The following is a 249290-nucleotide window of genomic DNA, read 5'->3' on the forward strand; positions in this document are numbered from 1 at the left end:
CAGGCTGAGAGAGTTGGGGCTGTTCAGCCTGGAGAAGAGAAGGGTCCACGGAGGCCTTACAGCGGCATTCCAGTACCTAAAGGGGGCCTACAGGAAAGAAAAGGAGGGATTTTTTACAAGGGCATGTAGTGACAGGACGAGGGGGAATGGCTTCAAACTGGAGGAGGGGAGATTTAGATTAGGTATCAGGAAGAAATTTTTCACTCAGAGGGTGGTGAGACACTGGAACAGGTTGCCCAGGGAAGTTGTGGATGCCCCATCCCTGGGGGTGTTCAGGGCCAGGCTGGATGGGGCTTTGAGCAACCTGATCTAGTGGGAGGTGTCCCTGCCCATGGCAAGGGTTTGGAACTAGATGATCTTTAAGGACCTTTCCCATCTAAACCATTCTATTATTCTTTGGTAAGGTAAGAGGTAATTGCCTTATATGTAAGAAAAGAAGAGGCCCAAGAATTACCTTCTGAAGGCTGAGTATTTATTTATTTAAGGGTGAATATTTATTTATTTACGTATGAAAAATGTAAAAAAAGTGTAATGGAAAGGGTATTTGTTACAGGTGTGAGTTAGCTGTATTGGTAAACAAGAGCAATGGTAGCTTAGAATGGCATTCTTAGCTACAAGAATGAAGGTACAGATTTTGTGAAAATACTAGTAGGCTCCTCTAGATACCTTGATGAAAAATTGCCGCTAGTTGTATTTCTCTTGTGGTTGCCTTGACCTCCAGTATATTTTCTGTAGAACTTCTGTCATTTTCACCCCTAATATGAGTAGCCATTCAGAAAGCTTTATGTTTTCCTTCTAGATTGTGCCTCGTAAAAAAAAAAAAAAAAAAAAAAAAACAACCAACAAAACAAAACATTAGAAACATTTGCAGTGACAAATGGTGTCTGATCTGTAGGCAACAGTTGTACTCTGAAATGATGTAGAATGGTGTCTCAGGTGTTTTCACAGTTAGGTGTCTGTAGTTTATATTGATGCTTATTCACAGGTTAAATGGTTTCAGGTGTGTTTTGGCGGTGTAGTTTTTGTACACCATTAATGAACGATTGTAATTCAGTTGGCTTTCTGGGAAACTAATAACGGTACACGTACATCACTCAATTTCAGTACCTTTATGGAGAGCATGCTGAAACAGGTTGACTACTTAAGAGAGTGTATGTAATTCTGTGTATTAGGGCTTGACTGTCTGTTTATTTTATACAAATATATTTTCCCTGGTAAGCAAAGTCTTCTATTGCTTTTAAGGTTTTTTGACAGGAGCTTATCCACAGTTTGAAGGAGGATGGAGCCAGGCTCTTTTCAATGGTTCCCAGTAACAGGATGAGGGGTAATGGGCACAAGTTAGAACACAGGAAGTTCCGTTCAAATACACGGAAACACTTCTTTATGGTGAGGGTGACAGAGCACTGGCACAGGCTGCCCAGGGGGGTTGTGGAGTCCCCTTCTCTGGAGATTTTCAAGACCCGCCTGGATGCAGTCCTGAGTAATGTGCTCTGGGCAATCCTGCTTTGGCAGGGGAGCTGGACTAGATGATCTCTAGAGGTCCCTTCCAACTCTGATAATTCTGTGATTCTGTGATTGCCTTGTCATTTTCTGATGCTGTTGGGGCAGTGATGCTTTGCTGCTGGGTGAAATTTACCGACACATCACTTCCCCCCCCCCCCCCCCCCTCCACCGAACAATGAGTTCCAAAACAAGACTTTCCTTAGAAGAAACCTGAAGTGAGTTTTTTTGCTTTGCTTTTGGATGGAGTTTCATACACCAATATTGCTAATTACCTTATCACCTTGTGATAGGATCACCAATAAAATACTGTACAGTCCATAGAAAATTCACAAGTATTTCCATAGTTACTGTAAACTTAACATTTATTCTGCTTTGATTCTCTCGCCTTCCTTGGACGTCTATACCCGGTGCCTTATTAACTCATATGAACAAGGTAGCCTTCACATTAGCAGTTCTAAAAGGTAACCTGTGAAATCAGTTAGTCTTGTACAGAAAAGGCAAATGCTTTGACTAGTGCTCAGCTATACCTCTCATGTATGGAGGACAGTCTGGCAGATGCTTTTGCCAATAAAATAGTCACATCTGTGGTAAGGGAATGATCCTATGCAGGACATATCTGCTGGCACAGCTCATGGTCTACAGAAATGCCTATTGGAAAAATCCTGGCTGTTATGGGGAAGTTTTGTGGAGGAAGATTCAAATTCTATTCCCTTGTGGCTTTTTCATGAAACTCTTACTATTTTCCAAGAGAAGAAATTTCTCTCCTTCAGTGGAGAATAAATCACATTTCTGCAGTAGTTAATCATTGCTGCTAGGTAGGATGTGAATCCTAGCTGGGTAAATCTTGCTAATGAAGAAGGTGAGTCAGTTCTAGAAGATCTTACTCTCTTCTATTATGATATGTGGTTTTTTTCCTCCTTGTTTTTTTGGCTTTTTTGCTTTTTTGCTTTTTTTGTTTTTCTATTTACTTATGCTTGATATTATGTTATTCTTGGTGTTAGGCATCTTACTATTTTTAGACATCTTACATTTTTTACATTTAATATTCTATTCTGTGTTTATTGCATTTGGATGTGCAGGTGGTTAGTAAATATTTGTTAGCGTCTCTATTGTCTAACCTTATGAGCCTTGAAACTCGAGACCCTGAAAATAGCTTCAAGAATTTTTCATGATCATTGTATGTGCCGGGGGACCCTGTATTCTAAGTAAGTCAGCTTTCCATTTCTCAGTCACCACTGTAAGATGGGCAGTTGCTAAAACAGTTGCATCCAGAGGAGGAAGTCAGAGAACATATTGTAGTTTACTTTTGTTTAGTTGTGCGCTCTTCTCCCACTCAGGTGATTTGTCTTTATGCCTGGTTGTGGAAACTCAGCGTTTTCTCTAGTGGTTACAGTGAATAACACTCGTTATCAGGACAAGCAATCAGTTCACCCCCAGGTTACAGTAATGCTGCTTTTTAAACTAGCAGCTGAGTCTTACTTCAGGAGAGCCCATTAGATCGCCCTTCCCCAGAGCCTGAGCCTGTCCGATTCAAAGCACTGTGTGATGCCTTTGAAATACAATTACTAAAATGCCACCCATTTATTCCAGTAGAGCTGTCAAGATACACAGGTAAATTTTTTAGCTTTTTAATTAAAGATGCATATCTGAGGTAACTTAGCAAAAGGAGTTTGCCTAATTAACTCCCTTTAGTTCACCAGTCTGTCTGTTGCTGGTGATTAGTAAATATTTGGTTTCTATAAGCCCGATTTCCATGGGTGGGTCATTTAGATATTTACAATTATGGAAGAAGAGATTAGTTAGTTTCCATGTCTGTTACTATGATATCTGCTTGGGCTTTGGAGGTCACATTGCAGCTTAAACAAAAATATTGAAGGAATACAGAGCGGTTCACGCATGGATAGGTGAAACTTTGAATTTTGTTCCAAGATGATGTTTTAGTTACTGACTATGAGAATAAAAAAAAAAAAAATCTTTCCATGCAAAATAGTTAAATTCTGTAATGCTGTAGTCTTCTGCAAGTGACACTTGAAAAGGTGTGGTTTTATTTTTTTTACGACTATGTTTTTTAAAAGTCTGTTTACTGTAGGGCATGTTCATGGCCTTTTGAAACTTCAGTACATAAAAGGGAGTGGATAATGGTCTTTAATAGAATTGGGAATAATATGTAATAGCCCTGTATCAAAAGTCACTATATGGTGCAGTTGTTTTCTGGACTGTGTATAATTATCCCAATTTCAGTGGGGGTAACAGGCAGCTGTGAAAATGATCAATCGTTGCCTACACTGTTATTTTCTCTTCCACAGTAAAAGTTAAATTTATTCTTTATACCTAAATTAATATTTTATGCCAAAGCTTGAGGAACAAAGAAAGGGCTTTGGGGGGGAAGAGATGAAGTTTATATGTATAATTGAAAGCTGCGCTGAAAAGGACATTTTGGTTAATGCCAGTTCCCATGGTTACTTGCAAATAATTATGCAGTTTTAAAAACACAAAACTTTTTTTTGCAGTCTTACTTCCAGGCAGATAAGTGTCCAGCAGTTAGTTATAATTAGCTGTGTAAGAAGTAAATTATCAGCCTTGATCTTCAAAATTCATCTTAGCCTACATATTTTACACCTATGCATACTGCATTTTTATTGGCTTCACTAAGATTAAATTTCCAGGTTAGGCAATTCTGTCTGGCTTGAATAATCTTATCAGTTCAGTATCGTAGTTTATTCTTACCTCCACAAGTTTTATGGCAGGCTATGAAAGCCTTTAGAGAAACCGTTGTTTTTTTTTTTTCTAAAACAGCATCTATTTTACATTTAAGAGTTTTGCTTTTTTCTCTTAGGGCCTTTTTTTTTAATCGTGTACCTAATTTTATTAAAATCATTCAGATCACGGAAACCACAATGATGAAAATGCTGCCTGCCATGCAGGTTGGTCATAAGAGACCACTGTTCTTTTTTGCTTCATTAATAACAAATGTAAGTTTATCTTATTAATAATAGTAGTAATATGATTATTATATTTGTAATACCGTATTAGCATGATGTGAAAAATAAACAGATTAGATTCATCTACCCAGGTTTTTCTAAATTAAACAAAACTCTGGCACTGTTTTGTTTGCATAGCTGCCCTGCATTGTCTGCCTTGGAACTGCACAGTACATGTCATTGCAGAATTAGGGAAGTGCAGCAGATGAGAACTTAAAACTCTGGTTGATCACAATTCTGATCTTCTATTCTGAAAAGATTTTGACACTTGTGTATGAAGAATTTTCAGATAATTCTTTCTGTTTAGATATATGGGAATTTGTTCATGTTTGCAGCATTATGTTTTATGATTTGTCAGAAATAGGTATAACAAGATATGTTGCTTCCTATCAGCCCTACTGGTTTCCTGTTGGCCTTTCTTGTCATTTTTTTTCTCAAGGCATTTCAGTACTGGGACAATAAATCATTATTTTTGTAATTAAAGCTTGTGATAAAATATTGTATTTAACCCTTTTATATGATTTTATTTTTAAAGTATAATAAGCACTCAGTTTATAATTAGATGAACTGCTCTTTTTATCTTTCAGCATAATACAGAGATATGGAATACAGTAATTCCCATAGCATTGATTATTTTATTTTCTGATTCAAAATCTTAGTATCCAACTTTCTTATTGCCATGAGTTGTGGTGATGTTTTTAGGATGAGGATAAACTGTAAAACAACGAGAATGAGCAAATATTACTTGGACACAATACTCGTTCCTCATTTTTCACACTGAGAGGGGAGCTGGTATGGCAAAGGAAGCAAAAGAAGGAAGAGAAACAATTTGATTGACTCTGAAACTGTGGAATCACATAAGCATTCATGTTGGAATGGACCTTGAGAGGTCTCCCAGTGTGGCAGGATCAGCATTTGAGTTTAGACCCGGTTGCTCAGCACTTTCTGCAGGCAAGTCTTGAAAACCTCCAGTCATGGAGATTCTGCAGCCTCTCTGGGTAACCTGTACTAATGTTTAATTGTTCTTTTGTGGAAACATTTTTCCTCACATTCAGTTAGAACTTCCGAGTTTCAATTTGTGGTCATTGTCTCTTGTTCTCCCATGGAACACTTCAAATACAAATAAAAATAATTGTGATCCATAAATACAGCTTATTTAAATTAGTATTACATGCAATAGCAATAACAAAAGTCTGTCATGTCACGTTTTTACCTGAATTCATATAAAAAACATATAAATTGAAGTGTGTAATGTATAAAATTAAAAACAGCTTTTAAGACAAAATCCAGGAATTTTCTCAACGTAAAACTTTCAAGAATGATATTTTAATTTTAAATTTTCCTTATTTACTTTTCAAATCTCTTTATTTTAGGCAGTTTCAGCAAGACCAATATAATTTCACAAACACATGCTTTGTTGCTCTCCAGCGGAAGAGTTCCCTGGCTAAAATGTGCACAAACAGATTCTCAGAAAGACGCTCCTCTTACAGCTTCTCAGAGCTGCTGCTTTATGAGAGCACATCTGGGCTGTATTATGAAAAATATATTTGGAATTGCCATTCAAGCAAAATGACAGTTCTTTGGCACTAATAGATGCTTTATCAGTTTGCAAAGCTTCCATTCTGAAACACTGGAAAAACAGATGTAAAGTATGTCTGGATTTTCGTCACATTAATGAACTTGAAAGAGGATTACATGCTTTGCTATCTTGCCGGTTCTTCAAGTAGGGGATAATAAGAGTGACCACACAGCTATGTAGAGTCAGTTCTGGGCGGGAATATGTCATCCTTTCTCTGTCAAAAGTCATCAGTCTTCTTATGGTTTTGTTACTAGAAGGAGCAAGATTCTTAATAAGTCTTAAATTCAAAAAGCTGGGTAAGGCAGCTTCCTCTGAAAAAAAAAAATCACTTTAATCCGCCTTTGTTTTTCTACATCGTTCTGCTCCTCTTCACACCAAATTTCCATTGAGGAATCTTTTTATCCCCTTTTAAGTACTCACTTAATTGTCTCCCATTTTTCCTTTTTTTTTGTACTTTTATCTTACTTGTACGCTCAATATTTTCTCCTTCCATCCTGTCTTGGTTCCAGTTTCTTGTTGCCTCTTCTTCTTCGGTCATATTTCAGCTAAAACATGAGCATAGGGCTTACCCATCGTGCCCCTCAAGGTGTTGTGAGCTTGAGTTTTCCTAAGCGTAAGAATTAGCTTGCAGACTTCCACAGAGCTGACTCAGAAAAATCTGGTCCTCTGGAAGGCTGGAACAACCAAACCCAGATTGGGTATATGAAACCATATTATACACATCAGTGGACAACTGAACTGGACTCCAGAATCCTCCGTGCATTGATTGGCATGTTTAAAGCACAGGCTTTGTTCAGCTAACCAGTGGCTCTATTGTAAATCCTTATTGCCCATTCTGTACGTAATTTGCTCCTGCTCTGACCTTGGAAAAAAAGAGTATCTCAGTGTGGTTGGTTTCCCCTAGGCTTTTCAACGGAGCATAATTCTTACTTCTTTGCACGTGTCAGGAAGGCCCAGGCAAGGTGGAAACCCTCTTTTTCAACTACCACTTCAATACAAGTCAACGCACTCAAAATTTGCAGACTAAGGCCGGTACAGTTTCAGAAGACTCGTGAAGAAACGCAATATTCTTTGATTAAGTGTCCATAATTTGATTTGGACTTGTTTGGATTGAAATTATACTTGGACAAATTAAATGTTTAAAATGAGCTAACGAGTTACAAATCAATACATTTTTAATGGCTTGAAAAACCTAGCCTTCATCTTATTATTCATGTGTCTGAATAAATGAAATAATAATCTGATGCAGTGACTGCTGCAGGTGAAAAAACACATGGAGCAGTATCCAAAAAAATCTGAATACATAAGTTCAGTATTGTCTAAAAATAAAGCAAGTGAATTCTGTGCTGTCATAACTTATTTCATTGTGAATTAGTGTTACTCTTCATATATGAGTAGCAACAAAGTAGAATGGAAGGTTAGTGAATATGTAATGACTATGAAAAGGCCGTCAGTACAGATAAGAAACTAATTTTTTTCAAAATATTTTTTGTGCTGCTGGATTTTTAAATGCACATCCTGAATTCTGCAATGCTATTAGAAGCAGGAGATCCTGGGCCTCAGTCTAACATGTCAGACTGTGTCGTCAAGTAATGTTCTATAGATGATTCAAAGTGTTATCATTAGAAATAATTCTTTCACCATATGATAATGTTTCATTATTCTTTATGTATTCAACAAGTATTCTCAATGAAAAGGACAATGGTGTTTTTAACACAGTAAGCAAAACACATTTTCAGTCCCGTGCAAAAAAAAAAAAATCAGCGTTCAGATACTTATACTTGTACATGGAAAAAGATTAAATTTGTATTGTCATTGTGGTTGTCAACCAAATGTAGTCTTTTTCCAACTGAGATATGTTCATATAAAATTGTGGCCAAGGTGTGTGTGTGGGGAGAGAGAAACACATTTATTTTTCTATTTATGAAAATATGTATGTGTATATTAAATTATGCATATGTATCTTTACATTTGCATATATTGATGTGTGCAGGTTCATGTCCATAAGAATGAACGCTTTCTCCTCTTCTGACATTAAATGTCCAAAATACTTAGCTGCAGCTATGCAATGGTGACAACACTAAAAGAAGAAGCAGTTCTTAATATTAAATGGCCACAAGCCAAAGTCTGGAATGGAAAACATTTGGAAAAAGCCTCCAACAAATTTGGAAAAATGGAAAAAAGCCTCCAACAAATTTTTCACGTATTTTTCATACAAATAATTCAACCTTAGCATAATGTAATATAATTGTTCATGAACTGTAGATATGCATACATGTGGGTACACTAAAAATTACTGGGTTTAAATCAACCATTGGAAAATAGGAATTCCTAGTAATAAACAAGCCTTTCATTGGCTTCCACATATACAATTTTAGTTGAATCATTGCATCCTAAAGTAACCGAGGCAGAGGATTTCAGAATATAAGCAAAATGCAGAATGTGCAGGGAGACAGCAGATACTCAGGCTTTTGTCTCATTCTCATTGTTTAGTGGGATATTTACATGTGTTATGCGAATCTTTCTCTGAAGACTGTATTATTGTTTTTTTTTCTGTGGGCTTTTCCGTAATACTTAACCTTATTATCTAGTAAGGGTAATGGTATGGTACTTGGATACTAAGAAACCTTCAGCACCCACGTGGAAAGAGGAAAAGGTTTTAGTTCCATTTTGTAAGTGGGTCAGTAAGGCACATCATGCACAGGAGTGTCCATTCATTTTGTGTGTCCAATGAGCACGAGACCTTTAACATCTTGATTCTTTCAGAATGCTACATTTTTTTGTAGCATATAATGCATTAAAAGCCTCCCTTGGAGAGTCTTAAACCTGGAAGGAGGCAAGACTCGCTGTTAGCAGATTTCATGGTTATTTGTGTAGAGCAGAAAAGTACCGAGAAACTGAGCTCAAACCCAGGTACTGGGGGGGGGGAGCGATCCTATATTTCTATATGGCATTGCTCTTTGCTTCTATTTCAACAGCTGCTGATGCTTTTCTCTGGATTTCTTCCACCTATAATAGTTCTTGGCTTCTCCACACAGTCTTCCCTGAGCTCCTCATGCTAGCTTGCCACATCCATGTGTGCTCTTTTCTAGTCTTTATCAACCTGTCTGCTCCTTCGTGCTTCTGTCCCGGTCTGTTCCTGCCTTCTATCTTTTCTCTCCCTTCTCTGGCTCACCTTCCTCGCCGGGCTGTAGGGCTGGCCGTGTCCATCCACACTGCCTCCAGTTTCCATCCCTTCTTCCTATCCAGTCTCTTTGCCCTGTGTTGGTCCCAGGGCATACACACGTAAACGCTCTGACCAGCCACCCCCTTAGAAGGTGATTCTTATCTTCATTTATTCCTTTCTTTCTTATTGAAGGCCAATCAAGTCTTTGTCTTTCACGCTTTTTCATACTGTCTGGCTGCCTGTAAGGCTTCATATAGAAAAGATGATCTTTTTATTGTGAGTTCCTGTGTGTAGCACTGTGGCAGGACTCCTAAAATGTTCTCCTGCTCTACACTAGAAAACCTTGGCCCTTCCAGTTCTTAGCTGGCACAAGTTGAATGCAGATGGAAATTTGGTGATAGGGATGTAGCTGCTGATCTTTAGTCTCTACTGCAAATGGAGGATTTTTTTAATTTTTTTCTGAAGGCTCTATGATTAGACGGATTTAGACACATCACAGAAATCAACACATTTCTGGTGCCAGGGTGAGCCTTATGCCAGCCTGGAAACAGGTGGGGAAGTAAAACTTCTTGTAATTTTTTTTTTTTTCCCAGAAATGTCTTTTTTTCCCTAGTATTATATTTTTAATCAATTTGAGGAAGATACGCAGTGTGGGAATTTCAATGGCCAACAGATTTGGCACAGTAAACAGGCTCACAATAACCAGAAGTACTGACAGCTTTTAAGAATAGGCCTGAGGTTGTTGCCTGTCACATAGTGTTTAAAAAAGTTTCTTGTTTATTTTCCCATACAGTAAAATTCATAAGCTGTGGGTTGGAGGTAGACATCTTTTACAGTAAACTGCTGAATATACTTATTTATTAAAATCAGTATACAAATCATGCTTATTAAGCTGGAGGACAAAACAAGAAAAAATTCAATTATAGGATCTAATAGAGCATTGTGTTGAGATTCAAGTGAGTACCATGAAAGGATAAATGAGGTATTTGTTAGACTTCCAATAAGTGACAGTTTACTTCTATTGAAGAAGTTAAGCCTGTTTTCATAAACTCATTTAATATTGTGCCATCTTCCTTTCTCAAGAAATCTGGTTAGTACGTGTTTACAGCAAGCTGTTTTGCTGTTTTGATTGTCAGAACCTTGGAAAACATCAAGGTCAAATATAGACTTGCAAATTAATGCAAAAATGTATTTAATATACTGATAGATGATCCACTCAAATGTTCCTATTTTTACCCTTATAATTTTTTAATTGTAAAAGAGGGGAGTGAATTTAATGAGCTGAAAATGATGGCTTAGTGTTACTAGTTGGAGTTGGAACACTTTACTTGAGTGATATGCAGGTTTTCTCACTCTGCCAAGATAATTCAGTCCAGAACTGGAAAAAAATTGCCAACTAAACTAATATTTAACATTCCTAGTCCAGTATTGGCTCAACAGATGATACCATTCACTGAACATCATGGACGTATTGTAGGAAAGGAAGAGAGCAAGTGAATAGTAATTTAATACAGGTCATAACACTGACTAGTGGATATTTTGATAAGGCTGACCTCAGAAAATATTTTTTTAATGGTGGATACCAGGTCTAACAACTTTATCCTAATAAAAAACTTCTTTTTCCTCTTTATTTTCCAAATCTCCTCTTGAAAATTCACCATTCTGTAAAAGTGTGTTGTAGAAGGTACTATGTTGGCTTCTTACACACACACACACACACACACACACACAGAGTGTATTTTAAGGTATGTTTCAGTTAATACTGTCTTTTCTATTGAGGTAAAAGTGTTTGAGTCTATGTCTATGAGTTTTTCTCCTTTCCATATTTGAAGACACAAATTAAATAAAATATGTAGTTAATTATTTGATGTCTCAAGGAGATCCTATTATGGTGTCTTTCTATATAAAAATTGTAGATTATGAATCTATGGTAGTACCAAGCTATTTTCCTTTGTTAATTTTTAAACATAAACCCACAATATTAATTAGAAAGTAACTTGAAATATGTTATCCTACATTGGCAATTGTGTTGAAGGCTTGGACAGTATAATGTCAAAGGAAAGGTGTAAGTAAATGCAAAAGTAAACAGTCATGACCTTGGGATTGATTTAGCAAGAATTCTTTTTGGAACGTACTGGATTAAATCCTTGCAGCAGTACAAAGGCTGGATCTGGGATAGTGGGAAGTGACAAAACTGCTGATCTACATATTACAGAACAGTGGGAGGTCAGAAGTTAAGAGACTCGATACCAGACTTTGAACAAAGCTGACAACATTTTGCTCCTTGTGTTAGCCCCTCCTGCTCTCTTTTGTACTCTAATTCCTGGAGGAAAAAAAAAAAAAAATAGATGTTGTGAGCTGTTTGACTTGTCAAAAGGATTGTCTGTCATAAATGAAAACTTCCAACTCTGGTTTAGCAATTTGCTGTGGTGAGCTTAGGTTATCTTTGACTATGGGCTCTGTGTCTAAGGAAGATCAACAGCTCCACAAAAATCCAAACGGTTAATCAGTACAGAACTTTCATTTTCACCTCATCTTTTCATCTAAACCCTACATCCTGTTTGCCATATGTGACAGTGAAACTGGGAGGGAGAACTGTGTGAGAGTATCCTCGTAATGACTGTCTGAAAGTACGGACTGTCCCCAGCCAGCAGACAGAATGAGGCTGGGCTGTCAGTCACGATACAATTTTAAGTTAGAGATAGGATAATTTCAGACAAAATGGAGAACAAAAATCACTTGGGCACAAGTCAGATGTCTGTTCCTGATTCCCCCACAAATAATACATGATGAGAGTTCCTGGGCTCACCTTGTGGTCTCATCCCTCTCCTCTCCTTCCTGCTACTCCCTTCTCCCACGTAACCTTTCATGCCATTTCAATAGGGGAAGCTGCGCAACAGAAATAATCGTATGCTGCCATGTACTTAAACATTTGTGGAGGAAACACCTAGTCTGTGCTTCACTATAGCTAGACAAATTTGACCAAAAGACCTGTCTCCAGAAATACTGTGAGCCTCTGGTCTCTGTCATCAACCAATGTAATCAGCAAAAAACCCAAAGGTAATTCTTTTGGGCTGTGTCGGATCATGGTTGAACTGGTTAGATCTCGGGCGAAGAAGTTAGCCCCAGATTTCTGTATTCCTGCTTCTGATGCAGGATTCAGCCTTCCTAGAATGAGAGCTCCACTTGCACGAAAACTTTGTAATCTAAGTGACCGTTACATTTTTGTGATTTTGTAATAGTATTAACTACCTGATGCCATTCTGGTAATTAGTAAATATATATCATTTTAAGTTGTATTTGAAAGGATACGGTGTGGTAGCTTAATGCTGATTATTAGTTATTAGAACACCCGTTTGAAAGGGCTGCATATAGTACAACACTGTTTTGTGTCCATGCATCAAGGAGGGAAGATGAGGAGGAAGGAAGAGGGAGATCAAATCTGAAATTTGACACATTGCGTGAAATATAGCTGGGCCCTCTTTGGCTCCACATGCATTAACCAGATCTAGCAGAAGAGCAGAGGTTTCCTACAGCCTGGTTGCATTTGGGAGCCACCGTTACTCTCTGGAGTTCCAGCAGAATAGGATTCCCAGGGGGGTGGAGCAGAAGAGCTGGGAAGAAGCTGTATCGTGATCTGTCACTACATCGATAAAAAAGGTTTGTTCTTTCCTCTCTCTCCCCTCACCCTTCAGGACGACACTAGCTACTGCTAAGGGAGGAAAGGGCAACAGAGAACAGAGATGAGAAAAGATTGATTTACAGGATATTTAGAAGTAAGTTGTACTTTCTGAACAGTGAGACCCTCAAGCACTCCATGAAAATGGTGGGTCCTGGAGGGCTGCATGGTGGAACAGTTTACACTAGATACAGACTTATGAATCCTCTCCTTCCCTGGCTGAGTGGTTAGTCACATAAGCGTTGCCAGTGGTTTCGGTTGTTAGGGTCACGAAAAGCCACACAGAGTTGCGTGTGAATTCTTGGAACTTGGCTACTATTTAAGTCTGGGGTATTTAAAGCTAAATCTCAAGCCAGAGGGCTCCCATGCCATTCCTGGAGCTGCATGGCACTGTTCCTGTGCAGTTGAAGAAAGGCTAGTGGGCGTTGAGCCTTTCCCAAGCTACCATTGTGGAGGTGAGGCTGAAGGTGGATAAAGATTCTGGAAAGAAAACATCAGTACTGAGAGCAGTTTAAACCTCTCTCTCTTTGATTTGCTCTGAAGTGGTATGGGAGAGCTTACGCATCATCGCTATCCCCATACGGTAACAGAGGCATGATAACTTTTTAAAGTTCAACCATTATCTCTGAAAGAACCACAGAAGCTTCTGCAGCTCTTTGTTGATGTGCTGGTTCAGAAGGAGCTCAGTCTCCACCCAGAGCAGTAATGCTGTGGTCTCCTGCTGGCTTGCCCTTCCAGGCTGGGCTAAACGATGTTTAACGGCTCAGGCCAAGCTGTTTGGCACGGGGAGGGATAGTGCCTCTGGACTGAAGCCCCGGTCAAACATCCACTGTCTCCATGCTCCTCCACTGACTCTAGAAGAAAGTAAATGTAAAACAAGGTATGGAAACCAAACTGTACTGTTGCTGTAGCCCAAGAAAAGAAGTACTTTGTTGAAAAGAAACCGAAGTGATTTGTTGTTTTGGCTGTGAAAGGAGTCTGTTCCTTCTTGACTTCTACACACATCATTCTCATAATGCATGTTCATCCCTACCAACGGTTAGCAAAATGCAGCTACCAAACTCAGTGCATTGAGATGTATCTACTTTTGTTTGTCAAACGTAAGACTTTTTTTTTTTTCAAACTTCTGTCCAGATGCAGGAACTCTGCTCAGTAGTTGTTTGGGGGGAGATTGGGAGGGAACCAGGGGGTAGTGCATTTGAAGCACTGTTGAAGAAAAATAAGTGCTTACTGGACGTTAAAGTTGAATGTCAAGCTAACTGCAGGTAATTTAGTTTTCAAATGATGTCTTTTTGATGACGCGAGGCTAGTAGATTTTTCTTCTTCCCCTTCTTGTTATTTCATCAGTTCAAACCTGAAATGTGAAGTATGTTTATTAGGAAACCAGTGTGGTCATTGCCTTGAAAGGATGATGCTGACAGTGTAGCTGCTTATAAGCTATTTGTGTGTTGCTTTGCCTGGAATTTGGACAAGCTAGCCACTGAAGCAGAAAAAGCACAGCCAGTGTTGTCAAATATTATTGGTGCAATGTGCCTTTATATGTGCCTGGCTGAGCAGCATCAAATGGCATTTGACATGGTTCTTTCCCAAGGCCATAGCTTGCTGCGTACAGCAGACTCTCAGTTAAATCATTTTTCTATTTTATATTTATACACACACATTCATGCATCGTGTTTATAATCCATCAGGGTGATTTGCATGAATTTGTAAAATATTCTTCCACCTACCCTACTTAATTTTTTCATTTCATATTAATAAGCCCCTTTGAAAAAATCATGGCATCTTTCCCAAAATAGTATCCTTGAGTTAAATAAGCCTCAATGCATCTAACTCTGATATACAGAAGTCACAAATTTGTTTTATGAAGCAGTAAGAAAGGCCTAAAATTAGTGATTTAGCAGCTGTTAAATTATACAAGTGTTGGGTTTTTTTCTCAATTATTTCTTAGATGAAGACTTTCAGACCTGTAAGTTTGCTTTTTTATGAAGCACTGAACTCTGTCTTTTAGCTATAGCTATGAGGAAATATAAACAGCATTTGTTGTCTCTGCCCTCAATGCAAATAGAAATCCAGCTCCATTATGTAACATGTTCTACGCAGAAATCATGGGGAAATGCCACAGTGTATTTAAGTAGCATTATTTTTGAACAAACTGATGCTTTAACAACGTCATTTTTTAAATGCTACTTTCCTTTCTTGTTTGGATTCTTCTGTTGAATATTCATTTTGCAATTCATAAAAATAGTATTTAAGAGTCGTAATAACCTTGATGCCCTCGATGTGCAAATTTAAAATGAAATAGATGTTTGCTTCTCAAATTTGATTTTTCGTACAAGTCTCCTTCTGTCCCAATAAATGACGTAAAAAATAGATGTCAGCAATGAGAACAGACATCTGGTATAGGTGTGTTCACCGTGTATTTCTATTTTTGCTGAATTTTGACTAATCTAGACCAAATAACCGTGGCATCTTTTCTGCATGCTGTTTTTATTTTTCTGTTCACTTTAGACTGAGATGAAAAACACCTGCCAATCCATATTGAAACATTTGTGTTTCATTGATTGCTACCTGCAGGGACTATCCCAGTAATGACCGTGTAACAACTTGGGGGTGAAAATGATCTCTCTGTCTAGTCTTGTGTGGGATAACTCCCTACGGAGAAGGACAAAATGGTCAAAGCCTCACTGCTACTCTGCCCCAGACTTGTCTTTTCAGTAAGATTTTGTTCACCATACCTCCCGCTTGCTGCTGGCAGCAAACATGGTTTCTTTTAGCCCTGTCTTATGAAATTACAGTTTTATTAAAGCCTGTGCAGTATGTTGTTAACTTGGTAAGAAAAATCTCTGCATTAACTTTTAACTCAGATAATAGCCTAGCCTGTTTTGTTTTAATTCTTCCAAAATCAAATTCCAAGGAAAGAAATATGTAATGGATTTTTTTTACAAGCTAGAAATTAAGTTTAGTGGGGACATGTCAGGCTATTTAGGATTTATCATCTTGTCACCTGTTAGCTCAACTGAATTACAAGTTGGTAATCATAAGTGCACTATTAGTACATAACATGTTGCCAATTTAATGATTTGTATTTTAAAGTAGTTTCAAGAACACCACTGCTACTTGAGTTTGCCTCCTCATTTAGGCAGAATAACTCATTGTTTCAGTGTTCCTTTTCTCCCCTTGAAGAGTGAAAGAGGTCAAGGAAGGGGAGAGGAAGGAAGAGGAGGAAAGGGGAAAGAGTATATGGCAGAGAAACTATTCACCAGCTCTTGTCAAATGCACAGAAGGAACCAGCTGAATCAGAAGCAAGAGAAGAAACCTATAATCTTTTCCAGTTATAGTAATATTGGAACATCAGTTGTAGAGTTAGAAATATTTCAGACATGAACTCAGTGTTCTCTTGAAAACATTGTATATCCTCGTAAGTATTGAAATAGAAATAGTTGTTGAACTTACTGTGGTTCAATATTGTTCAAAAGGAGCAGATGCAAATGGTGTCACTGCAGAAGTTTTATACACAGTTTTTTGCCCAAAGACCAGGTAGTGCGTTATCCCTTCCAGAAGATATGAATTTCCAGGCAATCTTTATTCTAACAATGATGTCTGTTTTCAACTTTTGTTTTAACAGAAAATCGTGCTTTCTAAAAACATCCTCTTAATGGAAGATATGTTTTCATTTCTAGGTATTACATGTTTTATTTTCATAATTTAATCTTTCTGACTTCTAAAGTTGACTGATTAACATTGAATTCTACTTCAAAGTTCTACCTCTTTTCTTTTGGCTTCCAAAACAGTAAACATGTTTCCATTGGAAATATTCTGTTGCTGTTTTTCTAAGTGGCCACTTGTGCATGAGAATTGTCATAATTTTTATAAATGACCATTGTTTCCATTATTCCTATGAAACTGTATTTTCAAAAAAGAATGACAGTATTTTATTTGTTTTGCATTTCTCTCCCTACTCCATTCTTCCCTTCCTCTGCCTGCCTTCAGACCGTTATGGCTGGGTCTCTACCAAAAGATGATTTAATTTTCTTTGTTTTCTAATCACTTAAGGGTTAGGCATGCTTGCCAAGATGTTCAGGGAATGTAGTGATTTGTGAGTATCCTTCTTCAGAGGGTTTAAAGGAGCATGATTGTCAGTGCACACGGAACATTAGTTCTACGAAAAATAACAACTCTGTAACATGAGCTAAACGGTGCCAACAGTCGTTAGTTCAGGAAGGCGTGGATCTAGCACTTTTGTTATTGGCCAGGTGGAGAACTACATCTTGTCAGTGGTGGCTTCTTAGTGATTTTGTAATTCCATTGAGTTCTTCTGTTCTTTTCTGAGCTTATAGGCATTTTCCTAAGATGAGTTCGATTTAAGAAAAACAAGACTTTTCCTGATCTCAAAATTGATGGCTTCCCACATAAGATTTCAGAGTATATGAGCAGCACACTAAACAAGGTCTTCTGGAGAAGAATTTTGGATTGGTCCACTATATTAGTATTGATTTTTTTGTCCTTTTGAGCTTCCCTGATATAAATGTGGAAATAACTACATGAAGCACAAACCAGAAGCCACTGTCTGTGTAAGTGCACAACTTAGTGGTGGTCTGCTTATATTTAACACTTGTTTGAGATCAAGACAGCAACAAGATTAAATCAGGGTTAGTATTCAGTCCAGCTCAAAGCAGGGTCTTCAGCAAATTCCATTGATTTCAGGCTGTCAAATGTAACCAGAGTATTGAAAACTGCTTGCTCTAACAGTGTAAACATTTTTTCTTTCATTTCATGGAAATGGTTTACCTTAGACAACATCTAATAGGAAATCTTTTACTACTTCATTCAAATATTGCCTCCCATCCAAAGCCTCGAATGTGCATTAAACTGAAAATTGAAAATAATTTGCCAAAAAAACCCCACCATCATTGCAAATGTGCTATGTTGAGGATAAAAAAAATATATCGAGTTAGTGATTTTTTTCATTCTGCAGGAACACTAAGCTTAAAGTGTGTCAGTTCCAGGTCTGGAAACTCCTTGTAGGCTTGCCCTTGGAAGTGCATGGAAATCTTAAGTAATCACTCACCCAAGAATGCTTTTTTTGGGACTATAAATGTATTTATTATGGTAAATAATTTATCATGTCTGAACAATAAGTTTGGAGTGACTTTTTTTCCTAATTTAATTTCAATCATCAAATTAGCTACGATTCCAGAATACCTTTTATGAAATACATTAGAGAAATACGTCAGAAATGTAGAAATACATTAGAGAGGACTGAACTTTTATGATTAGATTTTGGGTTTGTTTTAATAACTCGGACCAAACAAAATGAGGTAAAGTAAACATAATTCTTTTTATATCAGCACTGAATTACTTTTAGTATTTGTGAAATTGTAAAATGCGTAATTCTTCTCCATTACATCTGGATATTGCAAAGCTTTTCCGTCTCTGCATGAATCGACCAAGCTTAAACTTCCCTGTTAGACACTGCTCTGATATAAAAGGTAAAAATAAAAGGATGTAACTATCTGAAATATTCTCATGGTAATATTTAGTGTTTGCTGCTTTTGAAGTACATATATGAGTGTGGGAAGAGTGTAAAAATCAGTCAAGAAGAACATGTAATTCTTTTTGGAAGGAAGTTAAGATGCCTCGTTTGTTCTTTCCATTCAGGGCTGATTTGGGTGCTGGACAGGCCACTGGGTTTTCTGCAGTTACATTGCTTTAGGGTCTATGAACGTGGGCAGGTGGAGGACTTAACAGGACTTCAGAAGCATTTCACGCGTTCATTGGGGCACCTTCATATTCCTCAAGATTTTTTATCTCTAAATAGGGTGCATCAGAGGACTGAATATCAATTAGTGTTAGAGACCTGAGTGTGCATCTATGGATTTTGTAAATCATGTTATTAGTAAATCTTACAAACAAAAAGGAAAAAGATCACGGTAACTAAATAAGATTAGCTGGCTTATAACGCCTTCACTTGTGTGAAGCTTATTCTTTGAGCACGACTTAGAAGTACTCCGAGACAAAACAGACTGGCTAGTGATCTCCTTTCTCTAGTGATTAACAGATGATCACGTCACTATTATTTGTGAGTTCCTAATCCTCTTCATGCGTTTTGGGATTCTCTTGGGTGTCTGCAAGTACCGAGGAACTATCTTTGTGACAAGAAATTGGTCTGGACTAAGTGGATCCGGAATGTTATGTTCTGGAAGTAAATCTGGTTTGTTACCTATCTCATAGTCAACACTGCATCCAGTAATGGACTGAAAAGGGGAACCAGGATCGACAACACTAAGAGATGACAAGGAAAGGGCTAAAGGCAGTCAGACCTTGTAGAGCTAATTCTGTTTGGCCTGGAAATCTTTTATACTGTACCTCGTACTTCTTGTGTGAGAATTAGACTTAAAAGTTTCTTGGGGAAGAAAATGAGCTGCCTGAAGAGAAAATAGCCCCACAGAATATTGAAATTTTACTGTACGGACAGTAGGTGGATTTGTAAAGAGACTAAGAGCAAGTTGACTCATAAAATCCTCTATCAATTAATCATTTAAAAATATTTAAATCCTGAAACATGTATAAACATTAAATTGCAGCATCTTATCCAAATTATTAATTTAGCAACTTTTCTTAGGTTAAGCCTGGTTTTGATGAACTGATTTAATATTTCAGTACATATATTTATTGCAATATTACTTAGGTATCCCATTCAAATTTAAAGTAAATATTTCATGCTGTTTTGCAGACTTAAAAATCAAGTACTAATGGAGCTGTCCATGCAGTCATTATAGAAACACTAGATACTAACTGATAAAGGATTTGGGGGGGAGGAGGGTAGAGAATGAGACAGTCTTTAAATGAATTGATATATATAAAACTGCTTTGATTTAAATTGCTCAGCGTAGATTTTTTTGGTACTTTTATTTTCTGAGGATATTGCATAACATAAAATATCACTTAAAATAAACTGTAATTAAACAGTATAGAAGAGAGTAATGAAAGGAGTTTGAAATATTTCTGATGGAAGAAAAAATCTAACATTCAATATGAAGCAAATGCAAAGTTGGCAAAAAATTGTGTCTGAATGAATCCATAGCCATTTTAAGCATGTGATGATATTCACTGTTATTACTTTTGTAAATTATATTCCATTTCACCGTAAGAGGAAGGTGGAGGCCTAAGGCTACAACTTTTAGTATTTCAGAAGAAAATTATGTTAGTTTAAGTCCAAAAGTTGGTCTTCCCTGTGTATTTTCAGGGAGTTCAGATGAGTTATGTTATACCAAAATTACAGTTCTGAAGAGAACTGAGCCCATCGGAGCTCCTCTTTTCTCCACCCCGATTATTCAAGGGCAATAGCTGGACCGTTCCTGAGTTTTTACTGTTAGATTTGGAAAAGATACTAGGTATGGTGGAAAATGTGCTTTCTAATAAACTGCTGTAATCCACAATACTGTGGCACTTCCTGCAACTGATGTTGAGAGTGCTCTGTGTGTATCATTCACGTGGCAAAATCCATTTGGACCGTGGGATCTTTCTCTGTTGTCAGTCCTTGTGCGTTCTTTATGGAGTGTGTTACAGATGAGTGTGATACTGAGCTCTCATTAAACACGATGCTCCTTTATTTACTTGGAACCCCCACTACAAAAAGGTGGAAGCCACATGCATCAAGCTAGTTTTTGAAGTTTGCACTTTGGTGTGTTGATAACTAAATAACAGATCACCTGGTGGGAGACTTTGATTGCCTGTCAAGGCCAATCAGGAGTCACTGGCAGAGAAAACACTTATTCCAGCAAAGTGTTGCTAGTGTAGACACGGTCAAGTAATCGCAAAGACCCTCTGAGATGAAAACAGCCTCCATGCAGGGTACTGCAGTTGTTAGCAGCTAGCTTTAAAGGAATAGGCATGGAGAGAGTGCTTTTGCTGTGACTCATCTACCGTTCTGGAACTGCCTTCCTGAAAGGCTGAAGATGGACCTTCGTCTTATTCTTGGTCTTACTTGGTTGAAGGCAGGGCAAAAAATGTGTTTTTAAATCAAGTTTGCCAAGAAGATAATGGAGATTATTGTAGTGAATTACCAGAAGAAGGAAGTAAATATTTGTCTTCATTGTAAGCAAAGCAGAAAGGTCGTGGACAGAGGCAACACGGAAGGAAGTCACTGCTGGCAATTTTCTTCACTCGGCGTAAAGAACAAGGTCACCTTTGAGTGCAGAACATTTGCGTTTTGGATCTCCATCCAAGGCTGGCATTTCATCCAGGGTCGCAGGAATACCAAATTCTCTCCTTTGTTACATATGAATACATAAGTTTTCTTCTGAATGAAAAGTACTTCACTGTGATCTTTGTTCTTTACTGAAATTTAAGTAAAAGCGATTTAGGGTTCTTGTGATGATACTTTGCTTTCTTTTTGTTCTGAGCCTGTGGTAAAACCAGCATAAATGGCTTTCAGCATAAATTCAGTACTTGGGCTGAATTTTACCTCTGCTGCTGATTACTGTTGTGGTAGCAAGCAAAGCAGTCATGATAGCTGGAGAGCCAACTTGTTCAAATACTGTAGAAACTTGAAACAAAAAATGTAGTCCCTATCTGAAAGAATTTGATGCTGAAGTACACGTATCCAAGACAAATGCTGTATTAAGTCTTGCAGAAGGGTGTAGGGAGACAGTGAACTGATTACTCTGTGATGGTTCCCAGATCACAGGTAGCACCATGAAAGGGAGGATGACTTCACTTCTGTCAAGTTGCTGCAACTCTTTGTAAGGTCATGGTCAGGTAAAACGGACATCATATGGATCAAGCCTGACTTGCTGGCACTTTTGGCAGCTGGCACTACAGTGCTAGTGTGGTTTTGTAATGTGATGATCCAGACCCATACAAATAATGTCTAACAGGATTTGGTTCCTTATTGCCAGTCTGTCTTTAGGATCTTTGTTATTTTATTGTCATTTTAGGACACAGATACTCAATCAAAGCTTAGTTACAGTTTCTTCTAGAGGGCTGCTGCCATGCATGAAAGTTACAGTTATGTATGACTACTGAAATCTACCTTTTTGTATTAAAATAGAAGCAAGTACAAGAAAGCCACAGGATGCTGTTGCCTCTAGCAATTGTTTGTTTGAACTGTCCAGGTGGAAAATTGCCTAGAGACTTCATGGTCATTTTTTCAGATTATAGCAGCCTAAAGGTGAAAGTGTGAGGTGGAACGTTTTAGGCTTTGTCACTGTTCCAATACCTGCTTGCTACCAAAGACAGTTTCTTTCTTGGTGAGGAGACAGATGAAGTGGAAAAATCCATAAAGTATGCTCTATGACAGGGTGAATTCTCATCAAAGGGTGGGGGTGGTAGCTAAGCATTTTTGAGTGCATAGACGCTACACCACACATACTGTTAGAACATGAGAGAGGAATAATGTGTTTATGCAGTGAATTCCAAAAACTTTTTTCCAGGTTAGTTATTTTTCTCTGGCTTCTGTATTAGTTTCAGAACTATTTGCATAATGTCGTTTTGTCTGCCTGGATTAATAAAAATTAAGATATAACTTACTTCTGTGGTAAAAGTACAATCTGGTTTGTTCATAGAGTAAATTACAAGAACCATATAAAGAAGGGGAACATAGTTGGGAAAAATGTAAATGGGGAGACTTGAAACAACTTGGACTAGAAGACAGATATCTATTGTGAAAAGTGAATGAGATGCTTCGCATTTAGGTCAGTCTATTTTAACTTAAACCTATGGTCAAAATTCAACCAGCTTTCACCCACTGTAATAAAATTTAAGTCAGAAGTTGACTCTTCTGAGCTGGAGAAACATTTTTGGTTACATGGATAGAAAAACATTTGTGAAAAACATTGTATAGACGTTTAGAATAACAGACTGTCCCTTACTCCAATTCTATGATAGAATTTAGTACATAACAACCTCAATTGATGACAACTGAAATTATCTCTCTATTATCTGCAGAACAATTTCACTATAAACAGTACTAATACAAGCTGCTTCATCTTTGCTCTTTAGGTTCAGCTCTTGGTGTGAAAATAGGTCAGTTTTTGTTCTCTGCTATCTATCAGCATGCATGTCAATCAAGCAGGTGATGAACATACGCCTGTTAGGGGTTATATTTAAGATCATCAACTCATTTCATGTAGGCTTCCAAACAGATGGTTTCTCTTGGTCCCCCGAAACGTTATCTGGATTTGAACCACTGATATGAGTGTGAAAGAATCTGTTTATATTCACCAATCTCCTCAACCTAGCTTCCATCTATGAAAATTTTAAAGGCACAGATTTTATTCTGTATGAACAAAGCATATGAAAAATCACTGTACTGGATTAATAAGTAATTAGTGGAATTTCCTTCAATTAAAACTGAACATACAAGCCTGCAGCCTTGCATATTGAGTACATTCTTTAAACCAAAGTAGGCACCAGTATAACTTGAGACAGAGCTGTGATATAAAATTTTCCAGCATATATTAGTCTGATAAATTTTGCAGGTGATTTGCTTTTTATGCCTTTCTTTTCGTGATGGTCCTTTTTAAGCTTTTCTAGGTTGTGTTTTCCACCAGATTTTATTAAGTTTCTCAACTATTTAGCAAATAAGGAAGTAGCGTTACGCTCAGAACAGAAATGTGCTGCCTAAATTATTTCTGGTAATGCAAATGAAATATCAAAGTCGTCTCAGGGATTTTGCTGTGAATGAGCAACTTCTTTCGATTATGAACACTCCTACCATCTAATGAGAAGTTTAAGTTACACACTGTCGTCCACATATTTTGTCTCCTGGTTTTATTTTAATTTTGCCTCTTTCTCTGCTAGCAATGCAATACTCTTGAATATTATTACTACTATTTGATTTGCGGTACCTCTTAAAAGCCGTAGTCAGGATCAACATGCATAGTTAGTCTATGTTGCTAGATGCAGTGTACTTTAAGACACCAGAGCTAGATTTAAATGAGTTATTGAGGCTACCTGGAGCAGTCTATCAAGAGGAGCATAGGACTTAATCTGCAGTTATTTATTCCCCCTAGCTTGATAGAGACATGCTATCAATACAAGACAATCCCTGTGAGACAACCTTATGGTTTACTGTTATGTGCCTTACACATACAGGAATGCAAAAGCGTTTCTAAATTGTATATGCTGCATGTATTTATTTCATTGTACAGTTATTGTAATATAACACAGCATCTTGACTGGTTTTGTAAGATTTACTCTATGTAAACGTCAGCCCTGAATATCAGAACTTCTCAAGCATTCAAACTAGCAGAGGCTGCTGTTACTGCTGTTTTAATGGAAATCAAATCTTCTGGTGGAAAGTAGTTAGTAATGACCAAAAAAATCATTATGAAAGAGCATGTATACTTGGAACTGTGGGAAAGAGAAATTCACTTAAAATGCATACACTTAACATTAGCACTTATTTAGATAGCCTTTCTTTGTGAAAAGTGTTGGTACTGTGTTGAAGTCAAAATGCTAAGTCTGGGTATACAAATAAGGGATCGATACATGCCTGTATTCTGAATTAAATCTGCAGAGTGTTCGAGGTTGATTCTGGCAAGCAAAGAAGATGAGATTTCTCTCTTGATGGGCTAATGTTTGGGAAGCTCACAAAATAAAGCACTTGCTTTTAGAGCAAGTAAAAAAAATACAATTTTAAAATTACGTTTATGTGGGAGTTTGTTTCTTTACTGAAATATATGTTTTGATCTTTAAAAAAAGTTTCCTCTGAATCTAGATTTTTGGGATTTTTTTGCTTTACTGAGCTAAATGGGGTTTAAAAAACCCCCAACCCATTTCTCCAGATGCTGTATGGGATTAGCCTTGCTTTTGCAATTAGAGCTTTCTTTAACACAGGAGAGCAAGATGAAAGTGATTCTCAATCACAGGTAAATGGAGAGGATATTACTTCTTACCAAATGCAGAGGAACTCAAAATGGTCATTGTTTGCAGAAACCAAACATCTGTGGTTGCTATAAGCCTCTCAATATTTGGGGTGAGAATGTTTTTAAAGCCTCATCTCCTAGAATTAAATTCTTTACATAGATGAGAATCACTTCTTGCTCTAAGGTCATTTCCTATTTCTTTCAGGGAAAAAAAGGAAACAAAACTTTTAGTCTAGTTTTTAACAGCTCAAAAACGTTATGTCAAAAGTGATCACACAGTTACCCCTTTTTAAAAAAAAAGAAAAAAAAAAGTTTCAGTATACCAGTGTTACGATTTGGGGATTCCTTAAAGGTAGCTTCTGAATACATGGGGATAACAGTACATTGTAGTTTTTCTTTTCTTGGAGAGTATTTCAGCATCCACAGTTTACGTAGAAATCAGTAGAGCACTCAAACTGCTTGTTAAAGCATATCCTCACATAAGAAGCTTCTGCAGTGAAAGGGTTTTCTACTGTGTGTTGTGTACTTTAATAGTTAAGCAGGCTTCTCAAGGCAGACATGACCATGATGTGTATTCATCATAGCACTTCTTGCTATGGAATAGCAATCACATATGATACTTTTATCGTAGTCAGTAAGTCATTTTCTCTTCTGGAGGATGATATGTATCTATACGGAAGGATTCAGAACCTGAACCATTTTTCTATTTACTTGGATGTTGACTTAGTGAATTGGGAAACTATTATCAGTTCTGGGATGAAAGTATCCAGATCTAAGTAATTGTGTGGTGATAAGATGTGAAGCTATCACTAGGAAGCTTTTCCGCACTACACTACTGGAAGTCCTAGTTGACTGATAATACTTCAGCCTTTACAGTTATGAGGGATCTTTTTAATTTTCTTGTCACAAACTAAAACTATAAACCTTTTTCCTTAGGTAGAGTCTTGATTTCTGACCAGAAAGAAAGTTTTCATTTAAAATCCTGAAACAAAGTCCGAATGATCATCCTCTTCTTGCTTTTCCTTTTTTTCCTTTGGTCAGAATGCAGGAAGATATGAAAATGAAAACTTAAAGGGATCATCAGTCTTAAAAATGTTCAGGCCTATCACTGTTCAGTTTGGCTTGAGTGGAAAACAGGGGTTTACTCCAAACTAGAACTCACAGTTCCTACAGAAGCAACAGCCTAGCACTTCATGAAGGTTCACAGTTGTGGACTTTTAAGGGAGACGTTTTTCAATACATGGGATACATACGTGACTTAGTCACCCGTAGTTTCTTTCATAGTCAGTGGAGAGAGGTAGGTACTTCAATAGCACATCTGCTTTCAATACTATGCCCTAGAACTCAACAGTTGGTCCAATATAGTCAATACCAACTCTGTAGTCCATTGACTGTACAGATCCCCTCGGATGACTAGGTCAGATGAAAATGCCTGTATTGTTGACATCTGTGGGGAAGACAGGGACTTGCAGATAGAATTAATCACCCTGTCTTACATGTATTTCTTACCATGAGAGGAATTGTGCTCTAGGCACTATTATATATATTGTTTAGGCTTCTATTAGTCACAGTGGTGACTAGCTCAGCTGTAAATGTCTATATGGTAGGCATCTAAAATTAAGAAAGACGAATTGTTGACTCTCCTATTGTATACTTAAGTCCTTTTGACTTATTTTAAAATATTAATTTATTTACTGTAAGGCTTTGTAAGAATAGCATTTAACTTGTTTGTCTTCATCCATTACAAAATTCTGTGGTTATTGTAGACACTGATAGTTCAGAATTCGGGGTCTAGTTCTTGTGTTTCTGTATACTGTTGTAAGTCCGTATGCCTAACTCATTTCTAGCCAAGTTTACTTGACCTTGACTTGTCTTGATGCTGCTTCAGTGATGTATGCTGTCATGCTATGTCCAGCACTGATTTGCTTTCAAAATCTTGCTTCTGCCACACCGGCAGTGGGTATGCTTTGGAAATATGCAGGTCTCAGGAAGATTATATTGAAATAAATTCTCCTATTCCTTAGCATTTTCAGAGCATATCTCTTCTTTTCAACTTCATCAAAGACGAGAAAGAGTTCTTTTCTTTCTTTCATTCCAAAGCATAAAGCATTGATTCTCTTTAGTCACCCCAGAAAACACATTTCTTATGGAGATCACTTCCTTTCTTTCCTCCACATCTGGCTCTACTTTTCTCACTTTTCTTTTTCCTTTCCCAGAAGAATTCCACAGTTTAAGGGCTTTGGGCCACAGATGTTCAATTGCTATTCATGACACACCAGGAAAAGTAACTTTGGCCATATAGGCTAGACCCAGTTATCCAGTTTTTGCTGTGAGTTATGTTAAGGTTCACGTTAGCGAGACACGATTTTTGTCTCAGGATGAAGGAAGTGGGAGCTGCTGCCTCCTTAGTTAACTTAGAATTTAAATGATGACATGTTAAGGTGTTAATGCCTTTTGAGTGTCAGTCTAGCTAGTATCAGTCATCAGAGTGGTATGAAAGAACATGCTGCTGCCTCTTGAGTAATACAAGTAACTGAGCTCACCTCCCAGCTGAACATTACTGGTTGTCTTTGTTTTAAATTTCTCCTTATGTTACCCAATATTGTTAAGCACACTTGATTCTTCAAGATGCTACAAGAAGCAGTATGAAGGTACTGCTTGTGTCAATAGTTGTATAGTACAATTGTAGTTGAGGATGTCTTTAAGCTGTCTATCTTTTTAAGAAATGCATTCTGTTTGGTAATCTAGTTCATTCCCATAAATACATGAACTAGACTTGAGAGTCTTTCCATTAATGAGTTTTCCGGGCTGTACAGAATAGCTATTAAGATGAAGAAACTGTGACTTAGTGAGGTTAAATTAGATTTGTTACTCCTCACAACTGAACTCCCTTACGGTAGCTGGAGCAAGCCTCTAAAGCAGATGAAAAAAATAAAGCATGAGGCACACAGCAATTTTTCATTGTTATTACAGGTGACGTATCTAAACTGGCAGTATGCAGGCATAGAAAGGGCATATAAATTAGCCCAAAAGAATTTCTTTAGATTTTTTCAAAAGCATCAACAGAAGTAAGAAAAGGAATGAACTTCAGTGGGATGTGTGAATGAACATCTTCATCATCTTTACCGAGCCATCTTTCAATGCCAAAAGGGAAAAAAAGTACTGGAGAGAAAAGTAGTTTTGGACCTTTGTTCTGCAGTAAGTCAAAAAACAAATATGACATTCAAGGAAAATCTGTACTAACTTGCCTTAGTTCCTAATATCGTGTGCATATTACAGTCATTTTTCATTTTGAAAAGAATGAGATTACTAACGACCAACTCAAGGAAAACATTTTTCATAGTGGGCTGGATCTTTCTGTTCCAAGGGTATTGCTAAAAAAACCGTGAAGTTCCTATCACCTTAAGTTTCAATAATATTAGATCAGAAGTAAAGTTTGTTGGGTGCTAAGAACCACCACAGTAGGGGACTACTGGCAAAACTGGGCAACGGCTAATTTAGATACCACCAGTGCTGTTTCACGCTTTCCTTAAACTACCTAATTGTAACTGAAATGAGGCTTCTGTGGCACAAACACCTCTACAGTACTACATACAAATGTGTAATTAGAGCACAAGTAGATTTGTACAAACGAGACAATGGCTTTTTGTAGAGTAAATGAAGAACAGGATTTTTCCCCAACTTGTTAACTTGTATTAGGTCAGGCACACAATCTTCATGTACCGTACTGGTACAATAGTCACATTTTCAAAGACCCTTCTATCCTGATTGCTTTTTCTCTGTCCTGCAAGAGATTATGAAGGAATCTATCACATATAGTTACATTTTTTTACCAGAGCATGTTCTTAGAATATATTGAGGCAAACTCCCTAACCTCACTGGTAAGCTCACTGCTTGTTTCTGAAAAGGTTTTACTTTTTCAGTAGATCAGACATAGAGAAGGAAGAAATTGTGTCCAAGAAAGTAGGAAAGTGCCCCCGTTGCAAGTGTGACACTGGAAATAGTTTATCACAGACTTGAAGCCATTCTCTTAATTTCTGCGGCATTGTCCTTTCCCCCTTTTCTCAAATGCAGGTATTTTTCCAAACAGAAGGGGAGCTATCTATCTTTGGTTGGTTACTGTCATGGCAGTACTTGAAAATGATAGCGTTTGGATTGTAACTTCTCCTGATTAAGGACAGGATGATACATTTGTCACCGGCGAACATGAAAGTTTCACCATAATAGTAATACGGTGAGAAATACCAGGCCTTGCGTCAGGTATCCTGCCCCCACAGTGTCACAGGGCAGCCGCAGGTGGCTGGATGTCACCGTCACCGCCTCACAGGCCACTTGTGGACCTGGCACACAGGCATCGGTTTGCAGCTCTCCATCATCTTCAGCGCCTTCCACCCACACGCCGTACACCTCATGTTGTCACGGTGCACTGTGTGAGTGAGGCCACGCCAGTGACAGACAAGCTCTCGCTTAATTGGAATAGTTGTTGTACTAACTAATATTAATAAGACAATGATATCTAAAAGTAGTACAGCAATAACGCTGAAAGAAGCTCTGCCTAAACAACCACCATTACAAATAATAACACTTGTAACACAGCCAAACACACCCCCTAACTCACTCACAGCCTGCTGGAGCCACACGCTACCTGTAGCCCACACGCCAGCTACCCCAGGGAAGCCATGGACCATGCACCTGTCTCAACAGGTGAGGCTCCGTGCTTCCTCCTGTGAGGCCATGCCTCCACACGGTTGTCATGCCTACCGCAGGCTGTTGCTTTGGGGTCTTCAGGCGCTCTGCCGCAAATACCTCATTGTCTCACGAACATACTATTTGCTTCGCCGTACTCTGTTTATATCACCAGCCTCCTGGTCTAAGCACGTCATGGTTTGCTGAATCAAATGTCTGATCATTATCTCTTTCACCTCCTGCTGCTGGTTTCTTCCGCATGTGAATTCTGAGTAGTGATCTCCAGGCAGAGTTGACTTCTTCTCGTTACTCTCTAGTCTCTGCTGCCATCACTCTTAAGGCAAACGTGAGTTACTTCCTCCTGCCGGCCGCACGCCAGGGCGGACTTAGTCCTCTCTTACAGCTCAGCGCTGCTGAGGGGAGTGCACTTGCCTCTGTGCGGCCCCCTCCACACACAGCTCTGGATGAGCTTCTCAGGAGGTACCCCGGTCCCAGGCTGGAGGGGATTCTGGGGGTGGAGCTTTGGGAGTGAAGTAAGGGACGTATTTATTGAACATACAGTCTTACTGCCTTTGCCAGAAAGATAGGAAGTTGAGAAGGTGGATGAAATGATTCAAAAGTGGGTTTGTTGCCACTTTACAGCCTACCAGTGGTGGAAGTCTCAGTAATTAACCTTACTGGGAGAATTGCAATCTATCAGTCGGTTTTTAGCCTTAACCTTTTATCTCGGGTACTCAGGAGACAGTATAGCCTCAAAGAAGAACTAGCCAAGGTTTCTGTGAAGTTCTGCACCTTAAAATCAACACGGTGGTTAGATCTTATTCTAACTTTTTCTATTAATACAACTTGTTTGAAACAGTAATCAGTCAATCCATTTAATTCCGTAGTTGTACCATCAAATTATAGGCCTCATTCTCATCTGCTGTTTCATCAACACAAATGTAAAACAGCCCGATAAGATTAAATATCACACTGCCAAGGGACTACTGCTTCCTAAGAAGAACGGAATAAAAAAAATTGGCAGTTGCATCAGTTTTGCTGGAGTGAAGAACTTTTAAACTTGCACTGAAATGCATCATCATAAGCAGCATTTTTCCCTGCCAAATACTTGCAGCATAGTGGCAGATTGGCTGTTGATTTACAAAATATTTTTACCCAGTTTATTTTAAAATAGAACCATAATTCTTTTCCTGTTGAGTGGCACTAAAGCAATATTATGTGATGTAAGCAATTAAAAATAATTGCAAAGGCTTGAAAGCTAAATGCTAACATCTAAAGTCCAAATTCTAAAGTTTTTCCTTCTCCTTCCTTAGACAAAATTCCTACTTGTTTCACTGCAGTTTTCACCTTGCACTTCCTGATTTAAAGCACACACGGGACCAGATTAATAAAGCAGATAATCGTGCTTTGTCTGCCAAATCTGCACCTTTCATTGCACGTGGTTATCAGTGCCCCAGATAAGTTACATGTGTAAAATAGCCAAGTGTGAGCGTACAGTGCTGATGTGTGACCCTGTATTTTGTATTCACAATTTAGCTTGCCTGGATGCAGTGTCAGCTCACCTCAAAAATTCTCACCCAATACGATTAATATCTTTTACAAGCAGCATTAATTACTGATGCGTATTTCTGATAGGTATGAAACTTACTTTTTCAGTGCAGCATATTAGAAGACTGTTCAGTCCCTTCTCCAACAGCATCACTTTCTAGAACGTTTATACATCTTTGCAATGCTTTTGCAGCATATTTTCAGCCATTTTGTTTCCGCAGGTTAGCTTCAGTTGCACCTCACCAGGCTTCTGGAGCATGCTGGCATCAGAACATGGATGGGATCAGATAGCAGTGCTGGCTTGACATATTTTAATATATGAAGCGTGAAGGTGAAAACTGCAGTCAGCGATGCCAGTCAAATGGATTAATACTGTTGCTGAAACTGGAAAAAAATAGCGCAGGATAAACTGATCATTTGCAGTAAATTTTTTTAAATCATTGCGCTCTCTCATCTCAATTTTAATGATTTGAGAACTAAGGACTGGAATTAATTTTGTCCAGTTGTAGATACCTGTAGGTCAGGTGTGTAAGTTGACAGTATGGACCTCAGCTGGTTTTACAGCCAGTGGAAGAACAATTCATCTTATTTTATTTCAACCTCTATTATAGGATGGGATGACTCATCTTCTAAGGGAGCTGTTTCTCACCATTGACTATGAAGGAACATAGTGACTGTCAATTAAATTAGGGCAAATGAACTTGGCATGCAGCTTGCTGCGTCCACCTCCTGGAAATATAAATCATATCTGAAACTCAAAATACTTAAGGGAAATACACAGTTAGTTCACAAAAGTGGAAACAGCAACTGTTTTGGTGGAGTTGTATGTGCGCTGGTAGGGAATCAAAACTTTAGGTTAATATTTATAGTTAAACGTTTTATTTTTTGTGGCTTTTTCCCCAATAAATAGTGTATGGTTTTTATATCAAGAGGAAAGGAAGATAAGATACTTTTCTTCAGTTAAACAGATGGTTCAACGGTCAGATGTGCTTTTAGCCTATGGATGTATATGGTATTCTGAAAAAAGATAGGGGAAAATATCTGAGAAGTATAAAATTATTTTGCTTGATGCTGACATGTGAAACCTTCATGTACTGTAAACATTAACTACTTTTTTGCCAAACCAAGTGGAGGTGATACTTTAAGGAAATAACTCTTAGCAAAAATCCTCAAAAAATTGATCATGTGTTTGTTAAAGTTTAGTATCTAGATCTCAGTTGATCAATTTCCTAAAAACTGGTGCCCAAAAGTTTCTTAAAATCATATCCCTTTACTGTGTTTTGTAATGGAAATTTCAAATAAAGACACTTAAAATTACCTTTAAAAATGTTACTATACAGATATTGGTATCAGCAAGAAGTGTGGCTCCACAGTAAGTGCAACATGACCTTTGTTTTGGTTTTTGTGGGAAGTGAATGTACTGGTTACTGTAAAGCTGTGAGTCTGAGGGAATGGCTTTATATTTATATTAGATCAATATCATAATTAGAGAAAAATGCTTCTACAATCTGACATTTCTTAAATTAGCCTTTCAGAGTATTTTTTGGGCAGGCAGGGTTCACAAATCATTTGGTTTCTCAACCATTTCTTCTTTGTGGAATTTTGATAAGGGAAGTTCATTAAATAGTAAAAAAAAAAACTATTACGAATTGTGTATGATGTATGATAGAGGAATAAAGACAAAGATAATGTTGCCAGCAATCTATTTATGAAATCAATCATACTTATAATTTGATTTTTTTCTCATGCCTCCTCAGAATCATTTTACAGTCCCTGTAATTTTACTTGCTCTTCTCCCTTTGTTTTGTTATCACTGGACATTTTTCTCCTGCCCCTTTTCTGCCTTCTCTTTTCAATTTCCTAAACAGATTATGAATCCAGTTAGAATCAAGGTGAACTTTTGAACTTAGTGTTCTTCAGCTGATTAGAAAATGGGCATAATAGGGAATCTCATTTTTAACAATGATTTCATGAGAGTAATTGAATAGCATCGTTCAGCTGGAGATCCCAAAGTGCTTTGTAAACGTGAGGCAGTATTATTATTGTTCAACAAATAATAGAAAAACTGGAACAGATAAATTTAGGCATGCTTTTAAAAATATTCACCTTTGAAGTAAGGTTCTGAGCCCTTTAGGCACTCAAATTCTAGGTCGAGCTTTACCAAGGTAACTACCTCGAAGCTCCCTCTGAACCTTCTGGGAGCTGTGGGAACTCAGTATGCCAAAAAATCAGGAAAAAACGATGAGGAGAGAACAATCGCACATTTATGGAATGAACAGATGAACTCAATACACAGGAAGTCTTCACCTTCCTGATGTATACATTTGTCTTACCAGCTAACTTTTTCATGGTACCATATCCTTAGATGCTTAACATTAGAATGATATTTCAGACACTTGTCTTCTAAGGTCTTCACAAAAGTAGTGTTCCTCAGGTCCCAGAGCCCTCAGGCACAGAAGAACTTTGCATCTTTACTTTTCTTTATAGGCATTATGTACAAACCATCTTGTAGAGTTGGATGGGTGAAAGAAAGAATATGGCTTATAACTAAGCCACAAACATTTCACTTTACAAGAAAGAGAGATGGCTGATTTCATTCAGAAATTGGATAATGCTGTTATCAGTATTGGAGCTGTGATGATGCAATGGATTTGGGGTCCTATAAAAACTGGCAGCTATGCCTGTGCCCAGCTTCTGTTGGGATCATTCAGAGATTATTATGGTTTCAGTTGGGCCAGATACAGAGTCCATTTTAGTATTGTTTTGTTTTGCTGCATAAAGTACAGTACAATTTTACAGTGTGAAGTATTTATAGCAACAATAATGATGTCTCTCACTTTAAGTTCAGAGCACTCAACCAGTTGCAACGTACCAGTTCCTATAAATCTACCATTTAGCACGTCGTAACTTACAAAATACATTTATGTTCTTCCCAGAGTAGATGTGTATATAACGAACTATGGCGTGCATGTCCAAAACATTTGCAGAGGCATTTATCTTCTGTGTAAGAGAGAACATTTTGAAGTGATGTACAAACTAGTGTTTTTTTGTGTGAAAAGTGAGTTAAATAATTTTGATTATTAAAGAACTCTTTTGCACTTGAGGAGAGAGAGAATTTACAAAGATAGTGGACAAGCTAAATTGACCAGTAATGAAATATCTTCTTTCCATATAATTCTTGTTGGAGCTTTATATGTTTATTCATCATTTTTAGGTGACTCATCCAATATGAAAAGCCTTTCATTAACCGTTGTTTCCCTTGTCTCCAGCTAACATCTAATAACAAGCAATTACTTTTATTTCCAGATCATGAGAGGAAACAACCCCCTCTTTAAAGCTGTATTTGGCTTTGAAGGTATTAATGATTAGATAATACTTTTTAAAACATGAGATGCTAAACAGGGAGTCGGACCTGTGTTCAGTCCTCTGCCATGAGGCCGTCACAGAAAGGACTTTCTTCTTAAAGAATAGTATTGCAGATAGTATTACGTGTTCTTTGTAAATACATTAACATTTGCGTGTTGTGCCCCCAAATTCATCAGGACGTTTGCTATTGACTTCAGCAGGGTCAATCAATATTCTTTGAATAGAATATGTTTGGCGTAAAGAATCTACATAGATTTCCTCTGTGTGGCATGTCCAGCAAAATTTAAGAAGTAGATTTGATTTCCCCCACCCATATATTGTCCTCATTTGCTTACTATTTTTTTTTTTATGTGCTTACTCATTATTCCAGTACCTGGTAATGATACTTAGCTCAAGTATTACAAAGGATGTGTTTTAACATTTAATCTACATACAAAAATAATCCTATCAAAGCGTCAAGTGTGACTTGAAAATATGTAACATGCTGGTCTGATTTAGAATGAAAACTACTTTCACCTGATTAAAAAACAGATTCAGGGTTCACGTGTTGTATGTTGAATATTGGTGATTTTTATTCTTTTTTGCATGCAAGTCTCAGTGTAACCTAAAAGAAATTAGGGTAATTATTCAGAAGAAATATATCCATAAGTAGTGATAAAACCTTTTTGTTGCTGTTAGTAAAAAAGAGAAGTAGCGGAAAATTAAAATATACTTTTAATTTTTTTTGGACAATATGAAACACCATTGTATAGATTCAGCACTTTCAGTCTAACTGAAGAGCTAGATTTCACATCCGTGTTTACTGCAGTATCATCTTCACTTTCTTCCCAGCATGTACTCACTTGCAGCTGAGCGTTCACACAAGCCATCTACTGGGGTCCGCGCTCCTGCCCACCTCTTTAGGCCGTGTCTTACCCTGTCGTTCCTCTTCTCCAGCAGCTCAGCTGTCTTCCCGTAGTCACTGGGGCCCTTTGCGCTGCTGGCCCGCCTCTCCTTCCTTGGTTTTTACTGCGTAGCTCTGGCTCGCCCGTTCTCTCAGTATATTCGTATGGACACATTAGCTAAATGCCTTTTCAATTTGACAATCCAAGCATAAATATTCACGTAAAAGTATTTGATTTTAAGAAAATTTGATGGAGCATAACTTCAAAATTTGAAGTCTTTATAGATGAATTTAATTTAAAGAAACTGTTTGGGGTTTTGTTACTTGCTTCCTTCAAATAATGTATTGGAAAAGAATGAAAGGACATAATTTCCTTAAAGACTTTGTAAGACACAGCTAATTTTTATAGATCCCTGTTTTATCCTATGCAGAAAAGAAAAATACATTTTGAATATTTTAATTCAATTCAGTAACGTAATACTAAATCTAACTAAAGTATAGAAGTAGAAAGCTGTGACCTTTTTGAGAGTTAAGCTCCTGGTTGGTAACACTTTTTAAATTTTTTTCCACATAGTCTTCTTAGTAAAAAGAAAATATTCCCCCATCTGTCCTGGTTTGGTTTCAACTGCTGCTGGCTGTGGCAGCTTCTGAGAGTGTTTGTGTTTGGGAACATCTTTCTGTAGAACATCCCTTCAAAGGAACGAGGTGTCACTGGAAGCCAAGTGCATGCAGGTGCACCTAGAAAAAGGTGTTTACTGATGTGTCTGCCTCATCGCTAACAGTTGACACACATTGTGAGATTAAAGGCTTAACAGCTTAAAGCTCAAAAATCACACATCATCAGATGAATAGACCGGGAACGGGAATAGTTCTCTAAATCTTTAGATTCTTATTGTTGCTGAAGATTCTATTAGCAAGTTTGCTGTTGTCAGTGGTCTGTTACTAGGTAATAAACGAGGGGACAAAATTTAAAGGCAGGCAGTATCATGTCTTATTGCCAGAATTGCAAGTAGTAAAGAAATCGTTAATTCAAGCAGTTGAAATCTTTTTGTATTAAAATGGAATAGTATCATGCAGAAGGTTTAGAAAATAATGTCCGTGAATATGACTAAGTTAATACGTAGAGTTTGCACGTGCTCTGTGTTTGATTTCCAGGGAACACTGAGGTAGAGTGCTTGAAAATATCTGTAGCAGAATAATTCTCCGTTCTTAAAAATATAACTTTGCACTTGTATGCATAGGTCTAAATCTGCAGCAGTCTCTTCTGCTGACACTTCCAGCGAAAACTGAGGGATTTGAGGATCCATTAAAAAGATTTTTGAGCATCATGGAATCAGCCTATTGCAGCTAATTTTTCTGTGGAACGATTGTTTATTTTACCACCATTTGTAATAAATTCTGTACCATTTGTATAACAAGAATTAAATACATGGTTGAGAAACTTTTGCCATTCTTGCTGCACATTGTGTGCCCAGTATTATTTCAAAGATTTGTCTATTAGACTTCCCTACCACTTGGAAATGTCACCAATTCCATGCAAAGGTAGTTATTTCCATGGTACAGCATCTCTTTCGAAAAGCTTTTCCTTGACTGTTCATACGTTTTGAATTTACAGATAGGAAAGACATATGGATTGTTATTTAAAGAGTTATCTTTTTTAACACATTCTCTCCAGCTGTTTATTGCCAAGAGTTTCTGGAGTTTCGCAGTGCTTTCCATGTCTCTGGGACCTTTTTACTTACCATTTCTCAATGCTTTTAGCATGAGATACTGTTCTGAACCTTCTATGAAATCCACTTATTTGGCTGTAATTTTGGAATAAATTTACTGTTATTCTGCTAGGTAGAATCTTGAAGTATTTGCTCTTTTTGCTTTTGTAGATAATTAGGCGGAGGTTTACCTCTTGGGAAAGAAGAGTGTAATATTTTGCCAATATAAAGAATGAGCACAGAACTGCCTGGCCTGGACTTCAGAGTTCTTGAGGAAAAGCTTCTTGGATACTGATCCTTGTCATGATGAGTCTTCTCATTAGAGTCTTTCTCCTCCCTTAAAAATATCTTTAATTATGGTTTTCTGTGGCTAACCCCTGCCACTTGTATGTTACCACATACACATTCATGTTTAGAGTTTACTAAGTTTCATCTACTTTGGTCCCATTTCTGAAGGATGCGAAGCAATAGTAATTCAGCCAGCATGACAGAAGCGGTGGCTCTGACTGAATGAATAAAGAGTCTGTGACAGACAAAGAGGAGCTAAAGCCAGGAGGAGCCAGTTCATAAACGCTTCTATGCTGTATGCGAGGATGAGCAGGTTGCCGTACTCTTATGAAATTCTTTCTACTCCAACAGTCACTAAGGCTGCTAATGCTGGAAATCTTAAATCAGTATATTGGGGTAACTTATATTTAAATATTGTTAAAGGATTGGCAGAAGAAACTCTCTGGATTTTTAATATTGATTTTCATTATAGCTGGGAGCGCTGAGGATGTTCCCGAAGCCTGTGGGAGTTAAGGTCATACTAACATTTTTTTTTAATGGGTGAGATAACCTAAGTAATTATAAGCCTGTCAGTCTGGCATCAGTCTCAGGCAAAATAATGGAAATGCAGGTGTGGGACTTGAATAATAAAGGATTGAACTCTGCTGAGGCAAACAGTATCTTTATAAGCACAACTGTTAAGATATAAGGAAGGTAACTCAAGTTACAGAACAGGGGATGCTACCCAGGAAAAGCATTTAGGTGCCTTAATGGGTAATAATAATGGATAGAGCTTAAGTTTTTCATTCAGAGCAGCAGCCAGCAAGAAGTAATGTAATCACTGAACGTATAAACAGGGTAATATAGAATAAAACTAACGAGGTCGCTTTATTTCTTCTACTCTGTACAGCTAGTGAATACAAAACCTAATCCTATTTTCCACTGTTCAGCAAGGATGTTGGAAACCTGAAGAAGGCTTGAAGAGCCACAAGACTCATTAGAAAACATTCCATGTGGTGGTATATTATCTTGAGGAGTTTTATTCAATTCACTTAGCAAAAAAAAATCATTAAGGGAAGACTTTATATTAGTCTAGAACTGTATACATGGAGAACAGAAATCTGAAAATAGAAGGCTTAAAACCTAGCAGACACAGATACAAAGACACAGATATAAACAGATTAGCAGTTGAAAGTAGATGTATTCACGCCATAAATAACAAACCATGCTGACACTTCTGAAAATAGCGACGACGCATTCTTTAAGACGGTAATCAAAGTCGTGATTTTCTAAGACAGATTCTCTGTTACAAATAGGAATTTCTTCTGGGAATTCCCAAGCCCTTTGTAATACTGCAGGTCAGACTGCATGACAACAATAGTCCCTTCTGGCTTTCTAATCTGCCTCTGTGAGTCAGCAAAGCAGGTATGGCTTTGCGTTGCACTGGCAGTGATGCGTGGCTGTAATTGGGTCCCAGAGCACACGGTGTCGTGCTAGAATAGGCCTCTTTACACATCCACCGGCTCATGGGGTGATACCCCCCAACTGGCTCTTGATCACAAGAATAACATGGAAAAATCATACTGTTTTAGCATTGACTATAAAGACAGTATTTTAATTTCAGCAATTTACTTTCAGAGACAAGGATAAGACAAATAAGAAATCGAAATGGAAGTAACGATGAGGTCTGCTTGTTCTCGAAGAAGATTTTGCAAGTATCAGTACCACCTCGCAGAACAGTTGTTATTTTAGTTTAGTGTAGTTTAGTTTACTATGGGTGGGTGAGTATCTCTGTGATTCTGCAGGTGACCCCACTATCAGTCCTTTCCATGTGCTGTGTAAGGAATAGTTGGTCATTTTACAAGGCCTACAGCTTCCACTGTACAGTTAGCAGGCTGGGGCATTAGAACACAGCATTTTCAATCATTACTACTTACATCACTTCCATTAAATTCTTTTTGCGAGTTCTTATTGATCACAGTATAAAGTTAAAGTCAAAAGTATTACAAAGAGCAAAACCGAACACGTTTTACTTCACACACAGAAATATTTTAGATTATCAGAATAAGCATAAGATATTTTAGTTTAAATGAAATATTTTGAAATTTTTCACTTTTAGCCTAATATTATAAAGTTTTTTTTCTTTACAAAGGAGTTTTAAGTAGTACCATTGCAAGTATCTGCATAGATCTCTGAAAACATGTGCATAAAAACAGAAAGATAAAGAACTCACAGCAGCATTAAGAACAAACTCAATTTTATCGTTCACGGTACAGAGATTTGCAACCATTTGCATTAAACTACAGACTTCAAATACAGAGTGTATATATCTCCTCCATTTAAAAAATACTTTTCCTCTAACGTTTATTTTGGTTAGTTTACCATATGACGAAAATAGATATGCACAATGTAATGCTTGTGCCTTTGTGTTTATATTGCAGCACCTTCTAAATGAATGAGAATATATTCCAAGTTATGAACTAGTATTTTTAGGAATTTTCTTTTGCCCTGTCCCATTTTAGATCATTGTAAGAATTCTGCAAGTGGTTAAGTGAGCATGATCTCAAAAAGACTGTGGTAAGTAAATGCGCTGAAGTGAGAAAATATCCAACAATGTTTCAGATTTGTATGGACTTTATTTTTCCCCCAACTTTCTTGGCTGTTAAGAAAGGGTAGTTAAATGACTTGTAGTATTAATGTGTTGTACTAATTAAAAGGTATTTGAGCATTCTGCAGATCAGTGTTGGCCTTGAGGCGAGAAAATCCTTTGGGTGAGCACACTTGATTATCATTAATGAAACTTTACTTTTTATTATCTGTGTTAACTTTTTTGTGTAAAAAACTGCCACAATTAGGACTTGGCTCTACTGATGTGACTGGTGTAATGACAGCGCTCCGGCTCTGGGGGCAGATGGAGACTATGCTGAAGCTGAGTGTAGGTCTGAACATCAGGGGGACTATATTAATTCATGCCACCTGGCCCTAATGCCATCACATATGTGCAAGCTGGTGTGAGGTTTGCTCTGACTGCTCTGCTGATATCAACAGGCGGGAGCTATACTAGAATGAGGAGCGCGAAGGGAATTCACACTTGTGCACATCTGGTTGCTTTTCGGCTTCTTTATACTGCTCAGGCAGGTTTGCCTTATGCTCGGGCAGTTTCTGCATCAATTACAAAAATTACTTATGATCACGTGCGAGACCACTGGCATCTTTATCTACTTTGTGTACTCTGTTTACCAAACAAGAACTTAATGAAGAAGGAGCACTGGAAGAAAAAAGAGAATCTGAACAAAAACAGAAGATAACAAGATAATGCTTAAGAAGAAGTAATTCCACAATCTCTTGGGGGTTTTATTGTCATTATTATTACTGAATATGCCCTTCTTGATTTCAGGTTCTGCAGAAGACATACATATAGTTGCATATTTCAAGCAGTGATCTCTGAGTGGTAAGAAAAAAAAGAACCCAGATCACTATAAGAATACTGTAGCATAATAAAAAACTTCACCCATTCACCTAACCTCATCTCTGAATAGCTAACAGATTCTCTGCGGGATGATAGGATTGGTAATCAGAATTTCATATTTATTGCCTTAGTATGCAAGACTTTCCAGGTTCTTTAGCTCTTGTTGGTGCTTCTTTTGTGAAAGAGACAGATAAAATGTAAAGTAACTGTATTTCTGATATTTTTTTGTCCTGATTCCATTTCCTGATGTTGAGAGAGGAAAGGGTAGGGGGTTACTGTTAACATCACCAGTCACAGCTGCAGGTCTGGCACAGGAACTATAAAACCGATGATGGCTTGCCTTAGTTGAATTGTTACAGAACCCACGGAGCTGTAGGACATGCTGTAGTGACCTGCGTTTTCTCTTCAGATACTTGGCTTTTTTCACTGGTTCTCATGAAAACTCTTATTAAGCACGTAGCCTATGACAAAGCATTTAAGGGCATATAAATGGATATCTTAGATGTATAAAACGCTATGGAAGAAAACAATGTTTTCATAGATCTTGTGACAGCGGTTGATAAAACACTGAAATCTTTGCCATAGACTATGATTTGAAGCTACTGGAAAGATTACGCTATCTGATATACAGCAAACATGAAACCAAAACAGTGTTTTGGCTGACGACAAACTTCTCTGTATCAGCACCACAAGAAAAGGCCTTCTCTGAAGCTCTCTGAATCTCCCCATTTTGCTGGAAAGCCGTGGAGAGACAGGTTCAGTTGTGGCTCTTCTTGTTATGGGGTCAAGTGACCTCATCTCCAGTCTACTCTACTTCTTTATCTGTGAAAGGTACAGGCTGACTTCCTGACTCCCCACAATATACGTTTTATCTATAAATACATGGTACAGACACTGCTTTGTTCACTTGAACTACAGCATGCTTCACAAAAGAGCCCCAGACTTTTGCGGTATCTGTTGTATGCAGATAATTAAGGTGTTCTTAATAATGGCACTTCGTTGTATTAATTACTTTTAAAGAGTAATTATTTTAGTAAGTGGCTGCTTACTTAAGTATTAGTAAAAATGAGAACGTTTGTGAGAAAAGGCTAATTGAAAAGAATAAAATGGAGGAAGCAGAATGCAACGTAGTGACGGCAAGAAAGTGAGAACAGAAGAGGCTGAACACTGCAACCTATGGTCTGGGTTACTTACGATACATCTTTGCTTCGCAGTGGTCAATGTTTTGCTTGAGTGATAAGAGAAATATTGGGAATGTGTAGACTGCTATAAAATTTCAACCGGGCTGTGAAAGTAGTATACATCACAGGTGTGAGAATAAACACACAGCTTTCCTTTGAAACGGAGCGGCAGACAGCAACTTGCAGCCTGCTGCTCTCATGCAAAGTGGCCACGTTTGCTTTGTAGCACTTCATCACCCTGTGGTAAGTCCCGATGCAGTGTCATGACATCTTCGCTCACCGTAAGCCAAGCGTGTCAGCGCGGCCCTGGGAAGGCATGGCTCTGTTCGACTTGGTATCTGGCTTCTCATCTCTTTTCGCTTTCCTTCCTGGCTGAATAGAAGGGAGAAAAGAGACCTCCTTGAGTTTGTATCTCATGTTTGTAGGCTGGCAGGATGGTCCAAGCCATTCATCTGTTTCCTGAAGAAGTGCTGCGGAGTCACAAAGAATTGCGTGTGTCTAGAGGGCTCAGGTTAACTCTGCACAGGTGTCCATGGTGCAGCAGGTGGGGAGGTTTACAGGGCATGAATCAGAGTACAATACGTCCTAAGGCATTTTGACATCGCTATGTAATGTTCTCCCCACCCCCCCCACCCCAAAAAAAAAAAAAAAAAAAAATAGGAACTGTCTCCCCATCCTTCCCTCTGTCAAGCGTTTGCCAATATAGAAATTATTAACAGAAGTTGATACTTAACGTTATTTGCCTATTTATTTGCCCTTCATTGTTTCTGCCTGTGGTCTAGCAGCTCCCTGCCACCAAAGTCAGAAGTATCTGGTTTCCTTGTCTGCGCGCTCACCAGTTCTCCTAACTCTGGGACTTCCTGGGAGCCAACACATTTTACAAATCCAGCAAAAAGATAAGCTAGCAGAAGGTGGATAGCTTACAGCTCTGCTAATAAGTTGAATTATTTCATAGCAGTGGCCACTGAAAAACAAGGGGAGTGGAAAGAATTTGTTGGGCTAAATAGCCAGGAATAGCCAAGGGAATACGGAGGAATGAAGGCAAGACCCCCCCTTTTCAGTATCAATAAGCCCTTAAATCAGGTCAGTTCCTTACAGCTCCCCATTTTGATCTTCTATATCAAAAATAATATATCCTTTTCTCTGTTGCCTCAGTTTGTCTCGTGGGAGCGTTTTCCTTTCAATGCAGTGTTTGCGTCTCCTTCCATTTTCCACGGTTTTGGTACTACCCCCTTAAAAACTAGAGGCCAAGACAGGCACCGCGGTAGAGTCAACATATTTCCTTCTAGCAATAGTTAAAATTTTTTTGCATTCCTAATAAGGTGCCTGGAAAATAATAAAATAATGAAGAAGACACAGCTGTAGTTTTTGCCAGACAGAAATAATAATTGTTCCTTGTTCTGGTGTCAGCTATGGGATTGCTAGTTAGAGAGTACTTTTTTTTTTAGGTTTGACCACAGGGTGAGTCTTTCGCATGCCAATGACCTGTGCTGCATCACCGAAGGAACAGGTTCGGTTTCCACAAGTTCTCTATCGAGTCCTTGTGTTGCTCTGTACTTTTTTTGCCTTTGTTTTGCATGATTTGCTAGTCCTACGACTTACAGGTTTTTCCCTACGCATAGGAATGTGTAGGTTCCTGCAGAAAATAATTGATCGGCGTTTTTCCATTATAAAGTACTTGGGTTTACTGTTGCTTGTGTTTATGCATATTCATACCACCGCAACAGTGTTCAATAAGTGTAAATATAAAACATAGGTGAGCTGAAATATGAAACATAGAGACAAGCTCCAGAAGAGAATAAAACCAGCCAAAAATAGGTTGATGCTTTACCCCCCAATATAAATACTGAGGAATTATGAATTTGCTGCAAGACTGTAGTAAAATCTTTAGAATAATGTGGGGTTTGCGACTTTTTGATATTAAAATGGTAAGGTCTGTAAGTTATATAACTTAAACAGAAGTTGTGCATTATAAATGAGTGGACTAAAATCGGATCCGTACTAATTTTGTAGTAAATCTATAGCATAGCTTCGCACAACACCATTTTACTTATTCATCAGTAAAGCATATCCATATTGGCATATGTGTACGTGTGTGTAATATGTGTGAGACTATGATGCGGTAATAATATATTACCTTGCCAGTACAGTTCGTTATGATATACAGTCTGTATCACCGATTTTAGTTTCCTTTGTTGGTGTGTTTGGATGTGCACCAGGACCCAGCTTAGCTAGAGATACGGAATTAGCATGCCGTTTCTTGGGGAATGCCCTTGACTGTGTTTGAGTAGCTGTCTTGTGTGAGACGTGAGCAGCATTGCTTGCAGAAAAGGTGGAAGTTTGTTTCAAACGGGATGCGGTAATCCTGTGTCGCTGTGCCTACTTTAAAACCTCGGGAAAGCGCCTCAGACTGCCAGGATCATTGTTCAGTGAGCAGCAAGCGGCAGCGATGGGCAGGTTCGTCACCCGGAAAGTCAGTGCTAGGTCACTTCACAAAGCATTTTGGTAGAGCTTCAAGCAGGGTCCTCGTGGGAGGCCAGGTAAGAATCTAATCTCACTTTGTGGCCTGCAGATATCACCGAGGGGTGAAAAGCAAACCTAAGGCCTTTTTATTGCTTCGGTACGGAGGGTGAGGGCAGGGTGTGATGTGCTGGGGGAGACATGCAAAATAAATTCTCTGAATTGGGCTTTTCTTTCCCATAGATGTATTTATTTTCAGAAGTTTCTTTCAAATTTGAATAGGGATTTGATTGACAATCTAACTGAATATTAAATGCTACCAAAAATCAACCTTGGTGTGACCAAGCAAGAGAGACAGGCAACATGACTTTATATTAATGCCACATGCCAAGGAACATTGTGTCGCTTCCTAAGATGAATGGAACAAAATGTTGCTTTCTGGCACAAAGCTTAGAAATGGAGAAAATTGCAATCAATCAAATGCAGCAACATTAGGGAAACTTGGGTGAAAAATCTAGTAGAAATCTAGGAACATAACTGTGTAACTATCTGCCATTATTGCTCATTCAGCTCATGTGCAACCCATTGTGAGATTTAAGTTTTATTCTCATCGCACTTTTAATCAAGACTTTATTGTGAAAAGTAGAATTCCATTGAAATGTGCATGAACTGTTGCTTAAGGGCTTTTTTTTTCCAAGTGTTTTTTCTGTCATTTAAATTTGAGATTATCTGCATGTGCATACGATGAAGCATATTTTAATGTATTTATGGTAGTCACAGTAGACATGGAAGGAAGTATAAAATTTTTCTTTGACCTTGGTAATAAAAGATGACATGGTGCAAAGTTGCAAGGAACATTGGTCCATGTCAACAAATGCCACCTGAGGTGAACCCAGCCAGTGAGAACAGATTTGGGTGCAACAGAATTAGGTACACAAAACAAAAAGCCAATCATAGAAGTATACTTAATTCTCAGTTGATGAGCTCTTTTGTTGTTTTGTCAGTTATTTGAAACACGTTTTGCTGTATCTACACATATATATGGCATCCTAAACAAGTTTGGCTCCATGAATTTTGTACTAAATAATATTGCCAGGAGCTTTCTATTTCCCATGTAAGGAGCAACAACTGCATGTGTACATATGACTTTCTGTGTGTTAAATTGAATGTTTGGGCTATTTTATCATATTATACGGTCTTGTGTGCGGTGTTTTCAGTTTTTCTTCCTGTTTAGAGATTGACATCACACCTAGGAGGGAAAGAAGATCTGATATTAGATGAAGCTTGCAAACAAATAATGATATTTTATTTTACTTTTACTTTTTCTTCTTACTTTAATACAGTAACTGTTTACCAATCATAGCTTTTACTTTTCTTAATGAAGAAAACACCTCTGCCATTGCTACTTGAGGTCAATAGCCTTGGACAGAAATCAAAGCAGTTGTCACAGATGAAACTGCAGCCACCGTTTTGGCCTTTTTGTCTTGAAAATCAAGAGGACTAAACATCACTTAGCTTTATCTTTGTCCTCAAAAAAAGTAAGAACAGGAATCATAAGAGCTGGGAAAACTGAAATTAAACTGATGAGAGAAAATGCATTAAGGCTTAGACTCACAAGGCATTTCTAACTCTAAATTCAGTAGATTTTAATAATTCCTAAATGGAATATGAGTCATAATGCTCTAGGAGGAAAAAGTCACATTTCTAGTGGAAGACATTTTGACCATTGCTGTGGCACAAATGCTGGTCTCCATGACACCAGAAGAATCCAAAGTTACCATCTTGAATTAATTGCTGTTATGTGTTTTTTTTCTTAGAGTGAATAGGGACAGCTTCCGATGTTACACTGGTGTTATTGCATTGATTCCTGATTTTAATTACTCCTTATAAAGAACACAATGTTATAGAAAATCATTCATGTACAGATGAAGTTCAGATTCTCCATCAGACAATATGTAATACACTGGGATAGATTTTGCTCAGAGTTATGTAAGTATAAATCTGGATTAGCTCTATTGAAATCAATGTCATTCTTTCAGTTTATGTGTTCTAGCGGTATTTCAGAGAAAAGAATGTGGCCTGCATTTTTTTAGATGACAAATGAAAAGGAAACTCTAGAAACAGCATCTAATATTTACTCCCTCATAATGTCGCTTAGTTAAATTAAGTAATGAAACAGAGGTTTATTTCCTTTAAGTATCTACTTTCATTGCTGTTAAGCTGGTTTTACAAGCACTTAGACCCAATAAAATTGCTTGTTTACTTCTTTCTGTCTTGTACAGAATTCTACAGAAGGAATTTCTTTTTTTGTCCCACAGAATATTTCTCTCATTTGAAAGTCTGGAGTTTTTTTAATCATTTTATTTGCCTGTTCATCGTTATTAATTAACTCAGAGAAGTCTTTCACTTAATTTCCTGTGTGACATACATCCCCTAGCCTCTACCTCCAAATCAAAGTATTTCCATGAATTTCCATCACTGTTTTGTTCATTCTGTTATAAAACAGCAGGAATCCTTGCTTATGGGAAGAGCCTATATTAAAACAATACATTTTTCACTCTGAGGGTGCTATTCCACTCTGGGGGTGGTGAGGCACTGGCACAGGTTGCCCAGGGAAGTTGTGGTGCCCCATCCCTGGAAGTGTTCAAGGCCAGGCTGGATGGGGCTTTGAGCAACCTGGTGTTGTGGGAGGCGTCCCTGCCCATGGCAGGGGGGTTGGAACTAGACGATCTTCACGGTCCCTTCCAACCTAAACCATTCTATGATTCTATGATTTTATTTTACCTGATATTTATTCTTTCCTACCCACTTGCATACAAATTCTAGTTTGCTTTGTTCCTATACCATAGGTTCCTTATAACTTTGCTTATAAGCTACCTATGAGGTGGGTTTACCTGTATAGAAGTTTAGCATGACATCCAGTGATTTCCACTGCCTCACCAAATGGGACGTCAAGTTTTGAGCTGTGTCAGTCTGGCTGGATGTAAAGTAGATCCATCCATGAAAGTTTAGGGGAAACTTTTGCTCATTGTTTACAGCGTCGTTAGTAAACGCAGATTTTATTAGATGTACTCTGAGATTTTATTAGATATATTCTGTGTAAAATAAATAAATAAATAAACATACGTATATGCACCTACATATATATACATACATTTCTATTTTATTTATATATTTTTATATCTTTATATAAAAATTATTTATATATATATAGTCCTTTGCCTTCAAATAAGAGAATTCCAACCACAGATTCATTTAACCTTCACAGAAGTCCATTTGTTACTGAAATATTCTGAGGTACCAGACTCAGGGATGTGATTTGAGGTATTTTAGCCATGTATCACCAGTCTGCAGGGACTTCTCAGTATTGCTATGTTTATTACTTTATTGTCTGTCTCACTTAATCATCCCCCTACTGATTATATATAGTTTATTTTTCACACTTTAAAGACCACTAAGTCTGAAACAAATCTATTTTGCATTTTGTAATATGACATATTGTTTTATATTGAAAGATAAATTTGAAGAAAAGTATAGCAACAAAATTTTTCCTTGAAATAATATTTAATATTGTGGTATACGTAATAAATAGCACTATAAAGCTAAATAAATAACACTAATATTAGAGATTAAGTATTGGAACAAAGAGGGAAATTGGAGGAAAATAGTAAATTTTAAAGTAAAATAGATTGGTCTTTGGCTTTTTTTATAAAGTGCTAGATGCCTATGAATTCTGAAATTACTCTCCTAATTTTGAAAGCCGACAGATGAGAGGCTTTTAAAATCTCTTTTGAAAGATCATTTGTTGGTTAAACTGAGTCATAAGAGCTTATATTTAATTTTTTTGAAAATCTGAGGGAAGGAACTCAAAAACATTTAGACAAATGATGGAGAACCTGTCTGCTTATGGCTGCTAGTATTTTATGTTGAAGAAAAGCAACACAATTGTTATTCAAAATATGACATTCTGCCTAGTGAGATAATGAGAATTAATGGAATCTATGCGAAACTTCATCATCTTGATTTTTTTTTTTCCATACATGAAAATTTTTGGGGGGAAAACAAAAGATATGAGTTTCACTTGTAAAGTAAGGCAGTCACACTCAGCAAAAGCAATGAAAGATATCAGCATTCTGTGTGTGCTGTGGGAAAGACAAAAAAGAAAAGTTTTTCCTGTGGAAAGATCCATATGAAAATCTTTGTGGTGATAGAGGAGGAGGAGGAAAAATTAACATCAATATTAAAGTGCAATTGGGTTGGATCAGAAGTCTTGATGATGCATCTGGGAGCAGAATAATGTAAATCACTGCAGGTATAATTATGAAGGTAATTGCAATGCAGTATAAGTAGTACCAAAAAATGAAATTAAAAAATTGCAAAGCAAATAAAATCATGAGCAGCCAAAAGACAAAAAGTTTGTGATAAATGGTTCATTTAGACCTGCAGTGCTGTGTGGGCAAAATTGGATTGCAATCATAACCATTTCAAAAATGAAAACATTAAGAGAAAAGGAAATTGGACAGAAATGGCATGGAAATTACAGCCTTTGATCCGTTTTTGAAGAACCTTTTATGAGACATCATCGTGAGTGGGCAGCAAATTCTTTCCAATCTCCTCTTAAAGCACTTGTGAAAGCTTGGAGACCATGAAACTGAAATAAACCTTTTAGCTTGGATTGTGGGAGCGTATCTCTCTCTGCTGACCTTTTTTAGCTTTTATAAGCAGCACAAAATTGCACTGAATGTTTAGTGCAATAATATAGAATGTTTATAATATATGCAATTATATAGAACGTAGCTTAGCACAAAGATATGGAGAGGAAACAATATTTTTCTGTAGTAGCACTAGCCTTTCATTAATTTTCTGCAAAAATCAGGAAATATAGGGGGCAGAGACTGCATGTTGTCTTCAGTTATGTGTTAGATAGAAGTGCAGATGGGATTTGCAGCTTATGATTTTGAGGGCTCACTTAGTCTGTCTAAACTTGCCGCAAGTTATATTCCTGAGGAAGGCTGTGTCTTTTTCTTCTTAATAATGCATCGGTTTGCACCTTCTGGGTTATCCTGCTGTCTTGAGGGAATTACGATGTCTCAACATGGATATTCAGTGTATATACAGAGAAAAGAGGTAAACTGTTAACATGAATAATATACTGTAATTGCCAGCGCATAGCCCAGCAAAAATTAGATTAAGCTCTGAGGCTATAAAACAAAGATGATCATAGACTTGTTCAATCACTATTAAAATATCTGTAATTCTGTTGTAAAACATTAATATATGGATGTATTTGGCAGTCTTCCTTATTAAATACCAGTAATTAAAATCAAAATACATTGGGTTAGCTGTCCTGTTCTGTAGAGTCTGAGTAATTAGCTTTCAGGTAATTGGTCAGATTAGTAACTGTATATAAAATTATTATTGTCGATAAGAAGTATGTTACATGATGATTTGAAGGATCGTGAATGCTGTCACATAAAAAAATAAGGACACTATTTTACATTTCAGTAAACAACAGCTGGATTCTTCCAAGTGTGCTGCTTAAATCAGATTCGAGCTGCCTGAAGCAAAATCCCTGTTTATCTTTGTATTTTATTTGACTTGACTGAGTTCTGTTTTCATTAACATTTTCTATCTGACCTTTTGAATTAGAGAACCTTTTTACTCTGCAGAAAAAGTCAAGTTTTCTTTGAATTTGTGAAATTTAGGATCTCTTCTTTTTAACTTTCTGTGGCATTATTAAGGTGGAAAATACCCTCCATTATATTAATAAAAATATAAGAAAAAATAATATAAAAATAGTAAAAATGTTTACTCATTTGTAGTCTATTAGATTTTTTATTTTGGATTATTGGATTATTAAATGGGAGGTGGAGACAGAGCTGCATTTTGCCATTGTGGTGCTGGTATTATCATTATTAATCATTTATATAGTTTACATATAGCTGCTGCTCACATCTTAGGCGAGTAAAAATGTCATCCATCCCCTGAAGTGTTTGCAATCTAAAATTCAACAAAAGAGCAACAAAAGACGTAACAGATGATGATAACGGTTCGCTCTAGGAGTGGCAGGTTTGGAAGAATATGTTATGGTTTACCTGCTGTCCTCTTATCACTTTCAGTTTGGAACGATTGCTTTTAACAGACTGCAGATTTGCTGAGGGCACATTCTGCCCCATCATCCACAGAATTAATTAAGATATTAAACAGGACTGGACCCAGTATTGACCCCTGGGGTACAACTGCTAGTTACTGGCCTCCAACTAGACTTCATACCACTGAGCACCATCTTCTGTGCCCAGCTGTTCAGCCAGATTTCAACCCACCTCACTGCCTGCTCATCTAGTTCATACTTTATCAGTTTCTGTATGAGGATCTTACAGGAGACAGTGTCAGATGCCTTATTGAAGTCAAAGTTGACAATAGCTACTGCTCTTCCTTCATTTGCAAAGCCAGGCATTTCCTCATAGAAGGCTGTCAGGTTGGTTAAGCGTGACTTCCCCATGCTGACTAATCCAAACCACCTTCTTGTCCTTCGTGTGCCTGAAAATGGTTTCCAGGATTACCTGCTCCATCACCTTCCCAGGCACGGAGGCAAGGCTGACCAGCCTGTAGTTCCCTGGGTCCTCCTTCCTGCCCTTCTTGAAGTTTGAAGTGACATTTGCTGTCCTTCAGTCTTTGGATGCTTCTCCCAGTTGCCACAATCATTCAAAGATTATCAAGAGTAGCCTTGAAGTGGCAGCAGGCAGCTCCCTCAGCACTTTTGGGTGCAACCCGTCAGGGACTGTGGTCTTATGTATGTCCATTTTTCTTAAGTAGTCCCTGACCTGACACTTTTCCACCAGGGGTACATCTTCCTTGCTCCACACTTTCCCTTTGGTCTCCAGGGCCTGGGATTCCTGAAGGCCGGTCTCGCTAGTAGAGACTGAGGTGAAGAAGGTATTCAGTACCTCAGCCTTTTCTATGTCCTGTGTCTCCAGGTCCCCTGCCACATTCAGCAGTGGGCTCACATTTTCCCTAGTTTTCCTTTTGTCACCTATGTACTTAATGGAAGCTCTTGCTGTCTTTAACATCCCTTGCCAGGTACAATTCCAGGTAGGCTTTAGCTTTCCTAACTGCATCTCTGCATGCTCGGCCATAATAGTGTCTCTATATTCCTCCCAGGTTGCCTCTCCCTTTTTCTGCTTTCTGCATGCTTCCTTTTTTGTGTTTCAGTTTTGTTGGGAGCTCCTTGTTCATCCATGCAAGCCTCCTGGCATTTTTGTCTAGCTTCTGACTCATTGGAAGGGAGCACTTGCAGCTCTTGCAGGTAACAGTCCCAGCTCTCGCAGCCTCTCCTCATATGACAGATGCTTCAGTCTCTTTGTGATCTTTGTGGTCCTTCGCTGGGTTCGTTCCAGTAAATCTGTGTCTCTTTTGAACTGGGGAGCACGGAGCTGGACACAGCACTCCAGATGTGGTCTCAGCAGTGTTTTTTTTTTAAAGAAGGTCATAGCAAGGGTTTTAAGTAGCGGATGTGGCAAGAGGAGATTGTGATTAACATGTGACTAGCACTTTCATAAGGGTAAGAGGAGCAAAGTTTGCAAGAAAGAAAAGGGAATTTAAAAAAGCAGTATGAAGAGTCAACAGAGGAAAGTCAGTGGGGTAGAAAGCACAACTAATTGGAAGCAGCAAAACAGAGCAGAAGGCTGAGGTACATATATTGGGAAGGTGAGTGGGAGGGTGAGGATGAGAGGAAGTAGCTAAAGCTTGATAAAAAGTTAATTGAAGGCAACGGGAATCTTTTACATTTATTTCAGCAAATTCTGGTTAGGGAACAGGTTGTAGAAGTGGCAGGTTGTTAGAAATAAGATACACCCTGTCTAGACTTCAAAATTCCTAAAGTTCAGCCATAACAAGTGCCTTTAGGACTTTGAACCTGCTTTCTTGGGTTAGTGGCTGATGAGTGCTTTGGTACCTCAGTGGGATGTGCTTGGAAGAGGAACTGAGTCTAATGACATCTGTTTCAGAAGGCCGTAACTTGCAAAGGTGGTTCCTTTAGCGGAAAAAAACTCTGCCTGGCTGTGGCTGAAGTAGATTACACAGATGTTCCAAAAAGTGTGACTGTATTAATGTATCTCTTCAGAACACAGAGAAGCTGCACAAAATTAAAACGGGGCCAAAGGGATATTTTAAATTGCCAAGTCACAGGGCAGATAAAAGCCAAACTTTGATTTACTGCTTAAATTATACACATTTTTATACTGAGCCACTGAACTGTTGAGCAACTTAAATGGTCCTAATAAGGGTAGCGTGAGCTCTGAGCGTGTTTATTGTGTAAAAACAGCATCACATATTTTGTATATCCGTGAGCCCTAAACTCTGGTAGGACCACCCTTTATCCTTACTTCCTGGGGGACTGTTTGTTTGTTTTGCTTGTTAAGTATTTTCCTAAATTTTTTGTTGTCATTTTATAACTAACTTGAGATTCAGTGCTAATGTGCAAAACACATGCCAGTTATTTAGTTCTGTTGCTATAAACTTCTTCAATCCTAAATCTCCAAAAAGTGTTTAGATTCCCTATTGAAATCACCTTGTTAAGGAGTGTGACTACTATGGTCATCTCCAGGTAGGAAATGGCTGACTTGATAAAATGTCCAATGCTAGCAGATCTGTGTTTGGTCTTCATGAAATGCTGTGATAAATACTGATTTTGTTTACTATAATTTATAGAATCCACTAACCTCTGCATAATCTTTGGTTTCCAAATCGTAAAAAGTGTATTCAACATAAAACAAACAAACAAACAAACAAAAAAGTTTCTCAAAGTTCTGTTTCCAAATGCCACATACTCTAGTATATGTAAGAGTTCTGTGTAATGTGTCCAAACAGTTGACAAGCCAGGTCCCCTGTAAACTGGAAGGAGAGAAGGGAATGAATTCTAAAGGCTAGGAACAAATACAATACTTGCTAGCAGAATCATAGAATCATAGAATAGCTGAGGTTGGAAGGGACCTTTAAAATCACCAAGTCCAACCATTAACCTACCCTGACAAAACCACTTCTAAACCATGTCCCTAAGTACCACATCTACCCTTTTTTAAACACCTCCAGGGATGGCGAATCCACCACCTCCCTGGGCAGCCTATTCCAATGTTTGATAACCCTTTCAGTGAAAAAATGTTTCCTAATATCCAATCTAAACCTCCCCTGGCATAACTTGGCTTCCTTCCCTTCAAATCAAGAGAGTTGTTATACCATTTCTACTGAACCATAATTACAATCCTGTAAGACAGACATCCATAGTATCTCCGGTGTAAAATACTTTTTTCTCGAACACAAGTATATTAGCCGTAATAGGTATTAACTTATCTATCTTCTGATAGCAAGAAATAGGTAAGTGGAGAAGGATTCACAGATGACAGATTGATAACTAAGGCAATACTCTTCAGCGAAGGATTTCATATACTTGCATAGGATTATGTGGAGATAGGGAATGAGGTAGATTTCTCAGCCATTTCTCAGTTTCTCATATCTGGGTCTATATGAAGGCATTACAGCTTTTGAATACAAAAGTGGGAATTGCTTTAGTGGTAGCCAAAAACTCATTGTGTTTTATTTGTTTTGTTTTGGGGAGGTGATGGAAGACTGGGATCAAATCCTTTTTTCCCATTCTTACTGAAGTATTGTTTTGTGTTAAGGGTTCTTCTTTTCAAACTTCAAGAAGAAAATATGAAAAATAGCTTTTATTGCGAATCTCTGATATTGTAAGGATGGTGAAGGAATATCTCCTAAAAAGATATTTCTCAAGTTTTAACATAGTGACTTTTTCATTACCACAGCAGGTGGTCATTTTCATATAAATGAAACTGGTAAATAGCAACCCACCTTTTCACATGGATTCAATTACAGTGAATGCTTCCAAAAGCCAACTGCATGGGAAAAAGCCTTCCGTTTCATTCTCTGTCTTACTAAATGAAATGAATCTTTAAATCTTTTTGTTTGGTTGCTTGGTTGGGTTTTTTTAATATATACTGGCCGTAGTCTAAATGCAATAATATATAAAATAATACTAAAGTTGGGGGTTTCTTCTGATCTTTTTTTCTTCTTTCCATTTTTCTTCCTCTTAGTTGATACCAAAGCTATACATAGAAAAATTTAAGTCAAAGTGAAATTTACTTTTTCTGTTTATATGTTTGTAAAAGAGTTTTCAGGTTTCTCACAAACTCATATTGACCTGTGCTATGCTTTTCCCCCTTCCTCACTTAATATTCTCATAAAACTCACCCTCTTCTTTTGGGGCTATCATCATTTCTCAGGCTGCTTTCTTCTGGAAAACAAATCACGGTTCAATGCATGGCACCTCGTAAACTTGCCAAGAGTTGGATTCATCTTACCTAATTTTAGATATATAAAAGTTAGACACCATATAAATACATAAAGAAATTAGATAACATTTTATAAACTTTCCTCTGTTTTTTCTTCCCAGTCTGCTGTTAGCTCAGACTTAGTATCTAAAGTGAAGTGAGACAAATCCCACTCTGAAAGTCCTCAGTGCCCTAAGAGGTACAGTTAAAATACTAATCAGTCTAAGAATTACTGAAGTTACATGGAAAAGAGGCAACACAGTACTGATTACTAATGCTGTGTACTTACTATCATGTGTTTGAAATGTATTGCAAAAGTTCATGGTATTTTATGGGGTCCATAAAAGTTTAAATAAAATATTTCCAAGTAAAATGAAATGTGGTTTGGAAAAGCATTGTAAGGTGCCTGAGCAACATTTTAAATAACAATTCTTAAGCACAGCTTAGGAGATGAGAAGTACACCTTATCTTAGAAGTACAGCTTTTAACCTGCACGCCACTAACAACAACAATGAAAATAAACACTGCTTCTGGTAGGATTCCCTAGCTGAAGGGCATTTAAAGAAATTATTCCCCCACATGAATTTCCAAAGAGATTATTTGTCTAGGCAAGTGGAAGTAGTGTCCTGGTGCAGCGCTATAGCTGCTATCTTCAACTCATTAGGTTCTGCTGTAGAAAACAGATAAAATAACATGAAGAGTTTGCACAAAATTGGTCCGTTTAACTGGGGGCCATTACAACTCCTTAAATCTGTCTTTGTGTCCAGCAACCTGCTGGCAGACAAAGGCGGCAATTTAAATCCTTGGCATTTCAGATCCTTTTAATCGTGACTGAGGCTAACTTTCTCTATAAATGTCTCTTCTGTTGAATTTGTTGTGGTGAAGAAGGATTCTAAAGAAGTATGTATCTGTTGTACTTTGGCAGCGGTGATTTCCAAGATGACAAATATATGTAGTAATTAGATTTTAGTTTCCTTGTCAAAAGCATTGTGATTTAAATCGCCAGGCTTAAAACTACTGAATTCTGTCCTAAGCACACTTGCAAGGGTACAAATGTTGGCATGCCTAAAAGAAGAGTTCGTGATGGCTTAGTGATTATTTTGACATACAGTTTGTATCTTTTTTAAATTACTGTTACTAAGCCCAACTGCTGATGGAAAATATGTATGCATTAATTAGTACAAGGACCGATAAGCATATTAAATCAGGCACATTATTTTTTGCATATAAATTATGATATTATGGAAGAAAGGTTGTTGAGCTGGACATAAAAGTGCTAATAGTGATTTGTAAAACAATTTTTATAATGAAAATATATTGAAGTTGATGATAAAAAAGAGTCTCAGAAGGCGGCATTTAGCTTTAAAGAACTAAAGGACTTTTCTCTTTCCTCACCCTATACCATCCTCATCCTATAGCACTCCCCTTTTTTGCAGCTACTCTCTTTGTACTGTTACAAGCACAAGAGATTGCATCTGAGTCCTCCACATTGGCTCTAAATAAAGATTCTGCAGTTTCATTCCAGATATTTTTGAGGTACAGATTTCTTGTCTTGAGAGACATGAATGAGCTTGTTTCAGTGCCTGTAACGGGGAGGGTCGATTATGCTGTAAAATTATGCTATTTTGCAGTTTCTCACTACAAACAGAACATGTAAATCTATTGTGCTTTCCAGTTAATAACCCATAAACTGGTACTTGGACTGCAGTGATAACGCTAAGTTTCTTATTCTTCTCACATGAAGATTTAGTGAAAATGAAGCCATAGGCACTTTTTAATGTTGCATTAACACTGTTTCACATAATTCTTAACTAACATCTTTCTATAGGAGTGTAAAACAACATTGACTTGTCACTAAAGAACGGTATCAATGATTTATATGAAATGTTTTATGAAGGGACATAGTTATATTTTAACTAATAGCCAAAAATGTCTATTTGTATTATTTATACGTACATACAATTTTCAACTGAAACCATATCTAGAGCATATTACAAGTAGCACATTCCTGTTTACTTTATGGAAATTATGTCTGTGTAAGAATTGCTGATCTGTGCTCTCTGTACTCATCATGTGCTACTTAAATAAAGTCGACTTTTCTGAGTTATTTAAGCTAAGCACACAGAAGCTACCCAAAGGAGAAACCTCCTTTGAAGTAATGGTGAGAACCCAAAGCGTCCGTTCATCTTGGGGAGAGCTGCGTGTGTGCAGCAACTCGGAATATTACATTGTTTACTTAAGTCTTTGGCAGTCAATTTGAAAATAAACATTTTTAAGATACCAGTTTACCCTAGTGTTTGATAAACACATCTGCTTAGTAAACATCATGAAATGACAAACTGGTGAATCAGTTCAGCTGAGACGTGAAACCTATAGTCTAGAAATTCCACATCTGAGGATCACCTCCATATTTCTGCCTGACGGAAGGATTATATAAAAAAGAAATATTACTTCCCAGAAAAGCCAAATTAAAGATTAGCTATTTTATATTTTCTGGTTCTTTGTTATTTTAAAATCCATTTTAATAAGCAAAAGGAAGTAATTGAAATACATACTTGTTTTACAATAATCCGAATAATGAGCGTTGATAATTGCCATAAGTTTTCAGAAATTATAACATTTGGGTATTTTTTGTTTTCTTTTTGATTTCTCGTGCCTATTTTCATTTCATATTGCCTGTGGTTTTTCAAAAACTGTAAATAATTTAGAGGTGTCCTAGATTTAGGATATGGTGTTTTAAAAATCTGTGATTTAAAGTGTGCCTGGAAAAGGCACTTCATTATACACAAAAAATTGTTTTCTTGCTTTCATGTTAAAAGATGATTCGGGCAATGGTAGACCGTTAGTCTGGCCTCAGTAATATTCAAGGATTTAGAAGAAATTTTAACAAAACCGTAATTAGGGGCATGGACGTAATGGAGGCCCACATGGAATTACCAAATACAGAATCATAGAATCATAGAATCGAGCATGCCAGACTAAATTGACCATGTTCTTTGATGAAACTGTTTTTTCTTGGGAAGATCAGGAAATTTTATCTATATGGACTTTCTAGCATTTGATCTGGAAGCACGTTTAAAAAGAGGTCTTAGTTACGTTGTAAATGTGTACAAAAGCTGTATAGTGATTAACAAACTCAGAATGGGTAAACATGATTCTGGGCTGTATTTAAAGTTATTGGATAGGAAGGATGTTAATAGCACAATTCTTAAAGAAATATTCATCTTGTATCAATATTATTAATTTAAAAACTGGCGCTAGAAAGTCAGAAAACTTAAGAAATTTGCTTCTGATACGTATTGGAGAGTTTTGCCACCTTGTAGAAGGAATGATATCTCTAGGGAAAAGGGTTGAGGTTTAGGAGATGATCATTAAAATAGATAATGTGTAGAATTCCAAAATGAAAGGTAACCAGTGATAAATAATTTCTATCCTATCTGGGTTCTTATTCCTTAAAAACAACAAAGAAGGAAAAAAAAAATCAGTTCATGGGTGACTAGAGATACCACCATGGAAAGTGGAAAGATTTCTGGGCGTTATTTGGCAAAATATTCAAGAAAAATAGAGGTGATGTAATTTAGAAAGACACAGGTGAAATTCCACTTGGAATGCTATTTACAGTTCTTGCCATCACTCTTCCAGGGACATAAATCCGTATTAAAGCAGACGAAGAGAAGGATTAATAAGCTTTTCGGGGGAAGAGGGAAAACTCATTGCATAAGCAAAATCAGTTAATGATCAGATGTCTGTCATAGTTGTCTTAATAGCCGAGGGTTGGACAGGGACTCTGGAGGTCAGCACAGGCTGGAAAATGAATTCCAATAGATCTCAAATGGAAAACATAATTTTCATGTAGTGTTTGAATCCCTCTGCTATGTTTTCTACGTTCCTTAGTATTCCATATAAGAAATTATATGATGCCATCTTTGACAATTTCTTAATCTTAGCTTGGTGCCAATTTATCATAAGCCCTACATTAAACATCGTGCATGTGTGTGTCATTAAGCAGTATCTTTATGGTCTGTCATTTTAGTAGCTCGCAACAATGAACAGATAACTCCACACTGTAATGAACCAAGATATTCAGCATCTACTAAAACATACTTCGGAAGTCAGTCCTTCAGTGACCCAAGTTCATATGAGTTCTCTGTGAGAGAGATTTCTGTGGCAGAACTAAATCCAAAATTCAAGGCTAGCATTTTCACTGCTGGATGATTTGTTTTCTGACTGCATTTATGCAACTTCGTTAATGAAAAGATAGCAGTAGAAAATCCCTGTGAGCTCAGTCTTATCCTTTCTAAGTGTTGCATTGCCTAGCAGTATTATTTCAATATTTTTGAAAGGGGCTGGTCAGTACAGTACTTAGCTAAGTGATAAAGGGAAAAACTGCATTAGGGTTTGTTGGAAAAATGCCCTCTCTACGAAATGATTACGTTTCAGAATAATATGAGGCTACTCTTATACTTGGGGCCAGATTTTGGAGTAAGATGTAGTCCAGTAATTTATTTATTTAGATATTTACATTGAGCTGGGCCTCCTACATATTATTTGTTGTTCAAGATTGCTCCAGGACTACAGACTCTGTATGAATCACTTTACGAAGCTCTGGAAATGCCAAATATGAGTCAATATTTGCGGTGTTTGTCTGTACAACTCAAGCCAAATCTTCTTCCAGAACAGCAAAGACTTCTGAAAAAAGATTGAAATTGAGCTGGCATAAAAGGTTATAGCAGACTGAACCGCTTAGGCCTGGCCTTGCTGGGGAGATGCAGCTGGGGGAAGGACAAGGAAACCCAGAAAAATAAATAATGTCACACTGATAATTGACCTTATTGCCCTGCTTCTCTATAGGAAAGAGCCTTCGCTTTCTAAAATGCTCGCCTTCATCTAGTAATTTGAGTTTCTTTCGCGGCTCTTAGAAAGTGGTATTAGCTGGGGAGCTTCCCCAGTGTTAAGTGTGTAGGCCTAGGTCTACAAGGTCATATGTAATAGCCTAGTAATGTTAATGTGCACATCATGTGAAATATTCCGGGTATTCAGACACGGCACTAAATTTTCAGCAGATGTTTAAGTCATTGAAAATTGCAAATTTGGAAATGACTGCTAATTAAAAAAAAACTTTCATCTCTTACAATGGCTGTCAATTCATGTTTGAAGAGTCGCTGGGGGGCTTTTTTGTTTTGAAAAGACTCAGGATACTTGCTTTATCTAATCATCTCTTCTCTTGTCCTAATGTGTGTGGAGGTTTTATTGTCATTGCATTGTTCAGGGAATTAAGTATATATGGATGATTATCTGTCTTTATCTAGACATGCATTGGTATCTGAGATGGCTTGATATTTTCCCGTTTACCTTGAAATTTCGTTTTTTCCAGTTTTCCTTCTAAAATATCGAATACAAGTTTCAACACTGAAAAATATTTCTAGAACGGTCACTTTTGTGAGTCTTTCTAAATTCTTCATTTCCCTTCAGCATTGCGCCTCTTCATTTGTTCTTTCTGTGTTGCGAGTTCTCAGGAAAGCTACTTTATTGAGCTTACAGCGTCATTGAATTTAAGAGCAGCAGCTCAGGCCTTCTGCCAAGTCAGTGTTTTGGGACTGAAATTGTCATTGGTTTTCTTTGTTGTTGAAAAAATATGACGTTCAAACTTAAAACCAAAGTCCTTTTTTGTAGAATAAATAATTATCCTGACATACTTTGCCATTTGTACGTGAGGCATAATTTTGTGAGAACAGAGCAAGATGGGTTAGACTCCTAAAGAATCCCAGTTCTGTTTTCAAAGTTTCTCTCAGCAGTAATTTCTCCTGGTCTTTAACTGAGAATTCCGTGTGGGGGACAAGGTTTGTATGTTGTGAACTCGCCAGTCTGATGCCATATTTAGACTGGCGGGAAGCCTCATGCTTCCAGTGTTGGATGTTTTAATGGCTGGAAGCAAAATCTTTTACCCTTGATGAAATGCTATCCTGGGTTTCTGTGTATATAAGGAGTTTTTATCCTCATTTTTCTCCATTTCATGTTATTACTGTATGGAGAACTGACTATGGAAAAGGCAGCATCAGACCCTTGAGTTCTAGCTAGCTGGCTGTATATTAATGTCTCAGTTAAACGTTAAACCCATGTTTACCTCCAAGTTATGAAGATGTTGTGCTACGCTGCTAGTCATTATAGAAAACTGAAACATTAGAGATGCTGAAATGTGAAGCAGAGGAAATGTGCTTGTGAGGAAAGCGCGTCAGGCAGCATTTTAAGATTTGTCTGTTTCCCTGTGCTGCTGATTTTGCTTATTTGCTTTTATGTTCTGGCTTTATCTTTCAGTATAACATTTTTGTTTTACATTGGCACTTAGAGAGCTATGGATGGCAGTGTATTTGCAATATATTGATGTAAAGATGCTGGCATGGGAAATTTGGGAATAAGCTTTTCCATAATACTGTGTACAAGCCGGATAAAGTCCTTTAATTTTTCTGTGCTTCAGTTACATACAAAACCCAGATAACATTTCCCCGCTGCCAGCCATACTATTCCTCCACTCCCCCTACAGCAAGAGAATATTCCGAATAGTTAGGAAAGGGAACTCAAAACATTTATATTTAGAAGGGTCAGAAGAGAGTAATCGGGCTAATTCAGATTTTTAAGAAAAGGCAGTGTTTGTTACTTGTTTATAACTGATTTGTTGCGGTTAGATTCCGTGCCAGTTTGCAAAACTCCAGCTTGGTTTGGCTTGGCATTTGGGTGGTTATATCACAGTACGAAATAATGAGGGCTCTAATTGTGCATAGCTGGACTAAAGGTACTGATGCAGTCACTTCTTGATTTGCCTGCGCGTATAATCTTTTGACTAGATAAGGATTCGCCTGTGATATATATCAATAATCAGAGTTAGCAAGTAAGAGAATAGAGGTCCACTTTTGGCAGAAAACTCTTTTTGCTGTAAAATGAAGAGCATATAATATGCATATTCAATGTGGATTAAAAATATATGTTCCTCAGAAAACTCATCACATTGGTTGTTGAAAGTTTGCTCTAGTTCTGATATACAGCCAAAATAAACACCTGAAATTTCAAGAGGAAACACTAACTGCAAATCAGAAATACCTGTTGCGAGTTGTTGCCTTGAAAATACGAGTGAGAAAAATCAAGGAAGCCATGTAAGAAAATCAAATATCAAATAGAAAAGTCGAGAAATGTGCTTGGACATACTGTTTTCGGTGTGTCACACGGTGACAGCCAGTTGTATCATCTACCCATTTTCCCATCCCCACACCTCTGAAAAACTAATCCCTTCCCACAAAATGCAGCCATCTTTTCAGTTCTGTGACTAGCACCTACAGATTGAAAGCAATCGGCAGGAACGTATGCACTGGTTTGAGAGGGCTGAGGAAGAAACAGAGATCTCCACGCGGCAAAGTAGCCGCAGCCCGGGCTGGGTGACTAGGGCATACGCGGCGGTACGGGAAACCCACTGACACGTCTTGCGGCTTCTCGCGCATCCCCGGTGCGTGTTCTAATCACTGGCTGTGGGAGCGGGGAGCGGAAGTATTTCAAACTTTGCTGAAAAGGGCTTTGAAGTTTGTCAAATTCATCCCAATATGGGAGGGGGGGGAAGGGGGGGAATCATCTGCTTGAATTATTTTTACATGAGGAGAGAATTGCTTCCTGCTCAGCACTAGGCAATTTCAGATTGTGGGTCTCAAACACGTACAAACACACTTTCATGGTGTTTAACTGCAGGGTTTGGGTTGGAACCACTTCAGAGGAATATTTGAACATTCCCATTGGATATTTGAATAATACAGGATTAAGATTTTGTCTATGGTATATATGTGTGTATTTTTACAGCCTAAGTTTTATCATAAAGATAACTGAAAAGCATCCTTTTTAAGACCTGCGAGATGTGAAAAATCTGCAAAATACAAAACCATGCTGATCGATGTACACCTAGCTCTGACACCTAACGTGCCCCCCTCTTCATTAATAGAAGAAGCTGGGAGCAGTCAGGTAGAGCAGAAAGGTCAGCAGAGGGTTGGAGCTGTGTCAGCTGTCTTTCCCCTCGTGGCTTTGAACAGTGTAGCTGTCCTCGCTGCCTCAGCGCCAACCCCCTCTAATCCTGAGCAATACCTACAGCAGAAGGATTTGCTGTCTGAAGACAAACGCCTGTGCTAGCCCACCTGCTTCTTACACCGTTGTCGGAAGATGATGCGTGCCTGCTGTTGGATCTGTTCCTCATTGTCTAATTATATTGTCCAGTGAAACAACTAAAATGTGGCAAGAGTAATTAACAAAAGAAAACAAATTCTTATTTTTTTTTTTTCCCTCAGCCTGCTGGGAACGTACACACAGCCACAGGCTGTAGCTGACCCACTTCTTGATAAATCGCACAGCGAAAATGACACTGAGGCAGCTAATGCCATCTACTGACTAAAATAACACTGCCACCAGGATAGCCAGTCTCAAAAGAAGCTTGCGGGGCTGGTAGCATTAAAAATAATCAGAACATCATGTACACCTCTTTGATTAAATATAAGCTGAGCTTGAGAAGTTAAACCAGATGCTTCAGAAATCAGGACTCATTTGTCTTAAGCTTGTTCTGCAGCAAGAAAGCTAAAATAATCTCTTGTTGGAAAAGCCTTTCTATAACCTAATTTTCAAAATTGCTGAGTACCTTCTCTCCCATTGTCTTATTGAGATTTGTGTCTTCTCAGAATCTTTGAAAATCCATGCTGATACTGGTTTGCTAAAGATACTTTATATGCTGGAACTCATTTAAAACAGAAAAAAAACATGCCCTTTCTCATCCCCATTCATTGTTGCAATGAGTTATACCCAAGTGCGTTATAAAACTGATTGTTTTCACTTCCGAGGTGAGACCAGGCTTTTTATTTTTTGATTCTTCAATATGAAGACATAATCAGTATTAGGTATGTCTCTGCTTTATGATATCTGCAAATAACTGCTTAATTTAAAATATCTTTTCCTGTGTTTATATTAAATATATTGCTTCGATGCAATATGCAGAGAAATTTGCATTTGAAATAAGACCCACATCTCCTGATAAAAATCATTCCCTGAGCAAGGTGGATTACATCATAGAAAATATCAACATCCTCTAGGTTAATAACAGAGAACATTCTTTCTAATATTGAATTATCGCTTCTACACGGTAAAGCAAATCAGTGGGCTCGGCTCTTTTCTTAGACAATTAAATTATAAATCAAAGTCTCGTTAAAGCAGACGAGGTACTTCAGTATGTTTTTAAGTGGGGTGGTGTCACTTTAACTGGTGTCATTTTTCTGCATGATGAAATATTAATACTTCTGATGCAAGATCCTACTGGTTGTGTGGAGCTTGGTAACTTCGTAGAAAGAGATGCTGCCTCTAGTCAAAAGTGTATCTGCGCTAGCCACCTTCCACCCAACAAAATTCTGACCGCATTAAAACATTCTCTGACCTTTTTTGTACATCAAATATCCAAAGCTGACTTCTGGGATGGCAACTTTGCAGCACCTTTGTACATTCCCTCCTATTCCACAATGGACCTGCATCCTTTATTCATGGCCTCTGCACCGCTGCTTCACTCTGTAGCTTTCATACAGAGGAAGTTTAAAATTTTATGGAACTTTCCACAATTTATCCACTTTTTCAGGTGAAAAGGACCTTTGGTCATTTTGAGGAAACCTTTAGCTAAAAAGGAACATCATGAAGGAGGTGTCATAATGTCATAGGATATGGACTACTATACAGGGTCCAGTGTTTATACTTGATGTTGTTCAGGTCATCTTCTATAAATACTATAGTTCAACAAATAAATGCAATTAATAGAATTCATTCACAATTTCCATTTTCACATAATTTTGCCTTTCTGTGCCAGAATCATTTTCATTCCATTATGTTAAATCTGTATGACATTCTACCCAGTAGTCTTCATTCCTGACCTTAAGTAGCGTTTGCCAAGCTACCTACCACATCAGATCAGAATAATTCTTAGTTTGACCGAAATCCTTCTGCATGGTCTAACTAATTACTCTTTTAAATTTATTCTACCTAATATATCTCATAAATAATCCAAGTTTGAGGTCATTATATAATCGTTAACATTTTTAAAGATACCTTCAACTACTTCCATGTGATTTTTTTCCCTTAAGTCTGTTGTATAGTTCTCTTGCCCAGAGAAGTTGTGGATGCCCCATCCCTGGAGGTGTTCAAGGCCAGGTTGGATGGGGCTTTGAGTAACCTGGTCTAGTGGCAGGCGTCCCTGTCCATGGCTCAATGATCTTTAAGGTCCCTTCCAACCCAAACTATTCTATGATTCTGTGAAAAGATATGTACATTTGTATTAAAACATTCCGTACTCATTGTTAAGATGTTTTTCACCCCTCAAGATTTGACTGATAATTACTTTTAAAATTTAAAATACGTGTTGTGGACAGTACATCTCAGCAGTAAGCTTGCTGAATAGCAGAACCATCTCTTTTAATAATAATTCTCTTCTAATAGCTTTGAATCCACCTCCATATAAGGGAGGTGTGTTTTGAAAATATCATGGATTGTAGTGTTTCACAGGTGTTTACAAAATAGCAGCTCAGATGGTCTTGCATTGGGTTTCACTTTGTATGAGCAGTCAACTTCTATTGATCTTGGAATAAGATCTCCAGGGCCTGTGGATAAGTAAGGTTTACCTAAGGCCGGCTAGGACAATTACAATGCTATTGCAGTTTGCCTAGAATATTCTATTAAAGTGATAAATTAATTTTTTGTCCGTATAATTTTTAAATCATTCAAATGGTCATGAAATTTATTATTAAGTGACGTCTATGGTGGTTCTGAAACTCTGTATTTATAGTCTTTAGGAGGGGGTATCTTGGTTTTGGCTATATTCCATGGACTCAAAGAGCAATTTCTGTAGAATTTATTGCTCATTTCATTCCTTTTATGTTTGTTTGGACCTTTTCTATTAGAGATGGAAGATGCCTTTATTTTGAAGCTTGACAAAGAAATACATCTATCTACATTTATAAATCATAATTATATATATTTTTACCAAGGTACTCTACTATACAGGAGTTTCCTAAGCAGAAGGCATTTTTGAGACAAACATACAATATTTTTGTTGCTTTTGTGTGAATTTAAAATGTCATGTAGTGTTTGCTATGGTTAACATGAAGTTTTGGGTTTCTGGCACCGATGAGATTTGTTCCACACCGGTTTAGTAGTTAAAAACAATAGTATGAGGATAGGGGGCGAAGTTTTTTGTTGAACCCATTGTATTGCTGTTTTCTTTGGTTTATAAATTCATTTAGGTTCTCTAGTCAAGTTATTTATATTCAGAACATTTTCTGGTACTCACAGAGGACATACAGGAGAAAATATTGAGAGTCTCATGGCAGCAATATATGCAATAGACAACCCACTGTTGTTTGCTGTATCTAGGAATTTTTAAACAGCTCCATTACAAACTGTGCAGCATGTACAAGCATGGGTATTTTATTAGCTGTTATAAACTGGGGTACTGGTTTCAGAAAAAAACTGCTTCACGTTATATGATAATGGCTGACTGTGAAGGATGAAGATTATGCAAAGAGCATTCATAAAGAAGTTGTATTTATAAATAGAATATGAAAGCCCATTTTAAATTGCTTCATAAAATTTGATGACTTTAAACGAACCTTTGTGCCAAACGAGACAGTCTCCTTGTTTTCCAGAGGCGTGGATTAGAGGAGGATTACTCAGCGGGTAGGAGGCACAGACCAGAAGTGGGTCACAAGGATCATACCAGCTAATGGGCAGAATCCGGCAAAAATTCCCCAATCTCTGTGAGAGAGCAGAAGCCTTGAATGGGGGCAAAAAAGCTACCTATCCCTCACACCTGTCCTACTCTGGATGCTTCTGCTGGTTTTAGGTTTTAGGTCTGTACCTAACTAACCTGCTTGTGTGGGGGGCTTGTTTCTGCCAGTTTTCATCCATGGTGAGATGATTACCAAAAACTGCCTCCTGTAGCCACTTCAGGTTACCATGCAAACTGGAGAGATGCTGAGAGGATGGGTTTTGTTTAGAGCTCGTGAGCTGGAGCCATGGGAGATCGAGGTGAGAACCCAGGAGACCACTGTGGGCTTGAGCGCCTTACCCTTGGCGTCACCACATGGTGCTACTGAATCCTGCGTTCTTGCCAGCTGCCTACTGCAATTTCTTTAGTGGTCTGTGGAAAGAAACAAAAAGAATGTTATCCTTGTTTGTCTTTCTGATATATATTGCTCCCTAAGAACCAGGTGTTAGTGCTGGCACTGAAATTCCTTGAAGTCAGTCCACCGCTGGTGTGCCTGTGACCACCTCATTCCTAAGTTTATATAGGTGCATGCAAGAAAAAGGAGACAGAGGGAGACAAGGCTCCTCACCCAGGCTTGTGGGAGGCTGTTCAACCTGCCTAATTGTCTGTCAGTGGAAATGGAGAGATGTTACATATGGGGAAGACTCAAAGGAGCCACTGGAGGAATCCATTTTTGTCCTTTGAATGCCTCATGTAGACACCTTGTACATGGCATTAGACAGCAAGGAGCATGCCTTCTCCTTCCTCTTCCTCCTCCCTGGTGCCCTTTCTTTTCCAAGAAGAAATGTGCCTCTCGGGACCCTGGGGAGGGCAAGGGTGCTCCTGAGAGGCCACGCTGCGGTGCGTGCAGTGACTTCACGCGGTTTTCAGGTGCCAAGTCCAAAGGTTCATACCTTTGCCAGAAGATGGCAAAAAGTAAAATTAAATTATGATTTCTCTTTCTCCTTCTTTCACTATTTAAATATGTAAGCCAACATATTAAACGGTATTGTGTGACAGGAGGGATCAAAACAAGACTTCACACTTGATAAATTGAAAGATCTGTAGAATGTGTTCTAAAGATGGCAATTAAAATACATAGCCCACATGAGAAAGCCTCAGCATTGGTTAATTTTTATTTATTCATTCCTTGCACTTTTTACTTTCCTTCTTGTGACCTTTCTTAGGACTTGTGACTCATTCTTTTGTTGCATTGCTTTCTCCTCCTCCGTATTTCGCCTTTTCTCTTAGAATCTTTTATCTCACTTTGTTCTTCTCTGTTTTTCTGTTCTCTCTACTGAATTGCGTTCAACAATCACACCTCTCTGTCTGTCACCTTCTTCCATGACTATTTTACTACTTTTTAAGTGCTTTATCCTTGGGTTTTGCCCCTTGATACTTGCCCCTTCCAGAATTTCCTTTTCCTTCCCATCACAGGTGTTTTTAGGTTAGCGTTTTCCCTGTAGATTTGTCTCCTCCCCATCAGCAGTAGTTCTGAATTCCCTCTGCAGTAGGAGGAACGGGAGTGGGCAGATGCTAATTCTGACCTGAGGTAGCATCACCTGTAAAGAGGAGAAGGAAACCTGCATCTGCATTCAGCCCAGACTTTTCTTTCTCCTGTTGGTACTGCTGGTGTCAGGGGAAGGAGCTGTCTTCAGAAGACTGAAATGCCAGTCTGAAACATCAATTAAGGTCAAAGAGGAACACAGCACTAGTCCTTTTAAATGCTCACTGAGTTTAAATGTTAATATTGAGCTTTGTGAGATACAGGGTTGGGAGATTTATAGCCTCACAGGTTTTTTGATTCCATGCCCATTACTGTTTAATTAGTTATTTCTCTTACGAGAAGTTGAGTTCTGCTTTTGCTTTTTCTAGTGTTTGATCACTACACTCCACAATCTTCTTATCCAAAGTCTGCTAATAAATATTACATAGCAACAGAAGATGGTGGAAAAGGTTCCGTTCTACTGGGGTGTACTGAATACTGGAATATTGCTTAGCCGTTCCTGAGTTGTCTTCATTGATTTTGTATATATTATCTGAATTTTTGTGTACATCTTCTTTCTTGTTCAGTGGAGGAAGGGAACAGTGGATAAAAATCTCTCTGCCTAGTCAGAGCAGAAGCGGCTGAAAAGGCGTTATTTGGGAACGCCACTTCTGGATACCAGCAGCCTTCATATGCAGTTGTTCAGATGCATCCGTCTCCATGTGCAAACCTAAACAGACTTCTTTTATTTATTTATTTATTTAAATAAAGCTTGTCATCAAAGGGAAGGCTATGTTTAGGTCAGAAAAATGTTTAGCTTCAGGCAATAAAATTATTCTTCAGCTTTTAATGGTTATTTTCTATTCTGTCTCTTCGGTGCCTCAGAAACATTTCACAAAGCCAGGCTCCGGAGGTGCCAGGAGCAGACGCTGGGAAGGGGTTCAGCAAGCAGGGCCTAAAATAACACTTAAATGTAGGTGCATAATGAAGAGAGGGTAAAGATGATCATAGGCAGCAGCTGCACAAGGCAAAACTGCATTTCACGATAATTGTAGTGGCCTACTTGTGTCATCATAGGTTCCGTGCCGTCCATACTCTCTGCTTTCTTCCGAGGCTCTGTTTCTCTATCAATCTTTTGGCAATGACAGCAGATGCTCTTAGGACTAGCGTGATGTGTCCAGGTTAAGAAGAGAATGCTGAAAAAGAGGAAAATCCATTATAAGATCGCCAGGGGACTGGATAACCTGAATTTTACAAAAAGAACGATCTTGTTCACTCTAGCACAAAGAAGATTAAGAGGAATATTGAAAAATATTGATGATATAAATACTAGTAAGGGAAAAATATTATTGAAGCTAAAAGACAGTTCTGGCCGTGGATAAACTTAGACTGGAAATTAAAGGAAGCTTTCCAACCATGAGAACAATGAGATTCAGGAACAATCTTCCTGTAAGTGTGGGAAGAGAAATATCCTGAACCGACTTTAACAGAATTTTGAAAAATTTCTAAAAAGGACTATATGACACTGTCAAGTACTGGAACCTCACTTTAATTGCCTTATCTCCCAGCTAACTTCCACTTTGGACTACATTCTTCAAAACTTGAAGAGTTTTTATTCTTTTTATAGTATTTGAGAGCATTTTTCTAAAACACTTGGTTACACACATGTTCATCATCTTTTATAAAATGTCTTCTGGGAAGTATTTGATGTGGTCTGTCTGTGAAAGCGTCCATTTGACCCTTTTCATGTCCTCTGACATATTTTCACAGTTTTTTTAGTTTTTCTTATGGATAAGTGGAGGTGTTCTGTTCTACCAGTTGGAATTATTTCAGACCCTGTACAAATCTTGACAACTTTTTCTAAAAATAATAAAAAAAAAAAATTCTCATTCATAGGATCTTACCCATCTGACACAGACTGAATTCTTTTAACGTGGGAACAGTGAACTAAGCTTGCAGAATTCTATGAATGTCATGCTCAACAACAGCAGTTTTCAGAAGCTTTCTTCTTGCCCCGTTACATGTTTTTTGCTGTAATTGAGATGAGCATTGTTTTAGCTTATCCACATACTCCAATAAGATGTTACGTTCCAGAAAATGACTTTTAGACTCTACCTCTACCAGTCTCCAGTCTGTAACTCCAGTGCATGACCCTATTTTGTCTGCCATTGTCACTGGGTAGCCCTTAATTATATTGATATATTCAAAGACTTCCCATATGTAAAAGACTAAAATGCTGCATCATATTTCGCTACTATGTTTTCCCTTCCATTTACATTTCTTAAAATGCCTTGGAATTTTGTCACAGTGCCTTCATGCATATGCATGACATACCACTGCAGAAGACAGAACTCTTTATTTTTAGAACTTATGAAAAATGCATCCAAACTTCAAAGATGAATTAGAAATCAAGATTTCTGATTAGATATTTCGGGATTCGATTCATACGAGACCACTAGAATGTAGACAATAAAAAGGGTGCTATTAATGTGTCTTTAGAGAGAGAAAATATCTTGCATAAATCCCAAGCAGTCTTCTAAAAATTTGGGAGACAGGAAGTACAAACCATAAGCTAAAATGACAGTTTTGCTGCTTACAGTTTGTAGCTTGTGATAGTTTTAATATGATTGCATATTGTTTCTTTCCTGCTACATCACTAAAGATGTGAAGTGAACTGGAATAATCTGTGTTCTATATATCAGAATTTGCTGAAACATAAACAGAAACAAAACATGATGTAGTGTCATGATTTAAAATTTCTCTAAGCGTTATGTGCTGACATAAATAAATTCTAGGATTGAACTGCTTTATTAATACATTTATAACAAATGTGGCGTTATTGTCTTCTCTTTACTTTTGTTAGCAGGTGAAAATCCACTGGCAGTTTTTGTAAAGTTGGAAATTCTTTATTAACTTTCAAGTCTCACAGATGTACAAATTTAAAGTCTTTACAAATGAATTATTTTAATTAGGAATTTAAAATGTAAATAAAATACCACAGCCCATTGCTAATCTGTGCTTACTAAATTTTGCAGTGTTTTGTATTACAAATATTTTGTCTGACTTCTCTAAAAAAATAAAGTAACAGATTCTATTGTGAAACCTATTATGCTTATGTTTATTGAACTGAAATAATTGGCTACCTAGAGCTAGTTGTATAAAATCAAAAAGCTACTGACTAGAAATTATACTAAATTTTGAAACATAAGCATCTTGAGATGAACAAATAGAAATGTCAGAACTGCATACCCAAATGTAGAATTTGCAAACAAACTTTAACACTCTGAGTCTTATTCTTAGTACCATTAAGTTTTATATTTTATTTTCCTGTTTTCAAGGGAAAAATCCAAGGTTGTGAAATATGTGAAAGTTGTAAGATTTTTGAACTATGTCCAATGCCTACAGCTTGTGGAATTCATAAGCTTCACTATTTGAAAGTGATTCACCAGTTTGCTCTTTCAATGATTATATAGTATGCCAGAGAAAGTCTCTCTTCTGTGCTTAGTAACTTAACCCACCAAAAAAACCCTGCTGTGCAGTTTACAAGCTGTGCAGCCTTACAAAGATGTGAAAACAGAATCTGCTTCCTTTTTTTACTAAAAAAAGTTTTATTGGTTCAAAATTGTCCTTCTCTGTATTGGGCCAGCTCATTAACAGCTAATGTTAGCCTGTCCAGAGCTCTGCTCATTTACAAAATCTGAATATTAACTGGAGTATTTGCTTAGTTCTCACTCACAGTTATCACAGCTTCTCCAAAGACAAGGAAGGTGATTACTGCAAACAAGAAGAATCCCATTTTTAACTACTTATAATTTATTCTTTTTAAAAAGAAAAAAACATTTCAATCAGATCTACCTGAAACTTAACAACTTTGCTACAATCTGAGACGTGCTCAGAAAAAACTGTCTTCAGGCATTCAAAACAAGAACTGTGATTATTATTGAGTGGCTAATGTGAAGAGATGATTTTCAAACATTAACTCTTCCTTTTGCCTCTGATTTATATTCCTGCCTCACTCTATAAAAATAAGGCAAAACAAACAAATAAAAAAATTCCGCACCAGGCAATAAAAATTGAAAGTTTCATTTAAAGGAAGGGATGACAAGCAGGAACATAGGAAAAACTCATGTGGTTAGCCTTGAATATACCAGGCACTAGGTGGTGGCCATTAAAATTACTTCAAAGCAATATGCAGTACATTACTATAGGATGGAAGAAGCAGTTGTTCTAACATCAGAAGTGAATTGGGTTGTTTAACTTCTCGGCTTCTTGAACATTATAGCCATTTTAGTATAATTAAATGAAGGTGATTTGGATGACTATTACTTTCCGATATTTACAGGGCCTAACCGTGATTCATACTTTGTCTATAAAGTACGTAACAGAAATGTAGTAGATCTTGGAATAGGGCCAAACGCTGCTCCATGTTTATGAGTATACAGAAATACACAGATTTACAGTACTAGATTAAACCTATGTTCCATCTAGATTAATATAGGTTAGTACCCATCCGATACAGTGTGTAATGTCTGGCAGTGTTTAGAATCAGATGCTTCAAATAGGTGTGCAAGAAATCCTAAACCAGCTTGTTGTGGAGCAATCTGTCATAAGGGGAATTACTCCCAGCCCTTGACTGCTGACAGTTTGATAAGTGCACAAAGGAATGAGACTTCAGAGCGTTCCAAGGGTAGCGAAGGTAGTTTCAGAGGAGAGTTTGGGAGAAGACTGCTTAGGTCACATTGCAATTCACTTCCCAAAGGGTACATCAGATATCTCTCTGTTTACACAAAATACTTTTTTTTCCTCTCTCTCATGTCGCAGGAGAGAGAGGTTCTTGGTTGTGTATGCCTAGAACAGAATCAAATAAACTTGTTAAAATATAAACCCAAAAGAGTTTACAGAGATTTATACTAACAAAAGTTAAAAATGGTTCCTGATAGGTTCCCAAGATACAATTTCCTTTTACCTTTTCAGTACTAGTTTCCATTGCAAATGGAAGTGGTGGGCTCAAAATATAGCCAATTAAATTTTGCACAGCATCATTAGGCTGCAATACACAGTGAGATGAACAGGTTTGCAAAAAAAAAAAAACCAGTCCTTTATTTTCTGTGCTATTATAATGAATATTCTTACACAAATCTTGTAACAGTCCTGTGTTCTAACGACACAGTCATTTTAAATTAAAATTTCCATCAGTCCTAAACAGTTGCAACTTATGAAAAAGACCAGAAAAGAATTGGTTATTATTCACTGCAGCTATGCTAAATGAATAGATTTCTTTGCTTCTGTTGAAGCGTTGAGCAGCTGAAGTTATGCTGTGCAAACTGAACCACTTCCTTAGCCCATTAGATAGACGTATCAGGATCTATAAATGCATTCTATCAAATATTTATTTTGCACTGTAATTAACATTCTTTGCTGCCTTTTTTTTTGTTGTTGTTGTTGTTCTAAAAGGACAGTCTCTGCATCAAGGACTGTCTGAAGTCTTGTCTGCTGTAACTGTGCTGACCTGTTCCCGCTTGCGTAGGTAGGACGAGTGCTGTAGAGGAGGCATGTTTGCTGGTGAAGTTGCGCTATCTTCTGAAATTGGGTAATGCGGACTGACAAAAGCTGTTTCTGTTAGGGTAACAGCATACCTTAGAAGTTTTGCTGACATGTCTGCACTGCAGAGATCTGCTGGCATAGCTGTGGCCTCGGTTAGATAAGCAAAACCAAATAAAGAGAACAGAGGAAGGAAGGCACAGTCGATGAGGGGAAGGGGAGTTAAAAGTAAGAAAGGGGTTTGCTGCGTAGCAAGAGAATTATGAAGGTGTAGGAGGAGATTTTCAAAGGCAGGAATGATAGCTAAGTGTCTAAATGTCCCTTTCTGCTTCTGAAAATCTCTTATTAATATTACACAGAGACTGAGGTAAGATAGAGGGTAAGAACAGAGAACAGGAGAGAGAATGTCTGGAGGAGGGATCAGAAGAGATAGGGTGAAGATGGTTAATGAAGCAGAGAAATGTGATTCTTGGGGTAGCGTGAGTCACGCACCAGGATAAGGAAAAGGGGAGCAAAATGACAGCCATGAGCAAAGGGAAGAGGTGCAGCGAAAAACGCCAAATAAGTAGAAGACACCTAGCCTTTAAAAAAGGTACAAGTGGTTTGTTTAAAAAGAAGCAGATGCTGATGTAGGTTATGCCGGGATATCGGGTGATGACAAGGAGAGTGTCTGTGTCTAACCTCGCCCGCAGATAGATGCTGCTGCAGTGCACCCCAGGGTGCTAGTTGTGATTATCCAAACTGAAGGCCCACTACAACACGTCATGGCTTCCACTGAGGCTACACCTGTAGACGTCAGGTGTAAATGGAGCCCTAAATGCCTTTTAGGCCGGTATGTATATTTCAGCATAATTCACAACCTTTATTATTGACCAGATTCTCATTTCGCAGCAGGTATCACTTGCCCGTTTTGTCACAGGGTGGGTTGTCACAGGAAGCGTGAGTGGGCTTCAACAGAAAGGACCAGACTTCACCTACTCTACCACCTTTGCCTGTCAGAAAGAATTAAACGGACAAATAAATGTACCTAACTGTCCTGTTTCTAACCACTGCTCTAAATGCTAGGCAAGAGTCTCCTTTGGTAAGCAGAATACAGATGCCTGAGACCCCAGTATCCGTTATTTCCCTGCTGTCTCATAACTGGTTTTGTAACAAGGCAAAGTGTTGCGGTTCTCTTCCTGTGTAGACTAGATTCAGAAACTGCTGCTGCTAATACTAAACTGAGCTGGAAAGGGGGTGTACTGTAGGTCTAAAAGTTCTTGATTCAAGCATTGCAAATAACCCAGTAAAATAGGTAATGATCATAGAGGTTCTTGTTATGCTAAGTGAAAAAGTAGAAAAATAAAGGACTCGGGTATCTTTTGAGAGTTTGAGATGATAACTTCAGTGTTCCTGTGGCACAGCCCTAGGTAAGTTCCCTCTGAAATGAGCTCTGACCAGAGGACTTAGTGCTTTAGGGAAGTTCTCATCAGCTGCAGTGTCTCACCTTGTAGGTCCACACTTTGAATCCAGTCTACTCTGTCAGCAGAAAAAGCTGCTGTGTTGAGCTATTCCCATGTCACAGGCCATGTGCGTGTCTTGAAGCATTGTGCCATCACAGGTTGGTGAAGGAAAACATCCTGATGGAAAACATCCTGAAAAGAAAATATCCTGATGTGGCATCACAGGTTGGTGAAGTTGCACTAAGGTCGCTACATCACCTTCCTGAGTTTTGTTCCTTAAACTGTCCCCTGCTAAGCTCGTGGGACTGGAACATGGGATCAACAAAGAGCCAGCGAAGAAATCACTGAGCTTTAGTCAGGAATCTGCAAATACAAAGAATAAGAAATGTTGGAGCGAGAGAGGTAAAGAATACTTGTTGAATCCCAGCTAACCAAAAAAGCACCTTTACACTATACAATTTTGACTGAAGTTTCACCTTACGTGCAGGCAAAGGCATCCCAGTGCTTCAGCCCTCCTGATCCTTTCCTTCTTCTTCTACTAAAGTTACAGCCTCCAATTTGTTCCCGTCAGCAATATCCACCGTCAGCCAGTGCCTGGCTGATACTGCAGTTCTTTGCTCTTTAGCATTTCTTCTTCAAGAGCCGACAGTGTTTCAGAGAGATGACACTCTCCCTCTTTGGAGACAGCCAGCTGCCACTATATTTTCTTCTCTCCCAATGGTGTATTTTGGCAGTAGATTTCCTTTGCAGCTGTGACTACAATTTGCATTTGGAGAGTATTGGTTTAGAAAGAGAAGGTATTTAACAGAGCTAACAATTACTGTTTTCAAATGGTTGGAAAGGTGATGAAAATTCCAGTCAGTGCTTGTGCTTGTGGATTAAAAACAAATACCACTCGTTGCCATAAATGCTGCTTCTTTCTCCTGCTGAGACAGCTGATAGTGGCTGAAACACAGATGCCCCATTAGCCCAGATTTCAATAGGAAGGGACTGTCAGTGGGGTCTTACTTCTCAGCCCGGCTCCAGCTTTGTTAAACTCTTCAAGGAAAGACGGACCGCATGTGTGTAGGACACGGAAGCTGCGCTTGTGCCTAACTTCCAAGGAGATACCTTGGGTTTTGGTTCTTTGGGTGCTCTGTGAACTTAAAACTGATGGTTTTGTAAAGGGCAGAAGAAAGAAAAAAGCGCTACTTAGTGTGTGCTAAAAGAATTAGATAATACACTTTTCCATTTACAGAAAAAGTCTTTTTTGTCTGGGTTTAAACAATTTTAAATTATCCTATTTATTTTTTTGGCAACAAAAATGCGAACAGAATGAACTTCAAATCTATGTTGTTTCAAGCTTTTATCTCTTTTTTTTTTTTTTGCTAGCAATTAATAATAAACAAACATGAATTACAAGCTTATAATTAAAGGTTTAGTAGTCACTGCTTGGTTTAAAATGCCCTTGAAGTGGTATTCTTCTTTTCATCTTTCTTTTCTTTGCTAATGCACATTCCAGCAGGGCTAATTCCCCTTTTTTTTCTCCAAGGACTTTGTTGAAGTAAAGGCAAAACTTTGACTTTCGTCTCTTCATATTTATGATAATCTTTTTCTTGTCACATTCTTAACATTTTACTGCATCCACTTTCATTCCATTGTGAATGTCCCTTGTGCTCTAAGTCCAATTTTCTGCTTTTACCTCACAGTGCTTAAACTATCCATTCTATTCTGCTCTGTTTTCACCAAGAACCAGCCCTTAGCAACTTGATAACAGCCTGATACTGACGATTTCTTCTTTTCACACACTATAATACATCTTTTCTCTTCCAAAGAGATTTCTGGAGCTCATCAAATGCCCGTGCTACAGAACAATGCATCCGCGTGCTTTCGCTCAAATACCTTTTCTCTTCACAGAACTTTGAAATGCTAACTTATTTATTACTCTCTTCTAAAGAGAAAGCAAACAGTTTCATCAATCACGTTGAATTCTTTTGTGCTCCCTTTTTATAATGTAGGTATAATCTCTGGAAAGCTCTTGGCTGCAAGTTTTTGAGAGAAAGCCAAGGATTTCTTTAATAATTAGTGCTACGTCCATTACAGAGGACCAAGCTTTTGCAAGAAGTGCTGGCGCTGTCATTTGATTCCAGTCCTGTGTTTACATGCTTTCATGAAGACAAAATGCCCCAGCCACAAAGCAGAAACACATGTACTGAAAGGGTCTTAAAGGTCACCGCTAGCCTCCCTACATCCTGCTTCTGCTTTGGCTCGCTGTCCTCATCCTTTTCCAGAGCAATACACTTTGATTTACAGATTGCAGAGGGCTACCAGAGGCTGAAAATGAAATTTAAATTGTGACTTGTCCGTCCTGGTCGCTTCCTCCTCTCGAAGCAGCAGGGAGCACGAACCTCTGCCTTGTGTCATCCGCCTCGTTGGCCAAGTTTGCCAGCCAAGCAGTGGTAGCACGCGACCTTGGAGGATGTGTATCTTGAGCGCTGCAGCTGCCCAGCTGCAAGTCCGCAATGCCACACAGTGCTCAGCAGACCGCAGGTCACATAATAGTAAAAACGGTACTATTTTCAGCTAGAAGGTTGGTAAAGTTGCGTAGTTGTACACCAGCTACGGTGACCTAAAAAAGCGGGAACTGAGTGCATAACTAATTGTCTTTATTCTGTGCTCTGTGGCAACAGATAAGCTTATTTTCCTATGCACATATGATCATTACGTTTTTTTGTTTTCATTTTTAAATGGATCATGGTTATAGGTTAGGGGTTTTGACCAATAAATGGTTATAATGCCATAGCTGTATATAGAGCTTCGCCGTAAAAGAAATAGCGGAGAAAAAAGAAAACTGAACGAACAAAACAAGCATTATTGCATAGAAGCATTCAACTACACAACATGATCATCAAAGAAGATATCTGAAACAACAGATTTTTAAATTATATCAAGAAGATGTCTGTACAAAGGAGAAGTCTTAGTTTCTCTCATATTCATTTGCTCACTTAGAACTGTTGTTTTTCTGCATGAATGTTAACTGTACAGCACTTGGCGTACACGCAGCCCTTCTTCTTATGTCCCAATTGGACAATTAGCTCAATCAGCTAAATCTACAGAAAATTTAGGGTACATAACAATGTGCACTAAGATGCTTAACTGGTAGAGATCTAACTGCAAAACCTGCTGCACTGGGTTAAAAAACAACCTGTAGCCATCCTGGAACCAGTGAGATGTTCGGGGCAGTCCAAGTTTAATTACTGGTAGGTTAAGTAAAATTTCCACAAGTTTCCATCCACAGACTTGAAAAACTGAATTATCCTACTTACAGGTTTTTGATGAGCAGCACTTTTCCCCCAACAAGCACTAAGTCAGTGCTTTAAAACAAAGAACACTGTACTGGGCAGAAGGAAGAAGCGCTCAGAACAAAACTGGGAAAGCCAGCAATAGCAATAAATCAGCCATGCCTATTAAGTAGGATTTCTATCTCCCCAGGTTGTTTTGGCAATAGCGCTAACCTTAGTTGCCCTCCTGCAGCAGTAAGTGGCTAATGAGGCAGAATGGTCTATCAATCACTGCCTCAGTCAGAACGCTACTGCAGACTGTTGTCCAAATTTAGGGTAGATCCATCCCCTAGTCTAAAAGGGCACGATGCTCTGGGACTTTACCTGCCATCCTAGATGAGGCACTCGGGAGGACTGCTTTCAGAATTCAGCCCAGGCATCTCAGCTGACCTCAGTCCACCAAGTTTCTTTCAAAGCTGTGCTGAACTTCCAGATGCAAGTGAGGAATGTTCATGACCTAGAAGGGTGATACCATCAGACAGAGACTCCAGACTGCTTTTGTCATGCTATTTATAGAAGCAGAGCAGATCCAGGATGTGGACTTGATTAGAGGATCCCTGATGCTGTGCATATAAATACCCCTACCCTCTACAACCTTGGGCTGTATCATAGCTTTAGACCAAGCTTCCCCTATTATATCCGGAAGATGTGAGTACCTCAAAATGGGTTGCTCAGCAGCCAGCGTGCTGAGTGAGAAGCTGCCTAATCAGCAGGGTATGCTAAAAACGGGAGTGACTCATAAATCCTGCTCCTCCTCTGAACTGTCTCCAGCACCTTCTTCCAGGTGATGTTTGTGTCCTCTCCTGAAGGCGGGCATGCAAGTCCTTTTTTTCAAAAGCTGAACAGCGATGACTCTTCCCTTTCAGAGGAGCGCAAACGAATGGAGGCAGCAACATTTTTGTATGCAAACCTCAGTGATGAGAGAACTCACTCAATGAAGGTAACCGTAGATTAAGGTCGGTTATCTACCCAAAGGAATTCAAAGCTATGTCATGTGAGCTTTCTCTGGTCTAGAAAAGAGAAGGGAATGTGGCCACACCAAGCATTTCCGTGTGCAAGGAACCGGGAAGTTTTAAATTAATGGAAATCCCTAAATTACCATTCAGTCCTTAACTTTATTTAAACAAAAAATATCCAAGTAGTTTTCTTTTTTCCTTTTGTTTTGTTACTTCCTCATCTTTATTCTGAAGTTGTTTTCTCTAGTTGTTTTCTCTTTGCTCACACGTGAGTTGGATACAACATTTTTATAAAGGGGATCCTCGCTAAATTGCTCATCTACAGAAATAATTGCAGAACAAGAAATAGTTGTACTAACGGCAGAAAGTAGTGCTTATACTAATACTTTATAAACTGCCTTAGTTTGCAGTTATCAGTTGTTAAAATAAATTCAGATATGTGTAAGGGCATCTTTTAAAAAGATGGCTATCCAAAACGCTGTAGGGAATGCATGATTACTAATCTCAAATTAGGATCGTTTTTTCTTTTCAGTAGAAAAAAGTTACAAGTTGGGAATTAATTTTCATGTAATTGATTGATAATTTTCCCTCCTGCTGTGTGCGGAAAGCTATTGGATGATGGCATATCATTCTCAACAGGAGGAAAAAGTATCAGTCATTATGGGACAATTAGTTCCAATTTCCACTATTTTTCTTCCATGTGCTGGTAAGACTGCCTTCAAAGTTTAAGTACAGTAATTAACCATAAAAATCAAAAAACTTTTTTTATTATTATTATTTTTACCTTAAAAACCAAATCGAAATGTAGACACTTCCTGCGCCCCCATGCTCTTCTTTCCTGGACTGGTGGCATTCATGAAACGGTAATTTTCATGTAGCTGCAATTAACAGAACCTGTGACAGTTAATCAGCTTACATTCATGGTTTTGCAGCATTGTTCCTCATTTCATTGCTGATATGATAGGGCTGAAGAAAACCCTGAAAAATCTTTTTATCAATATCACAATTTATGTAAATTGTGTATTTCCCCACAAATCCACCATCTGTTACAAGAAAATTCTTGGCCTCAAACCGTCATTGTTTGCTTTATTGACAGTGAAATCATAATACTTGGTTAGTCACCTTACAGCAAGCATGGTAGCATATCATTAATGCACACGTGGGAGGAATATGCCTATTATATACACCTATACAGAGAGATATATTTGTGTACACATAGGTACGTTACATGTATCTGATGATTGATATCTGTGTGGTGAACTACTGACATTTTTTTAAAACTAGAATGAATCTGCCTGAAAAAGCTGAATCTTTTATCGCACAAAATTTGCAAAGCTTGAGCTACAAAATTCACTCACATGTGAGTATTTTTCCCATTAGTGCACTTGGGTGACGCATCTTAAAGCTTTAATGCCAAATACCAACTGTTTACATTTTTCTAAATGCCAACCATGTAATTTTATCATAGGATCTGAAAAACTATCATCTGAGCTGTTTCCTTCTCCCACCTATCACCAAGTAATGCAGCCCAAATTTCATGTTCTTGGCTAAAAGGATATAATCCCATGCCTGCAGCCTTAACTGGGTAATCTGCAGTAGGTTCTCAAAGATACAATTAACTGGTCTTTGAAATTTAGTTCATAATTGCATTCATGATGCAGAGGAAGAATACAGTCTTACTGTGTTCTCCTTGTTTCCTTAGCTTTTTGATCCTGCAGCTACAACGATAAAAAACACTTGATGGTGAAGTTGGAATGCGGTACTCATTAAATTCAGCATATATGACTGAAAGTACATAGAGAGCAGATCTTTTTCAGGAGGAAGGTGCCATTTTTCTGTAGTGACTTGTCAGAGTAGAATCACACTCTGAGGTGCCAATTATTTCACAACCTAAGTCCAACACTTAACTAATCTGTGAGGTACCACTGGATTGCACATCTCGGCTCCCCATATTTGTTCCTTAGTGCGCATACCATCCTGCTTGTTCCTAATTAATTTTCCTAACCCCATGGTTACTGTGTGCAGAAATTGGGACACACAGGAAATCTCAACAGAAGGAAAATTCAAAGGGGAAATAGTGAATGTAGAGCTATGACCTACAGATACCAAAACAAGAATATTAATAGTGTTTCTCTGCATTATTCTACAATTTCTGTCGTGTTGTTCCTTATGAATTTTACCACGTCACAGTTAATCTCTATGGCACTTTACTAGTTTATTGGCTTTATTAGAGCCATTGATTGGACAGGAGCCAAATATGTGAATATAAATTGATTTTATGCAATGTACGCAACAAGGAATTCATTGATATAAAGGGCTTCATTATTTGTCGGATTACTCTAAAATGATTTTGGAATAGCAAGAATTCTCTGTGGACTGTATTAGAATTTCATGCTTAAATGCAGTCGAACACTAATTTTTATATGAATTCTTTTGTCTTACACTGCTGTATAAAGGAAGACTGAAGTAAATATCAGGGGAGTAGAAATGCAGATTACAGCTTCAGGAAACAAGATGCAAGCGTGAAAGATGACAGAAGGATCATGTGGGAGGAAATTACTGTAGTTTCTTTCTTTCCCTTATTCCTATTCATAACTAGCTATTATCAAGGACCTCAGTCATTTTGAAGCCGCATTTGCAATAGTAGAGGAAGACAGAGGGGTTAAATTATACACATTCTGACGCTTTGACAGGTTTGGTAACCTCACTGCTGCTGAAACATGACAACAATGTCAACATCCAGAGAGACAGGGCTGTCTCTAGCCCCATTACCTCTAAAAATCAAAAGAAATGCATGACTAAGAAATATCGTAAACTTAGGGGAAAATAAGAGTTTCAGAACATGGTCAAGGGAAACAGGCATTTACATAGTGAATCAATGCAAGGGACTCACCACTCTGGACTTGCTGCACTGTTCTTTGCTCCTGATTTTTATGTTTCTCTGTAAGCTGCTGTGACTCCTCTGGCTCCCGTGTGCTCTTCTGCATTGCAGGAGCGGAAGTTTGAGGTGCAGTCAAAAAATTACGGCTTTTAGCTGGAAAGAAAATAGCGTTGGCTTCACTGTTCTCACTTAAATTAGCAGCAGTCTTATCAACAGCTTAAGGAGTGAGTCTGAAAATATCATTTTGCATAGGTTGGTACTGCAAAATATACAGTGATTAGCTGTTCGTAGATTACATATCAGACTGAGGTTCTTTCTGAAAATGCAAACCAAAGTTTCTCTTGAAGAGACTCTGCAGCGTTAAGATATTTCAGAGCCCTATATGTTGAACAGTTCTGCCATGTTTTATAATGGGTGACCAGGAAGCTGAAAGAGAATCACATAGATTATGCCACGTAGTGAGAAATTTGTCTTTCTCCAATGTTCACAGTGTCCATATCCCTCCCAAAATACTCAGATGATTTGCCGTCCACAGGGCAGATCATTTTCTGTGACACGATATTGTTAGCTTTGAAACATGCTTAGAGATTAAATCATACGTTGTAATCATTTCGTTAATAAAATACGCTTATTGTGACAGACAACTGTGAACTAGCCTATGCTTATTCTACATATACTCAATGTTTATGAGGTATACAGTGAATTTAAAAAGTGAAATAAGTTAAGAGTACACAAAGATTTGGACAGTATTTGGATATAACTCAGATAATAGGTTTTCGGTGTGAATATTAGACTAGAAATCTTAAAATATTTCATTTTCTTGTGATGATGAGTTTGGATTTGGACGTCAAATTAGTGTCTTTCAGTTGTTTTTCTAAAAATACTTGTTCCTATTTTAAAAAATTCTGGAGACTGGTACTGAGCTCATGTTTAATAATGGGAAGATTTATTGCCTGGTTCAGGACTGTGCTGTAGATAACTCAGTCTAACTAGTTGTTGACTCCAAAACCTGACAGTTTTGACTAACCGTCGAAAAATATTTCTGCCAAGCTCTTCTCTCTGCTACATTGGAGTTGCTGCACTTGACTTTGTATATGACTGCTGTCCTACCCCCATACATTCTTAAACTTGGGCTCAGACACGTCACTCTCCATGTCCTCATCACTACTGACTCACCACTTCTTGGTCCTCTTCCTATCTGCAGCACCGTGTTCCTCCATCCTGCTCCAGGACCAGTGGTAGTCCTCTGGCAGGACGCACTGCCATAGTCATTTCTAAAACTGACCAATAAAATAGCCGTGGGCTTTTGAGGAGAGATTTAGGTGTTTTATCTTGTTCGTTCAGTCAAGCCAATGAAATTATTGGTGTGGTATTAGTAGCAAGCATTGGAAAACAGTTTTAAAGACCTGATGGACAGCTGGGATCTAGAAAGCATCAATTGATGTTTCGCATATGGCAGCAGGAAAAATGTTTTCCCTCCACTAAAACAGGGGCAGGGGTGATTCTGTGGAGGTTTGCTGGGACATTTCTTGTGCATCAGTAGCAGCACAGACAGGACACGTGAATTCTTCCACCAAGGTTCTTCATCAGAACTTTTTTTCCCCATGAAATGCTGGGCCTTTCATGTACCTTCTCTAAAGCAGTACTAAATCTGGATTGCATTGTAAAGCCTTTGTGGTAGTGGTGAAAAGGCTGTTTTGATAGGACATCTTTACCGTGACCTTCCATTCTTCTGAAAATGTAGTTACAGACCCATCTTTATAAAAAGCCAAGAAAGTCTCTTTTCTGAGCTTGTCTTTTTAAATAAATGTCCATTACTGAAGCTGGAAAGATAGCGTATTTCATTAACAAGAAGATAAATGAGTAAAAAGATGTATTATTAACATCCCAGAATACTTAAATCTAGGAAGAGATCGTTTATTGTAGATATCTTTAGACATTCTGGTAATGTTCCCATCTTCTTAATGATGAATTAATTTCATCAAAAACAGTCTAATGGAATAGGGTAAATTTTCAATGTGGTGTCAAACCTTTCTCTAGTAACACTGCGTACTTACCCTGGACGTATCAGCACTGAAAGCTGATAGTTTCTTTCTCTTTCAGTGCACAGGAGCTGTAAATAAAAATGGCAGAGGAACACAGCTGATGTTAACATGTGATTTTTTTTTTCTTTCTTGGATAAGTTTTGTGATTACATTCCAAGCTGGATGTAAGTCATGAAGTGAACGTGTTTGGGATGCTGAAAAGATAAGCTGGCCAGGAAATACCATTTCACAACATAGATCCCAATTTACAACTTTGCAGGCTTATTGAGGTACAGTGACCAGCTCTACTACAGTTACAGCATCAAACATTGAAAGAATTGTGACAATAACTTCTGAAAACTTATACAATTACTTATAATAACACCACATTCGTGTGCTTTGGATAATTTCATTAATTTTAATTTTTAGTATGGCAGAAAAATTTGAGAGGCAGCAAGATAAAAGGACACTTTCCAGAAAATTGTTCATTGGGAGGGAATGATTTGGGTGTCTGAATCATGGGGTGTCTGATCTATTTGCTGTCTCACTCCACCCAGTTTGTATTCAGCAGATAAGAGGAGGGAGAAAAATTAAATTGTCTGAAATGCACCATGCAGAAGTAATGTCGCCAATTTTATTTCCACAGGATTAAGTATTCACTAAGTCCTTCAGCAGGCTGCTACGGTATACCTGCTGTAATTTAACCACATAGAAACCGTACAAATTTGCTTTTTGCCTTTTGGCCCATTGTTTGGTTGTGGTTTTTTTTTTTAAATTCTATCTTAAATCTCCCCATGATTTGCCAGAAGATGATAAACAACTCTGAGTTTTGCTCTTATTCCAAATCCTGAAGATCCCTTTTTCATGTGAATCGCTGTGAACATCCCACATCTCTCTCATTCATTTTCTCACTATTCAGTTTATTTTTCAAAAAGAATGTAAAAGAAGCAAAAAATTCCCGTGAGATTAGTCTGCCAAGGTTGTCCACATCTTACTTTGGATATATCTGAATGTTTGCAAGAAGAGGCTGTTGCCCCTGGAACATATTTTTTCAGGTCTGATTTCCAGAGGCTACTCCATGCTCTGTAATCATCCAGTTTTGAAGTCTTACTCCTCTTCTTTAGTCCTCTATTAAGAGTAGCTGTTACTTTACTACTTTCTTAAGAGAGGCATTCCAACGGGACTCTCACTATCAGGATCCATACCAGCATACTACTAAGGCAGTCAGCCAATACGTTATACCTCCGTAAGGAAATCTCTTGCTTCTTGTCAATCTCCACAGTGCATTTGTATGTTATTCAGGTGCTTCCTTTTCAGAGGAAATTCTGTAGAAGTTCTGTAGAAGTTTGAGCTGATACTCATTTTTGTCAGTTTCTCTTGCGTAGGGAACAGTAATTCTCAAAGTCCCTGACCTCCTCAAGGGTTCAAATCATCATCTCTGCATTTTCAGTCAGCGCTTGACTACTTCTGTATAGAGACGACACGCATTACTTCAAAGCATTCCCTGTATTTGTTCACGGTTTTCTTTTACATCTGCCTTATAACAATTGTATGACACTGGTATGGATGGGCAGTGGTATACCAAAGAATTGTCACGCTCAGGGAATATGGTCTATACTGTGTTATATAGAAGTATGTAAATGAAATTGTACTTTTATTTATGACTACAAATGTGCTCTTATTTATGGCTGCATGTTGCACATGCAACAGGTAGGGTTTCCTACCTAGCAGTATAGTCACTGCATTGAACACCGAACTGGAAATCATAATTGAATCCTATGACATTTCATTTTTCAACCTGCAAGAAATTTTTGCTTGCGACTGCCATTTCATAAATGGCAGATAATCTACTAGTATTTTTCAGATATTTACCTTCAGTGATGCACTGCAGCATTAAAGTATCCCCTTTTTTGTAAAAGGCCAATTTAAATCTAATTATTCAGTACTCTGCAGTCTCTAATAGTACCACAGTGTTTATACCATTATTGTGGAAAGCTGCAGCATTACAATAATAGAAGCCATCAGATGTTATCTCTCTAAGCGAGCGGGCATGTGCTCTTCAGAAAATTCTTTACTGCAGAAAGCTTTTTCTGAGACAAGATTCTTTTTCAGCCCCTTCACACCTATTTAAAATATCAGGACAGTGTCATTGGCGTGTAAAGGTCGAAGGCTCTATAGCAAGTCTCGAAGCATTTGGGCATGCCTCATTAGATGGAGTGACCTCTAACTGCACTAAGACTCTGCTGAGGATTGTTCCTGGAGTTCAGAGGAATACTCTGTTTTGTTATTTTTTCCGTCTTTTCAATAAATGAAAGTGTAATGCTTCGAATTTGTTCTCCTGATATATTTTCAAAATATAGCTCCAAAACTGGAAGCAAATAAATTACATTTGCCTTAATTTTTAATTAGCTGAAAGTCATCACTGCAAATTGTGTCTTCCATTACAAAATAAAATAGTCAACTGCCAGGCCTGAAATAATTAAGCAATATATTATAATTAAGCAATTTAATTCTGATTTAATTATGATATATCATACAACTTTTCTTCTGATTTAACTGACATTCATTGACAAAATGCCGTAATATAAAACAGCACTAATGTTTACAGCTGATGTCTCTGCATGTTTTGCTTCATAGTATTTGGCATTCATCAGAGCATATGGAAAAAGTCTTCTAGTCTGGAATAGCTGGCACGTTATTTCGTACTACCCAAATTATGCACTACATGTTTTTCCCAATTGTTATTTTGGGAGGTAAGTGGGGAAATCTTTGCAGACATCAGACTTGAGCCAAAGTTCACGGATATTAACTGGAATCTTTCCATCGACTTCAGTCTGCTTTAGATAGCGAACTGCTCCCATGTTGTTACAGGCAAATAGATAAGACTGCATGCTTATGAAATATTTATGGCGCTATATCATATACGTATTCTGTGTCAACATCAACACGATTTTATATTAGGCTGGAGACTGTGAGGGCAAAGGCAGAAGCGATGGGTAGGCAGGGAGGGAGTGCTGCTTCATTCAGTGCTGCATCGATAAAATTGCTGCAAAAACATCCACCAAATTGCTTCTTCAGACCAAGGCCAACCCCCTATTCAGTTAAAATCTTTTTCATTGGATGACAGTATCGGAGAATTCTATTCCAGACTACGGTTGTGTGCAAACCGCCGTTTAGCGGCAGGAATGGGGAGGGTGATTGCAAAAGGTTCGTTCTGCCAGCAGTCAGGTCTGCGCCTGCAGGTCTTCGTGACTGCGGGCGCGGGGAAGTAAAGTCGAAGGATGAAACGCCAATTCTCGGCCTGATTCAGTGATTTGAGCACTCTCAGCAACATCCATGAAAACAGTCACGTAAGGCAGGAAAGCTCATGATTCATCGTGTTGCATGCAGTCAGATGCTCTTATGCCCCTTTCATTTTGATGTCTTGCCTTTTTTTCCTATGGTGACGTTTAAATTTCTCAGCAAAAAAATCAAAGGCCAAATGTCTTTTGGGGCTGAGAGCATTTGTACACTCGGAGCAATAATGAGTGTTTGTTATCTCTCAAACCCTTTCTCCCTCTGGTTTTCTGAAGAAAAACAGAATGATTATTCAGATCGGTGATATTTAGGATGCGGCAGAAAATCAGAACAATGCGTTCAAAACCCGTATAAAGATTTCAACCAACCTTCTTGTGATATTGAAGTTCCTTTGTGCGTGTCATCTCGCCTTCACCCCACTGGCCCAAAATTCTTTGCTTGTAATGTACGCTCAAGTAAAGGTTTTGCAAAATGCCCACTAAACAACACGGAATTAAAAATACGTTGATGTGGGATTAAGTTTCTGACAGCCTCTAAGATATTTCAATATGGCTGCGTTTAGAGACCCTGCAGATGTCATAGCTTCATGAATACACCGATGAGACATCTGAATAATTTAAGAGAATATTGTCAGTAGCAAATGTCACACAAAATAACTGGAAGGAAAATTGCCTTCAATAAGTGAAGATAAAGATGGATGCAAATCAATTTCTGTGTAATATACAACTTGCTTAAATAGGCAACAATAGGTTATTACTTTGACAGGAAATCTTGAAGTGTTTGTATTATATCTGTATCACTTCATTTATTTTATATAGAAACTTCGGCTATGATCCACACCTCTGTAACACTCATAGAAAAATAATTCTGTAACTACACTGTGAAATTTGCACATAGGGAGCAGTTATTACCCAATTTGCTTATACTTTCAAAATTGAAGAGCGAACCATAAATCTGCATGAGAGTATTACAGGAATTTTGAGGTTTCGAATTTAGCAGTTCAAAATGCAATACTGTTGGAGAAGAACCCTTAGCAATGAGATGATTCTGGCTGAAATTAACCCTGCAAAAGACTTTTCTCTGTTGTCTAATAAATCTTTCATGAAGAACATGAAGCAATATGCTGATGCAGTCATATTTACCCAGTAAGCATGAGCACCAGGTGATATTATTCTGCCTATTTAGTCTTTTATTGATGAGAGATCCATTTCAACGATCTAAACGTTATCTTTTGGGATTTTGTTGTATTTTTTTTTTTTTTTTATTCCAACAGCTTACCCAGGGGTTAAAATGGTGAGTGAAAGTCATCATGAGGCCCTGGCAGCACCGCCAGCTACCACAGTAGCAGCAGCCCCTCCAAGTAATGTCACCGAGCCAGCCAGCCCCGGAGGAGGGGGAGGAAAAGAAGATGCATTTTCTAAGTTAAAAGAGAAGTTCATGAATGAGCTGAACAAAATTCCACGTAAGTAAAGCTTGATTGATTGAAAAGCTTCTGTTGGCAGATTAGATTTAACTTGGCGTTTTCTTCTTTGTCATTTATTTAGACAGCATACTTAATGTTTTCTAGTCAGAACTAGAAAAATCAGAAAATGAACCTGGTTTAGTAAGCGCCTCAAAATTCATTGAAATGGAAGAAATAGGGTCAAACTCATATGTGATTCGAGTCTATTCTTGTTATGTCAGATTGTCTTGGTAATCGTAATTTTTACTGATGAATCATTGCTGAATCATCAAAACTGGAATGGCAGAACTCACAGAGGCCATGGAACCAATAAACAAAAGATTTCCTAACAGTAACACTTAGGGTCTCATGTTTATGACAAATGTGTGTGGGCATATTACCTTAAAGCAAAATTTGGCCAGAACTTCTAAATATTGAGAACATGAAAGTGTATATCTTTGGGGATTCGAAAATGTAGAAAAAGTGGGAAAATGGCTCTTTAATAAGGAAACAGCTCAAATACATCAGATGAAGATAGCCATGCTTTTCCCACTGGGTAATTCTCTCAGATCAGCGTTTGAACGTTATTTGCATGAGTTCCTGTACCTATACGGAATACTTTAAAAGTACCTATGTATATTTTTGTGAAGTCAATAGGGTTAAAGTCAGCAGGGCTCTTTTGGTCTGTGCTAGAAAGTATTGATTAAAAGTTGAGGCCTCAATTTGTTCACATCTGTAAAAAAAATATAAGCATTAGCTTTTTGCTGCTCTTTATAATACTAGGGTTCTTGAACCTGTTTGGTACATTTTAGTATGCGTACACTGCTATTAAGTATACAACTAATTCAACATTGTCCATGTAGCTTCATATAATAAGGAAAAAATCCTTTTGGTTACTGACAGAAAAATTACCTAATGATATAAGCAGATAATTTTGGCACTTTTGTAGACATGAAGCTGAAGGCTGTGCGTGTATGTGTATTTTAATAGCAGGCATTAGAGAGACCTTCAATCTTTAGTAATTTTTACTTCAGAAGAGTAAGTAAATGTAAAATATTTTCAGGGAACTATTTTAACATATGTAAGAGTTTTCATTTGTAGAAGGTTATCATTTGTATAAAGAAATGTCGTGTGACTGATAAAGACAGATAACAAATTAGAATATTAATCGATTTTTTATCTCTGAAATGGATCTTGGCAATCTGGCAGATGTGGTTTTTGTAAAATTGATAGCAAACAGCTTTGCTCTGTCACTCGAAATTCTCACTTGCAAGAACAGAGGTGTTACAGTGGTAAGAAGTCCGTATGCCATTAGTTTGGTAATCTGCACAGTCCAGTGCAGACCATACTGAAATGAAATTGCCTGATGATATCATGGGAAAAACAAAACTACAAGAAGAAAAAGAAGAAAAAACAAGAAAATACAAGACATTGAGGGAGAAATGGTCAGCATTTGAAACATTTTCTCTTTTAATTTTTAGCTCACCATGCTGTGTAAATGAGGTAGAGGACACTTTTATGTAGATACTCCTTTATTTTTAAACTTTGATTATAACATAGCAAAGGTGTGAATGGTTTCTAGTGTATGGACTCTGTAATTGGTACATCTAGGAAAATGTCTGTAGATAGAGACAGATAGAGACATCGGATGCACTGCTGCATACTTTTTTAAAACAGCAATGAAAGCAGGAGAAAAGTCCTGTCTGGAGAATCTTTCCAAATAAAACTTATCTTTTTTTGTATTCATGAAAAAAAAAAAAAAGAACCTACTATGACATGATGAAAGCGCTTACTGAGAAAAGTGTACTAGGACATAAGGCAACTCTTATTTATTATCAAATATATTTTAGGAACTATAAAATATGGTACCTTGTGTTAATAGTGAGACCATAACTTATTGCCCACATTTTAGATAGCCGGACTCATCCACGATCATGCAGGAATTCTGTGGTGAGTGGAGAAATGAACCTGGAGTAGTCACAAATACCATACCTATTGTTTGCTCTCCTTCTAGAGGCTGCAGATGTGATTGGATCTCAGCATCTCCATCAAATACTGGGACTGTTTAACATGACATCCTGCTGTGTATATTTATTTTTTTTTAATTTTGCCTTTTCAAGAAGAAAGTCAAATATTGATTGTACTGCAAAGGGACAAAGGGCTTGGGCATGTTTTTTTTTTTTAAATATTTAAATATTAAATAGTGCTATTGACATGTTGGGGTGTTTTATATCCCAAATAACTTTTGCTTTCCCCATTGAGAGTAGTAAAAAATCCTACGTGAATGGACCATAATTAACAGGTCTAAATGTGTTTTTCATTTATAAACTAACACAAATAGATCACCAAATAAGTTTAAGTAGGCTGTTTCCAAAATATTGGGGGTGGGAGGGGAGAGGAAACCTCATTTCCCTACCAGAAGCTTAGAGCATTTCCCTACCGTTTGCCCATTTTGTCTGTAGGGAGTTGTCAGCAAGGTGTTGTTTGCCTATTACAAAGCTGAGGATAGAAAAGTTGTCAGACCTTACCTCTTACAGCTGGTTGCAAATTTTTTTGAGAATCTCTCTTAAAACAGAGCAGAAAAGCAGAATGTAAATTTGTTCCAACCGAATCATTTTTATAGTGCCTTTCTGGGAATTTCTTGTCGTGTGAGAGAGAATAAAGATGGTGAATGAGCATCATTGAGACAGCACAGATACTTTGGTCTAAGAACGCTTCCAAGACCATGGACCAGGTTTTTCCTCTGTAAGATTCCAGCTGAAGACCCCACCCCAAGTCTTACACATGACAGAGGAATGCCATAGTCAGCAAGTTCTCTCGTCTCTGCAGATCAGTGACAGGCCTGTTTTCTAATTCATGTATTTTCTCATTTAAAACTTCCAAATGTCTCGTGTTCGTCCCCACATGACAGGGAAGGCTTTGAAAGCTCAGTGGTTACCGGGAGAGGATTTTTTTTTTTGGTCAGTGCTCTGTTGTCTATGTGCACAAGAGAAATAATTAAATGTTTTAGTTGCCTCTGCCTAAGATGTTCACAGATGGAAAATAAGCCATCATGATTTAATGAATATATACTAGCATAGATTGTGCACACATTGTGAAAAAGCTCACCTGCAATCAACTTGGCTTGAGTAATAAAGAAGCCCAGCCATAGGAGGGGGGCTAATATATATATATAGTCTCCTCTTTCTGGCTTTTCATAGAAATTACTTAATATCAAGTCATGCTTATTTAAAAAAAAAACAACAACACTGAAATAGTGGAATACAAGATGACAAAAATAAAAGTACAGAAAACCACACTGAGCTGAATAAGTGCTGTTCCTTCCATCTGGTTTTTAATAGAACACTCATATTTTTAATATAATGTTTTGTAGAACACATAGAAGTCACAAGTTAAATAGTCTAGACATACTTAACTAACTAAAAATACCAGGATTCCCATTAAGATTTCACTTTGCAAAACTCCAGGATAGGGTCTGTGCAATTTAAATTACACTGATGTTTTCTCCTGTAATATATGCACTACAGAAGTCTTATTTTATCAAAACCAGATGAATTTAAGAGAATGAGGAAATAAAAGTTCCAAGAAGAACAGAGGGCTCAGTTGCATTAGTATACATTTATTACAAGACCAGTGAAGCAATAGGTAAACCCAGTTAAAATTTGGATTGATACAAGCAGGAATTCTGGGGTTTTATTGATTTATGTCTCTTTAAAAGTAGAACATACCCTACCTTTTGTAGCAGGAGAGTGCAGGCCTCCAAAACCACACAAATCATTTAGGATGGCGATGTCCTAACATATATTTCATTCTGGATAAAGCAAGTAGGATCACTTTATTACAATGAGTCATACCATTAAAGTGCAAAAATCCTGTAAGGTTACTGAGGCATAACTGTGAAGAATTTTTTTCTTCGTTATGTAAATCCCTGCATTTTGGTTATAAGTGGCTGATTTGCATAATCACAGTACAGTTGTTTTTCCATAACTGCACTGTGTATAAAAGTCACTCTATCTTAATTGGTTCTTATACTTTCTATCCCAATTTATCTTTAATCTGCAGATTTTTTAAGCTGTTTACCAGAAAGAGAAAAAAGGCAGCATCTCTGCTTTTACGCTTTGCATTTTAAACATAGCAATTCCAGCACCTGAAAAGGGGGGTAAAACAAAGCAGATAAAACGGCACTTACACATCTGAAAACAAAATTGCATTAAAAGACTTTATAAGATATATTGATTCTTTCCTTCCTCCCTCTCACTGCTCTTCCATCTGGGCCTTTGTCTACAGGCTAGGAAAATATCTGCCATACATTTACAGTAAGCGAGTTCTAGCAAGACTATGGGAAGGCGAGACAGCAACAGCTTTTGGGCAGAGGCTTTAAATGTCAAGATACTGATAATAACCATACAAAAAGAAAATTTAACATCAATCAGTATTAGTTTACTTAATAAGCGTCTTTGTAAAATCAAAGTTGTCATGAAGTATTTCCTAAGAACACATTCCTGTATGAACAGCAGACCTCATTCTGCCAGCAAGGTAAATAAAACAGCAAAAATCCAATTAAATTCCAGCATACATTTGACTGAATAATGATACGCTGTTAATGCTTCTCATACAATCTTGAATAGCTGTAATATCTGAATCCGTTGAATCCAGGATACTATCATTACCTCTTTAATAGGAAGTTATTGCATATTTCTAATGTTCTTTGCTGTCTTACATTGTAATTGAATAAAAAGTTACATTCCCATACCAACCTTAGTCTGAGATGTTTGGCTGGCTTGCAGCTCCATTTGGCCTCAGTAGCTGGTGCTCAAAACCCCTACATTTGATTCATCGTGTACAACTGACTGATAATCCCCCAAACCAGGAGCTCAAAACTGTGTGATAATTCAGGCTAAAACCCAATGTTCTGCGCAGACTTGTTTCGCATTCTGTTTGCAGATATTCAGAGAAAGGTTTATTTAACTCTCCTTGGCTTAGTGAATAACCGTCAAAACAAAATGGGACTGGAGGCTGCAGAGGAAACTTTAAAAAAAAAAAAAAAAGATTACTGTAAGACTCAGGTCTGGGTTAATTCTAAATAATAGCTTAGTAAGCTAAAGTACAGAGTTCTAGATATATTTGGGTATATTAGCAAATAAAAGAATTCTGGATTTATATGTTTAGCCATTTAAATTAAATTTCAGCCTTCAGCAGTCATCCTAGACACACCTCATCATTTCTTTCTCCCTGCTGCTCTCTGCTGTTCTGCCCTTCTGCCTTTCTTGATTGACCAGCCGATGTTGTATTAAGAGTTCTTATTACCCTCTAGAAATGGCAATAAGGTTAATTTCTTAATTTTTCATTCTTATTTGGCATCAAGATTATCAGGGAGATATTATTGACTTTTGTCTATTATTAGATAATTAAGGATTTTGTGCATGGGGTCTTTCTGAAACTTAATTTTTATGGAGCTGCCAGCTTGATTGTTTGCAGAAAACAAATTCAGGCTGTTCGTTTCACTGCTTCTTCTAATGGTTCCTGGAGTACAGGTGTCACTGGCATAGGGAAGAGAGGGCATGTTCTTTTCTAAGTTCATAAAAGGAAGCAAAATACTGATAATAGAATACTTTCAGGTTTCAAAACCTGATTAATATAGAGCGAGAACTACCATAAAATGAGAAAAAAAGTTCTCAGCGATGGCTATTTTTTATATTTCCATGGCATATTCCAGTGTTAGCCATTGCCTTAGATCTCCCTAGGTTAGCTGGAAAAAAATTATACCTCTGCTTCAGAGACCTTCCTGTCTAAATATAAGGCAAGGAATAGCTGCCTGCCTGCAGAAAATGAGGAGTATATGTATGTATGTTCATATATATATATATGTAAAAGTACACACATATATTTGTCAATACAATAAGCAGTGATCTCAGCTTAGGAGCAGTCTGACGCTGTCAAACTCTATTTAGGTATCCTGGCAAAGAGGACTTGTAAGGAGAAATTTAAAGGAGAATAAAGAACGAAGTTTCTTGATGTTCAGGAAAGCCTGAAGAACAGCGCTGGAGGAAGCAGGAAGGCATAAATTCAAGTCTTCTTGTTTCCCTTTTTATCATCAAATCATTGCCAGTTGCTCGTGCCAAGCAAATACATGCAACTTTACACTGGGGAAGAAACAGGAAATCAGAAATAAAGATTTATTTTGAAACACAGAACAAGTACAAGAGCTATTACAGTACAATCATAGAGGGGGGGGGAAATCGTTGTTTCCAAACACAGTGATTTAAACGCAAATTTCAGATTACTTTGTTTTCTCCCTGAACACCCCAGTCCCAGAGTTCAGTGATTAGATGAGAACTTAAGCATTATTTTTTTTTATTAAATAAAAGTTTCTAGATCACCTACTGGTAGGGAAGAGCTTGGAAATACTGCCCACACACATCCAGAAGATAGAAAAATTGTGAGACAAAGAAAAACAATTCAACTCTGTTATTTTATAAACTCCTAATATGAAAATGCCTTCATTATTTTTAGGCATCCAGCATATTTTGAATGCTTGAAATTAGGATCCTGAAAATACAGTTTTTAAATCCAAAGTGTCTAAATACATACTGAGGGGCGGAAGAATGGAAGTGAAAAACTCATGAAGTAGAACATGGATGAAAGTCCTTGTCTGGAAGGAATAGCACGTGGTCTGAGATCCTGCTGAATTACACTCTGTTGATATTTTAATGGTTGATTCTCTCATGAAGAAAATTTTTACAATCCACGAGTTATTTTCATATGACTTCTAATAGGCTTCCCTTAACGTGTGCTGTACTTAGTACTTTTGGATCTGTGACAGCTGCCCGTTTGATCCTGATGCAGGACTGAGCTAGGAACCTCAAGCTGTTAGAGGTGTGAGCTGCTCTAACATGACCCAAAAGTGCTGCTGCAGACCATAGATGGATCCAGCACGGTCAAGCAGACATGCTTGCCAGGAGGTTACACATCCCCTTCGATCAAAGCAACCTCAACCCACACGTCTGACATGTTTAGGTCTGAGGGAGAACCCTATATCTATGCTGGCCCTTATCTTGGCTCCTTGGGCAGGCCGAGGAGGAGAGGAGAAATCAGAGGAGCAGACTCGTACAACTTGAACTGGAGCACCAGCTGCAGCAGCCTCCATCCCCAGCACAGGGGGAGCCTGTCACATGCTAAACCCGTGTCCTTTTCCGCAGCACCTTGAGAGCACACTGTCCTGCCTAAAAGGCAATACTGTCTCTTAACCAGAAGCATACTGGGAGCATAACCTCAGTGTCAAACAGAACTCTACATTATTGATGACACGTGTCTGAAACATCGCTTTCAGAAACAGCATTTGGTTTTGAGTTGTATAAAGAAGGGGAAGGAGAAGCAAGTTCTCCTGTAAAATACGTGATGCTAACAACGTTTCAGCAAAATATAAGGAAACAAAAAACCCCATTCAAATTAACTTGTATGTCCGTGGGGGTGAAATTCCTCTGTAGCAGAAACGAGTGAGCACCTACCCTTGGTTTGGTAATGGGGCTTTAACAAGGGGGACTAGAGTACCCCCAAGGGTGTCCTCTAGCACATCACTGTGATTATTATTTTATATGTTACAACGACTCTGGTAGGTATTTTATTGCACTATAGATATGTCAAGTTGTGCCAGTGCCTTATAAATTGAGTAGAGAATTCAATTTACAAGCAGAAAACTGAACATGGTTGCTGGCTTCCTTTCAGTGCTGGGAATGTGTCTTAAAATTTCATTACTTTGTGTGAGGGAAGGTGCACTAAAATTATGTTTACATGAATAAAATAAACACAATCTTTGCTAGTCTTTTTTAAACTTACCTGCGGATGAAGTGTCTACAGAAATTACCCATTATCTGTTATAATTCAGTTTGTAATCTTGCTCTGAAAATGAGAGTTCATGGAATGATTGTTCTGAACTTAAAATTGAGAATACGTTTAAAGATTGATTCTCAGCAGTGTACCGCATAAAAGAAAAAAAAGCACTTGGGACTATGGTTAATAGATTTGCTTTTTAAAAGTATGGTATAAATGGGCAATGAAAATATAGGAATTACTGTTAAGATTGATATTCCATCCTTACCTCAGCTACTTGTGCCTAGGCACTGTGGCAAGCTAGAAGACATTCTCTTGCATTTTTATAAGAACCAAGAGTAGATAATTACACCTCTGTTATTCTGAGGCACTGTTGTAAGTTGGCACAGCTGAAGAATAGAATGTCATTCTTTGTTGTTATTGTTAACTATTCCACTTAGAACTGGGTGAGTTTGCTGCTGAGAATTATCTGAACTAAAGTCTTCCCTGAGGGATCATAAATATATAATACCCTCCTTATTTTGGTTGATACATGTTTTTTAAAGTATTTAAACTTTTTTAAAGAGACAAGAATTCCTTTATTAATGTATGAAGTGTTTAAGATACCTGGGCATCAATGCCAGATCGCCAAGGTGGGTGAAATACTAAGCCACTGACCGCCAACATGAGCTTTCAGGAGTGCTGTCGGTCCGTAGCATCCTTTCTTGCATTCCTTTTATCTTTTTAGTCTCATCTTGTATTTCAAGCAAGATCTTGAACTGGTCTAGACCTGAAAATCTCTGCTGCTTCCAGAACACGCAGCCAGTTTGCAAGAGCTGTGGAGGTGGCCTCAAATCTTCAGAAGGATCTTAGTATGGGTAGACTTTGCTCTGACTCCACAGAAGGAAGCTGTGCTGCTGAACTTGAATGACTGCCTCATGAAGGCTGAGTTCCAGCTGGCAGCTGAGCCAGCCATCTGCCTACTCCTGTGCAGGTTTCTGAATCTGAATCTAATCTTAATTATCAACTTCAGCAAGAGCTCCCTAATTCGCTCACAGCCCCTATATCATCTGGGGGCATGTTTCAGTACTGTAGCTGGCACTGTTTCCCTATTGCAGCAAGAGCCGCCAAAATGAAAGATGAGGTTTGTCCTTTCAGATGGGAAAGGCATTTCAACCCAGATCTAAAAAGGAGTTCCAGAAACGTTCGCTGTTTCTACACTTAGCTTTTAGGAACTAGACTCTGGGTGTGAAATTCACAAATCTGGGTTAAATGCCTTGGTTCTTTTCAGAACAACGCAGACACAAGAGGCCCAGGTTTATCCAGAAGAAAAAAATAGAGGGAGAAGTGCGTGAAATCGTACCAGTCTCATAGACTGATATCTAGGAGGAGGCCTAGGTTAGGCCCTTATGACAGACAGATTCACGGCCTGAAAACACTCTCCCTGGACTTAGAGACCTATTTCTCTCACTTTGAGTGCGATTCATTCACCCTCTTCTGTCAATGTACAATCTGAAGAAGAACAAGGGAACTCACTGGACCAGAGGCCTGGCTGAAGGACAGCATATGCATTTTGCTGTCAAATGCCACTGGACAAAATAAGCAAATAACACTGAGTATTTAGGGCTCCTTACTCTTAAGTAAGTGTCCCACACTAGGCTACAGAGTCTGACCCAATGAATCCTGCATTTCTTTCCTAGCTGTGCTTGCAGGAAAGGCATATCCAGGTTAGTTTTCCAGCTTTAGTCTCAGGAAGAGCAGGAACTCGAGGATTTTAGGCGCAGCCTGAATGATATTCCTCAACCTTTGCTGGCATCTCCCACGTTGTCAGTTTGAGGCAGCCACACAAACCATTCGTTTGACACAGTGGAGTAGGGGTGGCAGTTCCTTGAGGAGGAAGGGAGGAGTATCCTAAAGCTGATGAACTGCCAATAGGACTGAAAGTCATTTCCACATGAGAAGCTTTCTCCCCCTAGAGCTGTGTGAAGACCATCCCCCATATGGCTGTACCCCAGTGGGGAGGAAACCTCCAGGACTAGGACAGGCATTAGATTTTTGTTTTACTGAAACAGTTTATAGAGAGGCAATACATTCTTCATGTAGTCTACAACGTTGACAAAAATTTCTGTACCTTTATTATAGATACTTTTATGGTCCTTCTTTACCACAGTTCATTGAATCGTCTATTTTCCTTCTGTGTTATTTCATTTATGTACTTATTAACACTTTTGCCCTAGCCAGAACTCACACGAAAAGATTGGCACAAGCAATGTACTTGCTAATCCAACATTCAGACTTGTTTCTTCTTTAGGTTTCAAGCCTCGTGTCCTCCAAAGCCAGCTATTTTATCATGTTTTCTAAGACCTCATACCCAATTTTCAGCAAACACATGCTCTAAGCTGGAATATAGTATTTCAGGTCTCAGTCCTGGACTCGGTTATTTGTTCGTAATATGCCATGGGTGCGGATTTACTCGCAATGTGGGCAAGGGAAGAAGGACAGAGGAAGATAAGGCAAGCTTACTATTCATCAATTTCAGTCTAGCATAGCATTTTAGATTACGACTCAGTGATGGTAATCACTTTATAGGAAACTGTTCCAGAATACCAATTTCTAAACTCTCTTGCCTCATAAAATATTTATTGATGAGTCTTAAGTCCTAGGACAGAGGTGGCCAAGATGACAGAAAATAGTATGGGGGGTGGAGAGGACCAGTGGACGAACAAGAAAGCTTAATGTTACCTGAACCCAGGGCATAATATTAATGATGATAACATAGCATGAAAAAATGTCAGAATTGACTTGACTATTCTAAAACAGCCATGCATTTATTTAACAGTGATTGTACGGTACAAAAATACTTATGCACACTGCTTTTCTTGATATAAATATAGGTATCTAGAAAGAGAGAAAATGGAAGAGGGAAACTATTTAGAAAAATCTTTTTTCTACTCAGTTACAGCATTAACTGAAGTGTTTAAACTGTGCAACATCCTTGATTTGCAACAGCTCATTTTTGTTAGGAACCTACTGACAGCTCGGCTTTGATCCTGCAAAGAGCATGGATCTGTCCAACATCGCTACTTCTTCTCACTGCCACCTAGAATGAGAAAACTAGCTATAATTTTATAATGATAATGACAAGAAGCATTTTTATTCTGTTGAACTGAATATTTATCCTGGTAATTCCTGGTAGAAAAGGAACAGAAAATATACCCTCTTAAAAAAAAAAAAAAAAAAAAATAGCCTAAATTGTGTCTACATTTGGTAAAATAATTTGTGATACCGAATCCCTGATGGCATAGCAATGCTAGCTGAACCCTGCAGTGCAGGATGAGTGCAAATTGGTGGATGAGTTTCTTCTTGTTTTCAAGTCTTTCTTGACTGACCTACACCACTCCTGTAAATAACCTAAAAGGCAACAGAAGTACATTCTTACTTGATACAGCCATGCAAGTACAGCATGGGTATGCAGGCTGAGTTCAGGTATTGAAATGATACACAGCAGATTTTAGAATTTCAAAAGGTCTAATCCAGTAAAGTATTTAAATATGTACTAACCTTTAAGCTCCTGAATAGTGCATCGAATTAAATTTGTTACACACAAGTGATTTGGAGGATCAAGACTGTAAACACTCACATTTCTAATACATGCTGCAATTTACCTGATGGACTGCTACATTAATTCATATTTTAGCGTAAATTAATTTTACTTTAGCTACGGTTATTTTAAAAGTTTGTAACTCTACAAGTGATGGAATTTTAAAGACATGTTCCACACACACATATAGTGGCAGTAGCAAATTTCTTTTCATTCCTTCATAAACATCAGTGTAATTTTTTTACCTTCCATTGCATTTTAGTAGGCTGCTTGCTGAGAGTTGTACCCTGTTTTGTCACGTGGCTTATTATCACAACACTCATTTTCATGATGGTTGTCAAAAAAAAGATGGCATTTAGGGCAGTTGTTTAGTTTAAATGATCAGTAGAGTGCTACTTTGAGATCATTTGGGATAGGGGGCACTGAAATTTTCCAATGGAAGCCATTGGAAGAATGTAATTACCTCACTTGGGATTTGGGCCAACCCTGCAAACATCCAATTTCCACAGAAGTGATTGAGGTTCTTTCCATTTAGTTTAATGAGAGTTGGATGGGGCTGTAAGGCATTACAGTCCTTTTGGGAAAATCCCAGGGGATCTTTCATCACCACAAAAGCTGAGGACATCATTGGTTTTATGGTTCCTCCAAAGTGCCGCAGCCCTTGCATCAGCATGTCCCCACTGCTGTTCCCCAGCATTAGTGGCTCAGGGGGAAGCAGGCCACCACGGGGCCGCTTTCTATGCCTGAGAGGGAGCCAGGATGCTGGCAGATGATGTTGTTGAGCTTGCTTCTGGGTTTAGGTCATCCGTGAGCTTTAGAGAGTTGTTCAGCTGTTTGGTGGGTGTGCTGGAGCGCTGTAGCAGTGAGCAGGGAGCGGATGTGATGCCTCACTAATTCCTCCCTCCTTTCAGCTTCAGCGATGAGAAGCAGCTGAAAGTCAGCATCAGACTATCATAGGGCTCAAGACTATTTCAGTGGCTGGAGCCCAGCAGTACTTTAAGTCTCGCAGACAAAATTATAGGGTTGCCTCCAATGCTACTGATGATAGTTCTCTGTTTTGGCAGACTTCTGTAATCGTTCCCCTGGTATCAGGGGGAATTATAAAGTACTAGGAACATACAAGGTATCAGTCATGTACGCTAAGATGGATCACTTTTAATAGATTAGCAAATGCTATAATGCCTCTCTATTTCAAAGCGGATTTTGCTTTGGTTTGGTTTTTGTAAGAGGTAAAGACAAGCTGTAATACACTACGTCAACATAGGACTAAAATAAATTATGTCCGTGCTTATAGTTGTTGGGGAGTGTACTTACCATCCAGTTCCCAAACTTAATGAGAATATACCCAAATTGTGAGGATGTTGAAGTACAGCAGTTTGTTACTCATTCAGCATTGTCAGAATGAGGGTTGGGAGCCATTAGGAGACTGAAGTGTCAGTGATGATTCTTGATGTAGCAAATCAATGATGATATTCCCTGCTTTCCCACAATATTTTATGGGGCAAGGAAAATAAAGGGGTTTTGCATCAGTATTGTGTTGGTACTGACATTTGGGGAGTGGAGAGTTGAGAGCTGTTCCTGTCCTGATGCCAGCTGGACTTTAAATTGCCTTTTCTAAGGTAAAAAATAATAATAATAATCAGTGATTCTTTCTCCAGGAAGGTGCAACATTTGCTTCCACCAGACAGATGACCATTAATGACAGTATATGTCTTCAGAATCTCCGTGTCAATAGGTCTGATGTTCTGAGAGTTACTATTAGAGAGTATGTTGACGAGATGTATGGCTTGTAAGCGTTAGAGGTCACATCTGTGATCTGAAAGTAAACGGTAACCAATTTGTGACTCACAACTCCAGTTCTTCTCACCATTTTTCACCTACTGCCTCTTTTCCTTACTTTTTCCTGATTCCCTCATCACGCAGCACCTTCTCCTCTCTTTTACACTTTCTGCCTCTCCAGAAAAAAAACAAAACAAAACAAAAAAGAAACAGAACAGTTTTGCCATGCTAAGACTTTCACAGAGAATACAGCTACAGGAAGAAAGAGGAAAGTTAAAGCCTCTGAATTTTTTTTGACATATGGCTGATAGAAGCATAAGGCTCCCTGCCAGTGCTAGTCTCTGCTCTGTTCTCCAGCCTGTCTCTCTGCCATAGGATACTTCTGATGAAAAAGAATAAATATGAAACAATATTTCTCTACTTTACCCTCTACTTCACGCAAAGCTTGCTAAGAAGGAGTGAAAAGCCTTCAGCTAACATTTCAGCAAAGCAGACCGAATACTGATGTTTATTTTTTAGTAACTTCAAGACTAATGTACTGTAAAATGTACAAATTTTTTTTTGTCAGTGGCAGAAATCATGAGGGTAGGACTAGCTCTTTTTTTGCTCAAGACTAACAGGGCTCCTGTCAGTGGTTATTCTTTACCCCATGAATATGTTGAATGTTCCTGCACTAAACCATGAACTGGAAACCTCATAGCCCTGCTCAAGTGTTTTCTAGCTGCTACTAACTACGCTACTCATTCAGCAAGAAACGTTTTTGGAAGGAAAGTCAGAAGAGAAAAGTGTGTTGGGTATGACCCTGTGATGTCAGTGTCAGTCAACAAAATCGTGTGTGACCTCAGATAAGGATCAACAATTGAGACAAGCCAGCATAAATCGCAGCATTGCCAAGTTTAGAGAGAAGCCAAAGGAAAATTGGTTACAGTGCTGGCTTCTAGAAAGTTGTTTCCTGGCATGAGCTGATTCAACTTGAAGGCATGTGTGGACAATTAAATAAATACTATCCACTTGTAAGGGGTATGCCTGTCTGAAACTGCTTTCATAAAAGGATAAAAAAAAAAAATACAGTCAACATGTTGGCCATAATTAAAATATTTTGACTAGAGAGCTGTTTAAGCGGGTTTATTTTGGGGTGGTATTTTTAACTCTTCAGTGGTTGAATCTGTGGAAGCCACTACAGAGATACTGGATCTCTAAGCCATCAGCAGTGAGGTAAATGGCCTTTAGTTTTCACTCCAGGGAAGGATTTCTTCTTCCATCAAATGTCACCTCTACCACGATGTGCCTGAATAAATATAACTAGCTTCACTTGCTTTAGTAGAGTCTCCTGGGACAACACTGCCAACATAAGTTATTTATGATTTGGGATGGGTTGAATACTAGTCACAGCACAAAAATATTACCTTCCAAGCTTGCTGCATATTGCAGGTGACGGAGATAAAAACTTTATCCTTATTAAAGGACTATTTCACCATAACAATAAAATTTACTGGCCCATTTTTACCTCTGCCCGCTGCACTTCTCATATACTATAGTGTTCCTGTATGTAGCCATAACTTTGGCTCTGAAGCTCCATTGGAAAGGAGTATTGAGGACGTCTTCCTTTTTCCTCAGCTCACGGGTGGGCTCTTCACCACCTAGCAGATCTAGGAGTTTGTGACAAGTCTGATTAAAAACACTCAAAACTGTCATCTCAAAATAAGCACAAGTTATCTACTAGTTTCTAGGAACCCTTTTTGAGATTTCAGCAAATAAGTCCTAATTTTGCTGTACTGCAGAGTAATATGCTAGTACCAGCAATCAGAAAGTGAGGCAAATATTGGCAGGTTTTTTCTGAGATAATTTCAGCAAATCAGTATTAATTTACTGCATTCCTTGTTTATTAAAGACATAGCAAAGGCACCACAGAGTTGACATTCAAATTCTACTAAATGTTGTGCTCACCAATATAGTCAACTTTCAAGTCTAGAAGTTAGAAACTTTGCAGCAGATGTCCCGTGTTGTTTTTAAAAATAATTTCTATTTTACTGGATTTTGTATTTCATCTAGTTTTTATCATATATAAATTACCATTCTATATTTATGGTGGCTTAAAACTCTGTATTGATTTAAAGACAATTCACAGGTGGCTGAGCCATAATAAGGCCTTCATACATTATAAAAGCAGTTTGTCTTATGAGTACTATAAGTATATAGTATATATAGTATATATATTATATTATATAATAATATAATATATGTATATGTATATAGTATATATATACTATAATACTTATATAATATACTATATATATATACTATATATAATACTATATATACTATAAGTATTATAGTATATATAGTATATATATACTATAAGTATCTATACTATAAGTATATATATAAGTACTATATATTGAGTGAACGTAGCAGAAAAGAGTGAGCAAAGTAATACAAGAGGAACAGTAAAGATCATAAATAAAATTACACAAACAATAAATAAATAATTACTAATTAGTCAATTACTTAATATATAATAAAGAGTAAAACAAGTTAATGCAATATATATACAGCCACATGTTCGTACCACACTCTAAAAGCTCCAAATTGCACTGAAATCAAAACGACGACGTAAAAATAACAACGTATTTGACAGATGCCTTTTCATTTCTTAGGAAATGTATGATACCGCGATAAAATACAACATCAAGAAAATCTAGATCTGAATAAAACTTCCTTTGTATAAAGTTAAATGCTTTTCATTTTGAACTTTTCTTCATGTTACATATTTAGGAGAAAGAAAACACAATTTTTTGAAGCCTCTGTTACTCTAAGGCTTTTTAGTGTAGTGCACAGTGCTGTTAACCATCAGTGCACATATTCACAAAGGGGCATATTCATTCTGCTGCACGGGCATCTGTGACAGCCTGTGCAGCACATAAACCTCACCGTAATATAGGTTTTAAATTATGAAAGATGCCTTTTGCAAGCTTCTACAATGGAGTAAATTTCACACCAGCATATAGAAAAATACCATGAAAATTACTATTTGATTAGCAATTTCAGACTGACATTTCATTTGAAAATTAGTTACAACTTACCAAAATATCCTTTTCCTGTGAACCACTGCACTTATCTTTCCTAGGTTAAAGGAATGCTGTCAAAAACATGCAATGTTTTTTTCCTTTGTATTAGTAGTTCACCTCAAGCCATAATCCTACAAACATTGTTCAGCATAGTTTTGCTGAAATTAATGGAACTATTTACAACTGAAAGGACTCAAATCCAAGCTCTACTAGTCTAGAAACATCATGCAGCAAAGAAAATTACTTTAATGGGGCAATTTTGAGAATTTTCATCATTTATGATTTCTTTTTGATAATGGAGCCTTCTATGTACATTTTTTCAAATAACAGACCCGATTTTCAATGTGGGATTTATCTGTCTTATCTATTGCTCTTTTACTTGGAGGTTGTATTTTCATTCTTGGAACTAGTGGGATTAGAGTGGGGCTAAAGAAGGTGTTGTCACCAGTTTTATTCTGTAATAAGGATAGTTGCTAAGGCACTGTCATGAGAGGAGGAAGAATATGGCTGGCATCTTAGCCTAAATTTGGTTTAAACCCACGTATCTCACCCCATAGTGAAGAGAGAGAGCCTATGTGCTCTAAGTTGGACTGTATGGAGAATGCATTACTCATCCTTCTCATTGAGGCTGATACAGAAATCCTCCACGGGAGACCCAGGGAGTCAGGAACATTGTTCTGTGGGAGAAGTGGCTTAGCTTCTGGCTTACGTTGGGTAGATAGCTCACTGGTTAGGTTACCAACCAAGAAAAGAGAAGTCTCCAGAGCTCTATGCTCAAGCCTATTTCAGTTTTTTGTACAGTGAATGTTTCATCTAAAATGGTAAGAAGACTCAATTTGCTGGCCTTCTAGGAGAGTGGCAAATCTACGGTCTAGTTCTTGCATGCTCTCATTCCATGAATCGTTTCTAACACTCTGTAGCCTGATGTGGAGAATTTCCCAGGAACAGAGAGACCAGCCTGTCCCGCAGGGTCAAGGACGTACTGGAATTCAGCATTTTAGCGATCTGGATATTACTAAATTCAACATTTTAGCAATCTGGTGAGCCTTGAGACAGGGAGAAAGAAGAAAAACAATGAGATCTGGAGAGCCACTTGACCTTACTTGAATTCAAACTCCGGACAAGCACCGTAGCTTTGTATATTTGGCTTTCTACGAACATAATTATTTTAGGTTGCAACAAGATAAAGACAGTTCAGACTATTTCTCTAAGGTGGGAATATGTAGAGTATCTTTCTCTACTGTAGTACCTCTTGGAAGTATGTTGTGATGAACTTTTCATCAGGATTTGTCCTCCTTTGACCTTCTTTCATCTGAGAACTGCTGATTTAAGCATTGTAAGACAGTTTTCTAACATGAATTTTCTTACCTGAATTTTTGAGAGGGAAAGAAAAAAGGTAAAACACGGGAATTTATTCTTTTACATTGGTCTCACAATCTGTAGACTGTATGCTGGGCAGAGGGTTATACACATTATATTATTACCTCACACGTTATATTATTACCTCGTGGCCATTGTAGTTCTTAGTGATAAAATCACTTATGGCAGAATTGCTATTGAGAGCAATAATTTTTCATACTGAATACAATGTCTGTGGAATGTTTATTTGCCAGCAAAAAAGGGATTCTGTAATAAGAATGTTTTAAAAGAAATCCCTTGACAAGACAAGGTTTTGATCATGCCTGATTTTGCAGTGGACAGCTCACGTCAGTAACGTAACACATCTGCAAAAGTGGGTTTTTTGTAGTTGAGTTCTGCCTTAATAAGTGAGACTGAAGGACGACTTACAGGTTCAAGCTTTTTTTCTTTTTTCCAACTGTATCATTTTGCCTAATGAAAGGACATTACCTCCCCCAGTCAATGTGGCCTCCGTTGCTGTTGTAATGCATCTGTGGATACATTATCACTGCTTCTGCTTCTGTGAATGAACAATTCCAAAGCAGCTACAGAGAATTTATTTGCTGATTACTTACCTGCTATTAAAGTGGTTCCAAATAAAGTGAAATGGCAGACACACTGGCTCTTGGAAGCTCTTTCCTACTATAAGAGGAATTCTGTGTGTTCTCTGCAGCGCTCAAGCTGCTTTACAGATGCACCATATTTAATTAGATTAGTTTTAATTAGACTGCAGATGCAAAGTTGCATCTGTGTATCACTACTAGTCTGTTTTGAGGCAATTTCAGCCAGTAACAAACCACCGTCTCATTTGCATTCATTTAAATGCATTAACCTTTTGCTTGCTGAAATAATCGCTATAGAAGAAGGTATATAACTTAGAGATTAATGTGTTGTTATTGTCATGTGGCACCATATGCAGAAAGTGGAGTAGCCTAAGAGACAATCATGCAAGGGGAGCAAAAAGGAAATTGCACTGAAGAATTAATTCACTCTTAAATAAATCTTTCTGAGAATTCTATTTATACTTATTTAAATTCCTTTAGAGTACTTATTTTCCAAGACAATCTTTCAAGCTTTGGACTTTATTGATTGCTCTTCTACCCTTAATGTTTGTTTTCTTTATGATCTTTTCATTTTTATTTCTTCATGCTTCACAGAGTCCATTTTCTTTTGCTGCCTCTCCCTTTCTGTTCTGAGCTGAACTCAGTTCTGAGGAGATGGAGGATTAATTGTTCATTACTGGTGATGCTACAGGTTTGAAAGAATTGTCGATTAGCTATTGCAAGGTTCTGATTAGGAGAGAGCACAGCTGCTTCTTTAGTTAATGGCAGAGCACTTGCAAGAGGAATTAGGAACCAGGGACAGGATCCTCGCTGGACAGAAGTCATCAGGACTGTGGCCACTGATTTCAGCAAATGAGCCTTTAACCCTGACTTCTAATTCCTGAAGTGTTTATTTTTCCTATGCTTACTTACAGTACTCCCTTTTCATTTTCATTTCTCTATTCTGGCCAAACTTGGGGTTAATCACTTTAGGTTTGATTGTATTTACATAGGGACAGAAGCAAGAACTCTGCTGTGTACTTTTAATTATAAGATCTGATCATTTTTTCAGCCTTTTTGATCAGTAGCAATGAAATTAATCCAAAGAGAAGAACGGGGTTTAATTAAATGATTTTAATAAGTGGGATGCACTTTCCAGCAATGATGGGATGCAGTGGTTGTTAAATAGCAATAAGAAAATGTGTCCGTGCAGAGCATCTGCTAAGGTTGACTGTAAATACTGGAGCAAAATTTTACTGGAGTGGAAATACGACAGCCTCAGGAGAGAAGCGTACACTGGGCATGGGGTTAGATTCACCACTCTCAAATTTCAGTGACATTCTTTGTGAAAGCAAGTCACAGATCATCCTCTCCTGGCTTTCCTTCTCTAAAATGAAATTAATACTTTTCTCTGACTGTACTGATTAGCAAATTGTCATTCAGAAAGCAATTCAGAGATAAAAAGCAATTAACATGGAGTAGTGTCAACCAGAGGACTGTAGATCCAAGTCTAGTATAGAACTTTTGACTCAGGCCCTGATGACCATTTGCTGCAGCAAAGTCAAACAAGAATGTCTAATAATTGATTTTCAGAGCTGGTGTAAGGTTCTGTTTCCTATTCACTTCCCAATGAATAGAAGAAGCCGGTGGCATTTCAGCACTGAGTTTTCAATATGCCCTTACAGGAATGCTTCACTTAGTGGAGAAAGTCTGGCCTGGACGTACCTGTAGGATCGATCTGGGCTGAGCGCACTCGGTGTCAATAGGACTCTACAGAAGGAGATGGAGGAAAAGGATGCTCTTTCTGTGAATTGAGCTCGTACAATTAGATCCCATAAGGGATGTAAGCGCCTAGAATGCGTCTGGTTTTCATTTGGGCAGTCTAAGGCAAAACTGACACCTACTGCAGATAATCAAAGGTGGACTCCGGTACTGAGACACGGGATTTATTTCTTTCTGTCATATCCAGGAAAAATGACTGACTTAATTTGAGAAAAGCTTGCAGCCTGAATTCAGTATTGTGTGGCTGGACTTCAAACTCGGCACTGGTGGGAGTCAAGGGGTCTCAGAATGATGAAAAGCTGCTTCCCAGGCTGGCTGTCCAGCAGCAAGCTGGATACGGGGGTTTAAAATGGAGGGTTTTCATCTGAAACCCTTAGCACACATCTCAGAGCAGCAGACTGGTTCACCTGTCCCCATAACACTGGGGAATGAAAATTCCTCTTCGCAGGCTGGATGCCTACAGCCCTTGTTTTGGGGAAATGGGAGTAGGGGTGGAACAAGGCTGAGTCTTCTGGTACTACACTGGTAGCACAGCTTGCCAGTTTTTATATATTAATCTGAAAGTTAGAGTGTTCCTCCAGGAAATGGAGAAACTTAGATTTAATTCCTTCATCGAGCTGGGAGTTCTAATGTATGGCAGCACTTCTAACTCATGCTGAAGTCACGGCATTGTGTAGGAAATAATTCAAACCACGGGCCGAAGTGAGAGGGGTTGACAGGTTTCTGGTTCCCATTCTCAACATTGCTAAATTTTAGAATAAGCAACAATCACCAAATAAAATACAGAAGTTAATAATTAAGAGAGTCTTCTTTTTCATGGTTCCTCCTCTGTCCCAAAGCTTGCAGAGTCATACTTCACCTCTGCTTTATGTCAGGTTTTAAAAAAAAAAAAAAAAGGGAGATAAAAGTACTAGATGAGATTTTTAGGGAGAGTTGCTGTCTTAAGAGACAAACTGATAGTAGTGGCTTTTCCTGATAGCCAATAAGATTAACAGGACGAAGAAAGCATCAGGACAAACTGCTTGTGTTAATCCGCACCGTACGAGAACATGTTGTGCTCAGGATGATATGTGTGCTTACAAAACAGTCCTTTCCAGCCTTTTTTCAGATCCACATGATTCCCTAAACTAAAACTATCAACTTTGGGTTACAGCTGTAACACACACTCATGGCCTAGCTGAATATAGGGCCTGACTAGAGCTTGTGTAAATTAATTATTCAGGCTAATTAGCAGAAGACTGAAGCACAACATGAGAGAAAACATTCCAGGCATGCTTAATTAATAACTTCTAACATTGCTAGGTAGGCAAAGTGAGAAGCACAGCAACAGTGAAGAGTTATACTTGTATCCTACAGAAGTAAAGATAAAGGAAACAAGAAACAAGTTGCAGGTAGTGTGTAGGAAATACGGATTAAGAGATTAAATGCAGTTTGCAGCTTTTTCATTCCACACACCTGAGGAGCTATATCTGTACATCAACCATATAACTTTGATGTAGATTTCAACGCGCTAACATGAAAATCCAGATGTGTATACGCAAAGATTGTGTTCTTGGTTCCTTCAGCAAACTGGCCACTTTTCCAAGAAACACAGTGTTGTGGTTTAACCCCAGCCAGCAACTAGGACCCCGCAGCCACTCGCACAGTTCTCTCCCTTCTCCAAGAAGGGCAGGGAGAGGGAGAAGAAAGGGAAAGGAAAAAAAAAAAACCTTGTAGGCTGAGATAAAGACAGTTTAATAGAAACTGTAACAGAAAATGAAAATAGCAATAATAATAACAATAGTAATAATGACAGAAGTCACTGCCTGGTAAATTGGTACTGTCCCGAGCAATGATTGCAAGTACCCATCCCCCAGCCAAGCCCCATTTACATACTGAGCCTGATGTCTATGGTATGGAATATTCCATGGGCCGTTCCATCGTTCTGTCTAGGCTCCTTCTCAGCTTCTATGGGAAGCTGAAAAAAAGGCCTTGAAAAATATAAACATCACCTGGCAACAACTAAAACAATATGCATTATTGACATGCCTTTCATACCAAATCTGAAACACAGTAACCACTAGAAAGAAAATTAACTCTGTCCCAGCTGAGACCAGGACACACGGCGTCCCTGGGCTTGTGCAGGTAGCTTTTAATGCCTCCTAGGAGCAGTTTTAACTTCTTCCAGACTGAACAAGAAGTCAGGAAAACTTGAATGCCCAGCCTTTGCACAAAGCATTTTGGAGAGAATTGTGCCCTTACCTCAGTGGAACAAAATTTCAACTTTTGAATTTATGGAGACCAGAAAAAAGCTTCAGAGTTCTTGGCCTAAAAAGGATAGTCTTCCTTCTTAGGGAGCATAACTCCAGATTTGATTAGATCTATTAATGAGGTCAAATGATGCTTTTAGGCTGCTAGCTAATGTAAACCAAATCTATTTATCACTTTGGCAGTGGTTCCTGCAACAAAGTTAATGACCATTACAGCATTTGTAGTTAGCCAATCAGGAATGGTGCTTTTCTGTGCAAAAAGGCAGAAGTTAGTAATCAATCATCATCATCCTCATCATAATAGTGCTGCTAAATGAGCTTCTGAAAAAGAAGAGCAACATGGCTATTAACCTTAACTGTACCTTGAAAACAGATTTCATCCTACAAAGGCCACTACTGATATGTGGGTTGCAGCCTTGATAGCTTCTTGCAGAATAAAGGAGGTCGAAATACTCGGCAAGGGCACAACCCATATTTAGATTCTTTGCTTCAGTCTTTGGAAATAAAACAGAACACTTAAAAAGAGAAAGGTCAAAGCCTGCTATTTTTTTAAGTAGCAGGTGAAAGCAAGATTTTTTCCAAGGGACTTGAGTTGTATATTGTGAAAAATTCAATTTCTTTTTTCTTTATTAGCAGTTTGTCTAATAACATACAGATTCCCCAAAAGTGTATCTTTATAATATCTTCTGATACACATCTTCATAGTGGCACCCGTGTGCTGGCAGAATAGAGCAGACTGCTACAAAAGCTGTTGTGCACACTCATGCCAGTGGTGCTTTCTTGGGAAGTTTGGCTTGGTAGGGATGAAATGAGGGGAGTTATTTTCTGCGGTACTTGTTGAGGCAAAGGTGAGGCATGCCATGAGAATGGGTCTCTCTTTCCATCCCAGTACAGGGATGAGGCTTGGGATAGCCGGGCGGCCGGTACCTACTCCCTCGAAATTTGCAAAGCTGGTATAAATATCCTGACCAGCACCTCTGCTTAATAGATAGAGGTCATGAAAACATTTTAACGTTTTACTTGGAATGCCTTGGGCAAGCCTGGGACCGTTCAGTCCTTCAGCGCACATCCCCCAGGCAGTCTGGCAGACTACACACTGCAGAACAGCTGGCCGAGCTGCCCTGGCCTGCCAGATGTGCATCATATACCAGTGCAGCAGAGCCCACGCCATTTTGCCCCCTCATCCCAAGTACCACTGTCACCCATATAATGTTCTCAAAATACCTGCAGCATGGATGGTTTACTCTGCCCTTTCCTGACCGGAGCAGAGTGCCACATCAAGGACAGAGTTGCCTGCCGGGATCGCCCTCCCGCTTACCCCTGCACAACTGAATCAGTAGACAATTTGAGATCCCTTGGAAAAATGCATACATACAGCCACAAGCAGCCTGGCTTAGTCCCACTGGGGCGAGTAGGGCCAGCCGGGGGTGGCAGAGCACAGCTCTGCTCTGGTGCACTCCACCACTGACACATGGTATGAGCCCTTGCCAGCTTATGCTACATCCAGTCAGACATTGCTGGCCATGCACCAAGACCAGGATTACCTAGCAATCCCAACATCCAATTGCATCCATATTTGAGCGGACGCTGGACCAACAAAGTGTATCTTATTGGCCATCTCTGTGAGCGTATGCGTGGCTCATGCTGGTCCTGCCTGCCGACAACCGCACATAAGCATTATAGGGCCATTCTTGGTGTTGCAGACACCGTAGAAACAAAGGTGACGGACCATGTGGGATGTTTCAGTTGTGGTGACTAGGGAGTGGGAATTTCATCCTCACGCTGAGGGTTCAGCATGAAAGCGCTTGCCATACAACCCTTCATGCAAAAAATAGACAAGATTGCGTGGCCTGAAGAATTATTGAATGTTCTAAACTTTTATTCGGGGCATTCCTATTAAAAGCTGTCACCTGGAACACCAGAGTGAGCCATGGTTGAAATCTGGTTTGTCTGCGGCTAACTACTATTGCCTTAATAACACGGTTAGCTCAGGCACTGCTTTTGGAGGGTCCTGGCCAAAGAGTCTCTTGGTTTTCTGTGTCCTTTGTTTCAAGGCTCTGTCTTGGCTGTAACCTTGGCCGCTGGTGATTTATGGAGGTGCCAAGCTGGCTGGCTGGGTTCCCTCCAGAAAGAGGGCATTCATGTCCTAGGTGGACAGGATCCTTAGGAGGGTCTTGTTGAGGTGACAGAGGGGGTATTTAGCAAGGGTTGTGCAGCAGGGAGTCCTACACCATGTGCTTGGACAGACTGGATCTGGTAGTGTACAAGCCTGGTGCATTCTCTTAGGTGGACAAGGGCAGAGCTCTTGTGAGCAGTCAGTTAGACCAAGATGGGCACGTACCCACCGCACAGGCTTGGGACCTTACGCTGTAAAGCCTCTCAGCCAAGACTGTCTTTTTATTTCATCTGCGTGCACCAAATCACTGTCTAATCTGGTGAGGCATTGCTTCTGAGTCAGTGCTTGCAGGCACTACCCACACACCAATGAGTGTCTATTAATAATGATAATATTTAATGAAAGAATCTTGTTCAGAGTTTTATCTGCACATTTAAAATCAAGAAATGCAGATATTCAGTTGATTTCACTGGGTATACACTATTGCCCAGCAAAAGAAATAAGCTTTTACAGATACATTCCTGTCACAGAAAGAAACATGGTTTCTCATATGAGCAGTTACTGTCTGTGTACTGTAATTGGCCTAACATACAGTAAAAATAGATATTTTTTAAAAGCTTTCATTATAGCTGGAAGAGATTGTTTTTTGTTTGCTCCTTGATGGTTTTTATAATCGATTTACAGCTATGCAATTATTACTTTTTTAATCATTCTGGACATTGAGCATATGAAAAAGTTCCTGAACCTATTAGAAATTAGCCTTTCTCACCACTTACCATACTTAAGTATGCGTATGCTTTCCTGTTGAAGCAATTAAAAAAAATGAGAAACACAACAAAGGCTTTTATGTCTGAAAGTATTAATTAGTTTTAGAAAAGAATTGTTCCCATGATTCTCATCTGCAGAGTTCATATATTTCTTGAATAAGTGGATGGCAGATACAATGCATATATATATATAAAATGCATATATATAATGCACATATATATTTTTTTAGTATGTTCAATGCTGTAGGTGAGTCTTTTTAACCTGTCTTTATCTTACCTATCAGAGGGGGAAAAACAGGTTCATCCCACACCTTTTCAAGGGATGGATAAAAGCAGATATGTGAACCTACTTAGTATGTGTTCCAAGTCAATAATATGGCTCTACCAGGCTGCGTAATGGATAGAGGCAAAAGATCAAGTCCTAAGGGAAATGGTGTCATACTTTTTACAAGGAGATTTGATTATCTACAAGTTAGGAATACTTTACATTTTGACATTTGGTCTTATTTCACATGGAGACACAGTAAATTTCACTGAGAATTTCACCAAAAATTTTAATAAGGTGGCAAATGAAAATCTGAACCGGCAGCGAGGCTGAGGAACAGGAGGATTGTTTCAATGGGTAAGTTCATTAGTTTGGTATGTATGAGGAGTAAATTCTATTTACTTTGTGCTATCCCATACTTCAGTGATTTGTCTGAATGTACGGACGCCAGATACAATATTGCTGTCTGGATAATAAAATGGCAGGAGTCAGGGAAAAATAAAAGATCGTTTTCAAAGCTTTTAAAGAAGTAGTGAAAAATTATTACCAAAGTAGCACATCATGACAAATGAAACTTAAGTCTCTGTTTATGCTACAGCTCTATGGGGATAAACAAAATTAAGTTTTAAGGTCCCAAACTCTCTTCAAGCCTGGAACATGTTCAGAGCACGGCATGTCATTACGCTCTCTGTGGGACAGTAATTACCCTGCTGACAGTAACTGTTCTACACCAGGGTAGGAAGTGCATTGTTTCAGTCCTTTTCAGCAGCATCACTGTTTTGTATGAGATGGCCACGCAGAAAATCTAGAAGCGGTCCTCTGACTCGCTGCTTGGGAAGAAGCGGAGTGAAGGAGGTGCCCTACGAGCTGAGCGAGGCTCCTGGTGCTGAAGTAGCTGAGGTGCCAGTAAGATGTGCCAGAAAGATTACAGCCTTGAGGGTCCTGGCACTGGGACCCAGGACACCTCTAATGTACACTTGGCTCTGGTGTCACAGAGGGTGCTCCACACTAGTGATTTAGTGTGCTGGAGGGGTTCCTTCTGGGTGTGAGTTTGCGTTGCCTCTATAGTACTTGGAGCTACGCAGCGTGTACACACACCAGGGTGGCGCTTGAGGTGCTTCCTCTGGTGGGATCTGAGGTTGACGCTACACCCCAGGCTGCTATCTGGTGCACTTGCTTGTGACATGCACATGGCATCCTCCAGCCCTTAGCTTCCTACACTTGCGGGGTGCGTGCCTGGGACCTGCAGCTTACGTGGACCTTGCTGCTGGCAAAGACATAGCAGGGACTTGTGGTCCTGGAAACATGACCACAAGCAAATGAAGCAAATGAAGCCCCTGTTGTTTCCTGTGCATTGCACCAGTCACTAATGTAGACCAATGCTCCCACGGTGTCTTCCGTGTGATGCTAACCAAAGTCATTTTAGTCTGTATGTATTAATGTCTGCATCTCTGCAGTTCAGATATTATTACTTACCTCCTAAGACACTTTGTGATCTACTGATGAAAAGTGCTATATATGAGCCATTTTTATTTGAGACCTTCCAAATGAATATTAAATCTCAGGAAGGAATAAAGCTGGTTATTACTTTCAGTGGGAACTTAGTGTATTACTCCAATGGTTGTTAATCCTTTTAGTAGTAGCTGTTCTCCTTTAAACCCTAAGCCATCTTGTAATAGCCTCCTGTGTTAAGTTTGTATATGCTAACAGACCATTGGCTTACAGACAAATATAGTTTCTATAAGTTCATCTTGTCAGAAATCACAATTCAGTTCCTCTTTTTAAAGCACTGTACCCCTGCATCATGTTTTATTAAAAATGTGCCAAATTAGCTTTTCCTTCCTTGGCAATGGAGTTTTTTGCCTAGTTTTGAAACTTATAACATTCAGCATGTGCTATGCATGACTAATTCTGGTGTGCAAGAAATGTGATTCCGGTTTTGAAAATTGAAATACAAGCCTGGTCCTCATATTTGCATGGCAAACCTTGAAAATGTGACACAAATACATTCCCAAGTGTTCAAAAAACTGAGAAGGAAGATAAAACAAAAACCAGTGTTCATTGCATACGATGAATGAAATCCGCTAAGAAAATCAAATATACATAGGCATAATTGATTTTTTCCCATTGATTACATTACTTTTGAGTCTTATTCTCTTCATTTCTGAGTCCCGGGGTTGATATGACTGGAGTATTTTGTCCCTCCGAAATTCCAGTTCCAAGTCACAGGCAGTGTCATGACTTCTTTTTTTTTATTGCTTTTTTTCCTTCATACTATCAATTGAAGTTTTAAGTGCAACATATTGTATATGTCACGGGAAAAGTGAAATGTGTTTTAACCACAAAATACAAGTGTCCACATGATGGAAAGCAGTCATCTCAAGCTTCTACAGATTCGGTCATCAGAGTTGAGTATTAGCCCCATGGGTTGTTTTGTCCCTTCTCAGGAAAGTGTATGGCCTCAGCTGGTGTTGGTACATACAGTTTTTGGAAAGCCTTCAGCAAACCTGTCTGGCTTCCAGGTCTGCTTGGAGGCTCCAGCTTTCTTCATCTTCCCCAGCTGCTCAGTGTGCCCAGCGCTCTCTCGGGCAATTATCTAGAGCCTGAATTCATTTATTTTATTTTAAAAGCTTTATGGCAGCAGATATATGAGCCGATAGGAAGCATCAGTCTAAAAATATTATCTACTTGATTAGAAAGCATCTTCCACCAAAGCCCTTCATTTTCCTACTCTGTTTTCTGCAGTAAGTGACCTCTTAGAGGTTTTGCCGGAAAGGAGAGTCTGTTTTATTTGTCACACTGGCCAGCGTTGCGGTCCTTCACAAGGGACATGCTGTGCAGCAGGGAGCTGAGCTGCTGGTTCCTTCTCTAGGCCGTTGCGTGCCAAGTGAGGGAATATCATCCCTTCATGGAGGGCGATGGAAGAAATGGCTGTATTTGCTGGAGGAAGGGGGAGGCAGGAGCAGGCAGGAGTGCTGGGAGCTGTGAGGGGGTGAGAGGAGAGCCGGCAGCCCTGCAGAAGCACGGCACTGCTGGGAAGGGCAGCCAGGCACCAGAGACCACAGGAGGGATCTTCCCAAGAAGCCATGTGGCCACGAAGAAGGCTGTGCGATGGTGGCTGAGCTGAAAACGAGCCCAAGTGAGCAGCCCCGATCGGCACTGACACAGCTGACAGAGGGGAGATCTGTGTTAACTCTTTTGCTCATATTAGTTTAATTTTGATTTAGGGGGAACAGGCAGGTTAACAGAGGACCTATTTTCATTTTAGTGTTTATGCAGATGAAACCTGAGATTTGAGCTTGAAGTCCTTTGTGATCTCTCTGAGGTACTGCCTTCAAGGAGACATCTCAGAAGCTTCGCTTTCTCGCTCTGGCTGTCTCACTATCTGTTGTGGTTTAGGCCAAAATCCACTACTGGGGACCTGAGGGACCCCAGATGGGACCAACAGATGCTCCCCTCTACCCTTCTTCAAAGAGAGAGGCAGAGGAGGAAAAAGAGACTTATGAGTTTAGAAGGAACTAAACTACTTTAATGAAATATTAATAATAAAATAAAAAGAAATAATGAAAAATATATACAAAACCGTATCAAGCTCCCGAGATGACAATCATGTCACCGGCTGGCACCGGGGCAGTCCCAGGCTGGACTCAGTGATGGACAGGAACTGGATTCAGGATCTGGATTCAGGATCAGGATCACAGGCAGACAAACAGAGTCTTCCTCAGACGTCGGCCATTGAAGGAAGAGAGCTGACCCTTTGATCCCTCAGCTTTTATACTGAGCATGAGGCAGATGGGATGGAATACACTGCTGGTCAGTTTTGGGTCACCTGTCCTGTCCGCTCCTCCCTGCAGGTGGGACCCCACTATGCTTTTCCGCTTCCGACCCTCCAACAGGGCAAATAACGAAGTTGGTTGTCCTTGGGGGTTATAGCAATAAGTATAAGCAAGAGCCTCTCTGCACACCATGCCTGGGCATCAGCTATAAACATTGGTCTTATCACTCTGAGAGAGTGAACACTGTTTGCACAATATGCAGTTAATTTCAGTAGTTAGAAGAGGCCCAGCTAAGAAGCGAAGTTACTGAACAAAATTGGTTCTGTTTTACTTCAAACCAGGACACTATCCCATCTCACCTGGAAACTCCCCTGCCTTGTTTTCTCCCCTGTGTGTCTCAAGAGACGAGGGGCAGAGGGGCCGATGAGACTGAGCAGTGAGGAGCTGGGGGAGAGAGGGAGCAAAGTGCATCGGAAAGGAGAGAGAGAGAGCAACAGAGACAGAAATAGTTCTGCTCTGCAGAAAGGATATACAACGTTGGGTAGATGTGTTTCACTATGACAGAAAACCTATCACATGCCCTAAAAGGTGAATTAATACCAGCAATAATAAACATAAATGACCTGCAAATTCCAATAGTAGGTGTGGGATCACCTTCAGGGAAATATTTTTTAGTTATTTTATGCGTTTTGACTTCCAGCTTTGGGCGCATACAGTAGGCACATCAGGTTCTCAAGCAGCCCAAGCACCTTGGCTAAATTTGTAGCCTTATCTAATGATACTGCTAAATTCATTGTCAGTTTATTTGCAAAGACTAGAATGTTCAGTCATACAAAGTTTGCATAATTTTGCATGATAATGTCTAGCAAAGAAGCTACAGGCAGGAGTATATTCACTGAAGCCCAGCTGATCAGTGCACTTTCACAGACTGTTTTGCATGTGGAGATCTTTCACTGTCAAAACACACACCTTTTAGATCAGTTAAAGCTTCAGTAACTTCCACAAACTATTAATGTAGATAGTCTTAAGCAACTGCACATGCTCAAAAAATAAAGGGGAGAGAATGTCAGCATGAGAGCATTTGTTAAGATATGTAGTAATGGTTCCTTCTAGTGATAGGTCAAAGGTGATGGGTCAAAGGTAGACTCATTAACTTGAATCACATAACAAATCTGTGATAAATCTAAGAAAGTGAAAATAATGTTTTGCAAACATGCTATTAAAGCAAGAGATCATACATTAGAGTGTTTGGGGTAGAAATGTAGCTGTAGAAGCCTGAAGGCTAGTATTTAAATCTTTGGTATTTGTATGTATCTGCAGGTTTTCTCTTCCTCTTTTACAAGTCATTTTACTGTGTATCAGCATTTCCTTTTCTTTGTATTGATCACCTTTGTATTCCTTCTGCTGTGAATAGTGGTATCTATTACCTGGCTCCTTGCTCTCAGTACATTTTCTTTTTCTTTAAGTAACTTCTAATGAAAGTCAAATTGATTCCCAGAACGCGGCCCCTGGGGTGTTTCTATACAGAAAGTCTGAATATGGCTACATACGGGTTTTGCTTTCTGATTAGCAACTGAGTGCAAAAAGCTAAGATAAAACTATGGCTTAGTAAATGAAAACTGCCAGTGCTCTCATGTTCAGGCTACCAGAGCCTTAGATTAATGCAATGTGCTTCACGTCTTCATATACAACTACTTGGCAGTCGCAGCTTCCTGTTAAGTATCATGCCCCCTCTGAAACATAGATTATTAATATTTATTTATCAATTCCGACATGCCGTGGGCCTCCTTTGCAGAATAATATGGAAGCTGCCATCATCTGATAGTCCTTTACTGTCACAGTTTAAATGGGGCTGCTTAATTGCTTAATTGGGCGTTGTCAGTGGACAGCATTTTTGGTATGGAAGTCTTCACTTTTTAATTCAGCTCCTCTCTTCAGTTCTTCCTTGACCTTCCCTCTCTTTGGGTTCTAAGTTAATAGAGTTTCCTCTGACATTGCATACAGAAAGGAAAGAAAAAATATTAGGATGAAGGATTTTATTCTCTTTTACAGACTGTAGCACTTTGATGCTGTTACACATTTTGTGAGTTCCCTCTTACTGTCTTTCCTCTGGAGTCAAATGTCCTCTGAGGCATTTGATAATTTTAGATCATCTGACTGGAATGTCAGTTTTAGACCCAAGGCCTGTACCTCTCCAAGCATTTTGTGTAAGGCCAAGTAAGGATATCTTTATATAAAGGACATGATTTGTAGCTCATCTTTTCCTTTGAGTCTAGCGTCTTTGGTGCAACAAGATTTAATGACAGGTTGGGACACAAGCTGTATTTAGTGTAGCACAGCAGAAGCCAATCAGTGGAGTGAAGCAGTCCGTCCAGAGGACCCAGCCCCACCATACAAACTTTGTGGGAGAAGGGCTTCAGTTTAGGTTTGCTTCCACAGGCCAAGTGCCGTTTGCGGTTGAGGCACCATTAGGTAAACTCTTGGAGTGTATATTCCCATTCGGTCCATCACGCCCTCCCAGATCACTGCATAACATGAGTCCAAGCATAGTATATGGGTATGGTCTGGAGATCTGCTTCATAAATGCACTCCTAAGCCCAAAGTAAAATGATAATATAAGTGCACCACAGCTGCCGTATTTGTGAAATGCCACAAATGCATCAAATGACCCACAGTACACACACAACCCTGTCTGGCATTAGTGGTAGGAAGCAACAGAGGGGGATGCGAAAGCTCACAACTCCTTTAGCTGCATCCATGTCTGACTGATGTTCAGCATGGGTGAAGGATGCAAAATCGCTACCCGAAATGCCTCCATTATCAACGCAGTCCTAGAGCTTACTCTGTTCAGTGCCCTGCTATTGCTGAGGAGTAAGCCGTGCGTTTCATTTTCTCTGCACCCTCCTCTGACAATAGGCTTCATTCCTACATTTCTGAGTCAAGTCCTAGAGCGTACCCTGTTTGGATTGGATCAATAAGACTAATTCAAGACCTTCTTTACTAACTATGCTACTCAGCAGATCCCCTCCTATGGATTTGTCTTCAAGAGCCTTGTAGAATCACCGAATCATGTAGTGATTCGTGAGAGCTTTTTCAAAATAAGTATTCTGTATTTGCCCACAGGAGCAGAACAAAGAAAATAGCACTGAAATACCAGAAAGTTTACACACGTATTAATTATCCTTAAACCGATAGCTTTTCCTTGAGCGCATAGGTAAGTATTGCTTGTTTCAAAGCACCCCCTTGTGCAGGCACTGGGTAAGACAAGTTGTACAAGAAGCTTCTGGCTCTCTAACACCTCGATCGCTTGGTCAGGATCTGTGTTTTTCATGTCACCCACCCTCCTTTGTCTGCCGGAGAGGTCTTTTGTTCAATGGATCATGTCTGAAGACCTCCTGAGTTTTCAAACCGTGCTACTAAACCCGATCAAATTGATTTAATATAGATGGAGGTAGTCTCCAAACTGTTGTCCATTTAAACACTAGAAAAATGAAGTTATTTGAAAATCTTGCATATGTGCGGGAAAAGTCCAACTGGAGTTAACCAGTACGAATCCCCAAAGTGAGCCACTGTGCAAAACCAAGGAAGTTCATATACTGTCAATAAGGTTTTTGTAGATGTTATTCACAGCTGGTAAAAAGCCTGAAAAATTAAAGGTTGTAGACTTGAGTCTTCCAAAGTGACTGGTGACTTTGGTCATTTCATTCTGGCCTGTCCACCTTGAGACAACTTTATAGAAAACCAATTTTCAGAAAGTTATCTTTTTCTGGAATTCAAGCTGCTCTGGCAGTGTCATGACTTGGGCAGCACAGATATGAAAACCCTTAAGTCTTTAGTAATTTTAGCAAATCTTATCTGAATTCCGTAAAAATTATTAACATTTAAATTTATTTAAATAATGCTTTTGAAAGGAAACAAACATAACTTCAAAGCCAGTGATAACTGTATGTTTCACTTGTCTTAAATCTAACATGTACATCCACTGCCAGCAATGTCTGATTGGGCAATCCCTGTCAATGGCAGTGTTCAGATAAGCCATCTCCTTGACAGAGGTAGTACATTTTTATTGAGAAAAAAATCCATTTCTTTTTGTTTTTTCAGACTTGAAGTTGTTTTGTAAATGTCCACATTTTTGTGTTACCCCATGTTTTTTCCTTTATTGCTTATGCTTTCTTTAATAAAAAAGGAAAACTGTTTTCTTTGAAGAGATAAATATGGAATTCTGCATAATTCTTGGTGTTTCAGATATTAATTTGATGATCATTTAATTGTACCACAAGAGCTATTGGGTGAAATTAAATTACAAACAGATGAGAGCAGACAATGCATTATGAAAAAAAAAAAAAAGCTGAGGTATCTGCAAGTGTTTCAAACGCTCCCCAAGGCACCCTACATTGTTCATGCTCCGGAGAACCGAGGCAGCAGTGCCAGAATACCACTTTACACAACAGTTTCAGCACAAAGGCACCTGACTTCACTACCTACACAAGCTTTTTCATCTGTAGGATGCATATGCATATATCCTATTAACGCCCACATTCCCTGTCTCCTCAATTCCTTGGTTCTCCCAGCTTACCCGCATTTGATACATCCCTCCTCTCTTTCCTCCCACAGTGCTATCGTGCTGTCAGAATCCCATCCCATATTCTTGCTGCTCCCCATATTCGCTGGCATCATGCTTCAGGCACTGCTGACAAGGCACCAAAACAAATAGCTGATAAATTTGGGCACAACATTCATTTCATATTGACATAACTCCTGTAGATTAGCTCAGATATAAAGTATAGAGTTATGTAAATACCATTTCAGATGCTAAGTGTCTAACAGACCAAGTACACACATGAAGTTTAGAATTTGAGAAGAACACACATTGCATGTGAAAGGCGGTGGTTTTACATTAGTGAACACTGGATAAAAAGCAATTAAAAATTTGTAGGAGAGTCAGTTGTGCTACAGAGTGTTACCACCCCATAGTTGAAGACGAAATGGAATCATTAATGCACGAAATACAGATTTTAAGTTGTGATAAGTGCAGATCTAATGCAGCTTTAACTGCAGGACTGCTGCTGCCGACTCCATAAAATACATGCCGTAAACAGCTGTTAATCTGTTCACTGTTTATCTTTTAACATCCATTTGTTTAGTAGTCAGTTCTCATTTGTTCTACATATGGTACAGCTTCCCTTTTATAGCAGCTGCATTTAATGAACATTTGGAGACACAAAAGTATTACAGAAATTATTGTTTGAGTATTCTCCTGCATTATTTTTGTATCTGTCACCAAGGACATTTGAATAAAAGTTAGAAATATGGTCATTACATTTAAAGTAAGGAAGGTGTAGGTGCTTTGTCCTCTTCCTGAACGGTAATTTGTAGTGGAAGTTCCCGTGACCATGCTTCACACTCTGCTTAGCTCCTTTAAGCAGTTAATTTTCTCTATTTATACTGTCCATTCCCTTCTGTGATTCACTGACGTCAACATGTCAAATTTGATTCACTCTTCAGTTTTGCTCTGTATCATATTAGAGACCTTTAGGTGATGTACTGAGAGAGCATCTTGCAGACCTAATAGACTGAGTGCATTGCGAGATTTTTAGAAAAGGACAGTTTACAAGATTGAAAGTTTTGTCAGATATTCTGGTTAAATATGGGGATCAGTGGTCATTAAAGCTGAGTTGTATGAAGATAATTCCCTTCTGGAGTACTTGTGTTTAAGTGTCATCTTAATTCCTTTTTTTTTTTTTTCTTTCAAAAATTCTGATCTTTAACAAGACCATTTTATCATAGTAAGCATTCTCTGTTATTTATTCATGCTTCAGCCATGTCCAGCATCCTGGACTGAATGAATAAATGGAACATACACTTTTCTTTGTGGGAAAGTATAGGTGAGAATGTAGGTATGTACTGAAACTTCGCTAGCGTCGGGGCATGATGACAAATAGGAAAAAAGCCCTTGGATTGGGCGGTCCTTTGTCCTTGGTCAGTCTTTACTGGTGACCTTGACCTGCATCTGTTGCAAGGAGTCTGCGAGTCTGTCGAGTACAGCAGTGGGCAGAGGAGAAGGGCTGTTTATTAAAGCTGACTGCTTGGATCGAATGCCGTGCCGGAAAAGGGAAATTCCCGGTCAGTTACACCCGATTCAGCCACAATGACAGGTGGGTTGGGGAGATGATTAAAGAAAGAAGGAAGTAATTGCCTAAATGTGCTGAGCATTTTACAGATTTGCGCAGTGTAAATATTTTGGACATATTGTTTTCAGATGGTCGATTAATCAAAATAGCTGCAAGTGAGTTTGATATGTGTCACCAGGCATGTAAATAGATAGATGTGTTAAACTGGAGTTATGTGTGCAAATGCTCAGTTGGGAGAAATATACAAATGATGACAGAATATTTTAGAAAGAATTTCAGGTATTTCTGTAAGGCATTTTCATTGGAAAAGGCTTAGCTGTGAGAGAAATGCGCTTGTTTCTAAATTTAACCCTACTAACAATTTACCACCTTCTTTTTGTGTGTGTTTCTTTTTCTCTTCCAGTGCCACCTTGGGCCTTAATAGCCATAGCCATAGTTGCAGTCCTATTAATCCTTACCTGCTGCTTTTGTCTCTGTAAGAAATGCTTGTTCAAAAAGAAGAACAAGAAGAAGGGAAAGGAGAAGGGAGGGAAGAATGCTATTAACATGAAAGATGTTAAAGATTTAGGGAAAACCATGAAAGACCAGGTAAAGTACCTCTCCTTTTCTTGAACTCTTGAGTTGCATTCGAAGGTTTCTGTTTGATGTTTCTACAAAAAGTTCTGCTTGTTACCTCAGTAGAGGCTCTGTGAAGAAGGGACTGATTGGCAGCATCTTCTCGGTGGTATCACAAAAGATGAATCTGGGTGTGGCATCACTTTATCAAGCAGTCAGCCAATTTCCCTGCTCTGCTGAAAAAAATGAGTAGGCTTATAATGACTCATCTGGAAAGGGCAAGTTTATTGAGAGTCTCTTGGTTGTCCCAAAAAGTGCAGCAAATGTGCGTGATTTTCACTGTCCTTTTTCAAGACTTTGACCAAGACCTAGTACAGCGTATGTCTTTCTAGCAGTATTTCTGAGCTTACATGATAAACAAAAGTAGCTCTGAACTCTAAATCTCTTTTTGCACAAAAGCAAAAGTTCAGCAGAAAAAAAAATTGAGAAGCACAGAAACAAGGGAAACCAACCAAAAAGGAAGAGCACAGGGGCATTCAACACAGCGATGTTGGGAGAATTCATTTTGTAGTAGAGAGGAGGAGATTAAAGATAACAGGCCATACTTGTAACTGTAAGTCAACTGAATAACTTGGAAGATAAAGATTAGCATAATGCCCTTTGAGCAGCATCGTTTTCATAAGGGCAGAAAATCTTGTCCTTCAGATTTGCTTCATGCAAGAGGAGCAGAAGGACCTAATCCTCAAGGCCACAGACTTGACTAATATGTTTCCTGAAAAAAAAAAAGAAAGCTTTTTTTAACAGGCTTACAATATTGTCCTTCCTGGAGAAAACTGTTGAGAATAAGCAGAAGAATGACAAAATAAATAGAAAGTATTCACTTGTCCTCACTGCGTTGCCATATTTCCTAAGCTAAGAAGGCAAAGGCCATTATTTTTCAAACAGAAAGTACTGAAGAGGTTTAGAGAACTGCTTTGCAAAACCTCTTCAGTAGGAACCAATAACTGTCAAGATATCGCATGGTCAAGTCTGTGCTTCCATGACCCCTGGTAAGGTTGAGCCAGAGCAGTCCAAGAGTGCTTATCCAGCCAAAGAGAGAGGATAAAAGCACAGTCGTGAATGAGCAATTCCTTCCACAAGTTGGTATCTAGTATATGAAGAAAGCTGGGCTGAAGGCAGGTTGATTAGAAGTACAAGCCAAAGCTGGGCACGTGAGGACTATGGCCAGCTGATCGGGAACAATATTTAAGAAGAGAAGCCTGGAGCACAGTAGCTAAGAGGCCCATGGTCAGTCTAGAACAAGTGGGGAGATGCTACTGTACGGTGATGGAGCAGCCACCAACGTGGCTCATCAGCCAGTCTTAAGAGTCCTCGAACAAGTTAGCATGCTTCTCCAGGCACGTAAGACGTGATGGGGGAAGAGTAGAATCAGGAGAGTGGATGAGGAAGCCTTACAAGTCTAATGACTAGGTGCAACTGGATCACCTGAGTGGAGTCTGAAGAGAGCTCAGATAAGGAGAAGAAAATAATGGATGAGCTTCAAAGGTACAGAGCTATCAGAGCTATTTCCAGTTTCCATTATCAGGGAAGAGGACACTTTTTGTTGTTGTTGCTCAGTAGACAGTATGGCAAGAAAATAACTGAAGATCCAGTTGGTTTATTCCCATTCGTGCTCCTCAATTGCAGTAGCCACTACTAAAACCTTGATTCATTAGACAGTAGTTATCTGTTCTAGCCAATCCATTACACCAATAAAGTAAGCCTTGGCACAATTCATTACTTTCAGGCTGTATGTATCAACATTTTATAGTGACAACTGTACACACCGTCATCAGGCGAGTGATGAAGGAAAGAATGAGGCTTGATCTGACACTGCCTGTTTGGTTCTCAGACCATAAGTACACATTGCATGCTTACAGCTAATGAAGTTCACACCAATTGCCTATCCTTGGTGTACTCGTGTGTCTACGTGCTGGTAGGCAATACAAAGCAGATTTCTCTACAGCCATCCCAGATTGTCTTACTGCAACTAACAGGGTCCTGCACAGGCACAAAGAGCGAATGACTGGAGACGCTTGCATCCACGTTACAAGCGGAGCACTTTAGACAGTGCCCTGGTGCACAGCTTCAACGTTGGTTCCACCTGGAGAAAAGATGCTTCATGTGCCACACCGGTGTACTGGAGCGCATGACACCAACACAAGACAAATTCACACCTGAAAGCAACCTCATCAGTACACAAAATCACTAATGTAGATGCAGCTATTCCAAGGTTAGGAAGATTAGTGAGGCTGAGCTCAAAAACCAACAGAGCAGAAATTTTGAGCTCTCCCTTGAAAAAGAATTTATGCTGATTTTGTTTTCTCCATATGATGAATGTGAAACAACCCCCTTTTTTTAAGCACTTTGATTTAGCGTTCATAGATTTCCTGTATTTGATTTATAGACTTCGTTCTGGACTATCGATACTAAGTAATTTTGAGATATTTCCCCCTCAGCAATGCATGGAAAATCAGATCATCAGTTGATGAGTTACCTTGGGCTACTGTTAGCCCACTTCCTGCTACTGAACCAAGAATAAGTTGGAAGAACTGTTTGACTATGCCTGTGGAAAAATCCCTTGAGATGTTTGTTATGTTCTACCAATGATAACAAACCTAATATTTTGTTGTAGGACAAATAATGTGCAGTTTGTTGATTGATATTTATGTGGAATTTGTTCCATATCATGTAAGGCCATTGTTGTACTTACGATATATTAGTAAGTGTTTTTAATTATATTCATTAGGACCTGGATAAATGACCACGGATTCTTGGAAAATACATATTTTAAATGCAAAATTACATTATATGATTAATATTGAGTTTAATTTCTATCTTTTTCATGGGGAAAATTGATAAAAAGCTGAATCATGCATCTCTTGTCTACAAAGAGAGCTCGAAATTTGAAATGTTGCACAGATAGGTATTTTAAGATGATTCCATTCGAAATATTCTGTATAGTTATTTAAACATACTTTTGCCCAAGTATTTTGGGATTTAACAACATGTTTTGTTTTGCACAGTTAAGCCTAAGGAGGGTAGGTTCTCAGTTGAGAAAAGTAAATGTTATACCTTTAATAAGTGGATGCGCCACCAACTCTCCAGCTGAGCTTCCTCTTCACTATCTGGGATTTCAAAAACAGGATACTTAAATTAGCCCCTTAAATTCATACTTAGCAGTCTGATAGTGTACAAATTCTCAGTCCTTGGCATTCAATAGCTTTTACCAACTTAATTCCTAATTTGTGAAATCTGAGCTGTCTTTTTCTTTTCTTTTTTTTTTTTAGTATGACTGATTGTTTATTCTGAGAGTTTATTCTTGAATTGTCAGTGCAAGTTTTAATATACCTAGCTGAACTCTAAGCAGTGCTAAGTGTAGAATATTTCAGTTAAGAGAGTTGAACTACTTTAGGGTCTCTGGCATAAAATAGAAAGGGGAAAAACAAAAATGCCTTTTAGCTCTTCAAAAGAAGCAAATTTTAATGTTAAAAAAAATAATTGAAGATCAAGATGTAAATCTAATGCCATTATAAAGGGCAACATACAATACCAAAGATCCGAAATGTTGTCAAAAAGCCCCAAAAAGCTTAGTTAGGCCTGAAACTGCAAGTGCTAATTACCTGCTGCCTTCAGCTAAGAGTGCATAATAGCACTTGATAGGCACTTGGCATCTTGCAAGATCCGAGTTCCCCAGGCACACAGAACTTGAAAGGGAGTAGCATTTGGTAAATTGGAAGTATCAGCCTCTGGAAATATAATTTCCATCTTTGTCTGGTTTTGTTTGTCAAAGAGAATTTCTGACCTACATGTACTCACGCTGACCTGCACATTCGTGCCAAATCATTATAGAGCCATATAGCTTGACACAGTTAAAGATCCTTTTGCCATAAGAGACTCAGTCAGATCAATAGTCACACATGGTAGCTAGATATTATAGAAAGCGGAATAAAATTTTTGGTCTCTGCTAGAAGATTTGTGCTTCAAAACATCCATTTTCCTGAACACAACTTCTAGCATGGTATTTCAAATGAGAAACTGTTTATGAAATAATAGCCATTATGAGCAAATTTAGTTGAGGTAAAGTGGGAGAAGAGTTGGAAGTAAGCTTAGGTTTCCAGTCTTGAAACCCATTTCCATTGCAGGCAGTGCTTACTTTTTCAAGTAGAGTCTACAACTTGACCAAGGGCCACCAGGAGGATTAGATTCCTTCTAGGGGAGGCAAACCATTTATGAATGTACTACTGTAAAAAGGTCATTTCTCCATGGTTTTTACTAATGTTTGTGTGTGGATATTTTAATTTTTATTTCTTCCTTCTATGTCCTCCTTGTCTATGTTTTGTCTCATGACTGTTCTGGATTGTCACTTGCGGTAGGTTTATTTCGCTCTTTGGACGCACCTAGGCTAAAGCTCTGATACATATAGTCTTCTGACAGCTGTGGCTCCTCAGCTGAGATTTATATGTAGTAGCTTTGATACACACATCAAGAGGCTGAACTAAATTGATTGGGTATTTGGGGGGTTGGTTATATATTTGGGGGGAAGCTAGAGGAGGGGAAAAAAAAAAAAGAGTGTGTCATTTTTTCTGAAGTTAAAATATTAAGTCAAACTGTACTAGAAAGCTCAAGTTTAAAATTGATAGGCACATAAAAATAACTTGCTAATTTTGTTTCCTTTTTGTATAAATGTCACCATATCAAAAGTAGACGAAAGCAGTATGTATTTTTAATGTCTTAGTTTCTAAGTGTTGCTAAAATGATTTGTACCTCATGAAGCTTGCTGTGGGCTCTCGCTTCATTTCAGTACAGTGCCCACGCTTTAAGTTCTTAATGCTCCATACCAAACTCTTTTAAGTGCGCTTTCTTCAGATTTCTGTTGGTGCAATGGAATGACAACTAGCACCAGTGTTTTTATGAGATCTTCCCATCACAGTTTTCATCTTTATAACTTTCCAGTCTCTGCCATGACCCCGATTGCTCACAGAACTTTTTTCTTTAGGAAAAAAAAAAAGCCCCCAAACGCCCAGGTCCAGAGACACTATAATAGCTGCTGATTTATTGAGTCTGAACTCAATGCATTGGTACAACAAAATTCTTGCTTAAACTCAGCCGGTGGGCTGAGGAAAGGAGTTGACATAATCATTCCAGTCATGAACAGCAGCACTGAAAAATTACTAAAATTTAGCCCTATTGCTTGGAGAATAATTGTTACAGTGGTCTGAACATTTTATTAGGTCACGAAGCATTTGTGGGGTAGGAGATTTAATAGCTCCATCCTTTCTCATTGCATCAGGCTGAAATACTGTTCACTAGTGAAAGATTTTTGGCTTACAATGAATGTGTCCGTTAGGTGAAATAGATTTGGGATCAGGTATATGTACTACACCCTGGAGTATGAGCAGTATATTCTTGGCTCTGCTGCTGACTTACTCTGGCCTTCAGTCAGCCACCTGACCTCTCTGTGTGTTCGTTTTTCCTGTACGTGGGTCTTTCTTTTACATCGGGCTCATGTACTAACTTAATCAGAATATTCTGATTAATGTTCATGTATTAATAGAAGTGAAATATCAGGGCGTTATGAAGTAATATGATACTGAGAGCTGCAATTGCACCTAACCAGATTTCAACATATACTGGTTTTCTTAGACTATTTCACTTTATGATTTTAGCTGTTGAACAGTAAAAACCCTTGCCTTCACGGAGACAAAATACTGAAGGAACGAGCTTTTTAATGTTAGGTGCCCCCAAATATTTCAAAAAGTAGTGTGTGTTGACCTGGTAGCATGAAGACAATAGCCAAAATGAAGTCAGTAAAATCCACACTGACATCCAGAGAGGCTGGATTTCACTCCAAGGAACCCAAGCCTTTATTGCCAGAAATAATCCAAGAGGATCTTTTTGAGGGACAGGACCTCTCTTGCTGGCAGTGGTCTTGTATTCTGCAATGTTTGTTCATGTGATTGTTTGTTTACCCAGTTGAATGCCTAGAGAATAGCGAGTGTATTTATTCCATGATGCCACCTGTCTTGGTTTCAGCATGCCAATTCCCATTTATTGGCATCTTCAGGCTATGGTGACATTAATGCTCGCGATGGCTTATCCACAATGCCATGAAACACCCTAATTCACACTCAGAAAGACAGTAGGTGCTGCAGAGCTGTTACAGTGCAGAAAATTAGTCAGAAACAGTGGGACAAGTCTTTCTTAGAAAACAAGCCCAAGAACTATACCGTGGCAGCCAAAATGGATTGACTGTGTCCCATTTGTACATTAATTCAACCTTAGGCTTGACCAATCGTCCTGCTTTTTCACCTGCCTCACAAAGCAACATGCAGGGTGCATAAAACTTCTTGAAAAATGTGAAAATAACATGTTTTTGAAGATACAATGTTATAGACATTGTTTGTGTTCTGCAGGGTTTTCTGCAAAACTCTTCTGTAACTTAGATTTATACCAGACTTCAGAACCCTGAAAATATGGAAGCAACAGCTGTGAGCCACAAGGCTGGGCTTATTTCCATTCCGTCTCTTCCTTTCAGTCACTCACAAGAAGACATAGGGGCTTGCTTTGCATGCTTCCTGAGTTTCTGTTTCCTCCTTTTTAAAAAATATTTTTCCTGTAAAATAAATCATTTACTTTTTTTTGTAACCTATTGTGTGGTTAACATAATAGGAAGATATAGATCCTACTCATTTTATTACATCTTGTTTTCTATACTGAAGGTCTTGCCAGTGGAAGCTTCCATAGTCAAGGACGTTTCTTTCTTGCGTTCCCTTGATTAACAGACCAAATTTTGAGTTCTTTATTCTGGACCAGAGTCTGCAGGTTCCTAATGACTGGTGTCTAGGACGTATGCAATTATTCCCTAAATTAAGTGATCTGAATCACACTCTTGAGACATTTACCTGTGTCCACTGATTATGTGGAGAGCTATACTCTTATACTAAGTGCCTGAAGTTAGTGGGTATGAATAACGTACAACAGGAACAGCGGTTCATATCAATGAGATATACATTTCAAATCCTATTGGCAATATTTAATTGTTTACTTTTTAAGAAAAGGCATTTATTCTTTACAAAACGATGAACAATAAATATGAATAGCAAAATAACCTTAAAACATGAGAATATCAGATACTCGATAAAGCCCTATTTAGAGGATAGTTAGAGGGTGATCTTATCTCTTTTTAAGCATCTGAGCCAAAACAGCAGTTCTTTGCTAACTTTTTCTCCATATATCAAAAGTGGCACCCAATAAATCATGTCTGCCTATATTTAGGTTAATTTTCGCTGTTAAACAGATGTAGTCCTAACTGTATAGTACCACAAATTTTTCAAACAGAAATACATGTAGTACTCGGGAGTGGCCCTCCCGTGGTGAGGAGCCAGCTCTGTCCCAAAGCACGCTCCCGTCTGGCCCGCTGCCATTCATTTGGGGAGGATGAAGAACAATTGCTTGAGCAGCGCGCGCGCGCGCTGCCCAGGCAGCCTAAAGCTGCCTCCTACTCCCAGCCTGCTGCTCAGCGCAACCGAGCGCTGCCATATGGGCAGTGGGGGCAGAGCGCGCCGGCCTACTTGCAGGAGCGCTTGCTTCTCCTTGTTCTTGTACACGGGCCCCGCGTTCAAAGCACAGCCCTGACCCACAAGGGTGAACTTCCAAAACAGGCCCCCAGGCTGAGATCGGCTGCGTCTTTTTTTCAGCGAATAAACACCGGCTACAAGGAAAGCAGGTTGATTGGGGGGCTTAATCGCTCCAACTTGAATGTACGTATTCATGTTTTACATTGAGCACCTCCGGCATTTGCTGTATTCTTCTAGCGCACCAGAATAAGTTTGTATTTTGGTACTCAAACAATTCAGCGAGCTCTTAAGCTAACACGATGACCTCATGTCACAGAGCTCCTAAAGAAAGAAAGCCTTTTGAATAATCCAACAGACCATTTAAAACCTGGATAACAAGCAAGGAAGTAATGTCAAGGCATCGCAGGCTGGACACAGCAGGGTCTCGCTCATTCTGTGCGTCGGTGTGGGCCACTGCTGGCGTGCGAGGCCAACGCTCTTACAGCTTAATGGCAAAGTAGATTTCACAATGACCAGAGTCTGGCTCAGCCACTGGAAACCCATGCGCAACATGCTCCTTAAATTAATTCATGGAGAGAAAGCAGATGCTGAAAGAATGAAATGTTGCCTTTCCTTCTGAGGGACTCTGATAGAGAATGTGCTACAATTGCAGGCTTTTTTGCTTTGCGATAGGGAATCAGCCAGGAATTTTTAAAGGCTTTTCTTTTCCCCTGGGATAAAATTTGGCCAGGTCAGAATTATGGTGTTTGTGAGTGTGAAAGAAATTGATAAGAGGTGCACCGCCATTAGTGGAAATGCAGCCGTACCTAGGCGGGGAGGAAAAATTGCCTTTCTGATAAATTAATTGTTGGACATGGCACAGAACATTCCCTTTACAAAACAATATTGTTTTCTTCCATTCAGCTCAGCAGGCATCGCACAAGCCTGAGGACTGGGCATCATTCACACATTAAAAAAATATCCCCTTCACCATGTGAACAAAAGGAATGATGGATGGGGCAGGCAGAGATGGAACTCAGGACGGCAGCACGCACTGTGCAGCAAATAAACTTACAGGCTGCAGCATTACATTTTCCTTCCTAACGTTTCTCCTTCTTGCTTACTGGCAACTTGTTCCCTTAAAAGTGGAATGTTCCCCATAGGCCACCCCAGGAGTGGAAGGAACCCTAAAAACTATTAATGAAAGTGTTTCTTTACATATGACAGTGAAAGACACTTCGCTTGCAGTCCTAAATAGCTTGTGACATGGACTAAGCATTAACAATGAGACATGAAGATAACTGAGACCAGAATCAAAGATCAAAACACACCTTTGTGGGTCTTTGCATCCTCCTGGTGACTCAGACATGATTGTGGCCTCTGCCTCGCTGCCCAGGAGGCAAAGAAATAATACACTTGCTTCCCCAGCAGCTTTATTACCCGTGTCCCGTATCAATTTGCTTTCCTGGAGCTTCTGCACAGGTGGAATCTGGAGGCAAGCAGCAGAGCAGCTGTGAGAAATCCCTTGCAGACCCTCTCAATTTCTACGCGTAGTTTTGGGAAGGATTAAGTGCAAGTGTGCATAAAGCTGGTTTAATCCCCAGAGTCTCTCCTGTGGTTTGTGGGGTAGTGGGGTAACCCCAGCGGCATGGTGCAGGGCTTTTGGTAGAGCAGACCGGGAAGCAAGGGATGCTCACAGTATCAGGAGGGCAGCATCACTGGAGAGAGGCTTTTCTTGACTGGGGGAGTGGGAGATGGAGGAAGCCCAGGAAACGTAAAAACCCACTGCAAGGTATGGAGTTGCCAGAACTGCAGTTACAAGCAGGTTTGGTTTTTCAAACTACAAAAAATTTGAAAAATAAGCATTTGCTTTTATCAACCCAGAGGAAAAGAGGAGCCTTTAACACCACCCTTAATTATGCTACAGAAGTGAAGAAACAACCAGCAGATTGAACTGTGGATCCCAGATTGCTGTAATTTAGCCCTGTTGGTTGTAGGAACCGCTGCAGAGAAAAGAAAATCCTAATGCCATATGTAGATTTATGTCTGCACCCTTGGGTAGAACTAGTTACAGAGGTCATTCAAATATGGATCAAATCAGAAGTTGCTCAAAAATTCATTTCGTCTTCCAGATCTAAGAAAACATATATTGTATATTGTGTGGCTCTGTTAAGGTCCCTGGCACAACATCACTTTTCCCACTTGCTGATTTCATTAGATGTAGATGTACCATCTTGTAATGGTTGTATTGGATTAACACGTTTTTTATATGTTCCTACACCTGCTTACATACAACCCTAAGTTTTTCAGATACTTATACACATGTAAGAGGATATGGAGGTTTCATTGTTGTGTGTTTCTGCATATGTTATGCAGAAATGAAGAAACCACTTGTGTGAACTTCACAGTCATTCTAAGTTAGAAAAAATAAATCTGGTCTCCAGCACAGTGTAATAATGCATTTCTATGCTGCGTATTTCACAGAAAAGGCATTTAAAATGTCATGGAATTAAAAGAAATATTATGAAAGGAAAGGCTTATATTCCTCTGCATCTAAATCCAGGCTTTCTGATCACAGTTGTGTCAGTTGACGAGGCTTGAGGAAAAAGCTGGCTTATAATTAAAAATATTTTATTGTGTCTAAATCCAATAAAATATAGCTGCTTATTTTAATTGATTGTAGCAATACAACAGTAAAATCCGATATAGTGTGCTATAAATTGAGGGTTGCAGTACTATTCCATTAAATATTGATCTTTCAGAGAATCTCAATACAAAATTAAAATCCCTACGGGCGTTTCAAGTACTTTGAAGCAATCCAATTCTTCTTCCTCTTTGGAACTCAGCAGCTGCATCAAATGTGAGAAACTTCTATGCTTCCTTTGACTCAGCTTCTTGAAGCATTGGCCTGTAGTCTGAAAGCAAATACTCCTCTTGATGGTAAAAACTATTATGTACGGACTGTTGCAGAGATAATACTTTGTCATTTCTTCCCTCCCTCCACGCCATGACCTTGGCCAAATCCGAACAACGTCTCATTCTTAGTGTCTCTTAGTGCGTCAGTGTTTCTGAGTCAAGGTCAAGAAGAATCATACAGCTCTTCAGCTGATGTGAGTAACGTGCAATGTTTTCCATCTCTCCTGGGCAATAGCTTTCACCTTCCTCTTATAACCTGTGGAGAAGAGTTTCCCAACCATGCAGTGTTTTCTTCCTGCACTTCAAAACTCCCTTGCAAGAGGGACATTAGCTTCCCATTATCTTTTCCATAGTCATAGTAACAACTCTTTCACATTGAGTTACCCACAGCTCTGGGTTGGTCAGCTATGCAGAAGAGCATATCATTTTTCTAGAGACAATACGGATACATAACTAGTGCCTTGATGCAATAGTTACAAATTCCTTATACCTGGGAATTAGCATATAAGGTTCTTTTTGCACCCTCCCATTTATTCCTGAGGAATGGTCGTAGGATAGTTCCTCACAAACGAAATCCAGGTCAAAAGTAGGTGGTACAGCAGAAAGTCCAGTACTTATCTCAGAAATGGTGATATACCAGAGCTGTTTATCACTCTTCTATCATGGAGTCCTTTGCTAGGGCACTGCTGAGATGGTTCAGAGCAGTGGGTCTTGGAGTTAACATCCCACTCTGAGTTATTGCTGCCTGTTGTCTCCAGGCTCAGATGAATGAGGTCGGTTTGGTTGGACTGACTCACAGCTTTATTTTTTTCTTCTTTTTTTTTTTTTTCTTGATCACAAAACCTTAAGCTTATTTTTATTACCAATGAAAGCAAGGTGCTTGGCATATCACATCACCCCATATGCTGAAAGTCCCATGTATGGTCCTGCAGGGGCTGTGCCTCAGACTGGCTTTGCTCCAACGCTATCCTCTTGCCATTGAGCCTTTCACTATTGAAGTATCACGCTTGTTGTTGTACTAACAAAGATGTTGTGCTACAGCCAGGGAACTCACTAGCAGCTCGGCGATTAAAATACCTCAAAATAATTTTCATTTTGGGCAGTTCAGCCTTTCCAAATAGAAATGGTTTAGTTCCAAAAGTATTACTCTTCCAACATCACAGGTGATTCTCATCCACTGTCAACATTCCCCACCAATCTCAGGCAGGTACCCTGTAATTTATGTTCCTAGCAAAGAGTCCATCATTCACTACCATTCAGATATTTAACTCTAGCCCAGCTCCTCAGCTTGCATAAATCAATGTTGTTGCATTGATTTCATTTGACCTATGCCAGCTGAATTTCTAGCTTATTTCAAAAAGTTGAGAAATAATTGCTTAATACTGTACAGTCTTGAGTCTGACCTTTTGAATTTGGATCTGACTTCTGAAAAATAACATTTTCTATCTCAGAGATCAATCTTCCCTCTTACCACACCCATGCAACTGTTGCATGGCCCCCGCTGCCTTCGCGGCTGAGCGAGACTGTTAATGCTAACATGAATGTTAACGTTCTGTCTTTCACCAACCACCATCAACCATGGGTATAACTACTTTCCAGCCTCACTATCTTATTGGATAGAGAGATCCAGCTGCAACCTGTTATTCATATATGCTGTAGGTTTCTTCAGACCACCTCACATTGTGAAAAAAAGAAAGAACATAAAAAATCTTATTCTTGCACCTAATAGTCTGTTTCTGAAAGCAGAAGCTCCATTTAGAAGGAACTTTCATGCGGATAGGGCTCTTATAGATAAACATACTGTTTACTATAACATGCAAATAACAATTCTGGATGAATGCTCAGTACCAATTCCTTGTTTTCACACTCTGAACTTTATTTTCATATTTTCCACAATTTTTCATTATTTTTCTCATCGCTTTTGCCCATTCTTCAGTTCTTACTCAAGTAAGAATCTGCTGGAATAAGATCTACATAGTTAGTTATGGTTCATATGGCTTAATAATTGTATGAATTCCCTTTACCGCAGTGCAAATACTTCTGCTTTCTGGTACAGCAAAAAAAAAATATTATTACATCATTTAGTATTTTAATTATGTATAAAATCTAAGATAACTGCTCCGTCCTTTAAAAATAGCGGGGTTTATGCAATAGACAAAGCTGTAAGCAGTTCTGTATTTCTTTATTTTTTTATTTCTTTCTAAGCAAACTAAAATCAACTTTCAATCAATTTGGTTCAGCCAAGCTTTATAGCGAGAATGAATAAAAAGGAAATTGGTCTCGGGAGGGAGGGAAAAGGAGAAACATGCATTTGCTAATGGCATGGTGAAAACTTTGCTTCCATATTCATTCTAAATCAACATGAAAAATGTTTGGCATATGATTGTAGGAAGAACTCATCCACAGCACACGCTCTTTATCATAGTAATCCTACAGAAATGTGTTGTCAGTTGCAAACAATTCACAGCATGCACAACCAGGTTTGACATTGCCAAGATAGTCTTAAGTTGAATGAATGTGTGACTTTGCTTATTTACTAGCATGTTTGCCTCCTTGTGCCTCTTTAAGAGCCAGTGTGAGCCCAGAAGAACTTTTGATATGAAGTTGATGTTTTGTTTCTACTTTCAGGTCTTATAACAATCGTTGCTTGTAATAGCCCAAGAGGCTTTCTTCCTACTTCATTGCTTGCTTGCTGATTTATAACATCTTCTTGAGCAACCTAAAGAATATAAATATATATGTAAACCGCATATTTGAATTTCTGCTGTCATGCTTGCTTTTAATGGCTTGAAAATAGATTTGAGGACAGTGTCTTGTTTTAAATGGGTACTTAAGAGTCTGCCTTATTTATGAATACTACATTCCTTCTTTCTAGGCTCTTAAGGATGATGATGCTGAGACTGGCCTGACTGACGGGGAAGAGAAAGAAGAACCCAAAGAAGTGGAGAAACTAGGGAAAATCCAATATTCTTTGGATTATGATTTCCAGAACAACCAGGTTTGAAACAAGCAACCTGTAGCCTTTCCTTTCTGTGTGTGCAGGGGGAGAATGAAGTAATAAATTTAGTTACAGTAGATATTTCTGAAATCCTTACTGCTTGCACGGAGTAAAGGGAGAAAGCAAGACTCAAGATTCATGACAGAGGTACTATTGAATTGGTATTCAATGTACTCGGAGTTTATATTACACCTTTAATCAAAATTGAAGACACAGTTTTCTCTAATGGTTATTAATAACTTATGTTAAGGCGTCACCAATCAGTGTCAACCCACATTATATTATGGAGTCTGCCTGCAGACAGTAAAAGATGGCTTCAGCCTTCAGTTATTTAAAACGTAAGCAAACAAAAGATGCATGGAAAAAGAGAGGCACATAAAAGTAAGTTGATTCATTGTGGGTCTTTCAGCAAGTCGATACGATTGCCAGGAGTAGCCTTCTCTCACTCCATCAAGTGTGCACATTGCCTTATTAACTAGCTGCACCAGGTTCTGTCGCTCTCCATTAAAGCACACAGCACACCTACTAGCCAAGAAAATTTTAGTTTGAAACAAAAGTCCAAATGAAGAGGTCTGTCCCCCAAAAAACAGGAAAGTTGGAGAAGAAGAATCTGTCCAGTCAAGGACTGATACTCCTTCAGTACCCTACTCTGCAGCTGGAAAGACCAAACTTTGGCATACTTACCCAAGTTTTCTGTAGGAATAGACACCGTAATGTGATGTAGACTTAGAAGGGACCTACTTAACAGGTGTGGCCACATCCTGAACCAGCTCATATTTTATTTCCCTCCCTGGCCTTTTGCTGTGGTTGGGATCACTTTTGTGAATTATACCAATTCACAGCCTCACGTTAAAACTCACTGCGCTTAACTTTGGATTGAAGTACACCAACACATCTGCCTTCTTCATTTCTACTGCATGTCTTTCAGCGAACTTGAGAATAGATATCCCACATTTCATTTTTTTGACAACTTCAGTCAAAACCACGTCATTCTTCTCGATTTAGGGAAAGAAATGACTACTGAACTTAAATCCCTGTTAATTCCTGTTCTTCATCTGAAGAGACTTCCACATGTACTTGTAATTTATTTCCACTTTCAGGTTCTTTAGTTGATGCTGTTCACAGAATGCAGTACACTTATTTTTTGCAAGACAAAGAAAATAAGAGAAATTAAGAAAAGTTTCTTTGTCAGCAGCGGAGTATTTACACACAGCTATCACCTGGTGTATTACATAGTATTTCCCTGTCTGTTTACCCATCTTCTGACTTGTTTGTTTTTCAATGCAAGAGCCAAAAAGAATTCTGAAGCCTTTCAAGAACCAGTGGTTAAAGCAGCTTTTCCTTGACTCCCAGAGCAAATTCCCTGGCCATGTGATGAGTCACACTGATCCCCCTTGAAATCGGTATGAAATCAGTATGAAGGGTTAGACCCTTCAGAAGCAGAAGATCTAAAGAGGAGGAAAGGAAAAGCTGCAAATGTGTTCTGACAAGCAGATTTCAGTTTTCTCAGAATATGAAAACAAACTTTCTGTGTGAATTTTCTTAAAGGAAAGGTTGATTTTGTGGACTCTGTTTTACAAAGAGAGATAGGACGGGAGAACAACAAATTTGCAAAAGTGTGTAGTGTTTAATTAAGGTAATAAATTATTTGAATTATGGATTTCTATTTTATTTTGCTGCTCTAAACTATGTTGCAGCTTGGAATTTGTCCGAGGATGAATGATACAAAAGAGCAGAAGAGGGGATTCAGTTAGGTTAGTATAGCATGGTGGCATGAAACTACGGACCAAAAATCTGGCTAGGGGACCAAAAATCTGCATAGGGTTAAGAACGGAGACACGACCAATGCACTCTCCAAAGCACGATGCCTCGGTTTTAGAGAGAGAAATTTTAAAAGGGAATTGAATTGCTTTTCCACTCTGTTAACTAAAAGACATAGACTTGTTTTTCACTCTTTGATGTGAAAGACTTGATGTAGATCCTGAGCCTATCCATGTATTTATGAACTGTTATGCATCTAGCATAAGAATGAGACAGAAAAGGAGAAGTGTTTCTTACAGCTAAAGGAAAATGTTTCATGGAGCTTGAGAGTCCTGTAGGTGGGAAAGCATGCAGGCCATACTGTGAATTTAAAACTGGTAAAAATAAGTCCAACTTTGAGGCATCTCTGAGAAGCCAGGAGCTTCTTTCCTAGGTTTACTATATTGTTCTGTATTCCAGTTATTAGAGCTTCTGTTTCCAATTTTAAACAATTCATCCATGAGAGAAGCAAATATATTGTGACTGAAGCACTGATTTAGAAGAAAATATTCTCAGATTTCATTCCCAGTTCTTAATATCTTGTCTCACAGGTTGACCTTGAAGAGTCACTTGAATGTTTACCTTAGTTCTGTGTCTATGAAACAACATTAAAAGTATTTTCTTTCCCTCAACTCCATTACGCTAATGAGGCCTAATGCAGGCTAAGATGTCTAGATAACATAACATAACATAACATAACATAACATAACATAACATAACATGACATGACATGACATGACATGACATGACATGAGCCTTCATTTATAACACTTAAAAAACGCCCAAGGCATTTACAAGTTTCAATTGTACTTCAGTCTTATGTTTAGAAGTAAGAGATTTAAGAAACCTTTTTTTTTCAGTTTTGCAATGAGATTATGAATTGTTATTAGGATTCAGTTACCAAAGCTTAGTTTTCATGGCATATTTTTTGAAAATGCTGCCCGTATTTTACTACCTAAACCCATTTGTACACATAGCAAGAGAAGTTAAATACAAGGAAGACTGCAAGATCCATTTGTTTTCAATAAAGCTCTGCCTGAGGGTTTGCATTTGATATATCACCTTTTTGTGTTTGGTTGGGGGGAAGGTTACGTGTTGGGGGTTTAGAATACAAATTTTGTAGTCAAAATTAGACATTCTTGATTGTTTAATAATGTGATTTCTATTCATGGTGCCCAGCATAGAAAAATAATGCACAAGAGGAGAGAGCAATTGAAAGTTATTTGATTGCAGTCTTTAAAAAGATGAAGTCTGTGTTTAGCTGTAATCAGCTGCCCTTTGAAAACCTCTTTTCTGCTTAAAAACAGCCTTTGTATAGTCTCCATCTGCCATAATTGGTTTCTAAAGTCTAAAGTGTTGCTTCATTTGCCTTCCTTGAAAGGCAGGGGGGGAAATAGTTTTTCATAGACCAGAAATAGAGTCTGCATGTGTATTTCTCTGCTACAATTTTTTTGTAAATATCTATTTGAAATTTCATTCTGCTGGTTTTCTCTCTTTTCAGCTTCTGGTTGGGATTATTCAAGCAGCTGAGCTGCCTGCACTAGATATGGGTGGTACATCTGATCCCTACGTGAAAGTTTTCCTGCTGCCTGATAAGAAGAAGAAATATGAGACAAAAGTCCACAGAAAGACCCTTAACCCTGTTTTCAATGAGCAATTTACATTCAAGGTATTTTTTTTACAATTATTGAATTTTTTTTTACTTAACCACTACGTGTCTCATGCTTGGCTACAAAGTTAGACATATAAGTTAATTGGTAACTGCAGCATAGTGATTTTTGATGTTGTAGAAACCTCTGATATTCAATCTGATGATGAAAATGGTATAACATAGGGTCAGACCTCAGGTGTAAAAGGCACGGTTTGATTTTAGGCACTTCAGTTATCCTGATATATGACAATCTGATCCATATTTTATGGCTGGATAAAAATTACAAAAAAGTCAGAAAACAGGGACACTGACAAATATCACGTAAATTTCACTAGACCAGAGTTTTCTTTAAATATCTTTGTAGTCTGATTTATGAATTTCAGTATACCATTTCTTTCCCTCAAAAATAAATTAAAACTCAAGGAAGGTAAATGGATGAAATGGTAGATTAATCTTGCTAGACTTTGTCATAGCAGTTCTTTGCCATGCTACTTTATGTATGAAAAGAAATCATGTCTCGGGTTTAATAACATATGAATTAAATAAATGTAGCTAAGCCTTACGTTGCAATATTTAAGTTGTTCCAATAGTATCTATCAATAGGGTTTTTCTAAGACTGTAGCCGTACCTAAACCCCAGCTAAATACAATAAAGGAATACTGTTCAACACGTTTCATACGGCTTCTCCTAATATACATTCCTCTGCTGTTACTTTAGGCCTTTCTCTCTATGCCCAATCTCATAACGACAGCTGCAGATTGAAAACAGGAACAGTGAAAGACTCAGACTATGTAATCATTCAACGAGAAAGATATCCCTGGAGGCCAGAACTACTACTGCATATATAAGCTTATTTTTTCCCATGAAGATGTTCATCAAAATAATCTTTTGTGAGGAGTTATTTTTTTCTCGAGCTTTCCTCAGACAGTATTTAAAAGAAAACAGAGCTATAAATTACAGATTCCCGTGCAGCTCAAAAAAGAAAAGAAAGAACCAATAATGCTGTCATCTAAGATGAAGGGACAAATTATTAACCGGATCATCCACTCCTGGACTATAGCGTCCAGCTTGCTTCAGGTGGTGCGCAGCTTCTCTTGGCGTCCTTCCCCACCTCTCTGCGGCAGAGCTGCCCACCAGGCAGCCCAGGCCCTTTTCCTTCCCTTCTCCCAGGACAGAGCTGTGAGCTGCCTGCCCTCCTCCCAAAGAAGGGCTGATGGGGATGAGATGGGTTCTGTTTCTGTTGTACTGCGTCTTGAGCCCTGGACCTCATTCCTTCCCTTCTTTGGGTGGTTTTCTGTGTTAGTCCCCTTTTCATTTCTGTTCCGCAGACATCCATGGTGCTGTTCCAGGGTGCAGGCGTTCATCAGGCTCCAGCTGTCTGAATGGTATACCCACAGTGTGCTGCCAAAAGGGGACTGGGAAATCCTAGCTGGCCTACACCAGTCTGGCCGAGGGAGGCATTCCTCCTCAGGCCCAAAGTGGGAAGAGGGTTCATGCCTGGAGAAGTGACACATCTGTGGCAGAAAAACACTCCTCTACGTGTCCTTCTGCCAAGGTCTCACCTGCATGAAGCCAAGAGGCTGAGTATCTCTGAGCAGGGCAGAAAGCAGGGAGGGGGAGCAGTCCTCCACAAGAGCTGAGGACGTCCTTGGTTGGCCTAAACAAAGCTTTATGCTGAGGCTGCTTTAGACGTAACGAAGGGAGGAAGCACTGCCACTAGATCTTTATAAAGGCATGTAGCAAAAATAAGCTTCAATGAGGTCAAGTTAATGATAAAAAAAAAGTAAGTAATGATAAATGTAGTCTTTTCATACATTCCAAATGACCGGGATCCATTAAGTGGTCTTGTAAGCCGATGGAGAAAGATACTTCAGAACATTTCTCTTCTCCTGTTTTTGAGGCTGCATAAAAATAAAAGTGGCATTATTTAGAATTTTGCCTTCCACATACATTTACCTTCTGTAGCTTTTTAGAAGCTACAAATAATTTACAGAATCAAAATAGACCTTGCTGTAGTATTTACTACAATGCACAACCCTGTACCCACTGAAACCATTGTACTCAGTAATGGAAGCTGGAGCTTCTTTTAAACATTATATAACATGTTATGAAAAAGAAAAACTACTCATGCTGGTAGTAAGTATATTAAAAAGCAAGTGGAAGCCAAACAGTAACAAAAGACGACAGTCCTAGGGTTTAAACAGACTGGAACGTACAGCGGTTAACAAGGCCAATGATAATGACACGCTTTCATTTCTCTTTTTATATAGACAATTAATAGAGAAATGTTTACTGAAGCCTGTGGAAACCATTTATACTTGCAGAATATATTCAAATTGACCAAGTGTTCAGTGTAAATCCAAACAATTCCGAAATCAGACCTCTCCAGGTAGCCACTCAAGTGTAGCTTACCTGAACTGCACATCTTCATCTGAATATTAAAAATGTGACTCATAAGCATCCTAACCCACAGCATCTGTCCAAAACACACCAGAACAGCTGGAGAATTAGTCAGAACTTGGCCTTCTGCCACCACAATTTCTAGCTGTATGCTGTGACTTAGAAAGCACCTTAGTGTCTACGGTGTGAAAGGTATCATAATGAAAAATATGCCTTGGTAAGTAATAGGTAGTGGTACTGTAAGAGAACTATTTAGTGTCTAATTACTTTGTGTCAGATACAGTAAGCCGGTTCTGTTTTTTTCATCAGTCTGGGAGCTACCCATTTCTGAGCCATGACAGTTGATTTATCGAGGAAAAGACACCATTGTGTGAAAAGTTCATGTGTCTTCAGTGCAAATAATTGGGCTTCCCGTTGCAGTTTCATCACCCACAAAATGATTTGAAGTAGAATGAGAAAAACCCGGGGAGTGATGAGTGAGCTGCCACGTTGTTCTATCGAGTGCCAGAGCCTGGTCTCAAAAAATACTGCGTCTGGTGACTCTGAAACAAATACACCTCATAATTTTCTCTGCAGTTCAATTTACCTGAGATGACAGCTGATAAACCAAAGAAATAGATTTGCATTGTAGTGGACTGATCTTTATTGTCTCAGATACGGAGTTTGTCATTTTCTCTTCTTTGCAGGTGCCATACTCCGAGCTGGGTGGAAAAACTTTAGTGATGGCAGTTTATGACTTTGATCGTTTTTCCAAACACGATATCATTGGGGAATATAAGGTTGCGATGAACACAGTGGACTTCGGTCATGTCACTGAGGAGTGGAGGGACTTGCAAAGTGCAGAGAAGGAAGAGGTAAGAAAAATCAGACTTCTCTTTTTTTTTTTCCCCCAGGACACGTTTATCCTCAGATAGAGAAACAGTCAAAATAGCAACATTTTTTTTGCCGTGACAGCTCCCATCTGTTATCAGCATTTCTCAGACTTACTTTGCCTGATAAATTTTTGATAAGCATCTTTTCCAATACTCATTGAATGGTACATTCTCCTTTGCTAATCCTATTTTCAATCTTTTTGATACTTTATGCAACATATTAAGAAAGTTTTCATGAGTTTGACTTTTTCTTGAATTGATGCAGTTTGGGTACATAGAATTTGCATTTGAATTACAAGAGCGGTGTGCATTTAGGTTTCTTCGTGGCCCTAATCATTCTCAATGTTTGCATCTCAAGGCATCTTACTGTGCATGAAGATAATGGTAGGTTTTCATTGAAATACCTTACAGTTTTATTGAGCTGCTATGCAATAATATCCATTGATCAGTTATGCATTTGACAAAGACCTTGGAATGGCATCTCACTCAAATATTAATCACCTTTTTTATTTTCCTCTCTGTGCCGACATCCTGTGGGCTCATTATTTAGTAGGTATAGTGCTACATGTACACAAGACATTTTTGGGAAATATCTCATCACGAAACTGTGCATCCTGTGAGGTTGTTCGTACTGGCACATCTACCTTTTTGCTTATTACAGGACCATTTTGTACTCAGTTTTACATTATTTTTCCTTTTGATTGCTAGATAATATCTGCCCACTCATAATAGTCAGAGTGCACAGCGTGCTTCAATTCTCTGGTGGGAGAAGAAGGAATCTGAGTTCCTCATTGTCTAATGTAGCTAATAAGCTGCTTTGGATTCAAACCTTAGTTTCTGTAATTAAAGAGACAATCTCTGGATTAAATCTTTCCTAAATAGAAGTGACGAGAACCTGAATATTGGATTGAGACTACAAGTCGTGAAAAATTCAGTAGATGCTGAGCCATGCAGCCTTCTCAGATTTTCAAAACTGGAAGCTTTCAGTCTTGCCTTTTTGAGTGTTTGTTTTTAATGACTGTATTTTCAGATATCTGTCTTCGACTGCTTATTGATTTGAAAGCCACGGCTGTATTGAGACCATTCTGCACGGCATTGTTTCATAGTGACAGCCTTTGCAGGACTCTCTTATTGCACGTGACGTTGGTATCCATGCTATATGGGGCATTTTTCTTCCACTCTTAGACCTAAAGATGAAACTGAAAAAAGAGAAAAGGGAAGTTTGGAGGTCAGGGGCTCTGTTCTTTTAAAGCCTCAGCATACCAGAAAGATAGAAATGTGAAATCGGAGAGTATTAATCCTTCCAAACTTTATTAGGAATCAAACTGGACTTTTATTGCACTATTGTGTGCGATATCAATGTGTTTCATGTTTTTCTGTTGCAAAAAGCATAAAAGGAGCCAAATACTACACAAAAAGGAATTGAACCTTCACCTTTTTAGTGTAACTTCAAGCTTTTTAGAACATAAACAATGATATCCCCATATGCAGGTGGCAGATAACGTGGCATAGATTAGTGTGGGGTTTCATCTGTCTTGTGGCATAGAACATTGCCTCTTGAGTTTTCTAGCTCACGTCCACAGTGAGACCTGACTCAGTCCCTTGGTTGTTTCATAAAGTTTGTATCCTGCTAAGACAAAATGATGCTAAAGTTGCTTTAAATATAGTGTGAGCTACTTCCAAAAATGCATTCTGACTTGGAAAGAACTTCTAATTAAAATGAAATCAGGTAATTAAAAGAAATAATTCTTAAAATATTTGGATATTAGAAGAGTATTAGAAGAACTTTGAATAGTTTGCAGTGGGGACGAAACCTAGGTTGTACCTTATTTGTGCTTTCAGAGCCCAAGTAAACTGACAGATACGTACTTTTACATGTGTTTGTCATTTGTCTGTGCAAATATATTTGCATTAGAGTCATGTTAACTAGAAGCAACTAGCTTTCCTTACTTCCTGTTCGAGCCTCTGCCCTCACCTTTCTTCAGATGTCAGGTACTATATTACAGAAAAAACATTGTCATTTTTGTAAAGCTTTTTGATAGGCCCTTTTTGAAGCTGCTACTGATGCATGGCTTTTGTATTTATAAGAAGCTAAGCAATGTCATGCTGTGAAAACATCCTGAAAAACTGTGCTTGCACCAACTCCCTAAATATACTGAGTATAAAAATCTTATTTTTATTTCACTTTATGTTGAATTCAGTTGATTCACAGCACAGAATATACAATTTAATTAACACTGTAATCATAGAGGGCAAAATCAATTTACGAGCAGTTACTCTTCTTTTTGCTCATAAAGCTCCACTGTACTTTCCGTCTTTTTTTCTAAATGGGCTTGAACTTGATGGCAGAGAAAGAAGGTTTAATGAAATATTCGAAGCTCTACCTCTCACAGCCCAGCCATTTGAATGGCATCTCTCTGACACTGCATTCTCTTCTGGCAAAGGTCTTATTACTATATTTATGTTAGTGTAGCGCTTTGAAGATAGAAGGCTTTATGTAAGCATTTGTTCTGACTGTGAGAGGGCTTCGGGAATGTACGAGTCTGTACAATGACTCCTAAATATTGGGGAGGCCACTGCTAATGAGCTGCATACCTTGAATCCTTTTTCCCTGGCTGCTTTTAGCTCTGCTGTCCTTGTGAATATATGGAGGTGATTTATCTAGTAGTCCTTCAGTCTCATATGACTGAGAGCATGGGAGGGAAGAGTGGCAGATACTGAAAGATTACTCACTTCTACCAAGTCTGACATATAATGGTTTGGGCACAGAGTGTTAAAAAACAGACGACAGGAGTTTGCTCCTCTGTGTCATCTACCAGATGTCACTGCCATTAACTTTATCTGAGTACACACTGCACCCAGTATCTGTTATCACTCCAGTACAGAAGGCCAGACAGACCTCTTCTTTGCTCACAGCAGTGTGAATCATACTGAGAGTCATCTTCTGAATACTTCAACTAATTTCCCTCCAGACACTTTGTTATATTGGCACTTAAATTGAAAACCTGTTGTAGCAAACATTCCAAGAAATTTTAGGGAATATAAGGAAGAGCAGAAACAATTCTTCCCTTGAAAGCAGTGGAGAAGCAGAGCCTTATTCTATGAGGAGAAGGATCTTCGACCTGCCGGCACCCATCACCAGGAGTTCTGCAGACCTCTTACAACCGCCATCATATAAGACTCTGTGCATCATCTGATCAGGCATCCACCATGGCGAGGTTACGTGATGGATGTATGGTCATATCACAGTGGGTTGTGATGGGTATATTTTGTACGTGGCTTCTGAATTAGAAGTCTCCTGGAAAACACCAGCAAGATGCAAAACAGCTTCTCTCCTACACGATGCGCAATCCCAAGCAGCAGAGGTGCTACAGTACTGCCTGTGACATGCAAGCGGTCTACAGCTGGGGAGTGGAAGACCAATTCTGTGAGGTTGACGTGCACTATATATGAGGATTGTTCTTTCCTTCCTCTTCATAAAATAAAAGTTGCGGGAAGGAGATGGAAAAGTGGGCCTGAAATGGTTATATGTAATACGTCAGTATGCTTCATAGAAATTGGAGATTGACAAAGTTAGTAAGCCGCCTAGCTTAGTGAATCCTCAGCACTGAAACTTGTAGAGAGTTAAGAGGAAAGGACGTTTTTACAAATGTCACTGTCAAATCACAGCAGCAAATCACTGTCATTTTCTGTTATATCAGAGCTGGACAGATGATCTAATAGGCCTTTCCCATCTCTAATAATAACACTTAGTTCTTATACAGCTTTGCAGACAGCACAGTGCTTTGCAAAAGAAAGTACCATTATCCCTATGGAGATGCTGTCAGAGTGTCAGACAAATTTTAAAATGTGAGGTCTCCTTTAGTGCATATTATATTGGATCACTGTGTTTTCTGCATGGTGTTCAAGTTTTCTCAAGTTCACTTCCTCTTACGCTCAATTTAAACTTTAAAAAGTTAAAGCCAAGGGGGTTTTAATTTTCAGGTTTTGTGGCAGAGTTACATACAGCAAATGCACAATGTTGAACACATGTTCAGCATTGTAAGTGCAGCATCTGTCCTGCAAAGGAACTGAATTTGACAGTGAGATGAGGAACAAAACAGAGGTTCTTAAGTTTGAGAATAAGCGAGCCTGATTTGAAATTCTTCAGCAGTTAATTAGTTGTTTTTCATCTTGAAATTGAAGATGTTGAAATGTTGTGATTTTAAAGGTAAAACCATATGACTCAAGTAGAGCAGTTACGGTACTGTTTCAGGCTATTAGAATTATGCATTTCTTTTCTCGCCTTTCATACTCAAACTGCTGACAATCCCACTATATACCTGTGTTGAATATTCTCTTTCTTAACTCCCTCTCTGGAAGAGACACGTACCTTAGGAGGTCAGAGGCATTCTTGTGTTATAACAAAAAGAATGTAATTGGCTTTCTTGAAATCAAAAGGGAACTTGTCTTGATTCATCTCAGACTGTCTGGCTTTACAGATATTAAATTCAAATACAGAGGACAGTAGACAAGAAGAAGGAGTTCAGTGATAGTGTTACATTCAGGCTCTGCTGACGCCCCTCTGTTTCTGGACAATATTCATTCTGAGATCAGAAAAACTTGTATTGCTTATGTGTTAAAAAAACACTTATTACCATTTGACTTTCAAGTGTGGAAGGGCATCTTGAGGTTAAACTGTGCTGACAAAGTAGATCCTACATTTGGTGCTAAGCATCTAATGATCCATACACAAAATAATAATACTTATATTAATCTTGATTCTAGGCAAGGCATATTCCTAAAGACCTTGTAGAAAGTTACAAGGCCAAATGAAGGAATAGTGGACATCTCTGCCTGTTAATGCTGTTAACGTTGGGGGGAGGGGGGTGTGGGGGTGGTATTGCTCAAGCACAGGGTATTTTAAAATGCTTAATAGAGGAGAGAGACCAGACCAGCCAAGGAGTTCAAAAGCACCAGGCTTGGATGTTTAACATCCAGTGGCATTTGGAAGGCAAGGTGTTTTTATAGGCTTTTGAGAAAGATGCTGAGAGGGATCAAAATCATGTTAGAGTTCTTCTTAAAAGGCTTAAGCAGAATTTATATCACTTAGATGCTAGAAGTATTCTGCATGTACCTGCAAGTGATTCATTCTGATAGCTGATGTATCAGTCATTTGCGTGGGTTGAAGTGTATTCCAAGTGGAAAACGCTAAAGCTACGCTACAAAGAGATGTTTGGGATGGAAGCTGCAGAAGGAATTCCAGGGGATTCAGCCATATTCATGGCGTACTCCCAGTTATAAAGTTCTGTAATCTGGGAGGGATTGCAAATGCATCTGCAGGATCAGCTGATTGGTGTGAAAGGGCTACAGAACATGCTATGTATGAAATTCTCCTGCATTGTTCTCCACCTGGACTTTTATGTACTTACTTATTTTTCTGAATACCAGCATCAGTGAATGCATTATCCAGAGGCAGAGATTGCATTTCTCAATGGGATTCTAGGCAGAAGCTTTGCACTAGTCCAGGGTAATACCTTATTTCCCTTTCTCCTCTGCCTTTGCAAACCAACAGTGACAAAAATTGTTATCTGATTGCTGTTACAAAGCAGGATCAGAAGCTAAGGGAAGCTGTAAGATGGCTGTATCAAAATACTCCATCATAAGTGTCATTAGAAGGACCTTCAGAACAGAGAACAGCATTTTAACAGCCACAAGGAAAGAGCAGCTCTCACAAAGAAGATGACAGCTTTTTCACTAAAAGGTTGAGGCGTAGCATGCCACTCCGGTCTCCTCATTTTGTTGTGCCCGCACCACGTAGAACTAAAAGATCTTGGTTTCCAGAAGCATCAGAGAAAGATGTATTTTTGAAAAGGTTAAAGACAAAGATTTAGGAATTGTGGTTCGAGAAAAAGGGGATTAGCCATTTTCTTCATTTTTTTCCTTTGTCAGCTCTTAAACGCCAATTTAGACCATGTCAGGGATTACCATAGTAACCATTTAACCTCTTTTCAGAGCCTGTTGTGTTTCAGTTTAGTTCAACAACCGGCGTAACTGGCATTTGAAGCACTTTGCATTGTACCTGTGACAGGAATTGGCACCAAATGCCCTTATTTTAGAGAAATCACAGCTAGAATCTAGAACTTAATACTGTATTTTCAGTTCCGCCGTATTAGGCTTTTGTTGTTTTTATGCTAATATTTTAAGAGGTAGACTACATTAATTGAGGATGTATTACCAGGTTACATTAATTTAGGATGTATTACCAGGTCTTATTTCGAGGCTAAATAGATGACAGACAGCGATAACTCATTCCCACAGTTACCTGTTCGATTGCATCATGAAACTCAGCCTTCTACCAAAGGCCAAAGAAATTCCTCACATTGGCCGGTGTGCTGTTGGTGCGTTACAGGGGATGCAGCTGGGTGGTTTTAGTACAATCAGCCCTCTACTTCTTTCCTCTTTCTTTGCCGTGGCCTTCTGCAGCTTACTCTGTGATTGTTATCATCAGAACTAGAGAAACACTTGGGACATGATGATTTAAATTAGAGTCTAAAAACCTTTGGAATAGCATAGCCTTTTTCTCTTGTTCACATCTCATTCAGTCTGGGCAGGATGCTGTTGTACAAAATAATAACTTGCAGAAAAAAACTTTTTCATAGAATATCTCTGTTTCTGCATTTTATGCATTCTTTCCTTGTAGGTTAATGGAGAACTGAAATTTCCAGTTTTTAAGATCTTGCCGTCTGCAACATACACGCAGTTCTTTTTGAAGGACTGATTATGGCTAGTCTTTCACTTTCAATCACACAGATGAAAGCAAATATTATTATTCTTGGATGTTCGTAGGTAACTGTACATCATACGTAAGATTTAAAGAGTTTAACAAGATAGATGTAAATGCTTTTCTGTACCTTATCTGATTATAAACATTTATAGTGTTGCTGCTATACAATTCAAATGTTTTTAAGCTATCTGTTACCTAGAATTCTAACAGTGAGGAATTATACTCCAAGAATGATACCACTGTCTAAAGATCATGTCTCCTCTCTCTCTGTGTCTATCTCTCTGTGTCTCTCCAGACTTTCATAGCATTGGCCACACAAAGGGAGAAAATCATAAAATGCTGACTGATCTCTACATTTCTTATTCTTTTAGGTTTTTTCTTTTTTTTTTAACTTCTGCCATCATTCTATACACCTAAGTCAGTTAATAATTAAGCTGCACTTTTTAGCCTCCACAGCCTAAAGTTGCTGTTGCTTTTTAGTATCTGTGTTGACCAGAGATCAAACTTCTGTGAATCACTCCACCTCTTCACTTCTCAGCATATTATCACTCTGTGTGTGTGTGTGTGTATGCCTATAAGATGTAGACCTGAGTATGGAGCAGAAATACCTCTTTCTTTTATGATGCATCTTTTGTGATGAAAGCTTTTGTGCAGACTTTAGTAGTTTTGTGAGCAGCCTTTAATTGCATTAACTGGGAATTTTTATTTTAGATGGCTGCCTGGCTGGCTCGCTCACTAGATGGATGAAGCAGTACTGTAGTTGTTCTGTCCTTTGCACTGACAGAGTTTCCAGAGTTAGATTTTTTTCTCTGGAGGGCTTGAGTATGGTCACTGCCGCAGAATTACTACTCCTGCTGTCTCCTTCAAGCCGAACACAACTCACTTTGCGCTACAATCATCAGCGCGCAGATGAAATTCATTTCTGATCTCCCTTTTGAACCCAGATATTGTCTGTACGTGCTTCTTGCCGGCCAAGCGCTAGATGACAAGAAATAACCGAAACAGAATCCAGTGACATGGAGGCCAAGACATTTTCCTTGAGCATTATGTCTGCAATTACAATTACAGAAATAGTGCCAAAGGCAGGAGTTTCCAAACTATCACTGAGAAAGAGAGTTCAAAGTGGTATGTTATTGCTGCTTGATCGGCTGGACGCATTCACCTGCAACAGAACAGAATTAGGAGTTATTGCTACTTCCACTGTCACTGATAATGGCAACTAAATTTGGGAAACCTTCTCTAGTGCCTTTTGCCACTTGTGGCTGACCTTGAGTTCAGATCTCTTCTTCTTAGATAGAGACCTTGCCATAAAATTCTAACCTAAGTCATTCCCTAGACGATTACCATTATGTGGAGTTTATAACTTGCTTTTGATGCCACGGGCATAGAACATGGCACTGCAGCTTGGATGGCAGTGGGCACACAGCACCTGAGCTTCCCATTAGATCCTTAACCAATTTTAGGTGCTAATTAAATTGCTTCTGGTAATCTTCAGAGTTACTGGGTTGTCTGGAATCTAGTTATTTTACCTTTGTTTTTCCATATCTTCTTCAGTAACTGTGAAAATTAACAGGGGGATCTCTGTTGATGAGTGGAGCTCAGGCTTCAAAACTGGCAGCAGCTTATTTTCATGGGAGTGCCCTGAGGTCTGCAGCTGACATCCCCTGTCTGTTGATGCCCAGCACAGAATTAGATAGCAGCGGATTATGCTCAAAGTGTTTTTATTCATACAGACTTTCACATTAATCAGTCAGGCTGAACATTAGTTTTCTGTGATGTTTTAGAGCAGGCAAGTTTTCCAGGAGATGTGGGTCATCTGAATTAATTTTCTTGCTTGTACTTACTGCACAGAAAATAGGTACAACTATTGCAATTCTGTGACACAACGTAAGAGCTGCAGTTCTTCCACAGCACATCACTGTAACACGACTTCTTCCCTGTCATAGTGCATTTTCGTCCCTATCACTCTTAAACATATGTCAAAGCCCTCCAAAAAACCCCACCTGTAACTTCATGTGCCATCCAAATACACGCATGCTTCCCCATCCTCTTTTTTATTTTACAATGAGGACCGATTTGTCGCATTGCAATTTGATATAGCAAATGGTGATGTTTCTCTAGATATAGAATCATACTTTTCTACATAACCTTTAAAATATTAAATAATTTAAAATCTCTTAAAAACGTGATTGCTTCTTCAGGACGTCTGACTGGGATGCTAAACTTAGTTGATTTCTTAATGGAGAACCGTATGTTTTTAGTTTTATCCATCAGCCTAAAGGAAAATTATGTGCATTTAGTGTATTGAAAGTTGCAACTTTTATTATTAAAAAAGTAAAATCCAAAAAGTAATATTTTCTGATATATGATAATTGTAAATGCGAACAGATTTTAATTAAGTTCTACTGCATTTGCTGCAGCAATCGTATGTTCCAGAATGACTTGAGAATATTGGCTTCCTGCTTGGATTTCAGCCGTAGAGGTCTAGACTTGGCATAAGTTCCTGCAAGCACCAACACTGGTCACGTTATGTAAGAACTTAAGGCTCTGAAACTTCCCTGTTTATATGTTGCCTATCATGAAAACTAGCTGCCTCGAGCACAATCACTGCATGCAAAGCCGTGAATATCTTGTGTATAAACACTGGGACGTGCTCCTTAAACTTTTTAGCCCACCTGTTCATTGATTCCTTGGGTTTATTGCCAGAAGGCACTACAATATGAGCTCGTACAACTCGCTGAGGATGACAGCTCTTTAAATCTGATCTGTTTTATTTGCATTGAGCATAGACTAGCTAACATTAACATTTTCTTCCTGCAGAAAAAGCTCCCATTTCCAAAACCTTTGTTTTGTTTACAAATACTACTAATCCCTATAAAATTGGGTATTTTTCTAAATGAAGTGAGGTTGTCTGCCCTAAATATGGAAGACTCCTAGATCTTCAAGGAACATTTTAAAGAACCTTATATGATCAAACTCAATCTAGGAAACAGGCAGCATCTAGGAGATAGTGGTGTTCCCCTTGTGCCAAATTGGGAGGAAGGTGGCGCAAGGAAACCCCCCTTACAAGCTTGAAAGTTAGACCTTGCTTGGTTTCGAAGCAAGGAGCTAGAAACCCTTGATTCTCGACCCATGGCATTTTGTCCTGGCCACACGGCCGTAGACTGCAAACATTGAAAGCTCAGATTTCCTCATGGCATCCTGACTTTCAGCATTATCCTGCATGGTTTTGGTGAAAGTTCATCAAAACCATGTTTCCCGTGACACATTTTAGTATCATCTAATCAGAGTTGTGAGCAAATTCCACTGGAAAATTCTGCATGAGACCTTGCTGACAAGTTTACAAAGAGAAGGCTGCTGACAGTAGACCAGCGCTCATTATAGGCAGCTTTGCACCTCTGCTGGAGAACTCTTGAGGGTCTTCAAACCCAACACATCCCTCATAGCTTCAGCGGTTAGTCTCTCTCTCTCTGTGGTAAAATGTGTACTTTATTTGTTATCTGGATTTTACTGGATTCTACTCCAAGTCATTGATTGTTGTTATGCCCTTCTTCAGTTGATTCAAGCCATTTAATACATGATGCTTCCTCTTCTCTACAGTACTTATGCACCGTAATCAAGACACTTCCAATCTTCTTTTCAGAAAGCTGCAGAAATTCATCTTTTATGTTTTTCGCAATCAGGCTTTTTTCTCCATTTTTCTAATGAGAGTTGTGACTTTTTACCTTCTTTGTAGTTTTTAGCATCTTAAAAAAACTATGTACGCAAGACCTGTGTGCAGTATACTTGATATCCTTGCCGGACAGGCAAAGTCACCAGCTGCTTCTGCTCACTTCTACCATTGAGTGTTTTGCACAACATTACGCTAGCACTTCGTGATCTGTAGCTTATGACCCTAAATCCTCAACAGGAGCACCGCCTTGTAAGATATATTTTCTGATTCAGTAGATACTTAGAAATAGTCTTGAGTTCTTTGTCTTAGAATGTAGAATTTTTGCCTTTGGCTGTATGAAAATGTACTCTGTGCCTGGTGACAGCTAAGTGATTTAGCACTTTCTCTCTGACCAACCTATTGCATTACTGTTTACCATTACGTTAATTATTGTATCACCTGCTTACTTTATCAGCAGAAGTGTCTTCCACAGCTATAGAAACAGCAGCAGACCTTGAACAGAAAAAACCTATTTTTTGTGCATGTTTGCATCATCAACCAAATTTACAGTCTTATCAAAGTATGAATCTGGTTTTACTTGAAAGGACCTATTTTCCATAAAACCATGTGACTTCACTTTCATTATATTCCATATCCTTTAAACTATCATTAATGCAAACTCTTATGAGTTCTTCCTTTGTTTCATCTGGGTTTGATAAAAGGCAAATGGCTGATAGATACCGCCTTCATCCCATTTGGCCTTTTTTGAGTAAGATGGGCATAACATTAGCACTGCTCCAGTCTTCTAGAATTTCCCTTGTGGTCTAAGATTTATTAAAAATGAACATTATTGAGCCAGAGATCTCATGATAAGTACAGTCTTCTTTCCTAGATTTTTATAGATGACTGCAGTGACCTCTTTCTTTTTACTGGAGATTAATGAAATTCAGTGTGTGGTACTGATTGCTATGATGACCTTTGACGAGCTGTCTTGTCTTCCTAAAGAATGTGTTAAGAGAGTTTTTCAAAGTGAAATAGCCAGGGAAAGTGGAGTAATAAACAAGGTTTTTGCCTGTACGTATTTATCCAAAAACCTGAATCTATTTCAGTAGTTTCATAAAAACATATTTTTGAATGCTCAGTTTAAGAAGTGGATGAGAGCCCGCTAAGGGTAAGTCAATAGAATTGAATACATAGCACTAGTTAGACGGAACTCATTCTTGAGCCAAGCACAAATTTTTAACAAGCTGAACTTAAAATTTATAATGCAAGGGGTTATAGACGGATGCATATACTAGTTTCTTCGTTTCAACTGGAATCAAAGACAAAAATATTGAAATTATCTGAGAGAGTATTTTACATATTTCTGGCTTTCCTGAAACTAGGAAGTACTAGAACAGGAGTGGCTCTGAGCTTTTATGAGGGTTTTCAGCTTGCCTCTTTTCCAGCTGCAAATCCTTTACCTCATTTCATATTTTTAGGCAGTTTGGATGCTCTGGAAAAATCTCCAGTACAAAAATTATTAAAAGAGGACAATGGAAGAAAACTTTCCAAATGAAGAGCAATGATACAGAAAGGGATTTCAAATCCTGCCTGTGCTCGTAGCACAGAAGCAGTGGATGGAAAGAAAAGATGACATTGACTTGGGTGAAATTATACATGAAGGAAAGTCTTCTTCATCCTGATAAATTACAGGCAGAGAACTATCTCATGATAAGGCTTCACCTATCAGCTGTTAACTTACATCAGGTGTCTGTGGTCTTCCCATTAGCAAATCTAGTTCCTTTTCAGCTTGCTCTGCAGTGCCTTGGTCTGCAGCCTTTGCAGGTCACTGCTGTGGCTGCAGTGCAGGGAGGATCTTGACCTGCCCTTATGCCTAAGTTTTCTTTTTTTGACACAAGCTGTTTTCGGCACAGAATTGTGTTGCATGCTGCCTTGGAAGCTGGGGAGCATAGTAAGAAGTCTCCTGTAAATTTAATGGAAGGTAATGACTTAAAGAGCATAGATACTCAGGTTCTTGTTCTGTTTGGGGAAGCCCTTGAGAGCATGTGTGAGGTCCTCCCGTGTTCTGTTTGGCCCCCTGCTAGCTAACCAGCCAGCTTCTAGTTTTAAAACAATGATGTCATGTACTCCCTCTTGCCTAATTGCCAATTTAGGAGATCTTGGGGGATGCTGCTGTATTGTGTGGGATTTGTGATTGGGGTCATGGAAGGGAGCTGAAGGTTGTGCTGGGGATTTTATGGAGGAACATCAAAGCTGAACTGGTGTTACAGCAAGCAAGAGGTGAGAGAAAGGAGGACGTATGTCAGCGGGAGTTGAGTGAACCAGGCTGTGTTAGTGTCACTGCAAAAGGAACCATTTATTTATAATGTAGCTGGGACTGGTGCAAGGTCTTTTTGTCTTGGTAGTTTGTTACGGGGAAAGGGAAGAAGATAGCTGGCTACAAAGGTGATCCACAAGTTCCACTGAATTCCTCTTTGTAGTTCTTGCAGATCAAATATCAATATACTGTACAGCTTCAGTAATGGAGGCACTGAATTCACCTGATAGTCTCTCCCTGGGGCTATTGAATTTTGCCAGAATTTGCCAGCAGCCATAGAGAATGACTCATTCCACCATGCCCATCATTCCCACCTACTGGTTTGTTTGATCTGTTTGTTCTGTCTTTCATTAATCGATAACGTATGATCATTGTTGCAAGGACTCCCTTCATGCCAGGTTTTTAATACGCTACCACATCCAGTGGTGCATCTTACAAGTAAGAAATCAGTAACTGATTTGCTTCCTAATTATGGTTCTCTGCTGTCTACCGATCCTGTATGTTTTCGGACGTGTGCTGTAATTTCAATGCATAATCTAAAGTTTCAGAGTCAATTGCTTTTGGAAACTAAGACACTCTTGGTAGCAGAAACTACATTAACTACGCATTAAGGTGTCCATACTTACTACAAGAGATGTTTTCAAATCAAGCAGGGGTACTGTACTGTGGCTTCCTGTACCCTATCTCAGGAGGACAAGGATTTTCTGTAAAGTGGCTGCAATGCACATATAATACTCTAATAATTATGGAAAAGCTTTGTGATTTGACTTCTCATAGTGTCTGATAAGCGAAAAAAAAAATCTTTCAGATGTATTACATTTCCTTTCAATGTTGTACTTGGACTACTCACTAGAAGACTAGCCTTGTGACATGCTATAGTTAATAAGTTTTCCATGCTGTCAAAAGTAATAATATTAATGTGCCATTCAGTTAAATTAATTTCGTTTTGTGCACTGGCCTGCATAAACGTGAGTGACATTTAGAAATATGATCAGGCGGGAGCTGAGGAGAAGCTAAGTGGCAAAATGGAAAGAGATTCAATCATTAAAGCAGAGCAGCCAGCTGCAAGCATTTGTGGGTAGGCAAAGAAAACCAGGCTATGTTGTTAAGACATATATGTTTCTTTGAATTCATTCTTCCCTTTCTCGTTTATTTAAGAAGTTCAGTTTCTTTGTGTTTAATTAAGAACTCGGTATGTTTAGTAGCATGGTCTCTTGTTTGGAAATCAAAGAGCGCGTTTCTGCTAATCTTTGATTTCAAGTGCCTCCAGCCACAGTGTTTCTCATTTTGCAAGAGGCAGCTGATTGTAATGCTTTTAAACTGATGACTGTGAAGTGTCATTTTCTACTAATAATAACAGCGTTTTCTCTTTCCATTTCCTCTGCTTTTTAGAAATCGGTGATAGAAGTGCTTTCTCTAAACGGTTAAAAATGAATGAAGAGGACTAAAAGGAGGAAGCTGACAAAACCTGACTTGTTAATTTTTTAATGACATTGGCTGGTTCAAATTATTGCCCAACTTGCTTTCAAGTCCAATTACCATTGCGTTGGAGAATAGTATATAATTAGGGCAGTTAAAAGAAAAGCAATCTACTACCTTTTTACATATATATTGCAATAAGAAGACAGAGATTTCTGAAGAATATCTATGTCAAGTAATGCTGTTCAGAGGAGAAAGGAAAAAAAAAAGTAGATTTTATTTCCACTGAAAGATCCTGCTAGGTCTGTTCCCTTTAAGCAGAGGTAAAAAGTAGTGCTGGCACGCAGAAGTTGTATCACAAAGGAGTCGGAGAGTAGGACTGTAGTAGGAAAATCAGTCAAAAGGAATATGCAATTAAATCGTTTCTTTTGGCTCATCCTCACTCCTACTTTATACCATGACTGTATCCCTACAGATACCACCTCCTGATACCTTTAATAAATTCACTTCATTTGAAAGATTGTTCCCTGTCTGCCCTAAAACTTCTCCCTTTTAAAACTTACCATGTGGACCTTTGCTTCTATTTCTGTTCTTTGTTCACCTAGCGTCAGTCTCCTTTCCATCTCTTCTTTCCCCTGTTGTCACTGCTAATCCCTTTTTTACAGCGTCTGAAATGAGCCCTCTGGATCTTTGCCTCAAGAACCCTCTTGTTTCTTCCCAAATCTCCGGCTGTAACCTATTTTACTTTGCTTTGCTTCTTAATTTACTTGTTATGTGGCTTGTAACAGAACACTTTACATCAACGGGAGCTTCCTTTTATGGTTAGGTTTGCACATTTGAAGAGGGTATAACCTGTGAAGATACTTCTGAAATAACGTTAATAAAAGCAAACAGGAGATCCTTGATCGCAGACACTCTGTACTTCCATTTTCTAAGACTAGGTTATTCCTGCGAATAAAGACTGGTCCTTGAATAAGGAAATGTGCTGCAGGGCATTGTCTGTTCATATTTTATTGTTTTAAAATGTTTTCTTCAAAAGCGCAGTAGGTACAGTCATGAAGAAGGTTCTTCCTTCTATCCGGTGGCATTTAGCACCTATTTACTGCTAGCTGTATAGCAGCGTGGCTGCTCCGTTCATGGGCATGAAATTCTTTTAGACAGCAAAGGAATTACTCTGCTTGTCAGATTAATGGCTTAGTTGTTAAAGTCCTTAAGTTTATATTGACTGGGTTTATAGTCAACATTTTGCAAGTCTGAAATAGCTGCTTCTGTAATCAGCCTTTTGATTAAAAAGGCAGAGGAGAACTCTGCCTCTCCTACTTGCTCTCAGTACTTTATCCCAAAAGTAGTTCATAGACTTTGGGGTGCAGCGGTACTTGGTGTGCATATATACTCATGTGATAGTCTCCAAAAGTGGTATCATAATGGTCTGACACCTTCTCTCCAGCTTTTCTTTCTCTTTTTGGTTTTACTTTATCTTTCCCTGCTGCACCATCTCTTTCTAGCCTATTTATGCAAACTCAGTTTTAAGAGCTTCTTGCTCACTTCCCACTCCTTTGCCGAATTGTGACAGAATCATCTGCATGTTGTGGGGTCATCTGGTCCCTGATTTGCAAGCATAAGAGAAAAAGATTGTCTGTCTTTCCTGATTGTACCTATTGCAGATTTGAAATTTTCTCCTTTGTTCTTTAACCATGTATTTAGAAAAAAAAAAAACTCGGTGCCTTTGAAACTGGTAAAGTTAAGGAGAGCTGCTGTGGCAATACAATTTCAGGTTTAAAGAAAAAGGGGGAGCCTAACAAACCAGGATTTCCTTTTCCCAGTATGATCCTGGAGGGTGTGGAGGGGCAATATTTTCTCAGCTATGCGTACGGGTGGCCGATTCTGCCCGCTTGCTATGGTGGCTTAATGAAGTTGTGGCCAGTCCACGTCATCCATTTCTGCATCCATGTGATTCTGTTACTGGTATTATTGTGACACCTTACCAGCTTAGTGTATTCATGGTTTACGTGCCAAGAAAAGGAATTTGTTGGATTCGGGATCTCCATGTGTAAACAGAATACAATGGGCTCAAAACTGTCTGAAGCCTGTGGATGTGGGAATTAGGATCAGAGATTCTGTCATTACAGTTTACCTGGGTTTCCTGAATTTGAAAGGCTAATTTAGCTTATAACCCACCTTTATGCTGTTCCTGTTTTCTCCACAGAGTTTTAAAACATTTGGTTGGTGTGAAAACTATACCGTGAACATTATGAGCTTCTACTGAAAATTTGATTTGTGGAAGATTGTGTTTTGGGTCTTCAGCCACAAACCACATCCTATTGTGTTTCTCTCTGGTCTGTGCAAATATCCACAATCAAAACCTGGTATTGAAGTTGGAAACCCACCTCACTGTGCTTATGTCCTTCCTCTACTCACTACTTTTGAGTCTTAGATCCAATTAGGAAAAAGCATATGGTACTGTGACTCGTTATTTTGGTATTGTTTTACCAAGAGAGCTGCAAGCATCAACTTTCTCATAATATCTTCCACAAAAACGTGGAGAATGTTTATATTAAGAAGATAGATATCGCTGTTAGAGAGTCTGCAGTGCAAATGAGAGTCATCTGCATAAATAGCATTTTTCTCTGTAGCTCATTAGAAGAGTGTACTGTCAAGGCAAAAATGACTACTGACAAATATGAGAAGAAACATGAGACAGGCAGGAGCCCCTTAGAGTAGTCTCTAAAAAGTCCAGGTTCTCAGCAGGGCTTCAAATAGCATTTTCTAAGGTGAAAATGTGTTACCAGTGCTGTCTATGTCATTTATGTTCTGCTCCATTGCATCCTCTTTAAATGTAATGAAGTTTTGAAGTTGCTTAGATGGAGAGAGTCTATTGATTGGTGTTTAGGCATTATACATGAATAGGTTAATGTCTGTGAACAGTTGGAAGTTTCTAACACTAACTTACAGTTTCCATCAGAGATCAAAGTAATTTACTAACATAAATTATTTATACATAGGGCTGAAAGAAATTCATAATAACAATAAGGCACCTCCATGAGATAATCACCATACCAGAAGCACTCATCTGTACCTCATAGCCCTGCAGGGGTTTGTAATTATCTCCTGCAAACCACACCTCTAGTGATTACTTTTTGTTTCTTCATTGCAGTGCTGCCACTTGCAGTATTTTGCCTGACAAATATTTTTAGAATCACCAAAATAAAAAAACCAACCCACCACTGGACCAATTTAGGAATAGAAAACTCGTGGCAGTCATGCAAAGAGAAAATGTTAAAAGTGCAAGAAATATCGAAGAAATGCAGTTAATACAGATTTTAATAACAACATAATATTACTAAACATGATTCTGTAGGCATTTACAGAGGTACCTATGCTTTTTCTTCAAGTTATTCACTTGAATGAGCCCATCATCTGCTTCCATTTCCCATGGCTTGCTGGTGATCTATGGATAACTGCCTGTTTACATGGTGCCAGCTTCTTCTCTGTGCTTCCTGCAGCTAAAATCACATTAAAAGAGGCTAAAAATGCATTAAATGCTCTCATAAAATTACTCTTCTGTGTAGACAATTGCGGTATTTGCACAGAGGTATAACATGATTACAGATGGGGAAAGGCTGGTGAGAGGTGATGGTCTCCGTGGCAATAATAGTTTGTAAAGTACCTCCTCCAACCTCTGCTGAAGCACTCGGATAAGAAACAGCAATCCTAACACAGTTTTATGCTTACTAAGCACACTCTAGTCTCAATGCAAGTACAAACAAACAAAAAAATCCAGTCAATGGAACAATTAGAAGCGTGGTATTGGTTTAAAAGTACCGTCCAAAACAGATGTTTAGATAGTCTGTCAGTGAGGTTCATTGCTGAGGAATACAAGTTCCCATGCTGCTACCAAAGCTCTGCCTAGTGAATCTCGGGGTGAGGGCAGAGCCTTGGAACGTTGGGTGATACACGAGTACAAAGGTCTCCAAGATGGGGGGCTGAAATAAGCTTTCAAATATACCCTGTTTCAGTTATTCAGAGCCCCATGAACGATGCAGGTTAATGTAAACAAAGTCTGCCATATAATAGAACAGCAACCACGGAGGAGACCAGGTGGCTGGGTGAGCTGTGATCATGAGAGCACAAATCAATAAAGCAATTGATTTCTTCCATTCCGAAAAAGCTGCAAGTGATAAGTCAGCTTCACTGTTAGCCTGGCCAATATGGACTTCCAAAACCGAATGTCAGGGGAACAGGAGCACGTTTTGCTGTCCCCGTGCCATTGCAGGCTCAGTTAGAGCTGAGATTGCATGGCTGAAATCCGTATTTCCGTGATCAGAATCTTCGCTGGGATTTATAACGATATATGCAGACAGGCAGGAGAAGTTAAGTCCTTCCGCAGCAGTGCAGTCCATGGTTATTCTAGATACGAGTTAAAAAATGTCAATTTTCTGATATTAGGATCTCTTCTTTTGAGCAAGGTTATAACATGATTATAGCCCTCCTGGGTCGCATCGAGGTCTCTAAGATACTGCTCCCCAACCAACCCCTCTCCAGCCTGAAGAGTCCTAATCTACTTAGCTGTTCCTTCTGCAGAAGCCGTGTCATGTCTTTGATCATTCCTGCTGCTTTTCTTGGAATCTTTTGCAGCTCTACTGTATCTTTTTGAGGTGGGGAGGGCACCATAAGTTTTCAAGATACTGGCACGTGTGCGTTCTGACGGCGTTTTTGTATGTGATGCATATATTTAACAGCATGAGCTGGTTTGTTGCATTCTCTCTGAGCGTTTCCAAATTATACGTAACTTCGTGTTTGCTCTGTATGCTTCTGAGCACTGGTGATCACTGAGCTGATGTTTTCCAGGGAACTAAGTATTACAAACCCTGGGTCTTCTTCCCAACTTGTAATAATCAATTCCGAGTCTGTCCCTTTATAGGTATTGCATTATTATTGCAGTTTCTAAGGGTTTGAAAATTAAAAGGAACAATAACTACACAATGCCATTCATAATATATACTGCTCCAGCCCTTTGTTGGGAACAACATAAGCAGAATCCCACATCGCCAAAGAAATCTTCTGAGATAAGCCCACGCACCTTTTGGTAAGGGAGGGGGATGTAAATTCTGAAGTATAGCTGAGTATCTGGCATGCATCCTTCAGATGGATATACTGCAGATACTTATCCAAACCTGGATGAAAAGTGGTTGTGTGTAAGAGCAATTGAGAGAACTGCCACTGATACTGAAAATATGAAGTTTGGTTTCTCTTAAATGGCTTGGAAGCTTGAGCTCCCAGTTGGAAAGGAACATTTTGGTTCCTTTTACGTGGTAAAGTCCTTAGGACAGGGGCTGTCTTTTCTCTAGGAAATGGCCACTACATCCATGAATATGTGAGCAGTAGCTCTCAGTAGAGTTCCCCCAGCTTTTTTAGGTAAGGTTCTGACTTTGGCTCTTTCCCCTTGGCTCTTTGAACCTGGTAAATTGCTGTGAACTTTTTGCATGTGTGGTTTACCTGCTGGAGGTGACCCTGCTCTGTCAGGGAGGTTGGACTAGATGATCTCCAGAGGTCCCTTCCAACCCTGACCATTCTGTGATTCTGTACAGGGGAAAGGTGCACAATTCCTGCAAAAATTACCTAGTGTCTTAATGAAAACCTTGGATACACCTCCAAAACTTTTCAACAGCCAACCTTCCAATTTATTCTAACAAAACACTGGAGAGAGATATCTTGGTAGAAACGCACTTTGTACTCTACTGCCAGAATAAATTGTGGAAACTGACATGTGCCATAAGAACTACTGTCTTTGAAAGAGAAACATTGCTGTCTGAAACGCTTTCTTGGACTGTTCAGTGTAACCTGATTCTTCTTGTCTCAAAAGCAACCTTTTTACCCCCCTGGAGACACCTCTGTGCGTGAAAAGGAGCAGGAAAGCAGCTCAGATCATCCTAGTGATCATTTCTAAGCAGTACTCCACTCTTTTCTCTCTCTCTCTCTCTCTCTCGTATCTGCAAGTTCAAATCTATTATTCCTCCTTTTAAAACAAAGTTCCTGTAATTCTGAACATAATTCAGCCTCTCCCTCTTTGCCAGGAATGTTAGAAAGGTACTAAGCAATGAATTGCAAGGAGTTGCATTTGGCAGATGATAAGCTGCAGGGCTGAAGGCAAAACCAAATATCCTTCCGACCCTTCCTTATGTGAGGAGTGACGCACAGTGAGCTTTTCCAGCCTCTATCCTCCTTCCTTTTTCCTATTTTTCTTTTTTTTTTTGCCTGTCAGATGAGAGACAAGGCTTTTTTATACTGAATGGTTTGTGCTTCGTGTTTTTTATACTTTTTGGTTTTGTGACAGCGTGTGGTGAGAAACACCAATGTTACTGTTTCATGGAAAACAGTCTAGTGGTTGTGTATGGGGGTGTGTTAATTGATTTCCACTGAAACACAACGTGGGGGGGGGGGGAAACAGTCATGACTTGGTTTAAAGGGCAGATGGTATTTGTGGGACCCTGATTGTCAGGGGTGAAATGCTGAGCCATATAACTTCCTTTGCAGCCGGCTATACGGCTATACGTCTTGTCATTTGGCTCCCAACAGGATAGTTGCTGCGGACTCCGGTTGCTGCAACAGACTTGAAGTTATTAAGGATTTAAGCTGGGCAACTTATAGCAGATATCTCATATTGTTCATTTGAATGTTTTATTTAACAGTAGGAGTTTGAGATGTAATCCTGTTAATTTTCTGTGGGGCTTTCAAACAAAAGGTACCAAAAAACCGATTACAATATAACACCGTGTCTTGTTTGCTTTCACAGCAAGAAAAACTGGGTGATATCTGCTTCTCCCTCCGCTATGTGCCTACCGCTGGCAAACTGACTGTCGTCATTCTGGAGGCAAAGAACCTGAAGAAGATGGATGTCGGTGGACTATCAGGTACGTGCGTGAAAATCTGCTTGTAGATTTTTCAGGCTTGTAAAGGCAGAAAAGCAACTAATTTTCTGTTGGAGATCTCTTGGTTGAGAAGGTGAGGGCTCTTGTTCACTGTCTGAAAAATGCGGTTTGTGTTTTCTGCGAGTTAGGGCATGACTGAGTATATCAGAACTCATTCTAGCTTAAAAAAAGGAATTTCATTATACGCTGCATTCTACTCCAAGACAAGGTCTGAAGAGTTAAACAGCCAGATGGCAGTGGAAACTCTCTCTGTACTTTCCTTCTCTCCTGTTGCCTGGAGATAAACAAAGACTATTCAGGCAAGAGAAAAAAAATCTGACTACGCTCCCTTGTCCGTTTAATCTCACAAAACATGAGCATTTCCCTGCAATGTTACTGATAATAGAGGAACTCACCGCAGGTCACCGTGCCAACCGCTGCCTGAGGTGCTGGGATAATTGTTTCTACGTTTGAAGGGCTCGGGTGTTATTGCTGCCATGCGCAGAGTTGGGAGTGCTCTGCATTTGCATGTACATCGGCAATCAAAACGACAGCCTTGCACTTGTGGTAGTCAGTCAGGTTGATACCTCCGACATGCTCAGTACCTACAAATAGTCTTCGTAGTCTTTCCTCGTAGTAAAGCTACGCGCACCGTGAGCGAGACGATGTACGCTGTCTCGAAGGGAGGATGCAGTCAGCACACGTGATAGCGGGGCTGTGTCCCCGCGGTATGGCTGTGTCACGGGGACCTGGTGGAGCTCCGCGTAGGCTTCTGTTCTCTGCTGTGTCTGGAATTCTTAGGCACGAGTTACTGTCTAAATTGCCAATTAGCTGAGACCAGATTAAATAACAAGATGCTTTGTAAGGAGAGGTCTTTCCAGGAGAATTTTATTTTCTGTATGTTCTCTTTAAAAGAGACAGTTTCTACCAACCATTGAGAATGAGGCTATTTCCAGCGCAGCTCTAGAACTGAAAACTTTTACAGCTGTCACTAACACACAGATGATGTAATTGCCAATTTTGAATTAGCAAGTGACAAGAAAAAAAGTGTTTTGCTTTTATGTTCTTGTGAACTCAGCAGAAGGTAAGAGTTCTATCCAAAATACACAGAGAAATGGGGACCTGCTAACCTTCAGGCTTGCTCTTTTATTTACCGCTTTTAATGAGCAGTAGCAGGAGGAGCTTCACAAAGTGATGGGAAACAAAGTCTCTTACCAGTAATAATCTTTTTTTTTATTTATTTATTTTACTTGTTTCTAAAGTTTTCCACTGCACAGCAACAGACATAATAACGTAAAAGATATCAAAATATTGTTGTAGTCATTACCTGAATCATGTCTAGCTTTTTCTTGTCCAAAATGGACACTAGGTTAGGACGCACAACTAATGGTTTCCTTAACACTCATGCTGAACCAATTGCGAATTAATGTTCTTAAGCACATTTGCTTCTTAATTGTTTCCTAACGCAAGATTAGATTGTCATCATGAGGACGTGTGGGGTTTTTTGACTGAAGTTTAGCTCTGAGAGCCAAAACATCTGTATTCTTTTCCAAGCTTTGCAAGAAATGTGATGGATAATGGGTACTCAGCTCATAAGACAAGAAAGAAGGGGTCAAAGGAAGCACTAATGAACTGAAGACCTTCTACAAACTTCAGATGGAAAATACAATGCATTGTGTTGAAAATAACTACAAGGAAATGAACGGGCTCGCTCTCCTCTATGTGCTTCAGCACATAAATGTATTTCTAGGGGTTGACAGGTTTTGTTCTCCTTTTTTAGGGCCATGCCAGACTAAAAACATCATGTTCTCTCAGAGACAAACAAACCCAATGGGATACCATTGTTGTAGCAGGAATTCAAAAGTTGCTGACAGTGATAAATGGCAGTTAGTACGGTATTCCTGAGGCAGTAATTATAGATGAAATAATGTTGGTTTAAAGTGGATCCAGTATCTTTCATTAGGGAATTTATCTTTTGAATACATTATGCAGAAATAACTTTCGAAATCAAGCTAAGATTCTGTTGTCATTATTCACACTAAATAATACCTACTCTCAAAGTATGGTACCGCTAAGTGGTAATGAAGGTGGCAGGATTTTATCTCGATTAGCGAAAGCTTTCCCCACTAGTTTTGTTATTTTCTCTAGATACTAAAATGGCTTTTCGTTTTGCAAAACTGAAAGCTTTGCGTTGCAGTGGAGGTGGGAAAATGTTAACAATCAAATGTGATCTCAAACCAAATGTTGCCTACATACTCAATAGCACTTACTGTCACTAAGGGAAAGCCATTAGCAAGAGGTGAAAATTATGTAGTTGACACAGGTGGGGGGAAAAAAAAAACTTAGAACTTTGTCAAAAATAGGCAAAAAGTGTCTGGGTTTTGACTGTAGAATATGTCTTTTTGTTATTCTCTCCTGTTTTGGAGAAGATGCTGGGAAAGCAGAAGTCGGGCATTTGGAAAGGGTTCTGCTTTCTCTTACATCCAGCCTTTACGCCTCTCCGTGGAGTTTATCGGCCCTGCGGGAAAGAGGAGCAAGACCCTGGCTCCTGCAGGAGGGCTGACAGAGCGCTGCCAAGCGTTGGCAGCACAGCGGCGGGCGACCTTGCGCTTTCCCTCGGGCTGCTTCTCTCCACATCTTGAGTATTACTGCTGCTAGTAAATATCTGCTGTACCTTTGCACCTCAATGGTGTGGAAAGCTTTAGCGTTTATGTTACCTTTAGTCCCAGCGTAAAGAACCAGCCGCTGTGGTTCAGTAGTCTTCTGCACTTCTGTTTAGTAATTTATTAAAAACTGGAGTGCAGCCATAACTGTGGTCAATCGGACTTAAAGACATGCTTGATTTTCAACGTGTATGTTTTATGTTTTGCAGATGTAGAGCCCAGTTAAGAAAGTTCATATCAAAAGCAAAAGTCCAATCAAAATAGATTGAAAGTACAACATTTCCTAACCTTTCTACAGGGGGAAATTTTACTGGTGGAACCTTAATCCTGCCAGTCAGTGTATAGATCCCATTTAATGGTTACTACGGCTGGAAAAAAAAAAAAAAAAAGGCCTTTATCTCCAGCATTTTGAACTCTTCCATAAATTTTATTAGCAGTCAAAAGCCAAGGACAAATTACTTCAGAAACAGACAATAAAAGAAAACAGGGTAATCATCAAATTCATTAGACTTTGTGTAACAAAACGAGATCACCCATCTGAGCGATAAACTCCCAGGTCTTAAACTTTGTTGCAACATCAGGCTGTGACTAAGGCAAACCTTGGCTCCAGCATTAGCACTCTTCAGCCTGAGCTCATCAAGTCACCACAACAAGAGGAAATTATTACTTCTGGTGAGAAGGGCCTCTGGCAAACAATTATGCCTGTTTTTAAAATGGCATTTTAATTATTGAAATTATATGCAAATGCATTTTTAATGAAGCTGACATCTGGCAGGTGATATGTAGGAATGTAAGCTACAAAGAGATTATTTTTATTTGTCTGAATTTGGTAAACTCAGGTTACGTGGCTTTATAGGTATCCGTCACCCAAAATGTCTATGAGACTTAGACGCTTAGGTCTTACAGCAAATCAAGGGAACTTCGACTCCCAAGTCACTGTGGTGTTTGTTTTTTTTTTTTTTTATTTCATTTAGATGATTTGCAAAATTGGAAGATTTCAAAACCAGTTTGCCAAACAGGCCACGGAGACATAGTCTGACTAATTCCTCAATAAGGACACAATGCAGCTTAGAAATGCTGTTCGGTTCACAAGGGTTGTCTATGAATTATGATACTTTATTCAGGTTTACAATGCTTTCTGCTCCAGAAAGAGGGCAGGATTCATCTGCAGTTTCCCTAAGAGATACTCATTTAAATCAAAATGGTAGTGATTTCATATACAGATTTAAGTGAGTATGAAACTTTATCTAAATTCATTTTAATCTTGTTTTATATTTCTAGTTTTTACTTATTTTCTAAAGAAAAAATGGTTGATTAATGCTCAGCACATCTGATTAGCAGGTAAATGTGGTCTGTGCAATAAATATGGTGCTTCTTTTTGTTACCTAGGAAGATTCCCAATATTAATGCACATTTATGCAGGCAGTTCTATAGATTTCCATGTATTCAGTCATACCCTCTGTTTGCATTCATTTTGTTCTGGACATGAAATAAAAGCTTTCATTTCAACTTCCAACAGCTTTCCCTGCTTTGACCAAGCCAATCGTTGAAATAAATTACCTGAATACATTGAAAGGCATTTTCCCTCTGAACCTTCAGACTGTTGTTATAGGTGTTTACCTACCCAGGCCCTTCAGCTTAAATGCCTTTTTTTAAGAACTTCAGTGACCGTATGTATTACTGATGAAATACTGTTTTGTATCAAAAAGTCATCCCTTTGTAGCTGATAATAAGTGTAAGCCTTAACATAGCTTATCATGGTTTCAGGATTAATTTCAGTATGGTTTATTCCTTCTAAAAATCTTTGAAAGCTAATGGGGTTTTGTTCTGTGTGTATTATTTTAGTATGCTTGGCTTTTAGTGAATCTAATTACCAGGAGTGTATCCTAGTAGCAAGCAATGTACCCTCCCCTTATCTTCTCAGCGCTGCTGCCTCTCACCACTCCCCCCGGTCAGACCTGGAATTTCAATGGGCAGGAGATGCCCTAGCTGGCATGGGCTCAGGTATTGCCTTAGGAACTGTTGCCAAGTAGCAAATATTACAGCAGATCCTAAACCGTACCTATTAATGCTTAGGAAGAACTGCAAGGAGAAGATTGACATTGGATCCGTGTGCTCTTCCTTCTGCAGAAACCTGCAGATACAGCTGTGAAGGGAAAGCAGCTCATAATCCAGTCCATTATGTGTGAAAGCTAATCTCAATATTTATGAGTTATAAATAGAAAATACACAGCACCTCTTTGTATCTGCCAAGCAAATACTATAAATCAGAACCATCTCTTGGGACCAAACGGTGTTATAGTAGAAATAAAGCTAGTTTTCGACAATTAGACATTTATTTTAAATATTGCATTCGAATTCAAAAGGCTGGTTGTATGTCTTAAAAAAGAATTGAAAAATTAAAAGTTGTTTAGAGACCAGCTCTTTGAAGACAGAGTGAATGCTCATGAATTATGCAGTCAGAGCATTCACTTTAATAACTTCATTAAAACATAAGAAACCTTAAAAGCTAGCTAACGCAAATGCAATATTATGGGAAGAGAAATACACCATTAGTGCCATGGCCTTGCTATAAGCCATATTGTAAGCATAACTCAGTGAATATTAAAGCAAAAGAAAACAGCCTTATTAAAAGTAAAAATAAACAACAGCCACCACCACCACAACAGCTGCATTTGCAACGAGCCTAATCCTAAAGAATCCAACAGAGATCAGTACCAACAAATATTTTAAGATCTCTACTTACTGTGAGGATTTCTACAGCATCTACTGTCTTGGCATCTCTACTGTAATACACTGGCAGAACTTTCAACAGTAGATGGCTGCAGCAATACATCTCTCTAACGTTTGCAGAGCGGTCTCACAGCATCACAGTAAATTCACCGTGGGCTCCTGCAGTGGCAATGGGATCGGTCACCAAATCTCCGTCATGTTAAAATCTTTCTCTCCTGCCCAGAAGAACGTTCCTGTTGGTGACATGTTCCCTAAGACTGGGCGGGGGGGAGGGCTTGTCTGAAACGGTCCTCTTTCCATGGATAAATAAGGTCTTAGGGGGTTGTTTCTTCTAATCCCGACTCAAGCCTTCGACATCAAGCTACCTTCTTGCTCAAGTTAAAGGCTGAAGAAGGCAATTCCAAAATCAAAGCATATTCTGAATTACAATGTATTCATCGTAGAAGCCATGTTAAAGGATAGGTAAGCTCTTATATTCCAGGGCGTTTCGGAGCGTCTTATGAGGAAGCTGTTAGGTAATTGTCCGTTTTGGAGTGAGTACACAATTTCTACTGAATAGCTACGGGCTATTGCACACAATAAAATACTGTATTAGATGAACCATCAAATGTGGCAATTCCTACAAAGAAGCAGAGTCAAATTGTACTGCTCTTTTTTGCCTCCTGCGCTTAAAATGAGGAAAAAGAGATTGTGCCTGCTGATTAGCAGTGAAGTTGGACAAAACCTGTAGGCATTGCTCTGAGAGACCTTAGGACAAATACTGTGCCAAAAAAGCGCCTGGGCTCAGGAGGTGTTTGAACAGCTTCTTGATTTGAGAAAGAAAGCTTATTGTGTGTGTACATCTTCATCATACAGGCTGACCAAGGGTACAGGAGGGCAGCACACAGCTGTGGGGATTCTGCCAGCCAATGGTCATGATTTTCTGGCATTGCTATTGATTTTTTTTCCCCACCCTCCCTTCCCCAAAACACGGAGCAGAAAGACTTCTTATTCTTTTATTTGAATAGCCGCATCTAAATAATGCATTTTGCTTTTGTATGCGTGCCTCTTCCTGATTAAATTACAGTATGTTTTTATTTGGTTACGCAGTCCCAAAGCAAGTGTGAAGATGTGTGTGTTAATTACTTATATGAAAATGAGATGGTTAATACTTTAGGTTTTCGAGCTCTACAAGAATTTCATAGCAATGTGAGTGGCTGTAAAATGGATGTAGAAATACCGTAGATAGATTCTGGAGTCCTTAGGGAAATTAGTCAGTTCTCTTACAAGTAAGTTTAATTTATTTTTACTCTCTGAAATTTGCAGCCTATGTCTTTTCTTTTAATGGGTTTGAAGAAAAAAAATTAAAATATGAACTCCAAAAGAAAATGTCTTTTTTCATCTCTATAAATACAGTTTAGATCAATGCTTAAATGGTCACAGAAAGTGAAGAATTATAATTGAGGGTATTTCCTTTTCAGGACTGCGTAGAGTCATACCGGTTTTTAAGACAGCGCGATGGGCATTTTATTAGCACTGTTACGCAGTTGAAGTTTGATGAAGTTTGTAGGACTTTCTGAAGAAATGGAAACAACTTTAGATTTAAGTTTATAAATCCCAGTTTATACATTACTTTAAATCCCACGCGCCTTTTTTATTTGTTTAATCCTATGTGGGCAAGAAAGATGATTAGTTTCTGCTACAACTTTACGTGGTTACTTCTTATAGGCCTCCTGACTGTGTTTCCAATGTATAACTCCTTTGTGTGCACGTCAACAGAAAGAACCATTTCACAAATTAGGCCCTTGATCCTGATCCTGAATTATCCCTGAAGGGAGCAGGGGTTGTATGCTGAGAAGGGAACTGCACGTCTCCTCTAGTGCACTGTGCTGAAAATACATCCCTGACAACAGAGAAAGTGTATAGGTCAGTGTAAGGAGAGAGATTGGGAAACAGGTGGTGCTAGTTCTCTGTCAGTATCGTTATTTTTTGTATATGTGTTACGGGTGGTAGTTGTTCAAATCTGTTCGCTCATCTGGCAAGTGAAGCCCTCCGTCGGCAGCTGTGAGATGCTTGTCATTCAACAAAACCGGAAAAGACGTTTTCCCACTGCCGATTCCAAGATTTATTTTCCAAAACCTTTCTAACTGAAGGTGGAGGTCAAGTCCTGCCCTCTCTTCTACTGATGCAGTTCCCCAAAAAGGTCCCGTTACCCTTCTCGAGGTAACAGGAGAGAAATATAATCTTGTTGCTGAACGTCGAGGTTCAGCCAAAATTCAGTTATTCTCATTGTGCCGTTTGTGGGTCTCAGGAGAGTGATATGAATCTCGGTGGGATTCTCTTTCCAAATATTTTTATCCCTCACTTTCCTTCCCTGATCCCATCGATGAGGTAGAACAGCCACCATTTGGGCCCTGTTTCTTCCCACCAGCACAGACCGCGCTGTCTTAGAGCCACTTTGTTCTAGTGGAGTCAGTCACAGGTTTTGATTAACTGCAAATTACCTGTCAACAAGGTGGAAAAGTGTCACCCAGAATTGTCACTTTTCTCCTGTAAAGAGGTCCATGTGAGCTGGAGGTGAGAATTTTCATTGGGTTTAATTCCTAGCTACCATTTCTTTTGCTTTTGTTTATTAGCCATGAAAGTCTTCGTGGGGGTCTTCTGTATCATCATTAAGGTGTCTTTACATCTACTTTGTAATAAACGGAATAACTGAGCTCTTCAGGCATATTTTGGTAAGGTGTATGTGTCACTTCCGTGAAAATTTTAGAGGTATTGAAGGGGAAGACTGGGCTGGGTATGAGTGAATTATCTACACAAGCAGCACCTTTATTTAGATATTTAGTTTATTTAGGACAGCTAAGGTGCTAAGCAATTGTTTTACAAACCTAAAGATAAGAGAGGAATCTATTCTTTTTCTTTTTTTTTCTATCCCTTAACAGTATGATTGGTTTTAAACTAAAAACTGTGGGGTTTTTAATCCATTATACCAGTCTTGTTGATAAGATGGTGCCAGATGTGTTTCTCTCAACCAATGCATCTGTCACCAATATAATGCAAGGGTAAAACTGGTAATATGGAGGGAACATCTCCTGACATTTTATGGTTGTTAGTGCAGTGACTTTAGTCCATAGGAGGAGATTAAGATTTTCTTCCTCTTCTGTTTATTAAGCTCTCTTTTTTTCTGTCTTGTTGATGAATATGCTGTTGCTCATTCCCCACATGAATTCTTTTCATTTCTGCTGAGCTGTCTTCACGTTTACAAAGAGCAACATTTTTTACTCTCTTTAAATCAAAATAATTTACGTGCAGGGGTTTCCTGCTGCATCCCATCACATTAGATATTAATGTAATAATTTATTGAATAGTAAAATATATAGTTCTCATTAAGGAAAGATACAAATAAAGCACAGGTCACATAGCATCTGTCCGGTATGCGTGCCAATAGCCACAAACTTCTTTATTTGACTGCAAAATTTGAATCTTAGGTAACACAGTTGACCGATGTGCAACGGGTAACATTTAGAGGTTTACTTGCAAAACACGCCTAAAAGAAAATCTGTTGTGAAGAGTCCCACCCCCTGCAAAGCTCAGCTGTTTTCTACCGGTTTTGTGAAGGCAGAAAGGAGGATTTGTAAGCTCAGTATTGTGAGCTTTGTCACAACATAATCTCTCTCAGATTTAAGTTTGTCAAAAAACAAATAAAGATACAGATGTACATTATAAAACTGTGCATGATCTAATAGTAGGCAGAACCAAATTTTAATTCCTGTCCATTAAGTAGTGACACACAAGGATTTCAGGATCCAAATGTAATCTCTGCAGCTCAGCAGCATCTCTGCGGGAGTTGCTTCAGGTCAGAGAAGTAAGGGGTTCTGTCTAATCTCAGCTATCAAGCCCAAGTCATGGGACCTCTTTTCTTCAGATTCCCGGTGGTATCACAGAACGCTTTACATATACAGGTCTGCAGGTTAAATCCACCTTTTCAGTGAAGAGAATATGGTAATGTCCCGATTGAGCCCTAGTGAAAAAGCATCTTAAATTCCGTTTGAGCCTCTCCAGAAATATTTGCAGTACAGCTAGCTCTGGGGCCAGTCTCATCACAACGTTGTTGTAAGGGGGTGCATTCCCGCAGTAAGTTCCAGGAAGATGAGTTGGAGTATTCGGCTGTATCGGTTGCTTCCCATCAGCCAGCCATCACATGCTTGTCAACATTTGAGGGATGCTAAAAGTAGTGATTATGAGAGCGTGTGGCATAACGGGTTTTTTAAGTTCAGGAGCCCTGGCTATGTGGGATTTGAAGAAATGCTTATGTAAGGATGTGACAGCGTCAGCAAGTCTTGTGCTGCAAATTGTTTCAATTGGTTGGGAGCTAAGTTAATTCAGGCTGCTCCCTCATGGATAAAAAATAGAGGGAGGAATGTTTAATTAAAAAGAAGTGCATGTTACTTTACAAATAAGGTGTTTGGGACCTGGGAAGCTGTGGGAGCAAAGGTGTTTCTGGGAGAGGTTTCTGCTGTTGTCATTCAAAGTCACTTGCACTGGGGCTAAGCAAGCTTAAAGGGTATCAAACCAAACTCTTTCCTGAACAGTGGGAGTTGGGGACTGGCTCAGCCATTCCCAGAGACTATCCGTAGTGCTCTGTTGCTGAAGAACATCTACTTCAGGAAGTTACTGTCTGGCTTCTGGTCGGGAAACCAACACTTGACAAGAACAATCTTTCCATCTGCTGCTGTGCTTGGTCTGTGCGTCTGGTAGACCCTGCAGCAGAGCAAGCGAGCGATTTCCTAAAGTGATTGAGTTCTTTGACATGAATTAGTCAAGAAATAGACCCAAGTATGAGATAGATGTTGCTTTTGTCTAATCTGGGCGTGGATTGCGTCTTTTTGATCAGGGTTTGAGTTCTTCTCAGAACAAAATGGAGTAGTATAAGAGAATCCACACCAAAGCGTAGAAAGTCATTTATGTTTTATAAATGAAGTTATTCAGACAAGCACATCTTCCACATACACCAGTGCACACTTTCCTTTGTGTAGCTAATAAGTCTGCAATATTATAAAAATACCAGTTGCTGTAGTATCTAGGTATTATGGTCCTCAGCTCAGATTCCATGAGGTAGCAGGGGATATGGACTTGATAGCTTTTCAGCCTTGCAGTTGGTTTTGCGCTGATGAAATGTTCCATTGGATTAAGAGCTGGCAAAAGCCCAAGGCCAACTGTAGTCCTCTAGTAATTTGAAATATAGTTCTGTGCGCGGTGGAATTATAAGGCGTGATTTCCTTTAAATTTCAGAGTGTGACTGGGTATTCTGATGTCTAATATAATACGTGCTTCAATTGAAATTTTTTTCGACAGTGTGAACATCCATAATACCTCTTTCACACATGTATTTTCTGGTGTGTAATAAGAGGTGAGACCATGTTGCAGCTTTCACCTCATATAGGGATACTTAGTAAGCTCTTTCTATTCCACCTGGCTGCCTACTTTCACAAAGCTTGTAGGAATTTAATATTCTTGAGAGGCCTCTGATGGTGTCATGTTTGACTGACACTGGCCAATATGCTAAAAAGGTATGGAAAGGGGGCAGTCAGTCACCAGGCTGGTACTTGCATGCAAAGAAGACAGAATGATTACCTACACTGTGTTTCCTTGGGAACCCAAACGAAAAAAAAATTACTTTGTTTTATTGCAAGTCTAGTGACAAACATGCTTTGATGATTCATATTTAAATCTGTTCTCATTTTCTTGCCATGTGGTGGTTTTTTTTTTATTCCTCTGGATAAAGCAAATTAATACTTTTTTTTTAAAAAAAGAAAAAATCTATATAGCTGTTCCATGTCATTCCATTACTTCCTCTCTAGTTTTAATTGCTTTCCACGCATAGGAGACCCTGAACCCAAATAACCTAAGCCATACCCTGATTTTAGAAAACAAATTTTGGCACTGTTGGCATCGTACTCCAGCAAAGAGCACGGTCCCCAAGCGTTCCATTGCTCTGCATTTGCATACAGGTTTGTTTTCTGCAGAGCATTCGCAGGATAAGCACTTTGGCTTTTCTTGTTTACATGCCGCTTGCTGTATATTCTCTTTGTTTACAATTCCAGCGTATTTGAATCCTGATAGGTTAAATAGAAGGGAAGACTAGCATCATCCGCAGTGCTGCTGCCTGACCTATCCAGCACACGCATCTTGCTTTTAGAAAAGCCCAATCATTTTTCACCAGCACTTTGAGGTACATTCAAATCTGCTTTGGCATCTGTCCAGCCCTGCGTAATATCAAGCAGGGGACATCCTGTCTGAGAAAACAGATTGTTAGTTCAATTATATTCCTGAAATTGAGTTAAATTTCCATGAAATCTGCTTCGAATGTGAAGAACCCTAGGGGAATGGTTTTTTTTTTTTTGTTTGTTTGACTTATATTATAGCAATCAGGCATACTAAATGAGATGCATTGTATAAGCGCGTGTTCTGTGTGCTGTTTATGAGTGTTTATCTCGTGTTTGATAACGGGGCGAAGTAAGTAAATTGGTGGTGCTGCCATCTATAGACAAAAGCAAGTTATTGTACTCAGGTTGATGAGAGGTGGAGGAGTTTGGACTTCTTGTCTAAAATGTTGTTAATAATGTTATATAGTAGTCATGGAGAATATAGAAAAGCTCTAAGCTGCTTCTTGATATGATTAATGACAATTCCTCGTTAATGGTGATCAGATTTTAAATAACTGGCCTGGGTTTCTGACGTATGATACAGTAATTAAACAGTTCTTCAATATCTTTGGGTCATAAGTGGTTACAAGCGCTGTTTTGGGGCCTTTGCTAATCTTACTGGACTGGCAAGTGTATCTTGCTAGTCGGGATCATGCCTGGTATATTGAAAAGAATGGTAACCTTCCCATAACACATAGCATTTCAGTCCATTTTTTTGGTAAAAGGACAGATGGTGTGATTTTTCTGGCAGAGATCCAAGCGTCTGTATGGTACAATAGTGTTCTGTATTAATTCCAGTGTTGTTTCATTGAAAGATAATGTTCTGGTCAAATGGAGAATGTTCGTGCTCAGTTTTATATTTTTACCTTTGTTTTTCTCTGTTAATTTTTATTTATTCTCAGAAGCATAAAAGCCATCGCCTCCATCTGCCAGTTCTGTCTTTCCATGTACACTGAATGTTTATATTCCTCCTTGTCTCTCAAATTGCGTACATAGCTTAAGTGAAAACTGGCTGTAACACCCAGAGTTAGATTCTGCTATTCTACTTCATACTGATAAGATGTATTTTCAGATTGTCCCACTGATTTCCATCAGGTGAAGTTTCTATTTTATCATTTAAAGGGGGATAGAACTCAGGATTTGGATTTTTGAATGCTGTTTTGTTTAAACATCTACATGGCCACAGAATTAGTAAAGGCTTTGGCTGTTGCTGGAGTACTCTGTTGACTGGATGTTGACTGGATTCGTTTCCATAAACGAATGCCACCTTTTTGCCTCTAGGAAAGAAGGGATGTTGCCTAACGTTGTCTGTGGGTTTTATTTCTTGTCAACAATTTCTATGTGAATTATATATAGGGATAATAAAATAGTCTGAATAGCACATATTCCTAAATGATTTGCAAGCCATATTGAAGAAAAAAACGCAGTGATTAGAGAGTGTCTCCCAAACTAATCAGAATGAAAGAAATAAGCCATATAAGCAACAGTAAATCACTTAATGACTTAATCAAATTAGCATGATAAATAAAGATATTCAGCAAGATGGAAAAAAAAAAAAAAAACCACATAAATAATTACAGTGAAAAGTATTTGAAAGAAGTTGCATGCAGGCTGCCAGGAAGGCAAAAATCTGGGGTTTGTAAAAGACACAGAGGGTTGCCATCTATGCATCATCAAGGCAAGTTAACACAGTCACATCACGGTTTTGACAACGGTCATAAAACACAAACCACTGTAGAACAGCACGAGTTTTTCAATAGCCACACTAAATCCACATGAAGCTTGCCTTTTCCTCTTCAAAGTCCTGGTAAGCTGAAGCATTAAAATTGATTCAAATGCGTATTTTCAAACTGTACATCATCTGCTGACATCAAACTTCCGGTTCTACTCTGTTATGGACATGAAACTCAATAGATAAGATACTAATAAATTAAAGGCAACGAAGGTCAAGACAAGCCTTACTAAAACGATCAGGAACTTCTGATAACATTTTTATTTCAAATAAGGACAATTCATTAATTTGAACTCCAGTGGGTGACAGGAGCTTTGGATTTCTTTCTTCTATAAGCACGAGTAGGCCACTTTGGTACCTCTTTATTTGTCCTCTTGCATATGCAAAAAAGTGGCATTGAGTTCTTCTTCTGAGGCAAATAATTTGTAATAGACAAAATGAATAACTATATACAGACAACTTTGCACTTCACTGTGGAAGAAAATTACTAAGTAAAATAATGAATTTTACAGTTATTTTTAAAAACAGGGCCATAGAAATTTGGCCACATTTGTAAATTTATGTGTCTTGAGATACAGAATTAGAAGTCAGATGGGATTTTGAGTAGTTCTCTGAAAGGTGCTTAGCTATGTACTTTTGAAAAATTTGGGGTTTAAATACATTGTAAACTCTACTTTTACCAACTTCTCCTGATTCAGTCAGTCACAGTGGCCACATTTTCATTAAACCAGCAGTTCAGGGCCAAGCCTTGATAAACTGCAAAGCAGGAGGTTGGTGTCTCAGGTGTATCAAAACTCTTTTACACAGCTCTGACAGCACAGAGAAGCTGTTAATGGTGAGGTTTCTTCAACAAATTGGAGGACTTAAATTCGAAAAATACTTTCTAATACTCGAGGCTTCATAGATATTTTAGGGCTTAAGTTAATGCTTACCTGAGCCTCTTAGATGTGCAGTCAATAGGGAAATGACAGAGTGCATGTGAATGTAACCATCCGTCAGGTGACTTGGATGGACAAATTTGAAAAGGAGCACTCAGAAGAAAAATGTGCATGTTGCTCGTTGCCTTAAGCTCTTTTGTCCAAAAGCTGATTCCTGGATGTCAGTGAACCATATAGTGCTAGGTGATAAAAATATTTAAAGGAGACCTTAGGCTAGTAAGTACTCTTGACTTTCTAAGGCATCAAAGCAAAACCAAAAGAGGAAAACTTCCACTATATTCGTCTGAGAAGTGCTTCTAGCACTTCGCAGGGAGTCTCTAAACTTTAATATTCCAATCGCTCTGCAATTGTGGTTGCATGAGGCAGTGGAGGTGTAAGTGGTGTGGGAACATGACTGATTTAGTAGTACTTTCTGCTCCGAACCTTTGGAGAAATCTTATTTTCTGGTTCCCACTTTAGTGTGCGCTTTGTGGGTGGGTTTTAACCCATAACTTCCTAACGTAAAATACTGGTATGGTCCCAGGAGAGTAAAATCTCATAGAGACCTTCATCTGTCCTCATCCACCTAAGTGTCCTAACCAGTGGTTTGCAAAGTCAAGATATTTCCTGCCAAATGTCCTTCTTGTCCCAGCAGCCTCTCCTTCTCATTTACTTGTGTCCAGATTTGAGAAAAGCATTTAATTTCCTAACCAGCAGCCAAGACTATATTCTGGTAGACAGGAAATGCTCAGAGGAGGTGGAGGATTAAATTCCCTCCTGTTGAGTAGAAACAGGACCAGGGTTGCTGCTTCCCTGGTGCATGTTCTGCTCGTGAAAACCCAGTCCTCTGAACCACCTTCTCTGTTTCCAGGGACAGCTACGTGGTTTCACCAAGCATGCAAAGGCTGTGCTTTGTGCGGAGCTCAGTCACAACCTTTCAGTCTGTTTCTGTGCTAGGCATGAGCTGAGCCAACCAGGCCAAATCCCACAGGGATCTGAAGTGTGCAGTTTTCCATATCCTAAATGTTTAGAATGAGGGCATCTCCACGTATTGAATGACCACATTGACATGTTCTGTGGAGGGGCAGGGGTGAGATGTTGGACACTTTGGAAAAAATAAATATCGTTCCATAAAATACTGACAGGTATGTCCTCTCACATGCATGTGTAAAGTCTTTCTACATTTACCATTTTCGGTACCCAAGATGTGCCAATGTTGTTCTGTATGCACCTAAGTGCTACCTTGAGGCTTAAGATTAACTCTTCCCAGATTTGCTAGGAACTTCTTTTGACCATATGTAGAGGTATTTGGCTAAATCTGACCTTGGAGAGCATCTCGTGATGCGTTTGTTTGCACTCATATCGCCTCCACTGTGGGACAGGACTGCCTCTTGTCATGTAGAGCCAATGTCCAACTGAAAGAGGCCTCTTGAATGCTACTGTGGCAGTAATAACAACAGTAAGTCTTGAATTTACTGATTTTTCCCTCCTCTGTCAATCTGTGCTCAGTTCCCTTTCTTCCCTGAGACTGTTGTACATTAGTTGTATCGTGACTGTACTTAAGATCTCCGGTCAGTTTGCTTATGCCCTTAAAAACATTACTGCAAAAGCCATAGAGCAGAATTTTAAATATTCTTCTTCCTTGCCATCACCTGAACATGAATCGGGAATATAAAGGATGAACGGGAAATGGTGAGCACTCCTTATGAAATGCAGAGAGTTGGGTATTTTCCCAGGGGGGTTAACTTGTTTACAGTCGCTGCTTGTGGGATGCAAGCCTGAGAACCATTAGCCCAACGCATTTTAAAAACTCAGAGCTGAAAATGTACTCCGCAGTTTTTTACATTCGCAGAAATAGAGGTACACAATTCTCCAGTTCAAATTTGTAACAGATTTTTTTTCAGCTTATCTACGTACTCGGTCTCACTGACTGAATGGAGGAGCATCTGTAGATTTCAAAGCAAATTTTTGTACATCTGTAGCTGAAACTGTCTCAAGTTCCCATTGAATCAGATAATTCTTATCAGATATCCTTGAAGATGATAAGAGGATCAATGCTGTCAGCAAGTGCAAAGCAGCACAGAAATACAGTTCGGTGAAAAGCAGCTTCATTGTAATGCAAAAAACATCTCGGCGCCCCAGCCATTCTGGGAGCGCGTGTGCAAGAGTTTGAGTGATTTGAATACGGGATTCCTGATACAATAATTTCTGCCACGCGTGAGACCTGAAATGATTACTTGTCCCTGTAGGGTAAATGGACCTGCTCATCATGCGGGTCTTTGTAGAGATGATGTATACACCTGTTTGGAAGATTTAATAGTTGTGGTTGAAATACCAGGTCTGAAGCTCAAGGGTTAGGAGGGATGGTTAAGCTTTAAAATCACTTGGAAGCAGCTGATTTTAAGTTGCCATGGCAAAGGATTTTCAGACAATGAGAAGCTTTTACATTAATATCTTTGTAAGCCTTGTTGTGATAGAATTGTCTCTGTGAAGAGCTGTCTCTTTCTTGCTCCTGCTGACACACACACACTGATAAAATCATACAGTAATTATATAGTGCTATAATGATTTGCGGGCTTCTTCTCTGAGGATTTTGCCACTGGTTTGGAGATTCGGTCTCTGATAGATTTTTATAATAGGGAATTGTATTATTCAACATTTTGTTATCAAAAAATTATCAAGATACCCCCTATGTTTGCGAAAAATACCAAGGTATGGAAATGGCAGTCATTTTCAATTGTGTTAAACTTAATTTTGAACAATAACTAAATAAAACCCCTATCGGCACTTTTTACTTTTCTTTGATCGCTTTCTTTTTTTTGCTTTGTGGCCAACACGGCTTGATTTTTTTGCAGCATATATTTTGCAGTTATGTTCTATGTTCCTCTGTCTTCCTCCTCAGTAGCCAAAATACAGGTCTGAAAAAATGTGTCCCAACTAAGATTAGGCTGAGATAAGAGAAGCAGCTTATTGGTAGGGGGAAATTGGTGGAGAATTTTGCAGGGATTTGTTCCGTTTCCCTTTGGGAAGGAGAGACGGTAGTACCCGCTCTTTTCAAGACAGTTTGGAGTTGTCCTGGTTGTTGCTGGTTAAAGCTAAGGTTGCTGTCCTAATGACTGGGGGCAGAACCGGGGCCCGTTTCGGTGGTTAGCTGGCTACAGTTGGTCGCCCATGGGCTCATGGAATCTCAACGCCGAGAGGACTGGAGGCCAGTACTGTTATTGGTGTTAATGTTTGCCAGCTGCCCAGACGCTGGCAGCTGATGCAAAGGGTGTTGGAAGCACATTCGGTACGTCAAGAGCTGGGAACGCTCCGTACCTGCATCCGTCCGCTGCCACCTCCCAGAGGCTCGCTGCGGTCTTGGGTGTTTCAGAGATAAGTTTTCTGAGATGCTGCTTTTCCTGACGGCTGCCGAGACAGTCAGGATGCAGAAGGGGAAGTTTTTAGGCCAGGAAGGGGCTTTGGGGAAAGCAGCACTGACTCTCTGACGTTCGCGCCCAGTGGCACTTGGTCATATTGAAATTTAATGGGTTTCGGGACATAAAGTGAGGTGTATTTGATCTGACACACTTTTAATTAAGGTTTTTATCAAATTCTTTTTAATTTAATTCTTACTTGACATTGACCATTCCTTGTTTGGGGTTCTGCAGGTCTGGAAAGCTTTCAGATAGGGCTTTAATTGGAGGCTTTTCGATGTAATTATTAGTTGTGTATTACATGGGAATGAAGCCGATTCTTTTAAGTTAGCACAGTATAAACACTTCATACACTCAGCTGCTATGCTAATGCACAGGACTGGGATCTGCATTACAATACATCATCTCCGCTGTCCGTACTGCAACACAGACGGGCTATTTACTCAGTTTAGTGACAGCAGCAGCGTACAAGTAATTGGGGCCTGACGATTCTCTGTGGGTACCATTAATTTAGTGCTAGATTTTAGTTATAGGAGGTACCCAAATGCCATAACAACATACAAGCATATTTGAGCATCAACAGATTGATTGGATTACATAAATAGATCAATTGGATTAATCTCAAGTCCATATATTTTAAGATGTGTGTTATTAGTTATGCAGAAGCATGGAGCAAACTGATGCACGTGTATGGAAAAGAATATTTTGTACAGCAGTACAAGCTGTTAGTTGTTAACTCTTTGAAAACAGCCAAAATATTAAAGATGAGTAAAATGAATAATATAGGAAAGCTTTAGAGAGAACTGAAATCATTCACAAGATTAATGATGTATTTGAAGGTCCCTAAAATAAAATAGCCCAAAGTTACAAAGAAGGCAAAACTATGTTGAGAGAAGATTTAATAATAACTGAGGGGGAAAAAAAAGAGATATGAAATTAAGGATGCTGAATAGTGGGTGGGGATAAGCTCATTTTATGTAACAGGATAATTTAGAGAGTGAAATGCAAAAATAGATGGGAAACTAAGAAATAACTGCATTGCAGCTTTCGCATATTCACAGCTCTTCCAAAAAGCTTGAAGTCTATAATTTAAAGCAGCAATGAGGAACTATTCACCTGGTATGGGAGCACAGCAGGGCTTCAACTCTCCAATCTTTCTCCCGTCATGCAACTGAAAACGCGCTCACCACACGACCAAAGAGCTGGTATCCCCTTCCTGTCTGTTCGCAAGCTGGGGATAGAAAACAGTGTGGTCATAGGAGGAATGTGCTTGTAGTCAGGCAATAAGAGGAGCTCTGTAAGCCCGCAGGAAAACAAATAACAAGAAGGATGGCATGCAGTTCCTGCAGCCCTTGCCCCACTCCCTTCCCTCCCAGAGGACACGTAGAGAAGACCTTGCAGTCCAGGCTGCTGAGCCGCGAATTTCCTGCAGGGTTCAATTCAGAAACTCCCCAAACTGCAGAAGGGCTTTCTGTCTTTCTGGTTGATTTTTATTCCGCAAAGCCGCGGTCCTGCCTAAAGACCTTGGCTGGTTTGAGCTGGAGGTATTGGAGTTACTATTGATCTGAGTATGCAAGGTGGCCATTTATTTGGGGGCAGGGAGTCCTTTGCCTTAGGGTAAGTTTAGTTTTAAAATTACCGTATCCTTTTAAGAGTAGATAGTGCCACTACTTTTTGAAGTTGTGTAAATTGGGTTTGCATTTTCCAGAGAAATCAGTTGCAATCCTATCTCTTTGATATTAAGAAGAAATTCTTTACTGTGAGGGTGCTGAGGCACTGGAACAGATTGCCCGGAGACGTGGATGCCCCATCCCTGGCCAGGTTGGATGGGGCTTTGGGCAACCTGGTCTAGTGGGAGGTGTCCCTGCCCATGGCAGGGGGTGTTGGAACTAGGTGATCTTTAAGGTCCCTTCCAACTCCAACCATTCTATGATTCTGTGATACGGAAAAGCAATTTCTGCTGAATTGATTCTCGCAGGTGGGAAGCTATGAATCACGCAGTGGTGGTAAAGGGCATCGGCCAAACAGTCACCTAGCCAAATGAGTAGAAAATATTTTTGAAAAAATTTTCAGTTGGCCAAATGTCACTGAATCACACTTGATAGATCTAAGTAAATTTGCACTGCTGGGACAGTGTTTTGGTCTGTCGTGGCTACCTGAGAACACATACAGCTTCATGTAGGTAACGGCGCAATATTGTGAAGCTGATAATTTCACGATTTAAATTATTAATCATGTAATGTGTAAGATCTTTTGGAATATGTATATAGCAGCATAACTATTGTTGTTGTTGTAATAATAATGGAAGTGACCATAAAAGAGTGAGTATGGTAGAAAAGTAATGCTAGAAGACTGGCAACTGGAATTCATAGTTACGACAGATGAAGATGTGAACGGAGACGTTTGTTATGCTCAGAGTTTTGGTCAATGATCTATGGTGTACAGCTATTTATGTAGTAAATAAAAACTTGCAAATACTGCTTTTCTATTACTATGCAAATCCCTTGTGCGGGTGTTATACTCCTGCAGGAGTGCTGCTGAACAGGTGTCATCCTCCCTCACTCCCACGCTGTTTCCAAATCAGAATAATTTGTAGTTCTTATAACCAAGACACCCTGGAAGAAATGAGTAAACGTTCCCCTTGTACAATACTAAATTCGCATTCTGCAGCATATATAGCATATGCATGTGTATGGGATAAGTGTATGTATACATTGAATTAATAAACATGAATGCAGAGTTTTGTCAAGTATTGACAGTATTTCAACTTAACAACTGGAAATTTCTGATTTGGGATAAAAAAATGAAGACTATGACTATATTACCAGAGCACTATAAGACTTATGTGAGATTTGTGTCATACTTTATAGTAATGTTCAGAAATTCAAAGTATGTCACTGGTCCATGGATGCTTGGAGGAAAACAGTACCAAAAAATCTATACCCATGTGCTTGGTATCATACTGTACCATTATGCAACGTTTTTAAAAAAGGTTTCACGTTGTTGCCTCTTGTGTGGCAAACAACAGGATTGGGTTGGAGGTAGGGAAAATTAAACTGATCTATAGCTCAGTATATTATTAGGTTTATACTGGAAACCTACCACTTCTTTGAGCAACGGTAACTTGCATCTGGCTGAAACTTGCACTGTGGCTGATTTCAGGTATTTATAGGGATACTAAGAAAACTGTTGCCTATTACCAGAAATTGCAAATGCTTTCTCATCTATTTTGGCTAGGTGGCATGCTTTACAAAAATGTCTGCAAACCATTTCTGTAATGCTTTTTGCATTTTTTCCCCCTTTTCTCATTTTTATGGCTTTCTGTATAATGATGTCAGTTTATACACAATTCAATTATTTTGGATGAATCCTATTTTTATCACATTACAAATTGCCTTGTGAATGAAAGAATAAACCAAAATTTTTACATAAAAATACTTTGATTTTGAGGAACATTCTATCCTCCTTTTATAGTGCTGGTTTAATATACCCCACTGTACAGTACCATCCCAGGATTGGAAGAGGGACAGATTTTTTACTTATCGTGTTTATTCTGTTTTCAAGGCATATGTGAAAGAAATGTGTTACGTTTTGTCTGATACACTTAAATTACATCCTACTGACCTATGCAGACAATATTTTTTTTTTTTTTTTGCATAAAAGGTGTTTAACACCAAAATTCTTGGCTGTTCCCCTTTTACGACTGATTCTTATCCTCACAGAGTGATCGATGAACAGTTTGAAATACCGATACTGTGTGCCCAACTTGGATTAAGCTAAGCATAACTGAGCTGCTAAAGAATGCCTTTGTTGGAGAATGCAACATGAAAACATCTTGTCTTCCTTATACGAAGAAACCAAACTCTGCAATGCAGTAGTGGTTGACATTATCCTGATACGTTTGCCTATAATTCTTCAAAACAGCATCATGTTGTTACTGTTTATTTGTGCACAGTAGTCTTGGTCATGGATCAGGCTCCAGCTCGGTTAGACTGTAAAGAGACAGTTTATGATGGTAAACTAGCGGTGTTGTGAATACTAGCCTCCAGCTGTGAGTAAATTCTGACTTTTATGTCATGTAAATATCGCCGTGCGAGTTCAACTATCAATCAGATGAAAAAAGGCAATATGAATTTAGGGGGTTGGTTTAAAGGAAGAGGATCCCTTACCTCAAATTTGTCCTTTCTACCTACTTGTTTCACTTGTGGTAGAGTGCTTCTAATTAGTACATTTTATTTATTCCACCACCAAAGAAAAAATTGCATATTGTTGAATATTTCCAGAGAAATTATCTAAACTGATATTCTGATTGTAGCTTGTGAGATGGAAGGGAAATGGTATATACATATAACATTCATAGTCTTAGGCTCTATTTTTGTTGCTGGCTGTTTGGGGCAGGGATTATTTGTTATTCTGTTTGTACATGCCTAGAAAATGAAACCTATTGAAAAAAACCTAATGAAAAAGACATTTCTGTATATGAATGACTAATGCTAAAATATATGCAATCCCTTTCTAGAATTGTATTGGTCTCAAAATGAGCTTCCAAGCAAATTTCTGAACATCAGTTTGAACATAGCATTGTTCCAGCTAATCATATGCTGCAGAAGAAGAATCTTGAAAACAAGGGAAAAACATTTTTTCTAGACCTGTGTAAGGAAAACTTGAGAGCTTGGTCTAGTAATTTGAAAAGGGGAAAAAAAAAGAAAAAAGAAAAAGACAAACTCCACAGGTCATTAGTTCTAACATGTATATCAAGGAGATGGCCAACAGCTAAAATGGGCTCTTCTCATTATTTTTTATACATGGATAAGATTTCCAAGAGAAGAGAAAGACTTCCTTTCTTAGAATTATTGCAATATTTACTTAACCTCCGAGTGTAGAGAATAAGAATTTCATATTATTACAAGACTAAGAGAAATGAGGTTAGGAAATAGCTGAAGATTCTTTTTGTTCGGGCTGCTCTGCTTGTTGTGCCAAGCAGATCCTAGACTGCCCGCTTGGGAGTGCAAAATGCGTTGAAAAATGCATGGCAACGACCTGAGCCTCCGTACGGCAGCTTGCTGATGCTAGGAGCAGGGTAAGAGAGCACAAGAAGAACTGAGATGACAACAGTCTTTGGACGAGTGTGCTCTGGCACTGAGAACCCTCATGAACTAACGAGTATTTTAACCATTCCAAAAATATTACTGTGCTCTGCCCCACTTAAGCATTTTAAATGGCTATGAAAAAGCTCATTTTGCTGTAACCAGCATATTGTAGAAGTGTAGAATAAAACCACTAATATTTTTTTCTTTGTTTCTGCTAAAAGCAAGGGCTCTTTTGAATATTATGATAAAGTTTAATTTCAGCATCCTTAAGTATTCAAGTTGAAGAGAAATGAAAAAATGTTCATAGAACATATGTTATTAATTTAGCATTTTAAGATCATAGTTGTATGAGTATTATTTCTGCTGGTGCTAAGAAAATTAGGTCAGTATGAAATCCAGTCAGTAATATATTAGCAGACTCCTTTACAAAAGCAAGATGCCATAAAATTTCTAAAAAAAAATGCCTACGACAGTAAACCGAGCCAGAGTGCCTTTTTCTCTGCATAGTGTGCGTTTGCAGTATATCTTACATACTGAAGAAGACATATATCCTTTGGTTATATCCTTTAGGAAATCGGTACTGACTTTAGGCCTAAGCAGCCTTCTTACGGACTTGAAGCTGATGCTGTAAGGGTCTGAAAAGCATATGCAGCATCCATCATGCTTAATATGCATGAGCAGTAGATTGCAAAAAAGAGATTACTGTCTCAACAGTAAATGACTTCCCTGGTGCAAGATAAGGTAGGGTTTTGAGATGCCAGAAGGGGACATGGACTATCCTCCTCAAGAGAGAAAGAAAGAAGGAACAATAAAAAGTTATTCACGTATAAATGAAGACAGTACATTCCTAACATATATTTTGTTGATGTTTAGATCTGAACTAGACAGATTCTCAGGAGGCAAAATACAGTTTTCATCTCTCCTCGGTCCTTAAATTGAACTTCAGATTGCAAGATGGAAAATCATTATTAGGGAATTGGTCTAGGGATGAGCGTGAACCTGATTTTCTAGTTCAACAAAAGACTTGTTCAATCATGTAGCTGTGTGTGAAGGATGATGTAGAGGCTACCAGGCATGGCTCTGTACTCATTCAGCACAGATGTAAATAATTTAGCCAGATGCAAAGCAGTAAGACCAGGTCTGAAAAAAAAAGGTAATTCCATTATTTTGAACAACTGAGTATGTCATGTCGCTTGTTCAAGGTGTGTTCCTGATATTTTAAATGTTGGATGGTGTGTTTAGGGTCGGCTTTTCAAGTTTCGACAAGTATGCTTGTTCGCTTACTGGTTTTGACATGTCTAGTGGACCCGACTATTGATCTGAATTGAAACAGGCAGACTGATTCAAAAATAAATTGAGATGTCACTAGGGCGTTTATCAAGGAGGAAAATATTATCGTTATTTTTGCTTAGATTAGGAAGCTGAGAGCAGAGAAAATAAACGGGGGGGAAGATAGGAAAAAAGACAAAGCGTGTCAGAATTATCCTAATGCGGCAGGTAGTTCTGGTCTGGTAGATATACTGTGCTACAATATCTGAAGCAGTGCCCCTGTTGTGATTCATTATCGCTATATAGCACTATTGGAATTAATAATAATGAAAGACAATCATAAACTGATGATAGAAATTGTGGTGTTCCTACATGGTTTTGTAACTAAGTGGCTAAATAACTGTGTTTGTGGAGATAATTCCATTATAAAGAAAACAAAGGTAACCTTTACAGATAAGTAGTTACATAATTTAGTCTGGTAGGGCACTATTGGCCTAATTCTCCGCTTATCTGAACAGATAAAATTTCACCAACGATGACGGTGATGTGCCCATTTATTCTAGCAGGGAGCTGTGCGCAGTTTTAAATTATCTGATGTTGTCTGAAGTGCCTCCTTGTCTTTGCTCTGTTAGAATCAGTTTCTCACCGTTTTCTCTCCGCGGTTGCTTCAAAGGCGGCTTTGGGCAGCACAATTGGGTTTTGTGGCACGGGGACTGAGCCTGGGATCGGGACCTGGCAGGGTGCTGGCTAGCATCTAAACATGCAACACAATGCGGTCCTTATTCTTCTTTTGCGGGGGAGCGCCACATAATTTTCCCTGATCAGTGGTCTTTGTCTAGTGAGCCACTAGCTGGGGAATCGTGTTTCCATGGCCATAAACGCTATAATTGTGCCTTGCCTTTACTTTATGTGTGTCACGCAGAGCTGTTACTCAAACAAAAATCCCACTGACTCACCTCTTGCGCGCTGCCCGGGTGCTTGCTGTGCCGTTACTCAGCAGTCTGCAACAGACTCAGCCAATTTTTACTTCTCAGTTTGTCTAAGTTTTTGTAGGCAGCATTTTTAATTGCCAGTAAATCCAATCTGGGATGCCTTGTTTGTGCAAAACACAGAGTTACTTTATCATGCCAGAGGGGGACTGTCAAACACTGCCAGTGGAAAGGAAATTTTAATGTCCATTATAGGAGAGAATGTCATGAAAATAGCAATGTTTACAGAAGTGTTTAGGAAATCAAGACAATGGTTTAGAAAAAGGGCTAGGTTTAGGTTCCTCTGAGTTTCCCAAAGTCTTTAAGGTACTCAAAACTTGACAGTACCGAGGTTTCAACTCCTGGGAATGAACGCAGCCAGGAGGATTTTCAAACTTGGCATTTGGAGAGGGTAAACTCCATTTGGAGCAGGCAACCAGATCTCTTCCTTCCCAGGGGAGTCCTCTCTACCCAAGGTTATTAGCTACTAGAGTGTAACCACGCCCAAATTATTCCACTCTTACAAATGACTAAATATTCATTGAAGGAGGGACTTCAACCCCTTTCACCCACCTTTCAGGTAAACTTCTTAACCATTAGGTTCAATGCTCCTTCCTTACCTCTTCTTTCTGCCTCTCACTATTTTTTTTGTAAGAAAAGGCCAAACAGGTTGTGGCACCCAACTCCATGGCCCCTTTAAATGATAAAAAAAATATTCTATGGGGAATGATGATGCGAAGACTAGCTAGCTGGCCTCTTGCACTTCTTAAGTAACGTCACACTTGAAACCAATCAACTCATTTTATTGACTCTGAGCCTGGATATGAGTGGGTTGCTGTTTTTCCAGTTGTATTTGATTAATTCTGCCAGGACTTAAATCACGTTTTCATCTAATCCTTTGGAAGACCTGTAGAGCACGACAGAGAGAACCTTTCCAGTTCTTCTCCTAATTATTATTTGGGAAAAGTTACTGCAATCAACAGATGAAAGAGAAATGTTGCCTTCTTTAAACAAAGCTGAATATATTCAGTACTGTCATTGTACCAAGCTGAATCTGTGACGACATGAGTAGCTTGTAATAGCTGTGAATACTTCTGTGAGGTGTTACTTTATGTAATGTAGCTCAACTATATAATTGTTCTCAATTACTAAATCAAAGTTTTGTAGTCTGCAATAGCTGTGTTACTATGCTATTTTCAATTCTTAACATGAAATGGTGAAAACCAAGTCACTAGCAAATGCTACCACATAAGCTAAAACTTCCAGAATCCATACATGAAGAAACAAAAGACTATATCGCTTCAGAGATACTCGGAACTATTAAGAAGTTTTTGAGTTTGCTGGTTTTCTTTAAATTCTCTCAGAGCAGTGAAGATGGTTGATAATATAAGTAATGAAAGAGTGATCCCAAGAGATTTCACATGAAAGCAACTCAAAGACAGAGAATATGAGTTAACGGGGCAGCCTGAAGTCCATAAATCTGGTTTGGTGTCTTTCTAAAAGATCGTCTTTAGCCTGGCCAGAAGATACTGTCTTGATGAAGTAATAATTTGGTGAAATAGCACACGTGTATGCTAAAGATCAGATTGACTGGTTGCAGTGTTCCCGCTTTACATGTACAAATAAAATCCTATGAAAAAATAAACATCAAGGGAGCTTGTGCACTGAATTCTGGAAGGAAATTTCTTGACTCAGGTTGCAGTCACGGGCAGCCATCTGTGGAAGTCAGATGTCCTGTGCTATGAATTGAGGCAATAAAATTATGATCTAGATATTTTCTGCTCCCTCGAAGTCTCTTTAAGAGATGCATCCAATTTTTTAGAGCACAATATAAACAGGTATGAGATAGTTCCCTTCCACAGCCAGGACATAAAGAGAAAGCAAGAGAAATGTGGTTAAAGTGACCCAAATCTTTAATCCATGTTAACAAACCAGGGCAAGAAACCTGGTGTTTGTAATGGAGCGTGATAAAATGCAGCGGTCCCGTGAGCGCTGCACATCAGGGTGAGGGATACCAGACTAGTCGGGAATCTTTAGGATAATAGTTAAACTATGGACAGAGCCTTTCCCTCCCACCCACCCCCCCTTATCTCCCTTTGTAAGCAGCAGAGAAGGACAGATTCTTTCCGAGCGATTCAGAGGAAGAGCATAACTCAGGTGCTGCTCTCCCGGCGGTGTGAGCCCAGCTGCCTGAGGAGCCACAGGTCATGCACTGAGTCATTGCTCTCCTCTATCTGTTCCTCTTTCGTGCCACCCTTCTTTCAGAGCTCAAAGTTTGATCTTCGACAAAACCAAAGCAAAATAAACAGGCACTATCTGAGAATTATGTGGCACAGCTATTTTGCTGTAGAAACTGCAGGGAAGGTTTTTTGTGTCCAGCACTTCAAAACCCTACTTTTGTCTGATTAGTCTTAAATTGCTTTATTTTCTCCCCAGGAGAGAACCTAAATAATAATTGAGAAAGGAGCTTTCTATCACACTTAAAGCTGGAAGAGGGCTATAGGAAATTTAGTGATAAATCTTCTCCCAACAGTAAAAACAGTGTAACACAGACTACAGTAGTTAGAAAAATATTTACCAAAATGGTGAGAACACCTATGTGGAAGAGTTCACGCTGACCTGATAGAGAGCCAACCGGTACAGTTCTGGTTCTTTTCCCATGTCTGTTTTGATGTTTTACTCAGTTCAATATATTAGTGATGCCACCATCCTGGCTCCAAGGAGAGTACCAGCAAGAATTTTCTGAAGACTTTATTTTGACTGATTCTGACTTCACTCAGTTCTGAAAATTTCCTGGGAGAAGTGTCAGGCAAAATTACAAATAAAAGGCCTTCCCGACGATGCTTTTAAAGCTTTTATCACTGCATGTTGACAATGGTTGAAATGAGGACTAAGACAGAGAAGATGTAAGAAAATGTCACGGGTGGCTCAGGTTTAGAGCGTGTTGTTGCTAAGTAGAGGACAGTAGTGATATTGCCAAATCCACGTTCCCAAGTTTTTGCTCTTGGCTTAAAAATAAATACATTTTAAGTAGCGCTAAATAAATTATTCCTGATTTGAAGCTTTGGATTCTATGCTTTAAGACTTTTATTTCTAGCCATGAGGGTTAGAGAAGTTGGTTTTCATTTGAAATGCAAGCTGAGACTCTCTCATGGTAACATAATGCAGAGAAACTAAGGCTTCGAGAAATATACTCTGTATTTCAGGGATTGTGATAAAATCACAAGAGCTGGCAGCTGTGAATATTCTTAAAAGTTTGCATACAGTTGATTTTGCAGTCTCACTCCTCTAATGATACAGCACTTACAGGAGCTGGTCGCTGGCTTGAATATCAATGCCGGAGTTCTTCAGTGGGTTATCTCTGGCCGGTAAATAGACTGATGCCATAGTATATAAGGTCCAGATTCTGATCCATGCTGAAAGAGAAGACAGATGCAAAAGCAAACCTAACCCCAGGAATCATAAGCAAGTAGAAAGATTTTAGAAATGCATTTTTATATCTATAAAAGTTACAGTTTTATATATAAAAGTATAGAATTTTATATGATTGTTTTGCAAAGTGTTTGGCACCTAGTTTGGGGCAGTACTCCAGTGTTTAATATCGACCTTTACCGATAAAGGCCGAAACTAGAAAGTTTCATAAACTTTCTAGTTTATGAATGCCACGATGCACTGGCAGTTGCAAGAGACTGTCAGGAGAAAAGGATTCTGCCTACGTTTTCCTGGAAACCCATAACATTAAGATCAGCTGCATCTTGGATAAAGAGCCTCAGGACAAAACGCTAACTCTCACTCTCATCAAAGGAACAATTTTTTAAATTGCCTTTGCCTTCTGATATCTATTTTTTTGAATAAAAGACCTTATCATTGAAGGCAGCTAAAACTTTCCCAAAGCAACTTTCATCCTGGTGTATAAAGTGATTTAGAACATCCAAAAACTTTTGGACTATTATAGCAATGTAGTAGAAAATAGGTTGTTATTTAAAGTGCCCCCTACAATTTTCCCCTAAAATGTGTTAGGTTCCGGATAATAACAACAACCTTTTTGAAGTTCGACGGCTTGCTTTCCTTCACTTAGGAGATCAGCCATTTTTCAAAGCAAAGAAGTTTTAGCTCAAAGTTTCTAAGGTACCTAATACTGTATTCTGGCCCAGTCGATAACTGCAAATGATAAAAGGTTTTCTCTCAGCCTTTGTGCTCTCCGGCTGCATTAGAAACTGAACGAAGATATATGAGATGACACAGCAGGCTTTTTAATCCTTTAGAAATGGTTGGCAAAGTCACCTTTTTACTTAGAAAAAGTAAAACATATAAAGTTGGGGTATACGGGTATTTTTTTTAAATAAATGTCAAATCTTTTTGTAATCTACTGTATTTTCACAGTCTGAGGTTGGGTGAAGGACAATGCTTTAACATACCGAGACATGTTTATGACAAGTTCAAAAGTTTATGAAACAAAGGCGCTGATAATTCCAGGAGAAGCAGGAAAATACAGAGCCTTTGAAAAGCTTCTGTGGGGTTTGCTTACAGCCCTGACTAGAATTTGCTATGGTTAGAATGAGAGGGATGCTATGAAAAATAAACCTGAAATGCTGCCGTACAGTGCAGTGGATAACTGGTTGTAGGCAAAGTTATAAAACAGAGCTTACTTTAAAGGCACTTGAACCCTTTATTTGTGAAAATCTAATTGAGATACAAAATGCGTGCCAGTAAGGCTCAGAGTTTCTATTCAACCTGATTTGAGGAAAAGTTAATTGACAGAAAATTGTAGCAGCGTGAAAGCTATATTTTTCACATCTTCTCATTGTTTTGCTCTGCAATCTGCAACTTTTGCTGCAAACGTGTTATTCCTTATACACTGACTCTTAATTGAAAGATACTTCTTTAGAGGTGAGCAATATTTATTAAAAAATATATAGTAACTCTCTTGTGAAGGAGAATCTAGTGAACTTAATGCAAAGTTTGGTCTTCTGTAAATACTCTGCCCTGCTTGTCTCTTTTCAATCAATAGTACAGCTACAAGTCCCATAACCTGGAATGGAAGGGAACAGGGCTTCAAACCTCATCGTTCTCTACTCCTGTTAAATTCCTGCCCAGCACACCAGCTTTTCCTATCAGCCACAAACATAACTGAGAAAACAGGATGCAAACTCCTTGATCGCTCCACCTAAAAAAGAAAAACATATTCAAATTAGCAGCAAGATGGTTGTACCCTGAGTTATCCCGTTGCATCCTCTTGGTGCTACCACATTGCCTTTCAGAGTGAATCAGCCTGAATTTAGCTTTAGCCAGAGGGCTGTCCCAGGTCCGAGGGTGGAGTCCAGTTTCCAGGCTCCCACTGGTGACAAGTGCTTAATGGTGTCACACCCTACAAGAGTGTGTTTCGGATCTTCCACCACTGGTTGGTGTCACAACCTGTGAACGTCTGTTTTTCCTTCCTTTGATTATGGGGGTGGATTAGGAGTATGTTGATGCAGCTTCAGCTGTATGATATGCAGGGGGTTTTTTGCTAATGTTCATACAGTTTGTGGATATTTCAATAGTTAAGACTGGCTTTCAGAAAATCAACATGCTTGGAACTGACAACAGCATGAAACTACAACGCCTTAGAAAGAAAGGAGAAAAGATAACAACGAAATCAGTATGCTAGAGGGTGAGCACTATATAATTAGGAAACTGCAGCTTTATTCTAGTCTCAAAAGCTATAGAAAGCCATGACTACCATCCTATTTCTGCATTCCCTCAGCCATTGCTTATTTTTATACCGAGACAACATGCTGGTTGACAGAATCCTACTGATTTTCTTCCCCTGAACAAATACGAGACATCCATACAATCTTCTTTTTTATTGTTTGTCTACCACTTTCCACAAACCACCTCTCCTCTCAGAAGAGGTGGCGGTGTCTCCATGGGCAAAATACGATTTCTGTCACTATCTTTACAACCCTTTGAATTAAATTCTGTGCGGAAACTACCCCATTCATTTTGGCTGTGTGAGACAAGGGATGCCATGGGAGCCTAATGGCTGAAGGTTAGAAAAAGGTATGGCTATGACAGTTCCCTACCCACTGCAACCAAAGGCAACCATCACAAGCAGCATGCAAGGTTACTAAGGCTGAAATACAGTTGTTGCTCAATAATGTGTCCATCTCCCTATTTTTTCTTACTCTCCAGACTGTTTTCTTTCTGTGACATAACAGATGCCAAAAGCACAGCTCGTCTGGATTCCAGAATAGAAGCCCAAACCTTACCTATACCTTGATTTTGTTAAGCATGCTGACACGCAGTGGGCTGCGTACTTGCGTGATGTGAGAGGAGGTGGAATGGTTGCGCTGTGGGCTGCTGAGGAGCAGGACAGGATATGGCACATCACCGCATGCGTGGGGCTGATGCGTGGGTCCGGGCACCAAACCCCAGCGGTCCTTCCTCTCTGTTGGGATGGTGGCTGGAGCGCCCGCATCTTGTGAGCATCCGCCATCTCACAGCCATCTGCAATGCTGAGCGTAGAGCCAGAGAGCTTTCACAGGAGAGTTCCTTACGCTGAGTGTGTGCTCCCAAATGCCATGCATTAGGAATAAGGCTTTCCCACATTTTACAGGCTACGCACTGACGTGCCTTGCAGATCTCGCCCTCATTCGTGCACTGCAGACACAAAATCTCTAGATTTCAATCATACCCACGTGGAATTGCATCATTTCACCAATGACCTAATGAATTAGTTATCTCATAGACCCTCTCTAACAAGGATTGCTCAAAATATATCTGTGGATTATATGGAAGTGTAATAGCAAGTCCTGTGTTCTGCCTGCACGCCAAAGAGCTGAATCATTAGCAAAGCTCATACTTCAGGTGGGATTTCCCATGGACTACAAGTCTGATAACCAGTGAAAGGAGCGACTACATCTACGATTAGGGGAAATCTTGGTGGAAGGGCCAGATTGGCTGTAAACTGAAATTTATGTCAATAGAGTGAGAGCAATTTACACTGTCTCCACTGCAGTATAATGATGCCTTTCCAGCCGAAAAGAATGTGTTAAAAACATTTGAAGCTGATCATTGATATGTATCTTGGGATTGTTTCACTCCGCAGCAAAAAAAAGAAATGCAAGGAACAGGGTTCGCTCACGTCTGCAAATCTACTTTTTGAGCTTCGCTCCAGTAGGAAGCACGATAAAAGTAAAAGCAGATAAGGAAGTCCTACTGCTTAGGATTTGTTTTTTAATTATTATTTATTTTGTTTCCTCAATCATTTTGCTTTACTCATTTGGCCGGAAGGCAAACGCGTTCCCTGTTGATTTATCTCCGCTCAGTCAGAGGCTTTTGCTACTCGGTTCGATTCCTAATATGGTAGCGCCAGCAGATTTTGTCTGACTTCCAGAGGGCTCCTCTCAGCTCCTGGAATGCAGCAGGGAAAGAGTCCTGCAGAGACCAACAAAGACAGTTGTTGCACTAAGACTAATAAAGACTAGAAAATGGGCTTCCCCACATGCGCTGAAGTTCCTGCTTTCACTAGTCTCTAAATCACCGCTTTTGTCTTACTTTACGGTAAGGCTGCGAGTTGCTTCCCATTACCCAGCTGAAAGGTCTTTCTTCATCACAACAGAAAACATATTTTTCAATAAGTTTGGAAAACACCTACTCCATCACAATAAAGTTTTTATTATACTAGCGTATGGCTTGAAAGCAGGCTGTCACAGTATCAGCGGATTAATTAGAGCACCAAGGAATAAAATGTCATGGAAATTGGAAAAAAGCCTTAGGATTTCCCCTTTTATTTTGTTTTTCTTACCTATTTGATTCGACACACTCAGCTTTTCAGTGCTGTGAAATGTCTGCATCCATTACGGAAGGAAACCGATTTTCTGTATTTTTTTTCCCTTTTAATAAGGTGTTCTTCATGTAATAGGCTGTCAAACTCACCAAATCTAGAAACGGCCCTTGCTGGTTACATACCAAAATCCAAAGGATTAAATTCCTCCACCAAGCAGGGTCTCTAAAAGGTTAATATGGAGTTGGAAATTAATTTCATTCCAAATACAGAACAATAGTGTGCAGTGACATGACTTTGTGATAAGCATTTGTTAAAGCTAAATCCTCCCTAAGCCCTGCAATTGTTTTCCTTTGTGCTAATGGCAAGCTCACCGGAGGCGCTCCCTCTCTCTCCCCCTGTCTCTCTCTCCCTCCTGAGGGTATCAGAAAGGCAAGTTTATTGTTTGCTAAATCTGTCTTTCTTTTTATTAAAACCTCAGTTCTCCTTAGGTCATTCTTTCTAACGTTTCTGATCTTCATTTCTGACAGGAGAAATTTTTGTCTTTCTGAAATCCACAAATTTAGTATTATTGCTTGCTGATTGCCATTACTGGCATGTACATTAAACAAAAAGAATGCAAATTATTTCTTATTGCTGTTGAGTGACTGTCTTGACTTTCATTGTTCACAGGCAAAAAAAAAAAAGGGGCTTCTTGTCACCGAGGTACTGACTAATGCAGAAAAATGTTCAGTAGGAGTTTCCAGAGGAAAGCTGAAGCCTGGAACTCCAAGGGAATCGATTGCTTCACGGTCTTACCAGTGATTTTTAACAGAAGTTAGGTGCCTTTGAAAATGGACCCATCTACAACTTCAAATACTTAATACCTTTGAAAATGTATTCTAAATTTGGTGAACATTGCTTGAAAAGATAATTGCTTTTCAAGCTTAGTTTCACTGAAATTAGTTATATTCTCTATTATACACAACAAGTACCACCTTGGCTTGGAAGCGGTGTCATCCACCTTTCTTTTACTATGGTTTCAATCTAATGATTCCAAATGAAAACACATATCAATTTCACCCCTCTGTCATCCTCTTCCTCCTCCTCCTCCTCAGCTAATAACCACAAACACTCAGGCTCGTCTTTTCAAATATTCCTACTTTCAATTCTGAAGAGCCAAAGGGTTTCTGAAACCCATATGTCCTTTTTGGATTCCTGGGTTATTTGATTTCATTACAGATCATGATCCTTTGACTAAACTACATCAAGATCTTGTTTGACTGGAGTAGCGCGCAGAAATATGCTGAGCTGCCCAGATTCAATCTGGTTTGTCAGTGAAGCACAAGATCAGATTGCTCCACTACTTTTGTACCAAATTGGATATCTGCTGTATAAATTTGTAGCAGGTATCCAAGCTGAAAACTATCATGTACCTTTGGATTTCTGATAGGTTGTGTCGCGTTTGACTGCCTTTTAAGCTAAAGTGGTGTACAGTAAGTGGTGAACATGTCAGTCAAATATGCATTTGTGCCATTAAATGGCTGGGAGAATTTGAAGAAGAATTTGGGTACATTGGGTCATGAGCTATTGGTCATGTTATCAGAAATACTTCCATCTTTCACCTAATGACGCCATTTGTCAAGTTGTCTGTTCTCTTGTCTTACAGCAGGAATAATGTTCTCGGCAGCAGAGCATTCTCGCTGCAGATGCGGTTGGCCTTGAACACTTGTGCTTTAGTCTACCTTGAATGTTAGCCCTCAAATACCTCCTGGTCTTGTTCTTTCTGGGGTAAACAAACAAGGTAAACTCTTGTTCTAGCAAGGACTTCGGTGCTTCTATAACTCTTCAGTGGGCATAATCTAGATGTTACTCCTGTCTAAGTAAAAAATTTGCCTTAAGTTTCAGGTCACTGCTTCTCATTATGTGGAATTGACAGGAATGTGTGCAGGCATGCAGCCTCCCAGTCTTTCCTCTCCAAGTACCCGAGTTAAAAATCTGACCTTCAGGCTTTTCAAAACTTTTTTTTTTTTTTTTGGTGATACTGCAAAATAGGTTTTTACTCAGCTGTCATTTTTGAAAGAAGGATATAACTTAGCTGAACTCAGTTGAAACTGCTGATAAATTTAGCCTTTACATTGTAAATTCTCATGCCAAGACTGAGATGAAGATGTTGCCCATCCCAAGAAAATCTGCTTTTGATCTTTTCCTGGCTGTGGTTAAATTTAATCAAACACAAAGCCAGTCTACCCCACAATACTAGGAAATGCGCTCCAAAATGGCCCCTTCTACTCCCTGAGCAGATGCAGTCCTTGCCTTGCGGTATTCCAGGGGTCTCCTCCTCACCACCAGGAAGCACATTGACTGGGCTTGTCCTTAGCCTTTGCCCCGAGCAGAGAGTAGGGAAAGGTTTCATGTGGCCTCTGTGTCTAAACGGGCACAAATAAATATCTGCGTCGTGGATTGCTTTAGATTTCATATATGGGATTGTTGGTGTATGCGTTGAGGCAGTAAAGACTTTGATCCTCTGAATCACACTAAAATTAGGTGCCAAAAATAGCCTATATGCATACCCAAAATACTTTCCAAAATCCTGCTTAACAGACATTGGATGTGTTGGGAAGCAGGAGAGAGTTGGGGAGAAAGAGAGCTGTTAGGTATTTTCTCCAAGTAATTCTGAATGCATGTTTTGTAGGCTAAACGCATGTAGCTCCTTACTTCTGTTTACATTTTTTTCCCTAAAGCTCAAATCTAACAGAAGAATAATGAAAACAAAACGAGACGTGATCTTTATATAACTATAAACTTCTCCGGTAGAAAAAGCACTAGGAATATCATTTCAAATTGAGACTGAAGACCGGATGCTGATGGACTCCCTTTGCGTACAGCCACTGATGAATGAAATGTAGTTTGAAAGTCTTGGTCTGCTCTTAAAATAAATATCAACCTCGATAAAGCATAACTAGGGTTGGTTTCTCAGCTGTGAAGAGTTCGGATCAGGCTGCTTTACTGGTAGTCACTGATGTTGTAAGACTATTTTTGTTTTGTTCGTTTTGTACTGCAGCATTCCTGCAGTATTAGCTCTCAGTGCTATTTCGAATTTAATCATCTGAATCAAAAAACATGTCTCTTTCATGTTGTCTAGGACTGAAAGCGTATCTGAACGAGAAAAGCGGCACCAATAGGTTTTTATTTAAAACATCAGAATTATTTTGCAGTATATTGGTTTGCATTTTTCTGGTGACTCATTGATAGGAGCTAAGGTAATTGTGTGTTTCCTACCCTTTCTATCATACGTGGATAAAACATCCTGCTGCTTTTTTTTTTTTTTTTTTTTCCTATCCTCTGCTTCTCCTCTCAACTCACATAACATTATTTTGGATTGCGAGGGTATGGAATGCACGGCCATAACTGGGTTTGCTGCATTTGAAAAAAACTCTCACGTGTAAACAATATGATAGTTCGGTGGTTTTGATGTGAGGCGGCACGTATCACTGCCTTTGTCTTTGAGTGTGTTGCTTCTAACCCTCTGTGGGAGAGGATGCCGATTACCCTTAAGCAGGGTATATTAGCTTTTTTCCATGTAAAGACAATCACAACACAGTAGTACCATGCTGATGTGCAGCCAAGCTATAAAACCTTACTGTGGCAGTGTTGACATGAAAAGTCTGTAGCACAAAATATATATTCTCGCTACAGTAAATTGCTAATACACTTCTTAGACCAGTTTATGTTTTTAATAGAGTTTCTCTATATTTCAGGGTTGATTAATTCCTTTGAATGAATACTGCCACTCACTCCAATGTGGTTTTCTTTATTATCCAGTAGTATTGGAACTCCTGTCTGTGCAGTTTGAGATTAGGACTTGTTTTGCCTCAGAGTTACTGGGTTTGGATTTTGGGGTTTTATTGTTGGGTGGCTTGTGGTTTTTTTTGGCGAGGGGGGAGTAACCAAAGGAGGTATGTGTTTGTTTATTGGAAGAATACTAAAGGTGAAGGGAAAAAAATGGGTCAACTGTTTTCAGAGAAGAAAGTAGAAATGGAAGGTTGTTCCCTACCTCACCACAGTCTCCACAACATTTGTCCTGAGCAAAGGTGTATCAGTGCTTGACCATGGCAAAATATTCTTTTTGAATAGGTGTCATCTGTACTTCTTTCTGACTGGCACTACTTAGAACCATAGAATATCTCAAGTTGGACCAGACCCTTAAGGAACATCAAGTCCAACTCCCTGCTCCTCATAGGACTACCTAAAACTAAACCACGTGACTAAGAGCATCATCCAGATGCTCCTTGAACTTTGACAGGCTTGGTGCCATAATTACTTCCCTGGCGAGCCTGTTCCCGTGACCAACCACCCTCTCAATGAAAAACCTTTTCATAGAATCACAGAACCATAGAATGGTTTGGGTTGGAAGGGACCTTAAAGATCATCTAGTTCCAACCCCACTGCCATGGGCCGAGACCCCTTCCACTAGACCAGGTTACTCAAAGCCCCATCCAACCTGGCCTTGAACACCTCCGGGGGTGGGGCATCCACAACATCTCTGGGAAACCTGTTCCAGTGTCTCACCACCCTCACAGTAAGTAATTTCTTCCTAATATCTGATCTAAATCTACCCTCCTTCAGTTTAAAACCATTATCCCTCATCCTATCACTACATGCCCTTGTAAAAAGTCCTTCTCCAGGCTGAACAACCCCAACCTCAGCCTGTCTTCATAGGAGAGGTCCTCCACCATCTTCACGGCCCTCCTCAGGACCCAATCCAGCAGGTCCATGTCCTTCTTATGCTGGGGGCCTCAGTCCTGAATTCAGTACTCCTGGTGGGGTCTCACGAGAGCAGAGTAGAGGGGCAGAATCACCTTCCTTGAACATTTCCTAATGTCCAATCTGAACTTCCCTTACACAGCATTATTCCATTTCCTCATGTCCTATCACTGGTCACCAGAGCCAGAGAGGGGAGATCAGCACTTCCCTCTCTGCTGCCCCCCTTGAAGAAGTTGTAGACTGCAATGAGGTCACCCCTCAGCCTTCTCTTCTTCAAGCTGAACAAACCAAGTGACCTCAGCCACTCTTCGTAAGTCTTGCCCTTGAGGTCTTCCACTATTTTGGTCGCCCTCCTCTGGACACACTGGAATAGTTTGATCTTCTTATATTGAGGTGCCCAGAACTGCTTGAGGTGGGCTGTACCAGTGCAGTGCAGAGTGGAACAATCACCACTCTCAACCAGGTAGCTATGCTGTGCTTGATGCACCCCAGGACGCAGTTGGCCTTTTTGGCTGCCAGGGCACACAGTTGACTCGCACTCAACTTGCCATCAACCCAAACCCCCAGATCTCTTTCTGCGGGGCTGCTCTCCAGCTTCTTGTACTCCGGTTTGTATGTATAACCAGGAGTACTGCATTCCAGGTGCAAAATCTGGCACTCACTCTTCTTAAATTTCATACAGTTGGTGATTGCCCAGCTGTCTAGTCTATCCAGATCTTCCTTTCAATTCATTCTTTCTATGAGGACAACCTTTCACTACATGAAATAAATACCCTTTTTTGCTTTCTTCCAGTTATTTCTGAATGTCTGTCCTCACCCTTGTCTCTATGTAGCACAGTAATCTCCCTCGGGACAGTCATTGTGGATGTTTAAGCCTGGAAGCACAGAGAAACATTGCCATGCAAATAGAAATTCTGGACTAACCAAAATTTGTAAATCCCCCTGGGTTTCTTTCCGTCAAGTCCTCTAAAATCTTGATAGTCACACCGCCACCCAGCAGCATCACCTACTGGGATTCCCAAAATAGGAATGGCACCTTTCCCAAACATCCAGAGCACAGACAAATAACTATTTGCAGCAAATAACCACAGGAGAGGTTATTTTGTGTGACAGAGGCCCAAAGATGATGATCACACAGGCAAGGTGGGTTGAGGGCATCCACATTGAAGAAAGGAGACCTAGCATCAGCCTTTGTTCCACTGAGCAATTCATAGTAGCACACAAAATACACCGTTCTTCATAGCAGAGCAGACTGAGAAATTGTTTTTCGTATCTTATAACTTGTCTCCTGAGCGATGGGAAATAGAGGTTCAGATCCGTTCAGCCAACAGAGAGGTCTGAAGAACATTTCCTAAATCAGCAATTAGCAGTTTAACCTCTTGACTGTCAGCAGAAGAGGGATGGAGAGGAAAAGCCAGTGTTTAATTGCTTTATTTTGTAAAACAGAATAGATAAGTACAAAACCCCAAAATAGATAAGTACAAAAAATTCTAAGCTAGCACAGCTGTAGGAAAAGAGTGGAGACTTGAAAAGGTGAAGCGTAATTCCTCTCCATCGCACATTTTCCAGGCATGTTGCAGCAGCTCCCCACTCAGGTGTTTGGCCCTTCCACACCCCAGCCTTTGCCACCCAATGCTCCTCACATGCTCACGTTTTCAGCCTGATTTTTGAATTGTGGCTTCCACTCAGCAGTGTGTGCCTCAAAGTGAGGTAGGGCAGTCCTTCCCACCCCCAACCCTCCGCCCCCCCCCCCAAATCTTGGTACCCCTCTCTGCATGACCAGGCCAGGTTTGGAGGCCTTCGAGGTACTCACAAACAGTCCAGTGAGAGACATTGTTATGTAGCCAGCTCCAGGGTTTTTTTTCTGCTAAAACGTCTCACACAGTCTGCTCTTTAACTTTGGGTTGTTTGGGTTTTTCTATATTATGTGCTTCTGCTTCTCTCTCCGCTCTTCGGTCTGTCATTATTTCTCAGTCAGTGTTTATTCCCCCCTTCCCCCTCCCCAGTTCACTTGAGGACACTATTTTGAATCTCTTTAAGCCTCTATGTATTATCTTCTGGTATTTTCAGTACCACCAATTTAATAAATATAAATTTAATTAATTTGTTCTCTATATCATCAAAAGGCATTACATAAATTTAAACTCAGCAGTCTGCTGGAATTTGCTGCCTGAAGTATTGCCAGTTTGCTTTGGTTTCTGTCTGAATTCCTGTACCGGAGAGTCTTCCTCTATCAGCAGCCCCAATTAATACCTTTCCACCATTTGATGTTAATGTCTCCCTCATCTTAGTTGCTGTTGCATTCTTTCTATTTGTATACAAACACAACATGTTACAGTATGCTTTTTTATTTCTTTATTTGTTATCTAAGATTGCACGTGCCCTCCTCCAGTATAAGTTTGAAAATGCCATGCTGTCTTTTCCCCTCCTAACTACATTCCAGCTTCATGAGCAGTCAGTGCTTTTGGTGAAAATACAGGGGAGCCACGTTTACTGCTTTGATGCTTGTAGTTTCCGTGTAATCGCATTTACAAAGTGCTTGGTTGAGTCGCTCCACTTCTCCACAAGAGTATTCGGTGTTTACCCACAGCCAAAACTCAAGGTGCATTTTCCTGTTGGTTCAACCCACATTTGCTGCGCTTTATCAAACTGTTTGTTTTGCCTGTGTGTAACTATGCTGAAATGACCTGCTTGGATGCAAGAGACACAGATCGGCTGCCCTTGCTCTGGCAGTAAACTTAATCATAAGCTCGTAAGCGCTAATTTGTGCCGGTTTTAAATAAGAGGCTTGGCTGCTGCTTTTTTTTTTTTTTTTTCTCCAGTTTTCTGATACTTTCCCCATCTGGCGCTGTAACATTTGTTGTTATGTTCCGGTTGGAAGCACTATGGGTGGAACTGGAGACCCGAGCACTGGCTGAATAGCCCTCAGGCCGCTGTGGACATTTCTGTTTCCACTGTCAGCTCTCCGTGTTTAGCAACCTCAGTTTGGGATTCTCGGGTGAGGGCATCGTTGTCTCGCTGTCACTTTTACAGCACCTCCTTCTTCCCAAGGCTCCCTGGTTCTCTCAATTCAGCATATTAGTAACAACTTGATATTCATCTAACTGCACACCAGTGAAGAGCTGCCATTTTGAGACTGCATCGCTACACTTTCCGTTTAACTTTTTTTCGTTATAGGCAGGCTATTGCTACATGCCAACCCCTTCTTCCCCACTATAAATAGTTTATCGGACCCCATTATTCCTATCAGAATCTGTCTAATGTTGTTGAACATGAAATTACAGCTGTTTTCATTTGTAAATTACCCAATCTTACAGCATCTTCTTTTAAAGGTTCTGATGGAAATACATAATGCAAAGTTGTCTAACTTGTTACACTATGACGTATGACATGAGCAAGAAAGGGCCTGATGGGCAGTGTACTCTGTGTGTGTGTGTTGCATCTGGAGCAAGTCCACCCATGGGGCATAGGCAGACGTTAGCAAGTATAATACGAGTCTTTTTAACTGAACTGTTGGCAGCTCTCGGGGCCACTCTGGCAGCCCATCTGGGCTGCTTGCAATTTCTCAACTCCATTCGTGGCCACTGCGCTACTGGGTGGTGTTGGGAGAATCTCCCAGGCACACCACTCAATCCTCAGCCTGCTTATTAAAGTCATTTTAAAAAGGGGTTCGCTGGGGTCAGGACTGACACAGATGCCACACAGGAACCTACAGCAAATACTTTTGCTATCTACCTTTCCCTTGTGTATTGATCAAGTACTGGCTACAGCTAAAGATTTGGCCCATAACATCAAGTCATCTGCAGTTTGGTGGGGTTACGGAAACTATGATGAGAGTATCTAAATACCAACATTAGCTGAGGACTGGACATTATGTAGAAAATAAACTTTTTTTAAAAAATCAACAACCCTGTTTTCAAGGAAATGGGATAAGAAAAAAATTCACAAACCCTGTATTTCATGCTGAGAGAATTGTTTCTAATGAGAATGTTTTCCAGTATTTCCCTTGAGACATCAGCTGCTTCTTAAAAATAATGTTCCAACTTTAATTTGCTCATTTGTGGAGGAAGGTAGAAGGCCCAACAGCTTGCGTCAATGAATATAAACTATAACTTTTATGCAATCTAGAATGTACCATAGCACTTGTACTCCTTCTTAGTAATTGTACCTTATATTGCTTCTTCCCCAGATAACACATTTTCCCCCCTCTGGCTTTCCTTCCCGTTCGAAGCTTTCCATTCATCTGAAAAATACTAGTTTAGACAATCCAGGCACAATATCACTCTAAACTCATTATTTCAGAGACTTTAATTATCCCCTCTCATCCATACATGAATAAACAGAAGAAAAAAAGTCAGGGCAAATTATCCATGGCCTGGACGCCACAGGCATCATGTGAATCATCCCTCTCTCTCTCGAGAGAGAAGTGTTTATATGCCCACGGAGGGAGCACGTCCCATGATCCTTGGGAAAAATCAGCAAATCTGTGGGAAGTCCCAGGGAAGTTCGTCCTGTTTTGCTGTGAGAGCAGAGCCCTGCTGCTTTCCATAGCACAGCTGTGGCAACCGCTGCCGTCGCTCTCTGAAGGCAGAAGCGAGCGCGCAGGTCTTCATCCCCGGCACAGTCTCTATAGAAAATAAAGTTGTTTGCTGCATAAAATTGCTGTTCTCCCCACTACCTGCTCCTGTAAGCCAAAAAACGCTTTGTCTGAAAGGTGTTCGCACAGAATAAGAACAGGTTAAGGGTGCAATATGGATTCTAGCACTGCCTCTGCTCTGGTCTAAGTCTCTGGCTTGGCCTTTCCTTGGCTTTCCATCCTCCCGTGCTGTTGCGGGATGAGAATGATTATGGCTCTTTAGCATGGAACTAATGATCCACCCTGCAAGTCACCTCTATCCTAGCTGCCTTTTTGGAGCCCATTATAAGGCTGCGTTTGCAAACCTGATTTTCTTTACTCATTGGATCCATTTCCGAGCTCTTCAGGAATTCATTCTGCTTCCTGGAATGGAAAGTCTGCTGACACCTTTGCTCTAAATGTCAGTGATGTGTGCTTTGGCATGAGTTTGGCATAAATTCTCTTCTGACGGGGAAAATCATGTGCTAATTAGCACCCAGTTACCCTGAACATTTTCAAGGCAAAAATACAGCTGGAGGCAATTCTGGCACCATATTTCTTCTTGGCTTCTGCATTTGAGTTGAGAACATCTTCTTATTACAGTGTTTTGTCATATGAAGCGTTATTCAGTTGTATCTATGACTAGTTTGTTCTGGCTCATTTTTTTTCCTGTTAATCCTGTTAGGCTTTTTCAAGGCTTGTAAAGAGTTTTCTCCGATCCCACCACACACAGCTGTGTGGGATTTTTCTCCATAAACCGTTAGGCTCCCCCCGCACACAGGCTCAGGACTGTAATTGCACACCCAATCAATTCCAGTGTTATCCCTGCAGCATTATTTAACAAAGATGGGCACCATCCTTATGTTTGTGTTCAGAATAAGCCATTGTAGTAAAACCATCCCAAGCTGAGGACGTTGTTGACACATTTCTGCTGAAGATCCATACAACTGGAAATTCGTGTACTGAATTCTCTCCTACCTAGGTGGAAAATGATTTTTTCATTAACTACTGATCCCTATAACAAATTTTTCATCTTAAAATCCACTGACAAGCAGTCATTCTCAAGTTCCACTTTTTCCTCAGATGCTGTCATTAGCCACGATTTTCTTCTTTTGAGTTGTAGTATTTTCTTTCAGCTGTAAACTTTGCTTTATTGAAACCCCTAAGTGCATCTAGTCTACAACATGATGATGATGATGAACTAATCATTATTTTAAGAAGGTTCTAATTGGGTATATATGCCTCATGGTCCAAATGACTCCAGAATCTTTACCTGCTGTTACATACCATTTCAATTATCCTTGAAATAATGTATTGGCATCTTACTGCAAACTTCAGGAAAAAAAAATGTGTCAGCTGGTCCCCCAGTGCTTTTAAAGCTCTTCAGCTCACCTCCCCTGAGATGTGGTTGTAAAATCTACAATGCACAGTTAGTTATGAATTTTACATCTTTTTAGCATTCGTGGCTAGACCATTAATGAGGGAATAAATAGCTGAATTTTATTTAATTCCACTCATTGCTTAACATGAATTATTAAGCAAGGGACACACAGGCTTTCTGTCCCCTTTGGCAGAGGGACATCCATAGTGCTCTGGATGCAACATCCCTTCTTCCAGATAGCTGTGGATGTAACGTGGATCTAAATCCCCGTTTACTTGAAAGGAATAGAACTGGGGGAAAAAACAGAGTGACGTTCACCTCTTCTAACTTGAAATTTCTCCAGTGTAGCGATTTACATGAAAGCAAATAGGCTATCTTACATCGGTGGAGAGAAATAAATATTTTGGGGTGCAATTTATTTGACCAAAGACAGATATTTATTCTGTAATGAGATAACTGTCCAGAGCACATAAAGACAAATGCTTATTTATTTTCATTGGCAGCAGATGTAGACACTTGCACTTGGTCAAAAGAATTGTGCCCTTTTTGCCCAGGCTATGCACTTGCCAGACAATTTGTCATTGCTGGGCTGTAATATCACTTCTGTCATCTTTAGTAGTCTCACTTATTCAGTGAGACTATTTACATATTAAAGTATTACTCAGCATGAGTAACGGTGCCAGCACTGATGTTAATGTTACAAGTAGAGAGAAGAAATGGTTCCATTAGCACTACACCTTATCTCAGAAAAATCACTGGGGACTGGCACTTCCCAGAGTTTCTGCTTTCTTTTGATTATCCTCCCTTCTTCCAATAATTGACTCCAAGCAGTTCAGCTGGTGTTATTTGGTGGAAGAGAATCTGTCTTTTTCAGAAATTTATTCATGAAGTTGCAAGAAAGTCTGTGGTTAGGTATCAGGTTGTCTGTGTAGATCCCGAGCAAATAGATTACTGGCGAGTTGAGGGAGTTAGGGATAATGTCGTGGGATATGAGAGAGTGAAACTGAAGATAATTTAACTGGTGGAGGGGTTCATATATGAGACACAGAAGAATGAAGAGAGGGAAGAACTAGGAAAGACAGGGATACTTCAAGAAATAGGAAGTGGATATACAATCTAGTGAGGAGAAACTCGGCTGAAATCTCTAATGGCTCATCTGCTTACTTGAGCTGGACACCCTGTTGTGATTTTCAGTGGGTTTGTGATGTGTAAACTTATTTAACACTTTCCTCTGAAATTAGAAAAAAAGGACCATGATTTCACTTCGGTGATATTCAATTTGTATTTGGTTTGGCAATTTTACCCTTGGTTGAAAACAAATAAGGATATTGTATCATACGATATGTGCCCTTCTGTGCTCAATATGGGACCTCTGCCACTGACAGTTCTGCAATACCGTGGCGATCTGGTACCACTTGGATCTTTCCTACTAAAAAACTGCCATTTGACTGAGTCTAACTCGAATCCCCAGGCAGACAAACTTAAGCAGCTGATCAGGATGTGGAAAAGAAACTACAGAAACCTAGCTTCTGGGCCTTGTCCCGTGGCCGAAAGTTATCTGGGGTCAGATTTTGCTCTAAAAGCAGCCTGAAGACAGAAATTCTAGAAAGTCAATACAAGCAAATAATTTAAAGTGCATTTACACATAGACCCTGAGCATTCACATACACTTGAATTCTAAGTTAAAAATATTTTTCTCCAAATATGGAATGTTTAGCAAGATAGAAATATATCTGCATTGCTATGTAAATCATTACTTTACAGTTCCTTGTGGGCATATGAATAATCATCAGATCTGTGTATATTGTCTGTGCACAAGCACAGACAGTAAAGGATTGACTCACAGGTCAGTAAAGGATTGATTTATATCGACTGCATTTATTTTAATAGAATTCTTCAGTTCTAATCCCCTTAATAATAATGTATTACTCCACTGTTTAGCCTCCCAGCTCACTCTAGTTACTCAAATTTTATTTTTACAGCATCTTACCTCATTTCTATATCTTAACACTCTACCACTGGCTCTTTCAGTACTGAACTTTCATAGTATGTATTAACTATACCTAAAACGTCATTTTGCATGCCAAAACAATTGTGCATTCAGCATAGAACCTCAGCAAAAGTAATAAGGTATGCGAGCGTGTCTTAAGCATCACTAACGTTGAAGGAGTCCAGATTTACCTGTTTTCCACCTTCAAATCCTGTATGCAGTGATGGTGAACTCAGTATTCAGAAAGAAATAGAACTCTGTGGGCTTTTTGCTAGCATTTCTGCTCTTCACATGATACTCCTTAATTCATGCATTGTGCAGCCAAAAGCAACCCTTGCAATCTGCTGTCTAGCCTGAAGCATAAACCTACCCAGATTTAATTTCTATTTGAACACGGGTCTTTTGAGGGAGGAGGAATCTTAACCCTCTGTAACAGATAGTTCACCTCAAACACTGAGAAGCCATTCCAGGTCTTTCAGTCTTACTACTAAAGTCCGTGCCTATTTTTAAGTTAGAATTTGTCTAGTTGTTTCTCACAGCCATTGGATCTCATTATACCCTTCTCTGCTGGCTTGCAGAGTCCAGTACCAAAATTATGTTCCCTTCAGAGGTACTGTAGACCGTGATCCAGTCACTCCAGTAACTTAACTGTCCTGAACTCCCAAGTCTTCCACAGTAAGGCATATTTTGACTGTAGCAGAATGCAATTACTCTTCTCAGACATTCTGAACGTGAATTTCATTGCGGAGTCATAAAGCATATTTTGCTCATAGTGATAATATTTAATTTCAGCGTTCATTTGTCATTCTTCTTCTGTAGCCCCATCCTTTTCTCAGGAGGGACAGGAGAAGCCCTTTCCTTTGATAGTTAGCGTTCAGGCTCTCTTAATTTATGCCACAGATGACTTGTAGCTGGCTGGTGCCTTGCATAGCTCCTACCAGCTCACTAGAGGGAAGGTTTGCCTCAATCCACATCACAGTTCAGCTGCCTAAAGCCAAGAGAGATACCTACCGAAATTTTGGTGACAGTACCATAAATGTTGTTGAAAAGGATGATCTTGCAGTGCTTCAAATGGTGCTTCATGGTTGGCCTAAACAGAAAAATAACTAAGCTCAGTGAAAGTACTGCTAATTAACACCACCATGGAAGAAGAACTGCTCATTCGTTCTCTAGATGGGAACACGGCTTTTGTAACAGATTAAGGACTGACAGTGCTATTCTTTTAAGCAGGCAAAAATTCTGTTGAAAGTATAACCCCCTGAGATACCACTTCACAGCAGTAATGTCCAAGAGAGTTTTGCTTGCGTGAGGAACACCCGACTAGGTACCAAATCAGTTCTGCTACTTAGCCACCAGGGGTTGTACAAAATAACAATGGGAATTCAATAGAGAGTAGCAAAAACAATTCATAATTTATACCGATACCGTGGCCTGCACCTTACTCTGGCTGCAGGTAGCACTAGGATAGCGAACTGGTATTTAAGGGGCAAAAAGTCCCTTCCTGCCATGCAATCTGTCCCTGTGTCAGACCCACGGACACTGCGCTGTGTCAGTCACAGCCCACTGGGGAGGTCAGCGGATGGGAAAACCACGGTGCAGCTCCTGCCCAGGGAGCGATGGGAAGAGTGGCCGGGCTGTTGCCACCCAAGCCCTGCGCCCACCATGCGTGCTTTCAGCAGCGCTCACGGCTCTCGGGAAAACCACCCCACAGCCCCATTGCTAAGAAATGTTTGCAGTAAATAAATAATGTTAAAGTAAAATCATTTCCAGGATGGTTAATGATGCTACGGAACAAAGTTAGGTGGGAATTTACCCCTCCTTCGCGATGTTAAGGAGGTAATGCAATAAATGTTTTGTACATTTTTCCATGAGGAACAATTCGCAATCGTTCAGGAGTTTTTCTGTAGTGGAAATTAGGACTTTGTTTAAATACACACTGTTTGTTGCTGAAGGTTTTTCTTGTGGTTTTCTTTTCTTTTTTTTTGCATTGAGTCTGAACTACCCTTCTTAGCTCTATCTCTTCTCTTGATTACTTAGATCCCTATGTGAAGATCCATCTGATGCAGAACGGTAAGAGGCTGAAGAAGAAAAAGACTACAATTAAAAAGAACACTCTGAATCCCTACTACAACGAGTCTTTCAGCTTTGAAGTACCATTCGAGCAAATTCAGGTAATGTCAAACAGTGTTTTGTCTTCCCTCTGCATTCCATTTCTCAGCCCTTATAAATATTTAACAGGAATCTTGTTAATTATCACGTGTGCATGCCTTCATTAGCACCTAGGTGCCAGCCCTGTGCTACATTAGATGAGTGTGACTGCTTCAAGAGGGAAATGAAAAAATGCACAGTACTTATGAAGCTTTGATTCATCAGTGAGAAATGGATAACTGACATTTTCTGTTAACAGCAATGGATTCTTGAAAAAAAAAAATCCACGGGGAGATAGAAAAGAAATGTGCCAGCAAAAAAGTATAGGGATAAAAGAAAAGGCATATATAGCAATTTTCCTGAAATTATTTGAAATAATAAATTGGCATCATCTGTTAAATGTGTTTCCTATGCATTTATTTTATGTTTGTTGAAAGCACTGCAGCATCCCTCTTGAATAAAACACATAATTTAATCAGAACTTTTTTTCAGTTATTCACCACACACCATGAAAACTCTTTCAGTGATTCCTACATCCCTCGGAAGAAGTCATTTGAGAGTCTCAGGGGTCAGTAATGCAGTACCTCTTCTCTTGGCACCTCAGGGGAGCTCCAGCAGTTGCCCAGGTGCTACTCCTGGAGAGTTCAGTGCCTAAAATGAGGGGCCTCAGAAGTCATCACAGTGAGCTGGAAGTCACCTACATTAGCGGTGGGAAATACCAGGACAAGGCATTTTGTCATTTTTTTCAGGGACTCAGTAGGACTCAGTAGAGACTCAGTAGGACTCAGACCTTTGGGCTACTGGGAGGCAAATCGTCTCTCACTCACGTGAGTGAGATTTAACCTCTGATGTTAATTAGCCTTTTCTCCCAAGAGAGAGGCGCGGGAGGCATGTGGGAAACCTTCATCCAATTCACTCTCCTTCCTACGTGAATTTAAACCGGTATCTTCAATGCCATAAGCAAGTACTCTTGTCGCCTGTGCCTATGGCTTGTGTCGGGAGTGCAACATTCATTTCTGCATAAATAATGAGTATATGGTTGGCCACGGAGCATAAGATCACCTCGTATTTGGGTGGTTTACTTGGAAAGGGAGAGACTTTGGTCTCTGGTCTGATGTAGGTAGTGTAAACCACATAAAGATCAGTTGGTACAGGCCTCCTCCGTGTTTTTAAAGCCTTAACCATTAAACTTAAACTATTTCATTATTTTGCTCGCTTGTTAGAGCATTCATTGGCAGGGAGGATGTATTGATTTAAATGTCCTCAGAAGAGAAAATAACTGCATGACCACTCGTGGAACCCTGTGACCATGGAGGTGTTAAGCAAGCGAATATCCTTTCTGGAGGGAGCTGTGTGTGGAAAGTGTGCTTTCAGGGGCCTCCCACTTTGAATGACCATAATTAAAATAGTCTGGAATACATCCTTTTGTGGCTTGTAAGAGAGGTCTAGGTATGAGTTAGGTGCCATGCTACTTGTAGTTTAAAAGTTTAAATGGGTGTAAACGGCCTGGGCAAAATTGAGAGCCCCCTCTTAATTAGACGAGAGCATGGTATGGGGTTTGAGACTCTGTATCTTGGATTTTGATAGCAACTGTACTGGAGAGAAGCCCAGGAGCCAGGGCCTACGTTTCAACTAAAGCTGTGTGCTTGGTTTTTATTGACTTGGTACTGACAAAGATAATAAAACTAGACAAGGTGAGGCAGTAGGAGTAGTGACTTGGCTGCATGACTAGCCCGTTTAGAGTTTCTTCATGCCCCATGGCATGTACAGGTGTCTATGGACTCTAGGAATCAAAAAGTGAGAAATCCAGTGAGGCCTAATTCCCATTGATTTTAATGAAAGCAGCTCTGTCTGCTTGTGAAAGATCTCATAACAAGCATCAAAGACCCAGAGGCAAAAAAAGATGAATCAAATCGAGCCTCTCTGGCAATTTAGGCAATGTATGTCTTGATTTCCAAACAGAGACAGGACTTGGGAACTGCAGTGGGCACCTTCAAATTACCAGATCTGAGCTTTGGCATGGTTAGGTGCATTCTGTACGTACTTGGCCATTTTGCCTTCTAATCTGAAGTCAGTTTTATAAGGTGGATATAGGCCCTTTAAAAAGTATCGTGGTTTAGCTGTTTAAATTTTTTCTTTTTTTTTTTTTATAACTTTATTAGAATGACTTTATAGCTATTTACTTCAGTATATAGCCTCAATTTAAAATCTGTAATTATGGACTTTGGTCGTATGCTAACGTATTTTGGAGTTAGTTATAAAAGACTATATTTAGAAGTTATTTCCTTATGGTTACTGAAGTGATTTCATAATTCGAAAAACACATTTTAAATGTTATTTAGACTTAATATGGTAAGAAACACTGTGACTTTTAGGTAATTCATGTAAAAGTCACTAAGCAGTCAAAAAATAATGATTATACAAGTTTCTTGATTGTTGGAGCGGGAAAGCAAGAGAGCTCATGGAGGAAAAGCAGCTCAAATGCAGTATACCTCTGTAATTTAAAATGGGCCAAATATCAACATTTTCAACAATTTAATAGCGACTATGGATTCTGGCTCTTAAGGAAAGAAAGTGATGTCTTTAAGGGTAATGGGAGAACACCACTGTGAAGTCAAATTCTGTTGCTACAGACAGATCAAGCACATTTTGCCTCTTTCAAGACAGACCACCTCCGTAGGTAGGTAGCACCATCTCCAGGCCCTTTCAGTCCAAAGAATGCCTAATCACACAAAAGAAACTGCTAATCCAAATGTTTATTAGCAGAGGTGGTGCTTTCTACTGGCACCTGTTGGGTTTTGCAGTGCAGCTGTTCCTTTAAAGTATGGTACGAAGGCAAAGAGATGCTCACCTTTATCTGTAGGTTTAAGCCAGAGACCATAAGGTGAAAATCATCTTAGAGTTGTTCATCTGAGCTAGCTGGTTTTGCATCTTTATAGAGCAAGGAGAAGGATCTTTTGTTTACAGTGCTTACTGTTGTCTTATGATTAACACAAAAAAAAAAAAAAAATCCAATCGTAACTAGCCCCCAAGCTTCTAGGTACAGCAGGCAACTTTTTTTGGTACCATAAAATAATAGTCTCATGCTTACTTTTTATATCTCTGATTGTACCGTGCATCTAAAACATAAATGTTCATTTGGGGAGGTACCATCAACATTAAAAGTGAGTATATTGCAAACAGCAACACTGAAACATCATTTTGGCATCTAGAAATACTTGCTTCAGGATATTGCCTTTTATCATGAGTGCTCTAGGGAGACAGAGTCTTGAGTTTGATGTACATTTTTGTCATCAGCTACTATATAAATACTTTAGTGCCTGTTGGAATCATCTCTTTCTCTGGCTCAGTGAATTGTACAATCTTGTAAGGGAATGGACTCTATAAAATAGACCTCATGAGCCTGGTCTTGCAGATACGCTTAAAAGAGTCGGTTACTTTTAAAAGATAATCCTATTACAAGCACTGAAATTAACCATTCTGGTAAGAACTCCAGATTGCACCTATATATAAAACCTTAAATCTAAAAACCTGATGCTTGAGAATAAAATATTTTTCTGGAAGAAATGTGTTTCACGGCATTTCTTCCTCCAATTCAGGAAACACTAGAATAAGAAGCTGTGTGTATTTACCATGGGATAGAAAAAAATCAGGAAAAGAAGAGTATGTTCATCTTTAAAAATAAAGGAGAAGCATTTACAGTTTAGTAAAAACAGCCCAAGGCTGTTAACATCTTAGGTGCTGTTGGGGAAGAACACCACTCCACTGAAGGAATAGCTGTTTGTGCTCTTTCAACAAATATTAATGACCTAATGGAGAGGAATGTGCACGTAAGTGCATACGCAAATGCTTGGCTTGAACATCACCTCCCAGTGTGCCCCAGTCTAAGTGAATGGAAAATTGTCTATGAGCTGTGACAGATGGGCTCGCGCAGATTTTGTGGGAATAGTTTAACCCTGTTTGCCAGAGGTCACCGTTCCTGCAGCAGAAGTGGCACTCCAACACCGGCTCAGTCACAGGCAGCGCTGGTGTGTCAGAGCGCTGAGACAGTGGGGTTTATGCTTCTTTCCAACTCCCCTGAGTGTGTAGCCTGCTTTATAGACTCCTTTATAAATATAAAGAATATACACAGTATACACACATACTTACAGATGTGCACACTCACACACACACAGGTGAGTACGTGTGTGTGTATGTATATGGTAACCATAAGGGCTGTCTTCTAAATTTACCTGAAAATAACTGATTAGTACGTGGATAGATGGGTAGGAGTTCTTTAGAAGCAGAAAAGCAGTTAACAGAATAGAGTACAACACTGCAAAGGTTAACTTGGGGTAGAGCTGTTTCTGAATTTTACCTAATTGTTACTTATTTACTTAAACAATAACGATGTGTTAAATTACACTACTTTTGCCTTAGCTTACTTTAAGACCTCACTTTTAGCCCTACAACCTTCTAGCAGTCTAAGTCTTCAATAACAGCAAAAAAAAAAAAAAAAATCCATAGGTGGTTAGTCTGTTAAAGGAAAAAATTGATTCCCATATGATGATCTCTTTGATGCAAGGGGGCAAGTTTCAAGCTAACAGGGAGGATATGAACTTCATATTATTTGGAAGGCTCACAAGAAGCAAAGACAAAAGTTTGAATTTGCTTCTCGCTGCAGGAACCTGCTGTGGCTGTCACACACTTACACCCTCCATGGAGTCTCCATTGTCGTTGTCTGTCCCAAGATTCATCCCTGCCTACCTTCCCCTTACTGTCACACTCACTGGTCTTTCTCTGTCTCGTTGTAGAAAGTGCAAATAGTTGTGACTGTTTTGGACTATGACAAGATTGGCAAGAACGATGCCATCGGGAAAGTCTTTGTGGGCTACAACAGCACCGGAGCGGAGCTGCGGCATTGGTCAGACATGTTGGCCAACCCCCGGCGGCCCATTGCACAGTGGCACACCTTACAGCCCGAGGAGGAGGTAGATGCCATGCTGGCAGTCAAGAAGTAAATTAAATTAAATTAAATTATGAAGAAGAAAAAGGAGAGGAAGATGAAGAAGAAGAAGAAGCCTTTCTGCATTTGCCCACATAGTGCTCTTTAGCCAGTATCTGTAAATACCTCAGTAATATGGGTCCTTTCATTTCCAGCCATGTGTTCCTGACACAGATCAGTTGTACTTTTAAATTCCCATTTTAATTTGCACAGATTTAAATGTAGAGAGCCCTCTAAAGGCGCTTCATTTCACCACTGCCCCCCCAGATCTACTCTTCTTTTAAGCAATATGATGTGTAGATAGAGCATGACAGAAATTATTTATTGTATCACACAGTTGTATATATACACCAGTATGCTGAGAATTTATTTCTAGTTTGTGTATTTGTATGTTGTAAGCGTTTCCTAATCTGTGTATATCTAGATGTTTTTAATAAGATGTTCTATTTTAAATTATGTAAATTGACTGAGATATAGGAGAGCTGATAATATATTATAGGGTAACTATTGTATCGTCTGCATTCCAGAAAAAAAATTCCAACTTGTAAGGCACTAGTAGTGTTACACTGACATCTTAAAGGACAACTTAAATCTGAGCTTTCAACTGGACCATCCTAATAACACGCTACGCGTCCACAGTGAATCTTGGAGGGGCAAATCCGATTGGGTAGACTTCTTTCACAGGCAACTTAGCATGATCTGAGCAGCTCCATGGCTGACCTCAAGGAGACGTAGCCAGGATATGATTTTTTTGTATATATTCCAAAGCAAACACATAACAGACTGAAATGGCTTTAGATTGAAAGTTGAGGAAGCAGTTCCATAGGAGGCAACGATTTCATCTAACATACAAAATAAGACCATTGCAGAGGTTGTGCAGGGAGGGGGGAAGGGAGGGGGGAGACGCAGCAGTAGCGCAATGCTGCCATGAAAACAAGAGTAGCTCTCCGTTATCACCTTTATACAAAATTTGCATACTGTGAATTCCATCCACGATTTCACATTATAATGAGTTTGCACATTAGACTTTGTAACAAAATATTTTATTATACTAACTCAGATTAGAAGGAATGCAGAATATTTTTTAGACACAGCCGTGTGAGTTTATTATACAAAATAGTTTCATGGTAAACAGACAGTATTGTAATCCCATCAGAAGATGACAAAATTTAGCCATAGTTCTAAATGCACTTCAAAGTAAGCCAAAAGAGAACAGCTAGTGACCTTTTATATACTATTTATACTTAAGTTTTAATTTGTCCTTTAAAAAAAGTGAAAACAAAGAACAAGTTCTAGAAAACTGAAGCAACCTCTTCTGTATACTAGATGCTCGTTTCAGGAGGAGTTTTTAAATGTTTTCAATGTTATTATGTAGTAAATGGCACTATTATGAAGCTATTAGTCATTCCATAAGAGTCTTGAAAGACTGCTCTGTGTATCACTGTGACTGCCGTGTGTGCTTAGAAATGTAGTTTTCTCAGTGGATAGCAATCAATTTATTCCGTAGTGATATTGTAATAATACTGCCATTCCCTTCTACTGCACTGCCGAAGGAATGCGTAGCACAAGCAGTTCTAGTTATTATGGACCAATTTAGAACTGGAGAGCTATGCAGGGGACAAGGATGCTATATCGAATGGGTTGACCACGCAGCATTTTGTCAAGCCCTGTGCAATACTCTACATTTCCAACCTCCCTCGCCCTCGCCCCCCGCCGCTTTACTGTAGATAGTCATCTTACGGCTAGCCAGCATGTCATCTCCGCTTGTACCATCTCATCAAGTCATTTAGGGCATCACTTCGATCTCACGTACCGTCCTTTGAGGCCCCTCGCTTATCTTGCCAAGCTGTGAATATATTTGTAATGCTTTGAAGAGTTCATTATTTTCAGCAATGCAGACTACCCCAGAAATGTGGAAATGCTGTACCTTTTGGAGGGAGGCACGAGAGGCTAACCATTAATGTTCTTATCGGCCGCAGCCAAAAGAAATTACTGAAAAGAAAGAACAAAGATGAATGTAATCAGAGACCTGTGTACTGAAAACTAAATTTCACAGCCTCCCTCGAGGCTCAGCTTCTGGGAGAGGTGTGACAGCCTGAGCGGGCAGTGCAGCGATGGCCAAGCACCGACGTTTTCAGTACATTGGGGGTAAAAGAAGCAGGAAAAAGAAGTGGGAGTGGGAGGCGGATGAAAGCCTGGATCTCTCCCCACCTCCAAAAGTGAGAATAGCAAGACCCATTTTCTTTCTTTTTTACACGAAACACGGAAAAAACACAAGTGAGACATTTTCTGATAGAAACAGGCGCATACATGCAAAGCATCAAGCTGGAATACTTTAAAATCTTAACCTTAAGGACCAAACCCCACCAAAGAGAAGTAGCCAGTCAGCTTTCCAGCATAAGAGCTTCATGGTCTCCAACTCTCAGTTGTTCATTCAGGATAGCTGCAGGTTCAAACTGCCAAGACTGACTCGTTGTGTTAAGGTATTCTTAATGCTTTCTCTTCCTACACTGCCAGACTGAACGTCACCGTAGAACTGGTTTGTAAGGTACGATGATTCTCAGAGACTGAACCTGCCATGTGACCAAGATGACATTTTCATCCTCAAAGAAGCCACATGTACCTTTCTGACAAAGCTGTGTGAAGTATTAGAATCTGATGCTGTAGAAAGATCCTAGTTGCCTTTGTGTATATTTACTGCCTGCTTGAGTGTTTCTCTGTGTGGGTTTTCTCTGTATCTTGTAGAAATGTTTGGGGTGTTTTATCCTGCCATATCGCTCGTGGCCCGCGAGCTGACAACTTTAGCCGTATTTTACCTTCATTTTTGATGAGGTGGTTTCTATTTTGTTTCACTTTGTGTAGTGACTTCCCACAGTAGAGTTTTCCAATTGTCGTTAAAATAACATACATATTACACAGATATTCAATAAAAATGTTTTATTTCCTGTTGATGTTCTAGCGTTGCTCCTTTGATCTAAAATTTTGAAAAGACATTTCACTCTAGGACTTCAGTGCAATCATAAACTTTGAAGTATCGCGAGTGTAATAGCACAGCACTTTTCGAGGGGCTGTGAAAAGCCGCTTTCATCAGTGTGGTCCGCTGTAAGATAGTCACAGCCAGCAGCGCTCCAGTAGATGAATTGTCCACCTCTATTGCAGATGAAGAACTAGGACCTTGTTTTCCCAAGAGCCTGATTATTTGCCTCCAAAAACATCATTCTCTAGCAAAACGTGGACTAGTTTCTATACCATGACAAAAACTCCAAGTAGTTACCTACGCATCAGTACTCTTCAAGCCAATTGTGTTAGAGCCGGGGTTGAAGTTTTCGATTTAACTGACATTCAAGAGCTATTTCTAAGCTGGAAATAAAATCAAGCCTCTCGTAGACTGAAGATCATTAAATAAGAGCTTAAACTGGGGGGAGGGAGAAAGTGTGGGAGGAAGTGAATTCACAAAATGAAAAAAAGATTGAAAAACATTGTGCTATGAAACAATTTATGTTCCTGAGCCTGTGAAGAGAAACAGCTCAAAAACACCACCACCACCACGACCACGACCACCACCACAGACCTGTAGCCATGTTTGGTTTATGTTACCATTTTCAATAGCAATTCCGGCTACCCATGCTTTTTCCCCAGTCTTAAGATAAATATGCCCATTACTTTCAGGAACCACACTGTAGTAATTACTGATATGCACCAGTTTAACCACAGCTGTTGTTGTTACACGAGGCCTTACTACGAGTTAGACTCATTGTAAATATTTTCAGGCTCAACCCTTTTCCCTACTGCCACTCCTCAGAAAGTGCCCGCTTTTCTCCCAGCTATTTTTTTTCCATCATCTAAAGTCGATGAGCACCAAATGGACTGATGCCACTCTCAGCGCACAAGAGCAGGCCGTCATCTCTGCAGGAGCTGAGGGCACACTCCTGTGGTGCAACGTAGTCCCCCCATAGATAAAGGCAGGTACCACATTATGGAGGTGCTGCGCCCTTCTTCACCATCTAAGCTGTTACACGATCAGACCAAGCACGTACAAGCTCCTAAGAGAAGCAGTTTGCTTAAAAGCAGACCCAAATCTATCAATCAAAGTCAATAAATAAAAATACTTTGATCCAGGTTCTATATGCACCACCCACTTTTGCAGATCTTGAGAATACCAAAATGACATCTTTGTCAATCAAAACCAGTTCTTCCAACAGGGCTAATCAGTTAAAGCCAGTCATTACAACTAATGTAAATAAAAATGCTTCATATAATAGCTGTTATACTAAGTGGGAGAGCAGCAAAAATTACCAATTTTATTCAGCTCATTTAACCCCTAATCAACTGTCAAGAAAAACATTCTTCCCAACTGACAGACTGTTACCAAAGCAAAGGACCTACGTCTCTCGATCACTTTTCACATCATGAGTCAATGAAAGTTAATTGCCTGTTAGTTATGCAAAGCAAGAATTAGAACATTATATTTTCTGATTACTCTAACAGTCAGTTCCCTTATTTATTTATGCATTAGCATTTTCACTCCAGGCTGCCAGTTCAGTTTCTTATACACATACTGACCTGCTTTCCAGAACATATATCTACCAAATTCATGTCCAGCCTCTATTTTCAGTGTCAATTTAGACACTGTTGTTCATACAGGCATTAAAGTATGGAAAAGGGGTTTTCGATACATACCACAAGAACTTTTAGTCAGTCTTAGTTACATTTACCCTATATGCAGTAAATCTTCTTATATTCATAGAGAATACTTTTAATATTGCACAAAAAAAAAAGTAGTTTCAAAAGTATACAACAAACTAATACAGTGAAGAAAGTAACTCTGTGTGGTACTTTCTGACTGACACCAGCAGCAAAATTTTCACACACAACAGCTATACAAAGAGATTTATTTCAAGATTATGCTGTATTCAACATAAAAAAGAAAGTTCTACAAACTAAGGAATGATCTAGACATCCTTAACGGAGTTTATGAAGAGGCCAAATATGTTGAGGAAGTCAAGACAGTTCTTCCAGGCCTTTGGGGTGAAGGTGGAGGGGGCAGGTAGTATAGTCTTTTTATTCCAGGCATGCAGTGCACAATAACATACTGAGATTTTGAACAGCCATTTAGACCAAAAAAACCCAAATCAAAACAAAAGAGTTTCATCTTCTGACAGAACCAGTCTCATCAGTTTGGCAGCTCACATTTAATTTCTGTCAACCATTTCCTATCTTTGTACACTCTCTTATTACTTACAACAAGGGAAGCACTAGGTAGGTGATGCACTGATGTTATACACCAAATAGAGCCAACATCAGTTTTTCACATGAACAAAAGGCCAATGCACAAAAGTGGCAAAATATTCTCCGCTCTACTAATCAAGATTATCCCATGATCCTGCACAAACCTCCCAAATTTTGCTCACATTCTCCCAGAGCCCAGGGACAGTTCTCTCCTCATATTTATTGTATTCACATACATGTACCTTAGCCTGGAAGATCTCATTACTCTTTCCTAAGAAGCAGCAGTGCCCACCGGCACCAAGAGGTTGTTCGAAACCCCTGACGTGGATCTGTCATTGAAGAGTTCCAGATTGGGCTTAGGCTATATTTGTCTTCTCCCTTGGACCATTCATCACAAGGAGGAGGAGGATCTCTGGCTCTAAATCCCGATTGAAAGCCTGACAGGTTGGAACCTGGAATGCAACGCTGAAGTCAATTATTTCACACTTAGTCAGAAATGTTATCATCCACTCGTTCTGGTGAAAGACAGACTCTGAGGCTCAGTAACTTGCATCCCGCTCAAGACGGCATTTTTCTTCATGAAACTGGCAATATTATTAAACCAATTTTTTGAGACAGTTTCTGTGACATTCATAGAGTCAAAATGGCTTTCATATATATTCTTTTTTTTCGAATACAAGGTTGCCTCTATTGTTTAACTCAGTTAAGAATTTCTAAGCCAACTCTTCAAAGTTGATAATAAGTGGCTAAGTTGTTTAATTGGCTTTAACTCCTTGCTTCAACAAACATCTTAGAGTTTCACTTACTCCTCTGCAACCATACACCGTGATCTGACACTGATTAATACACAAAAGCCCTGATGGAAGGCTATCAAGGAAATTATGCAGAGTGGCTGATAGAGACCTTTTTATGGATTAAATTAAGATTAAATCATCAAATTTCAACATAGTATAAGATTAAGGGAGAGGTGCTAAGAGGTTCATTGTCACAAATGAATATTTATTAATGATCTAGGAAACATGAATCAGTTGACAAAATTTAGCTATGGTGTAAAATTGTTTCAGCTGGAACACATCTAAATTACAAGGCCGTCTCTAATTCCATGTATTGAGAACCCAGACAGGCACTTCAGCTCAAATGTTATTGATCACCCAAATATTCTGGAGAGATTTGTGAACTGTAATACAAAAATGTCTGTAAAAATGATTTCAAATAATAAGAGAAGGTAGGAGAGCTGGTCAAGCCATTAAGGAAAATGAAGGCAGAACCTCTTTTCCATACAGGAATTGCTGATAGAAAAATAGATTTTTCTTCTCAGTAGTCTCTAAGAATGTAATGAAAGCTTATGATGAAGTGGGAGTACACAAAGGATGTTCAAATTACTATCTTCATATATATATTTAGACTTCGTATATGTTATTTGGAATATGTTTAGTTGTAGGCATACTTCACACATCCACAGCATATGTCTACGTGTCCTAGCGCAGCACTGTGTACAGATGCCAGGGTGCTTCCTGACTTCGGCGAGGGCACTTCTCCATTATGGTGACTACTGCCACTGGGACAGAGCACCGTCCCTGCAAATGTCTCAAAATGCTTTTCAAAAATCAGTCTAAGCCTTGAAAAATACCTACTGGAAAACTGGAAAATACTACTCTGTTAAAAGCCGTCATATGACCTGGTATAGAGTAAAAAGCTCTCCACAGCAGCTGAATCAGGTAAGTCTTTGTAGCTCAAACACAGGGTATTAAAAGGAATTGAGAGAGTCCTTGGCAGGAAGCAGTTGTGAAAAGTAAATCTAAAAAAAGCCAGTCTTGAGGGAAACATAAGACATTTATGGAGATTATATAAATGAACAGAAAAATAAATGTGGGGCAAATGAATAAATATGTATCCTAGCTACAGACTTCTACTATAGGAGAGAGAAAGTATCCAGCTGCACATTTGTACCAGAGGGAAGATGAGTCCTACCTAGGCCACATGCTGCCTTGTGTTTGAGCCTTGCAAGTCTCCAGAATAAAAACCTGAGAAGATTCTGGTTATCATTCCTGCTTTGCTCCATGCTTCCGAAAAGAGCCTTTTTCCCCACACAAAGAATAACATCTCCCACTCCAGCCCAGTCATGAGGAGAATTGGTTAATGCTCTCACTCCTTGGATTTAACACAAACAAATAGCTGCCTGAAAGGTTTGAGCACCGTGACCATAATTAAATCTGCAGTAATTAGTAATGCAACAACAGCAAGCAAGAAAAGCAAGCAAGCTTCTCCAGCTGACATTTTTTAAAGTACAGATAACACAGGGGAATAAATTGGCAAAAATGCAGGAAGAAAAAGAAATTGCTTGCAGATCAGGGGACTAAATCTTTGTCTCTTGCTGTGCAGACCCAGCCCACGTGGTCTTACTTGGTTCTGTCTTTCCCTATGTCACTGTTATGTCACTAGAACCACAAGATGTCAATAGAGCCACGAGATCTCTTCTAACTAAACTTTTGATCCCATGTTTGCTACTGTTTATTTTGTATTTACTCTGTTCCCTAATCCAGCTGAGCACAAGCTGTTCTCCTGTTGGTTCTTCTCATGCGTCCCTTGCTCCGCTTCTGCTTCGCCAACTTTCCTTTCCGTTCTAGTTTGTTCAACCACTCTGAGACAACTGGTGCCTAACAATCTCATAAGAACACGGGTTCAGGGGAAAACACTGAGTTGCAAAAACCTTTGCAACCGCTTAATACTTGTTTCAGAGTATAAATTACAAAGATGCTGCAGTGTTTCATTGCTTCCCAGCATATGATACCTTTCTGTACATGTCCCGTGTAAAGTATACTTTTTTCATGATCTTATTCTATACGTTATTAGCAATGATGAGTCATGCCAGCACTTCAAAGAAGTGTAGTAGCACTTTTGATGGGGAAGAAACATGATGGACTGGGCGACACCGAAGGCTTTTTTTTTTTCCCCCGGCACCAGAAATTCTAAATCAGTTCCCACCACGACTTTCATCATCTCGAGTGCCTTCATCGAATCCCCGATCACCCTTTCCCTAAGAGAGAGCGAACGCTCCTCTGCCTAGCACCATAATGCAAGCCCATTTCACTATAACCAAGGCAGTTGAACAATCAATATGAACGGCACATTAGCCTCAGCTGGTCTCCTCCCAGCCTTGTTTGAAGTTGGCAGCACAAAGGCTTCTCCTCTGATCACATGCTAAGAGGACTATCTCTGCTCTTGAACCAACTTAGGCCGGTTTGACTCATGTTCTCTCTTGAAGGCATCTCATGGGGAACAAACTTTTGGTCGCACCGCTATCTCGTATCTACTTCCAGTTATCCGAAAGGGCAGAGTTTACATGATACAGAGTAGACAGCAAATATTAAATAGAATGTCAACACAGGTGAAATAGAAGTAAACTTCACCGGAATCTAGGTTTTAAAATGCATTGAAAGAATAAGCAAGTTGAAAGCATTAACTATCAGGCAAGTCCTTCATTTTCCTACTCGCCAGGCTAATGGTTTTATAGTGTCTTCACTTTCTTTGGTATGTGTGTGCATTCGTTATCTCCTGGGTGACAGCTCCATAAATCCTCTCCCCCTCCTGATATGTTCAAGGATAGATGAGGAGCTCCTTCACAACAGAATATTTCATGTCCCCGCACAATCACACAGCATGTTCCTCGAGTAGCAGCTGTTAAATACAAACATGTGCTGGCACACGGTGTTCCTCAGCACCTCGAAAAGAGTAGGTCTCCTCCACACGCAAGCAGCGGTGCACCATTCCTTGCTGAGTGCGTCACGCGGCATATACCACACTTTTCTGCTTCATTTACACTCACCTTGTTGCCACGTTCGCCTTTTCCTGTGGTTTGCAGCGCACAGACTTCTGCTGCACCTTTTGGGCACCTGAGCATTACTGAACTGCAAATGGCAGCTATTTAAATTTCAAGGCCACAGCAAAGGGCTTCAAGATCCCCTTCAAGATAACGTTGCAAAGCTGAAATTACCATTGACACAATCTGCTAAACTATCATATTATCATCAGCCAGATCATCTCCCTCAAAAGCTGTCCGGATTTTCATATCCTTAAAGATTGCTGTACTTTTCCTTAAGTAAAATACAAAAAAAAAATAAAAAAGGAGAGAAGATTAATGCCGTTTCCTGATCACCTCATTAACAATATATTTCCCACATTGTAGAACAGCCACTTACTGTGACATGGGTTGGCAGAGCTAGATCATTTTCAAAATCCTGCAAGAATTGTATCCTTTTCATCTAAACTACGTAGAACATATGAAAACATTTGATCCTGTTAATTATCTAAAGCAGTTATCCATGGAGTGCGTTTGGTCTTTTTAGCAGCAACGTGGTCTCTTCCTTGCAATGCAAAACGATTCAACACGTGCCTGATAACACAGCCACAGGGTACTCACCAGGGGAGGAAAAAAAAATCCTCACACTGTGGAAATTACTGATCTGGATAATACCATGAAATAACTGATTCCCAACATGTGGCTCCTGGGGTCTGTCTGGAGAATACGGTCCGCGTTAGCCCTATGCGTTATAACAGAAACCAGGGAGTTAGTAAGGAGCGGTGAGATATTTGCTTAGTTTGTGGATACAGGCAGGCAGCTTTCCCACGTTTAATAAGTGCGGTCCGTGTAGCAAAGACGTAAGGTCAGGTCTTCTCCTTCACCAGAACTGCAAGGTGAAACCAGGGAGGTCCTGCCGAGGGGCAGCTGAGGACTTCAGCTTGGGCAGATCTGGATTTGGCACCAGCCCCGTTTGCGTTCCTTTCCTCCCTGCTTGGCGTAAAAGGTGTACGAGGGCGTCAGCTCAGAGGTTTACCGGCAAAAGTAACAGCAAGGCCCCAGGGTACCTGTACTTCAGGGATGTCCAGCATTAGTCCCATTGGTGCTATGACTCCATCAACCACCATCTCTCACCTGCCGGCTGAGCCAGAGTGTTGGCTTAACCTCCCCAAGCTTCTCACCTTCACACCAGTGAGCATGAGTCTGTCAATAAAAATTGGGTGAAACACTGCCTTTTTATGTACCCCAAGGTTGGATGTGCTGTATCGTGCGTCTTCTGCTCTGCAGTCCAGGGCTGCATTTCCCAAACCTCCCCTGATCCCAACCACAGCAGCAGCTGTTTTTTGTCAGGCTTACTACCCTAGTCAATTGAACTTTTTGTCTGCTTAGGGGCTAATTAACTAATTGCTGGCCTGACTGGCAGAATGCTACGTTGTGGTGATCAGGTTTTACTCCTGACTGGCTTTATTTCAGGGAATCTTATGTAATTTGCTTCACGTTTCTGCTACCTCTGTTTCCATGTATGTAACTAGGAGACAAGAATCTTTATCTCTTTGAGAATTTGAGGAAGAGAGTTTTGTAGGCAGTATGTAACAGAGTTATGTATTAACAATACCATTAATTCCATAATCAGGAACTTAAATAACTCTTTGTTTTTTTCATTGTGCTGTAGAAACCTTGACCATCATAGCTAAAAAAATATTTCAGTAACGAGCTGGTAAGCATTATTACCTTTCTTCTGCAGGCAGAAACCGAATGCCAGTTAGTTGACCTCGGGTCGGCAACGTGCCACATGGGGCTGCAGCAGCGATGAGAGTTTTGGTCCTGACACAGCTCAAACCTCAAGAATATCTGGACGCTCACTCAGCCGTAAAGCATCGCGGAAGAGTTTTTAGAGCTTTCACGAAGCTGCTTGTGCAGTATCTTGTGGGGAATCACAGTAGAAACCAGTCACCGCTACTCAGTGGTGTGGTACACGCCACTGTCCGTTTGGACCTGTAAACGAAACCCCTGTTTTGAACACCAACCATCGTCTCCCACCAGAAACGCATCTTACCATGCTGGGGTAAGATTTGTGCCAAGGTAAAGAAAGGGTACGCCGTGTGCAAGCAGTACATGCACTTCATTGCTCACTCAAGATGGATTAAGATGAGAAGCCTCTATGATTTCTGGATCTAGAGCATTGCAAAGCTAGATTGATGAATTATCTCCCCTTCACTTTCAGCTGTCAAGCTTCAACTTTTTTTTCAGTGCAGAATATTATTTCCTCATGCTTCAACCTTTTTTCCACATTCCTTTCTCTCAGTGCAGCTGTAGCTCCACTTTGTGGAAGATGAGGAAAGCGGAGAGTGACCCAGGTGTGTTAACCGCAGGATTGCGCAGAGCTTCTGAACCTGGCAGGCGCCTAAAAGATGTGGGTTGTCAGAACCAGCCAACGATTGGTGAGGACTAAGACTGTTTTCTCATTCTTTTTCAACTTGAAAGGCACTCAAATCAACACCTTGCTGTATTCCTCCCTCCTACCTAGTTGTTAATATACAAAAAACAACTGTAAAATACAGCATTGCAAAAAACTGAAGGGAAATGTATTTCCTATATATCTACATATGCAGCCATGGAAACTGCCTGACCACAGATTCATTTCTCATAAAGAAGGAGGAAGATTTTTCAACCTGTTCAGTACTCTCTTGAATATTCTGATAGAAATTAATGTATTCCATCTCTCAGGAAATTCTCCAGTTCTAGGGTTAATGCTAGAGCTGAACTGGCATTGTTGAGTGTCCAGAGGCTACAGTTATGAATGCTTTTAAAGGTATTAAATAATTAAGTAAGAATACTTAAATTATAATTACAATTTCTTTTTAAAATCTGTTTTCCATTAAAATGGAAGAGGACTGGATTTCTGACAGGGTTACCCACCAACTGCACAGAACTGAAATGATTTTTCAAGGGAGGCGATTTGGAATAGACTTGCCTTAAAAAACGCTGGTACTTCTGGATGTTGCAAAATCGGGATCACTTTGTAATGAGGGTGGGGATCTGGCTTAAGACGTCTGACTATAGGTGTCCACGTACAGGTGTCTATAAGTGTACCTGATGCTTAATTCCAAGTACAGACAGCAGAGATTTGGTCGATGAAGCAGCCGTTTCACGCACAAGGCAGCGGGTGCGTACGCGCATTAGGGAGCAGCATCGGTCTCTGGGCTCCAGTGACTACACCCAGCGCTCATGCCGAGACCTGTAAGTGGGCACCTCAGTCTAATGCCAGTTTCAAAATAAATCTCTCCCAAACCATCCAAAGCTGCCCTCCGACAAGTTGGCCCCGCACAGGACAAAGCATTATTCTGGCACTTCGCTCTGAAGAGACTGTGAAGCGGTTTAGGAACCCCTCTCAGTGCTGGCCCTGTTCTGTGCTTCAGCAGAGCATGCGCTCTTAATTGCAAGTTCATGTCATGTCAGACTGTGGCAAGAGCTGTAAAGCCCCACTAAGTGCTGGTCACGTCAATTTGATCAAAACCACATCAGAATAATAGGAAGAGAGAGGAGCTGGATTATCCTTTTAATAGGTGAGGGCATTATCTCAGCTTTGGATTTGAGGGCCAGTGCTTTTAATGCTTTGTAGGCTGTACTCAAACCAGACCCAGCACAAAAAAGTGACAGCAGCTAAGGCGCTTTGAAATGCTCACCCATGACTCTGTTGTCTCTGTAATTTCATTTCAGGAATGACTGCGTCTGAGGAGAAAGCCTCAGGTCTCTGTAAGGAACAGGAGATGATAGACATGTTCTGAACAATATTCACAAGGCATTTGAGGACTTTTCAGGAAGGCAAACTGTAAGGGAAAAAAGTAACATGATTGTTGACGTGACACGGGAAGTGCTGACAAGAGTACTCCAATTTCTACCACATACGGAGCTGTGAAGACCACATGTAACATCGAGGGATGGACACCTTACAGCAGCGTAACATACAGCTGTCTGCCCAGGCTAACGCATGCAGGGAGGGCATTGAAAAATCAATGGCGGCCCAAAGGAAGAACATGAGGTTGGATACCTTACTTACATACGTACAATCTAGGGAAAGCTCTTGAAGTATGGTGTAAACAGGCCTGAAGCCTTCTTGTCGAGGGCCGTACAGCAGGACAGTGCTGGCACTGACGGAAACAGAGGGAACCACAGAAAGCTCTGTGGGGCTGCCTGCTCAAGACGTCAGAGTCGAGAGGCGAAAGCGTTCGAAAAGATTTTGTTTATTTTAAAGAAATTCAAGGAACTAACACAGCTCGTAAGTGGTCACAGCATGTCCCAGGCCCAAGGACACCATATTCTTGGCCTCCTTAAGAAGTAAGCAAGCATGCGGAGCACGGGCAGCAGCCCTTGTCTCAGGACTGCTGCCAAACACCCCATGCTAATGCTGACAGTTTCAGGCTTTAAATTTTCACCAGCTCTCCACACAGACCATTCATCTGGGGGGAGTTTCCCAAGCAGACCTCTTTGGAGAAATCATCTTTCTTTCCAGGGTTTAGCTAACACCAGGGAAGCGGACCATGTAAACAGTCTGAGCCTCTGAATGAAAGGAATGTGGAGAGGAACGGAGATGAAGGACTAGAATGTAATTCCTGTAAACAAAACGATCAGCTTCTTTTAAATTAAACACATACCTATCTCCCCACTGCTGCGTATATATAAGTACAGCAGTTCAGTAAATTCCTGGGAAATATGAGAGGCAGCGGTCTAGCATCCAAGAAAACGTTGCTTTAAGCTTGACTTAAGGAAATGAAATTTATGAGCGTCTAAAGCCTGTATTGTTATGAGGCTTCGCTGTAACCTGACAGAAGTCCTAAAGCTGCAAGTCAGATGCCAAATGCATTCAAAAAATTCATTAGACCTCACAATACAGTTAAAATGCATCTCACATATTCGATACACGTTCTTAAAAAATGCTCACGCACACAGCCTCCTTTAAAAAAAAAAAAAAAAAAGTCATCAAAAGCAAGAATTCCACAAGGGAAACTTTGAAGCAGGAACAACAGAAAGTACAGCATTCGTGTGAGATTTTGCATATGTAAATAAGTTGATGACGATGACGACAACGAGAATAATTTTGAGGGTTATGGAACTTGAGTATGACAATCTCACAAAAGCCGTTGTGCCTTTTTTTTTTTTTTTTTTTTTTTTTTTTTTTTTTTTTTTAAGCCCAAGGACCCCGCACCGCCGTGGCCGGTGTGTAGCGCGGCGGTGCCACCAGCAGATGTCAGGGGCGGACCGCGGGCGGCGGCGGCGGCGGCGGGGCCGGGACAGCCCAAACCCGACCCAAATAAAACGGCAGCCGAGAAGCACTTGAGAGGCGCAGATGTCGCTGCTCGTACTGGATCAGTCCTTCTTACTGATGGAAAACGCCAATTTGGAAAAAGAGAAAACAAGGTTCCTGGTGCTGTTACCTCTCGACATTAACAGTAAAAATATCTTTCTCATCTCTTACTCTTTTAGTACTTCGACCAAGACCTGAATGCTTCAACCCAACATACACCTGTACGCCTGCTTGTGTATACACGCACAGCTCTGGGATCACGCATGACATGTTTGATATGTGCTACAACAACTTCCTGAGGCTAAAATTTGTGTATTTGACTGCAAAGTTCGTAATAACTGAAGAGGTTTTAGTGCAATTCATTAGAAGTGTTTTATCTAAGAAACACAGAGCAATTTGTGTTTGACTTTTTCTTTCTGCAGGTTCCCTTTCAGGGTGCTCAAGAGAAGATATCGATTACTAAGAATAGAACTGAGCTCAGTTTATTGTAGACCTAAAGGTTTATGACATTTAAGATTACAGCGCTTATCTACTCTTTGGCTTTTGCTCTCGCTACAAAAGGGTTTGCCCCAGTAGATTTTTATGACTTCTTTTCTATTTCCTTATACTCATCCATAATATTTACTGAGCACTGGGATGACAAATGGGGCAATAACAACCCACTCATGCGGATTCATTTCTGCCCAGTGGCTACGGACAGGCAGGCAGGGACCGGTCCTCTGTCTGAAGGCATTCTGAACACACGTAATCTGCCAACTTTCAGATACTAGACTGCAAGCTATATTGGTTTTATTTTCAGTCATAAGCGGTCCTGCAGAACCAGCAAGAATCAGTAGTGCTTTACCAGGTTTAGCCACCTATAGATTTGAGAACACATGACGGGACTGTCTTGCCTTCTAGCTGGAAATCCCCAAATCATAGAATCATAGAATCATAGAATGGTTTAGGTTGGAAGGGACCTTAAAGATCATCTAGTTCCAACCCCCCTGCCATAGGCAGGGACACCTCCCACTAGACCAGGTTGCCCAAGGCCACGTCCAGCCTGGCCTTGAACACCTCCAGGGATGGGGCCTCAACAACTTCCCTGGGCAACCTGTTCCAGTGCCTTACCACCCTTGTAGTGAAGAATTTCTTCTTAATATCTAATCTAAATCTACCCTCTTCCAGTTTAAAGCCATCCCCCCTCGTCCTATGGCTACACGCCCTTGTAAAAAGTCCTTCCCCAGCTCTCCTGTAGGCCCCCTTTAGGTACTGGAAGGCTGCTATAAGGTCTCCCTGGAGCCTTCTCTTCTCCAGGCTGAACAACTCCAACTGTCTCAGCCTCTCCTCATAGGAGGGGTGCTCCAGCCCTCTGGTCATATTCATGGCCCTCTTCTGGACCTGCTCCAGCAGGTCCATGTCTTTCTTACGTTGGGGGCTCCAGAGCTGGATGCAGTACTCCAGGTGGGGTCTCACGAGAGTGAAGTAATGGTTCAGAATGGTTCAGGTTCACATAAAACCAAGAAACAGAACAGTCTGGATTTCAAATGAAGAGCCACTGTCCTTTTTCAGTTCTCTGGGACACACGGATTTTTCTATCCCAGCCTTTAGCAAAAGGCGGGGGGGGGGGGGGGGGGGGGGAAGTAGGGAGAATAGATTTTTTGGTTCAACTGTTCTTTATGAATGTAGATCTGAAGAGTTCTATCATCTCCAGCATTAAAAACACAATTAAAGTCAAGTTTACAGTAAGAAAGTACAGTCTTTAAAAATGTTCAAGGCCTTAGAAATAAGCAATAGTTACCATTCAGCAATGAATTATGAAAATTATTTACAAATGTATACTAATTCAATTGTCTTGGAAATTACTGTTCACTTTAAGGTCTAGAACAGATGCAGCTCCAATACTGTAACTTCATTAATGTTTTAGTTTCCTGTAATTATAACTTTGGTCCTTACTGTCCATACCTGGCAGAAGTTAATTACAATTATATTAGGATGTTTTTCCTTGACATTTTGTTTCACTTCAGCTGAGCAAAACCAAGATAAACCACACCTAACTTGAGTCTGATTCAATCACACCCCCCCTATCTACCCTGCGCCAAACTGGCCTGGATTTACTTAAAACCTCTACTCCATCTACTGACCTGCAGTACTGGAATTTGTAATGGAGTTCATAAACTAACACTGCAGGTCAAGAGAAGAATGTTGAAAATGGGAGACAGTAAACAGAGCGGCCAAGAGACGTGTCTTCATCCAACCTCTGGCTCCTGAGGAATTCGGAGGCTGGGAGAGCAGCGCGTGGGGAAGCACACCTTTGGGCCGCCCCTTCTAAGGACTGGGTAGAACCGTTCAACTTTATTTTATGAAATATATTCTGCAAAATGAAGTCACATTAAAATGTTCTGTATAGGAGGAAAGACAGCTGATGAATTCTTATTCCCCTGTGAATTAAACTGGCACGCGAGTCACCATCTGGGCAAAACAACGTGAGCCCCACCTCTTCCTTCCGAGAAAAATTTGCAAGGTCCCTCATTAAGAAACACTCTGCTACTTTTTAACTAGGATAGTACTAGGCTCCTTTAGGTTTGTTTTTTTTTTTGTTATTGTTTTTGTTTTGCTACTTTTTCCTTTTTGCATAGCTCTATGTATCTGACGTTAAAATTAGAGTAGCTCTTATGGCTGCAAAAATACAGATGAGATGTACAACAAATGATCCTGAAGAGCAATTCCAAGAGATGCACAATATACGTGACGTGTAAGAAAGTAACTTTCCAACACCTAGAGCCACCACACACAAGTTTTCATTCAGGATATTTTGGTCTCTTCAGGCCTCATGAAGTGACCTGGCCTCCCATGAAGGAAGCCTTTCTTTCCCATTTCAGAATGAGGATTCAAATGGAAAACTTCACTCCTGACAGAACTGGACATGTGGGTCTCACCAGCTGCCTCGGTCGCTCACCATGTCAAGGTAGGGGAGCCCTTCACGCTCAGTCCTTTCTCCCCCTTTCCCTCACCTTGCATCAAGGGTGGTCACAGCTGTCTGGGGGATCCTTCTTCCCTTACTCCGGAACAGGCCGTTTCACACACATACCCCCACCCTCCCCCATTTAGACACGTCCCTTTCAGCCTCAGCAGAGGAGGAAAGCGTTACACACAGGCAGCGCTCTGCCACCAGGTTTTCTTCTTTTTCCTTGCCCAGGCCTCTGCTCTGGCTCCCTCTGAAAGCTCTCGGCCTGCTCGCTTGCTTTCTTCTGAAAAAGTGGATTGCTGAACTGGCTTCTGATTTCATGCCCCAGCCGGCTGCTTCCCACGCCACAATTCCTTGATCCCAGCCTTCCCATGATGTTACCGGCCCGTGCTGCCCCGCGGTATTTCTACCTGGAGGAGGGCTCAGGGAGCCCCGGGGGCAGCCCCAGCCCCCTCCACCCAGCCCCGTACCTGGACGCACGTACAGGTGAGGTCCCCGAGAAGCAGCCGCCTCTAGAAAACAGCTGATTGAAAGGTCTCGACTGAGAGATCTAAGCACCTCTATCTAAAGAGTAACTAGGCTATTGAAAACAAAAATGCTGGTTTAGGATGGAGGTCACACCACCTGTTGGATATAATCTAGCATGTATGTAATTCAGTAATAAAGTGGGTCAAGATCCTGTTTCCTCGGTAGCAAGTGGCAAGCAGGGCAAAGAGTTATCAGAAAGAGACTATTATTAATTGTCCAGGGAGAGGTCAGTGTTTCAATCAGAGTTCGAGTGATTTAAGCAGCCTGGGGTCAAGCAGGCGATGGGGCGTCTCTCTCCCCCGCTCTTTAGCGCTGCATCCAGCCTGGTCCCTGCCGAGGGCTGACATCCTTCTCTCGTCATCGTGCTGCTGAAGTAGGTTTCATAAACAACCTAATAACAGTGGTTTCCCAACTATGGGCCACAAATCACATGCCCTTGATCTACAGAAAGCTGGCTAGCTCTGTCAAGCTGACTCCACTCATTTCACTTAGGAAGAGAAACAACAAATGAGAAAAAAATGTACTTAAGAGAAAAACGGATTGTACGGTTATATCGGTGTTAAATTAACAGAAAAGGAAAGAAAACCTCTTAGAGAGGCAAGCTAGGAACACAGAGGCTTTCCTCCTGTTGCTTTTCCATGTAGGCATTTTCTGTAATTGCTCCAGAAGTAGTTACGCAATCCTGACGAGATCCTCTATTTAACGTGGTTATATTTAGGAGGAAACTTGGGAATTAGTATTTGTTCTTGTACAATGAAATTACTTGTGGTGAGACTGCCCTCTTCCTGGCTCTCTGGCATACAGCTCTCACAGGAGAACTGCATGGTGACAAGGGAAAGTACATGGAGACTAATTAATCTTGTGTTGCATCTGTTTTTAATTCCTAATTTAGAAAGATATTAAAAACAGATTCTAGAATGGCTATCCGAAGTTCTGGGCATGTTTTCCAAAATATCTTCTGTTCTCCAATAACACTAAAACCCATTAAACCACAGTCTTAGCAATGATCTCTCCCCTTCTAAGAAACAACTATTTAAAATCCTTTCCCTACCATTTTACCCTAACTGAAAGAAAAAGGAATGAGAAGTGTTTACAGTGTCTAGATAGCTAAAACATTAGTTCTCTTGAACACTAAACATGAGTTATAAACCACAGAAAATTCCCGAGTTGAGGAGTTCACGTGGCAAACCTTACACTAGCAGATCTATCCCCTTTATAGAAAAAAAAAGGTCCCTCTTAAACAAAATCAGAATCCTCCTACGGCAGATCAGAGATGAGAAAGGTACGCTCTGCTTCCTTCAAATGCACCTGGCACTATGAATGACATAATGGCATTTCTCCTTCCTTTAAAAGGACCTTTTCAAAGGACTAGATGCTGCCCAGGGTTCTTTTTTACCACGGAGCACAGAAACCACTGTGCACTAAGATCATCCCGTGCTATTTAGTTTCTCGTGCAGACCGTACTCTTGCTTTGCTGTGATTCAAAGGAACAGGTTATTTACTGCCCCTGCCACTGGTCTGCAGAGTTTGTAGTGCTCTGTCCTTACTACCGCTGCTCGTAGTCAAATTCCCCCTTTCCTCGGTGAAGAAAGTCCCATCACCTCCACTCCATTCTCTCTTCACGATCCGCCTTTTAAATTCTGGCTGGTTCTTGCAGAGCTTGCAAGCTCCCAGGTCTCTCTGCAGCTCCACCGAACCAACCTTGCCGTCGGCGCGTATCTGAGACTCACCCCCGGGGCTCTCCAAGGAGGGACCCAGCAGAGCCCACAGCAGCACACAGGCGCACGCTCATGGCTGGTGCTCATCATCTGCTGCTGCTTCTGCCCAGCCCTCTCCATCGCCTGCGGACACTTTCTCATTTCTCTTTTTACTGCGTATCACTGAGACAATTTTTAAAAACTACATGTGCCCAATACGCTTTCACGATAATCTGAAAATAGGTAGTCGGTTTAAAGCCTTGTGCTGCGATGTTCACCAGAGATCATATAGGCTCAATAACAGCATATAGATTTTTTTATCAGCTGAAAACTGACAAAAGGGGTAGCTTTTAAAAGCTTATCTGCCTGAAGAGGAAGAACCTCCCGGCTCTCACCTTTCGCGGCCCATAGTCTGGATGCCTTTCTAAGTTGACTGGATGCCTTTCTGGTTGACTGCTGTTATTTTGCTGAGCGCTGGGACAGGCTGTCTGCTGGCAAGAGGACCCAGGCCACCCTCCTCTCGCATTTGACTTACCGCGCCCCTATTGTTTTAAAGCTTTTTTTGCAACGTCCTGGGCTTTTACGCTGACCCCTCTTCTGTCCCTTTCTGCTTCCTCTGCACCCCACAGCTATTGCTCCCTATTGCGCTAAGGAAATAAAAGGAAAAACAAAATCAGTATGCGTGAGGACTTATTTTTAAATAATTCTATTTTCCACAGGTTCAGCACAGCCTGGCTACTGCGGCAACCATTTCCATGCCAACACATCAAGCAAACAGCATTGTCTTCTCCCCTCCCAAGCCAAATATCATCATCTCGTACAAATATACTCCTTGCAGGCGTACTTACCAGCGCCTCGATCCCTACCTGCCGCCCAGCCTGACCTTTGCTCGCGCTCCCGTCCCTCGCCGACCGACACACCCCAAATTCTCGCGGTGACGCACAAACAAAAAATACCGTAGCAGACCCGCAGTGAAGTCGAGCATCGTAAAAAGTCTTGTTAAAGAGAAAAGGCAGTGTAACACATCCAGTCTTCCCCCCCCCCCCCGGCTGCATGACACCGAATTTGAAGCGGAGGCTTGCCCTCCCTGGGCTTGCAGCTTCCCATTCCTAGGCTTGGGATCCTGGAGCCACGTTAGTGAGAAGTGTAGCAGTACCCACGTATTCCGTCTTTGCAACTCACCAGGCAGAACACGACTCGCTCGCAACTCGTGTTAAATAAAAGTGTTTCCTTTTCTATTTTGGAAAAAAGGTCTAATATTTGGTTATACTGTGTGCTCATTGGGATATGATTTCACAGAGATCCAATTTCTTAAGCACCGAAAGAAATATCCTCCAGAATGTCATTTTATCTCTTCTTGCAAGTGCCAAGAATGCTTAACGAGCTAAATACCATAACGTTATGCAGGCGACAAAACCAGGGGGGAAAAAAGTTCTACCCTCGATTTCAAATTTGGGTGCTTTATTCAAAGGGATTTCATTATTACTTTTCTTAAAAGGTGATTAAGGTTCATTAAAATCCAAAGTAGCGCTTGCCAAGATCTCAAACCAGTTTATTATTTTAATTCTTGCGTGATGAGGAGGAAAAATATGTTTTGTTTCGATCTCTTTGGTGAGGAGATATGGCCTCTTGCCAGCTTACAAGGAGGAAAAATTCCCCTTGGTGCCAACGCCCAGCAAACTGCATCCTGCGGCTCCCCCCTCGGTGCTGGATGAGGCGGCTGACAAATCAATAGCTGACGTGCTCGACAACCTCCCTGTTTCTCGAGTATCGGGACACGCTGCTGTTCGCAGCAGAGCGGCGGGAAAGAGGGGTAAAAATTTCAGAGGGGAGGAGCAGAGGAGGAACATGACATTTTGCCAATCTGCAAATAAATGGAAGCTGATTCATCCTGTCCAGTGGGTTTTCGTATCAGCACTCGGTTAATGATACTGCCCTGAAATATGTCGGTTCAGCTGTCTAGCTGCAGCGGCTTAGTGGACAGCACAGCGTGTCATCTAGTGCACGGCCCGAGAGAGGAGAAAACCCAAACAGAAAGTCCTTACCTATAACTCTTGCTCCCTGCATGGCTACTTCAGTTGTTTACTTTCCGTGCTCACGCGGCTCTGACTGCAGCGCAGGGCCAGAAAAGATTGCTAATACATTCAAATATTGAGCATTTGGCAGCATCGATGCAGGCATTTCCTGAACCCTTCAGTTAAGTGGTTTTGCCTCCATGGCATTCAAAAATGAGTAAAATACACAGAACGCTCCAATTGCAGAGGTAAATAGTAATCTGCTGGGATAATAATTTAGAATCTAAACTGAACTAGATTTCAGCTTAAGCACTAAAAATCTCATGAGTTACCAATAAGGCAAGGGATAACAGAAGAAAATGAAACCAAGAAAAAGGACAATTGCACTCTTCTACTGTAGAATCCTCAAGTAGTCAAATGAGATCTACTTGTCTTTCTTTGAAGTGCCATAAGAAAGAATTCAATGCTGTCAAAGGAAAAACGATAGTGAAGAGACGGACCTGAAATGCTTGAGTCTTTATTTAGCTACAGATTAGACAGTAGCACTAAAGCAAAACAGCTGAGAAGTCCACATCTTCACTTACCTACAGAACAGACAGACCAAAGACATTAGCTTTATTCACCCATTTCAGTAATACATTGGCCTTTTGGATATAGGAGTTTAGTTTCCACTTGGAGTACTTTTTTGACCTCTCATGTGAGCTAACACCCAATTTACAGCTTTACTGTGGACATCTACAACCAAAATTCAGAATGGTGTATTGCTCTGCGTTGCAGAGGCAGCCCTGTGAGCACCTGCCCCTCACCGCTGCCTCTGAACCGCTGAACATTTCCACTTCTTATTACAAAGCCCAAAGAGCAATCCGCTTTTTTTCTACTGCTGGAGTTACGCGGTTATTGCCAGGAACAGTTTCCAAATATTGGAACAGGGTCCCACAGAAGGAAGCAGTGCAATTCCTTCTGCTCTCAGCTGCCTCGGCTGTAATATTAATGGCATTCAAAAAGCCCCGTAAACTCAGTGGACAGGTTGCCAAATAAAAAGGATGCGATTCCTACGTAGAGAGTTTCTCAGTGGAGAGCGCCGACAGCTGCTCAGAAGGGATCTGAACGAAGCACACGCTTCCAGAGCTGCACCAGCTGCTTGCAAAATGAGAAGGACCTTTCCTTAGATCCTTATCCAGGTCCGGGCTTTTACAATCGAGTGCACCCAGAGGAGTATCCTCCTCCTCCTGCTGCTACGCAGACCAATCAAAAACGCACGTATGAAATCTCAGTGAAACAGATGAAGTTAAGAAAGGGAGTGATGAATGTTACTGAATACTAAAGAAAGTAGGAAAATGTAAAAAATGTTTACTTTTACCTTATTTTAAAGTAGTCTTAGGTATTACATATAATACAGTTAATAAACATTGCAGTTCTTGCAGGAACACAGCTTTCAAGCTATCAGTTTTTGGATGAAAACATTTAGTATTAAAAAATGATGGATCATTACACCAACAGCAAACTGCTAATTCTAGTTAGCATTTCCTACAGCAAAACAGTTACATTTTCAAACCAGTACAACTATTTAAATGGCTGTAAAGGAAGCACCTGAATAGTTTTTCAGTTACATAAAATGTCATCCTAACTTCATAAACATAAACCTAAGATACGTACATATGCAATTATTCTAAGTGTTTTTAAAAAAAATCCTACAAGCGCCACCGCTTTAGAACAGGCACAGTGAATTACAGTAAAATGTACTGAATTACTAAACTCAGTAAACACTATATTCAACATGCCCCTTAAAATATTCTTATATTTTCTTCTGTGACACTTGCATACTACTGTCTGGCGTTCCCCAAAGGCAGTTGCCTTTTGCTTTTCAAAAATCTCTCAGCAGCTGCTGAAGACTTTGTTATGTTTAAATCTGCGGGATGCAGCGACACGGCTCTCAATGCCAGCAAGTCACAAGTCCTCCATAAAGTAACGATGCCTTAGCAAGGGGCTCCCACCGTACCCCAAGAAGCAGCTCTGCCACGTTTCTGCTGGAGATCTGACTACTTGGGGCTTGCCTTACACATTCCCAAATCAAACATCAAACGTACTAACTGATATTACTGCAGCAGTACCACAAATCAGGTAATATTGGAAAAGTAATGTCCAAATTTTCTACCCACTCATCTACAGCTTAGCATGGTCTCGTAAAGACCTGATCAAAGCTGTGATTTTAAATAGTAATTTGGATTTTTTTGAGGGGTGGAAACTCATATTCTTTTCGTTTTTAACTATCTGTGCAAAGGGGAGCAAATGAAGGGCTGGAGATCACGTTTTTATCATAAAAACACTATATTGTAGTGATGACCGTAACCATTTTTAGATCTTTATAAAAGAAATTAATGCAGTTTGTCATCCTTTCCTTATCGAAAACTACGTGAAGAAAATGTTGGAGAAAACTTAGATTTTCTCCATCCTTACACACATATTCCTCTTCCTAATATTCAGTCCTGCACAGTCTCAGCCCATACATTTACACCCAATTTTCTCCCTCCTTTCAACCATCTATATAAATCCTGGAATTTAAAGAGTGAAAATTGAAAGTGGTCAGTTTTTCTTTAACGTAACTTCTCATACAAAGCCAAAGCAACAAAATTACAGGGTTTTTTAAGAGAGAGTTTATTACAAATATAGTGAGCAGAAGCAGTTAAATGGGAAGAAAGAGTGATTCAGTTGGGAACAATTAGCATTTGCTATATAATTGCTTCACAGAGAAATATGAGAGTTATTTCTAGAGAGTCTCAACTTGCAAAGCTTCAGCGGTTTTATTGTCCCCACCCATTAAATATATTTGGTAGCTGGCTGTAACCACACTTACACTGTTGCAATCAAACTTTGAAACTCTAAAATGCATCTTTGTTGTAACGAGCCTTCAGGCAAAAGCAGAGATTAACATTTCTGAGAGAGAGAAAAACAAAGATTTCATTCCACAGGCTCTCGGTCTACAAAATCTGATTTCCAGAGATAAATACTAATGGAGAATGTGTCAAGATGCCAATTATCAAGCTGCTGTTTTCTCAAATATAACGTTGTGAAACAGAAAAACAGTGGTTTTCTTTTAAATTATGGTTTGGGTTCTTGGAAAATACCCTGGTACAAAGAAAGGACAAGAGTTAATGCCGCTTTGTTGCATGAGATTAGGCAATAGCTTGTTGAACGAGCCTGTAACACCTAAATATCTTCAGGTCATTTCATCACGGGAAACCCATAAAAATTGCGTGAGTTCCCGCTCTAAAAGACTAAGCAGAGATTAAGTGCTCATTTTTGCTGTCACCACATTGTAAGCGCATCCTTTTGCTATTTCAGAAAGCACGAAATTTTATTAGCCTTAACACCTAAAGAAGTGAACAATGAGAAGATCAGTTATAAAATCTGTTAATCAACATTTCTGTTTACAGAAGAAAAGGCACCAAATGGGCATACATTTTCATTTCCTCCCTTATTAAAGAAACTCCAGATCTCAAAACAAAGTTTGATACTTATGTTATTTAATATTATTAAAGATTTACAGCGTATTGATGAAAAATCAACATAGGCTTGGATTATTACCTCTGCAGCGTAGATAAGGCTTTCAACACTCAGCTGTAACAGAGCTTTAACCACATAACAAATACCCACGAGCCCAAGGTGCTAATTAAAGGTATCAAAGATGGCACCTCTTACCTCAAAGATTCTCTCTAAAACTTACACAATCATTGCCAAAATTTAGTGTTTAATCTCTCAGTAATTAACATCACAGACACATTTCCTGAAGAAAGCCTAAAATGCAAACAAAAAAGTAAGAGAATCTCCCTTTTCCTACTCCCTCATTAGCAACATCCACCGCAAACCCATCACTAGTTACTAACCATATTTTCCACGGTTTGGCCCAAACTAGTAGAAAATGCAAATTAGACACTTCTGGAACTCTGCTATATTAAGGTACTTGCAGGATTTTGGTGTGCAGAGACAACGGTGCTCCCTAGGAGTCCATCAATGACTACCAAGGCAGTCCCTCAAACACTGCTGGGTTTTCTTTTCAGCCAGATTTTCTTCAACGAAGAAAACAAGACCTTACAGACTTCTTTTGATCTCAAAGTGCTTACACCTCAAATCTGCTCCTAGAACTTTTCCAAAGACATTTAACTTCAAGTGCTTGTTAAAAGAAGTCCTGGAAATTTGGGGTTTGTTGAAGTAGGCAGCCTCATCAGACTATAAAATGAGCCCAACTTAAAGGTGTTAAGATTCAAAAGTCCTCTCCAGAGGCAGCAACTTTGAGTTCTAGAGGACTTGACATTGCCTAAGAAAATGAAGCGCTGTCTTTTTACATGGTATAAAAGACTCCACCCATTTCCTAATCAAATATTAAAACATGTCAAATCCAGAAACTGCCGGTCAGTTTTAGTTAAACAGAAATCCCTACTGAGATACCAAGAGAGACTATGGCTATAGGCTGTGTAATTAGACCTTCCTGCTCAAGGAATGCCAAGTGAAATGTATGTATCTGTTTCCATATGCAAAGGATTGTCAGCTGCTAGACTGGAAGCTCTCAGCTGCAAACCTGTAGATGTAGGTGGAATCTCACTAGATATCCACAGAGAATTGTGCTATTTGGGACTGCTGGATACATATCAGAATGATCTCTCTGTTGTTCATTCCTGCCCGAGTGCTTTCCATACGTCAACATCACTCTTACATGTGATATTCCTACAAAGTTTCGTTTTCATTTTTAACAATTGGAGACTAACAGAACTTTTCAAGCTGTAACTAGAGCACTGAATCACCTCAATATCTACATCAACATTCAATCCCTCTCAAAACCTTGGTACGTTCTTGATGTCCCAGAGCAACTTCCGGCAGCACTACTTTCCACAGAGTCATTATTCACCGAATGAGAAAACTTTCTCATACAAATGTTTGAGGTCTGTTTAAGAATAGAAAAAAATCCAGCAAAGAATGGTTTTATGGACATTGTTACACTTCATAGATACCATTTGAAGGTTCTAGCAGCACAAAAGAGAAAGGAAGAGATGGGCTCGGAGACAAAAATGAGAACGTCCACAGGAAAACGTACAAAGTGCTAAGATGGGGCAGATATTGTATGGCAAGTCCAGTGACTAAAGGAGGAGCACAGAACAGGCACTTCTGTACTTGGAACTAGAGTTTCCCAGCAAGAGAGAAGAACCGAAAATGCCAAAGGCAAAAACTGAGGAAGGACATACTTTTGTATTTTAAAACAAAATCCGAAGGCCACTGGGCTTTCATAAAGGAAGTTAACTGAAGGAGTAACAATCCTAAACTGAATTCACCTAAATTTTAAAATTTACTAAGTGCAAGTGCTCACAAAGTCTTATCCATAAAGTAACCATGGTGCTGAATGCGTGGTTTCTTAAAAAAACAACTTGAAATGTAAATACCATAAAACAACATTATAAACTTTATAATAAACTGTGATAGACTTATTATCTCCCTGGTGTTTACTCATGATCCACTTGTTCTCTTTATGTGTAGTCTGCAGCAATGAATGAAAAGGAGGTTGTCTTTAATGATTCTGCCTGTGCAGAAGAGAACATGTATTCATATAGCAATTTTAGAAATTTAATCTATTGTGAAGTCAATTATTTTCATTTGTGTAGAAGCAGCACTGTCACATCCTTCATTACCTTGTCCTGGGAAGGGCTATACTTCAACTTTGAAGTATGGGAAATGGTCATTTCCATCCAATTGGAAGGATGCTCACTACATTCCTGAAGCAGATAATGAGCACAGTGGATATATGCAGATTTCTCTCTTGCGTGTGTGCAAACACATGCGCACTTGAAGAACTGAATCTGAATGTGAGAATAATTCTAGCCGCTCAGGCTGGGAGCTTCCCAGTATGAGTGACAAATCCAGTTAGAATTTTAGTCAGACAATATGAATTCTCCTTTAAACACAATAAGTAGTCAGCCTGGATTAAAAAGAATTTTGTTTTATTTGGACAAAGGCACACAGTCTTTATTGTTAGATTAAACACGTATCTTTTACCTGCAATAGTAAGAACCTCAACATCATTTTTACTCTGATACCACAAATAATATCACAACTAGTCAATGTTCAAAACTAAAATGGATATTCAGTTATTTATAGCTTAATGACGCTTCAACTTTTTAAATGCATAAAATGGATATTTTAAAAAAAATGACGCCACGTTATGAGACTACCTTCAGAGGAAAACTCAACTATCACAATTTTTCCAGAACAGAAAAATCACAACTAGCCCTGAACAAGAACAGTTACACCAGAAATCCAGAAATAAAAGCAAAAGAATTAAATTAACAAGGTAATGTACATCTGCTACAGTACAAGGAGAAATGGCAGACGGAGATTTGCTACAGTAAGTCAACATACTTAGATCATGAATGCTACTAAAATACACATCAACGTCCTTTTTGTCCGGGATATATTTAAGTAGTCCTAAAGAAATGCTTAATAACAGAAGTAGAAATGCTTCTAGAAATGTTGGTGTCAATCCCTTTTGCAGGAATTGACATCAGAATGACTGGCATGGAACAGATCTGTAGTGAACTTCTATACCAAACCGAATTACAAGATCCACAATTAATTGTTTCATTTTAAACAAAACTTTTAAGTATAACCCTTAGATCCTTAGTCTCAGCAGCTACAGGTAACAGCATAATTTTTTTTTTATTGTACTAAGTTTTTAAGTCATGGCTTGCAATGGTAATTTCTCCAACTAAAATAGTTGTTTCTTATTAAAAACGTCAGATGTTTATGATCATTAATACTGATGCAAATGGACCAACTCAACTGACATCTTCATAAAGGGTCTGAGCCCAAGAAATACTGACACTCAGTCGTATGTTAATGGTATACATAGTTATTACTCATGTATTTGTTTCCTAATAATTACCTTTCCTCTTGGCTACTAATACTGATTTGTTTCAATTCAAGCTGGAAACAGCCACAAAGAACTTACAGAAAACCATAAAACAGCTGGAGTCAGTGTAACTCACTCTCCTAGCAAAATGTTAAAAAGTAATTTGATCTCCAGTATTCCTTTTGGTCTCTCTTATGGTAGCAAGTTTCCAAGCTGTAACGGCACCAGGCAAATTGAAAAGAGCTTTGATGTAGGTTAATCAGTTGTTTCCAACATACTAAAACCCCTGTATCTTTTGGAGCGCTTATGCCAATCACAAATTTTTCCACAGCTAATTCTCAGTACAGCTGAATTAAAAAAAAAATAAAAATCATTAGGTTATACTTCCTACTTTGGAAGTCATTGATTTATTTCTTGTTACCCTCTTTTCTCACTCCACCGTTCATATTCAGAGCCAATCTAACTCAGAAATAATTAATTTTCGAATGTGTAAATACAAATCTGGTAACTAACCAAGAAATTATTTACTTTAAAGACAGAAAAAACACTCATTTTCAAATACAGGCTGTACTATCAAGTAACACTGAAATTAAACATTTATTTAAGTTTAAAAAATTTAAAATGAGCGATTTTGAATTTCCTTGTAAAAATCACCAACATTTAGATACAGTTGAACTTCTTTAGGGAATACATCCCACAAAAACTAGTGCATATTGTCAATGATAAAAATATTCCTGCACAATTTTAACCTTCAGCTCTGGATGTAGCGTATATTTTCTATACAACAGTATGTGACCATAACAGGAGTATCATTTTGCATTATCAAATAGGAATTACATGCTGTTCACTATTAAAGTATCTTGAAAAAAACCCTGTCTTATTTCCTTTAGGCAATGGGAGTACTATTCTGCTTAGACTTCCTAGATGACCCAAGTTACCCAGAAACACAGGTGCTAGACCTAAGAGGTTTGGCATGAATTTTAAGACATGGAAGTTGGGGAATCTCCAAGAGGCTTACCCATACTGTTAATATTGCATACTAACACCCCGCCCCCAACCTAGTAAATTAATTTAGCCTAGGTATGTTAATACCCATATTCATTCAGAAATCATATAGCCTTCCCCACTGAGGTGGGTTCCCTGTACTTACAGCAGTCTCTCTGCTTTTAAATCACACAATTGAGAACAATCGAGGTATTGGACGGGCAAGGACACAGACACAGGTTAGTCAATTCCTGGTAAGGGAGCTAATCTAACCCCTTCAAATCACCTAGGATAAAAACATATTGCATGTTTGAGCTCGACTATACGGGCATCCTACTGAAATAAAAAGACAATGGCAAGTAATGACTATACAATTATTAACATTCTAGGTAATACACAATTTTTCCTAGAATCTACTAAATTTCTCCCAAGAGTCTGAAAATGTAAGTGGCAATGAATTGTTATTGACATACTTTTTTCCAAGAAGCTACCTAAATCTTCCAAAATGTCAGCAGAAATGTTATGCTTCAAGATACAATTTGTGGGAACTTTTAAAACCACGAAGAGCTTTACATTAGTATAATAATACACACCAACAATAATGTCTGAGGTACTTTATCTGTGAGTTCCAAACAGTTCCTGTGTTCACACATTCTGCCTGAAGCATTACTCGTTTCAAATAATTGGAAACTTCCCTTGCCAGTACTTCTTCAAGGTAGGGTATCAGATGTACTTCTGCCAAATATTCCTGTCAGCTGGATGTCCAAGTTAAAAAAAATATTCTAATTTTGGCATTACTGCTGCCATGTTTTAATCAATACACATGCAAACCAAGAAGTGATATGAAGACAAATAATTCTTATTTATGTTCTTTGTGCTACTGTTCTTTGGTTTAAAATGTATGTGAAATACAGTTTATGAAATAGCTCATTTACAACTTCGTATTAATATCTGTGTGTTCTGCATTAACGCCTTAATGATGCTGCAATATGTTTGACATCCCATGCCATAAATCAACATGTATATTTCCTACCTAGTACGCAGAGAAGGAAATCATATTCTTCCAGACGAAGTTTCATATTTATTCAGAAGGCATACATTTCAACTGATTTTTTTATTACTTTAAATTTTTAATTTAAAACTGATAAATTAAGGGACTTCTTTCTGTTTGAATAATATTAAAAGCAACATTCATTGGTGTATATCTTAGTTCAGAGGGCCTGTACAAACCCCCCATACCACTTAAACACCTGAGTAAAGGTTTTAAGTG

General features: G+C 39.4%; 1 protein-coding gene across 2 annotated transcripts; it reads left to right on the forward strand.

Moving 5' to 3' along the window:
• Positions 1-88727: 88727 nt before the first annotated feature.
• SYT1 (synaptotagmin 1) lies at positions 88728-218637 on the forward strand (the record flags this gene model as incomplete). Of its 2 annotated transcripts, none has more annotated exons than XM_082492281.1 (8): positions 88728-88899; positions 124565-124749; positions 138106-138228; positions 141530-141697; positions 144766-144933; positions 165902-166019; positions 213527-213660; positions 218431-218637. In XM_082492281.1, 8 exons carry the CDS (start codon positions 88728-88730, stop codon positions 218635-218637), a joined length of 1275 nt encoding a protein of 424 aa, XP_082348407.1. The 2 variants fall into 2 exon arrangements, with proteins under 2 accessions (XP_082348407.1, XP_082348408.1); XM_082492282.1 differs by having other exon boundaries at positions 138115-138228.
• Positions 218638-249290: the final 30653 nt, after the last annotated feature.

Source organism: Vanellus vanellus (assembly GCF_965231255.1).
Source record: "Vanellus vanellus genome assembly, chromosome: 1".
Lineage (NCBI taxonomy): Eukaryota > Metazoa > Chordata > Aves > Charadriiformes > Charadriidae > Vanellus > Vanellus vanellus.